The 283,441-nt window shown below is 38.7% G+C and overlaps 26 protein-coding genes and 1 long non-coding RNA gene across 50 annotated transcripts; 13 read left to right on the forward strand and 14 right to left on the reverse strand.

Annotated features, from left to right (window-relative positions):
• The first annotated feature begins 13,154 nt into the window (after positions 1-13,154).
• LOC143179431 (very long chain fatty acid elongase AAEL008004) lies at positions 13,155-40,675 on the forward strand. Its single transcript, XM_076378660.1, has 6 exons — positions 13,155-13,292; positions 23,403-23,475; positions 32,560-32,750; positions 38,676-38,813; positions 39,742-39,984; positions 40,178-40,675. The coding sequence occupies exons 2-6, from the start codon at positions 23,415-23,417 to the stop codon at positions 40,526-40,528; spliced, it is 984 nt and encodes a 327-aa protein (XP_076234775.1). The 5' UTR covers positions 13,155-13,292; positions 23,403-23,414; the 3' UTR covers positions 40,529-40,675.
• A 6,684-nt stretch (positions 40,676-47,359) lies between these two features.
• LOC143179438 (very long chain fatty acid elongase AAEL008004) lies at positions 47,360-88,378 on the forward strand. Of its 3 annotated transcripts, XM_076378689.1 has the most exons (8): positions 58,692-58,825; positions 77,474-77,612; positions 82,979-83,169; positions 84,007-84,087; positions 85,442-85,525; positions 86,720-86,776; positions 86,871-86,976; positions 87,762-88,378. In XM_076378689.1, exons 2-8 carry the CDS (start codon positions 77,555-77,557, stop codon positions 88,232-88,234), a joined length of 1,050 nt encoding a protein of 349 aa, XP_076234804.1. In that variant the 5' UTR covers positions 58,692-58,825; positions 77,474-77,554; the 3' UTR covers positions 88,235-88,378. The 3 variants fall into 3 exon arrangements, with proteins under 3 accessions (XP_076234796.1, XP_076234804.1, XP_076234787.1); XM_076378681.1 differs by lacking the exons at positions 58,692-58,825; positions 84,007-84,087 and adding an exon at positions 47,360-47,446; XM_076378672.1 differs by lacking the exon at positions 84,007-84,087.
• Positions 52,713-54,018, reverse strand: LOC143177638 (uncharacterized). The gene is made up of 2 exons (XR_013001614.1): positions 53,748-54,018; positions 52,713-52,885 (listed from the first exon to the last, which is right to left on the reverse strand). It is a non-coding gene; the product is annotated as an uncharacterized LOC143177638 (long non-coding RNA).
• Positions 88,379-94,753: 6,375 nt separating the features above from the next.
• Positions 94,754-96,911, forward strand: Arl8 (ADP-ribosylation factor-like protein 8). The gene is made up of 3 exons (XM_076376288.1): positions 94,754-95,053; positions 95,793-96,109; positions 96,183-96,911. Exons 1-3 carry the CDS (start codon positions 94,931-94,933, stop codon positions 96,301-96,303), a joined length of 561 nt encoding a protein of 186 aa, XP_076232403.1. The 5' UTR covers positions 94,754-94,930; the 3' UTR covers positions 96,304-96,911.
• A 147-nt stretch (positions 96,912-97,058) lies between these two features.
• Positions 97,059-99,459, forward strand: Pisd (phosphatidylserine decarboxylase). 5 transcript variants are annotated; one of them, XM_076376251.1, is made up of 6 exons: positions 97,059-97,192; positions 97,730-97,861; positions 97,926-98,196; positions 98,372-98,605; positions 98,682-98,973; positions 99,050-99,459. In XM_076376251.1, the coding sequence occupies exons 2-6, from the start codon at positions 97,821-97,823 to the stop codon at positions 99,457-99,459; spliced, it is 1,248 nt and encodes a 415-aa protein (XP_076232366.1). In that variant the 5' UTR covers positions 97,059-97,192; positions 97,730-97,820. The 5 variants fall into 5 exon arrangements, with proteins under 5 accessions (XP_076232366.1, XP_076232373.1, XP_076232381.1 ...); XM_076376258.1 differs by having other exon boundaries at positions 97,952-98,196; XM_076376266.1 differs by having other exon boundaries at positions 97,952-98,171.
• A 2,262-nt stretch (positions 99,460-101,721) lies between these two features.
• Positions 101,722-122,572, forward strand: LOC143177954 (CB1 cannabinoid receptor-interacting protein 1). 2 transcript variants are annotated; one of them, XM_076376301.1, is made up of 2 exons: positions 101,722-102,036; positions 122,248-122,572. In XM_076376301.1, exons 1-2 carry the CDS (start codon positions 101,861-101,863, stop codon positions 122,570-122,572), a joined length of 501 nt encoding a protein of 166 aa, XP_076232416.1. In that variant the 5' UTR covers positions 101,722-101,860. The 2 variants fall into 2 exon arrangements, with proteins under 2 accessions (XP_076232416.1, XP_076232425.1); XM_076376310.1 differs by having other exon boundaries at positions 101,861-102,040; positions 122,248-122,569.
• Positions 122,573-125,406: 2,834 nt separating this feature from the next.
• LOC143181196 (RNA polymerase II-associated protein 1) lies at positions 125,407-130,376 on the reverse strand. The gene is made up of 8 exons (XM_076381498.1): positions 129,388-130,376; positions 128,632-129,304; positions 128,053-128,557; positions 127,797-127,966; positions 127,566-127,725; positions 127,202-127,481; positions 127,007-127,113; positions 125,407-126,918 (listed from the first exon to the last, which is right to left on the reverse strand). Exons 1-8 carry the CDS (start codon positions 129,865-129,867, stop codon positions 125,583-125,585), a joined length of 3,711 nt encoding a protein of 1,236 aa, XP_076237613.1. The 5' UTR covers positions 129,868-130,376; the 3' UTR covers positions 125,407-125,582.
• Positions 130,377-130,512: 136 nt separating this feature from the next.
• Positions 130,513-134,324, reverse strand: Top3beta (DNA topoisomerase 3-beta). Its single transcript, XM_076381513.1, has 14 exons — positions 134,234-134,324; positions 134,024-134,166; positions 133,672-133,866; positions 133,424-133,591; positions 133,209-133,337; positions 132,981-133,099; positions 132,701-132,901; positions 132,413-132,617; positions 132,157-132,339; positions 131,868-132,077; positions 131,587-131,804; positions 131,294-131,518; positions 130,969-131,230; positions 130,513-130,898 (listed from the first exon to the last, which is right to left on the reverse strand). The coding sequence occupies exons 1-14, from the start codon at positions 134,322-134,324 to the stop codon at positions 130,692-130,694; spliced, it is 2,556 nt and encodes an 851-aa protein (XP_076237628.1). The 3' UTR covers positions 130,513-130,691.
• A 98-nt stretch (positions 134,325-134,422) lies between these two features.
• On the forward strand, positions 134,423-137,265 carry Vps2 (vacuolar protein sorting 2). 3 transcript variants are annotated; one of them, XM_076381532.1, is made up of 6 exons: positions 134,423-134,471; positions 134,552-134,655; positions 135,471-135,671; positions 135,742-135,917; positions 136,002-136,136; positions 136,213-136,506. In XM_076381532.1, exons 3-6 carry the CDS (start codon positions 135,504-135,506, stop codon positions 136,415-136,417), a joined length of 684 nt encoding a protein of 227 aa, XP_076237647.1. In that variant the 5' UTR covers positions 134,423-134,471; positions 134,552-134,655; positions 135,471-135,503; the 3' UTR covers positions 136,418-136,506. The 3 variants fall into 3 exon arrangements, with proteins under 3 accessions (XP_076237647.1, XP_076237655.1, XP_076237638.1); XM_076381540.1 differs by lacking the exons at positions 134,423-134,471; positions 134,552-134,655 and adding exons at positions 135,066-135,388; positions 136,562-137,265 and having other exon boundaries at positions 136,213-136,454; XM_076381523.1 differs by lacking the exons at positions 134,423-134,471; positions 134,552-134,655 and adding an exon at positions 135,066-135,388.
• A 6,366-nt stretch (positions 137,266-143,631) lies between these two features.
• On the reverse strand, positions 143,632-170,944 carry Fid (class I SAM-dependent methyltransferase fire dancer). 2 transcript variants are annotated; one of them, XM_076381477.1, is made up of 8 exons: positions 170,663-170,944; positions 151,189-151,405; positions 149,468-149,571; positions 148,608-148,799; positions 147,994-148,118; positions 147,593-147,719; positions 146,544-146,990; positions 143,632-146,422 (listed from the first exon to the last, which is right to left on the reverse strand). In XM_076381477.1, the coding sequence occupies exons 2-8, from the start codon at positions 151,355-151,357 to the stop codon at positions 143,744-143,746; spliced, it is 3,843 nt and encodes a 1,280-aa protein (XP_076237592.1). In that variant the 5' UTR covers positions 151,358-151,405; positions 170,663-170,944; the 3' UTR covers positions 143,632-143,743. The 2 variants fall into 2 exon arrangements, with proteins under 2 accessions (XP_076237592.1, XP_076237599.1); XM_076381484.1 differs by lacking the exon at positions 170,663-170,944 and adding an exon at positions 155,159-155,214.
• Positions 170,945-173,247: 2,303 nt separating this feature from the next.
• LOC143177873 (alpha-N-acetylgalactosaminidase) lies at positions 173,248-176,947 on the forward strand. Of its 5 annotated transcripts, none has more exons than XM_076376143.1 (8): positions 173,248-173,538; positions 173,656-174,215; positions 175,219-175,393; positions 175,468-175,642; positions 175,713-175,807; positions 175,953-176,312; positions 176,395-176,559; positions 176,635-176,947. In XM_076376143.1, the coding sequence occupies exons 2-8, from the start codon at positions 174,055-174,057 to the stop codon at positions 176,821-176,823; spliced, it is 1,320 nt and encodes a 439-aa protein (XP_076232258.1). In that variant the 5' UTR covers positions 173,248-173,538; positions 173,656-174,054; the 3' UTR covers positions 176,824-176,947. The 5 variants fall into 5 exon arrangements, with proteins under 5 accessions (XP_076232258.1, XP_076232265.1, XP_076232274.1 ...); XM_076376150.1 differs by having other exon boundaries at positions 174,054-174,215; XM_076376159.1 differs by having other exon boundaries at positions 173,248-173,449; positions 173,946-174,215.
• Positions 176,024-182,290, reverse strand: Pfas (phosphoribosylformylglycinamidine synthase). The gene is made up of 18 exons (XM_076376185.1): positions 182,022-182,290; positions 181,808-181,949; positions 181,594-181,744; positions 181,125-181,515; positions 180,949-181,061; positions 180,608-180,868; positions 180,463-180,536; positions 180,228-180,384; positions 179,800-180,146; positions 179,489-179,725; positions 179,288-179,413; positions 178,985-179,212; positions 178,718-178,916; positions 178,375-178,640; positions 178,094-178,310; positions 177,833-178,012; positions 177,319-177,762; positions 176,024-177,243 (listed from the first exon to the last, which is right to left on the reverse strand). The coding sequence occupies exons 1-18, from the start codon at positions 182,288-182,290 to the stop codon at positions 177,068-177,070; spliced, it is 3,978 nt and encodes a 1,325-aa protein (XP_076232300.1). The 3' UTR covers positions 176,024-177,067.
• A 1,599-nt stretch (positions 182,291-183,889) lies between these two features.
• Positions 183,890-188,365, reverse strand: LOC143179625 (mediator of RNA polymerase II transcription subunit 25). 2 transcript variants are annotated; one of them, XM_076378949.1, is made up of 15 exons: positions 187,807-188,365; positions 187,595-187,727; positions 187,464-187,509; positions 187,270-187,394; positions 186,977-187,196; positions 186,303-186,909; positions 185,873-186,228; positions 185,612-185,793; positions 185,376-185,538; positions 185,123-185,302; positions 184,860-185,054; positions 184,584-184,769; positions 184,442-184,492; positions 184,244-184,354; positions 183,890-184,175 (listed from the first exon to the last, which is right to left on the reverse strand). In XM_076378949.1, the coding sequence occupies exons 2-15, from the start codon at positions 187,714-187,716 to the stop codon at positions 184,032-184,034; spliced, it is 2,688 nt and encodes an 895-aa protein (XP_076235064.1). In that variant the 5' UTR covers positions 187,717-187,727; positions 187,807-188,365; the 3' UTR covers positions 183,890-184,031. The 2 variants fall into 2 exon arrangements, with proteins under 2 accessions (XP_076235064.1, XP_076235058.1); XM_076378943.1 differs by having other exon boundaries at positions 184,442-184,501.
• Positions 188,366-189,249: 884 nt separating this feature from the next.
• Positions 189,250-191,190, forward strand: Bora (aurora kinase A activator-like protein bora). Its single transcript, XM_076384232.1, has 6 exons — positions 189,250-189,519; positions 189,588-189,876; positions 189,938-190,023; positions 190,106-190,303; positions 190,386-190,593; positions 190,661-191,190. Exons 1-6 carry the CDS (start codon positions 189,250-189,252, stop codon positions 191,188-191,190), a joined length of 1,581 nt encoding a protein of 526 aa, XP_076240347.1.
• Positions 191,191-191,663: 473 nt separating this feature from the next.
• LOC143178267 (uncharacterized) lies at positions 191,664-193,386 on the forward strand. The gene is made up of 2 exons (XM_076376807.1): positions 191,664-191,762; positions 191,890-193,386. The coding sequence occupies exon 2, from the start codon at positions 191,917-191,919 to the stop codon at positions 192,937-192,939; it is 1,023 nt and encodes a 340-aa protein (XP_076232922.1). The 5' UTR covers positions 191,664-191,762; positions 191,890-191,916; the 3' UTR covers positions 192,940-193,386.
• A 284-nt stretch (positions 193,387-193,670) lies between these two features.
• On the forward strand, positions 193,671-199,317 carry Mcr (macroglobulin complement-related). The gene is made up of 6 exons (XM_076378959.1): positions 193,671-193,751; positions 193,919-194,079; positions 194,381-198,410; positions 198,480-198,673; positions 198,747-199,027; positions 199,103-199,317. Exons 2-6 carry the CDS (start codon positions 193,922-193,924, stop codon positions 199,303-199,305), a joined length of 4,866 nt encoding a protein of 1,621 aa, XP_076235074.1. The 5' UTR covers positions 193,671-193,751; positions 193,919-193,921; the 3' UTR covers positions 199,306-199,317.
• Positions 199,318-201,637: 2,320 nt separating this feature from the next.
• On the forward strand, positions 201,638-205,371 carry Gcl (germ cell-less). The gene is made up of 8 exons (XM_076383453.1): positions 201,638-201,953; positions 202,148-202,271; positions 202,349-202,445; positions 202,529-202,898; positions 202,966-203,235; positions 203,514-203,732; positions 203,800-203,890; positions 203,964-205,371. Exons 1-8 carry the CDS (start codon positions 201,808-201,810, stop codon positions 204,093-204,095), a joined length of 1,449 nt encoding a protein of 482 aa, XP_076239568.1. The 5' UTR covers positions 201,638-201,807; the 3' UTR covers positions 204,096-205,371.
• Positions 205,372-208,619: 3,248 nt separating this feature from the next.
• On the reverse strand, positions 208,620-215,232 carry LOC143182507 (UPAR/Ly6 domain-containing protein crok). Its single transcript, XM_076383567.1, has 3 exons — positions 215,017-215,232; positions 210,124-210,285; positions 208,620-209,243 (listed from the first exon to the last, which is right to left on the reverse strand). The coding sequence occupies exons 1-3, from the start codon at positions 215,084-215,086 to the stop codon at positions 208,972-208,974; spliced, it is 504 nt and encodes a 167-aa protein (XP_076239682.1). The 5' UTR covers positions 215,087-215,232; the 3' UTR covers positions 208,620-208,971.
• A 1,194-nt stretch (positions 215,233-216,426) lies between these two features.
• LOC143180984 (uncharacterized) lies at positions 216,427-221,740 on the reverse strand. The gene is made up of 7 exons (XM_076381095.1): positions 220,646-221,740; positions 220,117-220,577; positions 219,769-220,047; positions 219,502-219,697; positions 218,576-219,427; positions 218,351-218,514; positions 216,427-218,267 (listed from the first exon to the last, which is right to left on the reverse strand). The coding sequence occupies exons 1-7, from the start codon at positions 220,970-220,972 to the stop codon at positions 218,090-218,092; spliced, it is 2,457 nt and encodes an 818-aa protein (XP_076237210.1). The 5' UTR covers positions 220,973-221,740; the 3' UTR covers positions 216,427-218,089.
• A 416-nt stretch (positions 221,741-222,156) lies between these two features.
• Positions 222,157-235,213, reverse strand: LOC143180949 (protein DOP1 homolog). Of its 6 annotated transcripts, none has more exons than XM_076381045.1 (22): positions 235,067-235,213; positions 234,816-235,005; positions 234,574-234,749; positions 234,231-234,503; positions 232,592-234,152; positions 232,258-232,520; positions 230,630-232,190; positions 230,251-230,558; positions 229,980-230,181; positions 229,503-229,904; positions 229,293-229,429; positions 229,062-229,218; positions 228,610-228,981; positions 228,420-228,534; positions 228,092-228,263; positions 227,808-228,019; positions 227,581-227,733; positions 227,307-227,502; positions 226,830-226,841; positions 226,361-226,528; positions 226,174-226,285; positions 222,157-224,479 (listed from the first exon to the last, which is right to left on the reverse strand). In XM_076381045.1, exons 1-22 carry the CDS (start codon positions 235,201-235,203, stop codon positions 224,276-224,278), a joined length of 7,083 nt encoding a protein of 2,360 aa, XP_076237160.1. In that variant the 5' UTR covers positions 235,204-235,213; the 3' UTR covers positions 222,157-224,275. The 6 variants fall into 6 exon arrangements, with proteins under 6 accessions (XP_076237160.1, XP_076237138.1, XP_076237167.1 ...); XM_076381023.1 differs by having other exon boundaries at positions 228,092-228,278; XM_076381052.1 differs by having other exon boundaries at positions 226,361-226,474; positions 228,396-228,534.
• Positions 224,697-226,144, forward strand: LOC143180989 (uncharacterized). The gene is made up of 2 exons (XM_076381108.1): positions 224,697-225,100; positions 225,487-226,144. Exons 1-2 carry the CDS (start codon positions 225,034-225,036, stop codon positions 226,023-226,025), a joined length of 606 nt encoding a protein of 201 aa, XP_076237223.1. The 5' UTR covers positions 224,697-225,033; the 3' UTR covers positions 226,026-226,144.
• A 1-nt stretch (position 235,214) lies between the features above and the next one.
• LOC143182917 (protein DOP1A-like) lies at positions 235,215-236,615 on the reverse strand. The gene is made up of 5 exons (XM_076384243.1): positions 236,602-236,615; positions 235,961-236,198; positions 235,349-235,578; positions 235,301-235,305; positions 235,215-235,232 (listed from the first exon to the last, which is right to left on the reverse strand). Exons 2-5 carry the CDS (start codon positions 236,014-236,016, stop codon positions 235,215-235,217), a joined length of 309 nt encoding a protein of 102 aa, XP_076240358.1. The 5' UTR covers positions 236,017-236,198; positions 236,602-236,615.
• Positions 236,616-238,540: 1,925 nt separating this feature from the next.
• On the reverse strand, positions 238,541-240,553 carry LOC143179484 (uncharacterized). The gene is made up of 4 exons (XM_076378748.1): positions 240,070-240,553; positions 239,796-239,948; positions 239,609-239,722; positions 238,541-239,535 (listed from the first exon to the last, which is right to left on the reverse strand). Exons 1-4 carry the CDS (start codon positions 240,232-240,234, stop codon positions 239,344-239,346), a joined length of 624 nt encoding a protein of 207 aa, XP_076234863.1. The 5' UTR covers positions 240,235-240,553; the 3' UTR covers positions 238,541-239,343.
• An 8-nt stretch (positions 240,554-240,561) lies between these two features.
• Positions 240,562-241,898, reverse strand: LOC143179492 (waprin-Thr1). The gene is made up of 4 exons (XM_076378760.1): positions 241,601-241,898; positions 241,398-241,463; positions 240,811-240,984; positions 240,562-240,746 (listed from the first exon to the last, which is right to left on the reverse strand). The coding sequence occupies exons 1-4, from the start codon at positions 241,614-241,616 to the stop codon at positions 240,655-240,657; spliced, it is 348 nt and encodes a 115-aa protein (XP_076234875.1). The 5' UTR covers positions 241,617-241,898; the 3' UTR covers positions 240,562-240,654.
• An 888-nt stretch (positions 241,899-242,786) lies between these two features.
• Positions 242,787-245,163, reverse strand: LOC143180998 (antileukoproteinase). Of its 3 annotated transcripts, none has more exons than XM_076381118.1 (5): positions 245,051-245,163; positions 244,288-244,641; positions 243,897-244,001; positions 243,645-243,820; positions 242,787-243,567 (listed from the first exon to the last, which is right to left on the reverse strand). In XM_076381118.1, the coding sequence occupies exons 3-5, from the start codon at positions 243,959-243,961 to the stop codon at positions 243,302-243,304; spliced, it is 507 nt and encodes a 168-aa protein (XP_076237233.1). In that variant the 5' UTR covers positions 243,962-244,001; positions 244,288-244,641; positions 245,051-245,163; the 3' UTR covers positions 242,787-243,301. The 3 variants fall into 3 exon arrangements, with proteins under 3 accessions (XP_076237233.1, XP_076237242.1, XP_076237248.1); XM_076381127.1 differs by having other exon boundaries at positions 244,288-244,673; positions 245,051-245,152; XM_076381133.1 differs by lacking the exon at positions 244,288-244,641 and having other exon boundaries at positions 245,051-245,159.
• LOC143182925 (uncharacterized) lies at positions 244,457-245,218 on the forward strand. The gene is made up of 3 exons (XM_076384255.1): positions 244,457-244,480; positions 244,524-244,688; positions 245,012-245,218. The coding sequence occupies exons 1-3, from the start codon at positions 244,457-244,459 to the stop codon at positions 245,216-245,218; spliced, it is 396 nt and encodes a 131-aa protein (XP_076240370.1).
• A 337-nt stretch (positions 245,219-245,555) lies between these two features.
• On the reverse strand, positions 245,556-281,298 carry Stumps (DBB domain-containing protein stumps). Of its 2 annotated transcripts, none has more exons than XM_076381074.1 (18): positions 280,432-281,298; positions 276,291-276,343; positions 273,604-274,069; positions 273,091-273,282; positions 272,725-272,999; positions 252,331-252,490; positions 251,701-252,088; positions 251,074-251,370; positions 250,849-250,984; positions 250,469-250,659; positions 249,987-250,059; positions 249,596-249,904; positions 249,005-249,427; positions 248,796-248,915; positions 248,610-248,704; positions 248,304-248,523; positions 247,584-248,156; positions 245,556-246,830 (listed from the first exon to the last, which is right to left on the reverse strand). In XM_076381074.1, exons 2-18 carry the CDS (start codon positions 276,298-276,300, stop codon positions 246,814-246,816), a joined length of 3,945 nt encoding a protein of 1,314 aa, XP_076237189.1. In that variant the 5' UTR covers positions 276,301-276,343; positions 280,432-281,298; the 3' UTR covers positions 245,556-246,813. The 2 variants fall into 2 exon arrangements, with proteins under 2 accessions (XP_076237189.1, XP_076237197.1); XM_076381082.1 differs by having other exon boundaries at positions 245,556-246,827; positions 280,432-281,297.
• Between the last annotated feature and the right edge of the window lie 2,143 nt (positions 281,299-283,441).

Genomic DNA, 283,441 nt, shown 5'->3' on the forward strand with positions numbered 1-283,441 from the left:
ACTTTTGGTTAGTAAAGTTCTGTCTTTACTCTTTGTTGTTCGTGTGAACGAAGACGTCGCATCCGCCGAGGGATTCACCGCTTCTAGTATATAAGTCGCGATCGCTTAGAATATTTTTAAGACCCTACTTTTAAGATACTATTGTAAAATATTTGTAACACTGCCAAGTTGTCATTTCTTAGCTCTCTTTGCTCGGCTACTTCCTCCTCACCTTCTGTGAGGAGGTCATCTGCTTCTCTTAGTAGAAGCAAATGTCCAACTGTGGAATCGGCGGTCGATGGAGCTTGCTCTTCTTCCCTTGGGGGTTTGTACTAGCGAGAGACGATGTGGACACTCGATGGTGTGTGGTATGACACACTTGAAGGTGGAAACCCCACAGTTCAATCAGGCAACTGATTGCGCTGTGAGGTGCCAGTCGCCTTCTCCTAGTACCCGCCTTCAAGGTGGAAGGACTCGCACCACCGATTGTCTATTTCATGGTTGCCTTACGCGGTAGACTCTAAATATTCTCAATCTCCACTCAATGATTACTTGGCACTTCTCTACTTTGAGGTCCAAGGTAAAGGCGTGGATGGAACTTGTCTTCCATCCATGTCTTTGCCTGTCTAGCTTAAATTCACTGTACAATTGTCGAGTTGTCATTTCTTAACTTCCTTTTTTGATACTTGTTCCTCATCTTTGGTGAGGAAGTCACCGCTGCTTCTCTTGGTAGAAGCATGTGACCAACCGTGGAATCGTCGGTCGGTGGAGTGTGTTCTCCTCTTGGGGGTCTGTACTAGGAGTGACGCCACGGACACAGTAGGGTGTGTGGAAAGACACACTCAACTGTGGAAACTACACGTTTCCGCCTTTTGCACATTCTCTTTACCAGCCTGTCGGAATTAGGTCTACTTCGGTAGCTCCTATGTGGCAGCAGGGAGCAATGGACAATTGACTGAATCATGTAGTGCCGTGCGCCACTCCGACCTACCGGCCTTCAAGGCGGTAGAGCTCACACCATCGCTCGTCTATTTCACGGTTGCATTAGCTGTAGAGTCTAATTTAACTAAACCATTCCTAATGATAACTCGACAATTTCCTACTCTAAGGTCCAAGCTAAAGGCATGCATGGAACTTGGCTTCCATTCATGTCTTTGGCTTGTTAGTTTAAGATTTTTGTAAAGGGAGATCGATGGATCTTTGATTCCATCTATCTCCCTGTGGGTCTCCCACACAGCAACCTCCTCGTGGTGAGACCTGGGCGGCGTTGTCCGTGCCAATGGCTGTGTATCTTGTATTAGATATAAGAGTAGTTAGGTAGAAGTGTGAATTAATGTTTTCGTTTTCTAGAGCATCAATGATTCTTTTCCTATTCTTGAGGAGGCACCCTCAATCATTTATGTATTTCTCTTGATCTCTGGTTCATCTCTTGGTTTTGCTATCATTGATATGCTTTTGTTATTCCTCCCTTTCTTCTCTGCTGTGTGACTCTTTATTCTCTTGCTGATTTCATCACTGGTTCTAATTATCATTCCTATTTCATTCATATGAAGATCATTCATCGAACGAAGACATCGTATCCCCCGAGGGATTTCAGTTCCATTTCAGATTTTTAACATTTCAGAATTTAGGTGAACATCGAAGAAGAATTTAATCAAATGCCAACGTCGTTCAATTTTGTTTTATGTCTAAATGTGTTCTCTCTTGATTGAGGGTACGGATTGTTCTGTCAATTGTTTCCCCTTTCTGTGATTTACATATGGGTCTCCAGCACAGCAACCTCCTCGTGGTGAGACCCGGGCCGGTTCTGTCCGGGCCAATGGCTGTGCCATCGTTGGGGTATTTTTGGGGAGGCTCCCCCTATCATTCGTATTAACATGAAGATTGAAGAACGAAGACGCCGCATCCGCCGAGGGATTCATCGCTTATAGTTTATAAGTCTTAATCGCTTAGAATATTTTTAAGACCCTATTTCTAAGTTTCTATTGTAAAGTCATTGTAATACTGCCAAGTTGTCATATCTTAGCTCTCTTTGCTCGGTTACTTCCTCCTCACCTTCTGTGAGGAGGTCATCTGCTTCTCTTTGTAGAAGCAAATGTCCAACTGTGGAATCGGCGGTCGATGGAGCTTGTTCTTCTTCCCTTGGGGGTTTGTACTAGCGAGAGACGATGTGGACACTCGATGGTGTGTGGTATGACACACTTGAAGGTGGAAACCCCACAGTTCAATCAGGCAACTGATTGCGCTGTGAGGTGCCAGTCGCCTTCTCCTAGTACCCGCCCTCAAGGTGGAAGGACTCGCACCACCGATTGTCTATTTCATGGTTGCCTTACGCGGTAGACTCTAAATATTCTCAATCTCCACTCAATGATTACTTGGCACTTCTCTACTTTGAGGTCCAAGGTAAAGGCGTGGATGGAACTTGTCTTCCATCCATGTCTTTGCCTGTCTAGCTTAAATTCACTGTACAATTGTCGAGTTGTCATTTCTTAACTTCCTTTTTTGATACTTGTTCCTCATCTTTGGTGAGGAAGTCACCGCTGCTTCTCTTGGTAGAAGCATGTGACCAACCGTGGAATCGTCGGTCGGTGGAGTGTGTTCTCCTCTTGGGGGTCTGTACTAGGAGTGACGCCACGGACACAGTAGGGTGTGTGGAAAGACACACTCAACTGTGGAAACTACACGTTTCCGCCTTTTGCACATTCTCTTTACCAGCCTGTCGGAATTAGGTCTACTTCGGTAGCTCCTATGTGGCAGCAGGGAGCAATGGACAATTGACTGAATCATGTAGTGCCGTGCGCCACTCCGACCTACCGGCCTTCAAGGCGGTAGAGCTCACACCATCGCTCGTCTATTTCATGGTTGCATTAGCTGTAGAGTCTAATTTAACTAAACCATTCCTAATGATAACTCGACAATTTCCTACTCTAAGGTCCAAGCTAAAGGCATGCATGGAACTTGTCTTCCATTCATGTCTTTGGCTTGTTAGTTTAAGATTTTTGTAAAGGGAGATCGATGGAACTTTGATTCCATCTATCTCCCTGTGGGTCTCCAATCGCAGCAACCTCCACGTGGTGAGACCTGGGCAATCGGTTCTGTCCGAGCTAATGGCTGCGAACTGTCAATAGATATAAGATAGGAATTATAAATATAGATACACTTGGGTACAAAATTTGAAGATGTTGAGCCAAAAAATTTTAATTTACACATGAACTTCGTCAACCATTTGACTTCCTGTATTCTGCATATCCTTTATCAATTTGTTATTTACTTATCAGGACACCCTGTATTAACTTTCGCGTCTGTATTATAATTTTAATTCTCACCACTATCAGCGCTGCATTCTTATTCTACGCGCGGTCGCTAACGTTGAGCGTGACACAGAAATGATAATGAGTCTTCGGAACCTCAAAAGCATATTACAAAATAATCATTACTAATCCAGTCAATTTTGGATACTCATCTGGTCCGTGGTAATATATTTGTACTCCGTTCCTACTCCGTTTGTACTCATACTCAAACTCACAATTATAAGAATTCTATTATCATTCACATCGATAAATAACATCTCACATTATCGGTCTCTGTCAGTAGTATAGATTTCGTATTTATCGTTGGAGCACTGTTCGCGGGAAATTTAGAATTAAAAACAGAATCAATTGTAAGTAACCCAGGCTCAACTCAGATCCTTTTCCTCAACCGTTGATCCAATACAAAATAACTGGCCTGAAATATCATCATGTCACAAATTCTCAGCGAAATATTTCCTCTTAGTAGAGGATAGAGTAAATCTAGCCTTTAGTCCCAAGAATGAACGAACACAGCGATACTAATTTCCATGGGTGAAAGTAGCGGCGGTCCGCCGGTGAAAGTCGCAAGCCGCGCTACATAAAGGAGGCTCCGGATAAACTGCATACACTTCGTTAATGCCTGCGCTATACATGCTAATGTATTACGACAGATATATCATGGTTTTACCTGTTGGTGATTACGATAGGTTACGCTTAGCCAACGCGAAACGAGAATCCGCAATCGAGAGTTTGAAAGAACAGTTGAGCATCATTAGCGCGTTCCAATGATTGCCAAAATGACTGATCGATAGTTTTGTATTCTTGTGAACCAAATATGAAGATAGGTACCATGTTTTAAAAGAATTTTTACATGAATTGTTTATTTGATCCTCCTATAAATTTTGTTATTCTGTGATAATTCTTCTGCTAAGCATTCAATTTCCGAAATAAAAATGTGTACTTGTAGTACTCATAGTTAAACAAAACGTTTCCAAATTATGATAGAAAATATATATTATTAAAATTGAGGGCAAGAGAAACTGTCTCGACATTTTTGAGGATGTCAATACTCTTAAGGGAATCTGCTAATTCGAAATATTAAGATCGGACAATTTCTGGTACAATTCCACGGGAGAACAAGTCGGAGTGCAAAACAACCGTAGCGTGGAAAACTTTGACCGACTTAATTAATACATCGAGGAACATGATCTGTTTCGCGTCATATCCTGAATCGAACGTACTATAGAAACGTTTTTAAATTATATATACTTTGATATTCTATTAAAACCTTCTCACGACTAGCTAAGGCTACCTAAACAATGAAGGAACTTTTAAAGAAGGTCAGAAAGTGCAACATGCAGCGTAACCTGTTGCAAAATGCATTTCATCAAACCAGGTTGTTTTTCTACAAAATTGCATACGAGTTAAGTGGTCGATTTATAAATTATTCTCGCTGCACAGAGTTACGTATCAAATATTACAAACTTAAAATCCCTGTGGAATAGAAACGTATGCTTCTCCACAGCATTCCACATTAGCATTATTCTATGCCATGCAACATATGCTAATTAAATTAGAATCGATGTCTCCTAGAACGTGGAAACGGAACTATGCCCATGCGAGCTACATTGAGCAAACATTAGAACGATACTGGCCAGGTAAATTGAAAAAACCAAAGGTTAGCCATCTCTATATGATGAACGTGAAACGAAGATCATGTTTACAGAAACACGACCATCAGGCATGCGATGTCGTTCCAAGAAGTCTGCGGACATTGAAGGCAAATCGGGAGAAAAAGAAAAGTTTAAAGTTTGAAGGAATACCTAATCGATGTTCGAGGTTTGCGAAAAGACTGACAAATATTTCTGTTCGATCAACCTGTTAACGCGTGAACTTGGCAAAATACACGGAACGTGACAGTGAAATTTTTTAAATAATTATTTTCGAGGTTTTTTATCAAAATTAAATGGATGAGGGGTCATCGTCTTCCAAATAAACTCTTTGAGATTGTTCACACTTCAGCTTCCATTTATTTCAGTATCCCTGGTACTAATTTTCTGACATCTGTTTCGATACATGTTAAATTCCTTTGAATTTTAGAAGCTGGCTGAAAATGCATTCCTTTTATGCACTCTTAGTGAAAGTGGAAAAAACTGCAAGAAGACAGTGCTTACTCGCAATCAGCTTGCCTTGTTGAAATCTTGTTAGTTCTTGAATATGAGAAATGATAAAAAGAACGTATCTTTAATTATTCTTTAAATTTGAAACTGAAAGTACTTAATTGTTTGGATTGTGAAATCACTATGTACACTCTTAAAAGGATGATTTTAAAAGCGATATTTTAATAGCTATGTAATTTACAAAATAGATACAAATTGAGAAGGAATTATTCACGAAATTTTATGAAGTTGTCTAATTTTTATTTTTTATTTGGATCGCGGGTGGCTATTGTTCGATATCCCGAAGAAATGTTCACAGAGCAATTTCTATGGCGTATCAGGCATCGGTAAACGGTACGTTTCGTCGCGTTACGAAAGAAGATACCTTCGTAATAGGTTGCATGTGGGTCACACGTACCTATGGACGATGGAGGACGATCGAGACAGAAAAGTCGAGGGAGAAAATTAGGTGCACTGTTAGCTTGAAAGCGCGATGCATCTTCGTTCGATCGATGATATATCAATGAACCTTCCTGTTCACTGACCGCACAAAAGCTCTGTGGAAATACCTCTCAATAGAAGAGCAATTTTAAGAATGACTGATGAAGAAGCTCGAAGAACTCCGAAATTCTCGAAACCATTGTTACAGTTTCTAAACAAAAAAAATTGTATAGAAATATTTTGCAACGTGTAAAAATTGTGGATTCTATCCAAAGGAATACCAGCGACCTTGAAGTGTCCTTGGCACCTCCGCTCGCCAACTTTCTCTGAGAAATTCTATCGATGCCCTTGACCTTCTTCAAACTCGATATATTTAATGTCCTTCGTTCATTGCACTAAAGCACGTTTATTCGCGAATAAAAATGAAAGGATTCACTTTATGCAGGGGATACAACTTTATAGGGTGTTCTCATCCCCATCAATTTCTTTTTATTTAGTGTGCTAATAAAAATCACCGCTAAAAATACCCAACCAAAACAAAATTTAACTTTAGCGTTGCTCGTAAGGTGTAGTTCCGAGAAAATCGCATGGAAAACAAAAATCCCATGTTTTTTTCTCATTAGAAGCACGAAGGTGCTAATTTGTGCTTTATTACTTTTTCCCGACGCATACAAATGTTTTACTTCGCAGTGCACAACGTCAACATCACCGTCAACATTTCGCAGTTGTATGTTTATCGAAGAGCACTAAACGACTTCCTAGAAAATCAACTATAGAAACGTTTGCTTTCTTCTCAAGTCCCTACGTTGTAGATAACGAAATATCGTTGATTCGAGAAGAAACACTTCAACATTTTTCTTGTGTCGCATAGTTCGAGTTATCAAAAATGTATGGAAGAATTTTATTATAGAAATGACGAGCCTAATGGACGAAAATAATTCACGCGAAACAATGAACCTTTGTTGTGAAAGTATCGCTACCAACTTCGGTTATCCGCTCGCTCATACAATTCGGAGACGATGACGTCTCGTTCCTGTTGCATAATATCTTGGCACTGTTCGAGCCAGAAGGAAACCCTCGGTCGACGACAACGGACAACACGAGTCACAATACTCTCGATATAGGAGACTCTGAACAGCTAAACGGCTATAAAATTTCATTGAAACGGATCGTGAGCACTTGGCAACTCTCTCGTACTCCGATTCAAGATTTAAGGAAAGTTAATTGCATCGTACTCGCGCAAGGTTCTCCTGGCTGAAGCCTCAGGTGACGCTCCTGAAAAACAAGTACCTGTCCATGACGATAATGCTGTGACTCATGGTAAATGATATTCAGTGTCTACAAACTGAGGAAGTAATTAAGTGAAATGCTTCGTTAAAAAAATTAGATATCCTTAAGATTGAGAGATAATTGAGAGTATAGATAAATGTTCTTACTTTTGAAAAGCTGCCTCTAAAGAGGACTAATGGAGCTATACTCTCATTTTTCACTACGAAAAACACATGTTCAATTAATTTCTTTTTAATGAAATAAATTTTATTTAGTACTTTATGTTTTCGTTATGAGCATGCACAAGGTAAGTCTCCTGGGTTTATTAATTCAGGAGATATGAATTTTTGAAGGAAAGGTAGCAGTTCGCTTCAAGCAGCTATAAAATCCACAATATAATATATTTTGGAAAACCCTTTCAGATATATTTAAACATCGCTGAAGACTCTAACATATCCAAATTTGAACAAGATCTGAGATGTTACTCCAAATAGTGTCCTATTTCGCATGGAACAACTCATTAATTAAAAAGAAACTTCTAGAGGACTTGTCCCCGATCGAAATCAAGCAGAATGAAAATAAAGAAAGGCGATGCTGCGATATCCTAACGTAAAATGATACATTACGTGGCGCTACCTTTTGAAAGACGAAATGATTTGCAAGGATCTTGTGACCGTGCAAACCAGGCAAGAATCACTTTCGCCGATCGGCGGGACCGAAGTGCTGGTGACTTGCGCAACCTTTCGCAAGGCTGTTACACGACATTACACTTTCGTTCGTTTCCTTGCTAGTCAGAATTATGTACTTCGATTCCGGTCCACTTGCTCGATCCTTCGATTGACGCGCGATTTCATTCGATGCACCCTCGAGGGGTTCGACCATTTCGCGGCGTTCTTTAAACTCTGCACGCTGGGCGCGCCAAGGAGTTCAAAGGTCACCGTTTGTGCGGCATCGAGATGACTTCCGTCACAAATAAGATTGTAAGAGGATTGCTTCAGACGCAAGAAATATGGCGGTCCTTGGTAGCCTCGCCTCAGGTTCTTGCGTTTAACAACTTCCAAAGGTTTAGTTGAGGTTGTACTGTTTGGAAAATGATTCGTCGTTACAGCAATACAGGATATTGCTAAGTTATGTGCAGCAAGAAAGTCTCCATTCACTTATCGTGAATTGTGATAGCTGGACAGCGGATCTTAAGACATTTATGGGAAATTTAAATGCGTAGTGAAGTATGGAACACAGGAAATATGCGGAAACAAGTTTATATCATGAAATAGGTTAATGGATGTTATACATTTTTCTTTCTTAGATCTTTCCGTAAACACAGTCACTGCAAATTACCATTTTATATGTTTATTTAATTACTAATATGCGCTGCATTAATATTTCATTACTCAATAAGGATCGGTTTTTCAACAAATTTGTAGTTCTTCTAGACAAAACAGGAAAATAAAAACGACACTAATAAATCAATTCCCATTTCTTTAGATCTGTTCATATTTTTATCGACTTGCATTAAAGTCCATAGTCCATAGTCCACTGATCACACTATTCGTCGCGTATTGTCGATAAAGAATCTCACAGGATTTCGATGGAGCCTATACAGCATATCGAATGATGTTTAGCGAGACAATTGGCTCGTCTCCTCGTTAAAATCGCCGCTGGCAAGGGGACACCCAGCGTAAATTGGTCGAGGAAAAATAAGGTAATCGGAGCCTGCGAGGAGGCTCAGAAACCGCAGGAAAAGTCTTAAATTCAGCGACGAAGGAATTCTTCCTCCATCGCCAGAAAATGATGACGCGATGGTGATGCAAACACGAAACATGGTAAATCTCCCGGAAAGATAACGAGACGCCGAAGAGCGAGGGGTTGGAAACCAAAGGAAAACGTTGATGCGAATTACTTCGCGTCGTGTTCCAGTAAACAATTCGCAGGGATGGAAGAGTAGGGCCCAGGATTGAAGTGAAGAGGAAATGGAGTGAGAACGATAAGGAAGAGATGGAAGTTCTCGTGATACGAAAAAGGAACTTTAATTAGTGAACTTTGAAGAAATTGTGATGCAACGGCTCGCAACGAAGGGCTGCCTCGCCATTTTAGATGGACTTAAAGTAGGTTAATCTGTACAAATATAGCCTGCAACCGGCAATTGGCCACTTTCCCGGCCTTGCAATGAATTACTTCAATATCGAAGGACTGCCCGATCGTAATACGATGCAATAAATATTGATCTACAAAGCGTCTAGAGACAAGGAAGCATTATAAATGTAACTACCGGATGAAACGAGCTTTCGTGAAATTTTTACAATATGCAACTCACTGTTCCGACGTAACCTAAAAATGGAACATTCTTTCGAACATTGCCCACAGCTGAAATTTGTTTGTATTGAACTAGATCTTAGCTGAACGCAACAGTTAAAAGCTTAAAACGTTCAAATTCTGAGCATGATTAATTTGGACTACAAGAAAGCCTTGTGCAACACACGGAATTAATTTGCTGTATAGAAATCGAGAAATTATTAATCAAACTTGACGCATTTTAATATCGTGACATATGGTAGAATCGGAAAAAAATTGCTTTTCATATACTTTTTGTCTCTGAAACAGGAAAAATATCGTCACAAACATTACCAAAATTAGAATGAAGTTATATTGAAATGTTATGAAGCGAATATATTAATTCCAATAAATCTGTCAGTATAAACTTTTTCGTAATTGCTAATGAAAAAATAAGATTTGTGTAAAAATCTGTCTGTCGATTGTAGCTAAACATTAATAAATTAATTTTATATCCTATTTTCGTATTGCAGCCATTTTCAATAAATCTGACTAATGTTAAAAACTAGTGCCTATTATAATGTATATTTTATTATATTAATTTTATATTCATTATTTAGTAAAAAAACTCTCATTCAATCAACATAGTTAGCTAAGAACCACCTCAACAACGCATACGTATATCTGAGCAAACTGCGAAACGCGTTTTCGATTGCGTTCTACGAGCAGCATAATTATTATAACCAAAAAAGTAGACAAATGTCTGCATATTTAATGCACGTTAATTATGAGGGAATCGAAATTTCGTAAATGCGTGTTTATGCATGTTTTTGCTGCCTGTCTAAATGTATATTCCCGAAAAAGTAGAAGACGATGAATAGACTGGACAGCTACAAGAAACACAAGTGTTCCTAACTGTACGTATCATAAAAGTGCATTCCTTCGCGCAGGAGAATGGTCAAAATTTTTTATAAAATATATAACCTGTGAAAACCAGTTTCTGGAATTTCAGTCGTCCAGAGATAATCGCAAATGCCTATTATTGTCTTATTTTACGACAACAGGTATCAAAATAATTTACCAAAATATCCAATTGGTAGTAAAACTGTTAAATTTAGTTAACTAACAAACAGGTTGAGCGACTTAAGAATAATCGAAAATTAAATTTGGCGCCAGACGCTATTTCAGTCCCCCCCTCTGTCCTGTTACTTATAAGAATAGATACACTTGTTAAGAGCTTACTGCTCTTTAAACCCGTAAAATAAAAGGGGATTCGCTCAAGCTGAAAATGGGACTAAATTCTACTCCTTTTACCGTACCAAAAAGTGCCGTCGAACGACGCAATTGCATTATGTACTTACGCTAAACGCGGCCGTCGTCTAATCCTTCCCCGAGAACAAGAAGAGGTTGTTGCGAAACTGGAATCGTAGCTGGTCATTATTTTCTTGCGTTGGCGGAAAGGACGAACGTCTGAAAACATTGTGAGAGAAACGCGTATATCAGTGATGCAATCGTCGAAATTTTTGCTTCGCGTTTTGCACCGAATGCACTCGACTCTATTCCTACGCTTACATTTCTGCTCACGATTTCAATGAAATCGAAAGGGTTTGACAATATGGCGTCAAAGGACATTCGATTGAGGTAATAAAAATGTTTATATAGGTTGAAAATTTTACATGGGTTTGAACATGTACCTGAAAACTGTTATCGCAGCAGATTTCTTGTAAAGCACTGATTTATGGTGTGTATGTATAGAGAGAGCTCTTTTACAATAATTTTGAAAATTGTAGATAAAAGGAACACGAGATTTCATGGATAACTGTCAATCATGAACTGAGCTGCTTTCCCGCTAAAATAGATCCTTTTGACATGTTGCGCCCTCTCATTGGTGCTTCATTGAATTTTCTATTGATTTCGATCACGTGATCAATTTGAATGTAGGATCGCAGTAAATGGAAAAAAATATATTTCTTCGTATAAAAAAATGTAATTAAAAATGGGCATTATTTTAGAAAATATAAGATTGTATACTTAATTATTAGTGCAAAATTTAGTTGTGCTCTAAACTTTATTTTCCGCGTAACACAATTTTCGCAGTACTTTCTCATTGGCTGCATAAGTCATTGAAGATATACATAAAAGACACAATACAAACTGGAAAGGAAAGAGTAAAAAAAGAGAATTTTAATAAAAACGTATTTTATTTCAAATAATATGTAGTTACAATGTACTTACAAAGTAAAATTGTGATCATAACTAGTATATTTATATTTTTCAAAAATTGACATTCTAAATCCCAAGTTTTGAACTTGAATATCGTATTACCTATACATTTACCTCTCCTCATATTCTCCCTTTTCAAGAAAGAGGTTGTTTTCATTCAATGTCTATCTGATACAAAATACTCTTCATCAAGAAGTTCAAATTCAATCTCATAAACTCTAGAAACAAGAAACTCGAACTGAAAAATCGAGTTAAGACCAGCATCTCTATTTCAAACTAAACCCACAAACTCCTAACCCCCTCTCCAAAAACTTAAACAACTCCCCCGAACGAACCCACAATTCCTCGCGCCTCGATCACCCAAAAATCCCCTAAATACTTAAATACCCAAAGAAAATCCCCCAAAAGCCACGAATCCCCATCGAAACACATCGACGTTTCAGTACCCAGCGATCCCTCAACCCCGCTCCGCCGTCTCCCCATAATCTGAGAACCACTGTCGACGTTTATGGCAACGTCCGCGAGATGGCAAGTCGGCGTGAGTGGTTTTCGTCGTCGGCACGGCGGCCCACGGCGTTCCCATCGTCTTCGTCGCGTCGTTTCCGTCGTCGTCGTAGTCCCCGTCTTCACCGCGGCCCTTCACACCCCCGTTTCGCCAGGACTTCCGTTTCTTCCGCCCCTGTCGCAAGTGTGCACCGCGTACGGGAGAAAACGCGGAATCAATCGCATGGAGATCCGGCGGGGACGAGGTGGGAGATCCGTACGCGAGGACGGTCGAGCGTGAGCGAGCGTGACAGGTTACAGGGAAGGCGAGTATTTTCGTGTCCGAAAGGTGGGAGAGGACCAGAACGAAGAATCGAGGAAGGGAACGAAGCCAGGAGCGAGCGAGAAGGCGAGGCTTTCGAAGACGACAACGGGCGTGGATGAACGAGGAGAGAAGCAGCGGTAGAATGAAGCGTGGACACGAGGAGTAGGGCGACGAGCAGCGACGAGGTGGACGGGTGGTCAGGTAGCCGTAAACCGTAAATCGACCACACGTCACACGGTGTGTAGAAAAAGAAAGCAGTCAGTCAGTCGGCGAAGTCAGTCGGGCTCGGCCGCGTGCACAGGGAACGCAATCAGGGATACTCGACGTCTATTTTTCCCTCGCTCCTTTATCTTTTCCTCCTGCCACCAGTCCCACAGTCAACCTCTCCCCTCCTCCCCCTCGCGCTCCCCGTCGCCGTTGTTTCTCCCCGTTTCTTTTTTTCCATCTCGTCTCCCCCGACCGCGCGATACGCGGCTGCGACAGAGAGGAGGAAGAAGACGCACGCCGCCGATGAAGGAAACTCGCTCGCGGCAGTCGTTATTCTCGCTCGCGTTCGCTCGCGTGTAACAGCGGCGAGCAGAGGTGCCACACCGAGACCTAACACGCCTTGTATCCACGCGACACGCCGCTGTTGGACGCCGATCGTCCGCGGCCGAGAGGTTTTCGCTCGGCACGAACGCGTGTTCCCTTTTTGTATGTACCATCGATCAGGTGACGAGAAGAGAGAGGACATCGGTGCGCGGCGGATCGTCGTGAGTCGGTGAGGAAGAGCCGGTAACATCGGCGACGTGAGACGTTCGTTCGACACAGAAGAGAGGAGAGACGAGGCCCAGCGGCGACGACGAAAAGCAGGTGGGTGTAGTCCTTTGACATCGCGGGGGCCACGCTGTGATCAATGTCCCCCCTGCTGCCTCTGTGTGCGTGTACCGTTCGTTCGAGGCGTGCCGCCGGCGCGCCTTTTGAGGTTAGGACGGTCCGTGATCGATTTCGAGCTTCGGGGAAACGAAGCGAGACGCGCTGGACGACGCGGGATTCTGCCCTGTCGGAGAATTCGATTCTTCTTGCCTCTTATTCCGTCGGGGTTATTGATCAGCAGGGGGACAGAGTCGGGGGGCCGCTGGATCTTTTGCCTTTTCGTTCGATTTCCCGGGTAAACGCGGGGACGGAGATTATGGTAAGGGGCTCGACATAACCTAGAAGTGCGGAGGGAGAGGATGGGGTTTGAGCTGGGTTTGACACTGATTCACTGTCTGTGGGAAGTGGTGAGGGTTTTGGAATAGAGATTTTGTAACGTTTGCCAGTGGACTGAAGCTATTTACGCGAATTCCTGCTTTCAGTAATACGATTAGAAATGTGATATCTGGTTGGAGATTTATGTAATCCTCCAAGTATAAATTGTAGTTAATTTTCGATGTTTTGTATGTTTCTACATACTGGGTAGATTCTGCAGTGTTTTGAATGGTGAAATTCTTCGCGAATGCATAGGGGTCCACAGGCTGTTACTTGTTCGAGTATAATATTTCAGCTAGAATTCGCTATAATTTAGTTTTTTGAAGGAATAGTATTGTTATCCGCGACATTGATAAGAAGAAAGTGTACTACTATGGAATTGCGGTGATGTTTCGATATAAAGTTGTCAGTGAGTCATAAATCTATATCGAGGATACGTTGCAGCTCGATGATAACGTTTTGCTTGATGAATAGTAATCCTCAGGTCGATAGAATTAGGTTAAACTGTTCTCGGCTATTCCCGACAGTAAACCCACCATTTTTTTGGGACATTGAATTCTGTGAATATTACTCAAATCGTACACTATGAAACTCGCGAGATTTATTTTTATAAACTGCTTTTATTCCATAGCTAGAATTCAATTAACTTACACGTAATCAATAGCCCCTCAAAAGTAATAGAAATACCATTAAAATAGTCAGATATCGACGTAATCGAATACTCAGAACGAATCGCCAATAAAAATTAAACACTATATAATATTATAAATAAACAGGAATTGAGGAATGCACTGCAAACAGAATTGAATATCTCGAAGGAATTTTTTGAAAACTAATTAAATCGATTCCTCGTCTGACAAGCTATTGAAACAACTCGCGGTTATCTTACAAAACAATTGAAGTGCCAATTTAATTGTTTTTTATTGCATATAATTGCTGTAATCGAATACCTAGTATTCTTAGTGACATATATTGTATGTATAAAATATTGCATCCTTCTTCAATTCTACGTTTTATTTAAAACAAAATTCCGCAAATGCATGGGAAAAAGTATGTCACAGATAGTGTCAAAACAAACGTCGGATTCGTGAATTATACAGCAACGTTCTCAAGTTACAGTTTAATTTCTAGAACGCTTAACTAGTTACGTATAACTCTGTTACATGTAGTTAACCTTCGCAAATATAATTGATAAACCTGTCATAATTATTTTCTCATTAGAGCTTTATTATTTTTTATCTTAATTTCGAAGAGTATTTTCCCAGAACGTCTTCCAGTAGATTAGAACCTAGTACCAACAACGAATGAAATTTATCCGAGAAACGTAATCTTTGGCACGTGTCTACTCTGAACACGTAATGTTGATTCCACGTTTCTAGCTCCAATCGATAGCAACTGAAAGAGAAACAAAATGTTCGTTACATAAATCGGAGAGAAAACGTTTCTTTCCGAATATTTCGATTATGCGATTCCCTCGGCCGCTGTACCTCGCTTCTATTGCTCGAAGAAAATCGAATTAGATTAAGCATGATCATCCAGGCATCGAGCTCGTAAATAATAAACGACATTGAAGTTGGATGCTCGACAACAATTGCTCGGTCACGATAGAGCCATTTACGTGCAAACCCAGCCACATGTGAAGTCTCCGTAAAGAAGTTCGCTTCGATCGTTCGTTTGCATGAATATTTCATTAGGAATAGGTAAATTCTGAAACTGGCCATTAGAAATTTTAGATGAGAAAGTCGGCTCTGTTATGATCTTTCCCTCCAACGTGTCGTAACATCCCGAACCGTGTCCCAATTTGAATCCAAGACGCAGTCAATGTAGAATCGAAATCATCGTTCAGCCGTTCTCCAAATATTCAACATGTTTACAAGTGTCGTTGAAATACCCGAATTTCGACGCCAGAACGCAGAATTTCGTGTTCGATCTCACTTAATCCTTCTTCCAGTTCCAAACTCTGCTTAACTTACCTTTTCGTCTAGAGTTCTATTAATGGCTTAACTCGATATGCCAATATCTACAGTATTACATTCATATATAGATTACTCTTATTCTTCAGAGTACTGTATTAATTTAACTTTTATTTTCACTTTATTATCTTTGAACACAACAAATTCGTCCTGACACATTTCTTCGTACCACAAAAAATAACGAAGATAATAGACTGTGGAAGATAAAAGAAACACCCTGTATATCCCTGAAAGCAGTCAGTCGAACCATCGAACAGCCATCGAACGTAACTGCATTGCAAAATCTCTTTCGTCGTGGCGTTCCTTTTCGACCAGAAACGACAGACTCGAGATCGACTGATTCACGTTACAGTTGCCACTCGAATCGAATTCAGTTCCGCTCGTCGTTCGAGATGCCGTTACATCCTGTTACGAGGAATTAATAATTCCTTCGGACGCGGTCGACAAACGTGTCAGGTTTGAAAACGATAATGCGGGGGCATAATGTTCATTTCCGGCACAATTGGCTCTCGTCGCGCCAATGGAAAGCGCGCGCGTTCCATGCTTTCACTCTCTCATCTCAAAAGCGCGATGCGTTCGACTATTTGACTTAACAGGTTGACGGAGGAGAGAAAGAGGAGCTCGATGATCGAGAGCGAGCGTCGATTCTTTCGATCGAGATGGAAGACAGGGTCTCGGTCGGTCACGAGTGATTTCGTGGCGTTGGCTGCGCCGGAAGACGTTGCTGTGCAAAATCGTGCCGATTGCTTCCAATTTCGTTCCTCGAATGACGTACGTCGTTTACAAGCGCGAACACGGCCGTGGTGTTTGCGAATGCAAATTCTGATAGTGGCTTCATTGTTGATCGCGATCGAACGACCGACGCGCAAAACATGGGAATGTTGCACTTGAGGAAATACATGAGAACGTTCGAACTGGTACTGTCTGCGTCACTTCCAGGCTCGAGAATTCTGCTTAGTCGCGAAATCGACTCCTCAAATTGGCTGAGGTCTGTTTTGTTTGACACTTTGGATCTACGTTCTGAGAATTGTTTTATTATACAGTAGGTGCTTACTAATATTTTGTAGCCTAAGGTGTGTAGTAGTTCTTCGTTCTAAACTCGTTCTTTTCTTCGTTTCTTGAGATTAGTCCATTTTTCTATATTCTTGAACTTGAGAAAATTCAACTCAGTTGAAGAATATGTTCTTCTCAGAAATAGAATGCCTATAGATATAGTTTTTTTAATAATAAAAATGATAGAGAGTAGAAGGTATCAAAATGTATAAAACAACAAAATTTAGTCCTATAGTATATTCTTTCGAATTTTTATTATAGACCATAGGAATTGTTAGATAGTATAGGGTAATACAGAAAAATGCAGTTTTCTGAAAAAATAGTACTCGTTCGTTAAAAGTGGACGAGCTCTTCTATCGCTTCGTGATCCAAGTATGTACTTCTGCGCGCTAATGACTTTATTCTGGACACTCGCGTCCTAACACATTGAACTCCCTTTATTGTCAAGTCCTCGAAATAAGCAAAATATCCTAGAGAGTGTCCTACATTCAATACTAAATGCTTAGCCATAAACTGCATTCATTTTCGAGTATTTGGTCTCCACACAGTAATTGGTATTCCTACCCTAGACTGCGAGTATTTCGAGGTGCATTCGAAGATACACGGTCGAAATGTCGCGGTAATTAACTTCCCCTCAGACTGCCTTCTTCAGCTTCCGTCGCGGGGGTAAAAAGGATATTACCAGCGGTCGATGGCGGAGCTTGCTTAGCACACTCGAACGACAACAACGAATTTGAGGGAATTAATGGGAAGTAATAGCATTTGTAGATTGAATTCCATCGATCGCCATAAATATATCGTAATTTCCTCGTCATCGTCGAACTGTGGCACGAGGCATCTGATCCGAGAGACCCAGAGGCCGCCAGAGCCAACAGAAATCCTCGACCGAAAGTAAATATCCTTTCAGCAACGCAATAGGCAGCCTTACTTTCTCCAGACTCGGAAGACACTACGTAATAGCTGTGTGTTTTGGTCGAATCGAATAGTTCCACGCTATCGGTTTCATTTTTTGCCCCCCTCGATGCCATTTTTCATTTCCCCATCTCGGCTGGCATCGAGTCCACGTAATACGAGTTTTATTCCAGCTATTGTCCACGGAGTCTATTAAAAACAGACTTTTGACCTCTGCTTTCACTCAAATTAAAAGCACTTGAACTTACAAAATCTAGTCAATTCGATGGAAATTGAATTCTCAATATATCTGTAATTTCATAGAAACAAGTATCTCACAAAAAACGTCGAAACAAACGTTTCGTTCCTGTCCCCTTCAGAATTACAATCATTCATACCTAATTGCTATTAGCGTAATAACGACCCGTTTCCAGAGAACCTTTAATCGCTGCAGCGTCTCATTAAGCGGCGATCCTGTCGATTAGCACCGATCGCGGGAAAAGCCTCGATAACCGCGATACCTATTATCATCCTCCACTTCTCTCCACTCCTCGTGTGCAGCCCGTGCGTGTGGCGATTCGCAGAAGCGGCACGCGAGTCGGTCATACGCGTGGCCGACGCACGCCCTCAAATTACGTCGAGGTTGCTCGGTCCCTGTGCGAGGGTGGTCGCTGGAACGAGGGAAAAAACGGGGAATCGATACCGAAATGACTGTACCTGGTCACGACACGTGCGATCGTGAATTATACACGCAATGTGAGAAACTCGCCGCGTGCTGGCGGGCCACGCGATACAAATTCACACACGCGACACCTACCCCCGAGGGGAGCGTTCAACTTCGACACGATGGTTACGCCCGTTCTGCCATTTTCACTGGGAAAAAGTTCGGGCTCCGTTAGGCCGTCGAGCATGCATTCTTTCTCGGTTCCCTGAGTTCGGTCGGAACGATCGGTATGTACCTGTGTATGAAAAGATTCTTATGTAAAGCGATTTTTGTGTTTCGGTGCTCGCGAAGCGACGAGAAAGGTGGCTTTCCTAGCGAAAAGAATGCACCTGCCTCGAGTTGTGCGATTCCTTTCGCTATTGACTCTATTGTTTTTCCTTGGGCTTGTTTTTGCTTTAATCCGTGCCTGTGATTGGGAAACCCTGCGTTTTAGTAATACGATTACAGATATCGAAGTGGAATTAGTTACATTGTGGAATTTAGCGGAGAAGGTTCGAGGAACTGATTCGTTTATTTATTTCGTAATAATTGTGTGCCTTCGAATTATTGAGTACATTGCGGACTTAAATTGTGGGGATTGTAGTTACTAGGAAGTAGTTAGCTGGCTATTAAACAAACTTTTTTTTTTCCTCCTTAAATTGTGTTGACCGAAGTAATACTTTTGATGAATTAAATGCGTGCTGGAGTTGTGAAAGACCATGGAAATTATTCTAGCACTTATCGTATCAGCATACATACTTTTTTGCTACTTTATTTTTCACTGTTTAACTCCATAATTATACCAGGAAGCATCCAAATATGAGTCTAACGCTCAATGTAATAGTAATAGTCGTAGAAAAAAAATTGCAGCAAAGAGTGAAAAGGTAGCAGTCTTTTAGCGAGACGAACAGTAAGTGAGTTTCTATTCATAGAGTCGCTCTTATTCGGGAGAGGATCTCCATAGCGAAGATGAAAGCCGTCTGTTTTCATCTGCTGAATTTTTTATCTCTTCGGCAAGATACGAAGGCGGATTAAGACGCAGGAATGATAGAAAATAGTGGAAGCAACTAAGCAGAATGGTAGGAAAAACCGTGACTAGTAACCTTGAGCAGCCAGTTGGCTTTGTATCAAGTATAAACAAGCCATGGATCATTTCGCTTTTAATTGCCCTAAACGTGAAATTCCTGAACAGCTGATCTATTTTTGGCAAAGTTGGAAGAATTGAAAGACCCTATTTCTGTTTGAAAATCCCAGGGGAAGAACTTGGTAGGTCCATTTTCGTCGATTTTCCGTTTTTTGTGTCATCTGGTAGCTAAAAATGTGTGCATTCATATATAACATACAGTGGAGTATCAAAATTTCTTCAGAAATTTTCTCTTAAAAATTGAAGTCTTTATTCGTCACAAAAATAATTAAAATATAAACTCCTGAATTTCGCGCTTGTATTGCTAAAAATAAAATAGAGGAAGATAAAAGAGTAGTTCTAAGAAACGGAGAAGGTAATGGCGAGCTTATAGCGAGTAAATATTATATGTCTCTTCCGAGGTTACAGTGCACCGAGGTTCAAGTAACATGTAAAAAGGGGGAAGCGAGCAAATTTGCAAAGTGGAAGGTGTGACAGGAGAGTCCGTAGTCGACGTTTATGTTAGCTATCTGGTGTAATCGATCTGAACACCACGTAACCACGTGTTTAGTAACTTTCTCGCCGCCGTTTCGCTCTCCTTTCCTCCCTGCTCCTCGTTTCTTTCTCCCGTGGCTGCTCCTTCTCGCTTTTTCTTCTCCACTTGTCAGCTCTGCGATTCTTTTTCACTCGTAGCGCACGGAATCCACGCTATCTCTTCGTGACATCCCGTAATCGATGGAGGAAGAGCACCGAAAGTGAAATTTCCCCGATTTAATAAGCAAACTGCTTCGTCCGGAATCCGGCTCTTTTCTAGAATCAGCTAAACATATATGTAGCTGGATTTACATTAAATTTCGTATTTTTGGCTGGTATTTCCTCATTAGCGCTTGGTTACAGTTGTCGTGAGAAGGCAGGAATTTCAATACAGAAATTATAAGAAGTTTACTGACTTACAAATTTCAAGATTTTAGTATTTGAACGCTTGAAACTTTGAATATCTTTGTATTGGCATATTTGAACATGTGAATATTAAAAGTCTGAATTCTTGAATATCGAAATATTTTAAATTTTAAATATGTGTTTCAAATATTTAAACGTTTAAATATTGGAATCTTTGAAATTTTGAATATGTAATTATTAAAAGACTCGAATCTTCGAATATTTGAATATTTGAATATCTGAAAATTTGAATATTTAAATATCTGAAAGTTTGAATATTTGAACACTTGAAAATTTGAATGTTTGAATATCTAAAAATTTGAACATTTGAATATTTGAAAATCAGAAATTACTGCCTTGAAGGAAATAGAAAAAGAAGCGATGATGACGTAACAAGTAACTATAACTCAGCGTGAAAATTGAAACCATGATCCAGCACTTCTATATTTTTTAAATCGAGAAAAGGCGCGAAAATTCGGTTTCATAACTTGTGCCACTTCGATGTTGACCAACTTTCAGTCAATTTTCGATGTGGAAGGAATTATAATGTTTCTCCGTGTCTCTTAAATAATTTCATGACGTAATAGCATAAGGAACACGCGATGATTCAGACTCGAGAAATGTCCCGAAGTGATTAAGGAAACAATGCGATAAGAGGGATGAAAAATATAATTGCCTTGTTGACAGAATATATGCGCAGGCGTCTGGAGGCAACAGTCAGTGACGCAATGCCTACGTGAATTTGTTCGATTCTTAATTATGCACATTACATCAATGCACTCAATGGATTTGTTGTGATGAGCAAAAAAACTCTGCATCCATGAATCTCATTACCATAAACCTGCAAGCCTCCATATTCCGTGATCATTTCTCCTTCGAAATTTGTGAGTCAACGGAACAAAATCCCAATGAAACTTAAGTAACTGCTTTGTAATGGATAATTTTGACCTCATGTTAAATACACGCGTTTCAGGAAGAGACTCGAATCGATTGTTCCGTGAACTTCCCAGTTCGATCCAAAATATTACCTCGCTTGAATATATTGTACATTGTACACTGTAACGTTCTTATCACGCACACTTGCAACAGTAATCGATCAGTTACGCCCCATCGTATCACGATTTTTCCTGCCATTCGTGCAATCAACTATATGCATTCTCACAAATAGAGACCACAGGGGAAAAACTTGATAAGTCTCATTTTCTAAATTGTCAGGGACAACAATTTTCAGAATTGATCAGGACGCTTCAAAATAATAAAAACGAAACGTGCAATTAGTACAGCCAACGTTCTTCAATAGAAGTTCTATATAGAAACTTTGAATTTCTTGAATTTTATAACTTTGAGTTTCTCGCTAATTTATCATATTCTTTTCCTATTTCACATGGATTTATCAAGTTATGTCTCTGTACACCCATTATGAAAACTCTTATATCCTGGAATTTGTCAAGATTTTCGTCTTTTCAACTCTGACATACAAAAGCACTCTCTTCTTTTACCAGATAACATAGAAAAATAATGGATAAATATGGACTTATTAAGTTCTCCTCCTGCGGTCTCCAAATAAATTGGAATGAAAAAATCGTAAACAGCCAATTTCACAAGCCACGCGAGAAGCCTCGAATTTCAACGCAAGAAGTACTTTCCCCCCCCTTTGTAATTCCTCTTCTGCTTCCAGTCGCACATTTCGAGAAGCGTGTCAAAATGCATATTGTATTTTTCCTAAACGAATTCAGTGACCCAATTCGAGGGTCGATCGCGTATGCATGAGCACAAAGGCGCGTTAATGCCGCGATTTAATAATTCGCCTTGCGTAATTAGCCGATTCGCAAAGTCATCGTGTTCGGTGTCTGCCCCCGTCGCTGCAGTTACATTTCGCGTGGCGCATTAATGAAAGTTTGTTACAAAAGGAAGTTAAATAACACGACCGGTCGTTAAACCAGCATTCTTCGCTGTTTAATGTTTTAATTTCATGCCCTCGATCGGGAGCGATCTCTTGAGTAACAGCCACGCGATCGATCTGTGGCCTCTTTTCCCCAGACTGGGAAACTCCGCTGCGCGGGCGAAAATTCGGCGCTGGCTTCCTGGGAGGGACGCCCGGAAGCACCTTGGAAAATCCTAATGGACGGGTTTAAACGCCGCGACGATCGATGCGCTTTGCACTTTCCCAAGAGCCGCGCTGGCCTGCGTGAAACCAGCGGATCTCACGCACGTTCATTTGTCACGTATATCGCGCAGTAATTTTACCTCTGATGACGTTCCCTGCGCCCTCGGGGACAGACTGTCGAGCTCGCGGGATTTTTATGCAACGACGATTTGTGGGACAATTATGACATCGGGTTTGCCCTGATGCAGGCTGCAGTCTGTTGAAGCAGGGCAGGTAAACGCGTTGCGATTAACTTTGAGATTGTACTGCTTGAGGATACGGTGGAGAATATTCTGAAATTGGGGTCCTTTGAAAATGGGAATATAAGTTGTGATAGTGATGATACTTAACTATAGAAAAGTAGTAACTACAGAAAAATGTGAAATATGTTGTCTGCGTCTTTGAATGGTTTTGAATGTTTTGTATCTTGCTTTGGGGTAGAATAGTGAAATGTTTTTTGTAGGTACTGCTTTTCTTCATATTTGCACAGAATAGTAATGATACGATTTTATTGCGTGAGAAAAAAGACTGTAACTGTGTCGTCGTGACCTGAATAGTTTTTGGTTACTTTTTAGGAGAGCTGAAAAACAAATGTGGTTACCCATTTCTTAAGCTAGTATTTGAAGCAATTTGTAGTATTAAATTTCCTGCAACTGTAATGTAACTTAACTACATTCCTGTTACCATAATAAAATAAAGAGAAAATAGATGATGTAAAAAAGTTAATTATGAGGAAAATGGACTGGGACCAGTCTGGCTCTCAGGTACAGAAATATAGACACTAAACTACTTGAAATGTACTGACACTAAACTACTTGGTAACAGGTCTAGGAAGACTAATAAAAATAACTAGTTTGATGTCTTGATATTTTATGAATAATTGTATATTTCTTAAATGTTTTAGAAAGAAGCCAAGATGACAAGTATAGTAGCGGATTTTGTACATGGGTACAGGGATCTCATGGATAACAAATCCGGTAAGTCCAATTTCCTCTATTCTGTTTAAATCATTACAGAAACTTATCAATTAGACTTACACATATGAAAGAATCGAGAAATAAGGAAGCACTATAGAGTCTGAAATAAGAGCTACACTACTTAAACCCTCTACCCTAGGCAAACATGACTGACAACTTCGTCTGTCTAACGTCCAACCAAAGTAAAGTTCAAAACTTTAAATAAAATATTAAACTGCACGACTATGAGTGACTTAAACTTTTCGAGGCGAATTAAAACATACCCCACCGTGCATAAAAAGCTAAGCAAAAGATGGAAGAGTTTTTAACCCACTTACCCCCACAGAGTTAACTTAAACACGTAGGATAATCATGCAGGCGATCAGTGCACCCAGTGCCTCAAATACTCTTAAACGTCAAAGAACAGGGTCAACGACGAGGCATAAAATTCCCGCACAGAAGGCGGGAATATTCGAATTGTGGCGGATTCCGAGAATTATATAAAACGGTCCACAAACGTCGATCACGTTTCAAAGAGCGCTAGAGCACGCGGCCGAGAGTAAGGGCGACAGATCCTCCGTGAAAGCTTTCGTAACTTCAGTCGAACGGGGACAAGAGCCCATAGGCGCGATTCGACGTGAAAATACGTCGAAGGCAGGACGTTGTATTTGTCGTGCATATTTTCAAAATGACCTCTCGCTCCTCGCCGGCCCACGTCCCGTCCCAGTGTCAATAGTGTCGTAACACGCTTCCATCTTGTTCCCAATTTCCCTACGATATTCGCTCGGAGCTTACGTACAGGTGAACGTCACCGTGGAATTTCGAGTGGCGAACGAAAGAGGACCGACGCGACGCCACGAAAGTGAACCACGTCAGCGTTTCCACGAGTCGATCGGATCCAGTCACGAAATACCATTCTTAGAATATGTTAACGCAACAGTGCTCTCCCGAGCTCGTTCAGGAATTCCTCGCCTCGATTGTTGCATCAACAATGCTTTCGTCTGCTCTTGATCCACTGCCAGACGGGTGCAGTTGCAATGTTTGGGTGATACGCTGCCACCAGCCGCGAAATTATCGATTTTTCCGTCTCGCGGGAGTCCTGGCCAGTGCACTGTGCCTCTGAAAGGGGTATTCCTTGGACAAAATTGGTTAACCTCTTGAGGGAGGAACTTTCTTCGGGTCAAATAAAGTAATCGTGGTTTATTTTGGGAAAGAATCCATTTTACCCATTGAGGACCGAAGCTACGTGAATGCAACATTATTGGAAAATATAATTCCGTGTATTTTATCTGCACTGATTAAAAATATTTTGGGCAAAGATTGGATAACATCGACTAACGATAACTCCGCGAAAAATCATCGTACGATCGTGATCTTTTTTTTATTTATAGCTTGAAGTCTTGATTATAAGATACTGAGCCTCAATTTTAAGCTTAGTGCAGGTTTACCATTGCAGCGCCTTAAATCTGAAGACGTGTTTATCCTATTGAAAATTCTAAAGTTTGACGAGATGCATGGACTTCCTAGAATTTTTTTCAGGAATTCTGTTTGAAGGAGCATAAAGTTCGATCCTTCGCCTTTAATTTAAAAAAAGAATCAAGTCGCTACGATTTTTTTTCGCAAAGTTACAGTACTTCAAAGTAACCCTTGCATTTTTGCCAAGTATTGGCACTACTCCATGTGCTATCAAAATGCAAGGGTTACTTTGAAGTACTGTAACTTCGCGAAAAAAAATCGCAGCGACATGATCTTTTTTGTAAATTGAAGAGGAAGGTTCAAACTATATGCTCCTGCAAATGGCATCTCCAAAAAAAATTTTGCCAAGTCTGTGTATTCCGCCAAAGTTAATAATTTTCAGTACGGCAAATTGCGAAGTTTGACAAAATGCAGGGACTTGCTAAAATTTTTTTTCGTGATACTATTTACAGGAGCATATAGGTTGAACCTTCCTCTTCAATTTAAAAAAAAGATCATGTCGCTACGATTTTTTTTCGCAAAGTTACAGCACTTCAAAGTAACCCTTGCATTTTGATAGCAGATACTTGGCAAAAATGCAAGGGTTACTTTGAAGTGCTGTAACTTTGCGAAAAAAAATCGCAGCGACTTGATTCTTTTTTTAAATTAAAGGCGAAGGATCGAGCTTTATGCTCCTGGAAACAGCACCCCTGAAAAAAATTCTGGGAAGTCTGTGCATTTTGTCAAACTTTTCATCATTATTAGAAGTTTCGTTATCGTCAATTGTTTCTTCTGTAATAGATGTATGGATATCGATAATTGTTTAGAAGATGAGTCATGTAGACCTAGAACAAAGGCTCGTTATTTTTATAGCTGACGGAGTTTTTGGCATGTAATATTAATGTGTACTATTATAATTACTTTCAGTAATGTTTCTAAGAAACATCAAAGATAAAATTTCTGGTATTATACTACAAAAATAAGTATCTGGGGCAGTCGTAAATGTCGTGAGCGTTTCCATTAGAAGAACATTCAATAACTTTTGCAGTGTACAATTAAAGTCAAAAGTTTGGTAATTAATTACACGAATCGTGCATTCTTAAAAATTGGTCGTCTTAACTTACTATATTTTAGGTATGTAAAATGCAAATATTTCTAAAAGTTGCTAGATTTATATACTTTCCTTTAACTATTATGTATCTAGCCTCTCATGATAACAGAAGAAGACATTTTTGTTAATATTTTTTTGATCCACCTCAAAATTCATTTTTTTAAAATCCACCTGAGACTTAAGATCTCATAAATTCCATTGTTCGTCCATGCCTTACGAAAACATTAGAACATACTCGTTCAGCTACATCAAGATATAACATATAGATCTAGTTTGACGTTTCATAATAAGTGTAATTAAAGCAACTGCTTTCACCTTCAGCTTAATCAGATTTTCTTAAGAACCACTTTGCACGACAGCTTCGAGACGAATAAACACGATTCCGAAAGCCTTGACTGTGAGCCGTCTATCTCCATAGAATTATCTGATAAGAATCCTCAAGGGTTGTCGTTCTAAGAAAAATGCCTCTGTATAAAAATGTCATAGTTGAAAATTTGGATTTCGGCCAAGAACAACCCCATTCCAGGCCACTGTGCAAAGGAGAGCTCTTCCTTATCGTTCTCTCCTGCCTCGTTCAGAGCTAGTAATACGTTCCATCGATCAGGACGTCCCTTACAAACGGAATCGCAAAAAGGATGTGAGGACTGTAGCACCGTAATTGGCCCGATTTTGCGAATCAGTTTTAGGGCGCGCAGAATCGATCATCGAACAATTCCTCCCAGTGTTCTTGCGCCATCGTGGATTGACTCGAGGTCGAGGCAGCCTCGAGTACTGATGGGAGTTCGAATCTCAACTTCGAATCGATTTAAAGTTTGTCAAGACTGTGAAGACTTCAATCGCTTCGAACATGATTCGAAGTTTTAAATTCTTGAAACTCTTGATAAACTTGAATGACAACTCGAATTCTTCAAATAGAATTTAATACTTTATGTTAATAGTACTGCCTAGACTTATACAAAAATACATTTTGGCAATGCTTTTAAAATAGTCAATTATTACCCAGCCTCCAAGACATATTGAATATCTTAAATAACTCTTAAAACTATGAAGACATTCAAGACACAGAAACTTACAAGACTTACAGAACTCAAGACCTATCAAAAATTCAAGATTCAAGACTTATCAAGACTTTCAGAAGTCCTAAGTGAGCTTCGAAACATGTTTCGAAGTGATTCGAATTTTTCCTCATATACAGGGTGTTTATCTAGAAACCCTCTATTGAGTGTTGATAGCACGATGCTAAAGGTAATTACAACAAATGCTGCCAACACTCATATACAGGGTGTTTATCTAGAAACCCTATATTGAGTGTTGACAGCACAATGCTAAAGGTAATTACAACAAATGCTGCCAACACTCAGACGCTTCCCAGATAAACTGATCACCCTGTATACAGATTCAAAGCGAATCGAAGTGTTTCTGTTGCCATCACTAGTCTCGAGGCCTGTAAACGGTTGAGGGGCTCGAATTAACCGGCCCTTTTTTCATGTTCTCGTGCTACACGCCGCGTGGATTATCGATTTAATACAGGCAAGTCAGCAGGCCGTGTTTTCCGCTAATCGTGTCCCGTGTAGACCTACAGGCGCCACTGCCTGATTACACCGAGCCTACTGCATCGCTGGAATCCCTTCTTGCATTCGCCTCAGACGGTTATTCGGTTAACGTGTAAATGGGCAGTTTCTGAACTGAACATACATTCGACGAAATGAAAGTTGCTCGCCGCAGTATCATATTTTCGTGTCGATTTTAACTCTTGACTGGTCACGGTTTACAGCATTTCTGGTAAATCAATCTTTAATGCTCGAGGCAAAAATAGAGTCATAATATTCATGCAGAAATCCAGTTTCACGTGTACAATATTAAGTGTCGCTGAAAAGAACGAGGTAAAATTCTTTCCAATATTCGTTACCTATCGCAAGCTCTTCACATCTGATTTTCCAATTACCCTGTTACGTGAGTGTTTACCTGGCTATATACAAATTGTGCCATCATATTTATTCCCGATACTCGTTAATCATTCCTCGATTCCTCCTAATGGAATCGCAATGATTCTGCTAAATCGCCATACGAACCCAAGGTTAACGCAAAGTAGACACAGAACCATTCCCGCACGGGCCACGCAGATAAAGGAAACTCTTAAGGTCCATAAAGCGTGATCAAAGGCAAAAAGAAGGTACACCGACCTTGTTTAGAACACTATCCCGATGAGGGCACACGTAGCCGTCAGCTATTTTCGCTTAGGCATCAATAAAAATGGTCGTCCTTGATCGGTCAACCGGTCGAGATCTAAGTATGTCCAGGTTCAAATTCCAAGTTCCACGAGTTTTTGCTCGTCCCCGATCCCCCACGGGCAAGGACACCACGAACGTCGATTCTTCAAATTCGCTGTCCCATGGACGCTGATAAATTCCTCCCAGAGACGCGCAGTTGGGACGAGGCCTGTTTAATGGGAAAAGGAGGTAAAAATAAAAGATATATAAAAAAAAAAGATGGCAGGGAAGAGGCGACGCTGGAGAGGCGCAGTGTATCGTGTGCGTTGGCGCGGACCAACGTGGCAACGCGCGGCGTCGTTCGTTCGCGTTTGCGAGTACAAAGGTAATTTAGCGGAAGGCCCGACGAGAGAGCGCCTCCTGAATGAACTGCCGTGTCTTCCCAGTCGAGGGTCGAAGAAAAAAATGTCCGAGAAATTTATCCAAGCCGACGGGCAAGCGGGGCTACGCTCACGACCCTGCGAATTTTCCACCGACGAGAGTCTCGTTCTCTCGTGCCGCTGCTCTCCTATGGCTTCCCTCTCACCGATCGTAATCGAATACCTCGTTCGCCACTTACTGTCGCGATTTGCTAACCACGCGGGCGACGAAGCCAACCTCGCTTTTCGATTTTTCCTTAATGCACTTGGAAATGAAGATTCGAACGGCTGAAAGCCTCTCACGCGGCTTGGTTTTGTTGCTTTCTGGTGGATGATCTTGGGTGTTCGTGGATGACGTAGAGAGACGCCACTATCAGAAGGTTTTAGACTGAAGATATTTTTAGATTGTTTTATGATTAGTTCCACGAAAATAATATTACCTGTTTTGATCTATTGTAAAGATAAATGACGTTTCGGTTACAATTTTGGGAGTTATTGTTTTGTATTTTTTCCTTAATCTTAATTTTATGGTTTGGTCTTAAACTTTTTGATGGTGGTATATATTTGCTGGGTGGTATAGAGATAGTATTTTTATTTAGAGGGAGAAGCGATATTTTTATGGGTATTTTTATTATAGTTACTTAGGAACGGCTATTTTTGAGTTGTTATTATTGCAGCGGGGAACATTGATCTCTAAGTATCCTAGCTATATTTAATTAAAATAGTTTCCACACATTTCTGTACACTTTTTATACAAATTTTTATACTTTTTATACAAATTTAAGAAGTTCTATTATTCAAGAAATATGAGTTGTTATAATTCAAACATTTTCAAATGCTGCTTTTATTTTTTTACAATATATTCACTGAAATTTTGCTTTAGAGATTGAAAAACATCCTAAAGCTTACGGTGATTAGATTGTAAATATTTATACAAATTCGTAGTTTTGTAAACACAACTAGAGAAATAAAACGTAGATAAAAATTTATTTCACCATTTAGATACATATATTATTTATATATTTGTACTTTAGATATTTTTGAATATTTTAAGGATATTCTATATCCTTTCTGCACATTTAACTGTCCCATAAATGCATTTGATAATACGTCACTATAGGTCTATACCTACTTTTTCCTTTCGCGATAATAGCCCTCGAGTTCTCTCGGAGGCCATTATGTGTATTCTCAAGCATTTTCATGTCGTAGAATTTTTTGCGCGCGCCTTTTAAAAACCTACAGTCGTACGATGAAAAGTTGCAACAGTACGCGTAGCGATGGTTAGTTTTAATGAGGCCCAAAATTTCAACTATAGAACTGCCTCCTCGGTGGATTCAAACTTTATGTTTATATAACTGCATATGCACGTTCGTGGAACGTATCACTGCTATCTACTCCACCTGCAGTTAAACAAGGGTCAACCGTTAACTTCTTATATTTGGTATAAAAAATATTTATGAATAGATTGAAGAGAATAATCAGTTAAAAATTAATGAATTTATATAGAGAGATAATTCAAATTTTCAAACTTTCAAATTTTTAAACTTTTAAACTTTCGAATTTTCAAACTTTCAAATTTTTAAAATTGTAAATTGTCAAACTTTCAAATTTTCCAGCATTGAAAATCAATACCTAGATTTCAATCCCTGAAAGAAAATCGTCTGCCTCTCCACAAATGATTTCACTCTCAGTAATTTCTCTATCCCCATCTCATTACATTACAATGTCCAATACCAATGCCGTACTAGCATAGGATGAAAAAATGATCCAGCTCATTTCGTCGTTAGGCGATGGACTCGTCGCTGGCCATCGTTCGTTACGTGGATGCATTCGGAAATGACGTTACGAAATTGACATTGCATCGCGGCACCAACCGCCTCATTTAAAAAATTCAACTACTCGGCGAAGTCTTAACCGGAAAAGAACTTCGACACCGACGCAGGCACGCGATGCAGGTTCAATAGCGATTACGTAACAGCCATGGAAGACTTCTAAATAGCGCGCGGCCCCTTGATTGCTCCACTTTTCGATGCGCGTATTATAATAACTCTTGCGAAATCTCCAGTCACCTTTCGCGACCGTAGAATGTCACCTTGCTCTCTATTCCATTGTTACGTAAATTTCGCGTACAGTGATCACTTTGCAAATCGGGGAGCGCATTCTTGGCTAAATTGCTGGTTGTCAGTGGTCAACTGCCCGTAAAAGTAGCGGATGATACAGTAATTTGATGTTCTGATATCACAGTAATTAAATAGTTGACTTGTTATAGCGTGGATCGTAGGTGAATGCATTGTGATTGCATTTGGTGCGTCCTGAAACGTTGAAACTAATAGAAATTAAATTTTGAAGTGGCTTAGGATTGAAGAATTGAACTCTTCAGAGTAAAATAACTAAAATGATTTCTTAAAATAAGAAACTGGTTTAAGATATCTGTAAAAGTGATCCATGAAACCCTCGACAGCTCAAAGACTATTATATTGCCATCGTGCAATCAAATAAATTCTGTGGGTAACACAAAAAGCTACGTAACTTAGAAAACGATTCTATATCTTCTGGACAAAAAGACTTAGCTTCGCAAAAAGTAGACACAAGAAATTCTTGCATAGCAATTATTATATATTGAAGAAATAAGATGAAAATAGCAACTGACAAGCCAATCTTTACACACGTATAAACTTGTGATTAATAGCTTCTTGGTAGACTTTTAGTAGTGCCAGTAGCCACAGTATTTATAGTCTAAAAAGGAAATAATATCCAGCTATTTAAGAGGATCTTCTACTTAAGAGAACGAAAAACAGAGACCTTCTTGAGAATTCTTTCCGAAGATATCATGAGATTTTTTAATACCACGATTTCGCTCACTCCTTTATTCACATTTAAGTATGACAAGGGGTTAAATCTCGCCTCCCCAGTAATGGCTAAAGGCTATCCCAGTCCACCATGGACAAAATAATTCGTCTTCCAGAAGCACTACTTACAACAAATCGTTGAACTTCCCCTAAGCTACCTATCCATAGCAACTCAATTAACTGTTTAAAAAAGCCACGCATTAGATGGACCTCTCCTTTAAAGGACAACTGCACCGTAACGGGGTCAACGAACCGGTAAGACCGTCGCTTCGCTGTCGCCTGATGGCAGGAAAATCATTGTAAAAAGGTTTACTGTACCGTAATAACGATATACAAAGTTAGGGAAGAAACGTTGGAAAAGCTGCCGCGGAAAGAACAATTGTTTGCTCTCTGTTCGCCAGACTGTAGAGCAGCTGTCTGAAAATCCGATAATTAAACACGGTTTTAGGGTGATTTAACGCGAGCAGAAGGAGCGAGGTTTAATTAGCGGTAACCGCGGCTGAAGTGGACATGGACTCGTATGAATGAGAGTGAAATTCACGGTGGATCCCGACGCGGGATTGCTCGCAGCGGAATCTTTCATTTGCTCGGCCGTTGGGTTGCTGCCCCTCGTGCCTACGCCCTAGACTTTGATACGCCCTCCTAAATAGAGAGGCGTTGATCCTCTAATTTCGAGTGCACGGAAAGACTCGCCGCTAACGATCCCCATTCAACGCGACGTTAATCAACCAGGTCCTGAAATCCATATTAAGCTTGATCACGATTAGATTGATGGGTTAATTCGTACGACAACTCGCGAGCCTGCGTCGGTTTCTGGGGAATCTGGAAGGAAAGGGGTGGATAATTAGAGCCTCTCGAGACGAGACTCTTTTGAGGCGAGCGAGTGGCACGCAGTAGTGTATTCACGTAGACTCTTTTTTTTGAAGAGACACTCCTTTCGCTGAATGGACGTGCACAAAATCTGAGGAACTCGACGAGAGAGGCTGTCTTCTCTGCGGAGATGAGCGCCGATTTTAGCGCGTCAGTTCGATTACCTCTAATGGCGTCTCTTCTGATTCCAGATCCCAGGGTGAAGAATTGGATGATGATGAGCAGCCCCTTCCCGACGATGATGATATGCCTGTTTTACGCGTATTTCAGCAAAGCTCTGGGACCTAGGCTAATGGAAAATAAGAAACCATTCAACCTTCGGGGGACTCTCATCGCGTACAACCTGATACAGACGCTGTTCTCGTCGTGGATCTTCTATGAGGTTCGTTCACAGATATTTTTAACTCTTAATTGCTCGTATAAGGTTGACTAGTTTTGGAATTCACGCTTTCTTACCTGTAGTCAGAGTTTCTGTGAACCTATGTCTGTTTATGAATTTTAAATTTTCCAATCTCGAAGTATTTGAATTCTTAAACTTCTCTATTTTCAAATTTTTGAATTTTCAAAGTGCTGAATTCTCTAATTTTTAAATCTTCAAATTTCTGAATTTTCAAAGTATTGAATTTTCAGTTAGCTAGAAGAGAATACAAAAATATATTTCAATAGTTAAACAGTAATATAATTAAACTACACGGATAATTAAATAGTAATAAAATTAAAGCGCACAGTAAATTCTAGTAAAGACTAGAGTTCCAATCAAACTCGCGACTCAGTGGTTCCTGTCCATCCTCTTTAATCTCGTTTCGACTGGAAGGAATGCCAGCAACCCATTTCCTGCTCCATGGAAATAAATCCTCGTGCGTCCACGTGACGTTTCAGTCGTTCCGATGTGTCTGACGAAGGTACCGAGAATATGTGCGCGTTTTCAATCAAATACCGATCGTATTTAGTTTGCGTTTAGTATGTCGTGCGGGCGCCCAGGTACAGTTATCTCGTAAAAATCGTACTCACGTAGAACTTCGTCGCGTTACTTTCTACACATCTTTCGTCGATCCAATTATCATTTGTTCTACCTTGATAATCGTTGAGCAGAACGGTCTCGCGAGAATCGAGCATATGGCCTCTATAAAATAATATTCTACCCAGCGTTTGAGGGCTACAGAGACGCGCAAAGTCTGCAACGTTCATTTCAGAGAATTTTAGAGAATTTTAGAGAATTTTAGAGAATTCTAGGGAATTTGATGAAAAGCCATATGTTGAAATTCATCTTGAGCTATTACCGGAAGAAGCCCTCGATGGCACGCTCGACGAGTGCATATTGGACTCGATCGAAGACCATGAAGTGACGTCAAGAGCCATCTTCAAATATCGGGGTTACGTCGTCGGATTTTATTAAGTGGCGGCGGAAGCATCGCCGATCTAGACGAGAAAAATTGTGTCCAGTATGGCCTTACAAAAATCCTAGCTACGTGTCGAAGCTCGAGAAACCATTTTTATTCCTTGACAGTCGATATGTTGGTTCTCCTTGATACAGGAAAATTAAAAGGTCACAGACACGACCTTCAATTCTCCTCCTTTTGCTCGTCTCTAATTTTGGAGTAGGAAATACCGTACGCGTTAACTGGCTTGCTCGACAGGATTTAATCAGTGACATTGAATCATAATTAGGAAATGATTTTACGGATACGGATAGTCCACCAGATGAGGTCTAAAAATAATTCTTATTTGAATATTCAAATCGTCAATACAGTAAATGAGAGATGATTAGAGGAAAACCTGTCGAACGAAACCGTGAAACACGAGGAGGCACATGTTCGTTTGACCAGTTGATCGATCTTATCGAATCGAACCGGACATTCCTGTGAACGATCGCTGGCAAGGTCTTTGTATAGCGGAGGAATCGTAAATTGTTCCCTTCGCCATTGTACAGTAATGAGTCTTCGGACATATTCATGAACGGTGGCGAACGATAGTTTCAGCCGACATATATTCGACATTCCGCCTCCCGTCGACAACGTAAACGAGTCTAATAGAATTCAAATGAAATTTGCAAACGCAGCACGATATTCTTCGACGCCAAGTTGGCCACTGCGATCGATACCAGCGCATCTCGCTCAGCAGCCGCTTCCTGTTTCCCTAAAAATTAATCTTACGCGGCGTTTTCCTCGCGAGCGCCAGACAAGTACAGTGAGCTAATTACGAGACAGATTTAATCTCCATTGGCGATTATTAATTATAAAAGTTACGTGTTGGCATCATTTGCAACAATTAAAATTGCATAAAATGTTATTACGCCTCGATATTACGCAAAAATTATAATAAAGAATGAGTGTAATTGGTCAAAGAAGTCAGCGCATTGATTTGCATAGTGCTAGAAAAACTGTCATAGCAGAAACGCATAATTTGTAGTAATTGCACAATTAGGAAACGTTTGGATGATAGTGCTAACGCAGGTTATGTAGTAAATTATTTCACTTTAGCAGCTTAACGAATTACGGTTAATTTTATTTCAATAATCACGTCTTAATGATACGTCTGCATTCTGCATACCTTTTTATGAGGCGCAGCTGCTTTTCTAAATTGATACAGAGATATTTCAAGATAAATTGATATCCTAGGCTTCCATATTAATACTTGTATATACATAAATACGAGTTTCCTTTCGCAATTTCTTTCGACGCTACCGAAACCGCAGAAAAAGTTGCACACAATTAAATGCAAATTATATATTTCCTAAATGACTTTCGCGTGACCGCGATCAAACGAATGCAAAATTCTGACGCAGGTGGATGAAAAAATTCTGACAGTAATGGGACACATTGTCTGGCAACTTTTTCAAAAAAGAAAAAAAAATAGTTTTATAAATCCCATCCAAGCGAATTTCAATAGACTGACTTAAGCATTTGGGTTCCGCAAAAAAATAAAATCGATGCTTCGAGATACTCCAATTTTTCGGAGCTACTTGACATCTCGTTCGAACGCTCAAGCAGTAGGCTGAGTGCTATAGAAAAAGGATTAAGTCGAGGAGAGTTTCGAGGGATTCGAATGTCTTGAGCACGGACGACTCCATAGTAGTTCGGAGGGCTCTCGTGGTTACAGAGGGACATCGAAAGAATTTCCTCATCGACGGTAGCTGCAATTTGTACGCCACGAAGCTCCAGGCCGACCGTTCGATTTTAGCATGGGGGACCTCGCGAAGTACCGTAATGAGCGGGGACGTAATTTTTTTGACTCCGTGACTCGGTTCCATGCTGCCCATGCCTCGCCTTATTCAGCATACATCGGCCATAAGCATTTGGACACTGGTTAGAAACTAATTCGAATATTCATGTCTTGGATAGCAAAAATCGTACTAGATAAATTATTAGAATAACTGAACACACAGAAATTGTTTGTAACAGTGTATATTCCTTTCTAAAAGAATATAATCTAGCGATGTGAAAGATCTCTGTATTATATAATGTAGAAACATTGAATTTGTTACTCTTCATGTCTCATGAGAAGTCTCTTGAAAAGCATTGCCTGTAATGCGTTCCAGGAGACTTCTCATGGTTCACGGATAGTACTGTACGTAGGTCCACATTTTGAACTCCACTCCTAAATTCCCCCAAACTAACTGTATTACAGTACCACGAACGTAGGAATGCAGCGTCTTCTAAAAGTGGTCCAAGAAACTGTCTCCTGAAGCGGGCCATCGCGACGTGTCCATACAAGGGGGAAAAAAGTAGACCAGCGTGGCGCGCGCAAAATTTGAACGACCACGGGCGGGATCAGTCGGTCGAAAATCGCTGGTGGCACGCGTGTAAAATTGATCTCTGAAGCCAGATCGCGCAGGCCGTGTTGCGGCCTTGACACACAACTCCCTCGAGCATATACGCGCGACGTGTTCTCGTTAGCAGGACAACCCACGCGACTATGCCCAAGCCTTCCTAGCCGTTTAACACGGTCAAGTTTAATGGAATGTCGTGTCCCGTCTGCCGATGATACTAGTCGATTCGTTTACCGAGAATTCGGCATCGCGTGAGCTCGTCGTCACGCGATTCCTCGAAATTCGGCCGAGGTTTAGGAAGACTGTATCTAGGGTAAGAGTACCAACTAGGTAGTCTGAGGAAACCGAATACTGTGTCCCCATTTTGTTTTCAAGTCTAACAAAATATAGCACTATTAAATTGAAACCTTTTTTCCCCCCATTAACTCGAACCTTTAAGTTAAACCTTATAGTTGATTACTAGAAAAATAAACTATGTTTTGGAAGTATTTTTAGTAATCGAATTGTGTGTTGTCAGTCGTGTCTTCCTTGAGATAGAAACGAGCTAGCCACAGGCGAGTCGACCTCAGGAGTAGCTACTGAGAGCTCATTCTTAGCGAACTGCGAGCCTATAGCGAGGAAAATGTGCGATAATTAGATTCATTAGTTGGTTTGTTACTTTGTAATAATTTTGTGATGAGAATCTTTGTTGTTTATTACCGTCTTTTTATTCATGTCCATTTTTATTTATGTTCATTTTTATGAATCGTTGCAAAGTTATATTAAATGTGCTAGTTAATTGACGTTTATTAATACAATATATGTCGCGTTAACTTTTTCTATATCGAAGAATGCATGCATGATTGATTCAGCGTCTCAATTTATATAATCATTTGCAAATATGTAAGTCACAATTACGGGAAAAAAGTTCTGTCTTTAACAGTTGATCTTTAACACCTTTTTTTAAAGGCTGGAAGGCTGTTGCGCATACATATTTGAAGGTGTTTTTGTCGTAGGAATGGTGCGTCAATGAAATTGAATTCGATAATACGCAGTAAAAACAAGAAAACAAATCGGAAAAATTTCCATACCAAACACCGACAGCAACCAGTTTCATTCTGTTCTGTTGTTTTTTTGTTGTACTTTATTGTCAGAAAAATCGTACATAATTTACAGAACACGTCATCTGTGGATACTCCTTGCTCGTGCTCGGTTTGAATACAATCGGTGCCACTTAGCCAATTATCGCGGCACCGCGACAGCTCTGCGAATTTTCGCTTCCGTGCCATGCACAGCGTGGTTTCCGGTAATCAAGAATCTCACGCGGTTAATTAATCGACACGAGAGTCGGGATCGTATTGCGATCAGCGTGAGACACGCGTGAAATTTAGGTAACGATAAGCACTATTTGAGGTCAGTAATTCAGTATTAACTCGCGCTAGTCTGTGTCTGACTAGCGACATATTCTACTGATTTCGTTGTGTCTGACTGGCGACATATTCTACTGATTTCGGTGTGTCTTACTGACGACATATTCTACTGATTTCCTTGTGTTTGACTGACGACATATTCTACTGATTTCCTTGTGTCTGACTGACGACATATTCTACTGATTTCGTTGTGTCTGACTGGCGACATATTCTACTGATTTCGTTGTGTCTGACTGGCGACATATTCTACTGATTTCGATGTATCTGACTAACGACGTATTCTACTGACTACGTTGTGTCTGACTTTGGACTTATTCCACTGACTACGTTATGTCTGTTTTGGAGCTTAAAGTAGAATAAATTGTAGGGGAAGTAAACATCTACCATAATGGTCGGACAAAAAGAAGCGTAAAAAATTATCATTACCATAATTCTCTGCAGAAGAAATACGGAATACCTATGATTATCATTTTATAGAAGGTGAACAGCCATCCCAGAATAAGTATGCTATTAATATCTACGAAACAAAATACTTTCAAACCCTTCTTTGACCCTCGCGGTAGCTTATACGTGGGGAAAGAAAGACACTGTACCCAAAGATTAACCCTATTATTGGCGACCAGAGACGATCCAATCGGATCGCGGAGCTTCTCTAACGGCGTTTTGATCGTCAGGGATTCCCGACCGCGAATCGATCTGTCGTTTTAGGGTCGCGGCGGAACGGTGGCCTGATTCCCGCGGAAACTCGCAAAAACTCGAAACGGCGAAACAAACAGGCCCATTGTCCGTAATTCCCGAAGGAGCGCGTCAGCTTTCAGAATTTTAAATACCGACCGACGGACGTCTTTGCGACAGAAACACAGCCGAGCACTCCCTTTTGTTCCCTTCCTCCCTCCCCTCGTCGAACCCCAGCCCCTCCTTCTCTCTCTCTCTCTCTCTCTCTCTCTCTCTCTCTCTCTCTCTCTCCGCGCTTTCCCCAGGTTCTTGATCGGAACAAAGCGAGCGAGACGGTGTTTCGCTCGGTGAAAAGCGAGCGATCGTGCCTCTATACGCTGATTGTCGTTGCCGTCCACCCGCTGAATACAACCCTTTTATATTGTCCTCACTTGCCGACGTTTTCTTGTTCCAGTACTTGATGAGCGGCTGGGCGAAAGGATACAGTTTCCGGTGCCAACCGGTCGACTACTCGAACAACCCTATGGCGCTCAGAATGGCGAACACGTGCTGGTGGTACTACATCAGCAAGTTCACGGAATTCTTTGACACTGTGAGTGGTGCTCTTGCTTTTCTTGCAAATAATTTTGCTAATTCGATTAATGTCTCTGGCTTGGGAGAGCTGTGACTGGGTTCGAGGAAGTACTTGATTTTTATCTGGCGTGCAGGGTCACGGGGTGTCCTACTGGGTTTCAGGGAAACTTTGGTAGTGTCGTCTATGGATGAAAGTGAGATTGCGTTGTGTAATGAAGAGTTGAATTAGTAGGCGTCGCGATAAGAATGTGACTCAGGAACTTGGTCAAGGAGTAATGAAGTCGTATATTAAAATTTTTTTAATGGGAGACATGCACAGAAGTATTTGGACACTTTCATGTTATATTGGATATTTGTGAAATGAATACACTTTGTTATTTTGATGTTAACTGCTATTAAATGTTACTTTCGTTGGGATTTGTAAACTTTGTATAGTCTTCTGAGATGAGATTTGTAGTTAAAATTGTGTTGTAGAATTTTACTTGGTCTATTTTATATGTAGCAATAATGTGGAAGTGACCAAATACTTATGGTAGTGTACGTGAATCACTGTATTTGCAACTAACCTAAGATTGAAAAATGACTTGAAATTAGTCTAACGTACAGTCGATAGTGAATCTGTTATTTTTCTTGGAAATCCCTGGCAAGGAGACCCATTTGCATCCATTTACGAAGTAAAACACACATTGGAGCGCATATTTACGACCACGAGAATCGATTTTATTACTTAAAATAACGCATTTCGCTTCCATTACGAGATTTCAAGCACTATCGCTGTTAAATCGAATTCTCGGTATTTGTCTGTACGGTGATTTATATTAATGGTAAAAATAGAATTGGTTTTCATGTCTACCGCGCTATCAGGGCAGCAACAAACATTTACCGACGTTCCTATGGTACGCAGGCTTTCAAGTGCACAAAAGGCAATTATACTCGCTCTGTTCCAGCTATTTTTCATTCTGAGGAAGAAGAATCAGCACGTGTCGACGCTTCACGTGATCCATCACGGCATAATGCCCTTCTCGGTTTGGATGGGGATGAAGTTCGCTCCAGGTGGCCACAGCACCTTCTTTGCCCTTTTAAACACCTTTGTTCACATCATAATGTACTTCTACTACATGGTAGCTGCGATGGGCCCACAATACCAAAAATACATCTGGTGGAAGAAGTATCTGACTACCCTGCAAATGGTGAGTCCTGAAAGCTTTAGAGAACCTGTTCTTCAGTACAGAGGATCAAGTCAACTGTTTCTGAATACCACTCAAAAATATTAAAAGAAGTCAGAAGTCTACCAATTAGTCAGAAACTTTTGCAACGTGTTTAACTGCACCCTAACCCATAAGCTCCTCACTGATTGACTGACCATTAATATTTCCATTACAGGTGCAATTCGTGTTGATCATGACTCACCAGTTCCAACTCCTCTTCACTGAATGCAACTACCCCCGCGGCTTCATGATCTGGATCGGTCTGCACGGTGTGCTGTTCCTCGGTCTCTTCTCAGACTTTTACAAAGCGAAGTACGTGGACAGGGGGGGAAAGAAGTTGTCGAGGCAGAGCCTGCAGAACGGTTCGAGCGGCGCGTGCATGCCCGTCCTGGAGGACTCGGCGCCGCGGCAAAACGGCGTCTCGTCGTACGCGACCATCTACAACAAAGAGTACAACAGCTGTTACAGCAACGGAACCAACAACGGCTACGTCGCCAACAACAACACGGAGAAGAAGTTGGCTTAGGGGACAATTTTCGGTTTCGGGGGAAGCAGCTCGGGACACCGAATAATCACACGACACGTTCACATCGCGCGGGTTCGATCGCGCCGACGCCCGACGAGGGGCTCGCGCGCCGCCCTGGCCCGCTTCGATCGGCGTCGCGCGCGTACCGGAAGCCCCGATACGGCTCGAACCCGCGCGAAGATCGATCACGCCAGTTGATCGAACCACGAGATCTGTGTTCAAGCGCGGGCGCAGAGCCCTCCGCCAGAGGACCAGTCGCGCGCGCCCTCGATCTCTCGCTGAATAACGCTCTAAACCTATTTCATAAGAACTGTCGTCCGCGAGCTGTCGCGCGATTACCCGCGTTCATCCTCTCCGGGATCATCGAACGGGTATCCATAGGGGAAAAAGAAAACGGGGAAGGGAGGTAAAAGGGTAGGGGGTAATCCACATGAAAACTATTACCGATGAAGCATTAATTACCCGAGGAAAAACAGAATACGAGGAAGGGTAGGCTCTTCTGCACTTGTGTATTGTCGCGTACCGTATTAATATAAAGTAATCATCGTTTATAAACCGCGTCCGCAACGGGATTGCGGGCGCCTGCTCGCGGGCTGCCGCCGACCGTTCCTCGTCGACGACCCCGCGAACGAAAGCGGAAACAAAGAACAACGGAGGAATGCGAGCGGAGATCAGAGCAACCAGCGGACAAGATTCAAACGCACAGGATCCAGTAGTGTAATCGATAAAGTTTAAGCCGATGTTCGTCGGTGCCCGGGAGGAATCTATCCTTTCCATTTGTCCGCGCTGGCGCGCGCGCGCTCACGCAGCTTTGCTGACCGTGTTCGTGTGTGTTTGCGTGCGCGTTGCGTATGTGCGTGAGCGAGTGTGATGATCGTTTGTTAAGTGATGAAGTTGTACGTGATAACGGAGCATTTTTCTCGCCGGTTGGGACGCATTGGACACGATCCCCTTTTTTAACCGCCAATTCCCTTGTCGTTGTCCGACCTCTGTCTCTCTATTGCCCCGATTGTGTTCAAAGCTTTGGTGTTCGTCGTAGGAAGTAAGCGTCTATCGATTCGCGCGAAGGAGACGACCGTACACGGCTCCTTCCTCTCGAAGCTTGGTTCTCTGCCACCGATTACAGACACAGCAATTTGTAATACTGTACGATAGGGTGTGAAGAGTAATGTTGTCTCTAGAGGAACTTGGATCGAAGATGTTACGAAAGGCTACAATTCCAAGAGCTTTGAGGAAAGATCGTAGGGAACTTGGATCTGAACTGGAACGAATATGGTGGAGTACTGTGTTTCCAATGTATCTAGCAGCTCGTACTCTAAAGGATATCGCTTTATAGACGTCGAGTACCTCACTGAAGTTCTGTTCTGATGTGAGCTTTCTACTGATTTGCTGATTGTACGATACTGAAGTCGAGAATTTTAAATCCAGGCTTGAAAATGGCTCTGTCTTATTATCAGTGTGAAGGCGGTGCCATTTGATCAGAATTTTCAATGGTTGTACAGGAAATTTCCTCTATAGATTTAACATTATCTTTAAGAGTATTACAGGTTGATATTCTTAAGACTAAACGATCTGTGAAACTTCTTTTTTCGAAGATCGTCTTTCCTCGAGGAAGATTATGCGATCAGTTTTCTTTGTAGATGAAGATAGGTACGTTCTACCAAAGTCGTAGTAAAAGTTTCATATCTCGTTTAGTTTTATAAGTATAGATTGTAAAGCTCTTACTTTTACACTCTGTAGATATCGCAACGCTGAACTAGCTTTTTTACGGTTCGAGTGATGCCACGCAACGCTTTGTCTCATTTTTTTTTCGGTCGAACCTTTGTAATTGAAACTAAACTCTCCCGAGGCGTTTAGAATCAAGCTTCCGAAGAGTTCTCGAAATTCTCTTTGACAAAATTATTTGTTCGAACCGGTAACAGTTGAAATTGGTAAAGACAAGAAGAAAAAGGAAAGTTGAACGCCAATCGTTCGAATAGACATATGTATGTTTATAAAATTGCATAGAGGGAAAGAGAAGAAAAAAAACGTTCACCCTAGGAATCGTATATGAATCCTCTTGTTAAGGTTACGAAACTTTTGTACTCTTCCTATTAACGGAGAAAAAATATATATACATATGAAGGTTTTTATTTATGACCGCACCGAAATAAAACAAAATCTGAGGAAAGAACAAAAAAGAGAGAGAGAACAATTCGATCCTGTGAAATTGAAACGTTGTATATTTTTACAAGATAGGTCGATCGCGAAAATAAACGAAAGGAGTAAACGTTGATGTTGAAACGAGACATGGTGTGTCAAAGACGTGCTTTCTTGGTGAAAGTATTCGTAATATAAAAAAAAAAATTTATTATGCCAAGTTTTAAAAGTAACATATTAGAGAAATATTTGAAAACGATTTATAATAAAAGATTAAAAATACGAGAAAATAACGTCGACAAGACTGTTAAATATAGACGTAAAAACCGTATGGTTGCAAACGTTATTGTTTCAGTTTTGAGCTACTGACTTTTTATTTATACATAGGCTTTAATCTTTACGCTCTTTTCTTCGCCTGATCGACAAGGAACCTTCCCTCTGTCGTTTGTTCCAAGGTGTGTACAGGAATTGATATTCAAGTAACAATTTAGCGACTAATTTTTATAATATTCATAGTAACGAATGTACGCTCAAAACGTTGATCGCTTATCTCTTTCGTTGGCATGCCGCGCGCGTGTTTTTCCCGCATTACAAATTAAGTTGATCGTGTTTTTACCGCGATATCGTTATAAATCGCATATCCTTCCGTCGCTTTTTATTACGTGTTAACTCGCAAAACATACTAATTCCGTTCAGCACCTATTGCTACTCCAATTATTACGCAACACGCAGACGTCGTGCAATGAATTTTTTTCCTCGACTATCTAGTAGTTTATCATTAGGAGGGAAAGCAATTTTGCACCTGTTAAAATCCCGCAAATAATAGTTACATTGCGCTCTAGGGAGACAAGAAACGATTCAGTCGATCCAACTCGTGTCTGTCAGTGAAGACAATAAACCACGACGACGTCGAGACACGGTTAAAACGTTCTAGCGGAAGTTCGTAATATTTCATCAGCGCGTTTGTACAAAGCTGTCTTTTCTTATCAGGGTTAATAACATTCTCGCCGCGATCGAACGGCCGATCAACAGCATTCCCCGTGTTCCTTTCGATTCAACGCGGTAACAGAGGCTGCTTCTCGATGTACAAGTTTCGTATTTTTCTAAAACCGTATTCGCGCGTGCTACACTGTTTTGCCGAGTCATACACCTTTTCTAACGAAACTTCGACGACTGTAGTAGGGATCTAGCGATACAATTTTCTGACTAAATTTCTCTTGAGAGTGTTTCTGACCAGCGGTTTGCATCGTTCGAGGCCTCCTGTGACCCACATTCTCTTGGAAAGTAATTCCAAAATTATTAAAATTAGGCTGGAGTCTGAAACTAGCTGAGACTGATAAAACTGCTCAGTACTATCTACACCATGTTACACCGTGCAACATCTTGACAGGATTACACTATGTAATATGGTGTATACAGCTTCAGCAATATTAATAGTTTTAGTTGTAGTTCAAACTGCAGCCTTAGTTCATCTTATCAACACTCTTGAATTATCTCGTAAACTCTAAAATAAAAGAGATTCGTCAAGATTTCAGTCTCTGTGATATCGACGAATCCTTTTGCAGAGGCATTTCCGGTTCTCTAGCTCGCTGGCGGAAGCTTCGGATAATACGAACCGCAGAGTCTGTATCTAATCGGCTGCATTCTACTGGTCTTGCAAAGTTTCAAAGCGGTCATATTGGCCCTTCGATACGAGGTTGATTTTACTGACACATCAACACTTTGCTACATCATCCCTCGCTTCGTGTCGCCCACGAAACGGTCGAAGTCGCCCCCTCCTCGGCACACGCGCGGGGCCGCACACAGAAACGAAACACCGTGTTCACACGATATGTACCAACACCATACAGATTCGTTTGATATCTCTCGAGGTACACCTATCTCTGGACGAAAAGGGAAACAGGCTTACACGCGTACGAACGCTGAAGTCGATGAATCGATCGTCTTTCACTTTCAAAAACTGTTCAGCCACGGTGAACGAGCACTGGGCCGAAGAAACAAAGAAGAGCACACATCGTCATGTACCTACGTAATGTTACGAACTCTGTAATGATTATCGATTCTCATTATATTTTTGTACATAATTGGGGAGAATTACACGAGAATAAAGTGAATTGAAAAGGAGCGAGATGCCTTCAGCCATGAACACAGGGAAATCGGTGTCCTTTTTTATTTCGATTGTCGACTGACCCCCTCGTGAATGCTCGATCAGGCACGATAAAACGATCTATACATATGTATGTTTCAAACCGAGAACGAGTTTATCGTCACGAAATTAATCATTGAGGAATATTCAGAATTTCATTGGCATTGCAAATACGATCACAAAAATACACACGTAATACTTCGCATTAGCATGGTTTCTGTTTACAACGACGTCTCTTAGCCTGCATATGCCAACGACCCAGGGTTCTCGCTGACAATCGGCCCTACATTTTATCGCGGACCCACTTATTGTGTTAAGGTGAATGACACGCACGACATTACACAAACGCCTCTTCAAGATGAATTACATTATCGGTGCATTACGTGTGTAATGCAATCTGAACGTCGCGATTTGTCACGGAATTTCTCATGAATCGAACCGCTATGCGTACGCCTGAGATTACAATGATGAATCGTTGAAGTATCGCTAGATTACAATGACGTTCACTTATCGTTAAGGAACTTTCGATATCCTCTTTAATCGTGAAATTCAAACATGTGAAATGAAATTAAAGCGTATGCAACAGTACAACACGGTAGGTTAAGCTAGTTGCATAATTCTTTTTACGTTTCATAATGAGATTATAATAGCATGGATGAATACACGCGCGTAGAGTTATCTTGTTATTAACATGTTACATTAGGTTAGGCTTGTCAGATAATTTGATACATGTATGGTATCAGATCGTATTGAATAACGATTTAATGAAGCAGGAGGAAATGTTGGCGAGTCCTTTAAATGTTTTGTTGAAACGAAAAAATTTGCTTTACAGAGTTCAAAATTACAATATACTAATGATCGACGAATAAGAATCTAATTGGAGCTCCTTTTAATGGAATGATCGATTTCATATGTTTCAATGGTAAAAAAGGTTGTTAAAATTTTATCACGAGCTCATGTCGCGTGGAATTTTTAATACAGTTCGTGACCCAATCTCTTTTTATCGTTTATAGATTGTTTATTCCATTCATAATTGATTATCAATCATCTGTCGACACTTGCTATTCTTAGTGGAAAAAGCGGCTGTGACATGATGATAATATTCGTATAAATTCAGATTTTACGTCAAACTCTACGACAGTAAACAAGACTGAAATTCTATGACGCACGTGAGTATTAACATTCTAGCAAACTTAGTAATAATTTGATCGACAAGATGGGTGGGTTAATTATTCCATTTTTAAGATACAATCTATAGTCAGTTGCAATAGTACTCAATTATCTACTACAATAAAAGGAACTTTATTTATTATTCACGTATGTTACAATATTTATTTGAAAACTACGTTCCATAATCTCGCTAAAATATTAAACATTCCTTGAAAATAGATCTCACGTTACTTCCATCTCTATAATCAGACATTTGTACGTAACATTTACTGAATAATTAACATGTCCACATACTCTCGTGACCAACTGTTTCTAAGTGACTAAAACAAACGCCTAAATTGTCACGTGTCAGCTATAAATTCAGTCCTTCCTGCATTTCATGTTCAACCTTCGCGAACTTCGTATTCCAACTATTTCCTTCGACATATATTCATCAAATTCAGTGAAGAATAATAAAAGAAAACACCGTGTCCCTCGCGAGGCATCATTTAATTTCCAATCCCACACATTATCAGCTACATAACCTCTTTCTTTATCGCGTGTAAATACCCTCCACCGCCCTACCACAGCAACAAGGTACCCAAGTCGTCCAGCATTAAGAAATACACAGGTGATCACAGCACCGATAAACATACATAAATGCGTCATCTCCGATACTAATACTTCGTATCATGGATCGTAGTCAGCAGGTGCGTATCAAGAAAGCGAAACCCACGCTGAAAAACCACGTGCATCGAATTGGCGTGTATCCTATCGCCCTAACCCATCGTCCATCAAACGACACGCGTGCACGACCCTTTATCTCTGCCAATAAAAACCAGCGGCAGAACCATCGCGATAATCGTACCCGCGGAAAATTCAGGGAGCGTGCAACGATACAAAGTTGCAAACTCGCCTTTGATCCCATTCGACGCACGGGAGTATCGTATATCGCGAACGTCACCAGCGCCACCATCGATCATCCGAACGAAAGATCCGACTCCGTATTCCCGCTCAGTTAATACGCTCCATTCGTCGTGTTTCGCAGGCCGAAAATTCGGTGCAGCTTCTGGACCACGAGTGCCGCGTCTGACGTCGGTTCCCAGCGCGACGACGAGGCGGACACGGGGAACGTGGTTCCTGACAGCGTTCGGCCACGAGGCGAGGTTCCATTCGGGGGCGATTTCGCGCGACGACGAGATGCTCTCGTGGACACGTGAACGCGCGGCATGAGAGCGGCTCGGGGTTACAGCGAGAAGGAGGAAGAGTCATTGAGCGAGATCGAGCGTCTCTGGCGAGCCCCGCCCTGTATATATTTTTAACCGAGATCTGGAAGCCCGACCGCGACCTGACACCGTCTGTCGCGCGAGAGACCCTGAAGGGACGAAGGAGGAAGGACGAGGAGGAAGGACGAGGAGGAGACACAGGACACGTCAGGGCGCAACAAGTGAAGAGGGCACCGGTCCCGCTGCCACGAGCACACGGTGAGTAGCATTCCCTTCGATCAGCTGATCGCGCGATTACGAGCACCGGCACTTTCGACACCCATCGACGACGGGGCGCATAGGTGTGCTCGCGTCATTCGGCCAGGCGGCGCTTCGAGCGGGATCCTCGTCCCTGGCCACCCGGTAGATCGACTCGTTGAAACGGTCGAGACCGTTTAGGCGCGTAACACGCTGCGCCTGCGCGCTGCTCAGGCTTCTCTTAGGGATTTTTTTTTGAATGCATATTTGCGGGGTGATTGATTGGACCTGGGTTCATTAATCGGGAGCTTTGTTTGGGGGTTATTGTGAAGTTGGGAGAATTATATTTGGGTGTGTGAAGCGTGATTTATGGAGAATTGTGAATTACATAAACCTAGATTTCAGTTCCAATGAAGCTTCGAGAGGAGTAGTGGTTTGAAGTATAGAGTATAGAGGGAGCAGTTCTTTTGGCGGGAAAATAGTTTAAAGAGATGAATTTAGTTCTTTCTTTGAATTTTTGTATTTCTTCTTTTTTATTACTGTTTAGTTATTAGTTAAATTATTTGCTTCTTTAATCTCCAAGAGTATGGTTGAGGATCTCCTATTTCTTTTTAAGGTCTTAAAAGGATCCCTACTTTACACTATTAACTTTTATGTGTCAGCAAAATCATTTGCCGTATCTTTAGATGTTTGTCGAAGATCCATATTAAGCATTTTTTTAACTCCTTACAAATACAATGACATTGTAAACTAATGGGTTTTCTCGTTTGTGAATAAGTAATAATACTATAATAATTTAGAACTTGATTTTCCAATTTGATCTTTCGACATATTGTGTAATTTTATATATACATACAATGGGCGTATTCTGTACTCATTTCCACATTTAAGCTTTTATAAATGTATAATCCACAATCTATTAAAAACATCCTTTTGCAAATGTAGAGTCATCGTTCATTAGACTTCCGTTTGAACTCCCAAGACCCATATAATTACGTCATCAAGGTTCATCGATTTTAAGAAAAGGAAGTACAGGAACGTGGTCATAATCATTTGCAAATCTGAATAACATATTTTACATGTAACTGTGTCGAGTTGAACAGTTACTCGAACACGACGTGACAATTCATTATTTTGGCATTAAAATATCATCGTCGGAAAATGCCTAAGTACTTAGACCTTCAAGTGCTGGAATACGTCGAGCACAAGACAGTAATAGTAGTAATTAGGAAAATCGATAGAGGAAAAGACGTTTCGTCATTTCAGACTGCAAGTGTCATGATCCAAGAATCTTATCAAAATTGTGAAATGTTTCTACCATTCTGGAAATCACAATCTCCAGAACAAAGTTTATAATCCAGCTACAGTGTTTTCTCGTTACAAAGTTGTCGCTGTTTCCTTTATTTTTTTCTCTTATTCTTTTGAATTGCTCGTTCTTTATACGCACTCACGAGAGACTCTCAAGTGAACCACGCGGGAGCACCTCTGCCCGCAGCATGCTCTAAGTGTTCCGATCTCGTAGCCGCGGGATGTTTCCCCACAGCAAGGCCTTCGAACCATTTCGCACAGCTCGAACTCGAAAAATACACTGGATTTTTCCATTTCGATCCTCCCAGTCTCCCCTTCGTCGCATCTCCTTCGCCAACCGCAGAAGACGAAGCTGATTGAAGAAGGTCCTTCTCTTCACCGAATTGCGAAATTGATCAATTAGAAAGGCGGAATCAAACGACTCTATACATTTCGATAGTATTGAGTCATCTCTCGCCAATGTTCCGGTTCTCTGTGTTCCGTGTTACGTAAACCAGTCTGGAAAACGTGCATTCTGCCCAAAAAGCTTTCGGTCTGATGTTCGACTGTGAAATACGAGCGTGTCGTAACGGATGACACTGATTATCAGCGACGCCTCGACATTTGGAATCCCATCGACTATTAGCGAGAAGGTATTCAAATCAGGGATGCAAAAAATATTGGAACTTTTTAATAGACTCCACTTGTAACAGTAGCTATGGAAGTTTTTTCAGAAAAGACGTTAATTTAAAATCGAATCCTACACTTTATGTCGAATTTCTAATTTATTTCGTTAACAAAGTGTTGTAGATTATCTGTGACTGAAAGAACATCTTTAACCACTTAAAACCCACGCGTGTGATATCACGAGCACTTTTTATAATCTTTCGCTGCCCATCACGCGCCAATGCGTGATAAAGACTTTCTGCAAGCTGCCGGCCACGCGTTATCGCGTGAAGCTTCTGTGTTTAGTTAGTGCTGAGCTGTGGGGCTGGCAGTTTGGAGGAATCTCTCGTCTCTGATCGGCAGCGAGCGTAAAGTGTTACGAAAAAAAGTGAGCGTTAAGAGGTTAAAACAATCTCTGGAATGATTCGTGTGACCGTAGTTGCTTGGCACGCGACCGAATCGCGGTCTCGTCGAGAGATCGGTTGCGAATCATTGAGACTGAAACGTTCATTTGCGGTTGCAAGGATGAAGCGTAAGGCGGTGGCTACGTATTTGCACAGGCGAACAATAATTTCGACTGCGTGTAATTCCCATCGACGCCGAAACTTTCTCTCGTGGCACGACTTTGGCTTCGGTAGCCCACTCCATCAGAAATTCCTCTCCCCCTCTGTCTCTGCGGGCAGCTTCGACGTAATCGAAACGACGGGACCGTCCAACCGATCAAACTGTTATTTTTTCGAGTTACGACAATGAAGACGCTGCGATGGAACAGCGTAGCGCGAAACTATTACCTGTTGTTATACTTGGCTCGACGAAAGAGTGGAACGACTTCCCACTGCTTCTTTCGTCAAGGAGAACCTTTTTCCTTGGACGACGCCCTCGTTGCTCGGAACCGATACGACCGAGACATTATTTATTATCGAATAAAATCGGGTCAGGTAGTTCAAAATTAAATGAGATGTTCGAGAGTAGAATGTTATATGTGTAGTGTCCTTGGCTGGACATTTGCTGAACAAAATATTTGAGATTTTTTATGAACTCTAAATTGCAATTTTTGTTTAGAGTGATTTTCAGTTATGGCTCAGGACTTACTGGCAAATTTTTAATGAGGAACAAGTGTCCAAAATTTACTTATATTCTGGGTGGCCTAGATTTGTGTAATACATTTGTTTCGTGTAGCTTCAAGGTACAGTGAAATTGCAACAGAGGATGCATATATGGCTTAGTTTTTTGAAAGAAATCGAATTCCTTTAAGAAGCCTTAGTTGGTGTCCATCGAGAGTAGTTGAACTGCAACATATCTCAAAAAACAGATTCACTCTCACTCTTAGGGAGCCTAAATGGTTGGAATATTTCAAATTAGTCCTAATTGCAGGAAAATGCAGTATTTAATTCTTTTACTAATTATTGGAAAATTTGAAAATATTTGAAAACTTGAATTTGAGAATATTTTAAAACTTTAAGTGGAAAATGTATGAAAATTTAAATTTGAAGATTTGAAAATTTGAAAATTTAAATTTGAAGATTTAAATTTGAATATTTGAAAATTTGAACATTTGAAAATTTGAATATTTGAAAATTTGAACATTTGAACATTTGAAAATTTGAAAATTTAAAGATTCAAAAATATTTGAAAATTTAAAAATTTAAGAGATTTAAAAATATTTGAAATTTTGAATTTAAATTTCGAATACTTGAAAGAATTTCTTTACATTGTTTGCCCCTTCTTGGGCTTCCCAAGATGCACTTTCTCATCGCCGCAAAAGCGGTGCAATTCATGATCGAGCCTGCTCCAAACTGAACCAAATATAGTCTCCATTCCCTCACATTTAAAACCGCAGACACAACACACCCTATCTCGTCAGATATTAGATAAACCACGGTGGACCAAAACGTACCACAGCCTGTTATCTTCCCCAGAATTCTGGGCACCGTGCACGATGGCTTTCGAGTTGCGAAAAATAATGTAGGTCAGGAGGTCCCGAGGCCCGACACCATCAGCTGGCCGAGAGAAAAAAGGGAAGGCAATGTCAAGCATACCGAATCGCGTTAATCGCGATTCACGAATGGTACGAGCGCGCTCCATTAAAGCGTTCGGGAAAGAACACCGTGGACACGTTTCTCTGTCGCGTTGTGCAACAGACGCGCGACGCTCACGATTTTCTGACGGTGGTTCGCCCGTGTCGTGGCCCGAACTCGGTGGGATAGTGGGCCAAGGACAGGCTCTTCGTGTACCACGACCGTTATCGGTCGCACTCGCGGACTGCTTCCGTTTTCTGTTGCTCCTTCGACGATGGGGCTCGTCATAACTGGTTTCACGTTTCTGCCAGAAACGACAGCCGATCGATGAGATAAAGATAAGCAATCGTGAGCCATCCTCGCACCTATGGGACAGGTCGCGACGCTCACATGCTGGGGTCGTTGCTCCTCGATTATTCATAAACGAATCCTTCGTTTCCTGCAGCTCGAGAAGGGAGCACTGGCTGGCGCATTAATTCTGTGTCTGCAAGACAGAACGATCTAAGTCAGATAGATCACATAGTCGTATAAAATCTATGTAAAGCACAGTCATTGGTTCAGACATAGTAATAGGGTCTTTTACCCTATTTTTGTCTTCAAGTTTTCAACTTCAATACTGTCTTATGGACTTGTGTATTCTTGATTTCTTATTTCTAGGTGAAATCAGTTTTGTATATCTTTCTTTTTTTCTAATGGTATAAATTATATATTCCAGGTGTCAATTAAGGCTTTAACTCGACTTTTTTGAAAATGTGACGTAGGTCTTTTTGCCTTACAATCGCAGAATTGTGGTATCCAGTGTGCGCCGCCGCGCCAACTCGTGTTGCGATCAGCTGAGCATGAATGACTCAATGTTGCGGCTTACGTAACAGCGACAAATTGGGTCGTGTGCCATGTGGAAAACGCGAGAACTCTTCTTGAATTCTTCTGCCTCGATTCGGGGAATTATTTCGCGCGCGACAATCACTCTAGCGTTATTCCTCGCACCACATCATGGGTACCTATATTATTCCCTCGTTGTGAGCCTGTTGATATCGCGCATGTATTTTAGAAGCGAAGATAGTGTATTTTTTAGGAGGAATGAAAAGTTATTCATGACTGCAGAAAAAAATTAATTACTAAACAAACAATATAGGTAGAATAATGCAGAATAATTTGTCTTAAGAAGCTGCTTTTTACTTGAAATGATGGATTCTGCCTACATCACTTGAAATAATTTATGGTTACGTAATTGAGGAATTTTTTGTAGGCTCTTGAATTTTGAAGTTCAGTTAGTCATATATGTATTTACGATAAAAAGTTTTTCTATGAAAATGATCGTTAATTAAAAATTTCAGTTTTTGAGTTATGTCACTTGTGGGATACTTACATGTTTTATACCTTGAAATTATTGTAATTATATTAACGTTATATTCATATACCTCAGTTTTTATCTTTGATAAAAGAAACTTGAACCACTTCTTGGAATCTTGCACAGGAGTACACGTTCCTAGGATCAATTAACATTAACAGATTAATTACTCGATGTTGTTTCATCGGAAGTGAGAGTCAGAACAAATGAGACACTAACAAGTGGATGATCAGACTTATGGGTTACCGATATTTTTCATATTTCGCACGCAGCTTCTTTCAGCAAAAATCTTGGACACGTGGTGTGCCAAAAGATTTACAACCTCGCCGTTTCTGAAAAATACTGGTTTAAAAAAAGTGCTATATCTTGAAAAAAAGTGTTGAACATGTCATCGATAGTAAAAAAAAAAGAAAAAAAAATTAATATAGTCAGAATGGGTCTTCAACACCCGACTGTAACTTACGATAGTTTAGAACAGAGTATTTTTTAAAAAACAGTATCATTATGATACTTTTGCCAAAACACGTGTCCAATATTTTCACCAAAAGAAGCTGTGTACAGAATTAAAAAAAAAAAGATCAGTGACCCACAAGTCTGGTCCTCTCCTCGTAAGTCGAAGAACTATTGCAATAAAAATAATCGAGTACATTCCATAAATCCTCGAAGCTATACTAAGAAAGCATATCATAAATTACACAGGCAATCTCTGTAAAACTAATTAGCAAATTATCTTCTGTAACCCTCTGGCAATTTTCTATGGACGACCTACGTTTCTCGGTTTTAAATCATCCTCACTGTAGGATACCCATCGGTCAGAAAGGTCAGGGCAGTTCGAAGACCGTAGTGCTGTGTCTAACCACGGCTCGAAAATCGTCAAACGGTTAACAGACGTCATGGAAAGGAAGAATGTTAATGAAACTGTCAATTGTGGCGTGGCGCACGAGGAATACAGAGTCCACGGGTTTACGATTCCCCGTGGCCTTAAACTTATCATGCTTACCTGGCTGTTTCGCCTCTGTTTTATGCAAATGCGTTCATAGGATCCGTCTCCACGCTCTTTCGCAATCGTCGTATCAAAATATTCTCCTGGCGAGTGTACAAACGTAGACACCTGCGGGTCAATCGTTCCATGCTCTAAACGAGCCTGGTTCACCATCGACAATTTTCGTTCAACGAACGCTCAGCCGCCATGGCGGTGGTCCTTCCCTCGAGCTGGCCAGAATCGACGACAGAGAAAGCAGCGACAAGGTAAATCGAATTTCCGTGGGATTTCCAAGAACAATGACAGTGGCTCGTCCATCTTTCCCTGCGTAGGTAAGGCCTACTTGTCCCAAAAGTGACGTAAGCGGGATCAAATTGCGTCATCGGGCAGAAGTAATTTGCTCGTTGCGAAACAACGTACTCGCTGGATTTGGCGATCGAACGAGCATCGGTCAGAGCGATTCCCATCGATATCGAGTCAGGAGTGGCTGATAACTACGACCCATGAATCATGCCCGGAGCTACCTGTCGTTTCGAGAGAAAAAGAAGAATTGATAAATGGCGAAGTCCGAACGAGGAAGTGTATTTTTAAATGAGAGGAGGAAGGAAGCCTCTCGCGAGGAGGAAAATGGGAAAAAAGCGATTTGCTTGACAATGAGATCTTTCCACAGTTCTTTGCCCCGGGCGTTTCTCCGCGGGTCAGAATCATTTCGAGACGAGGCGAGGAGCTGGTTCGAAATGCATCGTGATTAAACCCTTGACGTCAAGTGACGTCCCTGGCGCGTCATCCGAGGTCCCAGACGCGCATCAACTATCTATTCATTTTATAAAAATACAATGACTCACAGATTCGATCGGACGTAGTTGGAATACTAATTACCTGCGAAAATTAATATAGTGTGGTTTCTTTTTAATAATAGGAAGGAAATTACCTTGCTTTCTGATACAAAACGATCGAGTTTTTACGAAAGTAGTATCCATTGAAAAAGGAATGAATAATTGCATCACAATCTAGCAAGAAAGAAAATTATGTTTAATATAAACTAATAGCATAATTTTTTAATGGTGAAAATGATGGACTTTTTTACGATCCCTAATGTCTGCTCTATTTGAATATGTAAATTTACTGATTCTTCGTGAATGAATTCCTGAATCGTCGCATTTTAAATTCAAATAATAAGTATAAATAGTTTTACGTTCTGACTAGAGATGTCGAACGAAATATAACGAACACGTGGCAATTTACAAACACAAGTAGCTAAGGTGTTCGACTCAATATTTATAATTGCAATATCGCAAACTAGCTAATAACATAATGAATTGGATATCTAATCACGCAGAGATGGAAAGCATACACCTTGGCAAGGTTAAACATTCTGCGTAGAGGATCGTGACAAAGTTGAATAGAGCCAGGATCGAAGGTTCGATGAATAAATCATGAAAAATCCACAATGACTAGATAGTATTTTAAAAAAACCATGACTTTATCTAAGTAAGTAAAATCAGAATTCGTCGATTCGTTAGGATTCGACTAATTTGGTTAAATGGCTAAAAAGCAAATGAATTATTCGACTCCTCAAACTTGCTCGAGGCTCCTCCAGTACTAATCTTTTTCCTCTCAGTCCATGCTGACCTGTTGTTCACCGACGTCAATTACGATTGATGCGCACAATACGAATAAAAAATTCATTTGATTTCTAGGCGGAGCGGCTTGGAACTTCGAAGTTTCCAGAAAGGCGGAATTTCGTGTTTGCGCACACGTTCCTCGTGCATCCACATACTCTCACGTTCAGCTTCTTCCCAAATATCATCGTCATGACATAAATTATTTATATTTCGTTCATATATCGCGGGATACATCGAAACGGGGGATCAAACTGCAGCTCGATGCGTCTTTTCTGAGTCTATCTGACGCAAAAATATCGTAGAGTGCTGCCACGAATGCGTCGACACTCTGAAATATAGCTATTAATTTGAAGAAAGAACGAAATTACTGGGCATTATCAGAAATGACATGTTTCGACTTGTTCCACGAGGAGGGCGAATTTATTCGAATAAATAAATCCTGAATGTCAGCTGATTTGCATAGTTTTAATGACTTTAGTAACAGTACGATTTGTAAATGAATTTTTTGCAAATCGATATTATTAATTACTGTATATAGGTATTAGTTTAATGTTTCGTTGCGCAAGAAATAAGTATCCGTGACACCTCGTCTCGTCTCAATGTTGATTTTTCAATGCAATCTCTCCTATCGTTGTCCAACGACGTCGAAACATTTTGCATAGATCTTCCTCCACAGATCGTCACCGCGAGATGATTCACGGCGGGAGCTGGCAAGATTACAACGATAAACAAATGGTAGGGTGGCTGCTGCGTCAAGAAAAATATGCCTCGAAAAAGATCAAATAATCGTCGATTTATGCATCAGCGAGTTTGTTGAAGAGTTGCGACGATGGCATTTCGAATAGATTTTGCAGAATAGATGAACAGTCGAACCTCCTCTTTCCTCCGTGACTTTTTTTTCTTCTACGACACTTCCTTCAGCGTATACCTTCGAGAAATGTATTTTAAATAATGACTAAAGAAATTCCACGAATTTCGTTAAAGAAATTCAATATAACGTCGAAGATCATTATGTAAAAAATAATAAACTACATAATTAGGAAGAAGATATCTACAGACGAGAACCACGTGAACCTACTCGATAGCGTAGTCCTGAAGGTGACTTAAGAAATTGTTGCTTCGAGTGGAAGCCTTAATCAGGCAAATAAAACCGCGGATGGAGTGCAAAACGCAGGTAAAGGAACAAGTATGAGGAGGAAAGAGACACGTAAAATCCTACATTGCAACAGTAGATCGCGTCTGGGGCGTTTTGTTGTAAAAATAGGGTCACCTGGTTCAGGAAAACGACGTCAGGTAGATAAAGGGGAATTACGTGACGTATACAACTAATTTATTATAATTCCTTTACTATAATTCCTACAGCCAAATCTCATTCTAGATACAGATTACTTATCTAGAATCACAACAGATTGCTTATCTAGACCCCAGAGGCAGAGCGTATTAAATCCACTTTCTTTGAAAACCATATTTTTGCATACCTCCTGCATCAAATTTTTTAGCCATCTAGTTTTTAACATAGCAATGTGAAATATTAAAGTTACAGCTTGAACTGTGTGTATTTTGTGGCTCCAACGCATTTTAAGACTCTGAAGGTACTTTTTGTAGTATTAAGTCCCATAATGCTAGTTTATAAAATAGTATTTAATAGGATTTAATACTAGTTTATAAAAAAGTTTAGAGGTAAACAATTTTAGGTCCTCTTCCAGAGTACTGTGTTATTACGTCCAATTTCAAGATATGAGGTCATGCAAGAAAATAGCAAAATTGGAGCCAGGAAGTATTAAGTCCAACTTACCTTTTATTTCTAAAACTTTAACTTGAGATACAGAAAAAAATAATTGATTTTTTATCTCCATTCTAAAAGTTACATAAATGTATATACCTATAGCTCTAGCGTGTTACAGTGGTTTAAATATTAAATGCCACTGTTGCGACATTCGATCGCAAGTGATTAATTTGTTCTCCTCTAAAGCTTGACTAGTGTGATTAAATACACTGCTCCAGGGTCCAACTATTAAATTCATGTATTCAAGCCCTGAACATACTATAATTTTTTTATTAAATCCAAGGTAATTGAATCAGACCTAAATGTAGACACTGGAAAATAAAATAACAAACGGAACCTTGTAATTTTCATGTGAAACGCTGTAGAGTATAAAACACAATAAGAATATTAGAAAAAAAAAATATAAGTTGTACAATTTCGTCACTCCCTAACGAGAAATTCATGAACTATTAATTGAAACCGCAAAATAATATTAGTGTTCTAGGCCTCTCGTAAGATCCTGAATTTTATGAGTCATTTAATAATTTCTCTAGACAAATGTTCAGAAACATTATCAATAAAACAGTTTATGGTAAATGCCCCAGTAGCCGACCGTGTCCCGATACCTGGACACTAACACCAATTTCATTTCATTTTAAACTCTAATATAAAACCAGTCCTACCAATAAAAAAGCAAAGACTATAATCATAAAGTAATATGTCCAGTTACTATGATGCAATTCATTTATTGAGATATATACATTTTTCTGTTGTCCACTCACTGGAACATTACAGTTCAAGCGTTCAGATATTGAGACATTTCCCTGAAGCAGCATGGCGAAATGGTGGCCAGCTGGTCAACACGAATCAGAAAAATCAGAAAAATAAAAAGATCAAGAAAATCCGAAAAATCAGAATAATCAGGAAAGGAAACAGATAAATCAGAAAAGTCTGGTCTGTTTACCAAGCACCTCGTACCTTTGGAGTAAACCAGAAGATCAAGGCAGTCCCGAGACCCGTTTCACACCGAGGACCTTTCCTAACCACAAACAGCGAGATTCACAAGTGGAATATGATCCATATAATAACGCGATAAAAACGAACAAGGAAGGGGGTGATCGAGAAAGGTGGCAAGGGGCGAGCGACGAATGTTGACCGCGAAGGCGAGCAGCCGCCGATTCCACCGAAGGATCGCGGAAGGTAGAAGGGATGCGGTACCAATATGGCGGCTCGGTTAAAAGCAATCCGCCGGCGTAGCCGCTGTCAGTCCGCGACTCGGCACGACGGTAGCGCGTTTATTCGTAATCTGTGTATAGACGGTGTCGCGACAGAGCGAGCTCGATATCTCCTTCGATTCTCACCCCTTTTTTTTTCCCTTTTTTTTTATTTCGTTCGCTTCCGTCTTCGGGGAGACCTCGACGAAGGTAACAGCGCCGTGACAGAGCTGTTATTTGTGAGAAACGTCGCGAGTCCCTGTGACAGATCTGTAAATCCTCTTCCTCGGTCAGTACCGGAAGTTCCAAGGGTAAGCTTCCTCGAGTTAAGAAGCTCTCGTTGGAAGTCTAGCCTTCGGTCGACCGAGGTGTTTTCGACCGTCAGTGCCAGCGCGGAAGAAGAGAGAAACGACGACAGTGTGTGTGGGATTGTTGAGAGGAGGTGCACGATCACGGGTGATTGCTGTGCATCACTCGCTCGATTCGCCGCTGGTAAGTGACGAAAGTATAGCTATGTATATGCTGAGGCAACACTGGGGAACAGTTTGTTGCTTCTTCAAGCTTGTTTCGAGATGTTAAGGAACGTCAACTTAGAGAAATATTTTGTCCATGTTGAGGACACATTGAGGAACAGTTTGCTGCTTGTTGCAGTGTGCTAAAATGTTTCCAAGGAATATTTTGTGCACGTTGAAGCAACACTAAGGGACATTTTGTTGCTTCTTGTTGCTGCGTGTCTCAAGATATTTCCAAGGAAACATTTTGTTCGCCTTGAAGCAACATACACTTCTAGACAAAAATGCAGCACACGTGTGCTAGAATTTAATTCTCAAAGATAAATTCAAAATTGTCCAAATTAGTATATAAACGTCACCTTTTAATAATGTGATCCTAGGAATAAATATTGTCGCTCAAAATAGTGTCACTGGAAACAGGACCAAGCGATAGCATTTGTTAGATAGCAATCATTCTCAACCATCATCATCGATCGACGTCCACCAACCAAACTTCAAACGTAAATACAATAGTCTCAATATACTAATTATGTCTGAAAAGTAATAATATTACTTGCAAATTATCTCCTACGAGTTACTCCTTAGATACAATTCAACTGTACTGAACCTGTAGTTCCAACACTTGAAATTTGGTCAGTGGCTGACGATTGATGATGGTCAAGTGTGACTGCTCCCTCTTCAACGCAAACACAAAAGTAACTAGAGAAATATTCGGCAACCAGCGTCGACATTTCGAGGTCCATGGAACAGCAACAAAAAGTTGCGACCACATTGTTTCTACCATCTGACGCAACGAGCATCGTACGGAAACGATGCTCGTACGCTGGCTTTGCATTAGAGGGCCTGAATGAAGCGATGCCCATTGAATCGCGCGCGTCACGGGCGGGCACAGGTTGCTGAAACGAAGGAGCCGAGTGGGCTCCTTTCCGACTGCGCTCGATCGGAACGGTAACTTATTGCCACGACTAGAAATTGTTAATTATTTGAGATAATTAATGGATACCTCGTTATGCATGAGGTGGCAACGCCTGGCGTTCAATTTGGGTTTCTTTTCGGTTTCGACTGGTTATGCAACAGTTTGCAAGCGAATTTTCTGTATTCTAGATGGGGAGAATCATAATCCTGCCGTAAATTTAGCATTCGGGTGAAAGTTACGTTCACGCGAGAAATGCTTTGCGCTGGGAGCCAGATTTAGGGTGGACGATGTGTCATCGAGATAGAAGACGCTCTAAGTGGTCTGTTTCGTGGATCCTCGATAGAGACTCGTTGCATATTGAGACTGGAGCAAGGGATGTGGTTTTGAGAACAATTCGTGCTTTGGTTAGGATTTATCGATAATTCCATTATCAGTCCACAGTACAATTATAACGAATATAGCTGAACTTAGAAGAATCTTCTGTAAAATTCCTTGTTAATTTTTTTCAAGTCAGAATTCTGACAAAAGTTAGATACTCATCTAGGGTTGACCTAAACCCACATATCTGTCCTTTAAAATACCTACGTAACTAGGTTGTTTAACTTGGTCTCCACTGTTTTATCAATAATAAACTATAAGTAATTTCTCCAAAAATATTGCAATCAGTGGAATAACTTGTGAGGACATTAATATTTATCTATAAGAAATTGGTATAGATAAGCATGAACATATACAAATTTGGGTTGCCTCAGATTACTAAAAAAAAGTAATATATGAAAACCATTGAAATTCTCTCAAAGTTCCCTCATTTAATTCTCAATCGTCTTATATACACATTTCACAAAATCACAAGTTAGTTATATGAAGCTATTTCTCGATTTCTGGCATTCACTTCGATTCAGTAAATTCGATGTAAAAAAAACTTATCAGCGAATAGATGGGACCAAATTGTGCCCAACTGGTTAATGGGAATTAAAGACATTAACGAAATCCCCTGAAAGGTTTTCGATTTTATCTTTCCTTCTGCGCTTTGTTCTGTTGATGCCTCACTGGGCCAACGTGAGCAATCGATTTAAGTTCGATTCACGTTCTACTCGCTGAGAAGGCATTCAAAGGGTACATTTCTAAATAGATACCAGTCTTCTTTTTGTCGAGTCCAAGGTGTTCTGACACAACTAGAAAGTCGGATTTTTGGGTCTCTGTTTCCAAATATTTGGTTCGCTTGGAATCGAAACTTTTATTTCGGTATACATGTATCTCTGCGTAAAAAAGTTTATAAAAGTCAATGATATACTGATTCTTTAGTTGTGCCGATAATTGTGAAACAGGCTTAAGAAAAAAATCTAAAGAAGTTGAATTTATCACTTATTTTGAAATGCAAATCGATGTAACACCAAATAAGAGATAAATTCAGCTTTTTTAGATTTTTAGTTTGGGTAACATTTGGCAGCTTTTCAAACGATGGGACCAAACGTGTCCCTTGGTCCTGAAAAAAGTTAAAGGAGAAAAATTTATGACTCGTAGATTCAGTAAAAGAATGTATACATACTCGGCATTCGATTCTATATTAACTGCGTCTGGTTTGATTGATTAAATATGCGAGGCAACAAGTTCCCTCGACTTCTTAACATGTTCGGCGATAATTACGTTTGAGTCAGCTGTTCCCCGAAACAATTGGCTAAGGAAGTTTGTTTGTCTCTCATTGCTCGATAAAAGTGACAAGAGAATCATTAAACAAAAGAAAAACAGATAGCACATTGATTATTTGACTCTAATACATCTTTTTCTCCTGTGTCTCGTGGCTGTTATTTATTGTCAGAAAAAGTGTATTAACTAATAAGTTTACGTTAAATTTAAATTTGTAATTTCAAACATATTGCATATTCAATATTAAATAAATCTGCTTTTTATCGATACGTTTTTTTCAAGTATTTACGTTTACACATTTATTATTCAAGTTACATAACTATGCTGCTACATGTTATTGTAATTGCTTTAAAAGTTTGATGTAATATTCATTGCATATTTTCAACCTATCTCATTAAGTTTCAGATTCAGTGTGTTTAATACGTGTCAATAGCACACGTTAAACATGCAATATTTACTCGATATGAAGTAATGGCTGGGTAGATAAAAGTAATATACAATAAATATAATAATCAAAAAAAGAAATCATCGTGTTACAGTAGACCTGACCTTATAATTAGATTAACAGAGTCTCAATCATTTACAGTCTTTTTTTATTCAGTATTATCACATATTATTCGAAATAAACGCGATAAAAATACAATCAAATATTGATTAGAACTTAAACTATGGTTTAATACTAGTTTTCTCAAAAATATAAAATTATGTCTGTTATTATTTTTTATTATTATCTTTCATTATTCTTTTTTACTAATTATTTGTATTTATTTATTAACCCTTTGCATTCGGTTGTCCCTTCTAAAGGGACAAAATGAATAAAAAAGCAGTACCTTCGAGTGCAAAGGGTTAATAAAGTAAAAAAAAACAAATAAAATTGTTTTTATTAGTAATAAAATAATCAAATGAATCCAAGTTTACTGTCTCATGTACTGATAATATATTTTCGTCTTTCAACAAAAAAAGAGTAACTCCAACAGATAAGATCAACCCTTGAAGCAACTTATAACGAGAAAACAGTACTTCGATATCTTTTTCAGGGGCACGAATCTTTTCGAACAACAAAGACACTTTTTGTATTCCTCTAATTGGACGCACGATCCGAAAAGCATATTAATCGACCAGCGATCGTTACTCCGTCGATCGAGAGCCGGAAGGAGCCTACCCTGGGTCCGTCTGATTACCGATTCGATCCTCGAAACGCGGTGTCCTTCGTGGCGGCTGACACGACCGAGATCGCCGCGACTTCCGCCAAAAAGTAAAAAGACGAACGGCAGAGATTCCGCGAAAATCCGGAAATGTCATTGCTGGGTCGATCAATATGCACGAAGTGCTCCAGAATTCTCCGAATCACCGCAGAGGAAGCTCATCTTTTCCTCCGCGGGCTACCTCCCGCAACATTTATTTTTATCCCATGTTCGGTGAAAAATGATACGCAGAAATGTCTTCGCGAGAGCCTAGTCAAGGGTACGGTTCAAAGTCTCTGTAGAAACTCGATGTAAACTCGCCAGATCATTCATGATTTTCATTCTCGTCTTTTTTTTGGAATTAGCGTCACCTTTCGGAAGACACATCTTTTTGGGAGACAAATGTGAATTTATTGGAACATGGATTCTTCTTAAAATGTGACTCTACTGTCTGTTCTGACTCGTGTCTCTGTGGTTGTAAGGCGAAATGAACTAAGTCACATGCGTTTGTTTTCGAAATATCAAAGTCTGAAGTTCTCAACTACATTCTTTTTATTCTTTTTATGCCCTTTCTTCTTCGTGTAAATATCAATTCTAGATTCTAGATTTCAATTAAGGCATTAACTTAAATTTGTTGAAAATGTGACTTAGATCGTTTTCTCTTACAGCCACAGATATAATCACTTGTTATATATTAACAGATTATTAATCTCTTGAATCCTCTCAGAAGAACGAACATTTTTACTCAAATTTCTTTTAAATAAAAAAATAACTTTCCAAAGAAGAGAAATAGATAAATAGAGGTATCATTGTAGGCGTTGGTTTCAATCTTTTAACGCGATAGCCGAAAATTGTAGAACCTATTCTTATCAGTTACGAAATTAGCTTTGTCATTTTTGCTATCTGCGCGAAATGATTATCTGATTGTAAGTAATAGAACGAATAGAGTTGTATAGAGTATAAAATTCTGGATAGTGTCTCGTTTTTATATTCTGTGATAGCACAGAGGTGTAAAATTGTAATTAACGACAGTTCTTCTCGAGTAACATATTAATCGGATACTGTACGTCAGATTGAATTGAAAAAATCGCAATTCAGACGACTTAGTTACCACAACTCTTAATCTCATACGCATATTCATGGTGCATCGTTAATAATGCATGCTTTCTCGAGCACGTGGCGATGTGCGTGGAATCGATCCTAGAGTCGAATAATCGAACAAGACGAATTGAACGCGCGACCTCAGCGCGTAACACGAGGACCTTGAATACACGAGCATGTTTAACGATAGGGACACGGAAGTTTTTATTTTAAATTTTATTGGTTCCTGGTGAGCATACAATTAGCATAGAAACCTGATAAATGTTTCATCGATGTGGACTGTGGGAACGTAAACTCTGCGACAACACATTAGATGTCAATTAGCTATTACACAACGATGGTCTCGAATGGAGATTAGTTTTGGAAATTTGTCGAAAATCTGAGGAAGGATCGTGTACACAGATAAGGTTAAGGGGTAATAAACTTTATTCGAGTGCCTCTAAAACTCTAAACCCATCTTGTTTGTGTAAGCGTTATCATATCAATATAATATCTTCGGGTCTTAGGGAGGCATGTGTTCTCTGAATCCATTGTTGTCACTGTACTCCTCAAATTTTGAATCGTATCGAAGCCTTCGTTGGCCAGATATTACTTCAAGGTCCCATTCGCGGATTAGGGACTGAGCTTTCGACATCCAAGGATCCTTAAGAAATTTCAGCAAGAAAATTTCATTTTTAGCAACCTTGGGACCTCTCGCCTATAAGTCATCATTAATGTCACTGTAAACGACAGTGGTCGATCTTTCGTTAGAATTCTGAAATGTAGCATTCTGTCAGAAAATATATTGCTAATAAATAGGAGAGATTATGGTCCATTTCTCAATAACAAATACGTAATTACCGAAATTCGAGAGTGGATAAATTTCTCTAGAATATTCCATAGAGACACGATTGTGCGCATTCGTTGGCGATCACGCAGCAACTTATCTGCTTAACTATTACGTGAAAGGACGTTGCGACACTCGGCGAATTTTCTGAAAAAAAAAAAATAAAAAATCGAAACGAGCTTTGCTTTCTCTTCATAGTTTTTTCAGGTCCTCGTCCCAGATTGTTGCTATTCCTTGCTCTTGCAAAAACAAGAGAACACTGCTTCGAGTATTAGTCTCAGGTGTCTATGTCGATCCCAGTGCAATCGATTTTCCAGCGAAACATTGAATAGTTAATCTACTGAGTGGTATACGAAATTTATGTAATAAAGATACGATATAAAAAAGTTATGCAATTATAGAATGCATCTATGTGGTAACACTTACGAAATAATATGAACCTGGAGGTGTAGCATCTATTCTCCAAACTGTTTACCTTTCTAAAGCCTTTCTAAATGCTCAGAAAAGAAATTGAAATTATTCTTGTTACACCACCCTATAGGGTGTTATAAAATAGTACATACTTGGCTCCTCGAACAAAGAAAATAATTGTTTCAATCTAATTCACCATATTCAGAATTGATTTTATATTTTATACTCGATAGCCAAAGCACACTGATGCAAGTTTCACTGATACCAGTGCAGAAATTAGTGTTCCCAAAAAATAGCTTATCTTTTGCTAAAATGTCTTCAAGCAAACCACAATCTTTCACCAGTCGAAATTCGGTGACAGTTTTCTACCCGATGATTTAACAGCCTCACAGAAGTTAATTTAAAATTACCATTCGTGACGATGCCGACACCAAAGAAAGGACTTCAATATAATCCTTATGTAAGAAGATTCTCTCGTCCCTCCTTTCATCGACCAAGACTCCACAGCGCGGTACCATTAACGCGTTATAGCAACTTGCTGCAACTATGCACTTTCCCTGCACTCGCCACTGCCCCAGGACACTCGACAATCGGCAGACTTTGATTGTCACGGGTGAAAAAAATTCGATCAGTGTTTCGCTCGAGCGTCTTCCTTCATCGAGTTTTGGGAGAGGAAAGGAAGATGACTCGAAGTGGAAGTGGAAAGGGGATTCTTTATTTTCGTGTGAATCCTTGGATCTTGCAGTAGGTAGCTATACTTCGTTATGAATTTGCTATTAAGATCTATGTATGTTGAAATTATCTGAGGTAGACTTCTAAGTTAGACTTCTAAGCTAGTAAGTAACTAAGGTAGACTTCTGATACCTGACCTAATTTTCTAAATTCTAAATCTTTCATTAGACTGTCATTTACAGCTGAAGGAAAATTGTCAAATAATTACAGTTCTATTCGCAGTCCTATCGTACTCTTATCGTTAGTGCACCAAATAATCGAAAGCCTAAATAATACAGGCTGTAAAAAGTCAAATCTAGATTAACCATCAAGGCTCTACTATATTACCTGAGAATTTAATATCCTCAATTAAATTGGCAGTATTTTCACCCTTTTAGTGACAATTGTAACAGATATACCATATTCATGTCTCATGAGAAGTCTCCTGGGAAGCACTAGGGGCAATGCATTTCAGAGGACTTCTCTTGGAAAGGTAATTCCAGTCAGAATTATCGAGCCAATATTTACCTAATTTTCACGTACCTATCAAGAAAAAATTCTACAGATACTCACAAAAAATGTGATCACCAATACATCTGTAAACCTTGTCTCATCCATACCCCATGAACCCTGTGTCACTCATACTCTATGAACCCTACCTCATCCTCTTCATCGTGTCCTCCACCAAAGCTTCCTCCTATCTTACCACCACTATTATTCACAAATATATAAAATCACATTTCCTGCAATAGCTCAGTTCAGTTGCAGACAGAAAAGTTAGACTAGTCATAAATAACCAAATCTCTGGACAACGCTAGCACTAAAAACTTTCCGAATAAACCTCATTTTATTTTGTTATTACGTGTTATTCATTCCAAAAAAACGCTCGTTTGCAGCTGGCTTTAGGCGATGGATCTTTTGCGAATTTAGAAAGCGCGTGAGACTCGTAGCACAGTCTGCTCGGGAAACGCGATCCGCGGCGCGATAAAGTATCAAAAGTGTGATGAGAACTCGTGGCTCTTCATTTGGGACGAGGTTTTACAACAGCGCATTTTTGTTCGACTTTGTATTATACTTCGCCTGCGATCCACTTCTCATAGTACACACAACATATTATTATTGTTATCATAATTTTTGCACGAAGGCACGAACGAGCGACTCATCAAAACAATTATCGATTACCTTGATACCTACGTTTCTCGGTTGCATAACGTGTCACGTTCGTTTTCGATAATCGAAACAATCTGGCAGCAGAAGTTTGATCAAGATATAACAGTGTTTCGATGCTTGTAAATTATGCATTGCAAAATGTGTGTCAGGTAACAATCGCGGCACTGAATCTGTGCACGATCGAGATACCGCGATTTCGGACGCCCTTGGTGTAGTTTGCTTTCCCACGAAGGCCTCGATAAGGTTGAAATTTTCATAAACCAGGCGAATCGTATCGGTGGGTAATTGAGTGGCAAGGACAGAGGCAATGTAAATTGTACAAATGTTTGCTTGATCAAATATGTGGATGCTCTAGCAGCGAACGATTCGCGGAAACTTTAGAATTGGCGATTGCTAAGTTGTACTGGGAAAAACAATTGGCAAGTTTGTGAGAATGAAAATGGAAACCGTGAGTACAGTCGAAACTGACATGCAATCTCGAGGTCAGGATGTGTCCCTACTATGTGTCTTTGGCCTTATCTTCCAGCTGCCTCGTTACACGTGCTAATGCGCGTATGGTTGATGTCGTAAACGCCCGTGAATAGCGATAGGAACGAACGCATCGTGAAACAGTGCGACCTGTGTTTAACTCTTATGTAAGAATTTCTTAAAAATAAGTGTCGTATTTTTATGTTGATTGTATAGACAGAGGAAATTGTTTAACTTGTTAGAAATAATATGTGTAAGTGTCTGGTTATAATTGGATTTACAAGGAACTAAGGATTTGATTCAATATACTAAGTTCAAATACAGGAATTGAAAGAAATAGACAGGCTTTGAAAATTTGTAAATTTGACGATTTGTAAGTATTAGAACTTTGAAATGTCTAAGATTAGAGTATTTGAATATTTGAAAATTTGAAGTTACTAAGGTTAAAATATTTGAATATTTGAAAATTTGAAATTTCTCAGATTAAAATATTTGAATATTTGAAAATTTGAAAATTTGAATATTTGAATATTTGAAAATTTTAAACTTCTCAGGTTAAAATAGTTGAATATTTGAAAATTTGAAATTTCTCAGATTAAAATATTTGAATATTTGAAAATTTTAAACTTCTCAGATTAAAATATTTGAAAATTTGAAAATTGAAAAATCTGAAAATTTGAAATTATGCATATCTATTACCATGAAGAGCCTTTCACTCAATTTATCGAGAATTCTGTTAAAGTTACACTGCACTTTTCATGGGATTACGTCTCTGTGTGTAGGTTACCACTTCTGTTAGACAAATATCACGATTTATCGCGCGATATCGGACAGCTGTTTTGTATTTGATCGGTCAAGTCGCAGCGCGGTACAGGGGCAGCGCGAGGCTTGCCAACGATCGCACTTTTTCTTTCTGCGTACGACAAAATTACGTATTTAATTAACGTTCTGAATACAGAAACTCTGCTGACCTCGACATGGTCTAGTCTGACGATTTCACGTGTCGTAGCTCGTTACACATCGCGATAGTCGTTTCCAGAGTCACGTCGATGAAAACGAGCAGACCGATCGCATATTCAAAACTGTATCGATCGAATTAAAACCTCATTTTCAACTTCAGACATTAACTAAAAGCAGTCTTAACTTCAGGAGCGTCTATCTAGGCTCAAAGAACAGCTTCTCAGCCAAGCTTTATCTTGCCAAATTTGCATCTCATCTCGTTCTGATTTCTCTCATTAATTCTTCGTTCTTGCCTTCTACCTGTATCTTTTTCCATATGGGTCGCCTTTCATACTCTCTTTTTATCTCACTCTTGCTTCTTTTCTCTTCATTGCCCTCCTGTCAATAAGATAGATGACTCACTACTGAATCAATAATCGATCACTTCAATAAATAAAACAGTCTTACTTAAACTTTATGTAATAACTTTAGATATCTCGTTGTATCACACAATTTTGTTCGCTCACAAGAAAAATAAATATTTCTTAAAATCATGCTTCATTGAAGTGATCGACTGGGTATTCATCGAGTACAAAGTTAACCACCTCCGAGCGCAGTAACAAAAATAATCACTCAAAGTTTCATTGAATTCGTCAAAGTCTCTGGCATTCGGCAAGGTCCTCGATTCAACCAGCTCCTCTCCTTGACATCGTTTCAAATATTTACCAGCAGGCTTCACAAGCTCCTCGCGTAACTGCAAAAATCCTGAAACCCCTGACACGTTTACTCAGCGCGTATTTGGTGAACGAAACGATCCTCCGCGAGTGGTTTGGATCACCGGAAGAGGAGACCTCTCGAGGTCGTCGTCAGCGGTGGACAAAGGGATCGCTTCACCGTTTGGTGAACAGGCCCCAGTCATGGAGGCTCGCGAAACGCTTGAAAAAACACTGACACAACCGAATGGGTGGTGGTTATGGGATAAACGATAAAGTCAGGCTGTAAAGAACACGCCTCGGCGTCCTCCACTTTTCTTCGCGAGCACGCGGCCGCAATTTCACGCGAGTGTCAACAAGCAGGCATGCCCGTTTGTGTTTCTATCTCTGCTACGTGCGTGAAAGCTCCAGGATCAACCAAAGAAAATTGTATTTCTACTACATATTTATCAATAGAAGATTTAGAGCTTAGAAGTTAAAAGAATTTTAAAGTAGGTAATGTTGAATCGATCTGAATTAATTTCAATATTGCGTCTTAATAAGATAAATATCTCAATAACCAACCCTGTCCCAGTACCTAAACACTAATACTAGCTCCATCTAATTTTAACCTGCAATTTGAATAAAAAATTCATTACTAGAAATAAAAGAAAGTCTCTAATCATTACTCACTTAGAGTCTACTCACGTGTCGCTCACTAGAACATCTAACATCTTAAGGATCTGAATATTAGGACATTTACCTTCCCAATAAATCAGTACCTTGTCACTACAAGTATATTTTCTTATTTAAAGCCAACAATGTCTGTGATTCCTTTCACGTACGCAGCCACACATGATCATACCTCGAGGTGTATACAATCGCGAGTTTCGATTAATCGGCGTCACACTGAAAGAACACACCTCGACGTCCTCCACTTTTCTTCGCGAGTACGCGGCCGCAATTTCTCGCGAGTGTCAACAAGAAGGCATGCGCGTCTCTGTTTCTGTCTCTCCTGCGTGCGTCTGGACACTCCTCTCCCCTCTCTGCATTTCTCCTTTCGCCTTTCAGTGTTTTTCTAGCTTCTCTCAGCCGCGTTTCTTCCACATTACTCAAGGTAGGCGCAACAGGAGCCTCTCTCTCTTGCTCCCGCTATTACTTAAGAGCAGGTTGTTGCGTCGCCAGGTAATAGTTACACTTGCACTTTCATGACGACGTCAGCGAGCCGCGCGCGCGCGCCTTCCTTCAACTTTCCCGCCAGAGCACCGTTTTACGAGACTCGATCTGTGTCGAGACTCGCTGGTTAGGCGATATCTGGTCGAACGTTCGCATTCCGCGAAACTTTGTATCCCTGCTGATCTTGAGCTCGAGAAAAATTTACGATCGCTGTGTTCGATCTTTTACAGGCCAGTGTCCAGAGTGACTTCACGTCAGGTTTCTTCAGAGGTACTCCTGTGTACAATCACAGTCGACGTTTTTTAATTCACGTAGAATTACAGTAATGGGGAGTTCTTGGAAAGACCAGTTTTTTAATTGAGAGTGCAAAGGATTGAAATAATAGAGTTCTTGAAAAGACCATTTTTGTCGATGAAATTGGGAGTGCTAAGGTAGTTCTTGGAAGGACTATTTTTTGTTTGTAAAATTGAGAGTGTTAAGGGTTGACATAACAGAGAGTTCTTAGCAAAACCATTTTTTAAAATTGAGAGTGCAAAGGATTAAGTCTTCCTCTAAACTAGAGCTATCCAAGTGAAAGCTTCTGAACCTTTTGGAGTTCTTCTATTCTCATTTCGTTATCCTCGAAAAAAGATCGTTCTAATTTGGTAGAACTTTTGACCCAAATCTGCCTCGTGAAGGAACTTGTGTGGGGAAGAATTGTGACATCTCTTCAACTTTATACAAAAACATCTTTAAAATTATAAGCGTTCTAAATCAATCTCTCGAGAATGACTCGTGTAATCAATGCAGCCTTCTGGTCTTTATTTCTTCTTTTCTGCTGTGGTTCTTGTTTTCTAAATACTCAAAGCCTTCATACTCCCTATATTCTATTTATCTCTCAATTACTTTTTAATTACTTTTCAACCGTATGCACCTACATCAAAGTGTCCCTTTTCTCCAACACTTTGCCCATCGAAGTTTGAAGTTCGTACCTTCACAGAGGCTCGCGTTTGCCTATGTAAACAGGCATCCCGTGATGTCGGTGCTTTGTGTCACTAAACACTGCCTTCTGTGTAACGTTAATTACACACAGGTTAATCTAGCGCTGCCACGACACGTGCACGCGTCGAATTGCGTCCGCGATCCCACCTACGAACGATGGTTAATTGTAATAATCCTTCACGCGTTTCCTCGGCCGGATGAACCAGAGACTGTATATTTAGACGCGTCGTAGCACGAATAGACTCCGCCGGGTGCACTTCGAGTTAAATAGAGAAGAGGTGTGCCAAGTACCCTACGCGAACTTCAAGTGTCGCTACAGTTCAAAACTTTGACCTTTGGGTTCTCTTTTCTTAGTGGTTAACGCTTCACTCGACGATTTTTTGTGGAGGCTAAAGGAATTTGGTAATTTAGATAACTCTTTTATTGATACAGTAAGAACATAATTACTGATACAGAGATTGAGAGACTGATATATTGTTCGTAGCTGATCTCGTGACAAATTATGTATTTTTTTGTATGTTGGTTTTTGCAAGAACATTGAAGAAATGAGTGGAAAGCATTAGGTCTCTGATGTTCACTGGTAATCCTCTTAGAAAGATAATTATACGCTAACCATGTCACGGTATAACTTGTCTGGTATAAATACCGATTGTGTCACTGAGGCAGGAGCAGTGATCTCATAGCGATCTTGAAACCTTTCGTGGAACTTCAATTCGAGAAATTTTGTCGTTTATGATAACTGAGTTCACGTGCGACTTCGAATAGTCGCGATTTTTGAAAAATTATTGTGGAAGAATATTGTATGAAGAGAAGTCTCCAAGTGTCAAGTATAACACGCTTTTTAATGAGTTTGCTAAGTGTGAAATTCAGCGAGTCAAGCATGATAATATTTAGTTTGGGGGCTGAAATGAAACGTGAACAGTTGAAGTAATTCCGTGGGTCTTATCTTCTTTGGGACTGGGGGACTTGGGGGATTTAAGAGACTTAGAAGAGTTGGAATATTTGGAAGAGTTGTAATATTTGGAAGAGTTGAGAGACTTGGAAGACTTGGGAATTGGGGCATCTGAGGGACTTGAGAGACTCAGAAGACTTGGAAATTTTGGGATTTTGGAGACTTGGAGGACTTTAGAGACTTGGAAACTTGAAAACTTGGGGAGTTGAGGAACCTGAGGATCTGAAAGACTCGATAGACTTGATGGACTTAGAGAACTTGAACGTCTTAATTTAGTCGAAACCTAAATATCTACATACTAAAACAGTCAAAAAATCTCTAAATCCATAATCCACATAGATATTATATGAAGCTCTACATCGACCAAATTTGGACTTCAAAGAATATCATTAAAAACTCCTACAAAAAAGTTATCATTTTAATTTTATTGCCTCGTAGAAGAGCCTTATCTCTAATCCGAATTGCAAATATCTCATTCCTTTACGTATTACCAATGATACAGTGCAGCGATTTTTGTACCAGAGGTTACACCTTTATGATTCCTACAAGCAATTCGCTTACTGGCTAACAGAATAGTTAACGAGGGTACAATGACTCCTGGTATCATCTTGTTCGTGACTGGCAATAATTCGCCTAAATTATTAAGATTCTTGTTACCGCGGAAAGCAAATTCTTGTATCGATTCCGCGCCATGAACTGCAACATTCCATCGCAGGTTACTTCGAGCTCCTACATAAAGCTGATAAATATCTTGAACAGTGATAACAGAGTGAAACAGTTTAAATTGCAGATAAGGTATCGCGACTAATAGTAATAACCCACAGCTCATGCTGCAAATGGTAGCGTTTTTAAAATTTCCATTGCAATTGAACAAAGGTTGCTCAGAAATTCTTACAAACATCCATTTTATAGACTCAGTAGTTACAACAAAGAACTTTCAGCTCTAAACTTAAGTGACAGTATTCAACGAGGATGATCCTAAAATAATATCTAAATAATTTCAAAATATAATAATATTATAGGAGGAATAGAATATTATTCCATATACACCCATCCTTATTTCAACTATTTTTTTTTAAATTATTGTCTCTGCTTTTACCCTCACTTCTGTCATAGTAAAAATCAACTGTCAATAAATTACGCTACTACTATCTTTGTATATATTTATAATGGGGCACTCTGCAACAGAAATGCATTCAAGGCAAATCTGTTTCCTCGCCTATCTCGAGCTCCACCGAATAGAGTAGCACGTGATCCTGCCTTGTCAAACGCAGTCACTTTCATTTCCAGCATGTATCGCTTCGTAAGAATGTGAAATCACATTTTATGTCAGAGTGGCAACACAGTCGTCGACATAAACGGTCTCGGTTGATCCTATCGCCTCGAGCACTCCCTTCGTTAGGTACAGTCGTGCCCGATTATAGTTACGGTTTTCGGATTCGTACGCGAAACTATTTGCGTAGAGGCGTTGGCACCTGTTCCAGGTACTGGAAACTGGAAATTGAGGCAAACGAGTTGTCTGTGGAAATTATAGATGTTGAAATCTTTCACACGGAAAAAAAATGATCATACAGATCTTGCAAAAGACTCCTAAGCGGATTTCAAGTGGGCAGACTTTTGCGGGATATGTTATGGCATTTTGTAAAATTAATAAAGGTAGAATTACAGTAAGATCAGCTTTGTTATATCTAGAACACTGATTCTACTGGTTATTGATTCTACTATTTACCGATTCTACTAAATTCAGGCCTGTTAGACTACTTTGGAAGTTCTACGAGAGACTTCCATAACTTCAGCTGAACATTTGTTCTAGGTAATATTCAGATATTCTTTTGGGGACTGAGGGACTTGGGTATTTAGGCATTGGGGAGACTTATTGAATATGTACTGTTTGAATGTTAGGATATTAGAATAGTAAAATGTTAGAATGTTGGGATATTAGAATGTTCAGATATCAGAATATTAGTACGTTAGAATGTTGGAATATTACGATATGAAGATATTTTAATATTTGAAAATTTAGATATTTAAATATTCGAATATTTCCATATTTGAAAATTTGAATATTTATATATTTAAAAATTTGAATATTTGAAAATTCGAATATTTAAATTCTGTAGAATCTGAATGCTTGGAAGTTTGAAAATTTGAATACTTAGGAATTGAAAAAATTTGAAGTGTCTCTTGCAGGTAGCATGGAATACCAACCATGAGTTACCATACCTTACAAGTTACAGTTCCAAGATATCTCCACCTCACAACCACAAAACTAAAACCGTAACTATCACAACGTATCTCTATACTTCCGCTACTCGCGACAGAGAAAAAATTTCCCCGACTCCAGTAATCGATCATCACCCCGAGAGGCACGCGATGTTGGTCAAGTACCATCCACCGTATGCAAATCACGAGCGATTATCAGCGGTGGTGCATTAATTCCCAGCAGCGGCGAGCCGTCTGTCGCGGCTGTGTTACGGGCGAATCGAAACATTCAGACGACGGTATATATTGAGGTCAGTGGTTTGTTCATCCTATCGTTAATGACGATTCCAGCGTCGAGACACACAGCTTCGACGCGATTCCTTGCGTAACCGCGCGCGCCTGTGCTCGCGCCCGACCAGAGACACCACGAATGCTGGCCCGTTTTCTACGCCCCGGCCCATTATAATGTATACAGTTTTCGCAACGTATACTCTGGCCGTGTTTCGCTTGCTCGACGCGTTTTCAGCTTCTCGTTTTGCAAGCGAGAACGAGCGGCGATCGCGATCCATCGCGAGCAGACGGATTGGCTTGGGGCCCCTTCGCCGTCGATTTCTATGCCTGCTCGGCGAGATATCCTACTTGGCACGAAAATCGGTTACCCTATCGGATCCGCGACCCTACGCGCGCGCCTTGAAAGCGTAAATAGAATGTTTGGGAAAGGAGACGCGTCACCGTGCCCGACACGCGATGGAAGCGCGAAACGAATGGGTTTTTAGAGACACTCGGAGTTTCCAGGGGTTTTGAACTTGGTATCTGGTGTGGAGTTCTTTAGAAAGGGCGCAGATTTTGATATTTCGAGGCGAACATTCAGAAAACAAATTTAGAAAACCTATGTGGTGTTTCGAAGTTAAAAAATGGGAGTGTTGGGAATTGTTATCTAGAGAAATCGAAAATTATTGTATAGTAGCGTGTATTTTGTACAAAATACTTTGTAGCAAACAGGGATATCATGACACAAATTCAGAAGCAAAGCAAAAGCAATGTAAGGTCGCTCTACTTGCTTCTGTGATTTAGTATTTGCATATTCTTCCCATATAAGATCATTGGATATTTACGCTATCTTGGATTTAGTGTTCATTATATAGATTCCAATTTCAATTTTAATTTTCATTTTACGTTCTCTTATTCTCAATTAGAAGCTTTAAGCTCCTAGTTATCATATTTTTTCCTGTTTCACATAGATTTCTCAAATTATGTCTCTGTACACTCATTATGAAAACAATTATATCTTAGAATTTTTCAAGATTTTCATCTTCTCAACTCTGACAAATAAAAGCACTCTCTTCTTGCTACTAGATAACATAAAAAAACAAACAATGGACAAACATGGACTAATCAATTTCAACAAACTTATCACCCTTTCCTCAACATGTCCACTAAGAAAATTCTTGCAGCCAATTTCGTCCCTCCCAAATCCCTAAAAATGGAAGCAAAATGGCACTAGTGGTATTTATTAAAGGTGTAGCCTCTTTGTCCGTGTACAAATCGGTGGCGACCGGATGACTTACGATAAATGACGCCTCCCATTCAAGTCGGTCGTCGATTGGCCTTGGCGAGAATTCTCTCGCCGCCTGAGTTGTATTGAAAGCGAAAACCAACAGCTTACCAAACCTTCCAGCTGACCAACAGTGGGTGGATGTCCACGTATACGTGTGTGCACGTATTGGTGTTTCAGGGACGTAATTAATCACTGACACGTACGGTGCAAAAAGAAATAATCGTTCCGGAAAGATTCTCCTTCCGCGTCCTTCTGAATTAGAGACGAGGAAGTAATTGTGTTTTTTCGACTGCCTGTTTCAGTTTGAATATGTATACAGCGACGATGAAGAAAAGCAATTTACAGTTGAACGTGATAGGTGAGACAAGAATTATTTATAAACTCGATGAAGTTATCGTGATAGATATAAATGCAGTAGTACCTTGTTATGAGTTCGTTATTATATTCGTTACTCCTTGGAACTGTTATATATGCAAATTAATACTAGTGAGTATGTTATATTCAAATGTTTTCTCATCTTATAACGGTTTTAGCGAAATTCCATCGGTGTTTACGTTATTCTGCACAAATTAATTGAGTGATAAGGATCGTATGATCCATAAATAGAATTTGAATTCTGTTTCTGGGAGGATCGAATTAATTTACACGCTAGTGTCTATTTTTGGCGAACTGTACTGTTACGTCTTAGATAGGATCGAAATGAATTATCATATATCTGAGTTGACTCATGGGAACTTAATCTTGATTTCTTGATCAAGAATGTTCCTTGAAATTTGGAGATCAAAACCAGTGAATCCTCGTTTAGAGGAATAACTTCCAATAAAATTCTCTCTCTCCTGAAACATAACAAATAAAGACTTAGGCTACCCTAGCTCTGAGGTACAGATTTGTTAACGCAGTAAACAGTTTACAAGAAACTTCAAGTAATACAATTACCTGACTCACCCTGTATACCTTAATACCAAAGAACAATACAAAGTACACATCGTCATTAGAAACTTAAATACCATTTTACATCTTCCCTCTCCTGGCACTTTTAATCACTTCTCACTCAAACTCCACATCCATCGTTAACCCTCATCGATCATCATCCTAGTTCACGAGCCTACCAAGGTCATTCGTCACACTTGAACCAGCAGCGACGTAAGTGGCCTCGTCAAAAAATCGCCGAAAAAGTCTCTCATTTAATCCCAAAGAAATCAGGCAGCAGATTCCACTCGTTGGCTGCTGCGGGTGAAATTCGACCTCGCGTCATTGAAAATGTCGAAGGCGTGCTTGGACGCAGTGGTTCAAGGCCGACGCCGTTTCATGGTCGATCCTCGGTGAATTGCGCGAAACCGATCACGAGGCGTGTGATCCATAACAAAAATGATGTGTAGCCAGTTTCGTAAGCAGTCACGCGGTGAATTTCGGGTCGAAATCGCTGCCCCTCTTCCCCTCGAGGACCCGCGAAATCGCTTCTAATTCGAACCTGACGCCGAAAATCGCGGTGCAAATCGGCGGCGTTTATGTAACGCAGAGCCTATGCGAACTTTACATGGTCGCGTTAAGTAATATGTACGCTCTTGTTCGTACGTGCAGCGAATCAGGTTTAGTTGGAAGTCGAACGTGTGCCAAATTGCAGCTAATTCGTGTTCAGATTACTTTTGAGCGACTGGTGACTTCAATGATCGTTCACCTTTCTGATGTTTCAGGGTTTAGAGAGTCTGGCGTGGGTGGAAGTCGACGCCCCTAATTGCAAGGAAAGGAGACGCGCTTAGAGAGAACGTAGGAAAATGTCAATTGTCATGCAGTACGTGGACAGGCTCCACGAGATACTCGACAAAAATGCAGGTAAGCAGTGAATCCATGAAGTATTTAGATACATTCATTGACAGGTGTTTGGTATGGAAAAGTACTAAATGTGTACTTAGGATGCAAAAATATGGTACATTATTATTAATTATTGAGAAGATGTCTAAGTAGATTTTGAGCAAAATGTGTCTGACTCGGGACCTATTCTACTGATTCCACTGAGTCTGACCTGGCCAGTGCATCTCGGCAGTAGAATAAGTTCCTAGCAGGACGTAGAATGAGGTCCAAGTCAGACAGAGTAAAATCAGTAGAATAAGTTTTAAATCAGACACATTTCACTCGTATTTTATATGTTTTCTCAACAATTAATAACTCTGAAACGAAGCCTTAAACGCAGTTTTGTTATTCTTGATTTTCGTCCTATTTTGAAATGTAGACTTACCCCTGAAAATTTCTGACACCTGTCATCGAACACTCTGTATCTTAATACTTAATACTTATAATAACTATCTTAATACTTAGTACAGCTTGTGATACAGTTCTTGAAAATTTTATAATTATATATATTGACTGCCTTCTTATTCACAAAGAATGTTGTTGACATTACGAGCTTCCCCGTTTACGTCTGCCTTAGGATCCCTTCTGCTCTTATTTCTGTCATTTGAATCTCTACCTTCACTAATTCAGATTTAAGTAAAGTCGTAAAGGATCCATTTTTTATTCCAAGAATTGGCAAATTGCTTGAACAGTGACAAAAAATTGTTATCGATAACAGGAAAGATATTTCAGACTGAATGTCTTTTTAAACTTATTTACGACTCGACCTAACAGTAAATCTTAATCAAAATTGCACGTGTAGAGTGCGTGAATTTTATAGTCGGACTATAAACATCGTAAAGGGGGAACACGCATTCCTCGAAGAAGCTACACGCGCATTAGAGGAAAAGGAATGTCTGGACCATTCTTTGGTTCATTACTGAACAAGTCTACTCATCGATCGAACTTGGACTTTGGTCTTCAGCAAATTAGCGAGAACATCCATTGCCATGCCAAAAGTTCCACGAACAATTTGCATAGTAAATCAATTTCTCGAAGTGTGCATACGAACTTTGTAACGTAATCATTTTCCAGTAGCGCATCGTGAAGGAGAAATTGCTTAATGTATTGGTTGTAGGAAGTGTTGTTACAGTGATGCAGGCACGCAAATTTATGCAACTACTGGAAAAGAGTGATCTTAGCCTTTGGTCGGTAAATAATTGCACAATGGGGGACGATAGGAAATCGTCATTTCAGGATCATGTCGCTTCAGTGACTTGGGGCTAAAGGTCTATCCTAACTCCTGTGACTAATTCAAATGGCTTTCGTTACTACGCTTCGTCTATGGATTATTACCTCGCCGATTGGCTCCTCGATGTTTGTCGCGGTTTATGTCAGAGTTTATTTATCCTTTGTTGAACATGCATATGCGTGTTTGCAATGAAATTTGCACCGAGTCAGCAAACATTCCTCCAACTGCGTTACACGTGGAGCCTACTGTGTTGGCTTCGAACCGACGTTGGGAAAAGTAACAATAATGATTGGACAACGGTGTTTACAAAACACGAGAGATTGCCATAATCGCATTTCGACAAGAATTTTCCAGGAATGGCGAATTTGACGTAAATTCTTGGTAATGTCGCGGATAGAGTAGCAAAGAATCCAATAAACTAATGAATAAATAATGGTCTTCTATAACGTCAGCATTCCAATTCATGCAAATCACATACAGGAGTGGGAAAAAAGTGGATACTTTGCGATATTAACCTCCTGTGGACAGACACTGTGGCAGAGATCAGGACAGCTGTAATATATTTGAAAACCTGAAGTGCTGCTTAAATGCATCGGTGGTGGAAACAGATTAATCAACCAGAGATGTAAGATTAGTTGTGAAACAGTGCAGGGAAAGAAATTAATGAATTCCTAAAATTTCTCGCTAGCCCAGTTCGCAAAAAGTTGCTAAGCAACATTTCACTAAGACAAAATCGATGATCAATTTAAATTCTGCTGTTTCGAAAATATCCTGGCCCAAGTCACCAGAATTCTCTGATTTCTTTTTATCGCGATTCTTTCGATTCGTCTAACTTTCCTAGAAAACACACGACGTCGTGAAGACGTCTATTTTATGTCCATTTTATGCCTGGACTTCTTATCACATAATTTGGAGGTTTTTAAAACGTCTTACGAATGTTATTTAAGACATCCTGAATACATACTGATTTATAACTTCAGACGCTTCAAAGACGTCTTTTGGATATTTCTAGGACTTCACTGGATATCATTAAGACGTTTTTAGGACGTATCTGTGCTATATAGATTTTTCTCTCTGTTTCTACCCAAAAGATTCGCGATCTGTGGCAGGCTAGGTGTGACAACTCAGATAGATTTTGCGCAGAAATTTCGCCAGGATTGCGCAAGCATGACCTTGCGCAAAACTCTCCCGCGGAGAAATTCATGTGCTCGCGAGCACAGTTGCTTCTGCAAAGCAACAGAGCCACGGGCGTATGCCAAAAGTCTTTCGAGAAATTTCCGTGTTGGCCAGGTGAAATCCCATCGAAGGAATCTGATTCTCTGTGTCATTCTTCAGTGATAAAGATTCGAATAAACTGATCCAGGATTTTCCTCAATTTTTTAAACTTTGCAGATTGGGAGGAACTACGAGCCGTGAAATTTTCTTGGAACTCCTTCAAATTGTGGATGTTTCAATAAACGAAATTGCGTCAGAGAGATCAGAGTTTCCCGAATTATCGCGGAAGAGTTTGCAGTGCTGCTCGAAATTAGCATCAGACGTTTCGTACCAGGATCTCGTGTTGAAATGCAAAATACTGTCACTGCAACAAGACGTTTCGGTATCCTTAATAAATGTGGCTTGAGAACGTTCTCCGCGACCTCGTTGCTCTTAATTTACTGGGACTTGTCATGCTGTTCTTGGATCCGCTGTTGATACGTGCGATACGTGGAAGAATTTCGCAGCTCGTATTCGTATTCTCCTCGTTGCAGTTTTACCAAATACGTTGAAGACACCTAATGAAACCAAAAATCTGAAGAATTATCGAGAAACGTGAAATCAGAAATATAAGTACACGAAATAAAAGAAAATAACTATTCAGAGTTAAATAAGTCAGCTCAGAGTAGATAATACATAGAACTATTGGGACACTATTGAGAGTAATATTCCTCTCATATAGTCACCATAGAATGATAAACAAGCTGTGCAAAACATGCAGTTTTAACAGCTTCCTTAACGTTCACATGTTTGTCGATTTGCTCGAAATTTGCCCTGCATGGTACACTGCTCTACTTATCATTCAGTGTGTATTTCAAGGCAAGGAAAAGTTGAAAGGACGTCAACTTCACTGGAAGCTTGGAAGGATACCTTAAGTCAAGTAAAAAATCACATTCACATTGGTCAGATTGGCCTGAATCACTTACATTCAGGCCACTGAAATTCAAGTAACTTGACTGATCAGCACGTGCCTTGACGAAACAGAAACTTGAAGAAATGTGTCAAGTCAAGTAAAGTAACATATTCACATCGATCAAATGTCCTCAAATCATTTGCATTCGAGCCACTCGAATCAAGTAACTCGACTAGTCTGAGCAAGACTTTATCGTGCAGCCCAAGTTCGGAGACTTCAACGAGCGCACGAGAAGGAACAGGTAGAGAAAACAGAGCTTAAAAAATATGAAAATTTCTTTAATCTTGATAAATCGTGACAGAAGTGAATGCCATGATCATATGGTCGCAGTTATGACTTTTTTATTCCATAACTGTCCTACCTCATACTTTTAAAATATTCCAAGCCCAGCACGGGATCACATGCACTCTCGTTGCAGTTAGACAAGCGTCATTCGTCACGGTGCGCACCAGTGACTCTGTCGAAAGTGAATTATTCATCTCACGTGCGCGTTGCGTCTCTGGAGGAACCTGCCGCAGGGCTCTCGAGGAAGATTTTTAAAGATTCTTCGGTGCATAAACACGCAGCTGCGGAATCGTATTTCTGCTCGCCTCCTCGCCCATTCCAATTTTAGAATTTTCTAAAATCGGAGGATGGACCTCGGACAGGTTCGAGAAACCTTTATCTTCGGATGATTTCGTTTCCTGAATCGAATTTGCATTTCAAGTGCCTACTGTACAGTGAGTCGAAAAAGTATTTGTACACTCTGTTTGCATATAATAATGCCACGTGGAGAAATAGTATATTAAGAGGGACTTATATGCCTAATAGATTCTTACATTTAAATGACGGTAATTTTCGAGCTAAAAAATAAGAGGAACTTCAGTATTTAATAGATTGTTGCATTTAAATGATGATAATTCTTGAGCCAAAAAATAAGAATTTCTGTGTTTAATAGCTTCTTGCATTCAAATGATGATAATTTTTTAGCCAAAAAATAAAAAGAACTTCTGTGTTTAGTAGCTTTTTGCATTTAAATGATGATCATTTTCGAGCCAAAAAATAAGAGGAACTTCTGTGTTCAATAGGTTTTTGCATTTAAATGATGATCATTTTCGAGCAAAAAAATAAGAGGAACTTCTGTGTTTAATAGATTATTGCATTTAAATGACGATCATTTTTTAACCAAAAGGTACTTAAGGGGAGTTCCCCTAATACTGGGAATTAGCTACCTGTATCCTTAAAAAATGAAACCCAACCAAACTGAAAGAAGAAAAGGTATTAAAAGAATTTTTTCATCTAAAAATAAGGATCTAAGAAGACACAAGTCCATAAGACAGTATCAAATCTAAAAACGTTAAACACCAATACCTAGAAATAAAAAAAAACCAAGACTCAGGTCGTTTCGCCTTACAACCACAGATTTATACAGACACTTTCCAAGTATTGCAAATGATTCGAAAATTTCGCAATTCCTACAAAAGATTACAAAAGATATCTCATAGATCGATGAAGAGTTGTACAAATACCTACTTTTTTGACTCACTGTACATACAGTGTACCAAGAAACGAAATCGATGGATGGGATCGACCACGCGCGCGTGTCCAAGGTTGGTCGAACGTAAAACCAGCCAGGAACGAGTTAATAAAACGGATTCTCCGACTGGTTTGAACATAATGACGCGATAGTTGATTGAACTCGCGAAGGACGAGAAGGGTGAGGAAGGATATCGCGCAAAAAAAACCTCAAGGTCGAGGTTGTTACACTTTTTTCCCGTCATTTCGCCCGCAGCGTACAAACCCGACAATCTGTGAAACACATGGATGAACAGGTGGAGGTGGTATTGATGGATACGTTTCGGTAGAATGTTGTCAGACTCTAATTGTCATTTACTCCTGCAGACGTAACTATCGGCTGGAACCAGTCATGATGCAATCCCATACTGACACTGACGTAATTATTAATTTCAGATCAAAGGACAACGAACTGGTTCATGATGAGCTCACCGTTCCCCACGCTGTTCATCTGTCTGAGCTACGTGTACATCGTGAAGGTACTCGGTCCAAAGCTCATGGAGAACAGGAAGCCCTTTCAACTGAAGAACGCCTTGATAGTCTACAATATGTTCCAAATGATGTTCTCAGCGTGGCTCTTCTACGAGGTAACGTCCACCTTTCGTGCTTCGAGTCGCTGCTTCATTCTTTGTCCTTTTATCTCTACTACCCTCTATTTATGTACCTTCGTGTTGAATTGCCTGTGTACCATTTCATCGATACACGAATGTATTCATTGCATGCACGATCCTTGCACGCGTAAAGGAAATGTCTGCGTATCAAGATAATTGATCAAAGTTGCAGCTGGATGTTCGAAAATGTTTTCTGGCTATGTCGAACGTCTGGTGAGAGTCATCGAGTTCGAAACCAAGGAGTTTTGAGTTTTTGTTTTGCATTTGGTGTGTGAATTAATTCGGTGTCTCTTAGATGTAGGTATCTGCTTCTCAGTGTTATTTTAAATTCAAGTATTTTCCCGCTTTTTGATCATTTTGAAAAAATGCCTTTCAAATTTTCATATATTCAAATATTCAAATATTCAAATATTCAAATATTCAAATATTCAAATTTTCAAATATTCAAATTTTCAAATATTCAAATGTTCAAGTATTCAAATATTTAAATTTCTAAATCCTTCTAAAGAAATGCTTTTCAAGCTTTCAAATTTCCACTTATTCAAATTCCCAAATTTCTAAATCTTCAAATCTTCAAGAAGCAACGTTAATTATCCATCTATTAAATATGAAAAATCATACAATCCATAAATAAAAATTTAATTTTCTTTAAAAAAGTACCGAATTAACACACCAGGTGCATACATGAACACCTGATAATATCGCGATACAGCTAAGGAAAGCATACGAGTGTTTCGAACTTGATGGGGTAAGCTTTCGATAAACCGCAGATGAAGGAGCAAGATAAAACTTTATTTTTGAAAACAACGACAGAGTCTGATGGGCGGATGGTGGGGCCAGTATAGTTTCCGTTGCCAGCCAGTGGACTATACCAACAACCCAACCGCATTAAGGGTAAGTCTTTTGTTGTTCGTAGTTCCCACCCACAGATGGATGATGTTCGACCGCCACCAACGAGACGGAACTCAACGAATGCTAAATTGAAATTCATAACGATTACCTTTCGTACACACGTCCTTGCAAAATTATAACTCGATACTATTTCAACCTAGAATGACACCCTGAAGTCGCTGGCGACCCCTCAAAATGTTAACTTGAAGATCTGCTTAGTATACACTTCGAAGTAACTTAAAATACTGTTCCTTTTTTACTGTAAATTGTAATCAGGTTGTTTACCTATCTTTTCTTGAGATGCTCAAAGAATTTTTTGAAAATAATTGGTATCAAGATTTTGTTGGGTCGCCTGCAACCTCACAGCATTTTTACACAGGAAAATAGAAAAGTGTCGTTCTAGGATTAAACTGAAATAATTGTTCAAATTTTTCTCATTGGAACCTCAACTCTGTACCAAGATGCGTGCTGTAGCTGTCCCACGAGTAGTCCCTCGAGACGACACAGGTGCAATAGGAGTCTCTCGCTCGCTCCGCCTGTCATTCAATCCAGTTAGTATGTGTGACCGTTTTGGCCAATAATAGGCTACAGCTAAAGATGCGTGTGAAAGGAGGCGTACACTTTCCACTCTGGCCAATACGACCCGCGTTCCTTCCAAGGGACTTCTCATCGGACAGCTACAGTACATTAAGGTTCTTCGGTGGAGAGTTATTGAGATTCATCGCGCATAAGACTCGTGCGATGACGTGTGTACACATACTGACTATAAGAACCGTTCCACGTTCTCAGAGGTCTTGGATGGTAGAAGTTGAATCACGCTATAATCTATGGATTGTTTCACGCTTTGTAGAAACTCGACGACGGGGAGGAGGAGCCTGAGAAGAAGAAGTAAACTGTCCTAGATTCGCTTAACGCTCCTTCACTTTATCGCTTGTATCTCCTCCACTGCAGCAACTCTGTAACGATCTTAACCAACTCTCTGACACATAAAAATACTATTCTTCAGATTAATTTGTACACTGTAATTAGCAGTCTCTAAGCATTAACTTTGGATCACTAGGAAAGGCTGTTGCGCATAGGTAAGAATTGTGTACCATGATACAAACTATCGACGTGGATGCGTACACATTCGACCTTAATTAACTGTCTGCGCCCATGATTAATTGAATATTGTGGCCATTGTTAGGTTTTCTCTTGGCGTGTACGTCGCCTCGTGGTGCGGCCTAATTCCTTTCTCTCTCTCCCTGACCTCCCCTGCTCTCCTCTCTGCCTTTTTCTCTCTCTGTCTCTCTCTCTCTCTCGTTTATTTATTCTTTTCACTTATCGGAGAATGGCCTCTGGGCGGTTGTGGTTGCAGATAGGAATGTCCGGATGGCTGACTGGCGACTATTCCCTAAGGTGTCAACCCGTAGACTACAGCGATCGACCCCAAGTACTAAGGGTGGGTGAAGTTCCCCATTAACACAGAAAACGCTACACAAAGATCAACACACATTCTGCACGTCGCGATTATCACACGAATTCAAATTGGAAATACGTCAGAGACATCCTCTCGAGGACGATCTGATCGCAAAAGCATCGAATTTGGACTTGAACAATTTTGATTCACGATATTATGTTCTGTTAGTCTTGCACGAAAGAAAATTTTGGTAATTTTAGAGAATCGTCTGAGTCGAATATTCAGATCGAGATTGTTTTGCTGCATCGTTGATGAAAGCTACAGGCTTCTGTGTACATTTTCTTCTGCACTCCTCATTCTTTTTTTCAGTAGTATAATGCCGACCCTCTATTTATAACTGTACCGTCCTCACGTATCCGCTACTAAGTTTCCAAGTAGTGTTTAGACGTACAAGTAGTTGATCAGAGAAGCTAACACATTACAGGAATAGCTGCTTGATGCAATTAACATCACTTTAACAGACCACAAGTAGAATATGAAAACTTATCGAGGAACAGACACCACTTTACACGACGACAATTACATGCGTCACATACAATATACCACTCGATACCCAACTATCCGTGGTGCATAGAATTATAATTGATTTACCGACTGCACGATCTCCATCGACGTGATCTTGTCAATAGCAAATCTTCGGAATCTTCCATAATTGCTTTTCTGTTAATCCTGCACAACTATAGATTGTTCCTACACTGTGAATCTTTATGCAAATTTCTGTTTTTATAGATACAATTAAAAAAAGAGGAACCTCATTAAAGAGTGAAAATAAAAAAATCTCTAAGTGCTATTTAAAAAAAAATATTTTTTTTTTGCTCCTTAAATGGATAATTTATATGAATTGTTTTTTTCGTAACATTAATTTTGGCACTTTCGGAGTTCTTTATTTCCACTCATCAATTAAAGATTTGTCTCACCTTGCAAATACTATAAACTAGATATTACACATATTTAAATTTCAATATTTTGTATATTTTTGCATACCACATGGATTCTGCATATTTTTGCATGTTGAAATCTCTCATAAATGCATAAACATCCACAGTGTAATTATTACTATTCTATATTCACGTGTGAAACAACTATTCTCCAAAGATTTGCTTCGTCGTTTCGTTTGCCGAAACAATGTGAGTAACGTTAAGAACGTAAATCTAATTGATATTTTGCAAAGCGCAGATGGTGCACGCTTGTTGGTGGTATTACTTCTCCAAATTCACGGAGTTCATGGACACGGTAAGTAGACGCTGCCCAGGCGAGCCAATCCATTTCCAACGCTCTTTGGTTTATTTCATTGTCTAAGATGTCCCCTTGTTCACCGCCTTTTTAGATCTTCTTCGTACTGAGGAAGAAGAACGATCACGTGTCGACATTGCACGTTATTCACCACGGTTGCATGCCAATGTCGGTGTGGTTCGGCGTTAAGTTCACACCGGGTACGTAAACAATCGTTCCTCGTATCGACTAAGAAGAATTTAATACCAGACCTACTCTTTGTTGCATCGAGTTAAGGAGTAACGAGTTCGTTCGAAAGAGGCTCAGCATCTTAGCCAATTTGCAGGCGATTGAATCGAGCTGTGCATAATCTTGGATTGTAAAATAGAAAGTAACCGACTGGAGGAAGTTACTGATTGGAGAGTATCTTAGGCGTAGTTAATCTTGTTTCGCTATAATGGGTCGATGCAAATTATGTACATTTTAAATAATGAAGAAACCTTTACTTGGAGATTATGGGAAACTGGGAAAAAGGAGAACCTAAATAGAGATTTTTGTTTTCAATACTTTGCATATTCTCGTACATTGTGTGCATCCTGTATTTTACATATTCAAATTTTCTGTGAATGCATAAAGATCCGCATTCTAGTTAATAATTCATTAGTCCATTTTATAATGAATACCTCTGTGTCATTTTAAATCACGAAAGCATAGCATTCTTTTGGGACTAGTTTTATGTCAAAATAGTCCCTAGGAGCTACTAAATTTAAAGAGTCCAATAATTAATCTCCTTTTTGTCTCCCTCTCAAGTTCAACCTACACAGCCCGCAAAAAACTGTAAATCAAGGATTGGCCGCAAGGTCACTCAGTCTATCGCTGCCTCGAAGCTCTAAAGAACTCGTTGCTCCACCCAACTTGACCCTGAACGAGCCAATCATCTCAATTTAACATTCCTCTGGTACCTAGCCATTAGCCGCTGACCTCCAACCGATATCTTCTTTTCCAGGTGGACACTCGACTTTCTTCGGTCTCCTGAATACGTTCGTCCACATCGTGATGTACACGTACTACCTGCTAGCCGCGATGGGCCCGAGGCTGCAGCCCTACCTCTGGTGGAAGAAGTACCTTACCGTCTTCCAGATGATCCAGTTCGTTGCAGTGATGATCCACGCGTTCCAGCTGCTCTTCATCGACTGCAACTACCCGAAGGCGTTCGTCTGGTGGATCGGCCTGCACGCCACCATGTTCTTCTTCCTGTTCAACGAGTTCTACCAGGAGAAGTACCAGCAGAAGAGAAGGTCCATGGCCCTGAACGGCATGAAGAAGGACCAGTCGAACGGTTACGCGAACGGCAGCGCGTCGAATGGAACGACGAGCTCGTCGTCGGGACGAAGGGACGCGGCAGACTACTACGTGAAGGGCGACAGCTTGGCAGCGTCGGAGTTGAACCTCCGAAAATCGTACACGACGACCAAATGACCTGATCGCGCCGCATCGTAGACCATCATCAGTTCATTTCGCCTATCCTCCATCGATCCTCCGAGTCGCGTCCGGGCTTCGCTCTTTCGGTACCTCTGCCCCGACGATCCTGCGCGATCGAGCGACAGAAACCATCGTTAAAGCTCGCGGAGAGAGAGCAAAGTTACTCGACGATCGCGACCATGTTAGCTTGCGTATCGGTAGAAGGGGAGAAAGAGAGAGGGTAAAGATACGAGGCAGCATACCAAGGTACGGAGCCGGATGTGTCGCGACTCAGTGTCACGGACCCCTGCCATCGCGATCCAGGTACTCGTGATTCTTCGATGTTGATCGTACACCTGCCACGACCGACGAATACCTTGCGTTCGCGTCCGAGATCGTACATCGAGACGGAGGCGACGAGCGCTTCATACGGAAAGCGAGAAACGTTCCGCGACACTGGTGGTCTCTGCGTTTCATCCTGCGTCGACCGAGATGTACAGGACGCTTCGAAAAGGGGTCACCAAGCTTTGGTATCGTGTTCTACTGTCTCTAGAATAGAGAAAAGATGATGCAAACATGGGCCTGAAGACTCTTTCTTTTTGAGATATAAAGGCTCTTTTGGAAATTTTTTAGAATTCCGAAAACTATCAACATCTTTTTTATCAGAATTAAATATTGTGGCCTCTGAAACGTCTGTGACATCATTCCCAGCAATTTCTCTAAGTAAGTTATTTGCAAAGAGCATTTGTATCTCGAGAAGACCTATGTTTAACCCTTTGCACTCGGAGGTTCTGATTTTTCATTCATTTTAACTCAAGGGACAGCTAAGTGCAAGGGGTTAAGTGACTAGTTTTCATACTTAGGAAGAGTAGAATCGTATAACCAAGTCTGACCACCTATTTCTGAAGCACCCTGTAGATAAACATTATGTAAAAAGATACTGGCGAGGTGCGCGCGACTGTTCGACAGCGCGTTGCATTGCATCGCGCAATTGAAATGATAATACATTGGTATTACAGTAATCGGGAATATAATTATCTTTTATGGGCCGCGGTGAAATTGCTTAGACATTTCCGCGACGATGGAATCAGCGCTGGTTAAAAACCACTGTCACTTTGTTAGTAACGGGTGTTCTGATCTCTCTGGCCTGAACATTTATTCAATACATTCGATGCTGTGAAACATCGTGTTGTTTGTAACGTCGTTCGAAAGCAAAAGTTCTTGAAGGGACTGGAAGCATCTTCGAAGCTAAAATCATGTTGGAGGTCATGAAATCGCATTAGAAATTTAAAGAGCAACGCACTGTTTTATTAGTTACGAAACAAGAAAATCTTCTTTGTACCGTTTCTCTTTTTATCGCTTACATTCCCTGCTTTAGAGAAAACTCTTCTGAGAACTTTCTTCTGAGAAGGCGCGTGTTTTTAAGGACACTCTTATAGAAACGAGTTCAACGACTTGCACATAGAGACAACTGCACAGAAAAGACTATTACGTGCACTAGATAGCGCTTTGATACTTACCGATATACTTACTGAATTTCTGTACGCGTCTGCTGAAAGGTGAACAGAAAATCATGAGGTTCCGTGGAAAAAGAATTAAAACGTGACTTTAGAAGTATGGTTCACCTTGTAAAGTAAATGAATACCATTTACGTTGTAACAGTTGACCTTGGGAACCATCGAAACATTCGAGTGCAAGTGTTCTAAGAACTTTTGGCGCCGAAAAATACCCGAAATTATTCGAAACTTGCGCTCTTAAAATTACTCAACGTGTCTCGAATTCCTCTCACGGATTTATGCGAAATCTTTTCCTTCCCTTAACTCATGGCGCTCCATGGGACCGTTCTCATTAGAACACAGACATCGTTGGCGAAGACAATTTTTGGTTTATATAATTTTCAAACGAACAAAACGGGATGGGTGGCCGCAAAATGTTTTTACCAGTAATTGGTTCCGCGCGTGCGCGTGCTTGCCGCCTCTAGATTACATAAAAACAAGGAATTATATAAGAGTTAACGGTGAGTCTTGGATCGAATTACGTAACAATACTGCCAATCGTTATCCGATTATATAATTTCGGGAAGATCTTGCATAGTTTCAAGAAGAGGACCGACCAGTTAAGCGTTAGAAAATTTGTCGGCTGATTACTTATTCGCGGGAACTGATGACCTTAATTTTGGCCGATCCGACAGAGAACAGTTCGCTATTCCTGCGCGCGCACGCTTTCCTGCTACTGGAAGTTTCACAGTTACATAAACACGGACGCTCGCGTGCGCGCACGCGCAGAGACTGCACTTAAAATTCGTCTCGTCTGCGTGCGTTTGACATTTCATCTTTCCTGGATAATTTCATAGCGAATAAACTAGGGAACTGTGAATGATAGAAGATAAAGATAAAAGAAAAGTTATAGAGGTATCTTTTTATAAACGTTTTACCGATCATGTTTTTTCGATCGTTGTAATGTTAAAGAAATTTTGAAAGTGTAGCCGTAGCAATATGTTGGAGAATATATTGACAGATGCGTTTCTAGATCCCTTTGTGATCGTTCGAGTCGGGAGAATGATTTTGCGAATCGTTGGCGGTTGATATTCGATGTTCGAGAGAGTTGCTCGGTCGTACGCACAGTGTATCAAAGTGTACATAAAATACGTTGCCTAAGTTCCGTATGCTCGGCTAAAAAGCCACTCAGTTTTGAACGGAGAGGCAAAGGAAGGAGTGAAAATAGATGCTTTGGAAGACGAATCGAAAATCTGTACATACAAAATATATACAATTTTCTATTAATCAGTAATTAGAATGATCTAACGATTTAATCGATAAAATACAGTCTAGCATAGGTGTATACAGGGTGTTCATGTTTTACTGCTCGCCATTCTCTAGTTTTGCTTGTAAATGACTGGTGTAAAAGATAAACTTCTTACATTTTTATAAGGTGTAAAGTAAATCTGAAAAAGCTTAACAAATTTGAAATAGTAAACTTGAGACATTTTTTGTGTATTATCCCCAATTTTTATACAATTCAAAATTTTAAAATCGATTTACATTGTATACCTCATAAAAAGGGTTGGTAGTTGTTTCTTATTTCCCTTCTGAACCTACACCAATCACATGCAAGAAAACATTGAGTGCCATCGTGAATTCCATCTGCTAGGTGGTCCACCAAACAGAACACCTAACTAATTTATGTTACTATTAAAATCCTGAAAAACTTGTCGTTATCTACAGAAAAAATAAAACGATTTAATTAACGAACAATTATATGAACGCCATTCGTCTCACGAAACGATTTCGCTCGTACTTGTACCTTCGATCAACATCGAAGGTGCCAAAGTGTCCCACTTCTATCTGTTCATCCTGTATACCATACCTTTTGCTGACTGGCTTTTACGCCGACTATATTATACGCACTGCGAAGCCGCGCAAAGCAAAGGAAACGTACGCTTTCAATGACCAAACTGTTCAGACCCTTCTAACGTGCCTTGCGAGTAAACGAATGTGCCTTGATATCTAAGATGTTCTGTCCACTGTTCGCCAAGATCATTTCAATCGCAACAGAACAACGACAAATGATGTACCGTGAACGATCTATCACCTATGACATACATATCAAAATATGCAGCAGTTCCACGAAACAGTTTGTTGTGTCGTTTGCGGTTTAGACGTTCAGAAATTTCAATTCAGAATCCACCATTGCACCTAATCAACCGTACAATAGCCTTGTCACTATTGTACTCGAATTGTGAGACATTAGGAAACTAAATTAAAGAAACAAATGTTCAGTAATTAGTAGACACTAGGGGTATCGATGAACTTCTGTCTTTCTTAACGAATTCCACGTACGTTGGGACAGGATCGTCATAGATCGCGAATAGATGTTAGGGAATCGAGCAGCATGGCGATGCAATCGATGCGCACAAAACGTCCACATGGTGTTTCGTTCGCTTTGCACGTTTCGTACACGTTGTACATAGGTAGATTAGTTTTGTACTGTCGTAAGGAATGAAAAACGATGCAGAATCGCAGTAGCAAAATCATTGTGCCACGCTTCGCGCTGTTGCGCGTAGGAAAAAGGGATGAAAGTTCTAGGGAGAAAGAGGGAATGAAAAGTAAAGCTAGGAACCTAAGTATCGTGCGCATAATGATAACTTATATAATGAATCTACATTTAGATATTATAAATAAAGAGTTGTTAAAAAAAAACTGAGGAGAATACGGGAATCTAGATCAAAACTAATGATTGTTTTTTGTAACCGCGGCTATTGTACATAAAAACAACGAAAAGCCATGTTAATAACCAAATTCTTGAAACTTCAATGTACAAGCCTATCAATAGAAACATACCATTTAATTCTATTTGTGAACAAATTTTACAGGCCTAAAAATTTAATTGATCATTCAAGATCGCTATGAGATAAACCTTCATGTCAGTTGTTAATTATTTTTAATATTCTATCTGTGTCTGGTTTATGTTTCATGAAAGAATAAGTTGAAAGTACAGATTAAGCTCTGTTCTTTCTTTTTTATTTTTTAAAAGAATAACTATATAGTTTAACTTCTCTTGAAGTGCTCTACTTATATTTCATCTACTAAAATTTTATGGACCAAGGGTAAAAGAAAGAAAGATTTGTCGATTTTCAGATAATTTGATAATTTAATCTGTTCTATAATTATTTTTCTTTGTTTAAATGTATTGTTATATGTACTACATTTCTTTAGAGACACAGCATGTGACTATGACAAAAATAAGATACTGATAATTGAGTACTAATTACCTAATTAGATATCTTCGCTTGACAGAAAATTGAGATTGCTTCGGGTTAATATTTCGTTATAATAATTATTTAGAAAATCACAGCCACTAACATCACCCAACTTTTTAAGCACTATTTTTCTTTATTCTACGTTATTTTACGAAAATTCTACATTATTGAATAATAAACAGTTTTGGAGTATCTAACATTTAGTTCGTAAAATTTAACAAAAAATTGCTTTTAATCTCAACTATCTTTCGACGATGAAACATTTTTTAGGTTAAGATGTCTACTTTCAAATGCTAATTTTCACTTCATAAAAAAGTACTTGTTAAAATTGTAGGCCAACAATAAACAGCAAAGAATATTTGATATTTAATTTAATGCATACGAATTTCGAAAACTACAACTACACTGAAGCTGAAGAAAAACACACATCTACTAACCTAACATTTATCAGAGGTTGCATCAATACATTAATGCACGATGAGACAAAAGAATAATATGTTTCGAACAAATGTAACAGCGGAATGTTAATCAAATAATCACCATATCGGAATAAATTAAGCAGAAATTAAATGCAGAATTAAGTACGTTCAGTGGTGGATGGCTCATTTCCAGAGCCCTAACTATTCTCTTATCTCGTGTGTCATAAATAAGTTAGAAGCAATTATACCAAGCAAGCAATGCGGACTTAGTTCCTTCACGATTCCTTTTTCCACGCTTCGATAAGAAATGAGACTTTCATAATTGCTATGTAACTACTTAAAAATCTGCAACTATCTACAACATCAGTGGTGCGCAAATCAATCGAGTGTCCACTTAGATAAATCAATCGAGTTAAAAACGATGGAGAATAAACTAACTTCCTTCAGTTAAATTTAGTATTATACAATTTATACATTTATGACATCTCTAATGAACGATAGAAGAAATAAACCTATTGTGCATCGAATTGACTCTGTCGCTCGAACTCCTATAAATACGAAAACAATAGTTCACAATCAATACCTTGCAATATTTAAATCAGACTGACTCCAAATACTGAAAGAAAAACTACTGAGTGTGTCAATCGTGAATCAGAATCTATACTCAATTACAGTCACTACATCTTTTCGTGTAAAACAATTAACAGCTGCCAAAAGCCCTAGCAAAAGAAATTGCAAGTAAAATAGTTGAATTAAAACTATTAACTCTTCCTATTCATTAGTTTGAAACTAACCTAATAACGAATATTAATTGCCACCTGAAATTCTCGAAAATCGACTACCATGACGAATCGCTACTTATAACGGTCATAGTCATAACTAGCTTCAAAACATTTTCTATACATCTTTACATAAAAACCAAGTGAACATTTCTTGACAAAAGCATAAATACCACAATAAGCAGAGACTACAAAAATTACATACAGTCATACAAATATTTTATTCACATTTCTATAACGTCTCATATAAAATTACGCTCAAATGAAATTTATCGAAGCATCGTCAGTAACAAAAGCATCCAAACGTGACACAATTCGTTACAGGACTGAAACAGAGGTCGCCATTGTCGGCACGACCAGTGAATTATTAATCGGTGTAGGTTTCGAAAGTAACCAAGGCTGAGAACCACTGCTACGTCTTCTGCTGCACGTCAATGCCCGAACTGTCAAGATCGCTTGACCAGCGAACGGCTGGCATCGACGATAAGCTCATTCGGCACGCTAGATATATCCCTTTTCTTTGAGATAAATTTTCGGGCGCGTCGTCTTCTGACGCATAAATTGCAAACAGCGGTGGCGCGCGATTAGTCAGCGCCAGTCACTGACTAGCGCGGTACATACCTTTGGATCTGACGGGACTGACGTCGTATTCGAGTGCAAATGACTACATGTCAAAGCCAGTGAGTGGCGTACTTTTTGAGTAAACGATTTGTATATTTCAACCGGTGGAACTGGATTTCCTCCGACCCAGTGCAAAATGCTGGCGCTCATCAATCGGATTTTGGACTGGTTCAAATCCCTCTTCTGGAAAGAGGAGATGGAACTTACCCTCGTCGGCTTGCAATACAGTGGGAAAACTACCTTCGTAAATGTCATCGCGGTACGAGCGTTACTTTTCTAGTTCAACTAATTCAGGGATCGCGAAACTCTCTATCGACGATTCTGTCGATGCATTTACGATGGACGATGAATAGTTGCAGTTCCTCGCGATTTAAGAAACGTGCATCGTCTTGGTTAGATTCTATATCTCGTTCGTAGTAACTTCGACGTCGTCATCGATGTAAACTGTTTCTTGTATCCGCCCTTATGCGACAAAGAGATTTAAATTCTTGCAGTAAGCTTTGGTGAATTGAGAAATTATTCATTTTTGGGGACTGTTGTGAACATTCTAAGGGTTGGCATATACGAGGAATAAAGATCGTCATGTATATCAGTTTTTATTTTGATTTCGATATTGGTTTTCGTACCGGTTTTAAATTCATTTTGTTTTGGATAGCTAAAAATAACTTTTGGAACTTGGTGCATACAGAGTGAAAGAATTTTAAAAATATTTTTTTAGTATTATAGTATTATAATAGAACATAGGTCATTTTTATGTGCTGAATTATACAGGGTGTTTTAAAACATGTGGGAAATCTTTTGAGAATATGTTCTAAGTACACTTTTAACTTTTTTCATTGGCTTTGTGTCTAGAATCTATCTTCTAAAAATGTTATATATCTTTGGAAACACCCTGTGTATTGGCTAACATCATTGTTTCAGTGTGAACAATCAAGAATATTGTTAACGATATGTCTTAACAAGTGTGCATTTTGAAATGATATGTATTCTGTTTTCAGTCAGGACAGTTTAGCGAAGACATGATTCCCACTGTTGGCTTTAACATGCGCAAGATAACAAAGGGCAATGTTACTATAAAGGTGTGGGATATTGGGGGTCAACCGAGGTTTAGATCTATGTGGGAAAGATACTGCAGAGGAGTGAATGCAATAGTATACATGGTCGATGCGGCTGACCCCGAAAAAATAGAAGCAAGTCGGAATGAGTTACACAATTTGTTAGATAAACCTCAACTGGCTGGTATACCAGTGTTAGTTTTGGGAAATAAAAGGGATTTATCTCATGCCTTGGATGAAAATGGACTGATAGAAAGAATGTATGTATAAATTTGTTGAAAAAAATAACGAATAACTGATATGTATAATAAATTTATATATATTTTTTTGTAGGAACTTAGCAGCTATTCAAGATCGTGAAATTTGTTGCTACAGTATTTCATGCAAAGAAAAAGACAATATTGATATAACGTTGCAGTGGCTTATAGCACATTCTAGAAGTGGTGTTCGCTAATATGTGTAAAAAAAAGTTTTATGTTCTCAAATATTCTCATCAGGAAGCCCAAGATATCGATAGCAGAACTGGGATCAATCGAGTGGGGGAGTGTTCACCAATGATTTTACTCTGAATTGATTACTCTAGAAAATTTTTTTAAATCCAAGCTTTAGCTGTTCTTTGTTCAAACTCGTGTAAAAATCGTAGAAAATTTAATAGAAAAAAGAAAAAAATATCAAGGAAGTTATGCTTAAGCCAAATATGCTCGTGTGAATGATAAAGGAAACACGTTCAGTCTGCAAGCACTTTAGGGATAAGTAACGATTTTTTATATTACGTTTTTAGGTGATCAGTTTAAATAACAGTACAGTTGATCTAACTTAAAAAAGTCGTCACATGAAAAAACAGCATTTAACGTAGTGGCAGTGGTAATTAGTACGAAATACAGGCGCAAAATAATATCAATTATCATATAGTACACATTTTTGGAACTATTTAATTAAGATTAATAACATTACAGCATAGAGAATACGTACATTTGATTGCTATATGTACACGAATATAATGCTAAGTAAACTTGTATAATTAATGGAGAATTATTAATAATACTATTATCAATTTATTATGATCCTTGAAATATGACAGTTGTGTTATGTATATACACATATATATAGTTATATATATATGAAAACAGAATAAAATGATGTGATCCATTTTTTAAATGGAAGCTCGCCTCTAAAACTTTTTACTATCATTGAAAGACAAAGAATAATAAAATATTGTATGTTCCTCAAAACGACAATATTTAAGGTGGAATTTTGAACCGTTTCAAATTTGTATGCATATTTTTTTATTCATCGGTAATCCGGCACTGCTATACAGTCGATCGCAGACTTGCTCGAAACAGGTAAGAAGTACATGTATTTCTTCATCTTTGTAGTGAAATGATTATTTACATTTCCGTGTTTTAACATGCTATATTTACCACTTATGAGGAGTATTTTCATTGTAATTCTGTCATTCCTATCGTATGCAAATACATATATGTACAGATATATATGTTATCGAAAGAGTCAGATTCGGTATTATCTTTATATGTTACATGTTACATACTTGGTCGAGATACTAGATGGCGCTTATCAAGTAAATAACGTTCAGTTGTACCAGACTTTTATACGAAGTCGGTTTATAAGCTTTTGTTCTATTTTCTTTGTTTCCAATTTTCGAAGTTTATTAAATAGTAGCACGTTCAAGTGTTACTTGTAAAAATAATGTCTATTTGTGTATTTAATGTAAGTATGCATAAGGAAGATGTAGTATGAGTGAATAATGTGTACTTACTTGTAATTAATGAAATTAAGTTACGGTAATCCTGCTTAAAACGGTTTGCATATCGTATGTACATGCTCTCGAATTTTATGTTTATACACGTATTTGTTTATAGGAAGTAGTGTTCAATTCGAATTAACCTAAAGGAACAAGGAGACTATAACTAAAAACTCGATATATACTTTTTAATAAACTTTATATTCGAGATGACTGTCTATAAAATTTTTAGCTTCATACAGCATGTGAGGTTTGTGATTTGATTGTCTTTATGATAAAACTATACAATATCTAAAATCATTAACGCATTTTAGAAGAAACTCTTACAAATGTTGTACAGATATGTATGCAAGAAGAATTTCGAAAAGTGCAACAAGACAGAGATTTTCAAGGAAATATGGCTCGAATGCAGATACTACACAGCATAAATCTAGCTCGTGGTACGCATTTGTGAGACAATGGGAATGGAGCGTTCCTATTGGAGTTGGAGTGTCTTTACTAGCAGTATTACAATGGAGGCATTTAAGAAAATATCCATATACAACGGAGGACAACAATGTGTATGAGCCAATAAATGTTTTTGTGGTATAGTTTTTCTTTCTAATAGAAGATTAATTAATTTCTTTTCTAATGAACCATAAGTTTGAATTGTAGCCTTATACTTAATGATTTCAAGTTCTGTACATATACATTAATAATATAATGTAAGTAATTGAATATTATAATTGACATTAAACACTTATTAAATCTTTTCATACAGGTAAAATGTTATTATTACTTACCATTGCGGATAATAAGTAGAATGTGGGGATGGATAGCTGGTTTAGAACTACCAGTTGTACTGAGGCCAACTTTATATGGTTTTTATGCAAAAACTTTTAATGCCAATTTAGATGAAATTGATCTAGATTTAACAGACTTTCCAAGTCTTGTGGACTTTTTTGTTAGACCACTTAAGCATGATGCAAGGCCCATTGATCAGAGTACTAATATAGTATGTCCATATCATTTGTATATTATGTAACTTTACAATACAAGTAATATAATTATTTATGTGTGAATGGATACAGGTGTCACCTTCTGATGGAAGAGTATTGCATTTTGGACCAGTAACATCATGTTGTGTGGAACAAGTTAAAGGTGCAACTTATAATCTTCGACATTTCTTAGGTGATATACATACACGTCTGTCTGAGCAACCTCAAAAATTTACTAAAGAAGATGATGACGCTTACGTGAAGTCTCTTCTGAAAAATCCATTAAACGAACTGTATCAGTTAATAGTTTACCTAGCACCAGGAGATTATCACAGATTCCACAGTTCAACCGACTGGGAAATAGAATTTCGTCGACATTTTCAGGGTATGTATTTCCTTTATTTCGCGTTTATTCTTGAAATAGACAATTTTTTTTAATAATTCAGTATCGTATTTTTTAGGAAAATTATTGAGCGTTAATCCAAGAATAGCCCAATATTTACCAAATTTATTTTCACTGAATGAACGCGTGGTGTACATTGGAAAATGGGCTGGTGGTTTTATGGCTTATACCGCTGTTGGAGCAACGAATGTAGGTTCCATAAAAGTATACTGTGATACAGAACTACAGACTAATACCATTAAGTGGCCTGAAGCAAAGCATTGGCACGATGCTAATTTAGGCTGTGCGCGTATTGGCAAGGGAGAATTGTTTGGCGAATTTAGAATGGGATCTACTATCGTGTTGCTGTTCGAAGCTCCGAAAGATTTCAAGTTCTGTATAAACGCAGGGCAGAAAATAAAAATGGGTCAAGCTTTAACAGAGTGTACCGTTGGATCTGCAGAAAAACAACGTGCACATTCATTATGACAATTAATAACTCTTGTTTCACTCGACTGGAAGTACGTTTGGCGGATAAATACATAAATCTTGAACAGTAATTCGCTGAATTGATTCAGTAAAAATAATAAAAGATTTATTTTTCATAATAAGTATTCTTATTATAGAAATTGTTTCAAAGTGAATATAATCATAAGGAAACAAATGGTCAAACAATTCTGATTTCTTGAATTTTTTACAGATTTTATAAGTATAAAGAAAGTGAGATTATATATTATTATTATTATTTTTATTTAATATTAAATTAGAATTATTTTTACTAAGAATCTTTATGTAAACACAATTTGAAAAAGTGTTTGTTGCACTTTCGATGTCTTTATGTATTACAATTGATCTTGTATTACTGGTTATATTAAGACTTTTTATTGTTACGTGTAATATGCAACTATGTGTCATCATTTGGTTCATTGATCTAATGTTATGAAATGTATACTTTCAATGTAAGTTTCTTAACTTGCGTGTATATATATTTAGTTCCTTATTATTTCTTAAACATGGTTTTATACATGGATTTTACATTGTGAAAGTAAAAGAAATAAATAAATAAATCCTATTTGTGCAATGAGAATTTCAGCATTTCTACACTTTATGCATGTAACATATGTATTTCCATTTTTTAAAGTTAAGTTGAGGACTATTTTTTTATTTTATTGAACAGGAGCTTTTCTCTCGGCATATTAAGGTCACGATCAGAAATAGACTACCATAACTTCGAGGAATAAATCCCAATTAAGTCCTAAGTACCGATTAAATCCTATTAAGTCAGGAGTTAGTCCAGACTTATTCATTAATTCAGAATGTCCCCCTCTGATTTCAAAGTAAGGAATACCTATAATAATTCTCATTAAATTCTATAAGCTAGAGAAACATCGCTATCAATCGGATAAACACTACATATTAAGAACTAAATTTTTCTTAAATTCTATTACAAACACTATGCTTCGTGAAGCTTTATGTTCCATTTGATTAAGATTATCGTAAGGAACATCAATTTTGTTGGACAATGCAGCGAGATCTAATTCTCTGATCGTTATTCTACTTAATTAGTTAAAAGCACAAATGAAGCTCCTGCGTGAAAAGCGGGTTGATAAGCTATTAAGAAAATAATCTTCAAACTTAATTAGTACCTCCCTTTATACCCCTTCACGCTCACATCGTAACATATTCGAGCACGACTGAATACCGACGTAGATTCATTACTATTCGACTGTTAATTTATTGCAGGGATACTTAAGAACATAATGGAGTATCCTTGGACTGCTGTTCTGGTTGAAAAAGAACTGATCATATTTCCCAGTAAATGGAAGTAGAAATAGAAATGTCCATATGTATATTGTACGTAAACGAAAGTAGGGTAGAACGAAACATCAATATTTTTCTTCTGGGACCCAACTGTCCATACAACAGTTCGTAATCGACCACTGACCCGTGCACACGTTCAATATTGTTTGGCGAAGTTCGAAAAATTTTCAACTTCAGAATCCCGATATTTTGTCCGCGTTACCATACGATTTTGTAACTTTTGTTTAAAAAATTCATTACGCTAGGTACAGTGTAACACTCTGTAGTCCTTACACTGTCCTTTAAACTTTTACCAATATTTTTTATCCCCATCCCAACGATGCCATTTAACACTAGACCTATCAAAACCTGTCAAAACGACGTACGATTATTCCTCATATACAATTCATCCCTTACTGCTTCACTTTTCCTCAGTTAATACCGAATAACATAAAAGAAACGTAATCAGAATAGACGTTATTTCTGTAAATTGTATATCTTTCCAGGCATTTGTAACTGTGGCGCATCGTTTAAAATAGACACAGATTAACCACGATAGCTCTAGCGTTAAACCCACCCCCGCTACCACTCCCAAACCCTCCGTAAACAATGCAACCAAAAATATCTGTCTTCAGGTGCAATCCTCGCGGTATAAATACGAAAAGTGGGATATAACTTCCTCGTTACTCGCTCGTCGCGGATACGTTAAGAGCGAATATAAACAGGCTGAGTAAAAGAATTTCCCCACGCAGAGGGGCTGGTGAGGGGGTCGAGATGCAAAAACAGAGAGAAAAGTCAAAGCCGGCGTCGTCGCGTGCCGGAATCGCGTTACAACCACGACGCCCCGTGGTTCAGTAAGCGTCGCGACGCCCGCGGCGCACGTTGCAGCGTTCGCTACTCCTCGAGTGCGCGTGAATTCCGCCAAGTCTATCGAGGCCCCTCTTTTTTTTTTATCCCCAGTGAACGACCAGACTCGTCAAACAACATCAAACACCTTGAAAGACCTTCAGCGTTAGGACTCCTCCTGTTCTCCGCCCACGCTCTCGTTCCTTTTTTCGTCTCGTCCCTCACTGTTCGATTATGGGGCTAAATGGGTGCTGATGGACATTTTCGAGTGACCTTGTCCCTGAGGAGGGAACCAGCTGCTGGTCCAGTCTACTGCAAGATGGAAACCTCGGCGAGATTCCGACAGCTGAAGACCGTGAAGCTCAGCTGCGAGGCTACCTATCGGCTGGACATCAGCTTCAAACCGCCGCAAGTGCTGGAGTGGGTACAGTGTATGCGACGATGCATTAGCATCTTTGTTCTTCGAGCTCGTTGCGTCCTCGTGCCCGATCACTGTTCATTATTTCTACTCGCCCTTGTGCTACTCTTTCTCTTTCTTCCGCTTTTATCTGATCCCCAGCGAGCTACTTTGTCGCACGAACATTCTGCCTAGTTGCACTTTCCATTGTCGGTGTTATGATGAATATGACCCCAGAGTTTCTTGGGGGGCAATCACTGCTTCAGCAGGGCTCGAGCATTTTCTCTGGCTGTTATTATTTATTTTATCTGATCGAGGTGTAGTTTTTGTTGTTGGTTCAAGGGTGCATTCGCGGTGGTTACAGGGGGGACGCGGAGGACTGAAAGAGTTCAGATCTCGTGTTTGATCTTGGTTGTTTGCGTTCTAGTTGCTGCTTTCTTATCAACTGTTCCTTTTTTAGTTGTAATTTAACTTTGCGTTGATCTTGTTTAAAGGAAATTAGGGAAACTGGACCCTTAAATATTTCTGTTGTTTATCGTTGCATTAAAAATGCTCCTGAGGAAAAGTTTTACTATTTGAAGAGGCGAAAACAGTGATGAGGGAACAAATTTTTAAGCTAATATTTTTCTCGATATCCTTATGGAGCATAAAGAAATAAATTCAACAATTCTGATCACTCTATCTCGAGATATTTGCATCTGGGGTTAGTCTCCTAAAGATTTATAACAGACGAGAAACTGTGAAGTGGCTGTCTCATTCACCTGATCTGAATTTTTTTAATACAACGATAAATAATCGAAACATTTAAGGATTCTGTTTCTCGTGACTCACCCTGTATATTTTCCTCTCTCTCTTTTGTACAGGACTATTAAAAGTAAGAAAGTTCTTATGAAATGGTAGCTAAGGACTAAATGTTATGAATCCACTTGTCTGAGGGTGAAGGCTAAACAAACTTGAATCCCTTCCATTTTACTTTGCCTTGCAACTCTGTCTTTGATGGAAAGGATATTTCACCAGCCTTCTTTAATAATGTTTGTGAAGTCTAATGTCACGTTTTGAAAACAAGATTGATGAAAGCCTTACCCTGGCTTGGCACTAGGCTCGCTGCAATCTCTATTTCTCTCCCCTGCATTAATAATACATGCATTCTCTGTCATTCTTTCTCTATCGTTAATCTTACACTTAAGCAGAAGATTATATTAACTAAAGACTTCGATTAAACTTTATCATTTAATATTCAAGCCATTTAGCAAGCTACTAGGGCACCATGAAGAATAGTTTCAAAGTAAAAACTGAAGTGGAAATTAAACGAAATCCTTTTCCACTAAAATAGATATTTATCAATTATTTCGTATAAAAATTTGCTCTCCTTTTCATTCATATTTTTCGCTAAAAAGTTAGATAATTAGCAAACCTTTTCCCAAGATTTCAGAGAGATGTACCACTTAAACTTGTGCACTACTTAATTTTAAGTAGAATAATCCATGCAGCGCCGAGCACAGGAAAGATGAATGAATCTGATAGTAGCTCTTAATGTTTCGTACACAATATGATCGCGTAATGAATCATGTAAAAAAAATACTGCGCTTATTTTAAACGCATACTGGGGGACATGAATCACAGCCTGAAAACGGCGGTATGATATACGTGCCCTGCAGAGGGTCAAATCTGAATGCCGTGTACACATTGTCGTTGTAAATGCTCGCGTTTCGTTGTACAAGCATGGCCACTGACGAATGTGTATTCTGCAACGCGTGTACGAACTTGATGGACTCTGGACGTGGAAGTCGAGAACATATCGAAAAGCGTTACATCCTCGTAATACACGTGGATCCCTAGGGTACACGCTTTTTATTTTATTTACTGTTTTTTACGTTTTTGTAACAGACTCATAACGACAATATTCGATTCACTTTTTAGTCTTTTTAATATTCGCCCTCTCTCCACTGGAATATCGAGTGAAAAGACAAATCGAACTTTTTCATTCAAATAAACCATCGAAGCTGGAGAAAAGATTATTTGTATTCATCTTGAATATTCCTTGCTTTCACGCTAATTAATTTCTATTCGTCCTTTTCGAGGCAGGGAAACTTCTAGATAAATCACCATTATTCGAACATTCTTCGCTCATTCTCAATGCCCTGTGCTCTATTATTAAGCATGATACTATGAAAGAAGTCTATTATATCATATAATAGCATATTAGGACATAATGCTTTCTTAATAGTAAGGATATTAGCGTAGGATTTCCCATAGTGTACAGCTCCTCCAAGTCGAGCCGCAAGGAGACTATCTCCCTTAAAAGACGAAAGGAAAATATCAAAGAGAAAAGTTGCATCTGTCGGAATCCCTCTCTCAAACATTTTCTCTTATGTCTGAAAAAGCTAGGATGGTCTTTATCTTGAAAAATATGAAGTACTCTACAGCTAAAGAATGTACATATATCCAAGGCTGGGTTTACCATTAGGCAAACCTAGACGATCGCCTAGGGGCGCCAAGACGCGGGGCGCCAGCTTGAAGGTGGGTCTACGCTACACGTTATATAACAAAGTTATATTAAATATATTCATTTAAAACAACCTAGTAATACTTATTTCATATTCAACTAAATATTATTTTACTACAGTTAATAAATCGAATAAATTCAACGATTTATCTTCTTTTGTATTTTTGAATAAAGGTAGGCCTAGACTACATGTTATACAACAAAGTTATTCAAAAAAAAGAGATCGTTAAATTTTTTCGAGTTTTCAATTCTAGCAAAATAATGAGATAAATATTATTTGATTATTATAAGCAGATATATTTAGCTTTTTAATTTTATGCATGTATAGGGGCTCCTAAATTTTCTTTGCTCGGTGTCAGACACTTTTGCACCGACATAAGATGTCTGCAACAATCATCTTTCACTTCGTCGATTCTTAATACACCGAAACCAGATCTGAGGCGGAAAGAAAAGTCTGTACACACTGCGAATCCTCGATATCACTTCCTTGAAATATGATTCCTTGAAATACCGCCACAAATCGAGAACATATATAAGACCCTCGAAGATCCAGCGATCCTCTGCTGTCTATACTTTAATATAAGACTAAAGAATATAAAGTACGATCTTTTTCTGACTTTATGATACTTAATGCGCTTTATGGGTGTAAAAAGCGATCGTAAGAGTGCAAAGGGGCGGGGGTGGCTCGGGCTCAACGAGGGACGAATTTCATCCCTGGTAATCCCTCGAGAGGAACTTATTACACTAGGAGAACCGTGGCGAGAAGGAATCCTTTACATGGAATGGGTTTTCGAGTAATTATATTGGAAAAGTTCGAGCGATAATTAGAGTGCAGTTGTTTAGCGAGGAGTCGACGATGAGCTTAGATTGATAAACGATATTCTTGCAGTATTACATCTACAATTGTGGACAAGTGAAGGCGAATACGAAATTATTTAATTCTCAATGGAAATTGTTGTGAATATTAGAGCAACTTATATTAGTTTCTAGGGTTCCCATGGGCTAGTTCCCACATAAACTACATCTACAGTTCAAATAGTGAATAATACAAATGGAGGTGAATAAAAAATGATTTAATTCTTAGTGGAAATTGCTGTAAATATTAGAGCAACTAATTAGTTTGTTAGTTTCGAAGGTCAGTAATTTATTCTATCATCTCAATGCTGCATCATTTACTATTTCAACAGTTCAATTATAATTTGGGATATAATTTGAAGGTGTCTTCTTCAGTGACACTTCTCTCTGTCCCCTTTAGTAAACCCCACGTCCTTTGGGACGCTCCTCGCCCCTCAGCTGGAGAATACGATCTCAGAGGATCGAGGATCACACTCTATACTGTATAGGAATACTAATAGCCTTTTGTTGGCTGTAATACAGGAAATAACCACCCAGCGATGACAAACGCGTGAACGTTGAAGTCTCGTTTCGAAGCGTTTGATAGTGGATTGCCTGGCGGAATGACTTAACCTCTGATCATTTAACGTAATTCCAGAGGATAACAAAATTCATCGCTTCCTTGACCTTAAATAACCGAGTCACTTTTATGACGATAAAATACGTACACTATCGCTCGAAAGTTATTTAAATGCTAAAAAATACAGTGGAGCATAATATAGTTAATTTTTTCTTATCTATATTCAATTAACACACTTTTTTCTTATTATATATTCAGTTTTGTCATTTTTATTTACGCGTGCGTGTATCACTGTTAAATGATATTAAATAAATATGTGATCAAATAGGTATTTTCTTTTTATGGATAAAAAACCGTCATATCTTATCAGCAGATTTCGTTAACAAAGAGTGGAGAATTGACATCGTTATTTAACTTTTTTGAAAACAAAGGATCGTGTTTCTGTTTGAAGCTGCATCTTCCGAAGTGAAGATTTTCGACTCTGGACAAACGACGAACGTCAGCGTTAAAAATAAAGTGTTCAATTTACGAGAATAAAGATTCTTCTTTAATGCTCGTTGGAGAATTCGAGACCCTTGCAGTGGTATTGCCTCGGGTAGAAACGAGGATAAAGAGCGACGTGTTTAAAGAATTTATACTCGGACAGGGCCGAAAACATGTCAAGAAGTAACGAATTAGGCCTTCCAGTTGACAAGCTCGTCGGTGAGAGAACGTTTGCGAAAACACTTGTGCAAAGAACGCTTGGAAGGAGAGACTGTTCAAGAAATAAATGTTTATGGATGATATTGGACACTGGCCTGCGTGCAGCTGACGTATGCGAAGTAGAAAAGCGAAAAGTGAATTCAAATCATTTTCACTGAATGAAAGTGTAAAGCGAATTTTTAGGCAGACTGAATAAAAGTATTCAAATATTCAAATATCCAAATATTCAAATATTCAAATATTCAAATATTCAAATATTCAAATATTCAAATATTCAAATATTCAAACATTCAAACATTCAAATATTCAAACATTCAAACATTCAAACATTCAAATATTCAAAATTTAATTATTTGAATATTCAAATATTCAAAATTTAATTATACAAATATTCAAATACGACAATATGAATATTTAAACAGTATCTACATACTAAAAAGATTGCAGTACATATCTTCACTGTAACCACGTAGTCAGTGAACCACGAACCTATAGCAAGGAATCGCTGCACCTTACAAGACAAACTTTTTCCGATTAAAGTTGACAATGAGAAGTAAGGCTCTAACTTCGTGATACCTTCTAATATGTCAAAACTTAAGCGCCCCTAACTATATCGTATAACAAGAAAGAACCAGAGTTACGAAACGATGCAATGGGAACATGGTAGACGTGTGCCAAGGAAGGTGAGAGAAGACCAGGTGTTTCCACGTACCCACAAGGCAAGCAATACGTGTATCGCCTTGAACTGCAAAACTTGCGAATCGATTACGATTTTCATTCGTTTGATGCTTGTACCATGTCTCTAATGGATGCCAAAACTTTGCATATACATGTTCGTCTACATTTCATCGAGGTGTACCTATTAAAGGCCTGGAAAGTATTGCAGTAAGGGAACACTGGATCCCCCACTTTACTAGACGCGTATAATTAATAACTGTTTTCATGATTATTATGGTAATTTTATCTTGAAAAGGAAACAATGAATTTTCTCTAAAAAAGCATCGACTTAATTGACACAATATATTCATTTGAATAATAATACTCTAGCTAATTGAAATATCCTGCCTCATTTTAGTGATTTTCTGTATTTAAAGTAGTTTATACCATTAAATTTCAAATTCTATAAATTCTATAATTTCAAATTCTATTAAATTCCAAACACGTGTTGCAGCTTCCCAGCTAATAAATAAAAAATCCAATACACAGGACCCTTTCGAAGCACCCTCAATTTCAACACAATCGATCCAGAAAATGCGCCACAGCACGCGTGCATTACCAGGCCCGCGTATTCGCCCTCGCCTGCCTGGCCACAGTATTTAACCCTAAGCCTTCGAAAGTTAATGTAAGTCAGAACCCGCTAGCTTAATATTTAATTTTTTTAATCGCTGTAATTGCCGAGCCGCTGGGAGCGCTTTGAAATCGAGTCAAGTACGCCGAGCCTTCGCACGCACGTTCGAGATCGATTTCCTCGAAAACGAGAACCCTGGCGAACAGGCCATATTTCACTCTCATATTTTCGATTTCCTTTTTTCCTGCGGTCGGGATCGCTCTACTGCGGCAGGAGTGAATTTATATCCTCCCACGCGGTGGTGCGCGGAAATTTCGATGCCGCGAGTGTTCGAAAATGGCTATTTAGCCGCGAAAGAATCACAATTTTTACCACCCCCAATTTTATTTAATCTTTGTCATCTCTGGTATCCTTGAGTTTCTACATTCTCGAGGATCTTCGCTTAAAATTTGATTTACCATTAAAAATTTCCTCAATTTAAATTCCACATTTGCCTTCAATAAGTATTCCACAATTTCTTCAAATTTGTTGAAAGCTTAGAGCAGTAAAAAGAGCACTTCCGAGCACAATGGGCTCAATGCGCTAACAAAAGGTGCGAAAATCAAGCCAGGGAGATTAAGATAATTTCATTTCCCATTTAACCCCCAATAATAAAAAACCTCTTGAGCAAAATTGATTTTAATAGCCTTAATAAACTCGTTCGCAAGAGTTTATGCACCGTTTAGGTGTAACATATTTTTGCCTCTTGTCGTTTTCGAGCGCTGCGCAGCCGATCGAGGGACTCGGCCGCGATAATTACGATCTGGTGACACAGTGTATCGAACTTTCGCCGCAGAGAGGTGTCGTTACGGCATAATAGACACGTCAGTGGAGGAGCGTAATCATACACGGTTGGTTGAAATATCGACTGACATTCCGCCGCGACCGCGGCGTCAGAAAATCAGGTGCCGCCTCGTAACACGAACGCGAGCTAAAATTACTTGTCGGTAATTGCGATATGCGGAGTGTTGTCGGCGTTTGGGAGTAAACACGAGCGAGAGGGGCGGCGAGGACAGGGGCGGGAGGAAACGTTAAATGCGCGATGAAGCGGATTACGAGGCCTCGAAATTTTCCTCTGATAAATGCAACAGCCTGCGGCCGCGAGCGAGGACCTCGCGCTTGTAACCTCGTGATTCGTTACAGATGACGAGACTACGAAGATTAAGGGGCGTCTGAGCGAGAATGAGAAGGAATGGGGGAGTAATTCGGGTGGATAAGGAGATTAGCGAGAGAGTAGCGTATTAATGTCTAATGAGGCTGTAGTATCGCAACTTTAACGCCATTTGTCATTGTAGAGCTCTAAGAGAGATATAAGACCGTGTCAGTGGATTTGTCTTAATCCCTGCAATGTTGAAAATTGTATGCTTTATGGAACAGTCTGTTTATTAAAACATGGGGAGAATTTAATAAAGAAATAATTCGAACTACGAATTACCTATTACTTTTACTTTTGATACTTTTGCATTAATTTTCTATTACTTGTTTTAAGTAGATTTTAATGGCTATAAATATTGAAAGTGAATCACACGTTGCATAAAAATCTGCAGTCTGTTTATAACAATATGAATATGCAGCAAAATGTTCATTTCTGTTACTGTACTGCAAAATAATTGCAAATCAAAAAATATTCTTAAATTTTATGGTCTTGAATTACAGACTTAAAAGTATTTCAGTGAATTTTTGTGTAAACATCATACTAAACTAGACAGACCAGAATTGATAACTATATTACTTGCTATAAAAATTCTTGAATTCAGACAAATATTTTTTAATTATAGGAAGTGGGAACAATGCAGAGGATTCTCTGGCTATTAACACTCTTTTTGTAAGTGGCGATAGATCAATAATCATTCGAAAGGCATACCATTCACCAGCGTGCCGCATTATACTACAATATTTAGTGCTGCAGGATAACATCGAGTGAGGCTTAAACGGGCACGTTCGATCCCGCAAATTATTTTGCCAATTACCTGGCGATCAATGCGAAATTGGTTTCCCTTTCCCGTTCTTTCACGATGCACGCTACTGATTTTAAAAATGTTCCAACTTCTGCTGCACGACTGTGTAATTCTCATTCTCCTGTCCAGTGGAGAGCAATCCCCAATTAAGATCGATATCAACGTTCGTCGGCTTTTATCGAGCACATTTTTCTTCCTGCTCGAGGGCTGAGAAATAAGGATATTCCATGCACGACCAAGGAAATCACGGACTTTTGATTACTGGAATCGTTAAAGGGAAAAGTTTTCTTCGGGTAAATAAATTGTGCAGAGGGAAAGCCATCTGAAGTTTGTCCTTATCTAAGTAGAAATCCCGTGGAATGTTAAGCATCCTCATTCTGATCCTTTTTTCCTCAGTTTTAGAGCCATGGCATTAGGGAATAAAGTTTTGTCTAGTATAATAGACATTGAGGTCTTAAGGTGGGTCCACGCTACATGTCATACAACAGTTATATCATGTTTTCAAAAATAGAGAGGAAGCATATGTATAATATCTCTCTTTTCTATTCTCTAAGGAATTATATAACTTTGTTACATAATATGTAGACCCACCTTTAAAATTGTATTTCTTAATAATACACAGAAGGATTTATGTGACACTTAAAATTGGATATTCCTTAGGATAATAGTCACCTGTTGGACTGTGGCGCATCAGTATCGTTACCTTCAACAAGTGGTGCCAATTCTGGTCTCAATTAAAATGAGAAATAAAATGGATTTATGGAATTATTTCGCCAGAGATGAGAGTAAACAAAATGTGACAGTATTTTGAAGAAATAGTAGAAATAGCAATGAATTTTTAGTGAGGAAACATTCATTCTGTTTATGCAAAGAACTCATAAACTATCTGCTTCGAATAGATTCTAAATACCTGTATAACTTTAGGACGCCTTGAAAGACATTCATAAGACGTCAAAATTACACCTATAAGATGTTCAGACAAGAAATAACCGTCTTCAACACATCGTGTGCTATCTGAAATAATATTTACACATTTTACAATAACTAAAACATTACTTAGAAAAATGATCCTAAACAGAACCATGACACAATTTCCTAAATAATTTTCCAACCGTAAAATGTACGTATACTATTTCGTTTAAAAAATATTGTGGCACACTGGCGTACTAAAAGTCGCCTGGTGTTGCCTCAGTGGAATCGCGCTCTAATCTATCACAGTGTGTAGAGGGCGTTCAGTAGTATAGCCTCATGTCAGGCGCGACAATCTCGCGAGAAGTTGTGGTTCACCGTAATTCCTGTCGTTTCTTTCCCAGAGACCTTTCCCAGAGCTCAGCCCACGCTGCAATCGATTTTCATTCCCGTATCTGCATCTAATAAATCATTTAATAAGCCCAGCTTAATTGAAGTCGGGGCATACGATGCGTGGAAAATGGGAACGATGAAAAATGTTCAGGGAAATCCGTACCATATTGAGAACAGAACTGTTCCCTTCGAATCCTCTTTTCTGGTATTGTCAATATCGCGTGCAAAGAAATCAGCGAATGAAAAATCGCAAACAACGAGGATGCACTTGTTTAGACAATAATAGAAGCCTCTTCTGAGCGACACGTGTGAAAGGAAGGTGCATTGCGCTTTGATGAGACCTGCTGTAAGGCTACAACCAAACTGGGCCGAATTACAACAAAACTGTGCCACGTAGAAGTTCACTCGAACAGTGCATTATGCAATATTTATCGAGTTCAAGCACGGAAAAATATACCAGTTGAATAGTGTAAAGACGTACTCATTCTGCTAAATAGATGGAAAAGGGGGTCACAGGGCGAACGCAGTTGTCTTTCATTAAAGCGACAGTTTTCGAATATTAGAAATACGTCGAACGTGAGCTTATTTTAGGATACTTGTAAATTCTATTACAGATTTCAAGTGGACCCTGTATCTCCTATGCAGTTGCTTTGTACGTGATTCGCCATCCAGAGGTTAACGAACATTGAAAAGTCAAATACTATGAGGTTGGAGCAGATCCAAGAGGGTTCGAGAGGGTTCGAGAAGGTTCGAGTAGAAACGTGCTCCCGAGGAATAATTTAAAAATGGCCTGCTTAAAAAATATATGCGTCTCTTTCTACCACTCAACATCGGAGGATTGATACAGAATACAATATTTACTCGCTGTAAGCTCAGGCAACCAGCAAACTGGCACGCATTCCAAATATTGAAACATACACTGCGACATCGAATTTAGTAAAAACAAGAAAACTTGAGGGACTCACTAAAAAATAATTTTGGGAAAAATAAATTTTAAAAATTTGTGACTAAATTATTATTGTAAATTATTATAAATTTCCTCCCAAAAATCTCTGCGTTTAAAACTGATGCTCTAAATATAGCAACCAACTGATGCAGTAATGCAACTCATACTTTGCGTGCTTCCTCATATAATTAATTAAATACAAATGGATTCTCACTCGCAGAATAAGCGAAATGAAATGAACTCTGCGCAGCGAAAGGAAAATTCTGAGAAAACTGTCCAATCGATGAAACGAAAACGCTGTTTTCCGCACCTCGAATATTTGCAAAATGCTCAATTGCCTCGACACGAAGGCGACGCGTGTGTTTGCCGACGAGTGCGGTCTATTTATCGAGACAGGCGTCAGCAAATTTCGAGTCTTTGTTAGAAAGGCGCATCCCCTCGGCAAGTGTGACTGTCGACCGCCGAGAGCTTCGATTAACGCTGTGTTTCCTTGGTTACAATGAAAGGCCCTCTCATCGCGCCTCGACTCGCAGAAAACTCGTGGCCAGGTTTCTGTCGACTGCTGTTCGTGTATGAACGTGGATGATCAGCAGTAAGATAGTTAGGTAATCGGTCACTTGGTAACAGATGTCGACTCTTTTAATGAAGGACTTTTTTAATAATCAATTTACAGCGTCTAAATCATATTTACTGAGAAAGAAAAATTTAGTAGCTGTGTCTAAGATAGGTGGCTCAATATTTGATCCTGTAAATTGATCCAGTAGTCGATCACTTCGATAAATAATGATTTTAAAGTACTTACTTATTTATTTTGTTGTTTAAAAATATTGTATCATGTAAGGAGATATCTAAACTTATTGTGTGATCAGTTTGAGAAGGTTGAAGTAATACCATCTTATTATTTACTGAAGTGGTCGCTACTGATCGACTACTGGGTCAACTACCTTAGAGAAGTGGAACTGTTGCCTGAACATTTTTCGAAGGTCTCCCTTTGATCTCACGCCTCTCAGTGCAAACTGTCTTTCCCTCTATCCCGCGCGAGGGAATAAGAAGAAATGGACTAAAAATATGAGAGATCGCGAGCGACTTGACAAGAACGCGCCTTTTGTCGTTTCGCAGCCACGTCGAGCTTTTTTAAATTGAATTTCCGTCAGCGTGGCCGATCGTCGAATAAATTGCCTCCGAATCTGCAGATTTCCCCCTTTTAGGATCTTTCTTTCGCGCACAGTGTCTGGGTTTAATTAATTCGGACAGAAATCGTCTGAGAGATTAACGATGTCAGAGAATGTCTCAGATTCTATGCGCGAGGATCCTAAAGGGGACGCTGTTTGACTGAGAGAAAATCGAATGGATTACGGAGAATAACTTTACCATTGTGAATTCAGTCGTGAAGTCAAGCATGACTTCTCTTTCTTGGTTCCACGTCGATTTTTTCTTTGTTGGGGAAGTAAAAGCGTCTCGGTTTGCGCCAAGAGAGGAAAGATAAAGCGAGGGACTTATTCCTCGATGGCCTTCGACGACCGATTGATTTCGTTCAGGCTGCAATATTGGTCGCTATTTCTGTGTTTTATTCGATTAAGCCAGTGTCATCTAAAAATGAAGCGACGAATGAGGGGGTCAGGTTTAGGGAATTTGTTCTCCAGGTACGATGCTCTGAAATAAGCTGTGCAGCGAACATTTTCATTCTTGTCGTCGCGTATAAGGTAGCACGAACAAAGCGTTAGAATAGTTACAAGCTAGTTGTAGTTAAGGAGAACAATTTTACTTTCTGCTTTAAAAGTCTCTGGAGTCTAAAAGGTGTCCTAGAACTGGTGGCACAAGAGGAAGGGGAGTGATTCTATGTGAAATAAGTAGGTCGACAGTATGGAAAAAATATTTGAGAATAACGAAGTTTTTAATTTATGGAACACCTACTGTCTCTAGAAAATTGACTCTAATTTCTAGGCAAACCTAAGTGCTCTGAAGAACAGTTTTGGGGGGAAGGAATGTTTCCACTTTGCAGTAGGTAAAGTCAGTAGTCAGGCTGTTGGATTTCCTTTACCTCCGTCTATCCATTAAGCGACTAAAATTGTACCTGGTATTCGATCAATAGTCAAACTCAATTTTCTCGAAGTCAGAGCACATCAAGAAACTCTATTCCACGATTTTCGGTTTGCCTTTTGTGCCATCGATTCTGAGGCATCCTGTACATAGCACACACGATATTTTTACATTTTTACTTGTAACAAAATTCCAATATTTCTCATCGCTTTGAGAAAATAAAATAGGAAGGTCTGTACTGTTTATTTAATAAATGTATAAGAAGCTGATGACTATGCTTATCTGTGGCAAGGGTAAAGGAAAATCGCGCTTACAAAGAGTGCATGTTATCAAGGGAGACGTTACACAGAACGAATAAGTTTCCTTCATACAGACTGGAAGAATTTCAATGCTCCACGAAACTTATTACCCTACTTTTCCTTGGATCACTCTTTGAACAAAGTAAATTTAGAGTGAGTTACGATACGAAATGTAGGGTAATTTAGATCCTCGCAACTAATCCCCTTGTTAAATAGAATAAATTAAAATGCTCATTAAAATTAAGTACACGTAATAAAAAAGAAAACATATTCGCCAGCGAGTAGCGACAGCAATATTTAATCCTGAATTAAAAAGACACAAAAACCACTTTCTTGCTCATTCCTTTTTCTCTTATTAAATCTTCCCTTTGAATTCTCGCATGAATAAGATAAATAAAATAAATAAAACGCAGCGGCGATTAAGAGCTACTTGCCGTTAAATCTCCAATTGGGTTATGCAAAAAACTCGCAGAAGCGACTCAGCCAGAGATTCCATTAATTGTTTAATTCAAAAGCTCTCGAAGATCCTGAAAAGCGGAAGCACACTGTGAAATATGAACCAGAAGGGTTCCCTGGACGTTTAACGAGGCCGTGTAATAGATTTCTCAATGTTTCGGGTCAGGTCGCAAGCTACGCGCAAGCATTCGATCCGAAAGCTGCTCGACGAATTAATCAAAATTTCATCCAAGCTCCAACAAGAACTCCGAGTCCAACCGATAGCAAAAGAGGCCTCACGAGTGAAGTAACCCCTCTCAAAATAAAGAAATGTTTAATTAAAAGTGTCCTTTAATTTAGCTGACAGCAGCGTCCAAAATCGTCACAGTTTTCTTTTTTTTTTTTTCACAAAAAAATGTGAGATCGTTATCTTCCAGCTGGCGCCAGATTGAAGCTAGGAGCCGAGGCGTGTCAGACACAGTGTGTACAAAGATATAAACTTAACAAGCCGCGAGTTCTACTTTAAATCGAAGCCTGTAGACTTTAGGAAGATCTCGGGCAACGAATAGCGTAACACGAAGTTCTAATACCCGAGGCCGTAAAAGAAGACAGGTTTCAATGGCTGTGCTACGTGAATGCCTTTTTCTAACGTAGCGCCGTTGTGCTCGATGGAGCTGCATATTTTTCGAAAGGGAAGAAGAACGAGGGTAAAGAGGATATGGGAAAGATAAAGGAAATGTGTGACAGCGGGTCGTGTCAAGTTGTATTAATTGAAACAAGGAGGAAGAACTGCTTTAATAATTTTGTAGACACAGAAAAATCAGTAGTATAAGTCCCAAGTCAGACACAGCGGAATCAGTAGAATTGGTTTTTAGTCAGACACAGAAAAATCAGTAGTATAAGTCCCAAGTCAGACACAACAAAATCAGTAGAATTGGTTTTTAGTCAGACACAGAAAAATCAGTAGTATAAGTTGCAAGTCAGACACAGCGAAACCAGTAGAATTGGTTTTTAGTCAGACACAGAAAAATCAGTAGTATAAGTCCCAACTCAGACACAGCGAAATCAGTAGAATTGGTCTTAAGTCAGACACAGAAAAATCAGTAGTATAAGTCCCAAGTCAGACACAACAAAATCAGTAGAATTGGTCTTAAGTCAGACACAGAAAAATCAGTAGTATAAGTCCCAAGTCAGACACAGCCAAATCAGTAGAATTGGTCTTAAGTCAGACACAGAAAAATCAGTAGTATAAATCTCAAATTAGACTCATTTCACTCGAGTTTTAAGCGTTGACAATGGCTAATTTCGAATCTGTATAACATAACTAATATAGACTACTTTGTCAAATTTTCAAAATTTGAAACTCCTTTTTATGTAATAGAAATGAATATAGAATTATATGTGAGAAAAGTGAAGGGTACATTACCCACAAGATGTGGCATCAGAAGGAAAGATAGCAACGGAGTTTTTAGGGCAATGCATTCGAGGGTCGATCAATCGCAATCGCGGTATGGTTTTAGCGGAATCGTAGCTGACAGGTACGTTGGAACAAACACGAGAACAAGTTCACGGGGAATTACGAATAATACTTGAAGGTGCACGCTGCACGATCGATACGCGCTATCACCCCTTCGTGAAAAATGTAACGAATCTTGGGCCATGGGTATCGCAACATCGCTCTCCTCCCTTGTCTTCGATCTCCTCGATTAATCCCTTCCACGCGGTCTCCTTTCAGTCGCGTCGATGAAAGTGGAGCGTGTCGAGTGTTTCTTAATTTATGAAAAGAAACAGTGGAGCACGCCACGTTCATGGAACTTTTCATGGGAGTTTTCGAGGCGGTTTATGGGAGCAGTAAAGTTTACGAAAATCGTTTGATTTTTTAATTTCGACAAGCCCTACGCTCCAGAGGAGACAGTGAAATATTTTATTAATCTATACGCTGGTCTTTAAAACTGTGCTCGTAGTATGTCTAAATGGATATGGTCGACAGAGTGTGAGGGCCTCGTGCCAATCTTTCTGTATCGCGTAAAACGTGGACGAACAGTCATGAAATTTTAACGAGAGCTTCCTGTCGGTTTTGTTTTCAGCCGAGGCGCAAATATGAATCACTCGTATTCAAATAAAATTAACTGAATCGATTCGTTATGCCAAATATTAGTTTTCACTTTTCATGTCGCATCACTTTTCTCTCTCTAAGCTGATGCCATAAATAAACTTGACGTATGAATATTGTTTCTCGTTGAATTATTTCCTGTTATTATTTCAGGGCACGTTTTCACGTATATTTGATCAAATCGGTTGAATAATTTAAATATAATATATAAATTTATTTAATTAAATATAAATATTAAATTAAGTTCGATATAATACATATGTATTTGAATATAACGATGAAATATAGCGAGAGAAAATTCGCCGTTTCGTGGAATCTGTGCAGAGGCCACCCACTGATGATGCATTACAAAGTAAAGAACGAAGATATTTCTGGTTGACTTCCAATGACGAAGCCACTCGACGATCGACGTACCGAATCGAAAACACGTCGAGTGCTCTTTCGATTCTCTAACTAATTCAGAGTTTCATGCGCAAGTAAAATTTTCTGTGGTCGATCGAACCGATATTTTAGTTCATGATCGCCATAACCGCGCGTATCGATTCAATTTTGCCTCGATACGCATCTATTTTTATCTATCGAAGTAACACTTGCTATTGTTAATCATTCTGTACCTCAGAGACAGATTAACCCAAGCCCATTTTTTTCAAAATTCAGTTTTCTACAGGATCTTACTGCTTTGTTTTACTAGAATAACAGAAATTGGACACTTCACAAAAAGGACTTGGATCACGTTGGCTCTCAGGTACAGAATTTCAACAGGACTTTCAGTGAAACAGGAACCACTGAATTATGTTTTCACTTTTCAAGTTCTAATTTTTAATCTTCTGTGCGTTCTTATTTTTGCGAAAATAAAGATAAGTCTTCTTTAGTCTTGCTGGTTGAGAGACACATGTGGAAGCCTATTTATGTATAACACGTGTTTCAGAAGTGCATCATGAGACAGAGACGAAAACATTGTGCAAGATTGTATGCAGTTGATAAAAAATTTCAAAGATTTTTAAATGGTCATTCATCTAAGTGCTGGTGATAAGACGAGGATTGAGAGCAATTGCTCGTACCAATAAACCCGTATTGGACAAGTATAACGTTCGACAATCAGTCCAAGATTGAAACTAGCTCTGAAATATCTTCCTAGTGACCCTTTTCTTGAGATTCAGGAATACTTTCTACATTTTCTCTTTATTGAATAAGAAAGAATGCATTCCCAGAAGGCAATTTAAATTTTTCACGAAATTTAGCACGTTTAGGGTGTGAACACATTACTATCACATCACATATTAAATATAAATTTACAATAAAAATAGTAAAACAATAATAAAGAGAAAATAATAGTAAAATAAAACAAGGTAACAACCTCGTCTCAAACTATGGATTTGCTATAATATGTGACATGATTTCACATAACGTGACAGTAATATGTTCATCCTAAATTTCCCTTACTATTTAACAGAAAAAAACCAGACAATCTCAACTTTCATCTACCACAATTTTTAGTAATACTAAAAATATAGACATAAAAGATATTCACACATGCTTCACTTTGAAATATATTATTAGAATGTACCATCACTGCGAGAGCTAAAATGAAATTCGTTTTTTTATGTACCTAATTAAATACATAATTAACTCTCTATTGCTATTAAGTCGAAAATAAATTGCGAATAATTCAATCGTTTAACGATACCCGCTCCATTTTATGGTGACGCGATTCATTAAAAAAAATGTACTTATATTGCAGGTGACAATATGACATAAACATGGATCTTAAATTTACGATTTGCCGCTTTTATGTTTTCCACGAAGACCACTGCAACGTATAAATGGTTAAAAAGGGGTAGCAGAGCGTTTTCGTTTTCTATCGATCTCCTGAAACGACTACGTTGACCCGTGGAGCTCTATAAGTGGTTACTTTTACGATGCTAGAATGGATAGAAGTTTTATGGGGTTTTAAAAAATGTAGACTTAAAAGCAGTCGTTCTATGACGCCTCAAAAATATGCGCGACAAGATGACGTGGTTTGAACGATGGAAAGCGTTTTATTTAATAATCTGTCGAATTTAAAACTTGCCACCACTTGTACGAAAGTAGGTTCTCTTCAATGTTTGTCTGATGGTCAAAGCAAGAGAATTCTAAGACGAACCAACCTAACGTGGATTAGTTTCTGCTTTGCAAGTAGGTTAATACTAAAGTGCAATCTCTTAATGCATCTACTGCAGGTGAAACAAGTGCAAATCAATTGCATCTTTAAAGCCAGACGACTACTCTTAATTTGGACAAATAATAATAAATATTAGTAACTATAGTTTGACGAAAAGCAATGAGGAAAAATATTTGAAGGAAGATACTAATTTCACTAAATTTATTTAAATAATTATTCTAAGAACCCATTTTGTATATTTCTCTAAACAATAAGGGAATATTTTAATTCTGAAAATTCCTTATAGTAAATTTAGGGAAATTTTAGACTTCCTCGAATAATTATACTAGCTTTCGCGTCACGAGAACCCATTTCTAACACGTGAATGATGCTCGACATTGATACGCGTAGGGTTCATTGGCATGCACTTACTTTACTAGGCAAAACACTAAAAATACACAGGCTTGAACTCAAGCCAAGCTGCAAACAGCAGTTACTATGCAAAACATATTAATGTTTAACGCGGATTCTGTGAAACTATTTATTTATAGGCTGTAGGTGATCAATCAGGAGACATAAAATAACGATACATTCATCTTGGGAACGATTAAAGCTTAAATCACGGACCCTCATTAAACAGCCAGCTCAATAAATAGCTACAGTGTCCAGCCATGGAAAAAACCAGTCTACTAAAAATATTTCACTGTTATTTTGCACTGAACCAAGGCACAAAATGTTCAAAAATATTCAAATATGCAGGCGACCTCCACATTTGCACAGTGCAATACTTAATCACTGTTCGATTTAAATTATACACCCACGATATCCTATATTTTTTAACAGTTTTCTATGTATAGACAAAGTTAAATGAGAATTATTCCTTGGAGCGATGTAAATTTACCCACTCACGTGTGAGTAATAAAAATACATTTCCGTGAAGAAATTTTTTCCCAGATCTCCCTCTGTTATATATTCGTCCTTACATTTGCAATTAAAATGATTTATTCTGTGCCACGGAATTGGATATAATTGGAATCGTTACGAATGGAAAATTGAGGTCAACGAAGTTGAGATTCGGCGATTTGTAACACATAGAATTGCTACGAGTATTTTATAAACGAATTCGCGACCCCTCTACCTCCCTTCCTACTGCAACACGTGCCAGGTGGCGCACAATAGGCGCCGGAAACGAGATTCAGAATCTTGAATACCGCCTGGCCGAGGATGCAAATGAATTTGAAGCACAATTCTGTAACGTCGCCTACCGACACGAGCCGCTATCGATTTGCGATCGAATCAGACTTGCTTCGATGCCTAACCACAATTGAAACTAAAGACCGACCCATTTGATAGACTTGCTGTGATGAACCTCAGATTTGCGACAGAAGAATTCGTCTATCTTTTCCCTTTTTGCAAAATATTGACGATTTTTTACCATCTTCACATCGCGCATATGTATATCACAAAAGTGACAATTCAAACAAGTATGTTTTTCTTGAGAAGCAATTCAAATGCTATGTGCTGCTTGCATTAAATGATTTTCTTGTTATAATTTCGATCTTTAACTAATCAACTTTTTATAATGAATAGAGGTGCATTTGTCAAGCTGATTCCTAGCAGTAATTAACAAATCTCGTCTTTTCGAGTTGTGATGCTTTTGAAATATTCTGGTTATACTTCTTCCCCTTGCTTAAAATGTAGAGTACACTGAATTTTATGCATTTCATTCATGAATAATTATCGAGATTAACGAAGCAATTTTCCATATTCGTTTGAAGCGAAATCGAACCATAACACGCGTCGAGCGTTCGTTGTAACTTCATCTGCAGTTCCATGAATATTTCCAAAGAAATTATCGCCAGAAACTTCGTTAACATGCGCATGGTTAACTTCTAAGAACACAATCTAGAAGTACAATTGAACTTTGCACATTTCGCTATGTGTCAGGATTTTATCGTACGTAAATCTGTGAATTTAGATACAGCTGCGTCTACAGTATATGATATAATATAATTCATATTCTATAATATGATACGATATAATTCATATTGTATAATATAATACGACGTAATTCATATTGTATGGCATGGTACGATATAATTCATAGTGTATAAGATTCTGTGAACCATTAAAAAAATCTGTTTAATGTATGCTGGTCAGTTTGTTCTTCATCTACATGCAAATAATTAACTTTGTGAACACACGTTTGTAAGGTTTCGAAGTGTACTGTAGAAACGTTACTTCGCACTTTGCAGATTTCATTTATGAGATTTCGAAGTGAACTGCAAACGGGATACTTATTTCTGATGCGTGCATAAGCTAATCGCGATGTGCTCGAGCTGCTTATCATTGAGTATCATAAATTATGATGTTAACCATTTTATATGTATCACGTCACGAAGTATGCACAGAAATCTTCAATTATTTTAATTAATTGAATAATTGAATAGTGAATAGTCGCATTGAAAAATTGAATAATTGCATCCAACAATTGAGTAATTCAATCCTTAAAGGATTTCTGACTGAATAATTGAATACTTAAATAATGGAATGCTTAAGTAATGGAATAATGGAATAATTGAATACATGAATAATTGAATAACTGAATAATTCAATTGAATAATTGAATAACTGAATAATTGAATAATTGAATCGAATAATTGAATTGAATAATTGAATTGAATAATTGAATTGAATAATTGAATTGAATAATTGAATTGAATAATTGAATAATCGAATAATTGAACAATTGAATAATCTAACTGTCAAATACTTGAATAATTGAATTGAATAATCGAATAATTGAATAATCTAACTGTCAAATACTTGAATAATTGAATAGTCGAATGATTGAATAATTGAATAACTAAATATTTAAAATGTAGACACCCCTGTATCAATATCAAACCCAACCTCTCCAAACAAGAACCCAAAACTTGTTCCCTCTACCGTACCAACATACTCATTAAACAAAATCAGTTTACTAACCTCAATTCGACGTAAATCAAATTAATAAATCTACTCACATCGACATCCTTTTTTTTTTTTTCAGATCACTGAGCATCGGGGGAAAACAAGTGGAGACCGTCGAGCGCGCCAGGGATGGAACAGCCTGCGCTTACAGCGCGTACCACAGCACCAAGGGCATACCAGCAAGTGCTCGCGGTCATCGCGAAGAATTGCCGATCGCGATGCTCGTCATGGGCTCTGGCTACTTGACCACCTGCCTGCAAATCAAATATTACCGTCAGGACGCCCAGAGCCACTGCGAATGGGGCGCCAGGCTTCATTGCATCGAGCTGGACTGTTCGAGCGTCGAGGGAAGATTGGTCACCGTAGATCGAGAGACGTATAGAAAGCTTGGTATAGAATCCTAGCAGTCGGTGGGTGTTAATGTTATGAAAGCCATCACGTAATGAAAACGGCTGACGTTCTTATATTATTCTGCGGGTACGATACAGCGTCGGTATCTTTAGTCGTTCGTAATTGCCTGGCGAAGGGAAATCGATCGCCATTTTCGATCGAAATCGAACTCGTCCTTGCCGACCAATAAGAAAGGGGAATCTCGTGTGGCGGGCTTTAGGCTGAAATTCGAATTCTGACTGCACCACTTTTTGATAGTACTAACTGACGGGTCGAAGCAATTCGCATAAAAAGGAGGACAGCTGAAGGGGGGTTAATATCAATCGATTTTAATAATAAAAAGCGAGTAATTCCTTCTAACCTCTAAACGACGAAATTCGTAATATCGAACGGTGGACCCGTTTTATCGATATCATCGAAATATGATTTCGCCCTCCTATTTTTCTATATCGTATATATATATACAATTATATATACAAGGTGACACTGAAATAGATATTTTCACTTAGGTAGCGTATTCTGCTCTTCCTAAGAATAAAAATTACTTATAGAAATTACTGAAAATTATTTCCTTCGACGTTCAAAAATTCCTGTATTGCAAATTTTCTCACGTGCGATGATAATTCAGTAGAATACAGTACCAAAGTGGGACCGCTTATTTCGGTGTCACTCTGTTTATTGAAAATATACATAAGGATATATTCTTACATGTATATATGTATAATGTTATTTCTGTAAATTGATATAGGCGATTGTAAGAAATATAGCGTAATTTCTGTCGATTCGAGTGATATTGTACAGCGTCGTTAAGGGCCTCGTTGCCCTTGAAAAATTGTATTCGCAGACCAATCAATAAAGGAAGGATTTATTCGTAGCACATCAGATGGCGAAAATGTATCGATCTTTTCTCATGTTACGAAGGCTAAAAATGCAATTTCGCGCGGTAGTCTGTCATATGAGAGCGAACGAAACTTTTAGACAGGGTCACGTTAAAATTCTTCGATGGGAGTACGATATTTTTACAGATGGACTTAATGCACCAAAAGTCGAGCATTCTATGCTAGATGACCAATATCATGTAATCTCGTTCGCTAATTATGAATAATGTTTAAGTACTAAAGAAATTAAACAATATTTAAGATGTTACGAAGGAACGCGTTACGTTGAATTTAAGCGTTTGCATCCAGACGATATTATAACCTATGAAATATTGCAAATATTCATTAGCCTACTTAGATAACGAATGAATAGATACCAATTGAAATATTCGAGAAACGCTCCATCGTAAATTTAAACGTATCAGAAAATTTGAAGACCAAAAGGAAATGTGCACACGAATAGTTAATGTATTATACTTCGAGATTTTACGCGATGCATGGATTACATCGATCGATACAGAATGGTTTCGAAGATGTGATTCATTTCTTACAATTACTCTTGCAGAAACAGCAGCTTTTACTTTCTTCTCTCGATTATACGCTACGATAAGAAAAAATTGTGCGATTTAATGGGTTCGAACACGAAACTTGCTACATGAAATAGCACGTAATGGTCACTATCGTGCCATATAAAGGCACGTTGAACTATGAATATTGTTGTATGATTATCACTGCAGTTATTATATTCGCACTAATTACGTTCCACAAATTCTACTATTTCTTTATATATACATATATATATAAGAATGTCACTTGTATTAATAAACATTTGCTCCTACAGAATATGAAAATGCGAATAAAACTTATTTCTAAAAATTGATATATGTTTCATATGATAAAATAGGCGTTTTTTAAGGGTCAACTTTTAATTTTAAGTTATGTCTAATCGTACTATGTCCGATTTTCTCAACAATTATTAAATATTCAATACGTATGTATAAATTTCCGTCTCTGATCTTATATTGATCATATAGGGTGTTCTAAAATCATCAAACGAATCAAAGTATGCGAAAAATTGAGAAATACTTTACCATTTTGCAATGCGAGGCTTGATTTTCAAAACGTAACCAACAAATTCTCTAAGTCTAATTACTGGTGCGCGTTATTTAAATATCTATGGCGTCCTCATAGAATTAAGCATACACTAAAATACGGCACAATAATAATTCGTTCAGTTTGTTCAATAAAAACGAATTTCACCTTAATATCACATGACTCGACCTTTTATTCTTTTGCCTTGATCTGCCAGTAACGAGTTGCAAGGAATATTTTTCGAAATAGTTCGACAAAGGTATGTATGAAAAAATATTAAAGTCTATTTCAAAATTCAAAACACATGAAATGTGTAAATGACATAATATTTAGGATAATATTAAGGCAACAAATTGCTATATTTTTTACTGAATCAATAAACATTTTTTCTATTTATTGGATTTCTAAATTTTACGTAATTTTATCTTAAACACGAGGTTCTATATTACAGTAAAAAACTTATATATTTCAAATTGTTATATAACTTTTAGAACATCCTATATAAACGTTTATTTTTATATAATTAATTTATGTAAGTTAAATAGAGTTGGTAATTATCATTTTTACATTTATGATGAAATAAATTTATAAAAGAATCATAGAAATTTTTATTTTATAAATTGTCTGTAAAACAGGTTCTTATAAAAATATAGATATTGATATTTCTGTTATGAATTATCAGGTTGGATATTTACAAAAAATGTGAATGAATTATTTAAGTAATGAAACTAAATTTTAAATATATTAACAATAGTAAATATCATTTTTAAACATACATACACTCATGTGCGAATATATTACTATTTATATATTAACAAGAATTTCAATTATTATACCTTGATAAATAAATCTGAGCAATCAGGAAAAATTACCAAACAGTGCCTCTATGTTTTATTTAATTATAAAGACAGATTGTTCCTATTATTTATTTTTAAAATAGTTTAATAGTATTAACGTCTGTATATTTTACAAGCAACTGAAATAAATTACTTTCTAAACAGTATTCTCGATTTTTAATTCTGTGAATTTCAATATATTAGAAATTTCTGCAAAATTACATTGTAGGTGGCTCATAATACAGTAAAAGAGTAGCTAAAGCTTTATTAGGTATTTTCTCCAATTGTGTTCTCATTCTTACTGCCAGTTTATCTGGCTTCTTTAAATACATTGCAGAATGATGCACTGCAATTGCATAAGGAATAGGACACCAATTTTGGTTGACAACTCCCCTAACAAGAGCTGTAATGTAACTTTCGATTAAAGACGTATCTTCTTCAAGGGGATAGAAATATTCTTTTAATGGTATTACTAATTGTTCCACAGGTAGCCTGATGTATCGAAGTAAACCTGCATGCTCAGACCATAATAGTCTCCTATAATGAACATCATGTCTTTGTGCAATTGGTATCAATAAAGTCATTGAAAACCCATAGTCACTATAAGAAGTTGAACAAAAGTGCTCACACATAGCAGTAAATAAGTCAGTGAATGAAGTAAGGCCTGGTAAATCTACTGTAAAATTAAGACTTTTGTAATGGTCTTTTAATAACGTTGATGTGGCTCTAGTAAGCAGAGCAGACACATCAGGATCTAAGTAAACTGTATCACATAGATATACTAATACCAATCTGCTGAACCTTAAGCTCTGCGATAGCTTCTCAACCAAATCTGGTAGTAACAATTCTAAACTTAAGACAGTTAAAATAACAGATTTATCTTCGTCGTTACATGCGCTACTGTTTCTACATTTCGTATAAACGTGTACCACAGGTAAATAAAGCCAGTCTTTAGGCATTGCCGCCTGATCCCATTCACCATTCGAAGCCACATATCGCTCATACAAGGCAGCCACATCACGAGATAGATTTAATTTAATATTTTCAATGTTCGAGTCCAAATTTAATTTTTCTAATTCACTTGCCACTATTGCTAAATTCAACTTTTCCTCCGACAAAGCGATCCTGATCATGCTTTTCACTTCAAGCTCAGAATCAGCAGGTAAAGATGATACAAGTTTGATAGCAATTTTCCAAACAATATGCGACATTCTGTTATCCAGTTTATCTTTAACAAGGAAGGCTGTCTTTACTAAAGCAACCAAGAAAAATAATTCAGATCTTGTGTACCATGACCTCTCTAAACTCCAGTCGGCTGTTTCTAATTTTTTTAAGTATTTACAAAGCTGAGGATGACTGAACAATGTTTGAATTTCTTCTACGAAAGAATTACTAACGAATGTGTTTAAAACTGTTGTAAGAAAGGGTATGCAAGATTGCTGAGATACTATAGGCTGCAACCGTCCATCTTCAGTTAATACTCCTAAATGAGGTAGGCAAGAAGGCTCACGTTCAGTAGCTGGACTACAGTCGCTCAATAAATTTGATGTAGAGCTGCAAAGATATGAAACATTAACAGTAATTACATCAAAAAACTAGATTAAAAAACAAAAATACAAAAAATAGATTACATGCAACTTACCCGAGTTTAGAGAACACCTGCGATCGAGATATGATCAACGTTTTAATTGCAGAGACGTTATCGCTGACTGCTAGTAACGTTTCGGCGATGATTTTGGTCTTGCCCCACTACAAAATTACAATTTTTAATAAATATTTAACAATCATATATTATTTACAACGAAAATGTATACGTAATAATTAAGTTACAACGTACCGTAACAGTATCCAAAGATAATAATTGTGTACTCCATTTAGACAGCAGAACTGATACATTTGCTCTTAAAGGTGGAAGACAACTGGCAACAGCAATTACAGATGCTGCATACTCGCAAGATAACTCAGATGCACTGTGTATATCGTAATTACTTAACAAAAGTTGCAATTGCGATAGGAGAATTAATTGTGCTCCTGTTAAGCTATCCATTGCTTCTCCATGAAATAGTAAGGTTCTCCATAATCGTAAACTTTCAATGCTAAGATTGAAACTTTTCTGCCTAAATGGGGAACATTAATTATCCTTTAAATTAGTTACCACTATTTTTGATTAGTATTAAGTTAAAGATATGTATGAAAATTACCCTGCATCACAACTAACGTATGATATAATGCGTGGTACAATCTTAAGACTATTTAATTTTTGTGCAATAGCTTTCCCTCCATAGCAAAGTAAAATACGACAGAATCTAACTGCAGCAATTACAGGAACTCCATAAACATTGTCTATAGTATCTTGCATTGCTGTAATAAAGATATATTTCATTAGTAATTTACAACACATATTCAATACATTAATAGTAAAAAATATGAACCTAATCGATTTGCAGATAGTGGCACAAAGTGTTCAATTATTGTCTCCAGTAAATTTGGTGTGCTTGCAATATTTAATGCAGTTATAGTTGAATATCTTATAAGCCTAATTAATATTTCTAATGCACAAGTTACTCCAACAGGCGATGGCCGCAGTTCACTTAAAATATATCTGCAAATAATTTCATTCTGTTTATTAGTTAATTGCCTGAAAAGTACGTATTTATTTGTTTACTAAAATAAAGTTATTAAAAATACCTAATCCTTAACAGTATATCAGTCCTTAACAATGCAGCCACTGCGTCTAATTGTGCCAGTTCATGATCCTTCAGATTACTTGTATCAGTAACATCTGTTTTCGGCGGAGTTATAATAGGTTCTCTGAAATTCTGAAAACCATACAGCCTGTCGAGACAAAGTTCGTCTGCTTCACTGTACAGAAAAGCTCTAAGTGCTTGTAAGGTTGCTGTAATTACAGCAACTGATGTATCATCCAAGGAAAATCTTAATAATAATAAAAGATTTCTTTGGCTTAAGGTAGTCAAAGGTGGTGGTTGTAACACTTTATCGTACCACCCCTTACGACTCTTTTCCATAACATTCGCCAGTGTTGTAAGAGCTGTACAACGTTGTTGCTGTGTGGCTGATCTGCTTAATTGTAACAATTCTTGTAAGGAATATCCAGGGCGTTCAGGTTCTTCTCCATGATGGTGGAGACCTTTTTCAAGTGGTACATTTTCATCTTTATATGGTAATAGTAAACCTGTTCAAAAACAGCACACTTAAACAGTTTTCATAATTAAAATGCTTTAAAATAACTGTAAGTAGAAGGCTTACCATTGAAATCAAAGCGAGCATTATATGGTTCATCTGGAGCAGGTTCATTCTTTGGTTCAACAGGTATATCCTCCATCCACTTCAACTTTGCAAGTTCAAGGGAATTCATGTGCACCCAACCTTTTGCTTTAGCTTCTTTCATTAATTCTTTAGGTGGTTTTGGTACACTTTCTTTAAGTTCATCTACTTGCATTGATGTGCTGTCACTATTTTTAGATAAATCTTTACATTTGTCTGAGTATTCTAGTTCATCCACCTGCATTAATGTAGTATCATCATTCTTTGATGTACCTTCATCATGTGTGTTGGAAGATTCTGTGATTAATTTTTCTACATTCATAGGTGATCTCTGTTGCTTTTTACTAAAAATGCTGGATTCTTGAGTCCCCTGTATTTTCTGTTTTTTATTCCTCCTGTCCTTTAGAAACTGGATTATTTCTGGCTTAAGAGTCATTTCAAGTTTACTTTTCTCTTTTAATATATCTTCTTGGCTCATCTGATTTAATTTTTCCAAATTCTCTTTGTGTATCTCTGATGCCCATAATCCTTCTACTATGATACTACTTTTATCATTTGATGAAACTTCATACTCCTGAGGACTCCCTACTTGATTTTCTACAACCTCTTTCTTAGCAACTTGCTGCCAAAATAAACTTTGATTGCCATCACTTTTCTAAAAGAAATATTTAAAAAGTAATATATTAAAAATGAACCTTTAAACTTAAATCTATGTAAAGACAATAAAATAAGAAGTACCATATGTTTAGAAATAAAAACTTCTGGGAAACCTTTGTTTGCACCATGAAAAGTCTCATTCTCTGGAAATTTTATATTGCTGGAAATATATTTCTTTTCAACAATATTCCCTAATATTATATTAGATGGTGCTATTGGTATATTGTGAACAGAATCCTGCAATCCTGCTTTTAAACTCTTTTCAACCTCCCCTTTAATTGCAGAATTTAGAACATCACCACTAGATTGCGAAGTAGAAACTCTGTCTTGTGTTTTAAGTTTTTTCAACTGAGAGAATCTCGATTTTATTTTAGTAGTATCACTTTGACTTTCTGATGTTCCTGGATAGCTATCAGTGCTCGAAGGTTTTGAAGAACCTCGCAAATTAATTACTTTTGCTGATGGTTGTTGCTTATTCTTCAAAAACTCTTCTTGCATGCGAAATAATTCCTCTTCGCTATCGGTCGGCTTAGGCCGTTTTAGAATGGGTTCACCATTCATGATTAAATCTTTTAAAATTCACTACTTCTCCTTAAAAATCGTAAAATTTATTTGTAATAAATCACTTTGTCTCTTCGTCACTAGATTATTCGTAGGTTATAAAGTTATACACAAATAGTGACATCTTCATTCGTTTCTGTATTTCACTACAGTCAAACACATATTTTAACATTATGATGTCACATTTTTTCCCTGTTTTACATAAGAGTTAAAACGAGGTGTTATGTACATAAAAAATATTTTCACCCTCGATTAACCTAAAACGTTCGTGTCAGTCGTGTGGTTATCAAACAATGAATAAGCATTAACGATATATATGTCTAATAGAGTTGTCACTCGCTGTATTTTTTCATCACACATTAAGGCAGCATTTTCATGTCACACCCGACGTTATCGACGCAGTCTAAAATAAGATAACAGCGCTACAAGTGAGAGGAACTAAAATTAGATATTACTGAAAACATTTCAAATTTGCAGTGATCTGATAGTGTAAAATAGTGTAGGGTATTGTAGAATAATGTAGATTTATAGAGTCGTGTTAAATAGTGTAGTTCTAAAACATTGTTCTGTCCTGCTCGATATATCCTGGCCTCACAAATTTAATAACTTTCTCATTTCAGATACTATAAATAATGTGAAATAACATATGAATAGTGAAATATTTATTACAATTAGAAAAACATAATTAAAGGACTGCAGTTAAGATGCCCAATTTCTTGAGATAAAGGACACATGAATTTGTGTCAAAGATTCCGCAGTTGTGTTCCTTCAAATATGTCAATGTTTGAAAAGGGAATGATTTCTATATTCCATTTACAAAGTTGTTATACAAAATATGCTGCCAGCTGGGCCATTTTGTCCTTTGGTGGGCGAGGCTTGCCTCGACTTCGACCTTTAGCGTGGCCACGGCTACGAGTTGTAACAGGTTTCGAGGCAACGGCGCGATGTTTCTCTACAAGAGGTGCGAAAGCTGGCGTGCAAAATACACAGCCAGTCATTTCTGTTGCTTCATTAGGTAGCTTACTCTTTTCCTAGAATTCGAAAAAAACGTCAGCTTCACAGATGAAAACCACAATATAATAACCAAAACTGATTTTTTACCTGTTTATATTCCACAGTCACTAACTGTGCTCCACAATCGCATACCTCTGTGTCGACCATTACTTTATGAGCATTTTCGAAGAAATGAATAATAACGTCGCAACGATTGCATCCCAATTTCCATTTAGGTGCAGCCGATGGATCAAGGACGAGTATTCCCGAATCACATTCAAGACAACTCGACAAACCAGTAGAGTTCATACCATGGGGACAGGTTGGATGTGTACACGAATTACAACCGCTCATTCCTTTCTTCATGTCCCTATCATTCATATCGTACGCATTAATAAAATAGCAGAGCAAAATAATATGACTGGATAGTTACCTGAATGGTGGATTGTTATAGCAATAAGGACAAAACGTGTAGCTTTTCCCCCGTGCTCCGGTGGACCATGAAAGCAATTCGAAATCATCCAATGGACATTTTAGTTCCTTATAAATACGTATGTTGCCATTTTGCGGGAGGTTATACGTTTCGTTGCAATGGGCACAATGCATTCTTGATGGTTTCGTTTGAATGTATTTCATGTAGCGTCGACACTTTCCGCACCTGAACATAGAGCAACACTCTTAATAAAATGAATAATAAAGCAAAACAGATTATGTTCCGTTTTCTACCTAGAGTGTGCCTTTCCTGACGCAGAAAGAGGAGAAAAGGAAACTTCAAACAATTGGTCCATCGCCTCTATGCTTTGGACGAAGTAATGAAACTTCTGCTTGAAAATTTCTACTGTGTGCTGTAATACAGCGTGATAGTCTGCTCGTCCTAGAGCTATCAGATTCAACTGTTCTTCTACTGCAGATCTCATTGTAGGCAGAACCAACTCAGGATCTATCTAATATTAATGAACAATTAATATCAAACTGGTACTAATCTTCCGTAGAAGATGAGTATGTACCTTTTGGTATCCATGAACCAATACGATTCCTAGCGATGTGGGAACTAGTTTCCGACCAGACGCGACATTAACGTAATTTCTCATACATATGTTATTAATGTGCACTGGAATGGAGGCATCGGTTCCAATACCGTGCTTCTCCATCAATGATATCAATTCAGCTTCTGTCAAGTAGTCTGGAGGTTGCGTGTAGCACTCAAGCAACTTGGTCTATGATAAATATCAGAAATAAATACTCGTGATTTAGTGTTAATTTTCACAACTAAGATTAAATGAATCTGTTGCTAACCTCTTGTATGCTAACTTTTTCGCCAGGCGTAAATCTTGGCAATGTATCGTTGCCTCCAAGTGTCTGCCAGGTTAGAATACTGGTGTATCCTGGGTCCAACAAGCTATGACCATTTGCAGTAAAAATATCCATTCCTATTTCAAACACTACCGTCGTGCTTAGGTACTTACAATCTTGAGCCAGCTGTAATTCATGAAATATTTAATATTTGTGTAACTCAAAAAGAGCTCATAATACAATCATGTAACACACTTACAGTGGCAATAAAATGTCGAGTTATATAGTCATATAGCCTCCACGAATCTCCATCTAGCTCATTTCTTGTAGCATGTTTCATCGGAGTAATAGGAGGATGGTCCCCTGCATTGTGCCCTTTTTTCGGTCTGTTAATGCCAGTCGATAATATTTTACGAACTTGGTCTCCCCAATCAGAACTATTTTGTTGCTGCTTCAATGTTGCACTAAACGTAAACATTTGCGTATCTATGTGAATGAAGGAAATAGTATGAATCTCTTGGAATGAATGAAATTTCATTTGACTTACAGTAAATCAAAATTCTCTGGGTATAAAGTCGTTTCAGTTCGAGGATAGCTTATGTATCCTTGCGTATAGAGACGCTCTGCGATTTGCATAGCATGATGTGGGCCCATTCCTAGGCCTGAACTAGCTACTCTCATTAATTCGACTGTGTTTAAAGCTATGGGTCGTGATTTCGTTTTTTCTACACTGTCCACGCTTACGACCCTTTTATTCAAGACAGTACGTTATCTTGTGTTTCAATACTAGCAGCAAATATAAAATTTTTACATTGTTTAATACTTACGTTGCCTGGTCGTACTCTTTAACGTGACTTAGAAACATATTCGCTACTTCTTTGTCAAAAGATCGTACGCGACTCCAGCTTAAGACAATATCTTGACCATCAGAAGACTTCACTGTAACCTTGAGAGCATTTATCATATTTTTTTATACTGTGTATTTGAATTACTTTATAATAATTATATTGCATCATATACAGAAGTATAGTTATTTAATTGAAGATGAATTATACCTGTAGAACCCAATATGGATCAGGCTTAAATGTTTGGATCTCATCATGCCTTTGTACACAAAATCCTAGAGTTGGTGTTTGGCATGGACCATAAGAAATAAGGGACACATCTAAGTCTCCATATTTCCCCTAATGAAAGAAAAGCATACATATGTGTGAATCTCACCTATAACAAAAGTAATACAATATAAATTATTTTTTTAGAATATCTCTACCTGAAAAAATTTTGTTTGAAACCTTGTGAAAGCACAACCAATCCGTAGATCTAATTCTTGTCGAGCATCTACACTTTTTGCTTCATTCTCATTGGGTTTCACTAAATTTGCCATTGCAGCTTTAATGTCCTTCTCTGTGATAGCAGAAAACCTTGCTCGCCAAATATCCTGCAATAACAAAAAATGTTGGAAATACAAAGTTATGGTTTCAAAATTACTAATTTAAACTAATAATGAGTAACACTCACATTTGGATTCAGTCTTCTATTTGAACCCTGCTGCACTGCATATATAACTTCGAAACAGATATTTTCACCTTCTTTGTCACAATCCAGCCATAATACCAAATAATCACAGTGAGCACTTTCTTTGGCAAGGAAATAAGGTATTTTCAACCTAGGAACTACTTCTTTCTTTTCAGTTGGACAAGAAAATAATTCTGCCTTAAAAATGATCAGAAATATGTAATTAGTATACATGTAAAATTTTTGTCAACTAGGAATACACAGGTACCAGAGATTACAGGATCTAGTTAGGATACCTGCATACCCCTGGTACCAGCATATTGCATAATCATGACTGTCTTTATCCCTTACTTACAGGATCAACTTTATCCCAGCTGTTGTATTTCCCAATGAAATCTGATGTCATAATGTGACCACAAACCGATGTCATTTTAAAGTTTACAGTTTCAGATCTAAATTGACCTACCCACTCGTGTACAGAACAAGATCCATTCATACCTATAATTCATATTTCATTACAAATTTTTGTCTCGATATTTCATGAGCTCCAGGAAACTTAACCTACCTTTTCTAGTAGTACAACGACCATTGCTCAAAATATTAGCGAGGGAAGCCGCTAAAGAGGGCTTTTCAGCCACCATAAATGCAGTCTTCATTTTTGCAAAATTCCTTCACGACGTATTTATATTTACATTAAATTACTAATTTCTATTATAAGACCGTGACAGCATAATACTCCAACAACTTTACTGCCCGATAACACCCAAATAACATCTTGTATATTAGGAAATATCTTCAAACCTGTTAGTATATAATCGAAATTAACTATCACTGCTATTTATTTCTCCTTCTTCACTTAGAAATAATATTTTATTTCGTAAAGATCGATTAAGATGACAGGGATGAAAGGATGAAACCAACCTCCTATTTTTTGACATGCTGCAAAGTGAAGCTGCCAACTACTTATACATAAGTTTACTATTCTAGGTATGTAAAAGTAGATTTACCAATTACCTTTAATTTCTTTGCAAGTAAGAGGACTTGATTTCATTAATCATGGACCTTTCACGTATAAATGTGTATTATAAAAACTATACTTTATACAAAAAATAGGGCTCTTATTAATGTGTTTGAAAAAGGAACAAAATTCCCAAAATTTGTAGGTGACGTTTAGGGGAAAGGGAACCTTCTCCACCACTCCTGTTTAAGGAGGAATAAATTAATTTGGTTGAAAGAAAACGTCAAATTACAGAGAAATTTCTAACAGGCAGAACATTTAAAAAAATAATCTCTAAATTGTTCAGCGTATTGACTGTCAACTTGACATTACATATATCTACATATGTATACAGCATGCACAAGTATTGCAGATTGCAGAGTAGGACATGAGTTGTTTACTCATCTCGTAAGTTCGATAGATCGTATACCTATGCAAGACTGAGAACTGACTAGTGTAATTGGGTGGAATTATTTATATTACGATGCTCTCATTATTTTTATGAAGTTTAAAATGTCAAAATTGATAGCGACATACAAATACAAGTAATAGTGCTTTTACTCGTTTCGGGCTTATGACTCATCGGCTCGTCAACTCTTAATGTTCAGATAGAATCTTTGATATCAAAACTGTAACCTAAAAAAAGACAGTTTTGATTGATAATAATATACTGTCAGAATTTTGTTGAATACAGCTCACAGGCATAGTATTATAATATTTCAGGTACTTTTTTAAGTCGTTTTTTCTTCTCTTTCAGTTTGTATGAATTTAGTTTATGATTAATTACGTATTTACAAAATTTCAGTAAATATTTTGCAGTACTTTATCAAGTGTAAGTATGGAGTGGTTGTTCGGGAAGCGTGTTACTCCTGAGGAGATGCTCAGGAAGAACCAGAGAGCTTTGAATAAAGCAATGCGTGATCTGGATAGAGAAAGAATGAGAATGGAACAGCAGGAAAAGAAAATTATTGCTGATATAAAGAAACTTGCCAAGGATGGGCAAATGGTACTGTTAGTTAAGATCTATGAGCTCTCTCTACTATGGTATTAAATAATTATTGTTAATCATTTAATAGGATGCAGTGAAAATTATGGCTAAAGATCTTGTACGAACTAGACGTTATGTCAAAAAATTCATGTTGATGAAAGCAAACATCCAGGCAGTTTCTCTGAAGATTCAAACATTACGTTCGCAGAACACAATGGCACAGGCAATGAAGGGAGTCACAAGAGCAATGCAAAACATGAACAGGTAAGAATATTCCTTTTTACTTGCAGTTATAATAATGAAATTGTAATGTTTTATGCACACATTAATTTCTCTTTTTTTTTGTAGGCAACTAAATCTTCCTCAAATACAAAAAATATTACAAGAGTTTGAAAAGCAATCAGAAATAATGGATATGAAGGAAGAGATCATGAATGATGCAATAGATGATGCAATGGAAGATGAGGGAGATGAAGAAGAAAGGTAAGTACCAGTTTTTAGAAATAGATCAGTATATAATTACTGGATACTCTAATTTCATTGATCTTATTTCCTTTAGTGATGCTGTTGTGTCGCAAGTTTTGGATGAACTGGGTTTACAATTAACAGACCAATTGTCTGGTTTACCACAAGCATCTGGATCATTGAGTGTAGCAGGTTCAAAGCAACCAGTTGCAGCTGCTGCAGGAAATGATGAAGGCGGTAATCTTGCAGATGCAGATGCTGACTTGCAAGCTAGACTTGAAAATTTACGACGTGAATAAAAATGCAATAAGGTTTCATAGTTTAAAAATGTATAAAGTATGTAAAAAAATATTGATTTTATAAGCATATTGATTTTATACGCTCTGCAGCTTTAGAGATATATTACTTTAGTATAGCATGTTCTCCCTAATTTACTCCTTTAGACAAATAATCTGTAATGCAACAAAAACGTCATTCCTACAATGGACTCAAACAAAATTTCTTCTGGATTGCAACATAGTAATAATAAGGTAAAAAAGGTACTTACACTTTTTACAGAGTTAATCAATACAGAGTTACCTTTTTTATGAAAACGAAACAACTTCACATAACATAAGGAAATCAATGTGTTTAAAATATTCCTGTGTACATATGTTTCTTTGCACAGGAAAATTTGTAAAGAAAACACTGCACTGAAATACCTATTGAATATACTGTAACAAATGCTTACTGTATTTTGATAATTACATGTACATAATTTTACTTGGAAACTTTATAGCTTACGTACATGTACATACGTTTTTATTTTTCTAGCACATATTGTACACTTATTGTAAATCTGTATAAGAAACAACATAATGATTTTTATAAAAAGGGAAAAAAAATTATATAATGTTTTGCGCACGAATAGAAAAGTGAGCGCGATACGCGATAAGTTGTTCCACTGTTTTCACTGAAGTTTAATCTTTCAGTGCTTCGTACGATACTTTGCTTTTTACAGTTGTAAAAATGTTAACGAAAATTGCAAAAAAGCTTGATAACTCAAATACGATGAATATGTTAATGAAATTTATTTATAGACTGCAGTAACTGCAGCAAATAAACTTCTGTACGAACAGAGTTGTGAATTAAAATTCCGTAAAACGAATTTGTGCAATAATTTAATGATCCTATTTAATAAAACATGTGTAATAATACACATGTATGAGAATATATGTGTAACAATTTATATAATGCATACATAGATTATTTGAACGATGAAAAGATTACTGAGAACAGAGGAAAGTATTCTGCATTATATGATTCAATAAATATAGAATAAAATTATAATTAGTAATTGAAATTCCTATTTCTTAATACCCAGGTTATTCGAACTGTACCATCGTATAAACGCAACTACCAAATAAATAGTATAAATAATGTGTTATATTGTACAGTGGAAAATAGGTGTAAAATAATCAATAATTCAGTGAGAAATATGAAATATTATCTCTATTAAACGAAATGTACATATTACATAATAATGCTCAGTAGGTAATCAATCTAATATCCAGATTGTGAAATACAGGTATAAAATAGAAGTCTGGTCTGGTTTTGAATATGACCTAGTAGACATTCAAAATGAATACTAAACAGGATATTAATTAATCGATTAAGTGCACCGAAACGATAATTCGGCATCCTCATGGAAAAAGTTTCAATAAACTATGCAAATGTTGTTGAACCGTAAGAGTACGACAATATTGAAAGAGGAATAGAGAGAAAATAACAAAAGGAAAAAAGAGAAAACTGTTGTTTCATACCGATATTACTAAAGCGGGGAAACGAGGAAGACGCTAAATGCACGCGGATCTACTAACCATTTTTTAAATGGAGTATTCTTTCTAAAATGAATACAATAACCAGGGACGCATTTACTATAAGGCGCATTAAGCACAAACCAGGGTCACATTTTAAACTTACAAACGTAAATTAGATATTACTCTGTTTAAATTTAAATTTAAATTCAAATTCAAATTCAAATTCAAATTCAAATTCAAATTCAAATTCAAATTCAAATTCAAATTTAAATTTAAATTCAAATTCAAATTCAAATTCAAATTTAAATTTGGACTGACTTATTTTTATACTTTTTTTTCAATGCAAATATATATACCAATGTTGTGTTATTCTTATTTTATAAAAGTGAAGTCATTATGGAAATGTCGACTTTTATTTTCAATAAACTTAAGAAAAATGTGTATAAATTTGATTACCTGAAATAGTTATTCTTTCGATATCTCACGATATTGCACCTAGGGCCTCCGAAAGTATAAATGCAGTCCTGGGATTAACAGGTTAGGAATTAAAAAGAAGAATTGTTATCGAAAGTGTGATTAACTATGCTCTTTCGTTCCTTTTCTCTGTCCCCTCGAATCGATAACGAATAGAATTGCGTACAGCAATCGTGACCGCGTGTCATTTCGCACTTCCTCCATTCCCCGAATGGCAAATTCTATAGAAATTACGATGTAAGTTACAAAACTGTGATGGGACCTTCTGTCAATCACATGTATATATATTGTCAATATCTTTTTTCCAAACATCTCAAAGGTACCGTCCAAGCACAACGTACCCCAAGCTAGAATCGTCATACCGAAGAGATATACATATCTTGTAACGCCCCCTCGTCGTATTCTTAGAATTAAACGCATTGAAAATTCGCGCGTATCCGATACCCCGCTAGTCAGACGAAGTATTGTAAAGTACTCTAGATAGTATTCATTATTAATAGTAAATGATAGCAGTAGACACTACGTAAAATAAAGTATTTATAATTTTATAATATTAGAAATGGATCTGCTCTGGTTTACGATCGAACGAACCTTACAAGTTAGAATACTTGTCGATTAAACGGACATCGATCTTCTGGCGGGAAAACTATTTTTAAAAGCGAATGCGCACAGAACCGCGCGAAAGAATCAAATTGAAATATTAATTCTAATTGAACTACTTATCCCTATTTCTGTGTCCTCGAATTAGTATCATTTATGAAAAAAGAATTTTTATTAAAAGTGTAATACTAAAAAATAAAAATATAGCGTGATACTATAAAAATAAAATTCCTCAATTTATATATAAAAGTTCTGTTTTTATAAACGATTTAATTCGAAGGCGCAGAAGTAAGGACAAGTACCCTAGCTGCATCCTCGATTTTGTTCATTTTGCAAATTACCCTGATCTTCGGCAGCCCAACGAAAGCTAACAGTGGATAGAACGAAATAAAAATATTAATTCGTTTCGAGTACGTTTAAAACTATCACCGATCATTCGCAAGTAGTACCATTCCTATGGTAACAGTTTCTCTCTGAATGCAGTTTCGTATCGATCAGGATCGTTTTGGAAATTTTCAGGCGGAACACAACGGGAAACAAATCTCTCGCCGCTTCAGAGTCACGCTCAGTACTGCCCTGACACCCTCAACTTTATTTTGAAATCGAAATTAAATGGCTGAGAAAAATAAAACGACGTCGATATTGTACAAAGATATTTGCTCCTCGTTCCAGCGTTACCGATAAAAAGTTCTCAGAACGAACCTGGCGCACTTGCTATAATGACGCGCGATGTGCTACTGTATAATAGAAAGTCATACGCACCACTGAACCTCATGTTTATTACCGATGATAATTATACGTTTTCTTGTTGAAATGGGAGGGGAATAAATATGCGCGAAGGACAATTTTTCTCTTTCTTAAATATTCGCTATTATAGGTGTGGGATTATTAGACCTTATACACAGTGTATCGTGTATCTGTGCATTTGTGTGTACGTTTTGTACGCATACGTGTCAATCTTATACGTGTATGTACTCATATGCATTTTATGTATGTATTACATGTACATACATGGTGGTAACATATGCAAAGTGTTCGACTATAGGTAGAGAAAAATCTGAGGGGTGTTTCTAGACATCAGAATAAGATAAGTCAAAAATAGCGAAATTTAATTTTGAAATTTAGGTGGATTGATTAAGTAGATAGTCACTACATTCTCATGGCCTGACACATGATGGTACCACTCGATTCGTCGACTTCCAGATGGATTTTAACAATTTCGAAACACTCATAAGTAGCAAACGAAGGTTTCGTAATTTTGTTATTTTTGATTTTTGTTTTATTTTGATGTCTAGAATAACTAGTCAAATTTTCCTCTATTTCTAGTTAAACACCCTGTATATATGTACAGGTAAGCTATGTCAAGAGCACAGCCTTCTCTAGATGCAGCGTTAAGATCTGACAGCTTTCTTCGTATTCTTTTTTGTTCGTTCTTCTTGAGTTGTTGGGTATTATGAACAAGAACTGTTGAGTCGATGTGCAGTAGTGTCCGTTTTATGGTCCCTTAATAATGGTCGCGAATCTGTGACCACTAAGCGGGCACTACTGTCTCTACAAACCGACATGCACATTACGTTTGATAAGAGAGAAGGAAGATTATACTGGTATTAAATACGCTACAGTGATAAATCAAGGAAAAAATACAAGCTGTTGGGTAAATCGTGTAATCTACGAAAGTGACTAAAAAATATAGAATAATATTATTTGTGTCAGAGTACAACTGTGTTTACTACAACGTGGACACTTTCAATAAATACTATCTTTTAAATATTGTATTAAATTCATTTAACTTAAACCTTCTTTTTTTATGAATCTCACCACCTTATCGATTGTTCTACGATTTACCAAACACCCTGTATAAAATGTTGCCAATAAATATTCTGTAATCTGTATTGCAAGTGGGATCGTAAATAAGAATTCGTGCATGTCTGATCCATAGTAATTATCACAATGATTTTCTCGTGTAAGTATCTTTCCATTTACAACCCTTTTTCATCACGAATCGTATGTAAAAAGTTGTAATTAAAATAATTTAATTCGGCCAAGAAGAACAAAAAAGAACGCGTCAGACTGTTCAACAATTCAGCTTGATCGTGGACGTTCGTAGACAGATTGATTAGCAACGAATAGTTAGGCTTTCGATTCAGATTATTGAGCACGCACAACTCAGATTTCATCGATCATGCTATCATTCGTTTATTCCGTGATTCCACTGGTGATACACGATGTGTCTGAGTATACAGTATTTACTCGCTTTAAGCTCGTCGCTATCTACTACACTTCGTAGAATTACTGTTATTCTCCTTCAGTCTTAGCTCCGATAAAACAAATACATTCTATAAGCTCGTGCTTGTAACGAATCACGATACTATAGCGAGTAAAGACTGTAACTGTATTTTTCTCCCTTCGTATGAGCAATAAGAATACCTTTTAGAAGTATTTGATTCGTAAAATGACAATGCAATAGACATAATTAGAACTTTGAAAGATAATGGATTCTGACTTGGTTTTTAAAAGGAAGAATTAATTAGAACAGAAGTTGAAGTATTATTTTCGAACGTTCACGAGAAACTGTGACAAACTTGATATTATGTATGTATACACGTATATATATGTTGGTTTTTGTATTCTCAGTAAGGTATTTACAAAAAAAGTAGCAAAGTACGCTCGTTCGTAACATATGAAGTATAATATCACTGAATCCATTAAAGTTTACTTTGGAGAATTATTAATTGTTCTCGTACGTGCGCGATTGTATTCCACTATAATCTACGTAAACGTTTTCGTAAATTGGTTTGATATTGAGTCAACAACTTTCGCGAACTACTAGTATTTTTTTGCTTCTTTTAACTAGGTTTTTCACAGTCAGTACCGTTTAATGGGTATGGATACAGTTCGGTCGTGAACAGGCCAAAATGTTTTAACCCTTTATTCGACCCTTGGAAAATAGTCCAGGGCGTGACGTCTATTCCTTAAAAAACAAGGAATCCTGCACGACTTCTTTAACGTTCTAAATAAAGGGTCAATCTTGTTTTGCTGTTTGTGGTATACACTCGTTGAATGGTCCGACAGTTATTGCGATATTACACGAATCCCACAGATTTCCTACACAGTTATGATAAACGCGATCACATTTTTCGTTACAACGCCAATGAAGTTACATACGTGAATGTTCTATTTGCTTTGGTCCTTTGCGAATTACGTGTCGTTCAAGTAATTCAAGATAGCTACGCTCGATATCGTTACTTTTGCGATCATCTTAGAGGAACGATCTCCCTTCCGACACCCGTCTAATAATTTCATTTGCAATTATACCAACTGATACGCGTTCTATTTCCTCGAGCTTCTCTGTAGTAATAGCGCAATAACATCTACTGTTTTAGAACAGCAGTCCTCCCATGTCTTAGATCTCTAATCAGCAAACCCTCGACATTTTTTCTTCGTGTACAGACCTCTGACCTCACACGAGGCTTGCGTAATGGATTAACGCTACCGAAGCATTATTATTGGAAGTTATCTATACGGTTGTCGAACGAGAATCATTATTATTTACATACATATCGTAAAAAGAAAATTCCCATGTACGCTGCTACCGTGCGTGTCCTTCAGGATTAAGAGACGATGCACTCCAGTGCACGAGTTTAATCACATGTCAATGGCGTAGCTTAATGAGAACGAGATCGTTTATTGTATATTCTACAATGTCCCGCCGCGACACTATACCCTTCTTTTCCTTTTTTTTCACGGAGAAAGTAAAAGAGTCGTCTCGAGCTCGTGATACACGATTCTCGAAAACTCAACGATTCAAATCGCCCTCAGACGAGGACTAGGAGTTCGTAACTGCCGTAGTAAAGACGAAATATAAGATGAACCTATCGCCTCATGGAAATTTCTGTTACACCAGCTGAAGCACCACTCTTCCGAAGAATCTAAATCATTGAATCTGATTAGAGTCGAGGGAACGAGCCCAAGTTCCCAGTTCTCGAATCTCAATTCTTAGCATCGATAGAGTTGCAACAGCGATGTGTCAAAAAGTTACACTGGGTGATTAGTCTATCCTGTACTTCGTCTATTATTACAGATATTTGGAATAGAACCTGTTGCATTCGCAGGAGAATGACGGGTGTTCGATGATGAAAAAGATTAGGAACCACGGACCTAACGCTTAAACTAAGACTATGTTATCACCGTTCAAGACTAGAATGGATTACCGAATCAAAGAATCAAAGACGAATCGGAGAAACGAACGAGTTAAACGATAAACATTTTGGTCAAGCGCTTAGACGAATGATACAAATCGCTATTCTACTAGTGTCGCTTATCGATTGAATACCTTTGTTTACCGATCTGTGCGCTTACGTCGGAAACGTTTTATTATACATATTTACACTTCCCTCTTGCCTCATCTTCTGGGTACACAGCGATTGATATATTTGCGATTCAACAGAATTCACTGATATACGTATATACCTCATAGATACACGCCTTTACGCTAGAGATGCATGGTAGTTGGTACTCGAAAGAAAGGACTCCTTGGCTGGACCGATTAATTTACGTATAGAGAATTCAATTGTGGATCGTTAGATGAACTCAAGTGCCGTACGCACGGCTAAAATAAGAAACACCAGTCAGACACTGTGGATCTTCACGAAGCGATTAACACCCTCGATTAGTGAGCCGCCGTCTGGTAGCCAAGCCATGGGAAACTGACGCGCTGAAGGTTGAACGCGCGACTCGGCCGTGGGCCTCGAGTCATATAGTCCAGACCTGCACCTTTTCCGCGACGATGCACCAGCTTGCATGATCGTAGTAGGACGAGATAATGTGCAAGTTCTCCACGTATTTGTTGATCAGTTGGTCCAATTCGCCCTCCCTGAACACGTGGTAGTACTGATGATAGGTGATAGCGCCGCCTCCACGGTCAGAAGGCAGGGACTCCTGGGAGGAGGAGGCACTCAGGGAGTTGTTGCTTCCTGTGGTCGTGGTGACCAAACAATCGGTACTCCGTTTGCTGCTGTCTGGGTACCTAGGTGGAGTCTCCTCGGAGGCTGATCGCCTCTGGATCTGGAGTCTGCGCTTCTCGGCGTACGATTTGGGATACTCTGCGTTGTTCGATAAGAGAGAAACCATGCTACTGCAGAGCCTTCCAGTGGATTCCGCGTGGCTACCATCGCTGAAGCTGATCGTGTTGTCGATAGACTCACCGATGTCACTTGATTCCATAGAATTATCTGTCCTTAGGTAGGAAGATTTCCCTGAAGGATGTTTATCTGACAGAGCGTTCTCCTTTTCCATGAATTCTCCGGTATTGGAGACCATCACGAAGTCCATTATGTCCTCTGAGCTGCTTCGATGTATCTGCGTCTTGTCCCCATTGGAATGAGCCAAGTCTGAGACCTCCATCTTCTCTGTGCCCTCGTGGAATCCATTATTCGTGTTGCTGAGCCACGCAATGGTGTTCGACATGTTGTATTTAGCCTTTGAGAATTTGGACGAAGGGACTTCGTAAGTGGGTAGAGCGAAATCAGGTTTCCTGGGGCCCAAGTCTTTTGCCAGGTTGCTTCTATCGGTCTCCAATTCAGTTTTCTGGGTATACTGGTCGTTTTGCATTAGGTTCTCGCTGAGCTTCTCAGTGAAGTCTATCAAATGCCGACGACACTCCTCGTTCCAAGTGTCCTCCACTTCTGGTAGCTGGTAACTGTCGCTCAAGCTGGACTGCTTGGACGCTGCCTTGACTTCGCTGGCGCTCGATGTTTCGCCTCCTCGTTGTTGTGCTGAATGTGATCGAGTGTGCGTTTTTTGAATCGCTGTCTCAACAGCGTCCTCCAAGGAACTGGCTACGTTGGCTGCCGCCTCTAGAAGTCTCGAAGACTGAGACGAAGTACTGTCTGCTGTGGTTTTAGTCTCCTCCTCTTTCGAATCAGCCACGTATCCAGAGGACTCGTCTGCAGTTGCGTCGCTGGGATCAGAAACATTCTCTGCTGAGCTATCCAACACTTCAGACTCAGTGCACTCGGACTTGGTATTATCCTTCTTCGCGTATCTCTCGTCAGAAATGACACTGATCACCGAGCCCACCGATTCTGGTGAAGAAACACCACTAGAGTCGCTGTCCAAGTCGTCGGTTTCAGGATTGAATAATTCCAGCGAAAGTAGCCGCGGTAGAACCTTGGTAACAGCTTCCAGACGACCGCTGGCTGTGGTGGAGGCGCGTCTCACTATTGGGAAGGATGGTTTAGTCCGCGTTGCAAAGCCTGGCTTCTGCTTTAGAAGTTCTTTTATCTGGTTTAACCTAGCTTTACGACTCTCTTCTTCTCTGTTGATCTCGTAGCTCTTCTCTTCAGACACTACGTCAAGAACTTCATCCCTGCTCGGTAAAAGTGGCGCAGTGTCCTCGATAGTCTTTGGCTCTCCAACGTCGACTACTGCAGACCTGGATCGATAGGGGGGTATAGTTTGCAAACTAGGCTTTTTAGTATCCGAGAAACCGTTCCTTTCATTCATCTCTGCTTCAGTGGTCTTTTTATTGGCTTGTGAATCTGGGTTTGACGACTGGTAGTTATTATTCAAACCTTCTGCTCTCTTTGGGCCGATTGCCATTTCTCCAGGCATGGGTTGCTGATTGGTAACGGTTGTAGAGGCGAAGAACGGTCTCATGAACACTGGATTGAGAGTTCGAGGCGATAAACCAGGTGGACTAGGCGGAGGTAGAGACTTGCTTGTGGCTGGGAACTGTTTGAGCAAGGGCGATATGGAAATGAGCTTAAGCCTTGAATTGGTTACATCAGGGGGGTGTTTAACACGCGGCGAAGGAGGTGCTGAGGTGCTGCCCAGTTGGTGGCCAGGTGTAGCTGGTACGTCAGCTACTGGAGTCGCGTCCTGCTTTGGCACGTAAATCACGGATGCGAAACTGTCCTCGGAGTCGACACTGGTATCGCTTTGCAAGCTGCTGTCCTTCGGGGAATCCGAGCCGTCTTCTCTTGACAAACGCCTTTCAACTCCTTCCACTTCTCTTTTCATCACGGGAACCGGCTGAACCTTGTCGTTGGCTTTCGTTTTAGACCCATCGTCGTTCGGTGTGCTGGTAGTAGTCTCGCTGTCGCTCAACTTCCATCCTTGAAGAATTTTCACGAAACCGTTTTTGAGCGAAATACCTGAGACCTCGATGTTCGTCGTCGACTGTTTGATCTTGTTTGTAAGGCCACTTTTTAGTAGTTGGAATCTTCTGGTCGCGTTTGCGGAGTAGAGGGAATCTCTGAGCGCCTCGAATGTATTTCCTTTGCAGAAGATGTCTTCGTTCAGGGAGGCCTGTTTCATGATGTTTCGTCGTAACCTCTCCTTCTCCTCCAACCTCTCCGTGGACATTAGCTCCTCGTTCATAGAGCTTTGCTTCAGGATGCTCCCTCGCTTTGAGTAGTGACTGGGTGTCACCTAGAATAAGAAAAAAATAAGAATATTAACGAGGGTTTGAAAATGCACCTGCATTTTGGAAATACGTTTTAGAACTTCATCAGTATCGCAAGTATTCTTATCAATCGTTGCAATTACACACCTGAAAGTCTGGAACATCCTTAGTGAATTCTTCAATGGCAGTGTTTTCAGGATTTTCCAAACCAGCGTCGTCTACAAAATGAGACTTCTGCTTGATCAATCTCGGCTTAGAGCCACTCATCGACGATGACGTCCTCGATTCACCATCCAAATTTAACTCAGACGTTAGCATCGAGCAGAGACCAGGAATGCTGGATCTAGATCGCACCAGATCCAATCGTTGAATCTCTAAGATGTCACCGAGACTCTTCGACTTTATACTCAACGAGTCTGACTGCTTGTTCAGCGACATGTTGACATCCTCCACGCGTCGTAATTCGATGGGCAGCTCGTCTGCGTCCGGCGGTTCTTCTTGCTCGTAATCCTTTCGATGCTTTCCACTTCCACTCTGCCAGCTTTCGAGGAACCAAGGTCGACTTCCAGACCCACGTCTGCCTCCTGCCAGTTTCTGAGAAAACAGAAATCAATAGCAGGGGATCTTTCGGGCTGGTTCCCTGTTACAATCATGCTCCAAGTACATTTAGCAAGCGGTTACCCTACTTTTTGGTACGAACAATGTTGCGGCTGCCCACCAAATCGATAAGACTTCCCGTGACAATTTAGTTACGTACTGCGGGATGTTATCGTGTCGCGTGACGTATATAGGGTGCCCCAAAAATAAATGGCCAAACCTTGGCTTCTTAACTACTCAGGGAACGTACGGTCTGCCCATTTGACTCTGGACACGCAACTACAAATAGGATTGGTTCTACATGCAACTGGTTAGACTGCTGATATATCTCCAGTTGCATGGCTAGGATCCACGAACTGATTATACAAGAATTTGATTTTTTAAAAACATCACCCCTTTCCTAATAGATACTTCTTTTTACTAAACCACTTAGTCTGTCAACTTCGAAGATAAAAACCTTTCTGGTGGCTAAGCCAGGCGCAGCACCCTAGGTACATGTGTGCGATAAAGTGTAAAAAAGTAATTTAGATGCACGCGAGCGTTACCTACACGTGGCACAACAGAAATTTCGTTCAAGGAAATTTTGTCGAGCCGCCTACCTGCAAAGCACGACGGAAAAAGCTGTAGCAGGTCTCATTCGGGCTGGACAGGCTGCTAGTGGATGGCGATGGACTGAATATAGGGTCGATCCAATAGCCTTTGCTCTTACACTTTCGTTGGCTGTTCCTGAAGCAAGAACGTTATTACCTGATAATTATCGCAGTCACGACGTGAAGCTTTTGAGAACGAACGCCGTGCAAGGACGGAGAGTAACGAAACGCAATTTTCGAGCGGTAATTTGCCTACAGCTTTCAAGGATTTCCGAATATCGTAGTTACATGCTTTCGTACTGTGATCATTCGGCGAACTAATGGCTACTATTTATGGAGCACTTTTGTTTTCGTTGAAAATTTAAATGAATAACTACGACTAATAATACATCTTGAAAGACGATAAGTACTTTTGAGCGTTTAGAGTGGAATGCATGTCGATGGTGTTCGGTGCACCCGGGTATTTGGACCTGTTCGTCGACGAACTGGCGCAATATGCTTTGGGCCATGGTACCAAGACATCCTGCGACTCGAACTGAAACAAAAAAAATGAGGAACAATTTAGTTCGGGAATGGAAGAAAGCGTATCGCAACTTTTCATCCACTTAAGCGCCAGATTGATCCATAAAATTAGGGAAAGTGAATCCTTAATTGTTTCGAATTCTGAGTCTTGATGAATTTATTACTAGAATTATGAATGGATAACGAAGCAATTAAAACGACAAATCTTTTAGAAAATATTTAAATCAAAGAAGCTATATTTATTCTTGAAAATCAGAGCACTTGAATATGATTTGCGTTGACTATATGCAGTGAAATCGTATTGATTGACTGTCACGTTAGCGTGGGTGTATTTCATAGATATGTTTGAACGCCACTTGAATTCAATCCTGTCAGAACTGTCAAAAGACATTTTTAAGCCATCTTGACTAGTGGCATTGGAATATACAATATGATCAGCTACAGAGTGAGCAAAATGTAACGATTTTAGATGTTAAAGTAAGAGAAAATCCCACGAGTTTACCTTCCTATGTCTTTGTTCCATAGCCCATACGGATATAACCAGGCGACCACCGATTCGCAGCACCCGCGCGAGCTCTTTTAGCGCGTGCACCCTCCTTTCTGTTGTGGCAAAGTGGTGCACCACGGCGATTGAGAGAACAGCGTCGAAACTCTCATCTCGAAAGGGTAGGGCCAGATTGTCGCAGATCAGTACCTGTAAAAAATAATTTCTGTCGATAAGCATAATTGTCAAATATTAGACATCTCCTTACATAGATATTTAATTCTAAATTTTATAATATATAATACAGAACTACGGACCACCTCTATATAACACAGTTTTGCTCTAACAAGAGTCAACAATAGGAAAATCTTAAAAATTTAAACGTCACACAGCATTAATGAAGAAAGGAATTAATAAATAAATGAGGAAGGTAATAAACATGTATCTAATTTACATATAATACTGTAGTCTTTAGAAAGAACTACCGTGTTATAAGAGAATTACTCGTAGAAGGGATTAGAGACGCAGATTGATGATGAAAAAATTACTTCCGTTTTAATATTAGGTCTTCAAAAATGCAGATTTCAGGCGCCTGTCGACAGGCAACCCACTGCAATTCAAGCGCCTATGGAAAGGCAACACGCTACACACTGGCAGCCTACAAAGATCTCTATACGGCATTTCACTTGCAATCTGGATCACCCTGTATTTTATTCAATCACGCTAAAAAGGTAAATAGAAAAACACGTCCCACAGGAAACATTCCGGATACGATTAAACGCGGTAGTAGCGATTAGACCGATAAAACAGGATACGGATGTAAAAGTTCGTTTCCCGCAATCATTCCATTTGTATTTTCTTTAAAATGATATACCCACCTCATTTTCCTTCTCACGCGCGATATCCGTGAAACGCTTGCATCGATCCACTCCCACCTTAAAAATGCTGTGATTAACGCTGAGGTACTTCCCGTTGCCACAACCTGAACAAATCGAGAAATAAAAATCCTCGAATTATAAATGAACCTCTTACTGCAGGCCACTGAACTCGAAATAATTCTAAAGAACTTGATAAAAAATTCTAAGGGTAAAATATCTTGACCAACAGGATCCAGATTTAAATAGATCCCATCTTGATTGAATCGTTGGTTCAACTACCTTTCTAGAAACCTGAACAACATTTTTCTCCTCAACAATATTTGTCTCCCTCTCGAAAAGGATTTTAAAAAAATTTGATATTCCGGTTCCAGTTTCACAAAAGGATTTGAAACCGACGACCAATCATCTTGATTAAATAGTCGGTTTAACTACTTTTCTAAAAACTTGATCAATATTTGTCTTCTCAAAAATATTTCTTATCCCCTCGAAAAAGAATGAAAAAAAATTTGGTATCCTCCTTTCAGACTCTCGAAGCGAATTAAACCCGACCAACAATCGTTTTGATTAAATAGTTGGTTCAATCACCTTTCTAAAAACTTGGTCAATATTTTTCTCCTTGAAAATATTTCTTTCCCTTTCAAAAAGAACGAAAAAAAATTTAATATCCCTGTTTCAGAATTTCGAAAGGATTTAAAACCGACCACCAATTAATGATCATGACTAAACAGGTGGTTTAACCACCTTGTTAAAAGCTAGATCAACACTTTTCTGCTCAAGAATACTTCTTCTCCACTCAAAAAAAATTAAAAAAATTTGATATCCCCTTTCAGTGTCTCGAAAGGATTTGGAACCGATCACCCAACTGGCGCCACTAATCAGCGTCTGTATCGCCTTTCGAAACGACGCGCGAAAAGTGGATCTTAGGCGGAGCATGAATCGGTTGCTTCAAAGTTCGTCGGTCGATGAGTTTGTGTAATCGGAGAACGGATCCCACGGTATTTCAACGACGTGGGATCAGGCACACACACCACCGCGCCTAATCTACACGGATTCCCGTCGATACATCCGCGCGGAGGTCAATTGATCATGTGAAAGCGCGGGTGACCGGGGCCTGGTTGAAGAAAAAGCGAGCAAAGGAAGAAGGAATAAAGACACGCGACCATAAACGGGCGCGTGCACGGGTGTGTGCGCATGCAGTAGCGTTCAATGGGGCGCGGCACAAGGCGTTTACTATGAGCCTGAAAAGCGGTGACTTGGGTAAGCACAGTGGCCACGTTTCCATTGTACCATGTTCTCCATAACTGGCTCTCAAAATGGCAATCTAAAATTTCTTTTTAAATTAATGTGGATCTCTATACCATAATTCCTCAACATGTACTGTGCAGGGCTGTTAAGATTGCACGTGAGACATATAGTAGTGATTTCAACGTAGATTCAGTTAGTAGTCACGATCACTTTGGCCAATAATACGCTGAGTCAGTTATGAAAGTAGTGTGAAATTAGGTGGTCCTATCTACTATAGCCATGTAGAGCCAAATTTTTTCCTTCTTTAACCTTCTCTAACCTTGCCAACTCTGCACAGTACTGTATCTGAAAAGGGAATTATATCAGTTTCTTTTTTTTAAGTTTAGGAAGTTTGTAGCTGAAAAGGTTCGAAGATAGGGGTCAGAGAAATAATTGCAAGAGGGTGTTCTAGGGTTCAGGGGAGGAATCGAACCTACCGATGTCGCACACGAGGGCGCCTGGCTCCAGTTCCTCGAGAAACTGATAAATCCGTGGCCAGTGCCTACTCTGGACAGTCTTTTCGGCGCATTGCTCGTAAACCTCGTGGACGTAGGCTTGCTCCAAGGCCACCGACCGAGCTATCTGCTCTCCGTCGCTTTCAGACATCCCTCTCGCTAAGATGGTTTACCCTCATCCACACGCGTGTCCGCGATACTGTAACAGAACGATTATTCTCATGAAAAATTCACCCAAAAATTACAATTACAGAAACATAAACGTTTAACCCAGTTAAACCTGAACTTTTACTTGAAGAATCCTTATGAAAAGTGTTCAGGCTAATCTGGATTAATCATTAATAATCAACTGCCAACTTTTCTCCTCAAATTAAATCTATAGATTTAATATCTCTGTTTGAGGATTTGTGACCACTGTTATTAAGTAGTAAAAAATAAAATACGCGTGATCCCCTGAAATGAGGACCACAACAGCTAATGGATTAATAAAGAACTATAGGATGCATCAGAATGATAGATACAAATGTTTAAACTTGTAAAACGAACATAGATATTTAATAACAACAAACTGAACACTTTTCTCACACCCTATAGAACACACATTTCACGTTACATCTAAGCGTAGATTTGCCGAGTAACAGCAGCACGATTAAATAACCAACGACCGATCAGCGGCGAGCATCACGTAACCGAAGAAGCAATTTGCGATTTCCTGTGACATGACGAATGGAGCCTCGAAAACTACCGTGACCGTTACGAAAGTTCAAAAGCACAGCATACGATTATCTCGAGTGCTACTGATTAAGCGTAGAACGTTGACGTTCAATTTCATTCGGTCATCCGCCGATTGATATTCCGTAATCGGTTGATGACGAAGGATTCCGGTTCCAAAGGTACCGGTTTCGTACTTTCTCGTCACTTTCTTTTATCCAACTAGCTACCATGCTGCCACAGCTACTCGTCCCAGGTACGAAGGGTACCACGGAGTTCCAGTACCGTTTATTAGAACCCTGACGAGTTAATTCATAGATGTTGACGTTTCTTACACTTTCTTTATGTCACTGCTGTGCTTATATCACGTTTTTCGATGATTTACTGAGGATCTAATGGCCAATAATATTTCGAATTGCCAACAGGAAAATCACTTTATGGTGGTTTTGTAAGAAATGGTAATTAGGCGGAATATATATTTAATTAACTCTTGAGAGAACTGTATAACTGCAGAAAGTTTTAAAATGAAAGTGCAGAATTCTCAAAATGCAGAACTGTAGAATTGTAGAATTGTAGAATTGTAGAATTGTAGAATTGTAGAATTGTAGAATTGTAGAATTGTAGAATTGTAGAATTGTAGAATTGTAGAATTGTAGAACTGTAGAATTGTAGAATTGTAGAATGGTAGAACTGTAGAACTGTAGAACTGTAGGATTGTAGAATTGTAGAATTGTAGAACTATAGAATGGTAGAACTATAGAACTATAGAATGGTAGAACTGTAGAACTGTAGAACTGTAGAACTGTAGAACTGTAGAATTGTAGAATTTCAAAAATTGTCAGAACTGAAGACGTGTAGATTTCTAGAACTTTAAAATTAAGAAATTGTAGAATTCTAGAAATGTAGAAAAAAAGAATCGTAGAATTCTTGGAAGAGTAGAATTATGATACTGAAAAAAAACAGAGAACTGCAAGACTGTAAAATTGCAGGATTGTATAATTCCAATATAATAGAATTTTCGAAGTGGAAGTAAAAATTCTACGAAACTATAACTCTAAAATCTCTCAAAAGCAGACTCTATCACGTCTCCACAAAAGAATACCTAATACACCACCATTTCAGAAAGGGTAGGAAGCGTGGAAGCAACTTCATTTTACCGCAACCAAGGAAGCTAAAAATACTGCTGTCCCATGGTACTTCCGCCCGCCACTGGAAATAGCGATCGAACACTTCCGTATTTGCAGGTGCTTCATGTTTCACGGGAGTTCCACGACCAAGGAAACCTGCTATTTTTAGTCAATGGTTCGCCGAAGCTTTTCCACCGTCTAAACAAAGTTACTCAGTGAAAAGCCTCTCCTCTGAACCTTTCCTATCAACTTCATCAAAGACCACGTCACCTCTAAAAATTCAAAAATCAGTAGCTCGACTACTAATCGTCTTAGAAACGAATCTGTTCAATTTGAATATTTGCCACATTGATCAATTCCAGAAGCGTGTTAGCACAGAATCCACAGGTAGCACTGTTGACCTAATTAGCAGCGCGATCGTCCCTGGCTGTCCCACCTCCTAATGAATCACGTATCGACGCCCAGTCCAGAGGCTCCACGCGTCGAGATTATCCGTCGCTTGGACAACTTTCTCGCGACGAGTTCGAAACAATGGCTTTGAAACAGCGTGCATCGTCGAAAAACTGTTACCACGATATTGATTACCCTCAGGTTCACGTTCACCGAACACTATTGTTTTCTCCTGCGACATTGCGTTTAATAGCGTTTTTGCACGGCTACGTTTCGCTTAAAGTAAATGGGTTGGTGAATTGCAAGGTAACCGCAAGGCATTTCGCAGGGTGTTTCACGATACGTAGACGAAACTTCAGAATTGCAATCATTCCTGCTATGAACTGAGCTAGAGTACTCAATTTCATTCAATCGTCTGCAAACGCTTTCTTTTTCCTAGGAACACTTTGGAGCCACGAAATTGGAAGAGAAAACACCTGTATTTGAAGTTTATTGCCCTATAAAGATACAGCAGGATTCTCTCTTCCATGGAAATCTACGACGAGCCGAAAAATCGCAACTTTCTAATAGTCAGTGGCAAGGAAGACACAATTTAGCCACTGTCGCGACGAATTATCTCAGCAGCTAGGAAGATTGAAATAAATAACCGCAACTATGCTGGGGTTCGATTGATTCGTGACTTGTCTATCAACGATTAAAAATACTATTTGTATACTAAAGGGTTTTTTCTCTGTTTACTAATTAAATAAATAAATAAACAACAGATTCCTAGAAAATAAAATCGCCATTTATAATTTTTTCTCGATGAACCTAACAAAAGAGCTGACACTTTTAATTCTCTGGCGTAGCCATCTCACTCGATCGAAATGCCAACAAAAAGCTGATCGACCAAGATGACATCGTCGAGCAACAACTATTTCCATTTGCGCCCTATTCAAAGGGTGTATCGCTCGAGGCTTGAGGCCTCTTGTTGGCCTGTGACGATCGCGAGAGAGGTCCGTCAACGCAAAGGGGTCGAGTGGCCTCTTCGTCGACGAAAGAATACCACAAGACGTCCACTCGTGGATCCACTCCGACTTCGCGCGAGTGGGCGACGAAAAATGAACCAGAGAAGAATAACACCAAGAGGAAGTCGAATTAAACATAGAATCTACAGGTTAATCGATAATATAAGGGGAGCCTTGTAGATTGCTAACACTTTCGATAAGATCCTTATACTCCTTTAACCTTTTGTGCTAGACTGATGTCTCTGAGGGACATAATGAAGGCAAAATTATAAATTTACGAGTACAAAGGGTTAACTACTTGCCTGAGGAGTAATAAGAGCCTCAGAATGAGGGAATAGCGAGTACAAACAGATGAAACTAGTATACTGTGAAGAAGTGAAGAATATTCTGAGGAAATAAGGAATATGATGACACTGAAATACCCCAGCAAAGTGGGACCACCTATTGTACGAAATTATACGGGAAAGTAAAGTTAGATCGATATAGATAATAGCCCAAGTAGTATCGCGTAACCTATACCAGAAAATATTTCTCTATCTGGGAAAAATCCAAGGGCACTAGAGGCCCAAGACAGTCAAGAAGCCATGCTGTCCAGAAAAGGGGTCCTACGACAAAGGTCCCAAGTCAACGAATAGTCTCGAGAAAACTATACTGTAGAACATACAAAAATAAGTATCAACACACTGATTAAATCACTGACCACTTGCACTTACGTACCGAGTATTTATCACCCTCTTGAAACAATCTTTTATCATTATCTTCAGGAATGTCCGAAGACGCTGCAACTGTATTCATAAACCGACGTCGCATTGTGGTATGCAGCCGCAGTAGAAGAGTTCTTGGAGAAGCCGCAGCAGCATCTTTTCTATTTTCTGTTTCTCTTTCTCCCTTCTCGAAGTGGCGTTGTCGCTTCGATAGCGCAGATGAGGCACGGTGTACGCGCGACACCAACGGAGGAATTCACCACTGTCCTCGGTGCGAATGAACGTGATGATGGCCCAGAGGGTGCACAGGTTCCTCGACTTCCGTTTGGTCTGTAGGTAGAGCTGGCAGACGTCCAGGAACGTCATCAGGTCGACGACGCTCCTCTCCATCGATTGCTGACTGAGGCTCCTCGATACCTATGCTGACTAGAGTCTCAAAATGACAACGCTGCTAGCCCTTTCACTACGATTGGGATAGTCGATTACTTGCACATGGTAGTCTCTGAATTATTTACGCGAGTCCAGTTGATGGACGATCTTGCTGATTGCTAGGGATCAAAATTTCCTCGGTAACTCATTCGATGTTCAAAGCAGATTATTTTTGTTTTCATTCATGGCAATCTTCGGAAGCTATCTTGAGATTCTTATCTGAGCGAGCTAAAAAAAGCGAGATGATTGCAATCCTTGAACGTCTAGCAGAGATAGTGGTCAATAAGTGTCTGATTACAGCTGGTAAGAAACTTTCCCAAGTTTTTTCGAGGTCAGAGGTCTTCGAAGATTCCTCCAGATGTATTTCTAAGTTCCAAACTCCTCTAGGTCTCCAGACGCAAGGAATCTCCTTGAGTCATCTATATCATCGAATCCTCGTATCTACAAAAACATCTACCAGCTGAAGAGACTTCGTAGAGACTCTCAAGTCACAAATTCGACTGGTTGTGGCCCATCTGCCAGCGCAGAGAATCGCAGAGGAAGTTCTCGATGATGAACGCAATTCGTGGTTCGAGTAGCTCAGGTGCGTCGGTAATCTCGGTCTGCGAGAACGAGTCGTTCGAGGATCAATCCACGAGACCGTGAAGAGCATCACTGCCCTCCACTCGTGCAGCTGCACCACCGCCCCCGCATGCTGTGCAACCGCCGACGAGAGGCGGTAGCAGTTGGACCAGCGTGTGCCTTCAAAGGGTAGCGGAGGCCTCGTTTCCCTTGCCATCCCTCCCCAGCTGATCCACCCCTCCGTGCCTCTTCCCTCGCATTGTGTACTCTCTGTCCCCCTTTCAACCCCTAACTTGGTGGCTAACTAAACGCTGGACCTTTCTCTCTAGCCTTCTAGAAGCAAACTTTCCTCTTCCACCCTCTGTTGTTTCTCTCTTTCTGGTCTGGCCTTCGCTCTCTATAGAAGCAGTTCCCTCTTTCACTGCTGACATTTCTGTTACTCCTCTTATTGTTGGTCCCATGCTTCTCAGTTACAGATTTTATTATGTTTGTTCCCCGTTTTGCGTTTCAGTCCTCCCTTTATGTCCTGTTTTGGCTCAGTTTATTGGTTTTTTATGTAGATTTATTTTTTAGAATATTTTACACTCTTTCTTTCTTCCCACTCTGTCTTCGAGTCTCCTTGAGAGTGTCTTCGGTGGATTAATATTTGTTTCTCTAAATGCGCCTCATTGTCTTTCCTTTATCCACTCCTAGTTTTCCCCTTTTCCTCTCTGATTTCCACTCTCGTTCGCCTCTCCTCCCTCTCCATGCACCTGTCTCTGTCCCAGATGTTTGTGTCCTTGTTTTCCTATTCCTACCACGTTCCATCGCCAATAACCACCCACACACGGACACGGTGACGCCACCAATACGCGTCTGCGCGCTGAATTTATTCGATATCCTCTTTCGCATAACTGGGTTAATTTCAGCGCGCCAGTTTAACTAATTTAAGGACAGACGATGCACGTCGGAACAGCTACGTCAAGCGATATCAGAACGCTCGGTGCCTTTTGACAGCGGAGCAATTTTCCAGCCGAGCGTCTTATGATCGACCGCGGCTGCGCTGCTTTTGTCGAGTCGATGAAGTTCTAGGAATTATTAGAGTAGGAGCACCATCGCTAATTTCCATTAACTTCTCGTTAAGTTATCGATGAATGCTAGCACAGTGGCGAGCTGAAGCAAATGCTCGAAATTTTGGAGTAGGTTTCGAATACAATGCTTCCTCGAATAGTGGTGCTGGATCTAGGCCACTGGGTTCTTCTAATTGAAGATGGATATCACATCCTAGCAAATTTGGATCCTCTTAAGATGAACTTTCCAATAGTTGAACATTTAACTAGAACATTTGACATTTTAAGTGTTCAGGGACATTTACCCTAGAACCTAGAAAAAAACTTAGATAAGTATAATATATCATAACCTCAATAGTTACTCTATCTTCAACCCCATTCCTCTGCAACAATCGAGGCTTCACTCCATCTATATCTAAGAAATAGGGATAAGCAAAACCCCATAAATATCAACTAGAACGTGAGCTTCGGCATCCTTGTCGCCTTCCACTGATGCTATCTCCTGGGAAAACCTGTTGCAAAGCAGATCTTTATTTATAGAGTCTGCTAACCTAGGAAAGAGGGAGACCAATCCTATCACATTCATCTTCAAGATACTTCTACCTCCAATACTAATATTAACGATCCATTAACAATTGTACTAGGAATAATAAATAATACATCACGAAGTAGTCTACTGTACTTTCTACTAAACCATTCTATACACAAATCTCCAGATTCGAATCTAGGATATTGAACGAAGAATAATATAAAAGCTAGCTTGCTTGATGATACTGACATCTGTCAATGCCGCTACCTTGAAGAACAATCCCCAGCCGCGATTGTTTCCTCGGTAATCAGAATTATTCCCGGCGGCAGTAGACAGAGATGCCTAACAAGAATCCGCGACGGTTCGAAGTGACAGTGAAAGTGTCGAGGAGAAAGGAGAAGACAGGAGCGAGATAGCATGCAAACGCTTAAGGCACGCGCTGCGTTAAGCTGTGATCTCGAGTCTGAAAGCCTGGCGTGCCTCGAACGCTTCGTATTTGATATTCATTACAGTGTAATAATGATACTGACAGAGATTTCATTAAAATGCCAGCGATCGAGAAGGAATCTCTCGAAAAAAATGTTAAGATTAAGTTATTGAAGACTCTTGTAGAATTTACAAGAGTGATCTAGCAGGCCTGAGTTTAATAGAAACAGTAAGAGTCGACTTTGTAGATTTAACAAAGCCGCTCTTACTGTAGTCAAGCTACCTTTGTTAATTTTATAAAGGTCTATAAGGTAGTTGACTCAGTACTCGATCAGTGTATAGTAATCGATCACTTCAATAAGTAATGATAGTGTTATTTGAATTTTTTCCAATGGATCAGACAGTAAATTTAGATGTCTCATTATATCATACAATAAATTGATAAATAAGTACTTTAAAATCGTTATTTATTAAAGTGATCGACCTTTGAATCCTCATGTTATACCATGAGTCAACTTCGACTCGATACTCCAGAGATAGCTACTAAGTTCTTCTTTTCTTTTAATTTAAATGTACTTTTTTATTAAAAGAATCGACATCTCTCACTAAGTGCTTGACTACTGGGCAGTACTGAGTTAGCTACCTTAACAAATCCTACAAAAGTCTACCTTGCTCAAAACTTATTGTTAGGAGACTTTTGCAAGGTCTGTATGACTATTTTTTCCTGCAAATTAGTCACATAGAGGATGAAAATTATTACAATTCTGAAACAAATAAATAAGATTCAATTTTTGATGGATTGGTGTCTGTGAAAAGGAGCAACCCTATTTCTCTATTGATGAAGAGAAGTCCCGAGGAGACTGAAAAGCGTGAAAATGTTGGAAAACACTTTCTCAGAACGATGAAATTCGAACGACAGAGAACAGAGGGAGAATTTCGTGTCACCCACTTACGCGTTGCGTTATATCGAATTCCTTTTTCCCCTTTTTCTATGGACGTCCTTCGCAGATCGAGCCCCAGTTTCGCCGCGCAATAGACGCTTCTCCGCGACGACTTGAAACTTTAACCCAATTAGAATTTATGCAACACTGCCAACGCTTCAACTCCTACCCCTTTTTCTTATGTTCTTCCACGCGGATATTCTAGCAATTTGTTGCGCTGCTTATCTCCCTTCCAGCGACACTCCATCGATCCATCTCCCTTCTTTCTCGTCTAGGATTTTTTATACAGGTTGTTTCAGAAATACACGTGAATACTTCAGAGGCTGAAGCTACACACTAGAATAAACAAAAAATATCGTATGTACATACATGTCCTATGTACCTTACTCCTCGAGTTATGGATGATTAAAGAAAATGATTGAAGTGTGTACTACATGACTCACACTGCACACGTTATAATTAGCATCGACTTTCTCACTGACTCAAAAATATCAGGTGTTCCTTGAGTCTCAAATCCATTTTGTATCCTTTGTTGCAATTCGTGTACATTATTCACTTGCACTAAATACTCAATAATTCTAAATGGCCCCAAAGGTAAAAATTTAATGGATGATGGACACTTTTGAGCATTTTTTTAAATCATCCATAACTCGAAAAGTAAGGTATGTAGGACCTATGTTCATATAACATTTTCTACTCGTTTTAGTGTATAGATTCAGCTCCTGAAGTATTGGCATATATTTCTGAAGCACCCTGTACAGAACCCATGACATTTCGCGGCATTTTATCGTAGAAATGCCCTTAGACGACAGACTTTGAATCGTGTCGTCAAATTTATTTTGAAATGCATGCTCAAGTTATTAATACGTATATATTATGAAATCACCTCCCTGGGGGGACACTGTCCTAAATACTTAATTAATCTTCAGACACTCATTTAAGCCTGTTGCAAGACAAACTTGTTTGCTCATTAAGAATCACATTTTGATAGGTGATCGATCGCGGGGAGACGAAACGATTAAGCGATAGTAGAATATTCCTGTCTGTCTGCACGCTCTTCGAGTAAATTATGCGCATTCATAGCGAATCAGAGTGCACAGGTGTCGAGTGGCGCGTTTTGTTAAATTTATTTCTCTGCCTCCGTTACAACGTCGTTATCCTTTCAATATTTCCTGGCTAGACGAATTTTATTACAAGGCCATTTTAACAAACGATTTTTCGAGCAACTCGCGGTTCCAACGCAATGCACACGCGGAAAACTCGGTCATATTTCCGCGACTTTCCATCGGTGCACTCGCGGAACGACGTGTTCGAAATTGTTTTAAATTTCGAATAAGAAATGGTTCCTTGCGGTCAATTAGGCGAAGCGTTTCCAAAAGCTCGTGTAAAAATAGCATGTCCATGTAATTTTCAATTTGGAAATCGATTCCTTAAAGATAGGAGAAATTCCTCCAGAACTGAATTTTTCAAGTTTCTGCAAATTTACTATTTAGTATTGTAGAGAGCAGGTATAGTTGCATCTGGAAAAAATGGGGATCTATATGGTTACAGTAGACAAAATCGTCTGATTTCACGCACAGTTTCAGATGTAGCGTATTGTTGACCAAACTAATCGTAACTACTAACTGAATCGACGTATCCCCTATTATCAGTTCTGCACAGTACCCACAATATACCTACAAATTTAAATAAGTATTTCTTTCGAGTCTAAATATTTTTTTTACATCTGAGATGCTTTAAAGTAGAAAACCAAATTCCTTGTATTTTCTATTTTCTATTTCTCATTTCAAAAGTTACCCCGCCTACAGACCTTAAAAACTATTATTAATTTACAAGTCATCTTTATGCACAAAAAATTACCTCAATTTAAAAAGTTAGCGATACAGCATCCTAAACAGGAGAATTACACTTTTTATGAGTCTGAAGCTTCTCGTGACCTAGTACAAGGTCAAGGATACCATAAGAAGTCTCGACGACGAAAAAAATCGAATTTCGCGGATGAATGCGGCGAAGGTGATCAAGATCAGGACACAGGCGACCCACACCGAGGGAAATTGCGCAATGAGAGAACATTTGGGAGAGGGCCTGTCCTCGGCGATCAAAGCGTGCAACGCAACAGTTGCACGGTCATCGCGCCACTTTCACCCACAATCTTACGATTTCTTTAGTTTCACGGGACGCTGCTAATTATCTGTACGCAACGCGCAGCGAAAATGCAACTATTCTGAATGTTTCGTGGAATCAGACTGGCTCGAGCTGCCCAATGATTCGCGTTTCAATCGGAGTAGCTACTGATAAAATCTAGACTCCTGAAGCTGCTTTTAAATCAGTCTTTCTTTAGGATTATTAGAAGATAAATATCTCCTCTGAATTATTAAAATACCTATTCACGTTCCATGAGAAGTCCCCTGGAATGCATTGCTCCTAACGCGTTTCAGGAGACTTCTCTTGGGACAGAAATAATAAAATTGTTAAAAAATATGGTGAATAAAATCGAGTAATTTCATTTTAATGAGACCCTCGTTTACTAATGTGTCACGGTATGTCAGTGAATTTTTTAAGAGAACCGACTTCCATATAAGCATTAATATATTGACATGGGTCCTATGACTCACATGTGTGTCAGGGCCCAGGGCAATTTAAACGATGACGTCTGCCGATATTCGCATCACATATTCGTTGGGTTTCTATCGAAGAAATCCTGAAGCTCCTCCGTCGCGATATTCAAACTTTAAACTCCTTCCACAACGTTCATATTTCTCCGCTATTATCATCCACGATTCAGAGACGGACTCAATCAGACTTCTGACGAGGGAAGAACTATTATCGTGTGTCTTTATCACAGCCTTGCGCTCCCGAAGGAATGTAGGTCGATTCTGTTGGCTCTGGAAACGATCCCTCTTCACCTAATGACAGTGTCTGAAGATTACAAGGAAGATTCTCCATTAAAGACTCCAGGCTGCTTTGGTGGTCAGATCACAATAGACCCAAGCAATTTTGATCGTCCTATGATCGCCTCTGTATCCCTCGCTAATTACCATCCCGTTTTTCTATTCGGGTTTCTAGAACAGCAATCTGATCTGCGTTCGGTGAGACGATGCACCGGTGCGCGCAGCTGCGATTCACGTTCGCTGCATTTCGGTGCAATTATTCCGTCTCACGATACACTCGGCGGGCGTCGTTACGAGCGAAAGTCCATTCCAGAAGGTTGTGATTCTTTCGTTTTTCAGAGAGATCCTCTCCCTATTTGACGTTGCATCTTCGCTGACATTACTGGTCCTTGAATTCTTCGAGATCATAATTTCATGCTACTCGAAAAGAAATACAGTAGAGCGTCGATTATCCGAACTGGATTTTCCTCGATCTTTGATATTTAGAATTTTAGATATTTTAGAGTACTAAAGATGGAACTATACAGGGACCTCGAGTAAATCTCAAATTATCACTTAGTAATAGTTTATTAAAAATGAAAAAAAATTTGAAGTTAGTGTTAATTCCGATGATCAGAATCTATCAGGTCTGATAAGAGTCGACTTCGTTGAGTTAGCAAAGCTGCTCTTACTGTAATCAAGCTATCTCTGTTAATTTTACAGAGATCTATAACAAATCTTACAAAAGTCTACCTTGTTTCAATCTACTTAGGAGACTTGCAAGATCTGTATGATCATTCTTTCCGTGTAGAACTCGTTGCTTGAAGTGATTTCAGGCGAAGGTGAATAGAGCAATGAAGAGAACAGGGTTCAGAGTGAGTCTATATTTGAACCTTTGGAGTTATAGTTTGATAACCAATGAGTGTTATCAGTCCTGCTATATCTGGATCACTGGAGACCCAGAACTTAAGTGACTTGGCCACTGAGTTAAATTAGTCCTTTGCTTTGTGGCAGTTTGCGGTCTCTTGGCTCCCTGACGATGATGAAAGTGAACTCTGATTTGTTCTTTGATGTATGGATGATGGATACTTGGGGGTATTGAAGCTGAAGAGTTTGAAGGAGTTTGAGGTGATATGGATGGTTCGAAAGAACAGGTGTCTCATTAGTGGAAGAGGCTCGAATCCCAAGCAGAGATTCATCTGATAATCGTCTCATTTTTTTAGCAGTAGCGTCTTTAACATGGAGATGATTATTCGTAGTTACAGAAATTGAAGCTCGAAAATTTTATAAATACTGATATTTAAATACTTCAACGTTACAAAATCAGAAATCGTAACTAGAGCAACTAGAAAGCTAGTCGAGTTTTCATTTAAAATACCTCCTCTTTTTTTGTTTCAGCTCCGAATATGAACACGATTCAAGTTTCTTCTTGACATCCTGTTTCTTCTACCATATCAAAATAGCAAATTAAGATAACCTAAATAACTTGATCGAAGGAGCACAATTGAATTCGAATGCCTGATCGACGAGCTCCCTAATTTCCTATGGTAATATTTGGCACTCGAAGAGGCCCACGATAAAAGGAACTACATTATCATTCTCAGAGCGTGTTTAAAGAAACTTAGGCTCTCTTGATAGAAATTTTATGCCTGTCGCGAGGCTCCTATCTCCATTTACATAAAAAACAAGCCGGCACTCTTTGAACCCTAAGTACAGATACACTAAATCTCTCGAAAAACAGATTTCATAAGAGTCCTCAAAATTTCAAAGCAACGATCGACCACGTCTCTCAGATCGTCTCCCAAGAAATAAAAAAAGAGAAACCTTCTTTTTACCTTATTTCTTTCATCATGTACCAGTGTTCCACTATTGTTCCATCCGAATTTAGAAGCGAAGACCTTGTGAAGTTCGCGAATCAGTGTACCAGCTTTACAGTCGAGAAACATTCGTCCCAAATATGATTGGAACTTCCAGCAACTCTAAAAGCAGATCTCATCTTCTCCCTTCCCTTTTTTATCGTCGTTTCACACGACTCGCTGTTTTTCAATCTGAAACGCGCTGGGAATGGTTCGTCATCGTGAGCTGGTGCCGCGTAACAAAAATTCAAGGCAAATACATTTTCTATTAATACACCACGGTGAAATGCGAAAAACACTGGGACGAAGGACAACACGATGACGTTTCTCAGAAAGGTGGCTCGATTGACTTCGAGAATCGAAAAGGTAGTCCCCCTTCGTCCTCTTTTTTGGCCCAGACGCTTTCGACATTCCCCAAACGTCTCGTAAGTCATCGTGGAAGTAGAGAAAAAAGCACAGCGGTCATTTCCATAATTTGCTACTTCTGTAAGTAGGTATAGTAGAGGTCGTCCGAAGGTCGCACTATTATGGCCCATTCGTGACGTAAAAAGTGCTCGGTCTTTGAAAAAAGTCAAATTAATTTAAATCTGTACGATAAAAGCTAAATTCAAGCGGAAATGTTGGCAAGATTTCCTCCTCTTCAAATTCTCGTATTTCTAACGCTTTTTTTCATCGCTGCTATTCAGACTGCGAGTAATTCAACTTATCTAATCTGATCTAATGATGCAAAAACTGATAATTAAATCCAATCGACATTTTTTAATACAGGTTCTGTTATTTGAGTTTATATCTGGTTCGATATTTTAGAAAAGAATATACATTTACTCGATTACGTCTAGCAACAGTTACAGTGACTCATTTACATGTCCGCTCAACATGGCCTTTCATTTCCCAAGGCAACTATATGATAGCCAGCTAGAGTAGTTCTTCATTCATTAAGCGTTAATTTTTCATTCATAAAACTGATAAACGAAGCTACTAACCTCTCGAGTAAAAATAACGTATCTTGTCGAATCAATTCTAGAAAAACCAACTTCACTATTTTTTTCCCATGAAAAAACACAATATGCATACATATTCTGACGAATATTTCATTAAAAAGAAAATTAATCGATGGAACAAGAATCAAAAACACCACAGTATTTTTTTCGATTTTTACAATTAGAAAAAGACAAGTGACAAGAGTCACTTCTGTTATGATTTCTTCAATTCCTCTAGCACGTAATTTAAACACGAATTGCCTTGTTAACGAGCGAAGGATCAGAACTCAACCCCTTCTAATTGCCTCAGCTCGTCGATGATCACTTTCTCCGCGCCGAGCAAAGCGAGCTGAACGCCAGCTTCTGATAAAGAAGACACGAGTTTCGTTTCGTCGATGTACCATGGCGAGTTAACATCCCGTCAAATGAACAGCGTTTTGTTTGAGTAACGCGACGAATGAGAATCATTCGAGATCTAACGTAGGAGAGTCATCGAGGAGCTGATGTAAATCTCAATCGTTCTGGTGATGAGACGCTAACGAGAGTAAAATCACTTGGTGGCGCAGAATGGGGAAAGAAAAGATTGCAGGAAGCTGCTTCCTGATGTGGGAAAGTTTCAGATCAGCTGTTGAGTGTTTACTTGAAGAATGCTTGTAACACTCGAGACAAGTTGTGATCTCATTATGAAGAAAAGTTTAAAAACTGTATGACAGAAGATTATCTATACATAATATAATACATATGTATTTCACATTATACACATATGTGTTACTTCACACAATATACACACATGTATTTCAAAAGTGACACAATTAAAAAAAATAGGTACATATTTTTCAAGAAAAATTAAAAGCTATACATGAGCTTAAAAAAAAATATTGATTAGATACATAATATTGTCATAAAAAATACTTTCTCTTGAGTAATAAAACTTATTCGAAAATTGCATTACTTTTGAAATATCTACATGTACTTTATTTCAATACTATTTCTTAAAAATTCAATTCCTGACCTGTTCGGTACATTAAAGCATAATAAAATTGTTGACACTAAATTGGAGTTGAATAGAAATTTCCTGTTGTCCTAGGATATTAGACACTGTACCTCAGCAAGCCTAGTAATTGTCTCGCGTCCTCCCTTCCACGAAATTACTCGTTAATCCTCGAGTATCGTTCGTATCGAAACCACGGAAACGGAATAATATAATAGAAAGTATCGAAAGACGGAAGCGGTGGACACTGTGCAACTGGATACACCGTGAAACTCGGTGCACCATGCTCGCAATCTCGTTTCCATTGCCAGCACGACGAACGTGAATTTGAACGAAACAAAAATCCACTGTATCCTTTCTAATCGAAGCCATAGGCTACAATAGGAGCGCGTTCCAACCAGCTGCAAGCCTTTCTATATGTGGAACTATGATCCACTGTTACTGTAATTGAATTGTAAAACAATCATTAACAGTAAAAAGAAACTAGTAACATATTAATAATTGGAAATAACCAGTCTGTAGGCCCCAGCAAGTTCAGCAAAGTATTAACAATGATATATAACATTATAAATGTTCTTCAAAAGTGACATAACTTAAAAAACGTGATTCTCTAAAAACAGCTATAAATCAGATGGGTAAATGCACTTCTATTCATTATAAAGAGTATAAATATTCTCCAAAATCCTGACCCAAGACACCAGCCATCGATCGGTCATTAACCAAGTAATTATTCTCTTGTGGGTTCGACGACGCAGAATGCAGTGACCACTGAACGATTAAATTTTGAATTTCTTGTCGATAGCAGTCCGCGCAAACCTCGTCGTGTTGGTATATCGACGAGGAAAGGGGTGGTTACGGGGCGATTTATTCCGCGCAGAATATTCTAAAAATAGGAAGGGAGGAAGAGAGAACGTTGTGTGAAACGTGCTAGCTAAGCGGCGGGAAGGAGGAGGGTTGGTGGTAATCCGATGACGAGAAACAGGGATGAAGAACGGTTAGGGGATGAGGACGAAAGGGGAGAAGAGATGGCGGACTGCGAATGGTATGGACGATTGAAATATGTAGTCAGCTGTGAGGGTGGGGACGTTTAAAAAGGCGTCAGCAGTGACGCGACGACGAAGGTGGGAATATCATCGCGATACGATATGGTGTACACCGTGGCGATAGTGAGCAGCAATGGGTTCAAACATCCTTTAACACCTTTAATTTCCCATAGGAAGAAAGTGGCTTTAATTGTATCCTCCTTCTACAGCTGAATCGACTCAGTTCAAATCGAGAATCTGAATATTTAATCTTACTTCGAAGATCTACTGACAATTCTATGCATTAACTATAGAAATGAATTCAGTGCCTTTTATTTAAAAAAGACACTGAATTAATGTCCACACCTTAATGCATCCCCTTGCTACCACTTATGAATTTTTAATAGGAATATCGTACCAGTAGAAGGGTAAACGTTTTCGCTGACCCAAAGGAGACTCAAAAGGTTTAAGTGTTCGAATGCAATAAAATTGGAATTGCTTCCAAATTGGCGATACTGTGGGGAGCAGCGATATCGCGAGAGTATCGGCCCCATCGCTGAGAATGGCGTCAGTGGTACCGGAGGCAATGGGTCGTTGGAGATGGTAGTTCTCGCGACCATGCGCCAACGACGATGGTCCTGAAAGTGGTGGAGAACGCGGACGTGGTAGTAACGCCAGAGCGATAGCTGGGGAACGCTGATTCTCAACCTGCAGATCGAGTTCCATACCAAATATCCTCGAAATTTCGAATTAATCATATTCCATGAATAATTCATACAGAGTCTGCCGTAGAAATTGTATTCGATCTACATTAATAAATCTATCATATCCACCAAATTCCATGTGTGATTAATGCGTACCACTCTACATGAATTTAATTAAACCAGAATACTCAGTATTATATATTATATATTAAACGATGTCAAATGTAAGCCAGTATGAATTATTTTAAAAATACTTATTCTAGCAAAAGAAAAATAAAATAGGTAATAAGAATCCTAGAAATAAATTCTTTAAAGTAGAAAAGATACTTTAAGGTTTGCTCGATATATTCGAATCACGAAAACTGAAAGGTGAGAAGATTATAGATCATCCAAGGATTCCTTGTTAACAGAGTCCATACTGGTCGAAGGTATTCGCGGAATCAAACGAGCAGATGGAGCCCAAGATTATAGATTACATTTGCAGATTCTATTTGCATACTAGGTTAAGAAGGCCCTCCGTGCTCGATATCGTGTCACGACGAAAAGGAATGATCCTCTGGTATCTCTCTTCCTCTTTTCTTTTGCATACACCCGCCTTTCAGCGCGACAATGTACGTAACAGGTAGCTTTCAATAGTGCCAGCTTTCGAGTAGCACTCGATCGAGTCTTTAAACTGGCAAATAAGAGGGCTTTACAATGCTGCTGGAATAATCCCGTGTACCTCTCTTGCAAATCAGATTAAATGGGACATTTAAATTTGAGGATTAACATTGAAACTGTTTGGCTATTCATGAGACGCTCTTGCAAACGTAAAGGATAGAGAATGATAAAGAGAAGCGCCTGCATCGTGAAACGTAAGATTCGTAAAATATCGCAGTATATATTCTTCTTGCATCGCTTTGCGTTTTACTCCGTTGTCTAAAATAATTAAGAGTTTCCTGTTCTTAGATAATCGACTTTAAAATCTCTTGGAAGCGCGCTCTGCCAATTTACCTCGATGACCTTCCATGTAAGCCACGCGATCACTTTAACGATGCAATTAATCCCTAAAAACGTGTCAAATGACCTCCATAAATGCAATATCACATCTGGCGCAACAAAACGCCCTGCCAATTAAAACGAACAACCACTAGAAATTCCTTAGCAATTTTACGCGCAGGGATCCTAATTCGAAGCTATCTTAATTAAAAAGAAATATGACAAAAAACTGTGGAAAATCCACTTCCTATCATAGATACCTAATATATCAACTTCTAAGTACATATCTGTCACAATTCATAGCCATTAAAATGAAATAATTGTATTAAAAGCATCGATTGGTGTTTAATCTTTTATATTTACAATATATATCACACATGTATTACAAAAATGACACAACTCATTTACCAAATTAATTTATAGCTGTAATTTAAAAACCACGTTTTTTGAGTGGCGTCACTTTTGAAGTACACGTGCGATATAAATATTTCTGTGCTGCGGAATTAATCGATCTGACAAATGAGTGGCTCATACATCGATATATCAAGAGGGAAATTTTGAAATTTGAGTAAGGACAGGTTTCCAGTCCTTTCCATGACGTCATCGCGCGGGGGTGGCACAGAGGGAAGGGAAGGGGGATTTGAGAATCACTGCGACGGAGATAGCCCATGCCCCTAATGGGTGAAACAGTGGTAGTAGGAGGGTTGCTTTCACGGTGGTGGTACGAGGAGGCAACGTGCCAGCCGTGAGGGGAGGCAGCCATGAATGAAAGTAGCGCGTATCGATTTACCCGCGCCGCCCTAGATAAAATATGGTAAATAGTGAGCCAAAACGGGCTACGAATGAGGAACGTCATCGCGCATAATAGCGTTTTTTTTTGGACAATCGAGGACAACTTTCGTCACATCCTGTACCACCCTTCACATTCACGAAATCACGATTAAAAAGTAATCTCGCAATTAAATCTCATTTCCTTGAAATAAAAAAGAGAAATCCATACTGTTCGACGTTTTAAAATGATCCTCAATCTTCAGTGACCATAATCAAATAAAATTATATTAAGTTACCCTTAGAAATGAAGTACCCATTAAAAAAATACTCAATCTGTTAAGAAATTATTCATGTAATTGAGTTGTTATATTATCTAACTGATATTGGTTTCTATTTCGTAAATGAACGTACTCCGATTGGATCACATCCGGTTCACAATAATAGCGCGAACAACTCACGTAGTACACAGAAAATTACATACGTGTCCACGTAAAGAGCATACGTCATAAATGTATATATCGTCGAAGGCGTCGTAATAAAAAGTAATTCAAGGTAGCAGCGGTTCGAAGCGAAATCGCTCAATTACACACGCATTCGACGTGTAATTACTTATTGTACAAAGTATCGCTATATTTCTGGCATACTAACTTTGTAGAAATAACACAACTTTTCTAAGACAGAGTCTTGAAATTCTATAAACTATTTCTATCATTTAAACCAGAAAGTGTGCTCCAGCCCCGCGGCGAAAGTTTGCACAAACTCATCGAAAAATTGAAACCGAAAAATGTGGGACTCGGACGTAACACAGATCAATGGGAACGATCGCAGCGCTGTATGCGTGTCACTATCTAAAATTATTGTCTCGACCTGCCGCCATTACCCATTCATGCGATTTGTCCTAGCTCCTTGCACGTCAATGGCACCCAAATCTGCCATTCAAATAAACAGCCAACCACCTTCTAAACCACCTGCACTGAACATCCTCCAAACTCACCGTAAACCACGCACAGAAATACAGAACAGAGTCACTGATCTTGCTTAACATTCCGAGGTGCTTATGCACCAACAGATTGCAGATGCACCCTACCACGATCCTCCGATCCACCATTCGAAACTCCCTGGAGCCCCAGAATAAAGTCGAGGCTAAGAAAAATTCACCAGACCTCAGAAACCCAACGTTCTCAAACATTAACCCTGTCTAATCGCGAGAAGACAACGTAACCCAGCAAGAATAAAAAAAAAAAAGTCGAAATCAGCATAAAACACTCATATACATCGCGAACGTGAAACTCCTCCGACGTAACGCATAGGCTAAGAAACGAAAGTTGTCGAAGCACGACGATACTGCATGCAATATTTAAGCTTACGGTCTCGCTGTGAATGGATAAGAAACCATGACGTTCGACGTACCTGGGTCATGACAGGGGCGGTATCTTCATGTTTCCACGAGGGCTCAGCAGCGGACGTCGATGCAGCGGCATATCCCCGTGGAGAACGACGTCGACACTGCGATGGTTCGCCGCCACTTCCGCGCCATAACACTGTCGTGGATCGCGAGGGTTTCGTTCACATGACAGGCGTCGCGGCGAGAAGTGGGCTCGTTGGGGAAGGACAGTTCGGGTGATCGTCACGCGCGTTGGCGGATGATACGTTCGAGCAACCGGGTGGTCCACGCGCTCCCTTCGCCAGGTGAAACCGACTGTCCCTCCGACAGCCCCGCGTCCGACGGTGGCTGCGGGATTGTTGGGGGTTCGAGAGCGACCGAACGAGGGAGAGGTTAACGGGGGAGAGGCGCGACGCGAGCGAGATAGCGAACGACTGATTCGGTGGTGGGACGTGGCGAGGCGCCACCCTCGATCATCCCCCTGGCGCAAGAGGGACTGGAGGGAGGGTTTGAACTTGGTCACACTGGAGCGAGTCCCGGATAGCACACGACTTCGAGACGTCTATTTTATGTCTGACTGTGTTACGACATAATTTCGACTTACGCTTATGAAGCGTCTTAAAGACATTATATGGCATCTTGAAGACGTCTGGTTTTAGTCTGAACGACTTGTAGACGTAATTTGGATGTCTTGTGAATATCTTAAGTCGTTCTAATGATATAAGAATTCTAACTTGGGTCGTTTTAAAGACGTCTTTTGGACATTTTTAGGACTTTACTGGATGTCTTGAAAATGTTCTCAAGACGTCTCTGTGCTATATGGAGTAAGATTAACACTAGAGCTACTAGTTATTAGCAAATATTGTTTTGTTTTTTATAAAACAATATAGATTTGTTCTGTTTTTTATGAAACAATATTGTATTATTGAAAAATATTCAAAATTTATGCTCTTAAAGATTGCTTAATCGTTCATCAAGCGTATCGATACGAAAATAACTTTATTTGTAATGTGAGGGAAATGAACGAAGTTCCAATATTTCCTTCGTCGTCTATATGTATATTAAACAAAACTTTTTATACGAAAATAAACAGCACAAGAGTTTGTTATCTGAGAGGCATTGTACGATATCGATTGAGATCGTTTATCAAATATTTGCTGCTGCATACAAAGTTCGGTTCATATATATATGCATATAGTACTCTAGAATATTATTTTTGTCATGTTAAGTTCACTCATCGCAATGATCCCGAAAGATTTAATAGATTGTCTAATCAAAAACCTGTTACACCAGAATTGATAAACAGGTTATGTTATATAGGAATTTTTATCGATCAGTTTTGTTCGATTATGACTGTTTATAATTAAATTAACTCTTTGATCGAATAATGACAAGTGTAGAAGCATTGATTAGAAAGCAAAAATTTAACCGATAAGTGATCTTATCTAATGTGTGTGTATGTACAGGTTAAAAAAATAGGTGTTGGCGAAAGAATATAAATAAAGGGTGCATTCGAGAATGACACAGTCTCGATTTTGCACAATATAGTGGTTGTATTGCTACTCAATATTCGTTAATAATTGTTCACAAATTGACAAACATATAAAGTAATATAATTTCAATCGTCTATAAGGGTACGTAAATCTTTGACTATTCAAAAAAAAACTGTAATATATAAAAAGTAACCTTGTCGTCGCAGTTTACCTTTTATCGCAATTTTAATTTCATTTCTTTTGAATACTTTTGTTTGGTACTTTGATAAATATTTCAAATGATTAAAAATATTTAATGAACGTAAGGCTACAATTAAATGGTCATTGAAAAAGTTCGTAATTAGTAACCATAAAATATCGTCAGTCGATAAAGGAATATAAAATCCTTCACGCGATCGATTTTTCTTTTCGATTAGGTAATCGAAATGAAAGTATAGAAAGTAATGGCATCGCAAAACCGGTGGTGATCGAGAATCGAGTACGTTGTGTCAAATAATTACCACTTTTCTTGTATTCTTTCAATTTCCTTAAAATAAACATTTAATGTGATCGAACTAATGATAAAAGATGCATACGTCGTAACTGAAATGATACTCAATTTATGATCAATCGTTAAAATTAAAATAACGCATCGTAATCACATATGTGTTTAATTCTATTTTTCGCGATTCATTTCCTATATAAATTTTATTTGAATAGCAATTCTCATTACAAGATCCTGTATTCTTTAGTCACCTAATTGATGTTTGGTGTATGGCACAGGATATAGGATGTTTCAAAAGTACAGAGTGAGAAATAAAACCGTACATTCAAATATTAGTTATTCTGTATAAGTTTTAGTTGCACATTCTTATCTTCCACGCCAGTTTGGAAATTTACACTTGTTCGTTTAAATGCAAACGTGACAAATATTTGCATACGAATGCACAAAGTAACGCTATTTCTCTAAAGTATACAGTTCTAAAGAACTGTATGTCACGTTAACTATCAATTTGTAGACTAACACTACCTAAACCGTTTCTGCATCTTCTAATATGTTCCATTACCCGAATAATTTAATATGTGCATACAATTTTGGAACGCCCTGTATTTCTCCTTAATCGTCGAAATGTCAAGTTTATCGCTGCATGTGCATACGTGCCACATGTGTATACAAACACTTCCAGTTGTCAGAAGAAGCATAATTACATCGGCTAATCATTAGATACTTCGAATAAGTTGATATAGTGACTGAGTGACTGTTCGTTCGTTTAACGACCCCTGTTTTTTCTTTTCTTTTCTTCACTACAAATATTACCGAAAATTCAACATGGCTTATGGGTAAAATATTATACATATGTGATATAAACAGAGTGCACGAATAGGAAAACTACGAAAGAATGTTTATTAACTTTAAGAAGCTCTATCAAGTACGTAGATTAAATAGTAACAGCTAATACGATACCACATAACGATTACGTTTGTGCGAGGTAGCCGAAGACAAAGGCGATATTCACGGATAAAATCCTCACGATTGTCTTTCGTAGGCGTAATTGTACCGTAATAGTTACAACAAAGCGATCAACGCGTCAGTATGCGAGCAGTCGCTCGTTCTGTGTGTGGACGAAAGGAAATCATTGCCCACACCACTGAGCGACAGTGATTGTGTGTAAAAATGAAATGGGGCATTGGGTGAAAGTACTCTTGGGCTTGGAGGTCTTATATCAGATCAGTCTGCTAAGAGCCGTGCAGGATGTGGATGGCAATTTTGCTCTGCTCCTGATGGCCAGATCTCCAACCGACTCCAACAGTGTTATGTTTTTTTGTTAAAAATTAGTTTTCCATGAAATTATGATACCGGGGTCGTAGTTGCCAGCAGTACAATTGGTTCAGCGTTTGTGTTTAGTGAAAGGAATTAGTATAAAAGAAACGTGCGTTTTTGCAGAATGTTGCAGACAGTATGGATATGGTGTTTGCTTGTGTCAGTGGCAGATTTGACATTGGCCCTTGATAATGGGTTAGCGAAAACACCACCCATGGGATGGCTTGCGTGGGAACGATTTAGGTGCAACACAGACTGTAAAAATGACCCCGACAATTGTATCAGGTGAGATTCCTTGATTTTGAAACTCTCCCTTGCTTTCTTTTCTCTGATTTTCTGTGATTCTGGAAATAGAATAACTTTTTGTTTGCCTTTTTGTGTGTGTTGAATATTATAGTATTATTGTGTTATAACTTTAATTAGTGTTTGCTTGTGTAGCATGATTCTGTACGATAAAGTGAAACTTCATTAGCATCTCTGTTATTTATCTCTGAATCTAAAGAGTAATTGTACTGACTCCAGTTACTGATGTGTATCAAAAAATGCAAGCTACAATTTCATTACAAAAATGACCTATATAAGTAATGGATACATTCGAAATGTTAACTTTTTGCAAAACTTTATGTTATGAAATATGAAATATCAATAGAGAAGAATGTAAATATGTTATAAAATCATATAAAATGTTTATGTTTATAAAACTCTAAGTAAGTGATAGTAGATATTTTTATTGCTTTAGTGTTCTATAGTATACTATTAAAAATGATAACTTATTAATCTAATTTGGATAAAAAGCAATTAAAAGAAAATTTAAAGAATGTAAAAGCTTTCATCAATGGGTGTTGATAAATTAAATATTTTTGCTGCATTCTTGAATTCTTATTATGAAAATGAATATAATATGCAAAATGTAATTATTTCTAACAAGAGTCTTAATTTTATGAAAGTATTCATATATTATGAATGCATAAATGTTAGGTCAGTAGAATAAAAATTTATTACTCGTGTTTCATAGAAGAGAATTAGCTAACACAAGATATGAATCAAACATGTAACACCTTAAGAATGATACTTAATAACTTTATATAGAACTGTGTCATACTTCTTATGTAAATTTGTCTGTCAATTCAAGGCTACATTGCTAACAAAAAATAGATACATAATGGATAAAAAATTTGAAAAATGGCTAAGTTCCCTTGATACTGTGTAAAATTAATTTTTTACTCATTTAAAAAGGGCACTTATGACCTAATGGGTTTGCATGAATATTGTTTTTCACACTTTATAGTGATCGTCTATTTCGCACAATGGCAGACATTATTGTGGCAGATGGCTATGCAGCAGTTGGATATGAGTACGTTAATGTTGATGATTGTTGGTTGGAAAAAGACAGAGATGTTAATGGCCAACTTGTACCAGACAGACAAAGATTCCCATATGGCATGAAAAGTCTAGCAAATTATGTAGGTTTCAATCAATTATTAAATGTCTTGCAATAAACTTTATAGCTTCATATTTGGCTGTTCTCTTTATATAGATTCATTCAAAAGGTCTTAAGTTTGGTATCTATGAAGATTTTGGTAATTACACATGTGCTGGTTACCCTGGAATATTAGGGTCCTTAGAAACTGATGCACTCACCTTTGCATCTTGGGATGTTGATTATGTGAAATTAGATGGATGCTATTCACATCCTTCTGAAATGGATAGAGGTACTATTATATTGTTTAAAGCAGACATCACCTGAAAAGTTCTGTACTCATAAATCTTAAAATTCTTTAGGATACCCAGAGTTTGGTTTTTATTTAAATCAAACTGGTCGACCTATGATATATTCTTGCAGCTGGCCAGTTTATCAAATTTATGCTGGAATGCAGGTTCGTATTTTCTATAACAATATCACCTCTATAATATGATATTCTGCACTCATAAATATTTATGTCTGCAATTTTAAAGGTCAATGTTTAACAAAGAAACAAACCATTAAAAGCTCTAGATTTAACATTATATGATCATTTTCAGCCAAACTATACTGCCATAACAGGACACTGTAATCTTTGGAGGAACTTTGATGATATACAAGATTCATGGAATAGTTTAGAAACCATCATAGATTATTATGGAAACAATCAAGATTCAATTGTGCCAAATGCTGGTCCAGGGCATTGGAATGATCCCGATATGTTAATAATCGGCAATTTCGGATTAAGTTATGAACAAAGTAAAACGCAAATGGCGTTGTGGGCTATATTAGCTGCCCCTCTATTAATGTCGGTTGACTTAAGGACAATTAAACCCGAATATAAAGCTATTTTACAAAATAGAAAAATTATTGCCGTAGATCAAGATCCATTAGGTATACAAGGTCGACGAATTTACAAAGTTGGTATATTTCACGTGTATTAATGTTCAAAGTTCTTAAGTTCCAAAGTGTAAAAGTAAGAATTGCTTTTCATTCTTTCAGCACAAAGGTATTGAAATCTGGGCGAGGCCAATTACTCCTGTCTATCAGAATTATTTCTCTTACGCCATAGCGTTTGTGAACAGGAGAACGGACGGAACACCTTCTGATGTGTCTGTTACACTGAAAGAACTTGGATTACAATATCCTGGAGGATACAATGTAGAGGTAACTCTTTATAGATTCATCTTTCACTCATTTAAAAAAATGAAAGAAACTCTAAAAACATCGCATGTTTTATAGGATCTATACGAAGATGTAAACTACGGTATCTTGACGCCCCAAACGAAGATAAAAGTAAAAGTGAATCCATCAGGAGTTGTGATATTGCGCTGCGACTTACAGTTAGAGGATATTTTTGATTCGAATCAATTTCCGCAGTACACGCCATCGAATCAACTTTTCAAAGTCAGACAGAGTCCATTTCAGTAACATAAATCGAACTTGAATAAATTTTGTAATTATAATTTACCATTTTTTATAACTCTTGACAACACGATGTTACCATACTCTGTTAAGAAGGTAGGAAATAAACAATTTGATAATTTACGAGATATCAAGTTTTTTCAAGCAGTGAACGATATCCCGTAAAAGCATAGTCTGTTAAAAAATTAAGGTTTTTATTATTTATAGTGATTGTAGTTGCTCTAGGAAATGCACCGATATGGGTTTTAAATCAACTTTTAGACGCGCACCACGCGTACGCGTTATCAAAAATACGTTGCCACGGGGATTTAACGTAATTCCAGTTAGTAGGTTTCCAAGGCCATTGCCACATTTGCGTGCATCGCTCAGGATGTGGCATCATCGCCAAGTGTCGACCATCCGCAGAGCAAATGCCAGCAATACCCTCTATAGATGAATAGTAAATATTGCATTATGCATATTGATTATATTACGATAAAGAAACATGTATTGAAATCTCACCTGTGCTTCCATTAGGGTTAAGAGGATACCGTTCAGTTGGATTGCCATAATCGTCCGTGTATTTAATAGCCAAGCAGTTATTTTCTTTCAGTTTCTCTAACACCTTGTTGTTCCGGAATGTAAATTTTCCTTCGCCATGAGCGATCCACACACCTAAAGTACTATTTTCCATTCCACTTAACATGATAGATGGCGACTTATCAATTTTAACAGTGCTCCATCGACATTCGAATCTCTCCGATACGTTGTGGTCCAAGAAAATATCTGGGTTTTCTATGTCACTTGTTCCATTTCCTATCCATCCTAAGAAGGACATTAATTGACATCCATTGCAAACTCCTAAACTGAAAGTATCTTCGCGAGAAGTGAATGCTTTCAGTTGCTTCTGTAGAGACGGATGGAATAGAAGACTTGCAGCCCATCCTTTTGCAGAACCCAGTACATCTTAAACATAGATTGATTTAGGTTAATTCTAAGTAATTATCTTACTATATTTTATAGTATAGTGATGTACCTGCATAACTAAAACCACCAGGAAATATAACACCTCTGAATCTATCAAACGTAACTTTGTTGTTCAATAGATCTTGCATCGTCACATCCCAAACTTGAAAGCCAGCTTGTATTAACGATGCTACCATTTCCCTGTCACCGTTTATGCCTTCTTCTCTTATCACAGCAACCATGATATTCGCTATGCAAAAATAATATGAAGTATAGAAATATGTTGTTGTACATTTTTAAAAGTTTGATACTGAATTAAAAGTTTACATACAAGATAAATTCTTCTGAATCTCAACAGGCTTAACATCAGGATCAAACGTCAATTTATAGGTCGGTATAGTTCTATCTTTCAGTCCAGTAAATTCTTCTAACGCACATTCAACGTTTGTTTGTCGACGTTCTAATTGATAACTTGTTTCTTCCCATAAAGACATTAAGGATAAAACTGTTGAAGTTATAGCTGTCTCTTCCCTCACTTTGATATTTATCTAAAAAGTTTAAATGTTTAAAAATAATATAAATTCGTGGTTATATGATACAGAGGATGCATACACTTGACGATAATCCAAGGCCTCCAGATCGTCCAATTGAATAAACGGGAGTGTTGAATTGCTTAAATACATTCAGTGCATAATTATGATTTTCTTCGTCAACTTCTAATACCCATCCCACTTCTTCAGCGAATAAGATCTCAGTAGGTGATCCCACTTTGTGAGAAATATTAACGTCTATTCCAGAAATACCAGCAAAGCACATTTCAAGAAGACATGTAATAAGTCCTCCGTCACTAACATCATGTCCTGCTAATACTTTTCCCTCTATTCCACGAATAATAACATTAAAAATAAATTATCAAAATTTAATAAAATAAATTCTGCAAATAGTTGTCTGTTACCTCCAATCAATTTTTGGGTGGCATTGAAAGCATTCTTTAATGCATCTGCGCTTTGTATGTCCGGAACATCATTGCCCAGTGATTTGTAAACTTGAGCTAAAGCTGTACCGCCAATTCGATTCTGTCCATTTGATAAGTCAACAAATAATATACAACTACATCTCCCAGCTGCAGGTGCCTTCAAATCAGGTGTAACTACCTAATATAAATTAGAGACAGTATGATTAAAATATAAAGTATGGTTTCTAAGCGATACCTTTGACTTACTCTTCGAATATCAGGACAAGGAGCGTAACAGGATACAACAAGTGTCCCTGGAGCTTTCACGACATCTTTACCAACTCGAGCAGCCATGCTAAGAGAATCTTTTCCTCCATCAATCGCAACTCCAAGTTCGTACATAAAGAAACACATAGCGGAACATGCATCGTATAATGCAGCACCTTCTCCTGGCAACTTGGCAGCCCACATCCAATTCCCGCTGCATTTGACATCCTAGAAAAATTAAATTATAAGTCACACTGAAAATATACAATACGTTTTGTATAGAATAGCAGGCAGTATTTGTACCCGTAGATCGGAAATATGCGCGAAGACTAAGTTACTTAGCGCTTCTGCCACAGTCATACGAGCTCCAGCTGCTGGATTTACCAAGCCCTTTATTGGTTGTTCTCCAATAGAAGTGGCTATACCGACCTGCGTAAAAAGATATGAATGAATACAGAAAACTCTTTTTAGGATGAGGTTCTTCTTATTTTTGTATTTCTTTACCGTAGAGAAATGAGAAATTGCAGTTACAGCAACGTTAGCAAGAGGTGTGTGTAAAGGGCCAACGCACTGTTGTTGTGCAATTAATCCAGTGACACAACGATCAACTTTATTAGTTAAATAACGCTTACTTGCTACGGCAGGCAAACGTAAAACTCTTTCTAAAGCAGACTGTACAGTGAAGTTATCTGGCAATTTAATAGAAGACAATTGTGTCACTTGTCTTTGAAGATTGAAAGTCTGCAAGGATATTAAATTGTATTAATTTGTATTTTATTACTAATCTTATTTGTTACGTAATAGACAGGATTCACCTTTTGTGGCATTTTTCCAAGTACCAATTCTAAATCTAAATCTACTGGATGCCGCATTTTACTTTTATAATTTTCATCTAAATACTCTGATACATCACAAGCATCCTCTTCAGAGAGAATGATTTTCCCATTTCCAGTAACAGATCCTACAAAATTAATGGGGCACTTTTCTCGTTTCGCTATTTCCCTTAAAAGATCAGTATCTTCCGGAGCGCATAGAATTGCATCATTTTCTTGATACTCAGCGCCCCATAATTCTAGCGTGCTAATACTTGGATCGCCTAATTCAAATGCCTTTGTAAAGATAACAGCACCAGCAGGTTCTACTAACTCTTTTAGAACGTTACCTAATATTAGTTTCAAAAATTAATTAATGATTAACATTACCAAGATTATACTGTAAATAATTCCATGGAACTTTTTCTTACCATTGCCGCCAGCTCCCTGATCATGGATACTTAATATCGGATTGTTTTGTCCCATTTCAGTGCATGCACGAACTACTCTATTCAATTTTTGCTCCATTTCTGGGTCTCCTCTTTGTACTGCCCCAAAGTCTAATTCTGATTTGTTGTCACCTTGTACCTAAAAGTATTAGTTTTACTCAATCATTCATGAAAGTTATACTAAATTATTTTATATTAGTAATTCATGTCAAATTACTTCAATGGAACTTGCAGCACCACCCCCAACACCAATTCTATAAACAGGACCACCAATTTTGATCACTTCCATACCTAAAATAACAGTCACCATTAATTTCTTTGCAGTTTGTGGAATAATGATACAAGCATTTATTTACTCTGACCTTTGCGTGGTGGAACTTTCTGTGACATATCTGCATCCATTGTACCTAATCCTCCACTAAACATTATAGGTTTAATCCATTCACGTCTTGCACCTGCATTATCAATCATGCCAAAAGAACGAGCAAAACCAGATATAACTGGTTCCCCAAATTTATTGCCATAATCAGATGCACCATTACTGGCTTCAATTATGATTTCCAATGGAGTGGCCATATTACTAGGGTATGGTACATCTTTTTCTTCCCATGGCAAATCGTATCCTAAGGAAAGATTGAATACTTAATCTAAAAGAAGTAGAATTTCTTGATCTTTTTACTTGTTTTAAGAAAATATAACGAACCTGGAATATGTAAATTACCAACAGAATAACCAGCAGTCCCAGCAATGTAGTACCCTCCTCTACCAATACCTTGAATGTCTCTTAATCTTCCCCCAGTTCCAGTTGTAGCTCCACTGTAAAGTATTATATGTATAATACATACTGCAATATGTTAAACAAATTTTAACATTATTTACCTGAAGGGAGCAACACCTGTTGGAAAGTTGTGAGTTTCTGCAGTAAATATAAGATCTTGATCTACGTTCTTTAACTGGAATGGACTACATTTGTGTGTTTCATTTGGTCGAAGTGTTTCTACTTGATATCCTTTAATTGCACTACTATTATCGCTGAACTTAATTGTATTATTAGGATTAGAATAATTTTGTGTTTCTATAATCATATCAAGTAACGATTTTTTCATCTCTTCACCATCAACGATAATGCGACCTTTGAAAAACCAATGACGACTATGTTCACTGTTAGATTGTGCTAAATCAAAGCATTCAACACTGGTTGGATTACGTTTTAATTTGTTGAGAAATAAGTCTGTATAATAGTCTAAGTCCCAGTCATCAAATGCTAGACCTATACAAATCGAAAAAAGTATATATCTAGATTAATCTTAAGCAAAATAATATTTCATTAACTGCTTTCATTTAATACCTAATTTTACATTGACCTCTTCCAGTGCTTTTCGCCTATCTTTCAAAACATCAACTTCAAACCATTTTTCAGGTCTATAGCCATGATCAAATGTCTCTATTGATTTCATATACCTACATTCTGTCATTTTATCATGTAACACTTCTAGTATCTATAAATGAATTAAATATTTTTATGAATTATTTCATAAATGTTATAAACTTTGTATACATACAGCATCTTCAGTCCTCTTATCAATCTCTTCATTAAGTTTAATGCAATATCTAGTAGCTGCTTCAATTCTTGTTATCTTGTGCAGGTATACAGATTTACAAATTGACACAGCATTACTGGAAAATGCTGTAGAAAAGTTCAACCTGTAATAAAAAAACAAAATTAAATTCTTTTTATATTACACAGGTAATCCTTTACTATCAGCTGTATCTTACCTTGGACCAATTTCAATAATCAAATTTTCCTTTGAGTGTTCATCAAAGACACTACAATTTTTTAAACTATCTTGCTCAAATGGTGGAATTAGAATCCATTTTAACAGTTTTAATTCTTCTTCATTTAGAGGTTCCTTACTTTCAATGTAATAGCACAACTCAGTTTCTAAGCCTGTTACTGAGCTTGATATTTGAACAATATTGTTCAATTTGTTTTTAAGTTGACCTGATTTCAAACCAGGTACTTTATAGAATTTTATAATACCCATGATCTAAAGATTAAACACCTAGAACAATAAATTTTTAAAGAGTAGTAAAACAGAATACACTATGGAAGCACTGAAAGAAGAATATGCAGTCAGGCCATAATATTAAGCTGTTAATGATTGATTACATTCACTCAGACCCCCTTGATAGACTACCAAGGATGTCATTCTCTTATCTTAATATATCAACATGGTAATTGCAAAATAGAATGCTTGTATTGTAACTACAACATCAAACAGAGTTTCCACTGAGGTTGAAAGGTCATCTTACTCAATAATATTCTTATCTCACATGAGAATATTTGTACATGTTGTTGCACCTTATTACTATATATTTTTAAAAAAGTTTTAGTCAAGCTCTGTGAGGACTACGCATACCTTGGCAAATATTTACTATTACTAAACCAAAGTTTTTATTTATTCTAAATAACTTCAACAAATATAAACATTGGACTTCTATTTATTTGAATGAAAATTGTTGCTTCATCATAATATTTACGTCATGATTTACAATCAATTTATTATTATGCTGATAGTATGACTACATTGAAAAACATATTTGTCAATTAAGAAAAAAATTTGTGAATAATAATAGCAGTTTATATATTTTAAATCAAATTTACTCCAATTACTTTTTATATTCATTTGAAATGTGTAATAGACATATTAGGAAATTCAATCCAATTTCAATTCATATTGTATTTACAAAATGTTACTTGATATTCATTATTTGCTATTTGCTATATTTATCTTTCAATTCAATTCTATTATAAAATTTTGCCGCCATAACATACACATGCAAACGTGTACATGACTTTCTCAAGTATAATACGTACACAGCTTTACATACAAATAAAATTATTACACAAAATTTTCAAGATTGAATAAAATGATTATCCTATAGGCATTATTAAAACGATTCGTTTCTGTTAAGTATAAAAAAATGTCAACGATTTAATATTATTAAACATCTGATATTTGAATAAAGAATTTCATATTCTATATTTTTATTCTAAATGAATTTAAATGTAATATGTAATATATTCTGCTTACGATCAACTTACGATATCATGTAGAATCTAGACTATCGGAGATATATATAGATCACTCGTGCAACAGGTTTCTTAATATAATTAAGTTGATGGAATATATAACCTTGCTGTCCCTTACCACGTGGTTCTGTTTGACACTGAAACAATTACGTTTACACAGTTAAGTCTTATTGGACGACAATTCATTGATCAATTTAATAAAACCAATACAGTTTGAACAATATTGCTGTAATAATACTAATATCAAAGAAATAAAATCTTTTATTTCATGAATGTTATATGAATCTTAAAGTGAAGAGAAGATTAAAATGTACATTCATCTTGAATGTACATTCTTTTTAATTATGACTAATAAAAATCCATTTTCCCTTAATAAGATGAGTTTAGTAAAGTCCTCGCGTTTTTTATAGTTACCTTAAGTATTAGATATCTGAGTACTGAAGATTAAGAATTCCATAGAGCAGAATTCTTAACCCAGCTAATATGTTTCATATGGAAGGAGCAGGCATGAGGGCAGAGTTGATGGGTCGAAAATCGAAAATTCTGCGCGGCTAGAACATGAACAGAGTTCAATTTATTTCGTACGAATTAATATTAAAAATGTGTATACATATTGACACATAAACAATTCGACTTAAGTTACATAATCTTCGTAGTACGTTTCCTGTTATACAAATATTTCCTACTTAAAATTATCCAAGGAAATCATAATTAGAGACATCTTCGAACTGTTGATTCTGTGGATTGCCAGGAGCCATTGGTCTTGCCGTCATTTGGCCTCTAACTACCATTTGTGGCTGTAATCCAAGTACTTGTTGCCTATACGTAGGTTGTGGCTACAAATAAATAATTTGTAAGTATATTACATATTACAGAAGTAGTGCGACTACTAGCAGTCACATACTTGCTGTAATAAATGTCTGAGACCCATATTTGAAACAGATCGCATCAATCTTGGAGCGTTTGCTTGATTCGTCATACCCGCGGGTTGGAGAGCTCTTTGCGCTTGTTGAGCCTGTAACAATATTTTCTTTCATCACACTTCTTTCGAGCATAGCTACAAAAAGCAATATGATAATCTTTAACAAGCACTTTATTTTACCTCCATTTGTTGCTTGTATTGCATTTCCTGTTGCTGCGCTACTTCCAAGTTCTGTTGAATCTATAAAATGTTTTAGAAATGTAAACTCATATTTGAGTTTTGTTTGTTAATTTTACTTATTGTTTGTTACTTATTTACTCACGTTTACTTCCAGTTGCGACTTATACTGGGCCTCTTGTTGCTGTGCCGCTTCTAATGTCTGCCGTAGTTGTTGAATCTTTAATAAGTTCTGATGCCTAGCCATTTCTATATCATCGAATGGTGGTCTTTGTTGTCCGATAATTGTACCAGAATTTTGAGCAACTTGGGGACCAGCAATTCCTCCACTCTATCAGTACATTAATTAAAATGAAGTTTTTATTCTATCATCTACTGATTTTAGTGAACTTTAATAGCATACCTTCTTATAAAGCTTTACCTGCATATTTATCTGATTCTGAGGTCCAGCGGATGAAGTTATTGTTTGTTGCGGTGCATTTGTGGAGACAACGTTTTGCGTTATTTGCCCGCCTCCCATTGCTATAGTATTCGTTTGAGACATAAGGATACCTCCTTGCGAGGCACCTGTTGTGGGCATAGGTCCAGTTATTGTATTTCCTTGCGCAACTCCAGGCTAAAAAATACAGTGAATACATTAATTCAAGTATTAATAACGTGAGTAAAATCTATGCGCATCTGTACTTGTCTTGGATGCGATGATTTTTGCTGCTGAATCACTTTTCGAAGACGTTCTACAAACCCAGTCTGATCGTTCGGGATGAATCCTAAATATGTTCTCTTTTCAACCGTATATAGAAGAATAAGTATTTTTATCTCACAGGTCGACGATTGTGATCCATAGTTAAAATGAACACAACCTGCCTGAAATATTATTTCTTTGTCAATTAGTTACCAAAAACGCTTTTTCTTAATTATTAGAATACTATATACTAACAAATCCAGAACTCATAACTTTCGTTAAAGAATCTAGCGCGTCGGAAGGTGTTGGATGAAATAGAACAGATTTGGAGTTTTTTAGATAAAGTCCACCGATACTCCCGATTAGCTGTTTAGGCATTAATTGCATAAGTAACTTCTGTGGCCAAGTATCGGCTTTCCTAAAATGTAATTTCATTAAATATTACAATAACTAAACATTCCAACTATTTTCTCTTCTCAAAGATAACTTACAGTTCTGGCTCTCCATCCTTAGAGTTCGCAGAAACGTGGCAAGGGAGATGCCTAGTCTGTTTCGGTGCATCTGCAGGAATTTTAGCTTTCTCGACCCACTCGACCACACCTTGCCATATTGTATGTCTCTCACGTGGTGCAGCAATTTGTGGACCAGCCACAGGGCCAGTAGTTACGTTACCCTTTAATATTTACATACACATTTAAATTCCTGCATGAAGTTCATTAAAAAAGCTTGAATATACTCCTGAAGAATGTTACCTGTGCTTGAGAATGCGTCACTTGTTGCTGTTGAGATGACACAGACCCCTGTGTTTGGGAAGCAGTGACTGTTTGCTGCACCTGCGTAGGCACTGACTGGCTAACACAGGGTACTGTGAGTTGTGGTCCATTCTGTCCATGAGTCTGTTGCGCCGACATTGGCATTGAAGCTTGTTGTTGAATATTTTGCTGCTGTTGTTGCTGCAGCTGCATCGTGAATCTCACTTGTTGCTGTTGCTGTTGAGTCAATTGTTGCTGCTGCTGCTGTTGTTGTTGCTGCTGCTGCTGTTGTTGCTGTTGCTGCTGTTGTTGCTGCTGCTGTTGTGTGTTGACAGCCATGACGTTGTTATTACTCACTGAAAGTATATTTTACATTAGGAACCACAAAAATAAAATGATCACTGATTGCAATATGGTAACGTTTTAGTACCATCCATCCTTTGTCCGAATGGAGTAACATTAAGTCCTAATGATGGTGATGGTTGATTTAATTGCGCTATCAAAGCACTGTTCTGTGTATTCGTTTGAGTATTCCCTGGTGTTACAAACGGTGGTGATGCTCTCCATCTACCATGACTTGGTCTTGGTCCTACACCAGTTGGATGATAGTTTGGTGGAGCAGATATTTGGGGATTGTATTGAGGTCGTCCTGCGTTCATAGCAGCTGCTATCGGCACCACTGGCTGATGAACTGCTGTAATATTCTGAGGTGTTTGGTTTCTAAACGGTGAATTTTGTTGTGGAGTTGGTTGAGCAATATTCTGTTGAACTTGATTCGTATTTGGACTGTCATTGTTCTGCAATGGGCTTAGTGGAATTTGTGCAGTGCCAGTTCCAGGAGCAGTATGAACAGCTCCACCAATTGGAGGGCTAACTGGTCTTTCTTTCAGGTTGTAGTTACGTAATAGTACTAAATGTCGTGGATCTTTAGCATAATTTTTGGTCTGAGATGATTGCAAATCGCCTCCTGCTTTCTCAAATAATTTAAATAAAGCAGGTATCTTTCGTGGTGATAGTACTGACAAGTTAATATTTCTCTGGAAAAAATACTTTTTATGCAGATTTAATTTACAATTAATATTTGTACAGTTTATTTTAATATACCTCTTGGTACAGTGTTGCTAATTTTTCTACAGTATGTCCAGCAAATTTATGTGACTCTTGTATGACTGTCTGATATGGAGGAGAATTACAAATCAAGATACAATGTTTCTGTGATGCTGTGTTTGGTTCACGTCTTAACTGTAAGTCTTCAAAATATTGCAACCCTGTAGCAAGACCTTCTCCAATGTTAGCACAACATTCTCCTTTTCCACCGACCATTCTGTTTATAAAAACAAATGATTTTACAAATATTTTCAAGAATTGCAAAAGTGCATTTCAATATCTTTACTTACTCTAATTTATCTAGAACAAGTAGTAACTTCTGAGGGTTTGCATAGGGCCCAAATGTTTCTGTACAAGGTGAGGGTAAACAATCAGCAGCATGGTACACTACTATTCCATATAATGTTGCACTATTCTGTTGAATAAAATGTATGTATCAGTAATAGAAAGTGCAAAATATATATTATATCATTCATTATCTTACCTCAGAAACATACTCTCTGTCCTCAATAGGACCTTGATTGAAATATCTGGAAAATGTAATTATTTCAGGTGAGTAAGTTAACAACAAGCTATAGAACTATATATAAAAAAAAATTATTATATGTAACTTACTCAAGTGTCGGAAGAAGGTAATTTGTTCTGAGGTCATTGAGGTAGGCTCCATTAACTGCAGTTCCCTCAATGACAAATATTACATCGGCTTGAATGCCATGTTCTGTAGGACCTCCTATCATTGCAATATTTTCTAATAGTGTATAAAGATGCATTGAATTAGAAACTGTAGAAGTATAAGTAATCATTAATAAAAGCCTTTCAGTACTTACCTATCCTAAACCTTTAATGACGTAAAAATGTATGACACAGTAAGCAAAACTTTACATATATCCTTGGCATTACGTTTTTCATAAATATTTTCTGCTCATATATAAAAGTAAAAACTAACTCGCAAACTAACTAACTCGAATGTAAAAAGTAAAAACTAACATCATTTCATTCTCTGTTGTATATCTCTTTCTTAATTAATTTTGATATTTTTACATTGGTTAAATATGTCACTTAATCTTATAATTGACTAACAATTTAGCAATGACCTCACAGACGTGGAGTAAACCACTAACACAGACAAATTTAATTTGTCCAACCAACTCATTAGCTGGTGCAGTAAATTTGGCTCCCCTACCTTCTACTCTATCCTATACTCTTTGGCAATGACTTCGTAGGTTATTAACATTTAACATTTCCAATAATTCTTGCAAATACTTTCTCCATCATTTACTATTAACACACGATATAAAAAATAATACTTTACAAACGTCAGCACGCTATTATTAGCAGGCACTGAATCATCTGTAGGAAAAAGTTTAAGCATAAAAGTGTAACATGTTTTCCTCAACTGTCACCAATGTAGAAATAGATATCAATAGATATGCACAGGTACGACACTCAATGTATTATTTTATTTGTGGCGAATTTCATGATATTTCATTTATTGCTAACTTCAAATTTATATAACCATTGCTTTTAATTCTAGCGCTAAATTTTGAACATGTGTTCAATTAATTTCAATCTTCTCCTTTATCAGTACATGTATATTATATATTATCGAATAAAATAAGAAAATTATTTAAATGAAATGATATTTCATAAATGAAACAATTAGAAGTAAAGTCATTTGCTTATTCAAATAAATTAACGTATAGTTACTCTAAAATACTGGAGACACCCAGTATATAGAGATCAATGACTAATTGCCTTACTACATTAACAAATAGTCTATGACTGTGATACGGAGGAACACGGTCACGTGACTACTGTCCGTTGTTTTAAAATAATTCAAATTTGTAAACAAACTCATGAATTTTTGTAATATAATTATTGTAACGTGAAAACCAGATATGTAAAATAAGACCGATAATAGGAGAAAGTAAACCCTTAAAATATCGATACTATTTGCAGGGGTTATCAGTCAGAAATCAGGAGAAGAAGACAGAAAAAAACGTTAGAAGGTCGACGATAGTGGCAGTAAGTAAGTACATATTTTAGAACATTTTCCACCTTGTTTTATAAACAAAGTAAAATAATTTTTAATCCTGCTTGAGAGACAAAGAGTCAGATTAACGAGTTAGTGTTTCTGGTGCAATTTTTTTTACAAAATATTTAGATTATAATTAAGTTATTCTTTATGAAAACGAGAGAAAATCGTACCTTTTTAAGGAATTAAAAATTCTATTTGAATGCTATATAATAGTTGTTGCAGCTGTATTAAAATGGATCAATTGAAGTGGACAACACCAATAAAAAATAGAACTAAATGCGAATTAATGAAAAGTCCTATAATATACAGAACTCCTGTGAAACAGAATGAAACAGTCTCCAGACATACAACATTTCAAAATAACATGAGCTGTTTTAGTGTTCTTCCAAATCATATTACACCACCATCTGGTTTAACGAAGTTTATAGCAAGAAATCCATTTGAAAGTGATTTAACTAATAGACTACATTTATCTGTGATAAGTCCAACAGTATTTAGTAAGGTAATTTTTTAAACTATTACTAATATATGATTAAAATCATTTTCTAAATATTTATGAAATATGTACAGACTTCAAGTCCGTCCCAATGTTCTCCTGATTTTACATGGAGTATAGATGATTTAGCATTACTACAGCCCGCAAAAATAGAAGAATTTCCTACGCAGCAGTTACACTGCATGGATCCAGAGACTGAGATAAAAGCTCAAGCAGCTATTGATAAATTTTTCAAAGAGAATCAGATTATTCCTAGTCCATGGGAATTAAAAAGAAAAGAAAATAGAATTATAATTGAAACAAACACTGCCACTGGGAATTCTAGCAACTTGAATTTAGAGACTTCAAAATCAAAGAAAGATGGTATTTATTTTAATTATTAAGAAGTATGCTTTTTCTATAATTAACTTCTCATTTTCTTCAGGCTGGAGTCAAACAGTATTATCATTCCCACCTGAATTGCCACAGCACGTTGCTGAAATTTTAAAACCTTATCTAACGTTTACTCAAGTAAATGAAATGCTCCATTTAAAAATTAGTTAAATATTCCAGTATAATAGTAATGCTAAACTTTTTATTGTTTTATTTCTAGGAACAAAACGTTGAAAGTGATGACGCGAACTCAAGCAATAATTCCTTGAGAAGAAAACTATTCTTTAATCATGAAGATTGTGTAGAAAATGAAGAAGAAACTTCTATTTGTTTGTCGCCTGTAAAAATGGAGGGGTCTCTGATATTACCTTCTAGTCCCCCACAAAGTGGAATGTTAGTTCATGGAGCTCCATTGAAGGTAAACAAGCCTTTTTATCTATAATGCTTTTCGTTTAATGCATGCAGAGATATAAAAAATGTAATAAACTTTCTTTTTATAGCATATGCCCAATGCAGGTGATACTCATAATACATCACATGTTGCACCTGGAAATTTATCACCACCTAATATATCTCCCATACACAGTACTGTAAATAACATGTCTTGTGAAAGTATGAAATCTCGATCTCGTTCGGTTGCTCGGTTAAACTTTACAGCAGAAATGAGCATTGACGAGTCTAATGGACAACATAAAAACGGGACAGAAGGTGATTACTATACAATATGAATAAATTTATGAAGTATTTGAGTAGTAGTAACATACTATATTTACAGATGAATCTTTTAACAAAGACAACGAGCAGATCGCAGAAAATAAAATAGAACATTCCATGGATGTACATAATAATTCCACATGTATTCAAATTGATAATTTAACAGAGGCAAAAATTGTATCAGCAAGTTCGTCCAATTTCGAGTACAATCTTGAAACTGAAACTTCAGAGTTTAACTCTAAGCAACAGAACGATGTTCATACATTTAAACATCTAACAGAGTCTTGCAAAATCTACACAAATGAGAATTGCAGATTGCAACAAACGAATGGAATATTAGGTGTATCTGATCAGCAAAGTGTTTCCAATTTTGCTCAAGATACTGGTTATCAGACTTACAGTATGAGTAGTACAACAAACGTTACTGATAGTTATAACAGTACCCCAGTGAAACAAAAAGCTTGCTGGAGTGATCGTATATTATTAACTGATGACGAATTTCGTCTCTGCGATTGGAAAGAAAATATAAAAAATATATTCAGTTCTACCCCTTCGAGATCAAATAGAGAACGAGATAACCATATACATTAGAGAATCTCTGTTTGAAAGATATATGGTTCAAAAATATGTCTTTCACCTCTGGACATGAAATTAGAACAAATAACCATGAACAACATGTAATCTTTTTTAATAGTATAGTTATGGTTTAAAGATATTTTTATTCGCATTTTCCATATTTACAGATATATCCTGTCATGCTGACATGTTTTGTTTTCTAGTTAAAATTTATAGCATGTAGATATTAATATATCAGCTCTTCACTGCCATGCGTTATATGCAATATATCTTCAATAGTGACATAAGTGTATTTCTATTAATGTTTTTAAACGAAGATAAGTATGCTTAAGGTACGCGAGAAACTAAACAAGGTTAAAAAACGTGCGTCATTGAATTACATTTTGATCTATTTAGGAGTACAAATACGCTCATTATATTAACAAAGCAAAGTCTAAATTGGAATATCCAAAATGTAATTTGAAATTCTAATTTAACAAAGCTGCATCTATAGAAATTGTATATCATGAAATTAGATACATTTTTCTAAGTCAGGAAATGTTATATTTGTTAATTAAATCTGTAACATTTCGAATTTCGACAATTCAGTAGGTATCTTCACTAAACGAATTCAATTGTTCTCGTGAATTGAATCAACCATTTAGGCTAACAGTTATTTTTAAATTTATAAGTACTCTTTTTATCAACTAATATTAATATTTTTATTCTATCAAGAATTTAACGAAGTCACTCTTCATCGACATGAATAAGAAACACGAAACATGCGCCTCTTTAAAGGACGAGAAACTGTACATTATGGATATCTTCGTGGACTCGGTCAGCCTGCAGGCTGAGAGGTTGGATAAAGTTGACCCGACTTTGCTCGGCGTTGATTTGAAATTCATAGACATGCCATTGTTTCGAATCTTTCAAGCTGACTTTGAATTGACCAAGCCCGACAGAAGCAAAGAAGTATCACGAGAAGGTAGTTTCCGCACAGTCTACTTCAATGCAGGAAAAATATACGTGTTCACCAGAAATCCTGGTGAACTGATAGAGAAGATACGAGCGAAACCACTGCTGTTGGACGTTTATATAATTAAAGAGATTGTTATATGCCCCGAAGAAGTAGTGAAAACTCCTTTAGGAAATTCGAAGATTCCTATGCCAGGTTGCCTTTGCGACCACGTAATGATGTCCAGCAACGATATTTACCATTTACCAAAATCGTATCAGATCAAGAACACGTTCGGCCTCGTAGATGAAGAACACAAGCCATCTGGCTACATAACTCTGTTCTTCAGGCTGACGTGTTTCGGTACGTACACGACCAACACTTTCTCGATCGTGCAACAGAAATTGATGTTCAAGAACAGTGGTTCGTTCAATGAATTCTTGTGCACGAAAGTGCCCTACGAAGATGAAGAAGATAGAAGAGCAGCAGAAGCGAGTTCAAGATTTTGCATGCCAGACAAGGATTTTGGGGAGAGCGAGTTAGATACACCGCCGAGGCCAGTTAATATAGCTGGCCTCGTGTTCGTCTGTAAAGAGTTGGCTCAAAGAGACGGATATGTTCCTGAGGTAATCCCTACGAACTTTCCACCGAAAATACCCCAAACTGTTACCGAAGAGAGGAAATTTGATGTCGATAAAGCGCGAAGAAAAGGCTTCGAAGAGATAACTTCTTCTGCCCCTGATACAATTATTACTACAGGGGCTATTTCGGAACGAACAGGGTGTATTAATATCGCGTGTCCTGGTAACATTTGTACAGGGAAAAAGTAGCAGGTGTTTGAGATCTTACAACCAGGACATAGAGTACAAATTTTACTCACTGTGAGCTTGTCATCTCCAGTACTTTTTGAAATTACTTGCGTTTTCAAAGGAGAAAGAAAATCATTTATGTATAAATTAATCGTGAAATTGTGTCATTATCTATAAACATGGTATTCGTAAAGAGTCTCGAGATTACAACGAGTAGAGAGCGTAATAGCTTCCTATCTTCAATTTAGCTATCTCTACTATGTCATTTTGCTCATTTATTCTGCATATTATAAAAAATTAAGAGTTAAAAAATAACTGTTTCTAAAACAGTGGACCTTTTCTTAAACAGAATATTTTTTATGTAACAGTTCTTATACACAATCGTATTATATAATACACATGGTCAACCAAGCGATAATTGTAATAAATAAGAACAAAAAAGCATTGACGAATAATGGAAATGTAGCCACTAAACATTTACCCCAATAAAATAAAAAATTTCATTGAAACGATCGTTTGAAAGTTCGCTTCGCTGCATTCATTAGTAAACCGCTTCTAAAGATGTCGCGTGCATAGGTATTCCCTCCTTTCCTCTTGAACCGCGGATAAGTCACTTTCTGTGTCGAACCGAATACATACAGTGGAGTGTGTATACGAGTGACCACTCCTTCCAATCATGAAATTTTTTCTAAGGTGCATTCAACGAGCCTAACGTCTCTATTTTTTTGTTTATCGAGCGGTTTTTAAGTTTCCCGATGCGTAGGTGTGTATCAGCGGCGGTTGATTGTGATATGCGGATTTGATTGTGCGGAAAAAAAAGTAATTCTGCGGAGGTAAGCGAGAACGAGATGCCAATCCGCTAACGTGTGTATTTTGGGCGTTGACCGTTCATTTCGGTGGTAATTAACGCCGAAATGCTCTCGATCTAAGTCTCGTTTTTACGGAGAAATGAACGCCTCGGGCTATTGTAAATTGTCGCGATCTCCTGTTCGTGTTGCAGAAAATGTGGATCTGGATCTTGGTATTAACCTTCGCTTGCGGGAACGCTCAGTTCTCGCAAGATCCTATGGAATCGACGCGCGCTCCTTGGAACCGATTTGACGACAGAGAACAGACTGGTTATGGATTACGGAATGCTGACAGTATTATAATAAAAGAGGCGTAAGTTTCTGGGAGAATTATAAAATTCAAAAGTTTAACTCTTAACTAATGACAGCCAATTTTTGGAGACTAATAGACACAGTCTGTTAGGTTTCAATTAATCCTTAACTACTATAGCCTGAGACTGTTTCTAATTTTTGTTTATCTCTATTTCTCTTCCTGCATGATTTGTGATCTCACGTCATGTTCCTTTCAATTGGATTTGATTTCTAGGAGTTACGTGTTTGAGTCTATAGTAGTTGAGGTTTAAAACGCATTGTTAATAAAGTTTAAGTTTGACCTTATTTTTGAACTTTTGCAGTACCTACTTTATTGTGACATCACGAATGGTCAGACCAGGTCAAATTTATCGATTAGCAGTAAATGTTTTGTATAGTCCATTGCCAATGATGGTACGCGCATCCATTCAAAGGAATGGTGTGGAGATTGCTGCGGATTACCAAGAAGTAAAAGAAGGAATACCAGAAACTTTGATGATGAGAATGCCACCTACGTCTGTTGTAGGAGAATATAAGTTAAGGGTGGAAGGAACATATAATAGTTTAGCAGGTGGTCAAGCATTCTTGAATGAGACCAAGCTTACGTTTTCTCAGAGATCAATGACTATCTTTATACAGCTGGACAAACCTGTATATATGCAAGGAGAAACTATACGGTTTAGAACAATACCCATAGACACTGAACTTAAGGCATTTAATAATCCCATTGATGTATACATGTTAGATCCACATAGGAGAATAATGAGAAGATGGTTGAGTAGACAGAGTAATTTGGGAACAGTATCTTTATCATATCAGCTCTCTGATCAGCCAGTCTTTGGACACTGGATTATTCAAGTGATAGCACAAAGTCAGGTTGAAGAGAAGACTTTCCTGGTGGAAGAATATTATCAAACACGTTTTGAAGTTAATGTCACAATGCCAGCATTTTTCTTTGATAATGATCAATACATACAGGGTACTGTACAAGCGAATTATACTAGTGGTGCTCCAGTAAGAGGGAACTTAACTCTAAAAGCAAGCTTCAGATCACTGGACAGAGCATATGCAAACTCTATTACTGAAACTACAGAGAGATACTTTTACTTTGACGAGTATTATCCTGCATGGCTAAAAGTATCAAGTTATGAAGACAAAGTTCCTGTTTTAAGATTTTTCAATGGAACATATCACTTTCGATACCCGATGTCGGAACTATTATCCTCTGTACCTTCCTCAACTGGAGTGGAGGTAACTGTGGTTGCAACTGTTGGAGAGAGATTTTTGGAGGAAATAATTACGGGATATTCTACAGCTCGAATTTATAACTCTACTTCAAAAATAAGATTCTTAGGTGGTTCACCACAAGTTTTCAAACCAGCAATGCCATTTTCTATATATTTAGTGGCATCGTTCCATGACAATTCTGCATTAAGACCAGCACAACTATCGGGTGCAATAATGGAACTTCGTGCAGATATTGAAATGAGAACAGGTGGTCGCAGAACCATAGAAACTCAGTACTTAAAACCATTGGCAGATCATGAGGGTATGTGGTCCATGAAAATCGATTTAAGAAAGCAGCTTGGTCTTGAACACAATTCAGATCATGCTACACAAATTCTGAATGACATTAGTTCTATGAAAATTTTCGCTTATCTCACGGATGGAGAAGGATTTAGAACGCAAGCTGAACTATTATTATTAGTCCATGAATCTCCAAATCAGCAACAGATAAAGATTATAACTTCCACAAATAAACCTAAGGTCGGCGAGTACATGATATTCCATGTTCAAACAAATTTCTATATCGATACCTTTAATTACATTATTATGGCAAAAGGTATCATACTTTTAACTGGACAAGATAAAATGCAACACAACATCAAAACCTTCTCCGTTCCACTTAGCGCAGAAATGGCCCCGGTTTCCACCATTGTGGTGTATCATATCGCGCAATATGGTAATGTCGTGGCAGACTCGCTAACTTTTTCAGTGAATGGAATCTCGCGGAACAACTTCACTGTATTCATCAATAACAAGAAAGCTAGGACAGGTGAGAACGTCGAAATAGCTGTTTATGGAGAACCAGGCTCATACGTCGGTATCTCAGGTATAGATCGATCTTTCTTTGCCATGCAAGCTGGAAATGAATTAACATATTCTAACGTTATAACAAAAATGGCATACTTCGACGAAGAGACAAATGGAACTCATTCTCACATTTGGCTGTACCACAGCGGTGATCCAGACGAAGTCGTGTACTTTCCTTCTTCGACATTCGGTATAGACGCTAACAGGACTTTCGAATACATTGGATTAGTAGTTTTCACGGATGCCTTTGTCTATAGAAGACCTGACAATTGTAATCGGACTCAAGGATATGGAGAATGCCTCTCTGGAAGATGTTACAAGCTCGATAAAAAGTGTGATGGGGTATTCGATTGCGATGATGGAACAGATGAAGCAGCCTGCGACCATAGAAACGCTACTGATATATCACTGTTCAGGAAATGGCGATTCAACAGACTGCAAAGACAGTATGAGAACGTCTGGCTTTGGAAAGACATCAACATTGGCCCCCATGGCAGACATATTTTCAATATAGATGTGCCACGAAGACCTGTTCATTGGATGGTCACAGCCTTCAGTATGTCCCCAAGCATGGGTTATGGTATGTTACCGAAAGCCCTTGAGTACATGGGAGTCTTACCATTCTACATCAACGTAGAAATGCCTACCCATAGTAGACAGGGAGAACAAATCGGTATTCGAGTGTCTGTGTTCAATTATCTGCGTCACAACATAGAAGCTGTAGTTGTATTATCTGGCTCTAAGGATTACAAGTTTGTTCATGTCGAAGATAATGGTATTGTACAGTCGTATAAACCTCGTACATCCTTCGGTGAACATCAGTTCTTCATCTGGATCCCCGCACAGGATGCCTCTATTGTATATCTACCAATTGTCCCAGTTCGACTTGGGGATATTAAAATACACATTTATGCCACGACTGTGATTGGAAAAGATTCGGTTACACGAACCTTACACGTAGAAGCTGATGGTCTTCCTCAATATCGACATCAATCTATTCTATTGGATCTCAGCAACCGTGCGTACGTATTCCAATATATGCATGTTAACATCACGGAAACTCCTATTATACCTTACGACGAAAATCGCTACTATGTATTTGGGTCGAACAAGGCGGTTATAAGTTTAGTAGGAGACGTAGTTGGGCCAATTTTCCCTACAATGCCTGTCAATGCCACCAGTCTCATAAATCTTCCTATGGACTGCGCCGAGCAAAATATGTTCAGCTTTGCAGCGAACCTGTATACGACCTTATACATGCGTTTGCTCAATCAGCGCAACAGAACGCAAGAGAAAGAAAGTTTTTATCACATGAACATTGGTTACCAGCGGCAGCTTTCGTTCATGAATCCTGATGGATCTTTCAGCTTGTTCCGCAGTGACTGGAATCAGTCTGCGCCAAGTGTTTGGCTGACAGCGTATTGTGCACGTGTCTTGCAAGAAGCACGGTTCTACGAATGGGAGAATTATTTGTACATAGATCCAGAAGTGATAGCTCAGGCAGTCTCTTGGATATTAAGACATCAAACACCTGACGGATCGTTTTATGAAGTTACGTGGCTCCCAGATCGAAAGATGAACAGCTCTCTGAACTACGAACATGATTTGATAATACACAGGAATATCAGTCTTACAGCTCATGTTCTTATAACTTTGCAAAGCGTGAAAGATTTGCCAGAAGGATTGGGAACTCAAGTCGCTGTTAGCGCCGCGAATGCAGTGAAATGGTTGGAAAGAAATTTGAAGCTTTTGGAAGACCGTGGACAACCTTATCAAATTGCAATAGTTTCATATGCTCTGTTACTAGCGAAAGCTTCTACTGCAGGCCAGGCTTTCAATATTCTAGCTAAGCACGCGCGAAGGGAAGGAGGATTGACTTATTGGGGGAGAGAAGAAGTACCTCAACCTCCCTACAAACTGGAAAATCAGAAACCATTTTTACTTCCACGTTTGCCATATAAGTACGACTCTGAGAATGTTGAGACCACTGCTTATGCGCTTCTGGTACACGTTGCACGGCAAGAAATAATGATAGAGCCTATAGTCAAGTGGCTAAACGCGCAAAGATTAACAGATGGTGGGTGGGCTTCGACACAAGACACAGCATGGGCAATGAAAGCTTTAATGGAGTATACAGTTAGATCAAGAATTAGGGATGTTAGCTCGTTGACTGTTACTGTAGAAGCTACAGCTCTTCCAGGACAGACGAAAACGTTATTTGTTAACGACAAAAATCTCGCGAGGCTTCAAACAATCGAGGTAAGTTTTCAAGTAAAATTGAAATTTTAATAATACCAAGCTAACTCTATTGTTTTATTCCCACGATAGATACCAGAAGCTTGGGGAACAGTGAAAGTACAAGCTAAAGGTGCTGGTTATGCAATTCTGCAAATGTCTGTACAGTATAATGTAGATATTGCCAAATTTCAAACTCAACCGCCAGTCAAGTCTTTCGATTTGACAACTAGAGCAAACTTCCATGGCAGAAATCAGTCTCACATTTCATACCTTAGTTGCCAAAGGTAAGGCATTTGCTTGGAAGTGTTCACCTCTTTTTCTTAATTGCTACTTAACGTGTATCTTTTTCTTTTCTAGGTGGACGAACACGAATGAATCATCACGCTCTGGAATGGCTGTGCTAGATGTAGCAATACCAACGGGTTACATAATCCAACAGCAAACCTTGGACAGATATATCCTCTCGAGACAAGTACGAAACCTTCAGAGAGCACGTTTCCAAGAAAGGAAGGTTCTTTTTTATTTCGACTATTTGGATCAAGAGGAAACATGCGTGAATTTTACCATCGAAAGATGGTTTCCGGTAGCGAATATGTCGCGATACCTTCCCATCAGAGTTTACGATTATTATTCACCAGGTATGAAAATATGATTTATAACTAAAATATTAATTTAATATTGAATATATAATTCATTCATTTGTCATTTTTCAGAACGTTTCAACGAAACGATATTTGATGCTCTGCCCACGTACACTCTAAATATTTGCGAAGTCTGCGGCAGTTCCCAATGCCCGTATTGTCCGATTTATAATACTGCCGCACTACTGACCACGCCGACAGGTTTTCTGTTAACGATATCTCTCTTGGTCGTTGTAACAAGATATTTTCGAACACAGGAATTCAGCGTAGGATAATTGGAAGGTAATTTGACCAGTGTAGGAGGTTTAAAATAGAAGGAGAGAGTTAACGCTTTTGAATCACACATGTTTTACTAGATATCTGCCATGTTCTCTCGATTTTAACATTACAGTGCCGTCCATAATTTTATTAAAGAATTCTCTATTTATCAGTCGAAAAGGAATAGTATATAAAACGCGTTGAATAGTTTGGTGCGAAGCTGGAATCTCAATCTGCATGAAATGCATTCCGTTGGATAATATTTCCAATGTTCCAGATATTTTTACTTTGTTACCTTTTATCGCAACGTATCGGCCTAGTTACTTTCTAGGAAAGGAACATAATGTGTACTGTCCACTTGTTGTAACGTATATCGAAAATTTTATATGTAGCACAAAATGTAAAATATTTTTATACATTTTTGTATCAAAAGTATTCGATATTTTATATAATTTAAAGCGTATCTTGCATTTACATTCACGTTGTTGATCAATGCATATTGATTTATATTGATATTTTTGACATTTCGTGACTATATAATCGACAAACTCGAAGCAGTTTTACGTAGTTAGATCAATGTGTTCTAGGAGGCAAAGAATCTCAAGTACAAATGAAACTTAGACGAGATCAATATTCTCGCGATAAGGATTATTACACCAAAAAAAAAAAAAAAAAGATTATTATAGTTCTGCTTAGTAACAACAAATGTTCGCAAGTATTTAACACTTTCTTGACAAATCACATTGGTTTCTTATATATATTTTCAAACATATAAATCGTTTATGAACATTTCTATCGCAACTTTTCTCTTTAATTACAAAATCAAAATTGATTGATAGAACAATAATCTTACAGTCTAATATTTCACAGAAAACAATATTACACTCTATTACTTATTTATGATTTGTAAAATCGCGTTGCTCATTGATTGTGCCTTCATAATACTCCTTGAACACTGTTCATTCACTGATTAAATGATACATTCCGCTTAAGAAAAGTTGCTATTGATCGGCAATTTGTAAATAGTAGATTAGGAGAGAATTTGTAACACTTACGTCGTTTTAGCACATATTCAACTGCCTTTCCGAGTGAAGGAGATCGTGAGGCGTTTGTTCAACCGTCTTTGCCTCGACAAAGAGAATTTTGATTCTTCTGTATAGTTATTTGTCTGTTCAAATATCAAAGATCTATTTTTAGTAAAGTAGCACTTATTATATTATTAATCGTAAGTAAGTTTCATAGAATGTTATGTGAACTGACACTGTTGAAAATGTGCGACAGTTTTACAAGATTATCGTTAATTAATGATGATTCGCACATCGATAGGTAGCAGTATAGTAATATTTAAATATCAAACATAAGATCACTTATCAAATAATTTCCTTTACATAAGCTTAGCTTCGTCGTGAATTTTCGAACAGTGTCATAGTACATATAACGTTAATATACCGTCCAGAAAGAAGTCTGCTTTATGAAAAGTAAATAGTAATTTGTATTATTAATAACTCGTTTATTGTACGAGCGTACAGCATTGAGCTTATTATCAAGCAATCCATAGTATGTTATGGATTCTTTAATTCTAATTGGAAAGTTATTTTTAAACTGCTGATCTCGCTCGTGCGATCCGTCCGAAAATATATTTAATGAGAGAGCAGCATTTAACGTGTGTTGAACATATTTTTAAGTTTTATAATCTTTATACAATAAAAATTAAAAATAAATAATAAGAACAAGTTCTTTACTTGCCTTTCACAGTTCTTATGTCATTTATAACAATTATTGAATTAGTTCTTTTCTAATAGAATCACTATTTTTTAATTAAAGCAGTACGTATGAAAATTTAAAAATGTTTTATGTTCCCGCCGTTTTTAATATGCGCATGCGCACTAAATATTGCGTATTTTTGCAAAACAATATTGATTTTGAATAAACTATAAAGAATTTTAAAAAATTAAGAAGGGTGTAATTAAAATTTGCAAGGGTGCAATTTTTTAATGTTAAAAGATATCTAAGAAACGCAATATTTTAAAAGACGGATATTTTTCCATGTAGCTCAGTAACCTCATTTTTAGTTTTTGTTGGAGAAACTGTGGGGGTGTAATTGAAAAAAAAACATTTTCGAAGGGTGCTATCTAAGAGACATACATTGCTATTTTTTGTATTTAAAAAATCATAATCGTGTAAGTTGGAGTGGGGGTGATAAGCCCTTAATGGTGTACTGTCCACAAATGTCCACAAATAGTGTGTCTCATATCCCCTGTCTGTCCCCTATGATCACATCTTTTATTACGTCACATGTTTACATGTTTTATATATTCCTCTATGTATAGTGCATACGGCAGTGCAGTTTCTACATGGTTTTTATGATAGACACATATATACAGACTTTCCTCTGTGTATATCGAACAGTGTGGCGAGGGCCACAGTTCTCTGTAATTTTGAGAGACAATGTCGAGGATTTTTGTGGATTCGTCGGTGTTCGAACGTGAAATTTCGCCCAGCTATTAAAACGCGACAAAATGGGAAGCTACGCGAGCAGAATTGCATCGATGTCAAACAATGCGGTGCATTCCGTGTACCGTGGTCGTAAGCGAAAGTGCATCGAGGAAGATGATTTTGACTCTGAATCGGAGTACATCGATCGCACGCTTCAGACGCCGAAAAAGTACGAGCGTAAATTAGTACTCGAATTGATCATTGATAATTATGATGAGTAAATCGTGCCCACGAGGCTAACCAATGTTTACATCATCGAAATAAATAGCTGTTGCAACAGCTGATAGACAATGTGCATTCTCAGTAGAAAAATTTATGTTGCATACTGTCTGGTTGATGCTGTATCTTTAATTCTTGTTTTAGGAGAAAATTGCTCACTACTGCACAATACATATACAAAACCTTGTTCCAAGAAGAAAAAGGCAGTGACATAACGGTGCTCATGTTAGGGAAAGCATGGAGATTACATAAAGTTTATATCAGTCAGGTGAAGCTCTTGACATTCTATGCACTTAGTTGTCTCTTTTTGTATTGAACTTGTATGCTGATTTTCCTGTTTTTCAGAGCCCGTATTTTGCAAGTATGTTTTCTGGATCTTGGAGGGAAGCAAATGAGACTGTTATCAGTGTAGAAATTGCTGATCCTAACATCACATTAGACTGTAAATACTATTTAGTAAAAAAAGTTTGTTGATATGATTATTAATCAAAGTGAATTTCCTGTTTTAATTTGTTGTATTTTCAGCACTTTTGACAGTGTTTGGTTCCTTTTACCAGGATGAAGTTAGTTTGGAACCAAAGGATGTTATATCAATTTTAGCTACCTCTACTTTATTCCAATTGCAAGGGCTAATTGATCAGTGCACAGACATTATGGTAGAGACTACTAATATAAAAACAGTTGTTCCTTACTACAATGCTGCTGTATCTTACGGAGTACCGGTAGTGAAAGCTGCAGCTAAAAGATGGTTAGAAGTTAATCTTCTAGGACATGGCTGGTTACACCCAACATTTTTAAAAGAAATTACACCTGATTTAATGGCTGAATTAATTGCTAGTCCTGATTTAATTGCTATGCAAACAGAATTCTGCATATACATGATGTTGCGGGTATGGTGAGTAAAAAAATATAATAGTATATTGTGTCTAAATATTCCCCCCTTAAAACAAATTCTATTCCAGGTTGTTTGTGCATGTGCACAATAAAGAAGAAACCCTTCAAATTGATGAATATTTTAGAAATCACAAATGGACAGAACCCTTCCTTACAACAGAAGAGGGTAAAGAATTTGCAGCACCTTTCAGAGCATTAAGAATGAAATACCTTTTACTACATGATCAAGATGTGAAAATTTTGTACAGTGATAATTTGATACCTCATGAATGGTTGCATGATGCATATAAGGAACAGTGGCTGCATTTATTAAGAATAGATGCAAACAAAGATCGGGGGTAAGTTGAGGAAATGTTATATCTTCTAAATGTATCCTTGGTCTATGTTTAGGTTGATGAAAATAGTAAAGAGTCTCGTCTGTGTCTTCTTTTTTCCCCCCTTCCTTTTTACGTCCAGCTTTCCGACCAGAATTTTTAAACTGAGAAATCTACTCCCGTGTTTATCGATCCATTTTAGGTACATATATTTTCCTTCTTTGTAATAGTGTGGTAATTTAAAAAGGAAATTGTCACACATATAATTCTAATGCACGATACTTTTTCTTTCAACATTACAGACCAAAACAAATGAGTGAGGAAGAGTTTGCCCGCGAGTGTTTCCGTTGTGGTAGGTGTATCGAGAAAGCTGGTGAGCATATTTGGAGATGGACAGCATTTCACTTTGGATTAGATTTAGTGGTGTGCTTGGATAGTACCACTTTAAGAATCAAGAGAAATCATAGACTAGATACAGACCACATTAAAGCCAATCACAGCAAACATAACATAATCCTGAAGTACGTATATGCTTTCTTGAACACTCGAAAATATGGTTAAAAATTTGACGAATATGTATTTTTGCAGAGTGAGTCTAATTTCACTGGACGAACAACGCCAAGTAAAACACATTCAGAGTTCTGGTATGCTTAGGTTATCACTTCACAAGAATGAAGAAGTAAGTAATTTAAACGAATCTTTCACAGTTCCAAGATATAATGCAATTGAAAATATCTATTTTTTTATTCCAGAAACAAGTGATGTCTTTGGACAAAGAACTTACTTATCCTTTGTATATATCAGTTAACATGCAAGTAGTAACACCATTTGTGTCCACAGAAGAGGAAAAGTCAGCTGATATAGTCATATTTTCAGATACTTAGCACTCTTTCCATTCAAAGATGTTAAGCCCTAACGATCATACGCTTATTTTACATGGCAATTCGACTATTCCATTTCATAACACTTGATTGTGAGTAAACCCTGCAACTAATGCATCTTGATTGAAGAAAATATTTAGGTAACAAAATACTCTCGATGTAAATTTTGTTACATGTTCACGTAATGTTTATATTTGTGAGGATACCAATTTCTGATTAAAATTTTTACAAACTTAATATTTTCTAGTCGACTAAACAGAGTTGTAACATTAGTGGCAGATTTTGCTTTTCTTTACTAGAATTTCCTAAATAATTTAGTTTCTTAATCTTACATTATCCATAGAATACTATACAATTTTTCTAAAAGAAAAAAGAGCTAATAACTTGTGGTAAGAAAATAATAATTTCATACTGAATATTAAAAGAAAAGTCCACAAGGGAAAATAAAGTTAGTTATGAATTTCTTCTAAACAGAAAGCAGATTTTGAGAAAAGAAAAAATAAGTGTCATGAGTCACTTACAGTATTAATCTGCTTTCACTGTCATTATGCATTTATATATTTAAATAACGCGATATACTAATCCTCCAACCGATAACTTTACACTGTGGTAACTAAAGAAAGAAATGTGATTTGTATAAGTAGATAGTCACGCTAATCAAATATTTCTGCGTCTTCCGACCAGCCAGGAAGACGTCGAATTTCGTGCCTTGTGACTATCAATTCAGACAAAAATCGACTGTATAATTGAGTGCGAATATTTTTTTTAATCATCAAATTGTAATACTTTTTGTATGGAATTTCCATTTTCAGAACTATTTTTTACACGATAAACACACGTTCCTTCGATTTCGCAATTAATCTATTCTCTGTGGTGCTATTGTCCTTTGAACGAGAAATTTTATGTTTCACTTATTATGTAGAGATTGTTACATAAAAACTTATTTAGTTTAGCAAGTAAGACTTTTTACAATAAACGTACTATCCTCAGATTAACATTTTGATAAAAAAAAATATAACGTGTTCTACGTAGTACTTAGCGCATCATTATTTTTTTCCATTACCTTTGCCTAGTTATACAACAAGACAGAGCTAATATGTATAACTATCTAAGAACTAGACTTACTATACTATTTTGATGCGATATAGTAAAGGCAAGAGTTTCAAGATCACCGAGTGACTATTTGAACGAAATTGTATATAATTTATTGTTTCGATAAAACAAAAGGAAATTAACAAACCAGGAAGTATTTTAATAAAACGACGGAAATGTGTACCGCGCGATAAAATATTATCTCTGTTACTTCACTGAAATTATCACTAAGTCATATGAATCATTGAAACATTGGTATACAATATATTCCATGAGAAAATACTGAAATGAAAATAATGTATTCAAGCAATCATTCCTGACAACGATTCATCAACGTCTTTTCCTTTCGTTTCGTCTTTTTGCTAACCATTCAACACTTTATTGGCAGAATAATCTCTGTACATAGGTGATCGATGCGTACAATGCAATATTAATTATGATACGACAATAAACGTTACAATAAAATCGAATAAATCTGACGTAAACATTCTCTTGATACCTTTCAGAGGGTACTTGGCGTATTCTGCTAATTGAACGCATAAGTACGACGGAAAAAAATAAGAAAACAGAAAAAGAGGGATGCGTTAAACCTGATGGTACGATACGAATGCAATTTAAGTCCCGTTTGTCATTTTTTCTTTCTCTTTCTCTCCCTCTCTCTCACTCGATATGCTTGAATAAGAGGCAGTGTCGCCAATAATTTCGTTTTATTGTAGTTGTGTCAGGTGATGCGTGGGTGGACGATATGTATGCCTAGTGAGTTACGCTGATTTGTGGCGGAACCCTGTCTCTGACCCGGAGTAACAGTTTCGTTAAGTTCCGCTCTACGGAGACGCTAAAAGGAAATAGAACGCCGAGAAGTGTCGTTATCGTTTATTTTTATTTCTCCAACGTCACGCCATACAATTTGTCCAGGAGTATAACGACAAAAGTTTCAATTTCAAACAACGCACGTAAATTACTGTAATACAGATAAGAGAAGTTACCTGTTCGAAGATTCTTTTTCTGATGCCAACGACACTATGCAGAATCCCTGCCTTCTATGGTTCACCCTCGCGCACGCATCACAGATATGTGGTGAAACATTTCCAACATCTATCTTGATGTTACAGTGAGTATAATACATTAGTAGCTCTCTGATCAGAAGTTGTGCCTCTACTGCCTCTGCATCTACGCAAGACGTATCTCTAGCTTCTCGATTCGACTTAAACCTTAGAGACAAACAACTATGTTAATGACAGTTTCAGTGTCACGTTTACCTCGATCTTTAAGCAAAAATAAGAAATTTTACCCTAAGAGATCCTATGCATGTTTGGGAGGTATTAATCTATACATCCTTACCATCTATCATTAGACTACTTGAGCGGAACGTAACGAAATGTATATCTTCAATTTAACAATATTTTGTTTCTCTTTTATTAGGCCCTCCTCCTTGCATATTGTCCCCTTTTTCTTCTTCCTACTTTGCAAGTTACTCCAGGCTTTTGATTCGAATGTAGACGTGCATTTTTCTCGTCATGATGCGTGGGTGAAAGAAGCGAAATACAAGATGATAGGATTACGTTTCCCGTAATTTTTCGTGGATTCTCTCTTCGAAGCAAGCTGCGACGCGTGCAACCTTCGACTGGACGTGTATCAAAAGAATGCGAGTCAATGATTCCTTTAAAAGGATCTCAAGCTCCGTGCTCGTTCGTTACGCAGATCCGCAGCCTAAAGGTGAACCGAAATTTCAAGCCGTAATCAAAAACGCCCATTTCTTTTGTTATTGTGTCAATGACCTCCTCGTCTCTTTCGATCACATGTCCCAATAATCGTGGAGATGTCAAGACTTTGCCGTCGCTCCGTCGTCCATGCTATCTGCTATCGTCCGTTGTTCTTCCACCATTTCAATCAATCATAATACGAAGAATAAGAACGATAGTAATAATAATAACACTAATAATAATAATAACGGTAACAATGATTACTTTAGTAACATTAGTAAGTAGTAGCGGTAATAGTCGTAGTACTGACAGTAACAGTGGATAGTTATTAATAGTAACCGTAATAATTAGTGTGTAACGATGATGGCGACACGACACGGTGACAACAGCGGCAGCGGCGATTAATTTTTTAGGTACTGCGGTGAGACATGTGTTCGTTTGTCTTGTTTTGTTTTTATTTTTTTTTTTTCATTTGTCAGTAAGCGTTCTACGTTACCCTCTACGGTTTGTTTTTTCACCATCGACGATTCTACATCTTCTTTACGGTTTCGTTACGACTTTTTTTTCGTACTTTTTCTTCTTTTATGGTTCGGCTACGGTCGAAGAAGTAGCAACACTTCGCTTCTCTTTAAATCGAACTATCTGTTAGTAGTAATTTTTAGCGTTCTTTCGCTCTCTCTCGTTTTTTCTCTCGAATTTCAACGAGCATACACCCGTACACGCACACGCATACGCAGCCTCATTTGCACGCGGTCACACGCATACTCACACACATGCACACGTCTGTTTCTCTTTAGCCTCCGCTATCTTCTATCGTTTACGTACAGCGTTTTATTGCAAAAATCAGCGGAACACGGGTCGCAATCGTAATGGCGGCATCGACATTTTTTCTTAAATTTCTCTCGTCTCTTTCTCGTCAACGAAATGCAAAATATATTACGCATCGACGATATGTGTTGCCATCATCCATCTCTAAATGCACTTCTTATCCCAGATAGCACACGATATCTTGAAGACGTCTATTTTATGTCCATTTTATGCCTCAGCGTCTTACGACACAATTTGGACGTCTCAAAGACGTCTTTCGAACATTTTCAGGATTTTACTGAATGTGTTTAAGAGTTTTTCGAGACGTCTCTGTGCTATACAGAATGGAGAATTGCATCGGCGATACCGCTCACTCACGAGTGCGATCCGACGTTACTTCTCTAAAAATAAGCTGTAATATCCTTCTTGCGTGCAATTCCATTTCTGCTTCCTTCCAATAAAATATATATATTCTGTATGTATATATATATAATATATATATCTGTTCTCTTCTGTCTCAGCAGTAGCGTACAAACGTGCGAACGTATCGCGATGCCGCTACTTTATATATATTTAATTTATTTTGTTTATATATTATATGTATTCTTGAGGTTTAGTCTGTCGTAGATATCTCTGATTAATTTACTTTCTACGCTTATGCGAGAGACGCTGGGTGGTTTCACGCGGAGGCCGTGTTCGTGTGTGTGTGTGTCTGAATTATTTTCTCCTGTTAATATCTCTCTTTTGAAGTTTCCTCAAGGATGTGTACTACTGAAGTACGCTCTCGCGTATCTGGCAGTTTGTATCACCGTTACAACTACTATTCATTTTCATTTTTCCCTCGTTACTTGACTATCCTTCTTCGCGAATCGTTCGAATCCCGGATTTTTTTAAATATATTGTGCTCCCTTTCTTCGTTCCTCTCTCGAGCGTTTCGTTTCAAAAAAATAAGAGCGACGATAGCAGCCGTAATCGTTTGCCAACTCGTTGACGATCCCGATTGCCCAGTCCCGCAGCGACGATAAAGAACGAACGAATATTGTTTAGCTTTTGTCTCCTCGAGGTGAATTCATGCACAGGGAAAATTCGGGTACGTTCGACGCGAGTTCGACGTCAGAGGCAGAGTCCTAGGTTAATACTGAAACGATTGTAAGTGTCCACGCTGCGAACGCGATTGGAAATCAGACGAGAACGAGTTGGGCCGGGATCGAACGGTTTCTTCTATTGAATCGTTGATTCGGTGGAGGCTTAGTCGAGTGTTTCATCCGCTGGCTCTTTTAGGCTATGGAGAAGTACGGCGAGGTTGAGACGGGTATTGCGAACGAGTACGAAAGGAGCAGACTCGGCACTGCCAGGACGACCGCGAGGATGGACGTCAGTGGCAGTAGGAAGGACGGCGTACGGCTTTCGGCCGAGTTGCAGAGATCACCGGTACATGAACAGTAGATCGCCTGAACGTCGTGGGTACCTGATCTCGATAAACACTCGCTGTTGTCCCTCTCGTCCGTGAGGTAACCGCAGCCTCTGACGACTCTGATCTTGCCGTACACTGAAAATTAATAATCGATTATGCATCGTTGCAACCGTGCAAGGTATTAATTCTGTACCTCAGCGCTAGATTAACCCAAGTCCATTTTTGTCATTTTTCAGAAAAGTCGAAAAACAAATGGGATTACCCATTTTTTAACATAGTTTTTGAAGAAGTTTATACTATTAAATTGTTTTTACTTATAGATCTAGATCTATTATCTCTATAAATTCCTATTATTCTGATAAGGTAAAAAGAAAGCACTAAGATCCTCTGAAAGACTTAATTTTGAAAAAAATGAACTTGGGTTAGTCTGGCTTTGAGGTACAGAATTAAAATAGGAATATGTCGACAACAGGTGGGAAAGAAGTTAAGTCTTTGAAGCACGACGTTCTAGAAGATAAAAGGCTCATGTTGCGCAGAAATTTTATTCTTATAAAATTTAAGAAAGTAGGTTTATTTTAATTATTAAAAAGCTGTCGTGTTTTAAGTAATTTGTCCTTATGTTTGAAACATAAACTACCAATGCACTTTTTCAGAGCAATGAAACGATTAAAATTGATGCCAAACTTGACCTCCAATGTTAAGAGACAGTCAATGGAAATTGCAAGGTATAAGCTCTGTTTCTAGAAAATCACGTGTGACCTGGTAGTCTAAAGGGGATGCTACACGTATGTGCTCTTTTCTATGTCAATACCAGTGGTTAGAGGTTTTAGGGTACGAGGACGCCGCAATGCAGGCGACTGTTTACCTCCATCCGATAACGAGTATCAATATAGAGCAATCGGAATTCGGCGCGATCTTTCGAATATTCGTTACGTAATCAGCGTGCATTGCGATTCAACAGTTTCTGTTTTTCAATACTATTCATACGAGCAGGAGACACTTTCTCAAGGGGTACCTTTTTGGGTGATTTTTCGACAAATAGTTGGCTCCAGGTGACTCAGGTGCTCCAGCCGCGGTTGAAAACTGCAGTTCACGGTTCCAAGAGTGTACGGATCGAACGGATCGCCGCACCTTGGATCGTATTCGCTGTTGCATTGGTAGCATATTATCGCTTCACCTGGAAACAAGTTCAATTCTGTCAGCACATTATTCAACCGAGTAAACGCAGCTTAAAGGAAGGCGCCAGGAAAGCAAGTGGAATTTTATTTATGACGCGCTATCACGAAATAGGCTATTCTATCGATTGAAAGGTAGGTCAGGACTTAGAACCACTAAATCCTACGAGTCGCGGTTTCTTGTTTCTCCTTTGCGTGCTGCAGCTTACTCAAAACTGGGCCACTAATGTCCACCCTGTGCCGAGTACATGCATTAAACACGTGTACAATTTCCTGCAGTTGATTCCAGAGTGCCTAAGCGTGCAGGACTATCGACAATCTGGTGGAAATCGGTTGCAGTTGAAGTTACGAAAAAGATAACTCTTCGAGGGACTCATGATGAGTTACAAAAAGTCCCTTTCGTCAAACAGAGCATAGAGATTTGATTTTCCTGAAAGGTCGATTCTCCTCGTGCCATTTGAAGTTCGGGGGGTTCGTTTCACGCTCGCTCTACCGAAGTGCAGGTGATTGGCTACGTCCCTGCCGCGTTGTGACGTCACAACGCACCCCCATTCACCCTCCCAACGAGTCTGGTTCGAGCGCCAGCTGATATCGAGCAGGAAGACCCCGACCAATGCGCGCGATGACCTACTGATACGGTCTGAGGGGAATAGGGCCGTGCATAGTCAGACACGCGATAGTCTGAAATATTCTTGTAAAAACTCGCCTAGATCTAGATTCACTTGCACGTAAATTACTTCAATGTAAACCGATGCAGTTGACCAAGTTAAAAGACAAACTTCGAGTGCACAAATGCTGTAAAATGAAGTTCATTTTATTCATTTTTCCTGGAGTATTGAGAAATTAAATGCAGCAGAGTTTGTTGAAAAAAGAAACCTACTGCGGCGTCCTGTTTCAACCGCTGCACAGTTCAGCATATTGTATCGACGCAGCTAGCGTTCTCTCGCTGGCTTCTCTTCGATTCGCTGAATTCACCCCTGAGCGCGCGCGAAAATATAGACAGCTCGGCCACCCTGACCTTGGGCAAATTCTGCAGGGCCGCCCGCGGAGCTTCCGCACCGCCACCCATTCACACAACTTCTGCCTCGTCATTTCGAATCTTCGAGAAAAATTTAACTGCGAAACACTGTTCACCCTTATGTGATAAACGATACACAGACACTGATAAAAGAGTACAATATTCTCTCGTTTCTGTATTCACTGTACCTTTAAATTATTCAGAGAGAATGAGTTTTGCTTGTGCATATCACTCACATCTTTAGGAAGACTGTAATCAGCTGCTAGTAAAATCGATCTCAGAACTACACATGTCCTTGACTATAAATTCTTGATTATAGCGAGGAACCACTGTGCACTATCGAAGAATAGAGTAACAAAAAATATTCGATCTAATCTTGACTGATTGCTAATCACCCTAGGAACTATGTCTCTGACTGTAAACTCGTCAGGGAGTCTATAGCTAGGAGGCACTTTACACTACTGAAGAATAAAGGGTACAAGACTGTTCGATTTAATCTTGAATGATTGCTGATCACCGAGGTATGGTATTACTATAATGGGCGCGATTATGTTTCGAGGGAAGACGATCCCCCGATTAAGGCGGATAAGTCGAGCAGCCTCGTCGACAAAGCCGCCGTGACGGGATGTCTTTGATCTTTGTACTGGCTTGCAGACGGGAAAACATTGATCAAGAGCACACGCGGAAGACACTTTGATGACATTTGAAACCGCGCGAGACGTTCGATCAGCGGGGTAAATAGGGCAGGTCGGGCTGGGGGTGGAGACGGTAGGGGCGAGTCGCGTGAGGAACCAACAAGCGCTGCGTGACATTGCGGATCCTTATGTAATCGACGGGAGCTGAAGGGATCGGCCCTCGTTCCTCCTCATTGACACGAATACGATAAGGGAGAATACCCGCGGGGACCGCCCCTTTTACTCTTATCTTTCATTCGTTCGACGTTCCGAATCACTTCCTGATTGCTTGTGTTTCGTGGTCGAGGCTTCGTTCTGTTGCTGGAAATAATTATAAGACCATATCTGGGTGATCTTGCCCCTCGAAAAGTATCTGGAGACGATAATTATGCAGCTGCGACCCTTCTTGATGAATAATTGAAGGCACTGCTGCAGCTTTCAGAGATGATTTAGCCTTTCGAGAATTGGCACTGTTCTCTTTTTTAATATAGGTACTAGGCTATAATTTTTTTTTAATAGTGGAAAAAGATAAGTTTCCTAACTGTAATTTATATCATTTTCATTTGTATTTGTGAATAGGGTCTCTGCAAGTGAAACTGCACTGTCCTTGAAAGGTCAAGAGTCTTCTAAAGTAATTTTTTATCAGAGTGTTGCATTGAGGCAACTTTGAATTTCATCATCAAGTTGCAGTTGACTTGTAGCTGATCGTTAAAGCTGATAAAGGAAGAAAGGCGCTGGAATTGCAGACGCGACAACGCAGATTTTATGAGAAACTCGTCGATAAGGCAAGGTTAACGCGAGGAACATCCCCTTGGTCACGGTACCACGCGGTGCAGGGAGAATAGAATTTGGAGGAGAGAGTACGAGAGAATGCAGCGGGTGGGAGGGGAGAAAGTGGGTCGCTCGATAACCCTCGCGGGGGCCAGGTTCTATGAACCAAAATTCTAACATTTTAACAAATTCAACGACAATAAAATAATATTCGAAAATAAATCATCTGTGTTTTTGTTATTTAAACAGTTTCCTTTCTTCCTTGCCCTCCCTCTTGCGAACGCCTCCCTCTCTAACACCACCCCGACTAGCAAGTTGGTCTACTCGCGGAATTGTGTTTCTCTAAGGTCATCCTCTAACGATTGAAGCGACTGCACGCATCGCTTACGTCATTTCCGAACTTTCGCGTTTTCGACGCGAGATCCGACCTATTTTCCCTGTTTCCGTATTCTTTCTTCCTTTCTCAGTGTTATTGGCTTACTAACGCGTTTTCTAAACTGAAAGGTTTCTTTTCCTCCCACTTCCCTCGAGTCAACATTGTTACGTAATTTTTCGAACCGTCTACTGCACCAATCTACTGAAAAGAAAATTAGTTTTTTAGAGCATGGGGTGAGTCAATTATACAATAACTCAAATACCTTTTCTCAGTTTTCCTCGAATAAAATTGAAGTGTCGGCGATATGAGCCACTTTTTACCAAAAATCGAGATACCTACATAGAAACTAACCTCAAGACGATCGCAAACCACCTAAGAAAAATTGTTAAGACACAAAGAAAGTTAGTGATACTTTGCTCAAATTAAAATATTTATTGGTTAGTTATTTTGAGTCAACAACGTTCTAAGACGCAATCCAATATGACGGATAAGAATCTGACCGCACATGAAAACTGTATAAAAATGCATCATAGATACTTAATAAATTTTTACCTGATTTCAGAATTTATCAAAAACCTTTTATTCCATTTTCTCAATATAAGCTCAACGTGGCTCATGTCCCAGACACGAATGTTTCAATTCCTACGTCGTAAGGTGCCGATCAATTTGTTCATAAAACTCAAAGTGCCTCTTTTGATCGTTAAGACCACGATTTTAGCGCCCTCTATAGCCGATTCGCGACTCCAGCGTTTTCTTTCGATGGGCGAAATGGGACCACGGCCTCCAGCTTCCGTCGACCTGTTTCCTATTCGAACGATTTACTTTTATAATGAGATTCAATTTAGAAATTGAGTACACTGAGTTCCGGGCAAGCGCCGGGGAAGTACCACAAGTGCGACCATTGTACGATTTCCCTGACGAGAGCATTTGGAACGCTGTAATCCTCTCATGGGACATCGCGCCGACTTGCTTTCGAACCTCTAATTGCTCCCATTCGCGATAATTCCCAACTCGAGACAGGAGACTGACAATATTCAAATAAAAAAGATACCTTGGTCAGGAACAATGAAGTTTCAAAGATTCAAGAAAGAAGGCGGGAAGGAAGGAAGGAAAAACGAAGTTACAGCTGGGACCAGCGCCTGCAAGCGAACAAAGCTCTATTGCACCCTTTATGTAATCCCAAATCAATATCTCGTCCCGTTTCAGTGCCTTTTTTCCTCCCTATAAATGACTTCCGTTTGGTTAGACACAATGCTCGTTTCTCTTAACAACTCACGTTTCAATGATTCATTTTGAACGATTACACGCGTTACGAAATCCATACACAAGTGATTTCTATATAGAAGTATGAATATAGTGGTTTTACAGTCGGTACCGCATTGCGCCGCGGTGGTGCGCGGCTCTTTCGAAAAGTCAATCGTTCGATCCTTTTTGGAGAACGTTATTCCATTCTGATCAGAAGAATACCAAAAAATCTGATTTTCAACTCAGTCCACCTCAAGAGGAACTTAAGAACAAACCACGCTCGCAAAACGTAATCAAAATTACTACATTCTCGAATCATCAGTTAATCTCATTACGTCATGCTACTCGACGACCAATAGCAAAAAGCCTACTCTACACCCATTACAGCTCCCCATCTATAAAATCGCGATGGGAGCTAAGGAACAATGATTCCCATACAAATCGATCGATAATTCAGACCACCGATCGGTAACTAGGTCACCGAAGTAGGACACGATTTTCCCCCCTGCAACTTTCCATTTTATATCACCCACACTGATCATAGATCCCACCGAATACAAAATTCCGCATATCCCAATACCAGAATCGCGATCTACCATAACATACGCTCGAAAATGAAGCCAGCTAGAATCTGAAGTCTCCCACTCACCGTGATGGATGGACGCCAGCAGGACCACGAGGACGAGGGTGACGATCGGCGCGAGACGATTTGCGATCATGATCACGATCACCGGACCATGTGTTTCAGCCAATCACACGTTGCAGTCAGTCACTTCGGACGTGTCGCCTCCACCCTCCCTGCATGGAAGGTGCACGGAATCGGCGGGCCCGATCGGTTCGTCGCGGGCCCACGTCGACGATCGAACGACGGTGGTCGCTGAAAGAAGGTTTTCGCTCGGAGGGTTTGCGGTGGCAGTGCTCTAGACGGGCAGCGTGTGCTCTCTCAGCGGTGTCCCACGTCCGAAATGACTGAACACGAACGTCCTTGCGTGCCCCCTTCTGCCTTCCTCGCGTGGTGCACCGTACGTGATCGCGGACGCGGCGCGTCTGACGACGATCGGACGAGTTTCTGTCGGCTATGCGGCAGATCTGCCCCCTCTGGTTTTTCCATGCGCTTTAACGTCCACCGCGAGCCACCGTGCCCCACCAACCCCGGAGTCAATTTTCCCTTATCAACAGGGACGCATTCGCCGTGGAGCGAATTAGGCGCAACCTGGGGACTCGTTCTCTGTGGGACCACGTTTCAGGGTTTTTGGATGAATGATTTTTTCGGGGGATCTTTTATGCTTGCTTTTTTTTTGGTGAGTAGGCTTTTAAGGTTGTTCTGGGGAAATGTGGTGTCCCAGTTACGGGAGGGTTACTTTGATCGTTATGAAGGGGGATGTAGAAAATAAGTCAGTGGGGGGAGGTTTATTGAAATTTTCGTCGTCTTAGTTTCTTGATACGATGGATGTGGGTTTTCTGAGTAGATTATTTATGGATATTAGTTTCTTTTAATTTAAATTTGAGTTGACTTTTTTTATGTACCCTTTTTTAATGTGTGTGTATCGATGCTGGGTTGCCTTTGTTTTGTTAAGATTGAGTTTTGTTATGGAAGTGTCGATTTGGAGGGAATGTATGCGAATTTTATTAGATGGAATAGACCTAGGTTTCTGGAATCTTTTAATGATATTGTGCTTAGGGTCTCTAGAAGTATAAATGCGGCCCTGCTTATCAAGGTATCCTAATTTTTCTTATTATTGTTCTTTTTAGTTCGATTGCCTCAGGTATTTTCCTTTCTTTAGTTTATTGCTTTTCTTTTCAAGGAGAAAGTCAACAGAACGTGATGCCCTAAATTCTTTTGATTGCAAGAATTTTTTAATAGTCTAGAAATATGTATTAATTTGCTAATTGTCTCGTTCGATTTGTGGATATTTTGTTTAATTATGAGAGAAGGATTATCCCATGTTATTTTTGAAGCTCGATGATGTTGTAGTACGGTATTGGTGTTGTTTTCGTTGAAAACAATGTCGAAAATTATGTAACAGTTTCGAGGATTGTCGATAGCAGTGATTGGTCACTTTCTGCGCAGTTTTGAGCAGTGTTCTGATTGCGATGTGTGATCATGGACTAGATGCGTGATTGCGTTTTTGAAATGTTAGGAGAATAGAATTAATATGCATTCTGTTTCTGTGTGTGGAGCCGAGTTAGTAGTAACACTTATTTATAGTCAGGGTATCTGCAGTAGTGAATACTGATTATAGTCAGACGTGGGAAACTTGCAGACGAATTTCTTGTTTGCTATTGATGAATGTTATATATAGAATCAATACGACTTTTATTAAAGGATTTATATTTCCATAATAATCTATTTTATTAATTGTATGACGGAATAAGTGGAAATTATTGCTATTAATCGCAACTAATTACGCATTTTGCACATGCTACATGCATGTTTAATGAACGTACCTGAAAGGACATCTAGCGTTGACATTGAACACTATTTTAGAATATCATCGATCATGCTCGTTTCAAAAGTTTAGAATATAGCGTAAATGCTAGAAAAATATAATTCTGTACTTCCTATATTTATATTCATTTTTTCTTATTTATTTAAGTAACTTAATTTATTGAAGAATTATTATATTTATGTGGTATCGACAAAACAGGTCATTCAGATTTCGCAATGGGACGTGCTCAATTGAAAATAAAAATTTATTTTGTTAAGCGTACAAAGCTCTCTTTCGACAATGATTTTTATTGTAAATACACTATGTATAAAATAAAACGATGATAACAATGTACAGTGAGATTACAGATTGAATTGTTCGTTATTAAATTGTAGGTTTCAGTACTTGTCAATGGGTTATTACGAAGTGAAAGAATGGAAAAGGCATTCTTTCAATGTGAATTTTACTAGATGAGAGGAATGTCTGTCATTGCTACCAAATAATATTTCTATCTGGCTTGATAAAACTATTATTATCAAAATTTCCCATGCCTAATGTAATGATCTCTTTATTTAAATCAATATGACTAAAAGTTTGTTGTGGTGCTAGGACACAATAATTAAACAGGCACGTTCAGTATAAGTACTAATTCTATACCAGTCTCCTATAATAAATGATACTTAAACTTCGTTTAAAAAGTATATATCATTCAACATAATGTATATTTATTTACGAATATATCATATATATTTCTTTCGTTTTTTACGAAATAGAACTACAAAACTTCAGTTAAGGCCAATTATTTGATCAGGAACTAGTATGTTGGATTATAAAATAATACAGCTTCAACATGAAACCAAGAAATGTCGCTTTCAGGATGATTCTCATAAATTGATCAACATGATTACCTCGAAAGCTCAGGGAAATATTAAAACAGTATTGTAAGAACCAATCACTTGATTCAGCGCGAAGAAATGTGAATTGGGAAATCAGTCAAGAACGCTTCACGATTATGTAGATTATCTTTAAATAAAACCTAGATTCGTGAATTGGATATATTTCGTATCCAAAATCTCCTCAAACTCTGATGCTAACCACATTGGTCAGTTCACAAGAATCAAATCATACACTGTGTGTATAAACGAAGATTGCTCTTTTATCGGAGCAAATATGGTACAAGAACCGTTCGACGTGTCAGAGTTATGCTAAAGAGCAGCTCAACGACTTCTGTACATTTGTCAAATTATGACAATGAATTGAACCGTTCCCTAGCATAGTAGTAATTCATATATTTCAATTCTCGTGCTCGTCGGGGTGATCTGCTTTAATATGATGCGTGAATGTGTACTGAGTCGTGAATCGTCTTTTACAGTAAGGGCATTGATAGGGCATCAAAGGATGTGCAGACCTCAAATGTGCAACAGCTAATTCACGTAAAACAAATGGAGACTGGCATACTCCACATCGATACCTGAAACATAATAATATTCACATATTATTGCATTATTGATACTTCTTTCCACACAGCCAAGTCCTCAGAATAAATCATCTTACCCTCCAGTTGTCCTGATAAGAGTTCGTTTAACAGGAGGTGGCACACTTTCTTCGTTTATCTCCACCTTCGGCTCGATGGGTATTGTATACTCTGCTGATGTTTCAGGACTTAATTTTGGCATAGGTTCATCCTCCGATTCTGTTTGCGTTTCTTGTTTCTGAACCTAAATAATTAAAAAAGAAACTGAGCCAAATCGAATAATTGATTATTTGTGAAAAACTTACCGCTGTCTGTGAGCTTTCTGTGTGCACTCTCATATGTGAATTCTTCGATTGGAAACTACTGAAAGATGCATTGCATTTGGTGCACTTGTACCTCTTGCTGTTGCTTAACGACGAAGATTTAGTTGTAGATTTCGAGGGCACTCCTTTTTTACCAAACAAAGCTTCCGTTGTACATTGATGCGTTAATAGTGATACCTCTTTGAAAAATATTTTGTTACACTTCGAACAGTGATATGTTTTGTCAACAATGTGCGACTTCTGATGCACCTTGTACGCGCTCTTGTCGACGAATGATTTATTGCATACAGTGCATACATACATTGGCACAGGTTCGTTACGTTTGTGAGACATCTCGTGTCTGAACAGTTGCCATTTCTCTTTAAAGGATTTTTTACATATGTGACAGGTGAAGTTCTTGCAAGTATAATTATCTGAATGTGTTTGTAAATGCGTTAACATAGTCGTGTGATCGCTAAACCATTGCAAACATATTCCACATCTAGCCACGTTCTTAAATGCATTTGTATTTAGAGGAGCACTCCTCTTCGACGGTGGTTCATCGTGATTTGGTACATCTTTCCTTTCCATCATATTGGAATACGTTCTGCTTCTTGCTGTACGGGTTCTAGTAGCTTCCCTCGCTTCTCTGGCTTCTCTCTCGGCATTTAGAGCTTCTTCTTGCTCGACACTAGCCGTGACAGGCGACACAGTGGTCTGTTGACTATGCTCGCTCATTCTGTGTGCCGCTAAACGTATAAAAAGTCCAAAAGATCGACCGCATATATCACATTTGTGTCTCTTAGGTTCATGAGTTCGCATATGATTCGACAGCGCGCTTTGCTGTGTACAGACCTACAAACATAAAAATATAATGAAGTATGTAATCCCAAATATGTTTAGTAATTCTTTACGAAGTATATACGCACCTTTCCACAAGTGGGACACGTGAGCGACTTAGTAGCTTCTACAAAGTGCTCCTTCTTCGCTTCCTTTGGAGGTTCTGCAGTTTTGAGTACTGCAACTGGTTGTGGATCTATTGGTTGTGGTGCTTCTATTACTGTACAATCGCTCGTCTCGTGTAATTGAATATGATTCTGATAGGCTTCTACACTTAGGAAAAACCTGGAAGAGGTATTAGGTGTGATAAAATCTGAGAAAGTGAAGCAATAATTATGTGTAAAGTGTATCACAACCTATTGCATATCGAGCACCATGTATTGGTCCCGGTTTCTATTGCCTCGCCTAAATGGTCGCGTAGTCTGTGCTGCTTTAACATTTCCCAGCTCATAAACTGTCTCTCACATTGATCACAATCTTTCATACTTTTGTCAAAATCTAGATTTACTTTTAAGTGGTTAGTTGCTTCATGTTTAGCTAAATCCTCAACTAATTCGAAACATTGAGAACATTTTCTACATGTGTATCTCCTTGGACAATGTAACTGCATATGTTTCATTAAGCTCTCCTTTGTTCTGCAACAAACAATGACTAATTACAGACTTGCTACAGAAGGATACTTCGTGTAATTAGCAATGACTTACTTATAGTAATTATTGCAAGGAGGACACCACCACTTAGAAGACAATTTTGCCTGTGGATTCAAATCTTTCCTATCATTCATTGTCAAACTACCCATCAGAACTTGCTCTAAAATACTTGTTCGCTTTTCTTCCTTCTGTATCTGAATCTCTTCTCCTGAGTTGTTACTCTCCTCTCTCAAGGAACTCTTATTATCTTCAGCTATCTCATCCGTCTTATACATTTCATTATCTATATTATTTATATTTAATGGTTCATATAAACTAACATCAGTTCCCAGTATCGGTTCAGTATTCATTTCCTTGATCTCCACTTCACAAGGTAATTCAGGTAAAGACTCTATACAAGTGTTCTGATGCTCTTGACTAATATCTATTGGAGTAGAGGGACATTCGACTGGCAGTGAGGCTGGCAGAGGTACCAAAGGCGGTGGTGCTCTAGCCTTCTCTCTCCACAATTGCGCCTGAAAGCGATACAGTTATTAATAACATAAATCTAAGCTAGAATCGAAATCCCTACAGAACCAAATACCTGACACGGATCGGGAGAGTTCTTCATCGCATCCAAATAAATCTGCACAGATTCCACATCCTTATACGCCAGCAGCTTCAGATGCATGCTCTTGTAAACGCTCAGACAATACTCCCTGAACTCATAGACATCATCCAGCCTGGCAGCGCAGAACTGGCATATTTGCTTTGGCAGTGGGTCAGTTTTGTACACTAAAACGGGCAAGCAGGCACGCAGTTTCTGCGCGACTTTACGCTGCACCCCTTCGTTCCCAAATATCGACAGCATCTCGTTCCTCTGCTCTGAGCACAATCTGCATGCGTTCTCCCACTTGTTAGGCACAGCCATGGTAAACCCTTTTCGACGTTTCTATCCTTTCGGTAAGGAAAACGATCATATGGCTGGCCCGATACGTGTTTATTTTCTTCGGCGGTCACGTTCACTCCGATCGCAAAAACACGATCAGCCACGAACGAGGTTAGCTTCCAACTCACACCGAACGTCGTGATCGCTCTCGGTGCTGCGATCAGGCGACGCTGGCATCTTCCTCGGGGCCACGTTTACGAGCCTTCGAAGGAACCTCAACGGGAGATCCTTGATCCACGACGAGGGCCGAATCTTTCTTTTATCATCCTCCACTTTCACCTTGTTCGGTTCGGAACTCTAGCCTTTCGAGTGTAACGATTCAGCAGAGAACCGGTTCCCGCACGTAACCGCTTACGTGCATCGGATATTGCTTAACACTCTGGTCTATCGCTTATGCACATTCCCAACTGTCTCTGCTTCTATCCTGTGCATCCTTTTTTTCTCCTCCTTTCCTCGCGACCATTTGCGCGCGGTCACTATGTTTTGATAAGTGTTACGGTACTCGAGGAGCTACTCGATGCTCTTCGCATTATCGCGTGATTCAGTGCGGGCCTTGAGTGAATTGTCTTTTATCTGTATACACCTAGGACAGTATGACACATTACCGAAGGCGTGGAGGCGTTAAGAAACGTGATTAAGGGATTGCTGGATTGTTGATCCCACGAGGATACTGTTCGATATTAATGGCGTGGTCAGGGATCATTGATCGACAGGAGAATCGGCTGTCGGGGCGATGGGGAACGCGGTGGATTTAAATTTATTGGTGGGTGCTTCGTTTCTCGTCGTTTTGGTACAGAATTTTAAGTAATTGGTTAAAGTTGGAGGATTTTGAGTGTGATTGAATGGTAGAAGATAGTAGAATATGAACAGGTAAAGTGGTTTTATTCTGATCAGAGGACTTACCTTTTAGGAATATTTTACATACTTTGGGCTTGGTGACTGCTTTACTGCAATTACAGTGTAATTGGTTTAATAATTATATTGGACTTCTATATAGTTTTGATTAGTGTACTTCAAAATAATTAAAATATCAATGACATGCTTTAGGATCTTTGTTTGCTAAAATATGGAATTACTATATTTTTGAATCACAATTTCTAGTTCTAGAGAAAGTAGAATTTTAACTTCTAACATACTAGTTAGTATCTGAGACATTTACTGTGGTACTCTGTTAAACATTAATTTATTGTATAAATTTATATGATTTCAACATAAATATATATATGTATATACGTGTTTATCACTTATTTGCTCTTGCCAATACATGTTTTTACAATTCATACACTTCACAAGTGTTAAATTATTTGCATGGAAGGTACGCAGAATTTCTTGTTGTGGAAAAAGGAGAGAGTAGAAGAGCAAAGAACTTAACAGATATCTTATTTTCAATACAAAAATGTTATGCTAGAAAATAAGTTAAATTATTTATCTTAAAATTATATACAGGATGCAGTAAAAGCTTAACAGTTTTATCAAGCAACTTCAATTGTTTTCAGTTAGGTATAAGGAAGATAAGCTAATTATACAATTTTTTTTTTTTTCAAAAAATGGAACATGATGTTAAAAGGAATGCACTGAATGTTCGCAAAGCATGCGTTGCTTTCGATGTTTCATATTTTAAAACAGTATCAGGAACTATGAATGATAAAAAAATTAAAATAGAAATACTTTTCCTTAAAGAGATATTCTTAGTGAAATATTAAATTGAAAAGTTGTTCTTTTAGTTACACCTTGTATATATAACAAATGCATATAATTTCTAATCATTATATATTTGTATTGTGTATACTAAATAACTGATTGCTATCCACGTTTGCCTCTTAAAAGGAAGTAACAAATGCTGCAGTATTTGCATAACAAGCATTAATTGTAAAATCTGCTAATACTTGCTTGCATAGGTACATTTTTTTTTCTTATCTTTGTATAATTACTGAATGGGTGTATAGTAATACGTTTTTTATATGAATTTGTTTAATTTTGTTTCACATCTAACAAATGCAAAACAGCATAAAGAAGGCGGTGATAATATATCAGCAATTACATAGCAAATATATATATATATACACAATAAAATCAAAATGGCAACTCTAGCAGATAATTATCTCATAAGTAAATTTATGTTTTATAAATCGTTTTATAAACTTGCATGCTTTTGAAATCTGTGTCATTCACATATAAAAAAATAATTTCACAGCAAGTTTTGTTATTGATCTTTTCTTAATTACATACAACTTAAGGAGTCATATGTGTGAAGATTATTGTATAATTTATTATCAATTGAAGTTCTTTTTAATATTAATAAATCTAGATTTTAAGTTTATTAAATGTATACAGTAAATAATACTAAATAGCTAAGAAATGCAATATATTATAAAATATTCCTAAATTCATTGAAAAATGTACAGCAACAAAAAATTTCAAGGAAGAATAATATAATGTTCACACATATGATTATATATAAACACATTCCCTGTTTTCATTTGTTCATATACAACGTTAAATTTCTGGATACAATTATTATTTCCAAATATAGTTAATATCTCCGAATCTTTGCACTTTAAAAATCACTTTTGTTTATGTTCAGACATCTGTTTAACATTTAAAATACAAAATATAATTAAAAGCAAAAACTTCGTGAATATAGATGTATTACAGTACAATTCTTCGAATATTTCTATAATCATTGACATGATCAATTTTCTTAAACATATTACATCGAATTTTTTTACGAATTGACATATATATTTAACAGAAACAAGATAATTTCACTTTGTTATATCATTGCACTGACCCTCTAAACGTTCCACAGTATCACGGTAAGAGGGATTTTTATACGATAAACTTGAAACAGATAACTTTCGAAAACGGTTGAAAAAATAACAATTTCAATAAAACATTATGTTACACTGTACATATTCTCTACAGATATAATTTATAGCTAGGCTCTAGCCTGGCATATTCGTATAACTTTAATAACTATTCACAACCGAATGAGGAGACAAGTTAGAAGCTTAGCTAATAAAAATCAAATATTGGTTCAAGTGTTATTTATATGTTACAAGTTCTATGTTACTTAATTTGCAATGTACAAGTTCGTGATAAAACCATATAGAAACCGCATAAGGAGCTGGTCATTCCCTTTAATAGAGTTACACAATTTTTTCAGTTTATCGCATGAGTGCATTTAAAAAGATATCAAAGAATAAATGATATTCTCAAATGATCCATCCATTTTTATCTTTTATGAGAGTCATTTGTTCATACTGTTGAGAAAATGTATTCCTACTACCTTGCAGCTGGCAGCTTCTCAAGAAAATCTTGTTCAATCACTGTCTCCAACTGTGTGATATTTAATGGTGCTTGAGTATCGCTCGACCTGCGACTAAGCGCCGTGAAAAAATAATGTAGATCTTGCAATGAACGAATATTGTTGGAAGTTAAAAGTAGTTCACCGGGTGTCACTTTGATAGAACTTGTTTCTTGTTTGTACTGTAACAGAGCATGTAGAAAAACTTTAATCAATCTTTAAATAACATAAAGTGATATAACAAATTTTATATCAATACAACATATATCAAATTTCCGAAATAATAAAGGAATATATAACATATACTATAATGTTAAATATAATTTAAGCTTTGAACTATTAGTACTAAGGGTTATTGGCGTAGTTTCAAAAATAAACTGCACATATATGTTTCGTATGGAGCTAAAATAAGTATTTCATCAGTGAAAGCAGTTAAAAGCAGTGCACATATAAACTCTGGGCAGCTAATTGTGTGGAGAATAAAGAAACAATAGAAAAAGAAAATATAAAACTATTACTGTTTTGTTTGTTTAAAGTTACAAAAATAAAATCTACTACAAATAGAAAACAAGTGTATAATGTAATCCTCGTTTTAATGTAATTAAAAAAAAACTTTAATTGTTACTAATTGGAGCAGATGTACAAGTGAAGTTACACAGTGTTAATTGAGTACATTTGTATGCAATAATAGTGAAAGATCGTACACAGTTCACTGTCAGTCAGTTTGAGTGTGGCCATGGCAGTGAGTGGACTAAAAACAGTTGTACATTTCATCTTTTATTTTACAGTAGCGACAAATGCTCGTAAGTGTTAGATTTAATCACGTAAATCGTATCTAAATATTCAAGATTAATGTGTGCTTAGTATTTTTCAATAAAAAACAATAATCTGCCAGAAGTAATTCCTAAATTTAGTACACTATATTATTATCATCACATTTAGAAATATTTTTCATTATAATTTTAAGTTAATTCCTTCATTAATTATTTGTTTGAGATGCAAACACAGTAGAAGCAAGAATGCAATTAATAATTATAACTTCACTGCTTCCAATAGACTTAATTTGGACTAATTGTTAGTAATCAGTAGAAATTAAACTCAGAGGTCGGTTATACGTGTAATATTCTACTCTACAAAGTAAACGTTTAATTAGATTCTGGCATTTAATGTGATGGATCACATTTTTTAGAATACACAGATGATTCCGATTACAACGATTTGGAGTTTTATGAAGAAGTGCCAATTAATTATGTCTCGAGTTACGATAATGATCATTTGAACATCGTTCAAGACGATTTTTATATCACGAGCGATTTCGAGGATACAGTTGCGCGAGGGCGCAGATGTGACGTTTGTCCTGATATGCGCGATCTGAACCTTCCTTTCAAAATCATTGACGATTCCAGTGCGAAAGTATCTCCTCGGGATACACGATTAGATTGGTATAAACCAGAGAAAGTATATCGATACACGAAGCATCGAATTCCTGGATATGATTACGTGGAACTAGATCACGTTATTACAAAGAATATTAAACAATGCGACGAGAAATCAGTCTGGACCCACTGTGTGTGCCAGTTCACTTGTTCTGAGCCAGACACAGTGGATTGTTACACACCATGTAAAAGTGGATGCGAATGCAAAGAAGAATACGTATTTGATGAAAAGAAACAGCAATGCCTGTTACCAGAACACTGTTCTTCAAAGGAAGAGGATTTTGTTTACTGAAAAATCGTTGAAGTTCAGCTGATCGAAGTTAAAAGTACTTTCAGCCATGCCTTCATTATCGTTGATGCTTTGTACAATACTGAATTTATATTAATTTTAATAAAGTAACTAAAAGCTTCATAAAATCGAGTGTTTTTCTTATACATACCTTGGTGTCCATTAATTTTGCTATCCTTGTAATATGAGGTACAAAATCTGAAGACAAATTATTGTTGTCTATACATCCTGCTGCTGAATCCCCTACAAATGCCCATCGATACCTGTAAACATGAACAAATTCTTGTTCAATTTACTGTACAAGGATTGTTATCGAATGAAATATTTCCTTTACTTACATCTGGAACTGAGGAAGCCTGTGTGCTGGCAAAAGTAATGCTAGATCTAACAATTTAGCAGCAGCGAGTTGCAGATGCAACCAATGAGGATGGCCGTGTGCCTGAAGTCCATTACTGGCATTCACAGCCCAAGACGAGTCCAAAGCAGAAAGTAGTTTTATATGAGAACTGTGTAAAATTAGGGAATATACTGTGTTTTAGATAGGTATTTTAGTCAAGGAATTCTATAATTTACTTTTAGAAATGTAATTACAGCGTATTGCGATTGAAGCGAAAAAACGAAACAAACATAAACCCATGAATTATTCATGTCATAACTAGTATTTTTTAATGCTAAGGTGTCTTTCCCATTTGTAATAAGCTATTCAAAAACTTGTACTTTACACGATTTAGAAAATGGTTTCCACTTTTAAATACAATGTTCAGAGTTCATTTCATAAACGTTAATATGCAAAAAGCATTCAATTACCTTCCATGACGACTGACGTCCCAACACCAATCAATTTACGGAGGCATCATAAATTCCACCAAATCACGGATACCGAAACAGAGTCAAAAACAATATGACATTAGGCAGTGTTAATGTTAGTAAGGAGTATACAAACAATTTTATTAGAATATAGCAGATTATATGCTAAGGAAAGAGTTAAGAGATTTGTTAAATAGTAAATCAAAGCTACACAATAAACGCTGATATCCAATCCATTTGAAAATTTCAAATTGAACGTCAATTAAATCCATGTGCAGGTTTTTCATTTAAAAATCTGCATCATCTAGTCAAAGATGGTCATTCATGATTTATCAACTTATGAAGTAAAAAATTTGTATTATATATTATTTCCTTTCGACAGCTTTTCAATTAAAACATTTTCATGCATCAAAAGCACCCAAATTCCAAAAGCAAAATGATAGATAGTTTAAAATATTTTTAAACGCGTTACCATACCTGAATTCTTCACTATCTGCATTCAGTTCTTGTTCAATGTACAGGAAAACTTGAACAAGTTCGCTAACTATTACCGGCCATAAAGAAGTAGCATGTTGCGGCGACATCCTTAAAAGTAGAACTCGAAAACAGAGAAAGACTTGTGCCTGAATAGACGGAATCACTTGTGGCAACCGCAAACTGTCCGCTAGTCGTTCTAGCAATAAAAGGAATTACTTTATTTGCTCTAACGCTAAAATGTCAAAATACGTATTACAATTTTTACTGAGCTCACCTTGAATTTCAGGCATATATTTGTGATACTGATCCATTTCGCTACATAGTATTACATACGCTAATCTCTTCAAAAGCTGAGCCTTCTGCTCATATTCCTGTTCCTTTGAAGAAAAAATACTGATACTACTACTTTGAGCCATGGATACGCGATCTGGAATAAAATAAAATAGTAAAGAAAATTCATTCGTAACACAAGCTAGTTTTAGAAGGTTATGAGACAATTACTCATTAAATCTCGGAAGGTTGTATTGTCATGTGTCATTAAGTTGTCTATAATAGTCCTCCAATAAGGTAAACACGGAGGAGTCATCTGGAAGAAGGCAGAATCTAGTAAAAGGTCCAGTACATCTTTGCGCCATGCTTTTCTGGTGTATTGGTAACCCGACAAGGAACTTAGTAACTGAGAACACGCCGTGAACGAGGCAATATTCTTTATCCTGAAAATTTAGCAATTAATAAAGTGAATTTCAATATAGAAATTGGTTAAGTCGAACAGGCAAAGATCTTACGAGTGATTCTTAAGGTATGGTGTAACGTTATACATGAGGTTGGTTAAAAGTGTTACTACTCGCTCCTTCTCTTGAGAACCGTAACTAACATCTAACAAAGGTGCTAATATTTCCGCCAGTACTGCTTGAGCTTGAACACTGTATGCTGCGTTTGGTGGCGTACCAGGTGTCACTGCAACAGAAAATTCTACAGTTAATTTTAACGTCGAGTTGTCAGTGCTATGCTAAGGCAGTTTAGCTCTAATCAAAATACTAAAAAATAACCAAAAAGGAAATGGTCCAAAAGAAAAAGCGTATTACACACCAGCACCGTTTTTGCCTTCTGTACCTTCCGAAGATCCTTCGGCAACTTCAAAGGCGTCCTCTCTCACTGCTAGGTTCCTTCTTAGCCACGTTGTTTGTTCCAAGCATGCTCCTGCTATTTGTGAGCACGACTCGACCAGCTGAAGTGGTTTTAGATCAAACATGATTACACGTAATTCAACAATCACTGATATATTAAAAAATGAACAGAATACCTTCGCCGATACATCTTGCAGATCTCTTATATCCTTCTTCTCTTGCATAGGGGGGCATTTTTGGACGTACTCGTTTAAGATAGCTAACAAGAGGAATTGTGCAGGCGCGGTTAACGATAATCCATCCTTGAGCAAACCAAGTAAAGACGTCCAGGATTCGATGAGAGACTGAGAGGTGTTACTTTGCATATACACGTATAGTAATTCTAACACAGAGACTTCCAACGAGAAATCTTGCTTGACTCCCTGAATAGGCGGCGGGTTCTTTACAACTTGGTGCACAGTTTGAACCAATGTATCGATGGGCATTACACGAATTGCACTCACTAAGTGAACCATAACTTGCTGATTAGGACAAGCTTCTGGAAGTACCTAATTATAAAACATACGAATATTTTAGTTGAAAAAAATTGTATCTTTAAGATTTATTAGAGATGCAAATTAATACTCACTTTCTTAGAATTACCAGAAGGCTGTCGCCTCTCGTGCCATGCAACAGCAATGGCAGCCAAAAAGTTTACGCCATGGTGGAAAGATATGGGAGATAACAGTTCTAGAAGTTGATGTTTTACTATTCTTGGACTACCCACCACGCAACTAGCCTGTTCACTGAATTGAGAAAATATATTACCATAAAAGTTTAATTTTATTTAGTTAAGAGGGAAATAAGAAATGAAACAAACTTGTCTTTTGTTGCTAATACCGCTTGCCAGAGCGTGGAAAGTGACGCGATTATTCTTGGTAAATGACTCAACGCGGTTCTCCTAGCATGTTGCTGCAACTCGGTTGCACCAGTTTTGTCTTTCGACGTACTAAGCTCCTATAGAAGTACAAAACAATTATTACGTGCTGAATTCTACTTAGGACGTACTGTGTGTGGATCTGTAGCTTACTGGAGAAAGAGGACTCGGCATAAAGACGTGGATAAGGTTGTTAAATATCTGTCCTGGATTTGCCCCAGGAATTCCAGCCTGAATAGTACCGCTCAAAGGCTGATTGAACGAAAAGCCAATTTGTTGCGACGTATCCAATAAGCAGTAATGAAGTAAAAATGTTAAAGCCTCTAAGTGGGTGACTGTGTAATCAGCAGGAAGACAACACTCTACTGTGCTTATATCCTCTAGCTTTGTTGCCGTAGCTGTTTCCTCGTTGATGTAATACGATGCTAAGTGCTCGATGTTACAGCACAATTGATGAATGACTGATGTTACTATTCCAGTTAACGAAGACCCCATGAAGGGCAGGCTCGATGTAACGAGGGTTGTCCAGTGTTGGTGGAGATGCCTCATATGATCCTTCAGAATAGAAGTGAAATAGAAATAAATATGTCAGTAACTAATAACACATAATAATTGAAATCTGATAGTTACCAATTGTAGAGCATTGAGTATGCTCGCAAGGAACATTGGTTGCTGTGGAATCGGTGCACCAGGTACATATTTCAAGCTATTTCCCATGATATTCGGAGTACTTCGCGTAGGAGTGCTTGGCGTAGAAGTAGTTGGTGGACATATTTCTTCACCTTTTTGATTACCACACTGATGTTCTAACATAATTAGAGCTAATAATAACCTTTAAAAATAAAGAAATATATTAGTACAATGTTGTTATTAGAAATGCTACTCATATTTTGTTATTCACCTCAGTAATTGTATTTGAAAAGCTTCTGTATGATCGCTAGCTCTGTATTTGCATTTATTAACATCATCTACAACAGGATCATTAAAAAGGATGATCTCTTCGGTAAATGTAAATACTTCCTCGTTTTCCTTATGCGCGTTCTTCATATTCAGCACACTAGACACAAGACAATGTAACGCAACTTTCTGCACTTTGCATTTTGCCAGTAGATCAACTATATAACAGCTGAAACCCTTTCCTGAATCACGGACGATAGCAATCAATTCAGAAAATATGAGTGTTAACAATTCTGCGCTTGTGAGTTGCACCTGTTGAAAAGAACGAGAAATTTTTATAAAGTACACATAAAAATATAGAAAAAAATTTGGAGTGCAGTTACCTGTCGGTTCCCCGAAATTTCGTCATGTGTTAGTCTCATTTGCCCCAAATTAGGGTAATAGCTTCTCGCAAAATAAAGGCAAACACTAATTAAAACCTCTAAGTACATACTACTTCTATAAGCGGCTATAAATTCTGTATTTGCAATGTCCCCATGGAAATTCCTTCCAAATACACTTTTCCGGTGCCTGGCTAACAAGTTCAACAGCGCAGAATTTTTTGTCGTGTTAGTCACACCCGTAGTGGCAGCATAACACAAGAACATTCTAGTATTTGTGAGAAGTTCATTCCGCAAAGTTCGTAAAGCGTACAGAGTTCTGGTCGAGTCGTAGACTCCACAATAAAGTAACATATGTGAATGGAGGTTATGGACCCCAACTCCATAGTTACGACCTGCTTTGGCATTCTGAGACGAAGCGTCGTCAGTGTTTGTAGGTGGTTCAGCGTCACATAACTGCATCACTCGATCAAGCACTTCGTTTAAAATTTCTTCGACAACACTATTGCCACTAGAATTACTGAAGTATTCCTCCGCAGTGGTGCTGGCTTCTAAATCACCTTCTTCGTCATCCATAGTCCAACTGGGCACCTCCACGCTCGCCTCGAAACTTCCAACATCATGGACATCATAATTCGTCGTGAACTCATTTGTGCTATGATATTTACCTTTAATGATAGTCCCTGCTACTTCTCGGGAACCGCCTGGCATCATAACTGGTTCTTTCTTTGGTTTATTTTGTTTATTAGTGATCTCGGGACTACTGGAGTCGAAACTATTAGTAATAGAGTCTAACGAGGAGTCAACTTCACCGTTTAGCTTCTTGAATCCATTTTTGTCTTTCGTCTTCAAGCTAGAATTCGCAGACTCGAAAAGACTTTCGTCTAAACTAGCGCTCGAACCTTTGTCGAAATCTATCTTCTTAAATCTCGTTGCGTTCTTCAAAAGTTCCGTTGTTAGGTTCGCTTTCTTCGTACTGGGTACTAGTTCGTCTTCGGTTAATGAGTCGTTGGAGTTCTCGGCACAGTTTAATGATAAAGGATTGACGAACACTGAGATCTTCCTATTACCAGATATGCTAGGCGGCACTTCAAGTTCTTTCATAAACTGATTTCTTTCGGTTACGTACTGGTTACAGTTATCACCAGCTGCTAATGTTGTCACGGCGAATATTCGTTTCACTTTAACAGGATTTATGGCCTTTTTCTTTTTCTTCCCCTTCCGCCACTTCTTGTCCTCGTCGACACTGTCGCTGACATGGTATATCACGTTCCCATCCACGGAACTGATCGCATAGATTTTAGCAGCGCCTTCGGTGTCGTCCTGCACTTCTGACTTTTCTTCTATGGGGTCGTTCTTCGTCAGAACGGTGTTGCTGTGTTGTATACTGACATGCAGCACGCTCATGCGACAGGTAGATGGATCCAGAAGTATTATCAGCAATGGATCTACTATCCGTGAAATATCACCTCGCATTAAAGAGTGAAGGAGCCATGATTGAGCATGAAGTTTTAAGGGCGAATTATCTGCAAGCTGTAGGTTGTCTAGGATTTTTAATAAAGACCTATAACATTGTTTCTATTAGTACTGTCTCTATTTTCTATGTATAAAATATTTAAATATTCACTTACTGATCAAACGATTTCATACAGCCTCGTAGTCTAGGATTTGTCTCAATTTCTCGACCCAAATGCCACAAAGTGGCGAACCTGTTAAATGCTTCTATTCTTTTCTCCGAGTTCTCTGATGTGAGCGCTGCTCCTATTACATCCTCGACTGCGTCGCAAGTGCTGTACAAAGCGTGATGCAATTCGTGCAACAGTTCAACGCATCGCATTCTGTACTTATGAGCAGGCAATTCACCAAGGTGGTGCCACAAGGAATGTGCCAGTACCTTTAAGAAATCAATTTTAGGGTCTTACTATTTAAAAGCGCATTCACAAACTGACAAATTATTATAAGTACCTGGAACACGTTAGTATATTGCATTAAATAGGTAATATGCCATTGTTTCAACAAAGGTACCATGATTACAGCTGTTACTCCCTCTCCACTTTTCGGATGCGTGTCGATATCATTCTGAGCTTTCAGTAAAGCAATTAAATCTAGTAACGTGGCAATACTGGTTAACTGTAGACCAGGTTGTTTGCCCAACCAGCAGCTACAAACTACCAAGACTTTCAACCAATCTGGAAGAATGATATTTCCTTTCGGTTCTTCTTCCACCAGTAACCCATCGCCAGGATGAAAATACTTGGGAAATGTAGACAGTTCAACAAACAAACTAGATGCAACTTGTACAGCATCCTCCCACTCTGCTTGCGAGACAGAATCAACGTACAAGTGGAGAATATCTAACCGTTTAGTCTCTTCTGTCACAGACACGTCCTGACTGAAGAATCCAGAGTCTTCCATGTTTAATCTGGAGTTCAACAGAAGCTCTAAATAGCGCATTCTTTCGTCGAAGCTCTCCCGTGGACTCGATATTAGTAAATTTTCGTACATGTCTTGCACAGTTCGCTCCTTACTCAGCACTCTATTGCTTATTAATTTAACATAAAAGGTTTCATACTGTCTTAGGCATTTTTCTAACATCGAGTGTTGCGCCTGGAACGCTGGGGATGGACCTCTGCCTAACGATCCAGTCGAACCCATTGGACTATTTTTATTCGACTGTTTCAATGTGGTCAACTGATCCTTAGATGAAGAACTAATACTAGTCGCTTCTACACATCCGGTCTTTATGTCGTCCATACTTTTATTTCGAGACAAACTCTTCGATTCTTGGCTCACGATCACCGAAATATTACTACCACTGTGATCTTGTACCGAATCGTTTAATTTCGAGGTACTCTTGCTAGATTTTTTCTTCGATTTTTTGTCTGATCTCTTCGTAGCACCTCCCGAGTTCGCTCTTCTCCTGGGACTAGGACTCTTCTCAGAGAACGAGTTATTGGATGCGTCTGGTTTATTCAATTTGCTGTCAGACTGACTCTTTTCCAAAGGAATCGCAGTCAAGGAGTTATCGCTGACTGCTGTTGCGCTGGTTGCGTTCATAGCTATGTCTAACTTTGTTTCCAATTCGGTTTTCTCTGCGTGGGGCGAGACCACCGTTGGCTGCACTTTGGATAAAATCTTGGCGCATAATCGAAGGCTTCGCGAGATCTCCATAGGAGATAAAAGATCGATGTGACACAAAAGCTTACTGACGATTTCGTAAAATAAACCGGGCAGGTGCTCTGAGGGAGTATCTATAAATGCATCTAACGATACCGTTTCGAGGAGGAATTCCGTCAAAATACATATTTCCATGAAATTAGGCATCCCACTGCCCACAGGCCTTACAGCAACCTCTTCTATCTCGCGTTTAGCCTTTGCTCTGGCCTGACAAGCGTTTTCAAATAAATGCCCACAATGTATCCAAACGTAAGATGGTTCCAGGGTTGAAAACAATAGATTCGCCGATTTGACTACTTCGTTCGTTTTTGGTACTCTATTTGATTGTCCACAAGCATTATAAAATGTCCTGTTAGAAAAATGTCAATGAATTTATGGTGACAAGGATGATAATTTCTTTTTAATTCTGAAGTGAATTTCATTTTACCTAAAAACTTCAAACAAGATATCGTCCAGAATCACTGGGCCAATATCTGCCTTTTCCAGTAACGAAACTAATATTCTGTATGGCTTTAAATCCTGTGGACTCTCATCGCATACAGTTTTTAATAATGATTTTATTGCCTCAATTAACATATCTTTTGAGTAGGTATCAAAATAGGTGGGTGTATTATCTGTAGTTTCTGAGACTGTAGTATTTGCTTTTCTCTTCAAAATAGATGTGCTTACTTCAGTACCCAAAAGCCAAGCAAACAATCGTCTGTAACACAAACGAAATGTGTAAAATTATCAGAAGCATAAAAAGTAGATTTATAGTCTATTTAACTTACCTATTTAAGCTCATGTCTCTTCTTAGTATTGTGACAAGAGCAGCTGTGACTAGCGATACCATGTTTTCACGTGTTAATTGACTATTATGTACAGGAAAACCGACTAATAATAGGTCTAGAGCACTCCTTTGTACTAATACAGAACTGTCTTGTACTCCAGCGCAAAGGGCAGTGACCTAATCGAAAATTTCACTAATTAGTCATGACCTATTTCCCTCTGTTTCGTATGCAATATCGCTTACCATAATAGTGGTGTCAGTGCCCATGATGTATTTCTGTTCTTCCATAGGTAGTTTCTTATTGAAATGCACTAACACAAATGATATAGCAGGTAACCGAATTCCCGAATTTGAAGCTAAACAGTCCCATAAACATGCATAAAAATGCTCTGGACCCACTCCTTCGCATACTTTCTCAAGCAAGGAATTAGTCCTGAAGAAAGAGTTCTTGTTAATTTTTTGTTGATCAATCAACGTCTGTTGTTAATAAGTACCTATCAAAGTGGTCGGAACCATCTTCTAAACCAAGAAGAACACCACTTAAAAATCCACTCAAGCCAGGCCGTAATCTCTCCCCAAGAGGCACAAAATGTGTTTCATAAACTGTCAACAAAGATGGTCTCACATTCATGGCAGCATGACCTAATAATGGGAATAAACCTGCAAAAATAATTTAGGGACATATATAATACATATAAAAAGTTCTATTTCATAATATTTTTACTTACCAGCACTGTATATAAACAGTTCATGACTCAGTCTATTAGTGCCCATGCATTTAAAAATAATGTCATATGTCTCTAGAGCTTTCAAATGAACACCAGATGGCAAAGCTGGATGCATGCATTGCGCCAATCTTTTGGATATTTTAATTCTCCTAGGAATAACTGGAAACTTCATATGACTTAGTAATACTTTGTTTAATTTTCCCAGTGCAGAAATCAAGTCTGCCCATTCGCTGGTGTACTCAAAGCTCTTCAGAGCTTTGTCGACAGCAGACACATAGCTGCAATATATAAACCTTTTAATCATACAGAAACAATAAAAACCATAATCTCATTGCAAGTAACTTTACAGTAGCTTTCAAGTAAAGAATCTACAAAAAAAAAGGGAAATGTCAGTTTTGAGGAATCTTGAGCTTAACATTTTTTGCATGCTTCTGTGTGTATTTTTGTATCACTAGCCACATGGCATTGTGTATTAAAATTTCTTATTCTGAAGTTATGATACTATACCCGAATAATACATGTTTGTTTTTTCAGAAATACTAAAACCTGACATTTCCCCTTCTTCCTATCGATTACAGAATCAAACGCTGGGATGACTCTCCATGGAAAATATGGCATAACATAAGGTAAACAAACAAAGAATCAAAGCAATCCACTTACACTCTATATTTAGAGTCCTTCATGAGTTCGTACTCTTCCAAGGCGATAGACCCCATTGTCACAGTTCAGTGTTGCAATTTACGACAAAAATAGACTCTCTGTTACACGTACACTTTTTTCTCTATTACATTATACCAGAAATGATCAATATCACAAATGATTCATATGTAGCGAATCTCGTCGAGGAAATCCCTTATCACTCGGCGCATCGTGCTCAGATAAGAATAACTCGCTCTACCTGTAAAGAGAGCAAAGAAACATAATAACCTCGCACCATAAGAAACCTTCATCGCGTTACCGTGCACAAAGCTTCACTCGTATTTCGCAGTTAAAAATAATCGCGCCTCCGTTTATCGACTCGCTCCTCGCGATTTGCCGCGTTTCGAGGAAGCCTATCCAACACAAGCAACACTCCGTGCCATATGATCGACAAGACTCACATTTTTAAAACAGGAACGAGAAACCGTGGTCAAAAAAAAAAATGGAGATATCGATTCCCCAGCCTCCCCGAAAGCAAACGATAAAAAAAGGAAACGTCCAAGATATCAAAAGCGGGGTGAGAGAGGAAATTTAAACATCGCAACTTCTTTTTCCCCTCTTCATGTTTATACGATCACTGTTATACCCGCGTATACACGTACAAAAAGAATCGGCCGTGTTGTCCTACATATCATCAGCTGTTGTCGCTGGGGGAAGACCTCACGAAAGGGGAAGAACGTTTTCGTCGCGGTAGGTTAACCGACACTGCGAACGCGAGCGTAAAAGAAACGAAAATAATCCGTCGAGGATGGTCAAAGAGTGGGATCCCACCGTCGGCGCAGATTGGCCCGAAGGACAGCTCACCTCCCGACGTGTTGACATTTCGAATTTGCATACGCTGTGTCAAGGGTGAAGGTGAGCCCAAGCGTCGGTTCGCCGCGGGTTTTTCGATCGTGAACGCCGTCATGGAGGCTGGATTCGAGCCGCTAGAACGGCGTCCGCGGACCCCGAGAAATTCCTCGAATTTTTCACGGTGCCAGGCTCGCCGTCAGATCCTCACCATCTCGTCCCTCGCACGTATACACACCTCGACGGGCCTCTGAAGTTGGCCGTGGTCTCGAAACGGAAGCGGGGATTGAGTAGCACGTCGCCAACGGTGCACACGCGTAGCTGGAGGTCGCGGAAGCGGTTTGAATGCGGTTGGAAACCGACGAGACGCCTGTACGTGTCGTATCCTTGACAGGCTTCGAAGTGCTCTTATCGCTATGGTAGAACATAATTTCGAGAACTCCTCTGCTCGGTTGTGCTACTTGGGTTACAAGCTAGCGAACTTTTTCGTGAGTTTTGGCACTTTTTATGGGCAATGCATGATGGTAGGATTACACTTCCGGTGGTAGGGTACAAGAATGTCGCTTTTGAAGTTAGGGGAAGATCGATTGTGATTAAATAAGATCATTTTTTTCCCCTATTTGCTTTGAGCTATGTTTCTTTGATAAAATGTTTTACGAATTTAGTTTTTATAGAATTCAGAGGTTTTAGTGGAATATGTAAACGATCTTTTGATTTCGAAAGCGACAGGATTTTTCTTTGTTTCAGGGTTATTTAATGGTTACGCTTTTGGGCGCGAAAATGCAGTAGGAATGTTTGAATATTTGAATGCATGAATTGGCTTGTTTGAAAATGATTTAATTTAGAAATTGAAACACCTGAAAACGTAATTATTGTTAGACAGTTGTATTCAATTATCTTATCCATTTGTCGAACTTTGTTGAGTGACGAATAATGGCCAAATGAGTAAGGCTTATTTGCAGAGTTATCTTAGAACTTCGTTATGAATCATATTCTATGAATATGAATATAGAACGTTTTGTTATCTTTCACAATTTTCGGGTCACTTTTAAATTCTGAAGTCGTTATTTATCTTCTTTTTCGCGACAAAATTATTCCTTTGTAATTCAAATTCGTTGAAAGAGTTCATTGAAGAACCGAATGAGGACATATTGTGTATAAAGCGACAATCAACGATAATTGGAACCGTTTACGAGTCGTTATAAAACGTGTGTAAACGATAGTCCACGTGTACCAACCTAATGTATTCAATTTTCAATTGCTATTCTAGTTTGCTCCGCGCAGTTTTTTTTTTCATGAATATTTGAATTTAATTTCTTACTTGCACAATTATCTGACATTTATGCTCCTTCGAGAATATATCAGTCCAGTTAATAACGTTTTCAACGTTTTTAATTAATCTTCTGTTACACTCATCGACTCATTACGCCGATAAAGAGATATATGTATACACGCACACTTTGTAAATAGTGAACGTTTGACGAGCGTAAAAGCAGAATCGTGTCGAAGGAAAGTTATATTACACTATCCTGTACAATTTAAGCTTGGGCTTATCTTTTTCAGTCGAACCTTATCTGGCTGTAAACAGGGAAAGGTTTATTTAGTCATATTCATTTTATCGACAGACAAAGTGTGGGGGAGTTGCGGGTGACGAAGAAGAAACGTTTTAATTTATCGTTCCTTTTTTTTCTCGTAAGAATTATTTTTCTTTAGTTTTCTCAGTGAAGGTTTCTACAAATCAGTTACCAGCTGTATAGTAACGTAATATATTTTATATCGCTACAAATTCAACACAGTTCACATTTCATAAGCACGAAAATAAGTAGTTGGGAAATTTAATACCTTTAATGATCAGGTTGCTGTTTTCATTGAAAAGTCAGCCTTCAATGAACTTAGCGAGTACGAAAACGGAAATGTTAAGTACTCAATGAAGGCATATAAATATTAGGATTCATTTAATTAATACAACCCTCATGGATATTGAAAACAGTCTGATCTCAGAATATAGAGGATCTAAACACCACTCTTAAATTATTTACATGGAATGTTTTCAAATGGTAAAAATATTTTAACAATAAAACAAAGAATATAAACAATAAAAAGGGGCATTACTATCATCTTATAAAGATGTTCCTTCGCAATTGCCGTACATGCTGTGTAAATAAATCAGTCCTTCTGTTTGTATTGTAATGTAATACAATGTTATGAAATGTTAAAAGTTCATCTTTCACGGCATTAAATATCAGCCCGTGCTCTTTAGTCGAATCGATAAGTTACATGCATTATAATATGCAATTCGTGAATAATTAACAACACACTGGAACATAATTTTCAGTTTTTTTTTCTATGGGACATTTCTGTAATATGTTCTGTCATGCACGTGGCAATTTAGTGAATTCTATAGTTAGCATGTGATAATATTGGCAACACAAATTGCACACCTCTTTTGATTCTTCAGGTTTACCTGATCTTTCATCGTACAAAAATTCTTGTGCACACGCGATTACACGAAGAATTACGATTTTTGGTAAAAAATCTTTGTATACATTTCCTTATCAAGAATGTAATTTAGCTCCCAATGGTTGTGGTCTTGAATTACGCTCGATTCTCTTCTGTTGCTGCTCAAATAATCTTTGCTCCCTCTCTCTTCTTTTCTGTTCCCTCAATGCTTTCGTAGGATCTCCGAACTCTTTCAATGTTTCTTCCTCCCAGCCAACAGCATTGTCTTCCCATTCTCCAAGCTCATTCTGTGGAAATACACATCTGTAAGTCTGAAGCGGAAATACAAATCTATAAATCTCAATATCCAATATGACTTACAGATGGCATAAGATCATTAGTTACTGCAAACTTCGAGGAGTTCCATGACGCATTCTCCGATGATCTGTCTTCAATTAGGACCTTTGTCTGCATGGTGATCTTCGGTGCCATATCCTAAAATAAACAGAGATTGAATATCCACGTTTCTTAAATCTCTAGTTTTACAATTCTGCGAAGATATAAATACCTCAAAGAAGTTTGGCTGTGGTTCGTCTGTCAGCTCAGATGGTTTAGATGCTTGCTGTCTGTACTGTTCGATCTTAGCTTGTATCACATTGACCGGTTTATCTGGTACAACCACCACAGGATTTTCCTCCCATTGTTCCCATTGCTCTGATTCCTTGAGCAAGCATCTTCAGTGATTACTAATATCGAAGTTATTGGTACAATAGGGCTGACTTGATCTTAACACCGTTGTTAAATACCAAATTCGAAAGACAGGCATAATACATGAAACTTACTGCTGTATTGTTTAACGTGTTTGGTACCACTCCAATCGCTGACAGAGGGATAGAATCGCAGGACGATCTACGTCGACGACGAAGACAGCACATAGCTCGTCTGAATATCCCCAAGAGGAGTACAATCAGAGCTTTTAACCGGTTCACCAAGAACTCTGCTGCCATCGTAAATTATTGGCATGAACCTAACCTCTTTCTAGGCGACTAACAAATCTCTCATATATCTCTTAGTACGAGGACTCGAGGCTGCTCGAATGTCATTTTGTCGACAGATGCCTAGGACAAAACGATATAACTCTAATCCTACTACAATCGCTTTGTAAATATTATAATTATATAAACCTCTCCCCAGTGAACACTGTTCGCTTAACAATACTGAACAATACAGAGGTTACCGCGAAGTATCGATCATAAAGTTGCACCGTCGATTGTCGACCTCAACAGGTTGTAATCGAAATTTGATTCAAATATAAATGGAGTATTTTTTAAGAAGAAGCGAAAGAGAATTTTATTTCTAGATTTGTTTCTCTATTTTTTTCTACGGTATATAATATTACATTTTAAATTTGATTTATGCATAGTCCATCATGTGCGAACACATTTTTCGCGCTTCGTATTACGATCAAATTTACACTTTTCGTATGCTCCGCATTTTACGCCAGCACAGTAAACTTCATCTGAAATTTAGAAAGATTTTGCTAGATTTTTTATTCAAATTTCCTTTTGTATTCATTCTGTTACCTCTTTGCGATCCTTTATATCCATTTCCAGTGCTGATAGGACTTGCGTCTACACACGAGTTGGTTCCACATTTGTTAGGGCAGCATTTTTCATTCATAGAGCATTGATAGTCGGTAACGCAGCGAGGAGTGCATCTCGCTACGCTATTCCTCAATGGACAGTGGCCACTCTTGGCTAAATTAATGGGATATAGTATTTACCAAGTGTTTACAGTCGAACATTTTTTTATTCTCTACTGTTAAGGGATATGGATACCGCGTAACACGCTCCTGAATCCTGAAAAAATATATGAGCACGTGGCGCCCTCTTACGTCAGTGGATCTTCAAATTCTTTAAAGAGAGGGGGAATCTCATCTTCATATTTAAAAAAATGTGCGCCTATCCTCTCTCTTCAGAGGATCCAAAGATCCAGTGCAATTCGAATTTTCCAAACCACTATGTCTCTATTTAAAAAGCGTGCTTTGGTTCACAGGTACCTCCGCTAGATGGCTAGGCTTTTGGCGGTTCGAAAATTGAATTAAAGTGAAGTAAAGAATATTATTATATTTTCTATATCTCTGTAGGGAATTTTAGATTAATATACTTACAAGATAATTGAGCAACTGTCGTTGCAGCCAGCAGACAAGTTAACAGAATCAAAACTGTTGCTTTTGCTGCGGCACAAAAAAATGATCAATTAATTTAATGCATTTCAAAATAATTTCAGGCGTTCACTGAACTCCAAGTGACTTAAAAAATGGAAGATAGTTAAGGAAGGAAGATATTACAGAATTTATTGAAGAACACGTACCAGTCATCTTCAACATTTTCGACCTCTCTTACACAACGAACTTGCTCGTCCTCCAGTGACTCAGGTTTGTTCAGTCGACAGATAAGCCGCGTCTAAGCGGTCCACGACACCGACTCCGCTTCTTAAGCCTTTCTCTCTTTTTCTCTGTCTCGTTTCCACCTGTATATCGCATATGGCGAAAGGAAATTGTCACGCTCAATAGGGAAACGAACGACGAGCTGATTCAACAGTTTCCTGTGTAACATCTCGCTGCATTGCATTTTAGCTAGCGCTGTTATTAAATTTTTTTTACGCTTTGCTTTGGAAATACCCTGCAGAGTATTTCAAACAGACATTTATGAAGACATAAATGTGTGTGATTCATGGTCTTTTCAGGTTCAATTGCTGTGATGTGACGTAAATTCTCTTCACGGATATTATACATATGTAATTAACAATTGTTTATGAACGCGTTTTTGTAGGATAGGATTTTAATAAAAAACTGATGAATTTTTAAATTTCTAAATCTTTGAATTTCGAAATTTTCATATTTTTAAATCTTTAAATTTTTGAATTTTCAAATTTTTGAATTTTCAAACTTTTGAATTTTCAAATTTTTGAATTTTTAAATATTTGAATTTCCAAATTTTTAAATTCTCAAAAGGTCCAAATACACCAGAGTTCGCGAACATACATCACAGTATGGAAATTAAATTTCCTAGAATTCGTTTGTTTGCGTATCTGTTCGCATCCTGTTCTTGGTGTTGGCAGAAAAATCGAGTAGGAGTGATAAGAAGTTTGTGAACGTTGTTTGTATAGACCCAGCTTAAGGTATTCGCATGTAATTTTTTTTTCGCCGCGATGAACACATCCAGATTCTCCAGCACACGTTTAAATTAATCTCATCATTGTGTCACGATCTGACAAGCTAAAGTGCTACTAATAATTCGCGTCTTTAACGTCATGTCTCAATGTAGACATCAGAGACGCAATTTTCGTTGCGTCAAATTTGCATTCGTCGCGATGATTCTGTTTAGTACTTCTTCGAATCTTCTTCGAAATTCGTTTCTCTGTTTGCTTTATCAATGACCTTTACCACTTCAAGGTTCTATGTAAATCTGGGTCAGTGGGTTAATGTTGTCAAGGAAATTGCTTTCATAGAGAAGTCTTTCCAGAATCCTGAACGAAGTTACATTTTCAAACGTCCTTCAATATTTCGTAAAACATTTATTCAGTACTTTAACTATTGAAATTTATTTTTATATCTATGACCTAGGTTCTACTTTACTATATGCACTAAAAATTATAAAAATATATTTTCTGTGATAATCTTTTCCAGGAATTCTTAAGTCTCTAAAAATTGATAAAATATGTGATATGGCACTTGTATGATAGATGCAGTATCCTCTCCTTATAAACTCGCGATTCGCTACTAAGCACAAGTTTATAGCAAGCAAAATACTCTATGTATACTCATATCAGAATGGCAGTCATCGAAGACTAATTAATCCTTATCCTAATCTCTTGAACACTTGCCAGGTTCTCTCCCTACTTAACTGTTTTTATTAGACTGTGAATTTTTATGCAGTTTCTTATTTTTACACACAGAGTATAGTATCTTTCAGATACTATAATTTTCTGTGTTTGAATTTTTGAAATTTATATGCATTCTGTAACATTTAGCATATTACAGATGTCCATAAATGCATAAAAATTCGCAGTCTAGTTATTATAAAAATAGTAAGGATAAGAACTGGGGTCTCTCGGATAATTATAAGGAATTCTGGGCACGTTATAAGGGTCCTCTGGCAAGGGGACCACAGGGACATCCACAGATTCAACCACTTCCACATCAGGTTTCTGGCAAGCTAGCGCACCACATCGATTTCTACAGCACTTTAGGGTTCCCCTGCAATCGCTGTCGACGCTGCAAGTCGGCGAGCACACCCATCTGCCTTTTGGCTCCGCTGGACAGGAGCCTGGTTTCTCTAAATATAGAAAATTTAATGATACACTTATCACTGTACACCTAATATTAAATAGATATCTCGGGGGATTCTTTTACCTGTAGAAACTGGTTGCCTCATGGTAACAGGTTTCGAGCACACAAAGCCACCACAGCTGGTCGGACAGCACTTGCCAATTCCCAAGCAGTGTGAATCAGAGAAGCAAGATCTGCTGCAGATTTGGACTGGCAGAGCTGGCGGACAGGAACCTGGTTTCTCGGCGAATGGCTCGTACCTGAAACGATTATACTAGTTAGAAAAAGAAAATATAGAAATTGAGTATCAAGTATTATCTTCACTGGAAAGTGTACCTGGATTGACTGAAACTAGTGGCAAAAATCAAAGTCAGCACGAAGGCCACCGGAAGCACCTCCATTTTGGTCCCCTTCAGCAGTTTGGAGAAGAAGAAGACACTTCTGAAGACAGAACCACTGATTAAAATTACATTACTGTGCCACTAACGCACTTAACATTATTTCAAATTTTTCTAAGCACTATGACACTGTGATACATATTATTACAATTTATTATTTCTTCTCTCTTGTATCTTCTGTACAATAATAACAATAATAATAAAAATGATACATCTATTTTCGATTCCTACGCTCACTCATTATTCTTCACATTAAGATTTCCAATTTCCAGAAAAAAATCTCTGAACACTATTATAAATATTATGGTATACTGCTACCATTGTCTTACTTGAAAAAAAGTCGACGACGCGGAGGAGTCGATCGCTTTCCCAGCTTTGTCAAAGGGAGAGGCTTGTCCTCCTATATAGGGATCGATCCCCACTTAGCAATGAGAGTGTGTAGGGTACACACGCGATCGACACCGCGGTTGGATCATTAGATCGCTAACCCTGGCTCGGATGTTGGAACCGCAGGGGCAATTAGTCCGCCGAGGCCAATTAACGCGAAATCTAAATCGAGCGGAAGGAAGATAGCGGTTTCTTCGGGCCTGCCTCCCTGAAGGGCAGAAGGGACGAGGGCAGTAACAGTCTAGACGACTTCCGGGTCGTGACCCCTTTTTTTCGCGATTCTATTTGCTCTTTTTCTGCGAATCGGAGAACGAGCTACTGTAATCAACTACCCCTTTTTTTGGTAATTATTGTTCAGAATCTTTGCTGTGGAGAGTGTTACAAATTTTTTTAGAGTCATGCATTGAAGAACTCGTAATAAAAGTAAGCTTTTTCAATTTTTTTTCTTTTCTAGAAGAGTAAAAAAAATATTTCTTATTCAAGAAATAGTATAATATATTTTATTATATTATATTCAACTTTTAAAATAAGCCGTTTTTGTTAAGAGCTCTTCAGTTATGCTAAAGAAACTTTGTTTCTTGAGAGTTTAAGGTCATCTTGAGGTCTCTCCATTGCTATCCAATAGTATTTTATTCCAGGCAATGTAAGATTGAGTAATTTCTATAGCCTCGAGATGAACTTGAGCCTCGACAGAAAGTGGAATACCTTTTCGTTGGAAACAGTCGTCCTTCGTTGAATCAAAGCTTTCGTTTAGTCACAAATCGAAAGTCCTCTTTGGAACGTCTGGTTTTCCCTGCTGACGCTACGATGGGTCGTTTAATACTGACGACGAACAACCGATCGCATGTTTTATGCAAAAATACACTTGAATAAATGTAAACGAAAGTGACATCACTTCTTCAACGCTGTATTGTTTCTTCCATATTAAAACCTCAGTGATATATAATTATTTATCACTGGACATTTTTTCAGGGAAAAAATTCTTCATCCAAAAGGGGTGGCATGAATCACAGGGGATGAGGATAATTCTATACTTTAGGTCGTTTGTTTTTTTAGAGTGACGATGATTCCCCTCGACGCTTTCTTGAAATTTGCATAATAGAGTCGTTGACGCGTTGCATAACTGTTTTTGTGGCGCAGAATTTCCGAGGACGACTGGTATCCGGGACCATAATAATATTCTTCACGATGCATTTGCACCGTGACGAAAATATAATTCCTAGAAGGCATTTGAATTACACGAAATTGAAATAACAGTGGATTATCAATCTTCGCGAACTGATTTGGATGAAATATCTTTCATTTTGTTTCTTTATTGACATAGACATAAATATATATAAAAAGAGGACCCAGAGGATCCTGGTAGAAAAAGATTATGCAAAAAGGAGGAGAGGATGACGCGTTATAATTATAGTTAAAGACTACAAATGCATCGTTGGTACTTGAAACACGTTCGACAGCTTAGACGTAAACAATTCGACAGCTGTACAGAGTATTGTTTGTGTTAGCGACTTGTGTAACTCGTGGGGACGAATTACGCGACGGCATTTTTCTTTACAGTCTTTGGACGTTGTAGATTGCAATGGTTTTTTAAACGGTATTAATTAATAATGTATGTTAATGTCTAGTACTAACTTAATTGTAGGACACCATGATAAGGACTATGGTTAAAATAATTATATCGTGATTAGAATGAAGAGATGTATGTACAGGTTTCTTCCTTGGCGTCCTGCCAAACAATGAAACTTTGATTTGGCGCTCGCTAGCATTGCATTCGTTGTTGGATCGAGATCCGAGTTAATTAATTAATATACAATCTATAAAGTGACGTAATTGGGAGCCTCGAGTATCGTGTAATTCCTGCTTTACTCAAGTTTATGGTTAAAGTTGAGGAGTTGTCTTGGGAACGATAGTCGAGGGAATCCCTAAAATTAAATTGAATTCAAGAGAGTTTCAAAATCTCCTGGGCTATGCTGTCTCAATAGTTCAAGAGATTTGTTAAACAGTTTTTTGTTATCAGTAAAGTGTCTAAAATATCTAAACATCGACTAAAAATTGCTATACTTATTCTTACAACCCATTCGAGGCACTGTTAGAAAAATAACAATTAAAATTATCCTGGAACGCTATCTAAGAATCAAGAAGGATCTGTCTCAGATTAAGTCACGCCTCCTCGATTGTTCAAATAAAAAAGCAAAGAATTATCTAATTTACATATGAGGCACGAACACGGAGACACGAATAAAATACAATAAATGTTTCGTAGCCTTAAAAATGGACCATTTACAATTAAATACGCTATTAATACTAACTTTGGATTACGGAGAACAGCAACGTGGTTCAATTACATTAAACTACGCTCGAATACTTGAATAACTAAGGCGATTATCGAAGGCACCTTTTGGGTACACGACCCTATATGCAGAAGAAAAGAAGAAATGGGAAAATTGTCCTTGGCAATGACTCTTCTATTTCTTCGCGGCTGCTGAAATAAGAGAATACAAGCACGTGGCATTAATTTTGCAAGTAAAAAGTCGTGCCATTCAGAATGACTAGTGTTACAGCGAAAGGATTACTTTTGCACGCTACTTAAGGCGTGCTGGGCAGGTAGTGTCGATGAAAGTCCGATTAAGTAACCAGTCTCTGTGAATTCTTCGCGCAAAAGGTAACAAGAGTGACTGGCTCGAGTGGAACGTCAATTCGCGACGCGGATTTCGATGAAATTTTTGAGTCACCATTGCCATTTAAGAAGCCATTTCTTTCTACAATGTTCCAAGTATCTAACTGATCACGAATCATCGTCTTTGACACATATATATTTATTTATTTATTTATTATATACGGGGAAAACCCTTTGGTTATAGTTAAGAAGTTGAGACACGAGGATAGATGTAACATAAGTATAAATAATAAGAAGAGAAGGAAGGATGTTTCGTGACTGGCTAGACAAATTATTTCAGAATTTTACTTAAAGTTGATTTTAAGGATGATAAAAAAATTCACTGAAGAGATGGACTTGTCTAGACCAGAGTTTCTCAGCCTTTTTTTGCCTGTGGCTCTCTTCTGAATCTCAATCACCTCTGTGACTCCTCCTTCTCCTTTTTTTCCTATCATTTTTTTTCTTATTCTCCTTTTTTCCTATTCCCATTTTTCTGTTCTTCACAAGGCCCTGAAAACTCTGATCTATACAGAATTAACAAGATTGGTCATTTTATAAAAAAAAATCATGAACCCCTACCTCGTGGCGGTACAGGAGGAGCAGGCGCTTTCTTAGCGCCGAGCTTGAAATCCTGCGAGATGTCAACGTTCATATAATCCGGCATTCTACCGCCATCAGGGACATCCACGTCCCCTGGACCATTCGCCAAGTTCGTCTCCACGTATTCTTCGCTGCTTTTACTCGCCAGGTCGTTTACACTCTGACCCTGGCTATCGACCTTGTCCTCCTCCGCTTGACCAGCGGTTTCGCTATTGCTTGAACTCTTGGAAGCCTCTGAGACATGACCCGACTCAGACGCATGCCTCTGCTCATTATGGTGTCCTTGGAGAGGTTCCTGGAACGGAGTGACGCACGGCGGTGTCACGTTCACGTAATTCGTGGGAATGCACATGCCAGGAGGAGGCACTGGCGCTGAAGTTAACGTGGATGGGTTGATATTCGCGTAACTGTTCCCAGGCATCCTGGGAGAGTCCATGTCTGAAGCCTCTGTGGTCGCTGGGGCAGAATTCTGTATCATATCCAGGTACCTGGGGTGGTCGCAAGGCGAGCTGGGCGTTTTTGGCTCTTTCAGGGAACCGTCGGATTTGAAAGCTGTCGAAGGAATATGTTGTATAGAAGACATGTTAATCATAAAAAAAATGGAATATTTTTTTGAAGACTTTTTTGATATTTTAGAGAGTGGCGAAAGAGTTAATATCAATGGAATATTCAATATATATTATTGAAGTAATTACGTACAGTGTATAGGTAATCCTGAAGGGGGAAAGGCGATATAATACTCGTTGTCTTCAGCCCTCGAGGGTGGTTGCGATGGTCTCAGTTCCAGGTCGTTTCCTGTGGAGGAACGAGGCGAGGAGGAGTACCTAGGGGCGGGTGAGTATCTGCCAGTGAATGGCTTTGGAGCGGGTGGAATCTCGTAGGACATCACACCCTGCTTGTCCTCCCTTGCGTTTTGAAGCTGAAACGATTCAAGAATTCCTGTGAATTTATTTTCCAAATTTTTAGTTTCTTCATTTGGAGAAAATGAATTAAATAGAAGCGTACCCTTCGGTCCTCAGTGTCAGAGTGGGTTCCACTGTCGCCTAGACTGGTCCCGCTGCAGCCACTGGCAGTGCTCATTCTGCCAGAAGAGGATGAACCTAGAAGAACAGAAAAAAAATAATTTGAGCACTGTAGGACCCAAATCTTCCTATTTTTTATACTTTTGAAGTATTTTCGAAATGTACATACTTGAAACGCTACGAAGACTCAGGCTACTGACTGGTCTGCGATCTGTCAATCCACCGTTGACATTCTCCGCTTTGCTGGCGGCAGAAGAATCATCGCTGCCATTGGCAGAGTCTTTTGAGTCTACAGAAGCAAAAAATTCGAATAAACAAGAAATTCTAAAAAGGCAGAATCAGTATCAGCACCCAGAAGCTATTCTCCTCCTCACTGACCTTTCTTCCCTTTAGAGAAGAACTTCCTGATCCTATCAAAAGGCGTAGGCGTCTTCATTTCCTCCTTCATCCTCTTCTGTATCCTCTCATACTCCTCCCTCATCGCAGTCAACTGCCTCTGTTTATCCTTAAAGCTCTGCTGAACATCATTCCGGTTCCTCCAGTTCTCCACTAGCCTCTCGACCTCAGTTATCGTAAACACATTATTCTTAAAATCATTTATGATCTCTAGAAGCTCATCCTGTGGTCCAGAAGGTTCTCTCGATTTCGTACTGGAATTGGAAGCTGTCCTCCCATAAGAACACGAAGACTGACTGTTCTCTTCTCGAGCAGGAATGGGGTGAGAATCAGAGCGATTTTGCGTGGGTGTTGCGGTTCGGGACGGTTGCTGGTTAGCCACGTTCGAAGCAGATGACTTTGGTCCTTGGAAGTTAAAAAAAGTTTCAATAACAAATTTCCAAGCTTCATAAAACTCCCGATACTGAAAAATTTCACAGAGTTTCAACTGAACAAAGAATCTCTGAGACATGAGAAAAATCTCAGTCAGAAATTCCCTAGCTTCAAACCCTGACACTGAAGAATTTCACTTACCAGCCGGGTGCATTTTCATGTAACCTTGAAGAGGACGTTCAAGGCCATTGTTGTGTGTCGTTGTAGGTGTAGGAGTTGTCGGGCTAACGATGACTGGCGTGGGTGCCGGCACGATGGAGTAATTTGCTTCAATGGGGTTACTAGTAGTCGGGCTCGGGGTCATCGGTGATTGGCCAGGCAAGATTAGAGACGTTATCGGTCTTGCGGCTGGCGGCACCGAATAAGCTTCGCTCAAAGGTCGTGGACGACAATAATCCTCCTTGTCGTTGCTAGTGTCGTTGGTCGTGTTGGTCGATGATTGGTCCGCACCTAGGCATCATTCTTATTTTACTTCTCCACCTCACTAAGGACTCAATACCTCGATACTGTAAATCTGAAAGAATTCACATACCTGCTGGTTGGTCTGTCGTCGTCTCGCTTATCACCTTCAGGTAGCTGTACATGTTGGTGAACTCGTTCATTTGCTGTGGCGAGGATTCAAGGCGAAGCCCGAAACATGCAACACAAAAACGAAGTACCGGTTAGCGCATTGAAAGCTTTCAAAGAGAAAGTAAAGTGTGAAACCTTCAGACTTATCATTTAATAGGAGAAACGAGAGCGATGAGGGTCAAGTGCGAAATCAACACTTCAATTGATTTCGAGGAAATCAGCTCTGAGAAAGTGAACATTATTTAGAATCGAAATTCATTTGAGTCTCGGCACTCTCGCTCCCAGAAGCTCAAGCGTAATCGCCTTTCTGATGAAGCCTGTGCACGCGTTATTGAAGCCACTCGGTCCAAGGGACACTTTGCAATTAGGAAAAGAGAAATATCGCGGAAGTACCGGTGTCATTGGACTAATTGTGACGTTGCTTTAAAGGCGATGTTTTTGTACCATGTAGCCACGAAGCTGATGGGCCAGTCTCACGTGTCCTGCCTGCTCTGCGAGGTCCGCAGGCGTCAGTTCTGACACGTTCCTAAGGTCACAGGCTATGTCGCCGCCTGGACACTCGAGCAACTGCCAGGCTAGCCTCTCTAGGCCGAAACGAGCAGCGAAGTGCAGCAGCGTTGGGTTTTCTTCGGGGCCTGGATAAAAGACAACTATGATTATACTATAATTCAGGTAACTAAAGTTTCTATTGCTGTTCCTTGTCATATTACAGTAGAAGTCCTCACCGACTATTCTTCCTGGTCACGCAGCAAATTTAGCAAAGTGTTTATCAAATTTCTGATCTATAGAAGCTTCAAATTGTTAATTGAGGATTATCTACTCACTCGAGTGGACCTTCTGAGTGGAAACCACTCCACTAGGAGTAGACAGAAGATTAAAGTGAGGTGGGACGTTTCGTTGGAACGCGTGGACCATCCAGTTGTCCAGCTGCTCGCGATCTCCAGAATTGAATCCAAAGGTCTACAAATCATATTAATTGAGAATCCATCTGGCTAAGGTGTTCTATCTTTTGCAGTGTCTAAAAGTCTGTCTCTGTAATTCTACTTTACCTGACACATGAATTCCAAGGGATTATCGTGAGCCCTGAGGATCTGATCGAGTTCCCTAAGTCTGCTCTCGCACTTGACCTGTCTCACTCCGAGAGGGCAACCATTCTTGGATATCCTGACACCGACTAGCATCGATACCTCCAAGCACCTCTCTGGAATGGAGAACTGCAGGGCATAGGGATTTCGTCTCTTCACGTGAGCGATATCGATCGCCTCCCCGCAGCGATCGACGATCACTGAAACGTTGTCCTCGGGGCGTAGAGGGTCGTTCAGTAAGGCTATTATTCGGTTGTGACCCTGAAATAAATTAGAATAATTGTAGGTCTTGGAATACCAAGGTGGAGGCACTTGGGAATCCTATTTCTTTCCTATTCTTCTCATATTTTTTTCTGAATTCCCTTTTCTGTAAATGTCTCTAGTAGGTCCAAAAGCTAAGTACCTTTAACAAAATAATTTCCTTAATTCAGAAATTAATTTTCCATAGTTATATTAAAAATTAATTTTCCCCAACTCCATAAAAAATCTATTTTCCTCGATTTAATAAAAAGTTAATTTACCCTGACTCCATAAAAAATTAAGTGTCTCCAGTTTCATTTAAAATTAATTTTCCTTGGTCCATTCACGTACCAATTTGACCTTCTTCGGGTGCACCGAGAACGCAGTCTTGTCGCTCCTCAGCGCAGGAGGAGGTGTGGTGCCCAGAATCCCCACAGCGGCGCCCAGCAGCTCGCCCACGAACGTCTCATCCTGGTCCTTCACGAAGAACTTCCTCCACTGACTGTAAGAGACCAGGATGGACCTGTGGGTGTCGCTGATGTGGCTGTCGTGGACGCCCAACATCATGGCCAAGACCTTATCGGTGATCAGCTGTCTGGAGAGGTTGCTGGCGTGTTCAGGACGACTCTGAACGCGTTCTAAGAGGACAGGACACACGACCACGATCTGCAGGCGGGCTGACCTGATCCTGTCCTCTGTGCCTGGGGGAATCGTTTCTTCCACGGTGACGTGACGAACTCTGGAAATGGAAATTGACAGTGGCGACTGATGGTTGATGCTCAGGATTAGATTAGAGGAACTAGGTAGATTGAACTATCTTCGAGCTACAGTATTACTGATTTCTTGGGGCTTTGACTTAAGTAAAGGGGACAAGTGTTTAATGCTAGAAAAATGGTCATTGGGGTGGAATTAAAATTCACAGAGGCTTTTTACTTAATACATTTAGCACTAAGATTTAATAGAATAATGAAACGTAATTACTTGAATGGCGGCCGGCCCTGCTGCCTGCTAATCTGCTCGAAACACGCCGTGAGATAGTTGACCCACAGACTCGAAATTTCGCTGTCTTTACTGGAGACGAAGAGCACGTCATCTTCAGGGTGAGAGTCGATTTTGGAGATTCCTGTCGCTGATCGAGATCCTGAAAACAGAGAATAAATCCCTAAATGTGATATACATATCTACTCAACTTCTAATACTTTTTATTATTATTATGAGTCTCTTGTTCTCCAAGAATTCTATATGGGATTAATACAGAAAATGATGGTAAGTGGATCGAGGTCCTTCTTCGTCTCTCTTCAATAAAGAGACTGTTTTAATTAAAGGTACCTTCAATTTCCGCGTAGCCAGGAAGAGACACACCTTGCTTTGGTTTCCCCTATGGGGGAAGGAGCTCAATTTCATTTAATGCGACACGAGACACGCGAGAATACAGTTACCCGACGAGTCTAATAAAATAATGGCCTGCTAATGCGTTTGTTCCTCGTTATTCGAGAAAACGGCACCGCGGAGGTACTCTGAATGACATGGAATAACGTGCAACAACGTTGGCACGCGGAAACTCGTGCAGCACTAGAAAAAATTAACACAAACTGTCTACTAAAAGTATAGACAGTCACTCCTACATTGAGGAAGTCGATAGAACCTCTGCAAAATTATTAAAAATATCAAATTAAAAATAGTGAAGAACATACCCTATACATTATTATTATTATCATCATCATGAACAAAATCTACAATATTTTTTACGTATATCAGGAACCCAGAAAGAATCTAAAAAATATATATGAGAAATCGTCGTTTAAATTGTCCTGACTTCTGACCCATACATGGACCATAGGACAGTGAACATGCTATTATTATCATTATTAATTATAAATGGTGTAAAATCCCAATTATACATAGAATACATAGTATCTACTTAAAACTATTAATCTGAATTAAATAGTTTCCAAGTGTTGAGAATCCTCTGCATTCTACATGCTTTTAATAAGTAAATTTGATTTAATTTAAAAACATTTTCTCTTAGCTTACTGCTATTACCTCTGAAATTAGCACCAAGCTTTAGAATCATGGGGCAGAAAAAAGGATTTCGATCTGATAACCTTGAAACCCAGCAGCAGAGATTGAAATGCAACTGACATGCTGGTTCGACTCGTCGATGCACCACGGCTGGCAAGTTTATCGAGCGTACAATGGTATAATTAATGGGGTCGTTCGTTTTCCACAACTGCGGTCTTTCTCGTACAACGGAGCTTTTGTGCAAGCGATATCGATATCTAACCGTCGACTGGAAACAGTCGGGGTTCACGATCCCTGTCGGTCAGAAATAGAAAGAATCGTATCCTTTCTTCCTTTGATTATTGTATGATGAACCTTGAGAAGTTGCACAAAAATGGGGAAAGAGAAAGCGAGTTAAATTTGCAGAGGAATGAGTAGCTTGAAGAAGAGAATAAAATATCGAAAATTTGAGTTCTGTTGCTCACTATATGTTGAAGTCTTAACCAAATTAAGTAAGAGAAAAAAAGAACAAAAAAGATAGAAAATGTCTCTGCCAAAAAATAGATAAAATGACAAAAATATAAGAAAGATAAAAAGTGTATGTAACAAAAGAAAGTAAATAAAATGACAAAAGCAGTACCCAAGGGGCCTAAATCTTGCTATTAAATTTACATTTAATAGCACAGTTTGAAGAAGAAAAATTCATAAGTGTTTCCTCCTTCAGATTGTTATCTTATTTGAGGACTTATTCAGTATTGGAGTACATGGGCTATTTCTTCTTTCAGTTTAATAAAAGAAGAAGCAGAACCCTATTTCTCGATTCTTTTTGAGATCATGGGGGAATTAATGGAGACTAATTGCAGAGATATTAGCGATACGCGTGGATTAAACTGCGCTGGTATTACGGGAGAGCCAAGAGGTCCACGATCTCTGCAGGGCACGAGGGTCCGAAAATAACTAGGAACGGGGTAAACTTTCGTTTTCTCCCTCTGGATTCTCGTACACGAGCACCGTTTTCCGTGAAAACCGTGGACAAATAAACAGGACGATAAGAATAGAAGGGAAGGCCTATGGTCAGCGAAGGGCTTGTTTCCGTGTTATGTAGTAACACGTGGTTTCTGTTCCGTGAACGTCAGAGGAGAATCAACTTAAACTTTCTGATTGCAAACAGAAGCCAAAGCTCAATTCTTGGAGAAAAAGAAGGGCTAATGATTAAGAATAATTTCTTCAGGTGAAAGAGAAAAGATGTTTCAAGAAGGAAAAAGTCTTCTTCTTCCTTTTCTGTTTGCCTTCCAACGCGGGGGCCATTTTGTTGGTTCCTGCGTTTGGTACGTGACGCGCGTGGCTTCCGTTTTCGGCACATCCGGCCTTATACCGAATTAATGGTCGCGAACGATTGAAGTCGCGAGCCGTTATGTGCTCTCTTCTTAACTTGACTTTAGTCTGGTCAACAGGAAACGAAGTAACAATATTTTTAAAATATGATAGGGAGAGGAGGAGTTTAAGAAATTTCAGAAAACTCTGGACACTATATATCTATTCTCTGCTTGGACAAAATAGGGTAAGGCTACCAATTACTGTGTATTAATTTTGTGAATTATTGCACCCTCCTCTTTGCCTTTTTTATTTTCACATATAATAAAATATAGCGCTATTGATATGAAAATATTTGTCCTTTTTCCCTTTTTTGCTTATAGCCTAGGGGTTGTAGAATAATCGATCAGCAGACAGTAATGGGCACTCTTACCCTGCAAGCTTCTAATATCCATTTATGAATTACTTTAATTTATCTTGGTACTATTTCCTATTTCTCACCCTCCCTCTATTTTACAAAACACTTCACAGATATTCGAATAATAAAACCTGAAAATAATATGACATACTGTAATTACTTTCAAGCTCACACATAATTGCCTTTTTATCCCCTTCCTCATAAGCACCACCTCTGTCTCAAGAATTCTTCCTCGATAAATTATTCCCCTAAATAATTCCCCTGAAATTATTCTTCCCCAAAAAACCTCAATAAAAGGACCACATAAATCAAAGCCCTCCCCCAACGAGTAGCTTTACAAAATGCCCTGCAAATAACCGAGCTCGCGGCACTAAATGCAGAGGCAGCAAAAGAAGTGGCAAGCTGGTAAAAAAATCGTGCATAAATTAGAGACAAAACGAGACACTCACGGGTGACGTTGGACAAATCCAAAAAGTTCGGTCGGTTTCGTCGCCGCGACCGAGGGGTTTCGCACGTGTTCGCCATATTTTTTCGCGGTACAAACTTTTCGACCATTTCACCCATCGTTCTCTCCACGATTTTCTCGCACCTCGCGTTCCTGGGATATTTTATGAACACTCCGCGTCCTCTTTGATTGTGATACGAAAGAGGGTCCCGAATAACACAGTGGCCATCGTCCGATGGGGAATAAACGACACCTTTGGTTTATCGTCGACGACTGAAGGAGTGGAAGGGGCCTTGCTGAATAGAGAGAACGTCCACCGTCGAATTCGAACTGACCCCCACCTATGCTGGGCCCCGTTCGCGTCACTGTTTTCACGTGCAGACTCAGAAATTAGACGATGCCCATAATTAAGTGCCACGGGACTCGAATTTTAATGGAACGACTCTGTTTGCTTTGGAGCAAGGCGATAAGTATGATATTGTGATGGAGGAGCTGTGGACTCCAATAGCTGAATATACTATTCTATGTCCTTTTATTAGATTACAAATTAAATAAAATTAGCGTTTGTGTTCAAGTATTGGAACATTTAATATTAAAAAATATACAAAAAAGAATAATTTGTAAAATGCAGCAAATTTCTATTTTAGTTCCATTTCTTTAACTCTCTTCTGTGTTCATGAAAATATGAAATTGCATAAAAGTCCACAGTTGAAAGTCCAAGTTGCAAAAGACTTTTAAGAGCAGAAAAAGTTATTGTGAATACAATAAATGAATTTGGTCTCCAGACTTGTAACATAAATTGAACTCAATAATAGACTTCTATCAAGATTTATTAATTTGATATAAATGGGAGGCAATTCTGAAAACCTTTCAATTAGAACAGCACCTGGTAACTTTAATTACGTTTAAAATAAATTCAATTGAAAGTATCAATAGAAGCAGGTAATTGAGAAGTGCCAATAAGTGCAGGGGATTGGAGGGCACGTTAAAGGCCAATAGAATTACTGTAAATTAAAAGCACTCGGTGGAAATAATCGGGGAAAGAAAAGGCGAGAAGTGTAAGTACAATGGTGGCGAGCAGGGCCCATTTGTATTCGCCGCGATGCAGCGTCCCCCGCATGCGATTAGCATATTGCATATCCTGCGCATCGGGTGCATCAGGACGCCTTCGAATGCACGAAAATGTCCCCCTGCTGCGTGGAATTCTTGAAGGACGTTATATAAATAATTTTCTCCAGTTCTATCATTTCATCCCCCATCGCCCATATTTTTATTCAAATTACACCGAATAAAAGCAACAGTGGCAAACGTTTTCGATTCTGAACATGACTGAAAAGGAAATGTCTCTATTTCTATGAGAGGACAGGAGAGGTACGTGCATCTCTTATCTAGAATAGGTTTCGAATCGATTCCTCGAGGTCTATTTATACATTTTTCATTACAGTCATCGACGAAACGACGTCACGGAACGATTAAAAATTTTAATCGACCCATTGTTACACGTCGATTTTAATGCACCCTTAAAACGATATATGGAACACTGGAGCACATTTGTAAACAATGCTCGATGATCTTGGTCGCTTGGGTACATTAAACCAATGTACAATGTACATTAATCGAGGCGTGATAATTATGTTAAATGTAATTACTCTTACCACTGGGAAAAAAACATTAGTAATTACCTACTATTCTATTTTATAATCGACTCTAGTAATCATCCTGCAGTCATAAGCTAAGCACAAAGAAATACCAAATATTACCAAAATACTCGATGCTCCGTTTGGCATAGTGATTCTCTTCCTTAATCTTCATCTTTCCAATGATTCTTTCCCAAGATTACAGATTCTCCCAGCTCTCGATCCTCAACACCAACATATCACTCCAACCATAGTACACAACTGAGTAAAAGTTTCTTTCAAATTCTCACGAACCACTATACAAGATCGCCTACAGTGTCTCTCAAAAAAAGAACAGCAGATCTGTACGTAAAATAAAGAAAGAGCAACAAAAGTTGAATGACTGAAGATCTCGAAGGTGAACACACAAAAATCCAAGAAACAACGTCCGGCTGGAGCGCGGCGCGCCTCGTCACTGATCGTCACGAGGGGTAGTTTCGGAGATGCGTTCGTGCGTGGCGCGCATGCGTGCCTGCTTGCGCGGGGATCTGCGCAGACGCGGCATTCAAATATTTCGGGGATCCACGTGGTCGCCAGAGGGGCCAGCGCTCGCCGTGAGAATCACAGCGATCACAGCACGCGACACGAAATTCTAACGACCCCCACTGTCCCACCCCCATCGATTTCACGGGAAATCGTTCTTTGTCGAATCAGCGGAAGTAATTTGCACATTTATACATGAAAAATGACTTATTCCGCGTAAGAGAGAATAAAAGAGCCAAGCGTCGAGTTTTTTTGCTCCTTTTTTTTTCTACAGCTATCTTCCTCTTATTATCGTCGAGTTTTTTCTTTCTGCTCGAGATTTCGAAGGTCGTTGGAGCTCAACGATAATTCCCCTGTGATGTTGATCGGGACAAGGGTCCAATTAGTCGAATGGTTAAAGATAATGAGCATTGGCTCGATATGGGTATTTTGTAAACTTTCTGTTTGCGTTCCATGAACACGCGTCTCGATGGCATCGCCGTCTCTCGATTCGACGGGGTGGCTTAATTAAGCATTAATTAAGTTAATTAAGGACTTAATTGGGGTATGGTCGCTGGGGAGCGACTTTTCCTTAGAAGAACGAAGTCTTCTGGGCGCAGATGCATCGACGTTTGGCGTTGGCTATCGTGAAGAGATAGAAGGAATGACTCGTGTCCTAAATAAACAGCAATTTTTCGACGCAGAAGCAGCCTGCGTTGTAATCACTGCGCAAACATCCTTTTTATAGAATTTTTTAGGGCTCTGCTGAGTTTGACGGTAAAAATAAAAATACCTATCTGTATTCCTTAGCATATTTAAATAATTTTAATACTCTAGTGTCTTTGTTATGAGTACGCATAGGCTGATTCTTATGGCTTTATTAGTTCAAGAGATATACATTTAAAAAGAGTAAGTTAGTGCTCCACTTCAAGCAGCTGTAAAATCTATAATTTTTAAAACATTGAAAAATTCTTTGAGGCATACTTAATCATCGCTAAAGACTACAAATTTCCGATTTCCCATGGAATGACCCATCAAAATCCACTGCCCAGTCGTATTATCGATTCTCAAGCCACTTTCAAGATAAACGCTCGAATTAATTCCTGAGTGGGACTCTTAAGGACTCAAAATTCATGAGGCAAAACGTCGAAAAATGGTCTTTAGAATCGAGACTCCTCGAAGACGCTCTGTGCTAGCTCCTCGAGATCACAAACTCGGATCACAAAGGGACCCCTGACACGAAACGTGGCGCACTTTACGTGGAAGCTCGATCGCGAAGTGGCTGCAGAGAGATTTTCTCGACGAAAAACCTTGAACAGGGGCCCCATTCACGGAGAAATCGAAATTCCAGCGAATCGGTTTTAGGCGGCTCCCTTTCAACCGACACGCTTCTATTTCTGCCGCCTGGAGTTTAGTAACAGTTTCAGAACATTGACGCAGATCTACGCTCTGACGCGAGCCAATTACGCGAGTCCCCTTGGCAATAGAGATTTTTGTATGCGAGTTGCGTCGACGATTGACGTACTAACGATTATCGAGTTCTGTCGTTTGCAATAATTAAATTATAAATTCATTGCAGCTGTTTAACTTTGAATCTATTTTTTTTTGTGGACAGTTGAAGCATAGTCTATTTTATCCTAGAACAATACTCATAACGTGAAAGAAATTGTAAATTACTTTGGGGATAAAAATTGGAGAAGTATTAAGGCATGTCAGGGTGAAAAAATCACTGTTTTGGGAAGAATTGTTAAGGTTATTTTTTTCTAGGGTAAAAAGTTCAGAAACATACAGAAAAATCTGTAAAACGAATGTAAATGAAGAACCCTGTCTTCGAAGGCAGAGATCCTAGCGACATTTTAAGGGGCGCCAAATGCATTATATTACTTCCGCTCGAAAGCGTTTCCTTCCATAGAAAACAAGCAGAGATCGCTCGAAGCGCGCGCAGAGAATACCAAAGAACGGAAAAATAATTGCATTCATTATTTACGCGCAGGGGTTAACAAAGGGGCGCTTAACTCAAAAGGGAATTGTTTTCAGCGTTGGCTCTGCTCGTTAATTGAACAAGAGGAGGAATCGCTAATTAAAAATACCAAATAGAGAAGAATTTAATTTTTCGAGATCTCGTTCGAAGTTGGACAACTGTTGGACGTCGAGGAGTCACTTGTTCCTCTTTCATGTGGGAAGCGAAACGGACAAGACCCTTGCTGTTACCTTGAACTCAGATAAGCGCCCTTTGACCGAGCCTAAAGACCACTCGACGTCGCTTGCGAGAGCAACCAATGTTGGACGACTATTTTATTTGACAGTCGGAACGTATAACGCGATAGTAATCCGTTTACGACCTGCGCTCGACCCTCGCGTACTCTCTAATACAGAAATTGGGCCTCTCCAATCAGAGAGTCGAAGGAGAGCCGCGGAGCTGAGGGACTGACGAGGGAATAATTATCTTGAGGTTCAGGAGGAGTGTTTTGCGTCTTGCTTCTCGTTCTACTGTGCATTTACGAGTTGCGTGCAAGATGTACGTATGTATATCGAGGGTCGTGACCTCAGAAATGAAGAGTATATGAATTTTCATATGGAAATGCAGCTATGTATGAGTTTTACAGAAATTGAAAGGGGTAATAAGATACTGAACATTTCTTAAACCTGATAATTTGATAATTTAAATGCTTGAAATGTTGCATGTCCATTTTTAGTCAAGTTTGAGATTGTATATTACAAATAAATTTTACATTATAAAATCTCAAACTTGACCAAAAATGGACACACAACGTTTCTGCATTAAGCCATCAAAAAATGTATGACCGCTGGAAAATTTCGAAACTGTAACACTTATTTAAGAAATTTGAAATTCGACCCAGTCAATATATTCATACACTTTACTAGCGGTGAAAGAAAGATTAGCCACTCTCCAAAAATATCAACTCAAATTATACAGTCCCTCCCCTTTTCCAAAGAAACGACCCCAAAGCCATGCAAGACACAGATTCAATGTAACTCACGAAAGTGAGTCAACGATTTCAAGAAATCGCAGCTTACACGTGCCTCGCGTAAGAAAAACGCCACCGAATACCAAAAAGTTTAAGCAAAGGCGTCGAGGGGCGAAGCAAATTTTCTGGCGACGATATAATTTACATTCGCGCGCATCGGCGCCTGTAAAGCATCGCGAGGAGACGTGACGCGTAAGTACGCGTGTCGCTGCAGCGTCTGCTCGGTTGCAGTGCAACTGCACGCTGCAAGTGCAGGCCTCTCGGCCAGACCTTCCGCGAATCCGCGATTTATATCTCTTGACGTTGCTAAATATGACTAATTGCGGAGGCTTCCCTTGCAGACGTCGCTCGCCATTCACTGTGCGCGTGGCCTCTGTAGGCTTAATTGCTCCTGACACTCTCGTTTGATCGTGACCAGGTAACGAGACGCGACCTTCCTCTGCGTGGCTATTTCTCCTTTGACCCTGGGAAATACTATGCACATCATAGTTGCGTAGTTCCCAGTGGAAATTATTTTCTGATGCAAGTACTAATTGCATTTTTTTAGATGATATATGTGTACTGAAATTGTGGAGATTAGATTGAAATTTGAGATGAATTACTAATTAATTAATAGTCATGTGGATATCAAATATAAATATTTAATAAGAAAGAATTGTTTTATAGGAATAAAGCAATATCACAGTTAAATTCTTTTTGGGTTACTGTAGATATAAAGAAGTTGAGATACACAGGGTGATTAGTTTAACTGGAAATCTTCTAATGACACAATAAAGAAAAGTCTCCAATATTTCCTCCATGATGATACGTGTCCCAGAGTAATTACGCTTCATCCACATATTTCAAAATGTACATCACAATTCCTTGAAGCCTATTTAAAGATCCCTCCTTCCTCGAACCATTCCCTCTTATGATTACCAGGAATCTGGAAGACACGAACCTCGAGTCCTCTGTAAATCCTCCCTTAAGGTGTCTCCCACACGACAAACACCCCGTAGATTAGTCTCGATTCGCATCGAGAGTTAGCGCGTTATCGGATCGCCAAGAGACAAGCACAAAATTATCGTGAAACGAGCGTCTCCCTCTTTCCTCTTCCCCCGATTCATTAATTCTTCGTCGCCTAACGCTTCGTTAATCGTTGATTCTGCGTAACGTAGAATAGCGATTGTCGCAAAAAATTTATCTGCCATTATATTTCTCTGGCGGCTCATTGCTGCTGATCGATTTCCGAGAAATCGGGAAACTCGTTGCCTCTTATCGTCTTTCGTCCCGCGAGACAGACTCGCGTAAACACTGGCTGTCGCTCACCCTCGTTAAGAGCCGCCGACGGCACGTAATCGCGGTAATCGAGAGAGCGTCCAACGATCCCGTGCCCATTTCATTTTCCTGCAATTTGCGATCATGAGGAAATCACTGGCTCGACACCCGACGTGATTCGAGATGTCGAGAGAGAAAGCAGGGGGCAGGGGAGAGGGATGCTGGAGTTATTTATAAACATTTGAAAATTTGAGAAGCTGGAGGTTTGAATATTTGAAAATTTGAGAAGCTGGAGGTTTGAATATTTGAAAATTTGAGAAGCTGGAGGTTTGAATATTTGAAAATTTGAGAAACTGGAGGTTTGAATATTTGAAAATTGGGGATTTGAGTATTTGAAAATTTGAATATTTGAAATTTTGAATATTTGAAATTTTGAATATTTGAATATTTGAAAATTTGAATATTTGAAATTTTGAATATTTGAATATTTGAATATTTGAAAATTTGAATATTTGAAAATTCGAATATTTGATAATTCGAATACTTGAAAATTTGAATATTGGTGATTTGAATACTTGAAAATTTGAATATTGGGGATTTGAAAATTTGAATATTTAAAAGTTTGAAATATTTGAATCTTTGAAAATTCGAATATTTGAATATTTGTATTTTAAATCTTTGAAAATTTAATGAGAGTATAAATTGAATATACATCAACTATAAATGAAGTTACGTACTCTGATTTAGGTGTCTCTAAAATGAGATTACTTAACGAATGGGGGCGACGTCCAGGCTGGTCATATAAATCTCAGAAAGTATGATCGATGGGACACGAGACATCGGGGTCGATGTAAATTAGGATTATCTCGTCAACGGTTGAATTGAACGAAAAACTACGGAGGTCCTTATTTGTTACAACTATCTCGTACAGAACGTGGGGACGAGCGCGACAGTCAGATAATCTATCTATGGTCACCCATAAATTTCCACCGGCGATAGCGAAGGGGCTCCCAATCCTTCACGAGGGCTTCGCTACCTCCGCGATATCTCGTCGTTCGTTCATGAAGCAGCGGAAAACGCGTTTCTCATTCGTCACACGAAAACCTGTACGTCATATTTTACAGTAAAATATACTCAGTTGTAAAACTGTTGCTTTCATAAATTTTAGATATGTTCGAGTATATCTCATCGACCTGAAAACATTGGCAATAAATTGGTAACACTTTAGAATTGATGGGTTAAAAGTTTGGAAAATATTGCAGCAGTTTTCTGCTTGATCAATAGTCTCAGTGGTTCTATCTATGTTCTGTACTGTCTTCCTCCTTCACATAGTGTCTATAGAATTTCTTAATGGAGATGATATTCCAGATGGAAAGTTGAGATGGAAAAATTCGATGAAAAGACTCGACGCGGGAGAAATTTGTAAGTTGTCGAACGAAAGTGGCTCTTTTAATGGACAGTTCCTCGACTGCAACGGTATCGAGTTACGCGGCCATAATCGCTCCTGGAATAGGCAGCCAGGGAACCATGGTTGCACAAACGTTTTACTTCCTACGGCGCTGTTGCTCTTCGAGGTCTACCATTTTCTTTATTCACAATTTTCGTTTAAGTAATACACTAAAATTGCTTTCCAATTTATGTCTATTTACTTACACTATTTTCTAGGTATTTTGCATTCAACGTTGTTCGAAATACATCACGTTGACCTAGATAGAATGACAAAGACAATTAATGTGCCTCGATCGACTCAATCAACAGTAATCAATCAGTAATTATCCCCATCAGACTAGACATCTGTGTTCCTGTTTCGATCCTCTGTAATCCTATGCCTTAGAGCAGCCTCGACTAAAAGCCAATACAATTTAGCATTGATCAGATTCTATTCTAAATAGCCATACAAAGTCTCTGAAGATTATACTACTAATTATAGTACCATGGATTTTACTGTACTCGTAATTTTATGAATTCGAATTGATAATATTCGAAAATTTCTAAATGCAATTTTCCTTTAAAAGCTAAACTAATTTTAGTTCTACGTTAGAGTAAGCAACATCGATCGAGGGGAGACTTTTCGTCGTTAGATCGCTGGAGTGACCTTTGATATGCAAACAAGCTCCCCTGTGAGGAAGCTGGGAGACATGGACGTAATTTACGAGGCTTTGCTGGACCACGAAGGTGTGCCTGGTTACCACATGAATTTAGAGACTAACGTCTTAACGAGCTTAAAACTTCTCGAGTCATGATGTTTGTGGGCGGTCCCCTCTTTACAGAAACAAAGGAAAGACGAAGATTATTCGATTAGCCTGCCCGTCGAGCAGCTCTCGTTAAAGATGCAAATCTAGTGGATCCACCTTCTTCTGTCACCTCTGACTTCCTGCAAGTCCATTTATGGCGTTTTTTGATTACTTGAGTTGGGGAATATTTGGTTACTATTGAGTTGAGGAATATTTTGTTACTATTTAGTTGAGGAATGTTTTATTCCTATTGAGTTTAGGGATATTTGATTACTATTGAGTTGAGGAATATTTGGTAACTCTTAAATTAGGAATATTAAAATAAAAAAATGGGATTTTTGGGGGAATTCTATAGAACGAACTGAACGATAAACAGTGACAGATGATGTAAGAAGTTTCCTCAAAATAAATAGCCTTCTATCACTATGAACTCGTATCTTCTTCCACGAGTGAAAGAGCAAATAAGATGGTACGGATTTACCATATCGTATGGTCGAACTTCTGTGTCGATAACAGGGCCTGGGCGAATGAAATACCGAGACAGTTATTGGATCTATCGAGAGACTTATTGAGTCGTCAAATATTGACCTTAATCTGGAACCTTTTGCACTGTGTATGTCAGTACTCCTTAAAACAGAATTGTAGCTACTAAATTGATTAAAAATCCTATAAACGAAGACCTCTTCAATATTCTATAAACCCTACTAAACTCAAAAGAGAACTAAATCAACTTCAAACAGCTATAATAAATTATTGAAGAATTTCTTTTAATTAATTTTATTAAATTATTTCGAAATTGTACGTAAAAAGTTTTCCTACACACACATATTTCTTATCACATCAGTCAACAGAACGCACCGTCAACTGCAGGACAGAACGACCTCGAGTTCCGGAGCGACACGACTGCAGCAATTTTCTAATCGAATTCACGTTTCACGCAGGGACTGGTGAAATAAATGGGACGTCGAATGGTCCAAACTACAAAGCAGTTAAAACGCGAGGTCCTCTGACAGCTGCAGCTGTGCAGCATTACAGAATATCGAGAATATAATTTTTTGGACATCAAAGGTGCGTCGGGGACGCGAGCCTCGAAGCGGGTGGCGCGCGAAATTCATGAGCCATTCTGGGACACTTTTTCACGGATGACGTAAAAATAGAGGAGGGGGCGGGGGTGTCGACGCAGCCATAGAAAATGCATAGGAACACGAAAATAAGCGGACGGTCGACGGATAAAAATAATAAAGGGGCGGCTGTAAAAACAGAAATAGGCACGACTTTAACCATGCTTTAACGCTTCGAGAGCTGCTCTTGGGCTGCTCTGCTCGCTTGTTTCGCGTGATATTTATTAACCATTTCTCTATGGCAACCTGATGCATAAAAATAGCCCCTCAGGTGCAGAAATCATATAGATAAAAGATAAAAGATCGTATGTACTGGGATTCGATATAAACACCACGATGTCTGGTGGCAGGAAAGAAAAATATTAACCCTGCACTGAGAACACTTTCTCCTTTAACAATATTCTCACGTTACTCAAGACAATTACGTGTATCTCCCGGCCAACGCAGTGTTATTTGCAGACTGCGAATGTTTATGCAAATTCCTGTCATCAGAAACACGATTAAAGAAGTGGAATTTAATTAAGAATTACCTTCAAACATTATGAAGTGTATTTAACTTTCGATATTTTGCATATTTTTGCATACTATATACATATTGCACTATTTTGCATGCTGAAATTTTCCGTAAATGCATAGAGATCCGCAGTCTAGTTACTCGTCGCCATATTTAGCGCATAGTGGTTAAGTCCTGTCTCTATATCGAATCTCAATACCAATTATTATCTTTCGAAATACTTTTGTTTCTCGAATTTCACCAAAAGTGAGCAACACCAAAAATGGTTGAAAGCTGTACTGTTACATCGATGGGCGATTCATTGTAGATCCCTCGAAGGGAAACAGAGCACGCTGCGACGATAACAGAGAGAAAAGGGTTGCGTCGACTGCAATTATTGTATGCAAATGATTTACGCGCGGGTACGTGACACTCGTGCACGTTATCGACAAAGGAACAACAGTGGTCTTCCGGTTCGCCGAATAAATCGCAGTTGCCGGACATCGCGTATTGACCAATCAGGGTTCGTTTAGGTACTTGATGACCGTTCCAACTCCGATCTCGAATCCCTTTCCAGGGCGTGAATCAAAATCGTGCCTCGAAATTATTTTCGATACAATTGCTCGCTCCCCCTGCTCCCTCAATTTTCATGCAATTAACCCTCGTTTGGGAGGGCCGTGTCCTTCGTAAGAGGATAACGAGGATTTCGTAATTTAATACTGGCAGTTGGCCGCTGAGAATAATTGCGCCTGGGGACGTGGAAGCTAGATCAAGATTCGAGGAACTCTGTCTTTTTAATTAAATGCATTTCAAATTCAAAAATATTCATTTTTATAATGTCGCTACGTTTTGAAGACTTGAGTATTATAGTAACATATTGACTGTTATGTTACTCGTATGTGAGTGATAGTTTTTTTATCATTGTGAGTAGCAGTCATATACTCAATTATGAATGGTATTATTAAAAAATAATAGCGATAGCTATTATACTAGAACAAGAAGAAGACTGGAATAAATACGAAAATCAATTAAAATGGAGACTCTTCTGTGTACAAGACAATTCTATAAAATAAAATTCTATAAAATAAAATAAATAATAAAGTAAAATAAATGATATGATAGAAAATATTCTTACCCTTATTACACAGAATATTCTTAACCCTGAATGACAAAAAATATGAATAATCAAGGTTCTACTGTACAAAAGTGTTTAGAAGTATTCATCCTAACCCAGATCTGGGAAGGATCACTCGATAAGAGAGTTCAAGCTACCCGGATGTTTTCTCGGCTCGCGGATGTCTCGATAAATCCCGTGGAATAAGAAAACAAATCGGATTAGAATAATCAGGAGAGCCTAGACCACGTTCGACGCGGGGGATCGCAGTAATTTTCGATTTAGATTCCAGAGATCTGCTGGCTCATCAACGAGTACAATTAGTACGATTAACGGAGTCGAAGGACGAGCGAGGTATAATTAAGAATGATTGGCCGCGAAAGGAAGAGTTCTTTTCTTCCATCTCTCTTGCTCCAGTTTCCCGATGGTAAAAGCGGAAGACGACATCCGTCTTGCCAGCGAGAGGATCTTTAATTCCGAGGCTGCAGGCGGTGGGTGCCGTTAATGAGCGGTGTAAACGATTAAGCGGCAATCAATTTAAATTAATTGAGCAGGGAGACGGTTCACTTGCGAGATTCTTTAACTCTCAATGCGATATTTCCGTTCTTGAAGAGAACGAGCAGTGGAGGGTCTCGAGCTCCGCTTTGAATATTCAGAAATTAAGGGATTCGTCATCGAGGTTGATGATTGATTTAATGAAGGGCTTGAGAAATTAAGATTGTAACGTGTACTGTACCTGTTTCATGAGAAGTCCCCTGGAAAGCATGTTCTCTAATGCTTCTCAGAGGACTTCTGGAAAGAAAGCATTAGGGAAGATGCTCTCCAGGGAAATTCTCATGAAACAGGTACAGTCCACGTTACAATCTTAATTAAAATAAAAGCATCTTGCTTAATGCTTTTTAGAGGACTTCTGGAAAGAAAGCAGTAGGGAAGATGCTCTCCAAGGGACTTCTCATGGGATACGATTAGTACATAGTATATATAATGTGAAGCAACAAGGATAATTCCCAATTTTCCCAAGTGTTATTTCATCATTCTCGATTTTTGTGAGCCTCACCAACGAAACCTGTATTAACAGTGTTTTCTCATTTGCAATTGTGTATTTCTGATTTTTGTTAGTATGTATGCTATTTCCTCAGCTTGTGCTCGGTTCGTCTGTTGCGTAAATGGACCTTTATCGAGTCAGAGCGTGAGACGAAATGAGGACACTTGCTGAGGAAAGTGGGCAGAGGAGCAAAGAGTGAAAAGTGAACTGCCCAATCGAAAGGGAAGGAAATCGAGGCGTAGCGTTCCGGATACGAGGTTCCAGCAAGGGTGGGACCGGAAGTCGTGCTCGGTCGACACCAGGAAGTATAACCGGTAAATATATACGCGCATGGAAAGCGGACTGTGCCAGCAGAATGTTTAATTTCCCGGTTACTGACCGCCATCTTACGAGCAGATCTACGCGACCTGATCTATTGTCTGTTTAACATGCCATCGAAGGAGCATCCTCGCGCGAAACGGAATTATTAATTGTTAGAATGTAACCTTGCAAGGGGGAACGCCGACTTATTGTTCTCAGCCAGCTATGCGAGCGATAGGGAAAAGGATAATTTGCTAGGGACTGGTAGTTTGCTAACTGAGGGAGATCTGTATGTTTAAAATAGTGGTATTGGGTAAAAATTATGTTAAGGTGTTAAGAAGGTGTTACAGAGGCGTTAAAGGGGGCATGTCGGTGTTTAAATAGTCCTGAGAGTGTTGAACACCTCTGTAACACCCTTTAACACCTTCTTAACACTTTTTTAGTACTTCTGATAATTCTTAAGAGACGTTAAGAGGCGTTAAAGAGGTGTTAAATAGGTGTTAAAAGGGTGTTAAAGAGGTGTTAAGTGGTGTCAAAGGAGTCATAACACTATCTAAACAGTTTAACTCTCTGTAATACCCTTTAATACCTTTTTAACACCTCCTTAACACCTGTTTAACACCTGTTTAACACCTTTTTAACACTTCCAATAATTCTCAAGAGACATTAAGGGCTGTCAAAGAGGTGTTAAGAGGTGTTAAGAGGTGTTAAACAGGTGTTAACAACAACTAAATTACGTCAAAACAAGAGAAAGCGAGAAATTCACCAAAACTGTTCATCACAGAAAAGATTCCTGTTCCCATTTTATTTCCATCGCCCCAAGAAAAAAACATATGAGCTGTTAACACGAGTTCTCGAAACAAATCCCCACAGATAACGCGAAGTCAGGATCCTGTAGGTATCAGAGACGCTTGTCAACACAGTTTGTTTTAACGAGCGTGTCTCGTCCGGATGCGACATGGTGCGGCATCCGCAGAGCCGGATGCACCGGTTCTTTCGTCGGACTTGTACACAGTTTATCCTACCGCTACGTGCCCCCATAGGCAGCGAGAAAAATATAGTTAAAGTGGAGTGCGCAGCCTTTCGACGGCTCGTATGGATCGGAGGACGTGACAGTGTCAACAAATGAACGAAAACTTCCGGCACGATCGCAGGACGACAATCTTGGCCGCTGTCAATGTAAACGGAAGCGTCACGTTGTTAATTCCCCAACACCCCTTTAACAGTAGAAGAATCTGTAAAACCTGTCAGTATTAGCAAACTCTCTGTATTTTTCTAGTTCCAATTGACTCTCATATATGTACTACTGTTAAATAAATCGACTGTTTCAGTAAAAAGAGGGTGAAATATTTTTTCTCAATTCCACGGGCCAATCGCGTTTTATCAGAATATTTATACCCTCTCCTCTTTTAAATATCTCACGTTTCACGTTTCGAATATTCCACAATTTTTTGGTCATATCGAAAAAAAAGGATCGCAGAATTTGTTTATCCTCTCCAGGCCTGGAAGCTGAATTTTCCTCCCGACTTCTTCGACATTCGTCAGCGTGAACGTCTGGCTGAAACAGCTGCGATTCACGAAGCTCGCTTGCGCGGATATCCACGCTTCATTTCTGGTATTAATTGAAAACAGGAGGAGAGATGAGAGATCGTGGAAGCTTCTAAAATCCCTATGCGATGCGTACTATTTATATTGCAGGGGAGGTCTTTAATGTCCAACTTTTTATCAATTTTTTGTTAACTCCAGAATAATTTTTGCTCCTCTTCGACCACTTCATAAATCTCTCTCTGTATATTCTGGGCATTTATATAAACCTAATTTTTTGCTCTCTCCCAGGTCTCTACCATTTTATAGAATCTTCCTCTGTATATTTTGGACATTTGTACCAATTTTTTGTTAAGCCTGAATTTTTGCTCTCTCCCACGTTTCAACTATTTTATACAATCTCCCTCTGTATATTTTGGACATTTATATCAATGTTTCGTTAAACCACAGTTTTTACACCCTCTCGAGTGTTAACCATTTCATAAATCTTCCTCTGTATATATTGAACCTCCTGCAAGGTTTCCACACGATTGGATTGAATGTTTCCTTAATAGGGCTCCAACTAACAACGAAGCAGAGGCCCGGAAGACAGCGTCGCTAATTGAGTCAACAACAATGGGACACGTGAGACACGTGGACGACATAAGTTCCAGGAGTCGCGGTTGGATCACGTGGAATCGATGTATTTCGGTACCTGCGGCATCGACGCGTCACGTAGGGCCGTAAATTTTACGATCCATGATGTATCGGAAGCCTCGAATCGACTGTAGGTCGGAAAGCCAGCGGTCCTTCGACGGAATACTAAAGTTCCAGTGCTTCCGGGGGACGTTTCTGTGGCTCGTCCACGTCGACGAATTATCTGCGAGCCCATCAAAGATCACCGGATATCCTTCGAAGCCGCGATTTCGAATTCGAATTCAAATTTCGGGGGAAGTTGCGCGGAGCTTGTTATGTTTCGCTAACCGTGAGGAGCAGCGGGCTACTTCTTGGAATTTTAGATGTTGATTCATTGAATTTAACCCTTTCGTGGCTGATAAAACATGTACATACACTACTTAAGAAAATTACAGTAAACATAAATTTTGGGCAAAAATTGATTGATTTTAACTGACGATAACTTCGCTAAAAATCATTGTAGGATCCTGATTTTTTTTCTAAAGTAAAGTCTGAAGTCTTCACTCTAAGATACTGTAGCTCGATTTTAAGTTTATTGTACTTCTGTCATTGTAATTTCTTAAATTTGAGGGTATGTTTGTTATGTTGAAAATTGCTAAGTTTGATGGCATGCACAGGCTTGCTAAAATTTTTTTCGGAAATGTCGTTCGCGGGAGCATAAAGTATGAATCTTCCACTGTAATTTAAAAAAAGAATCAAGTCGATGCGATTTTTTTTCGCAAAGTTACAGGGTTTTAAAGTGAACCTTGCATTTTTGCAGTGCATCGGTTAATGCTGATATATGACAAAAGTGCAAGGGTCACTTGAAGGAGCTGTAACTTTGCGAAAAAAAATCGTATCGACTTGATTCTTTTTTTAAATTAAAGGGGAAGATTCAGCTTTCGTGCTGCTGTGAACGGCATTCCTGGAAAAAATTTTAGTGAGACTGTGCATCCCGTCAAAGTTTGCAATTTTTAATATGAAAAACATGTCTTCAAGTTTCAGTAAGTTGCTTTGATAGAATTGCAATAAATTTAAAAATTTGAACACAGTATCTGAAAGTAGAGATTTCAAGCTCTAATTTAAAAGAAAAATCAGGATCCTAGGTTAATTTTTCGCGGAGCTATCGTCAATCAAAGTTGACCAATTTTTGCCCTAAATTTTTTTATTCCACAATTTCTTTGAGCAGTATACATCCCACTTATTTTTTCTATTATTACACTCAGAATGATTAGCTACTACAAGCCTAATTAACAAGGAAAGAAAAATACGAATAAAAGATGCTCAAAAAAATCTCTAGATCACATAAGAGTTAAAGAAACACGACTATGTTTGTGTGAACATTTTACATTCGAAGACTAGGAAATGAGTCACGGTGCTCCAATCACTAATTTGTTACATCTAAATTTATGTTACTTAGCAAACTTCCCACTTTCGTGGGTGGTTACCAGGAAACCAGTAGCCTGAGTAGACACGTGACGCTGGGAACCGAATCGATGAGGTTGAAGAGGAGCCTGTGAAACGACGAGACAGTCGTGGCGATCGAAAGCCAGCCGATGCTTCGAATTCGTAACGAGGCTTTTGTTGCACGCGCGATTCGAGCAGGCATGCGGGTGTACTGAGCGAAATTCGGCCCGTGGGAACGCGACCTTCCTCGGTTCGAGTGGCGAGGGCAACTACTGCCGCGATTGATCGACAAGGAAGAAAGAATGGGCGCGAATTCGAAGGAAAATTGGATCCAAATAGAGGGAGAGCTTCTCGAGAGTCAAATGCTACGTTTAGAAGCTTTCATCGTGCCGATGCTGGGCCCTGTTAATAGGATAATTAAGTTCTATTGCGTGGGTCACAAAGATACTCCTTTGCTTGAATTAAAATTAAGGTTAAAAGAGAAGCCAGAAGATTTGAATCCGAAGAGAATTGTAGAATAGTTGCTTCGTTATTCGCTTAGGCTCTCGACACTGTTTCGAATGGAATTTACTTGTAACCACGTCATAAATCATCTCTCATTACTTAATAGCATATTGCTTCCAATAGTAGACCTTATTCTACTATTGGATTAGCCTCGTTTGTTTATTGAATGAGTACAATGGTGGTCAAAGGAAAGTTCAAAGGCGACCTTGGTGATCTGGACTCTGGAGATCAGAGTTATCATCACTGATCCTCGACTTCAAACTCACAACCCGCCACAAGAATATGTATCAAGCTCTTATCAAGACAGACTACTTATTTCCTCTTCTCAAAAGGCTCCTTTTCTTCTCATTCAACAACCACTGTAAAAAAGCCATACTCATTTAACATTCACTCACCCCTACTGGAGGAACTGCGATGTCTCCTGCGTCTAGGCTTATTGCACCTCCCTGTCTTGTCCTCAGCATGCACTCCATCAACAGTGTCCACAGGAGCAGGTGGAGCCATCGTGTCAGGCTCCACGAGAATCGTGGAACTAGGTACCTGCTTTCTGCCAGAATGATCTCTGCTCGAGGAACTTCGATCCTTGCCCAGGAAAGTACCAATAGAGTGTCTTCTCCGCCCTGATGATGCTGATCCTGGTGTTGGCAACGTGGACGAGAGATTGTAGTACCTGCAACACAGTAGTCGCATCAATATTCACAATTTTCTTGTAATCTTAATTCTAATGAACGTTTTATCAAGTAGAATTCTAGGGTATTTACCTGGCATCGTCGACACCAACGAAGACCTCACTCGAGTCTGGATCGTCATCGTCGTCGTCATCGTCGTCACGATTGTGACCATCCCTAGCCAATCCACAGTAAACCATATCGTTAGATAGGAGTTCACTGGCTGACTTCAGGACAGTTCTACGTCCGGGTCGTCTTCTGTCGTTCTCTGAGTGCGAGTGTGATCTGGAAAAAATAGTAGACTCTATTACATTAGAATTCTAAATTGTCCCTAATGCATTCCACGAGATTTCCCATGAGACACTGTCCCTAATGCATTCCAGGAGACTTCTCCTGGGACACGAGTAATGCACTGTCCCTAATGCATTCCAGGAGACTTCTCACGAGACACTGTCCCTAATGCATTCCAGGAGACTTCTCCTGGGACACGAGTAATGCACCGTCCCTAATGCATTCCAGGAGACTTCTCACGTAACACGAATATCACACTAAAGAGTATTGTACCTCGTCAATGAATAATAAATAAATAATAAAACCAACACAAACCTGTGAGGCAAATATGGCGAGGGTGGCGCCACATCTGAAGGTCTTGGATCGCCCTTGAGGAACTGCTGAGTCCTCTCATGGTCCGCATTAGCGCTCACCGATCTGAACAAGTTCCTGAAGCTCCTCCTCTGGCTGACGGTGGTCCCTCCATGGGGCCCATTCCCACAGTGAGGAGTCCCATTCCTAGTTAACATAGGGATCCTTTCTTCCGTGGGCGTCGAGGGCGCAGACGCACCGGAAGCGCTGCTCCTGTTGCTCTCCTGGGCCATCAGGGTGCTGGTGGTCGAGGTGGAGGCGACGCTGGCGGAGGAAGCGGCGCCCATCTTACAGGGCCGCCTGCGGAAGAGGGCCGTGAGGCCCGTGGGCCCTCTGGACGGTGGCGAGAACGCGACAGTCGCTGTGGACGTCGTGCTCGCTGTCGACGACGACGCTGCGCCGCTCGACAACGAAAAATAGGAGGGGTTGTCTGTGAACATACGGGCCCAAGGTCATAGAGTCTTTCTTGGAACTCCGGGACTGATCCTCCGAAGACGCTTTTTAGATACTCTGCTGGCTCATCACGCTGTGTTTATTTTACACTAGTTCTTCAAGCTATCTCTATTCTTTTATTTTCTAAGTCTCTGAGAAACTAGGAAACTAATGAACGAGGTGTCTGAAGCTAGAGTTAGATCACAATCACAGGACACATTTTTTGCCACTGTTGAAGGAGGTTTAACACCAAACTAGAAGACACTTTGGTATACCGTGAATTGCACTTTGGACTCAGGAAACTCACTATGTATAAGGTCTCTTGGCGCGACGTTTAATGATAAGTATTGATACTCGTGGAGGATTGTCACGAGGGACACTGTAACTTAAAGTCTCTCAATGAGAGTTCTAATAACAAATATTTATAGTTGATGATTGTCACGAGGGACACTGGGACCTAAAGTCTCTCGATTAGATTTCCAGTAACAAATATTAATACTCGTGGATTGTCACAGGGGACACTGGGACCTAAAGTCTCTCGATTAGATTTCCAGTAACAAATATTAATACTCGTGGATGGTCACAAGGGACACTGTGACCAGAATTCCCGCGACTAGACGAATACAAGGTCCACCTGAGACTGTTCAGCGGGAGATCCACGGTGCCCATAGGACGCCATGAACGAATCGAATGGTACACTGAAGTGGGGGATGGACCGGACGTTGTATTGTCCCCCACCCCATAAACCAGAAGCGAGGAACGAGCGGCAGACGCGGAGGCACCGGAAGTCCGCCACTGTCGTTCACGATCCACGCGTTATTACTCTCCGAAGATGAATTGACCTCTAAAGGAGGGAAAAAGGAAAGGTTGAGCTTCCTGTGAACGAGTTTTACAGCGACAAACTTCTGACCTCTGTGAAAATATTTTTGGTCCCCCTGGGAGTATGGGAGTCACCCTTCGGCTTGCTTCTGTGATTGGCAGCTGTCTCAACAGTGAGGCTTTTAGGAGCTTCCTGGATTGAGGAAAGGGATTATGAATTTATGGAGCTTTGAACGGAGTCAGTGAAAGGATTTTTTAATTTTATGGATGGGGAATATTTAATGGAAATTTTCTTGGTTTTAAGAAAGGGAAATTGGAATTTAATTTGAGTTAAGAGCGAATTTGCAAGAGTTTTAGCGTGGACAATGGAGTCAGAAGACTTCAAACTGTTTTGGATATTGCCTTGAGCAGTCTGCATGCTTCGATGTAATTACTGAACTCTCTCGTTTTGTTCGTTTTTATGCGTCCTGGTTCTTTCATGTTATTCAGCTGTTAAAGTTGAATTAGGTGGAGGGATAATAATCGAGAGACTATAAGACCCTCTAATTATGTGGTATCTCTTTTAATTTAAAATTAGACGAATTAAGGAAATATTTAAAATTGAACTGAGGAAGCTCTTCGTGATTGTGATCTATACAGTTCTAGAATGAGGTATTTTAAAGTAAAATGAAGAGACACTCAATTAAACGATGCTCGTCTGATTAAGATTTAACAGCAGTTGAATCTGAGATCTGAAGATCAAGATCAGACGCAGAAGTTCGCTGAAAATCAGTGAAATTTGCGTGCTCGATGGGTATTACGTGACAGGAGTGCGAGAATCGAAACGAGAACGGTTCCCAGACACGTTTCTCGCTTACAAATTCGAGTCCCTCGATAGCTGATCGAAATCTTGACAGATTCATCCTGCTCTGTCGAGGGTAAATTTCTGAACGTGTTCGAAAATTTAAGAAGCTTCCCTAACACTTCGCCACTCGTTTAAAAAATTGAATTTTCACTTTGAAAAAGTTTCTCATAAAAAAAGAAGAGAAGAAAATTAAGTTAAATCACTCCAAAGCTCTCAAATTGAAAAAAGAAACAAAAGATGCTATCCAGAAGAAAAACAACCAAACTGAAGCAATGCACGCCAAGAGGAAGAGCGAAGATTGAATGTTCAATTCCTGACACTTATCGGAAGTATATATTTAGCTTTGTGCACGAAGTCGATTTCGCGAGGACGACAATCGAATTCGCACGCTAGTGACTGCTACGAAAGGAAAAACGAGAAAAGAGGCATCAGGGATACGCGGTAGCCAAGTACGAGTGATACGTGGCCGCGTGATTGTGCGTGAAATGCGTGACCTGCGTCCAAAAGCGTCCTCGGGTTCACCAGGGGACCAAGGAACGGTGAAGAAACGACTTACCGACTGCCATGGTGACCTGTTGCACGAGAAACCGCTGCTGCTTTACTGCAACCCTGTAACAATGTAGATTACATTAGACACAGAATTTCTATAAATCAAATAAATCGTTTTTCCATAATTTTCTGTATTCATTTTGAAATTTATTCAGAAAATATTTAAATGCCTCTTAAAAAAGGATTTATTTTCGTTGAAAACCCTTTTCCTAAAAAATGGTGAGATTATCAGTATAGATTTTTTTTTATTTGTCACGAATTTTTTAGCTTATTTTTTTTTAATAAATTTCTGCGCAAACGCTGTGATAACTTTGCACCTTCATCAACGCGCGCATTTTGATTCAGTGCTCCGCCACCCTGATGCGCTTTCACCAGCGTTAGTTTCATTCATCGCTGAAAATACGCTCGAATATTATATTTAGCATGCGATGCAGGGAGACGCGTGTCGCGCGACAAGCACGACAGGTTTATGGTGGTGGGAAGGGGTGGAAAAGGGGGATGGAGATCGAGCCACGGACCGTCTCATTCACGTTTTATCTCAGCGATACTGGCACTCGATCTTGCTGTCTCCTTCTGTACTTGGGCTTCTCACGATTCTCATTCTCTTCTTCATTTCCCAATTTTCTTTTTCGTGAGATCCTCGGATCTCGAGAAACTCGAAATTTAATCTAGTAATACGTTGGAGTGCAAGGTCATCAAGCTCATTTTTTGCGACCTCGTGATCTCTTCTTAAATTTACTCCTATTTGGAGCAGATGAGGACACGAAGCTCTCCTTAAAATCTTTAAAAAAAAGATTGTACATTTTTATGGAACTCATTCTTAGAATTACATTCTGAAATATGTTAATTAGGTGCCATTATTGCAACCTAAGGACCAACTTCCACAATCTCATCACAATCATAGCTTCAACTCTTCATTGCTTCCTCCGTGTTCCTTGATGTTACATTAATGTGTTACTTTGGCGTAATTATTTTCAGACACGCCACGGTTGCTGCACACGTGATAGTATTATATGCACGCGCATCTGCAGCTTCTTGCACCTCCTGCAGGAAATGCAATTTCATGTATCCAGAAGTATCCTCTTCTATCAGTACATAGCCAGTCTTACTCTTCATTTCCCTTCGCTTAAACAGAATATTAGTAATTAATCTCAATAAAAACTAGGACCATATCCCAATTCTTTTTCATCTTCATTTTTCCTCGACGCAAGTGTTTCATATCCCCTCCAAATTAGAATTCCAAATTCTTTTCTTAACCCATGGTCCACTCCAATAACGTTCCCTCATGTATGCGTGTACTCGCAGATTTGAAGCGAGGAATCCAATTAACATATTTCCCTGTAATCAGCGCAATCGGTCGCTTCAATTTCCTCGGAAATTCAACTAATTGCAACCAGGATTCCAATCGCGGCTCGATCGTATCCTTCGCGACGTCCTCGTCCCAGGACGACACTCCCAGGGGCTTCGACTTCGTCGAATTTCGTTCCCTCGAGGTTCCCTCGAATTCCTCGACCCTGGCGTTCGCGAGTCTCTCGTTGTTGCAGCAACCAGCAGCGTCGCTACTATTTTCGTGCTTCCGACGATGACAGAGAGCGTGGAGTGCGTGCCAGGAGCGAACGGAAGAGAGGGAGAAGAAGTGACTCGGGTTATCGTTCCCATGAAAGCTCGAGCACTCTCTGATTTACTCCCCTGTCCAAATGGATCAGCTGATGGGGACGAATCACTGGCGGTGCGATGCGCTGCCATGCTTCTTGGGCTCATCACCGTGTTGCGTCTGTGCTACACTCTTTGGCTATCTTTCTCCCCCTTCCTGTTGCTTCCTTCCACCCCTCCTGGGGCATCTTGGGGAAAGTGGCGCCGCAGACATGTGCACAGGTTTTGTATAGGAATTTTAGTCTTCCTATTTACATACATTGTATTACAGTCTTTATCGTTAGAGGGTCAGAAATAGATCTGCGTTAAAGTAGTTTATATGTATATTGTACTATGTATAATTGAAAATTAGAGGCTTATAGTCCGCAATAGATCCAGAGCTTTTTTTATATTTTAAATAAAAAAAAACATAGTTATATAACAATCGACAATATTGAAATTCAGAGAACAGTAAAACTTCGAGAATTCTTTAAAATTGAAAACTTTAAAGGCTGTAATATCTGAGGATTTATAACTCAGCTATTTGAATATTCGAAATATTCGAGCTTGAAAATTTTCTAAAAATTGGAAATCTTGAGAAGCTTGAGTATAAGTTCTCCAATAAACACTGACCAAATTCCTCAATCTCTCCCACAACTACTGCCCATATCTGACCACCCTCTTCACGAGAAAAAGAATATCAAATCAGCTTCTAAATAATCTCTGGCAACGAAACACGCTGCTCGAAGAGGAACGAAAGAAGTAACCTTAAATCGTTCGTTTACTCGCGCGGCGAAAGTGGCACGCACGCGGACAGCGCGAAAAAGCCTCGCGCGAGACGGTTCGCCGATTTGCAAATCGGCTTAATTTACGTATCCCATGCTAATTAACGATCCACGCTCGTCTCGGTCACATTTCAGCGAACGACCCGTGAAACGCATACGCGCTTGTGCGCCAGCTCGCGCGGGGGCACGTGCACCAGCGGAAATGCGCTCGTTCTTTCTGCGCGCACTAGAGCAGGTGCATACAGGTGCAGGAGGCGGTGCAGGGCGGTCGAGCGCAGTTCAGCTTGACCCAGCAGCGATCGACGAACTTCTTTTTCACCTTGGAGCGAAAATAGCGCGTGCAAGCGGCGCGCGTTTCGAGCTGAGGTTCTTCGAGCGCTTCGACACTTGGATGCTTGATAAATGCTCGAGTGTTGGTTGTTCTTAGAGTATTGATCTTTGGGAAAAGAATTACTGTGTACCTGATGCATATTCATTTAACCTTATTCTATTGAATTTAAGATTGAACGAAATTAGAAGCGCTGAGGCGGGAAATTTGAATTTGAATAGCCTAGGACAAGAGTATAATGTTCCTGCATTTGGTTCATGAATTGCTTCGAAGAACAATGTGTTATACAATAACTCCTGTCGAAAATTAATCGGTTCGCGATACATCGATACCTTTCGTTCGACTTGTACGCGACGAGCATTTTTAAACGCATTGTTTGACGCTTACGCAATGCAGCGTGCTTATGGCACCGTCGTTTCGAACCGAATAAGTGCGCATACACGTTCAATCTTATTTGAACTTTGAACGTGGACTATCGAAGTTTATCGATCGTATTTATTGTAACCCTGACGTGACCGAAAATTCTATTCCAAGTTTCACTTTTGGATATGGTCAGTGTCAGTACTTTCTCCTATTGTGACATTCAAAATTTTTTATCGAAAGAACGAATACAAACGAACGCTATTGTATTTTTAAAAAATTTTAAGATCTCTACTTTTTAAGAGGTCTGTCATCGTTAAAAAAGGATGTTAAGAATACGAAGAACTCGACTGAAAAAATTGGTAAGAAATTGAAGAAAGCAAAAGTGAACAGACGTATGCAAATAGAACGTACACCGAGGTCGTAGTTTGAAAACTGAGGGAACGATTTCGCGTGCAACGTTCTCGCGTCTGGTTAGGTTCGGCTGTCAGGTTCGATCTATTAATATACACGGTGGGCTGCCCGCCTAATTCCTAATGGAATATTCGTACAGATTTCTCGTCGCTTAAAAGTATCCCCTACTGAACTGTATATAACAAAACTTCTCTTCGATATCTTCAGAACCTCAAAACAAACTTAAAAAAAATAATTTCAATAAAACAGATGACTAAATTAAAATAAAATTTCCATGTGTCTGATGAATACTTCATTTCTGTTGAATAAGCCAAAGTTGGACTGATCGAATGTGAGTGAAGTGTTTCGGTTTTGAGGAAAGCGACAGAGTCAGCACGATCAGCTGATCGTCCACGTGCTACACATTCCTCCGAGATTATTCTTCGCGAACTAAATCATAGTCTAATTTGAGGGCCATCGTTCAACATTCTGTTCATTGATCGAAAATAAACTCTTCGGTAATATTGGCTTTGAGGAATTCTGATGCGTACCTAATAATTGGAAGTTTCGAAAATACTTCTGGATTGGAATGCACAGGTTGCAGTAGCATAAGGTAGAGGCTGGCAGAAATGTGAAGACTAAAAAATTACCTTCAGCTTTTTAGGAGTAATCGAGTGAAGGCTGACATGGTCATTTTGCAGGGTCCCAGAATTTCTTCTCTTCTTCCTGAATCCTCTACTTCAAGTGTTGCAATCTGATTTATTTTAAAGCACACTTTGAAAAGTCGCGACAATTAATGCTCGAGAGGTTCCTCGATTGGATTAAAATGTTTTCAAGGCAAGTGCACTCGGAGCCACGGAAGCTTTTATTTCTTCGAGCGTACGAAAGAAACTCATGAAAGGTTGCATTATGCGCTCGTGGCAAAACCCTTCACACGGTTCGATAACTTCCTTTTTTTTTATTTTTAATCCCTCCTCTCTCGCTCTCGTGGTACATCAAAGTGCAGGGTATGCGCTGAAGCAACATTAAAACGATGTTTCTGTCAGCTTCTTACTCGTTTTTTGTTCCACTCCGGTGTGCTCCTCCAAGACCTGCTTCAGGACGCTAGCTCAAATAGCTTCTGTGGATATTTTGCGCGTTCTGTTCCGTGGAAACGTCTCGTGTGACCTCTCGAAAGACTTGCATCGTCATTTCTTCTTCTCTTGTCATTTCTTCCGCGTTCGGGTATTGGAGTAACTGGCAGATTCGCATTTGAATAAAATTACCATGTTAAGAAGACTTTAAGGTTGTTTCTTGAAATTATTGGCGTTTTTCGTGGCGTGAAACATTTCAGGGTTCAAAGAATATTCTGTCTTCTTTTTCTTCACTGTGGATGGAAGCGAGCCAAAACGTGCATTGTCAAGGATTTCCTTCAAGTCTCTTTTATATAGAAATTGACCCCTTGACCTCTATAGGAAGTTTAGTTTTACAGGGAGTTTATGGAAGATATTTCTTCACTGAATAGTTAAGAAAGAAATTTGGTATCTGTTCTCTTCCTTTGAAGTATGGAAGACATTTTTTGCTAAATGCTAGTTAACATAATTGGAAAGCAAGCTTCTGGTACCTTCTACTATTTCCTAGAAATCTCAATTCGATTTACTATTGAAGACAAGTCTTCTTGAATGTTTCTTCCCTCCAAATGCAAAGAAGAGTCTCTTTTTTCCTCTCCCTTTCTCTTCTTCCTTTTCTCTTCAAATTTCTTCAAGAACCCTTCTAGAATCTCTATAAAACCACTATCCACACAAGAATCTCTTAATTTTCTTCAGCATCTCCATCTCCACCTTTCAAACAAAAATCCTGAAATCTCTTCTTTCAGAATTCAGTGCTCAGAACTCGAACTTCAACGAAACTCTTAAAATAAAGAAATTCTTCGCTTCTGTTTCCTTTTTTACTTCGCCAAGGCTTCCATTCTCAACACACAATTTGATACCAAACTTGTAACTGAACGAGTCCTTTCAAGGGGCTGGCGTTTTCTTCAGGGTGGCGTTTTCCTCACGCGCGGAGGAACCGTAACGCACAAGGCACTGCACAACACTTCACGGAATACTGACAAGTCAGAGCAGAAGAGGAGGCCGTGACGACGGCCATGTGACCGTCACTCGTTGCTCTCCTTCTCTTCTCTTCACTGCCACCACCCACGCATCTGGCGGTGCCCGAAGAAACGCCCATGTGCGTCGGTCGCGTTATTTCGAGATAAACAGGACCCCGAGACGCGTGGCGGAGAGGCTTGGAAAAGCCCGAAAGGGAAACCGAGGGTTTCCTCTTGGTCTGGGCTCCCTCTGAAGGCGCGAAGAATCGGCGCTCGTTTCGAGGTTTCTAAATATACAGGGTGAAATGGCAACAGCGGTGCGAAACTCGAATGGGACGATTTCTCGCGCGAGAATCAATTTTAAATTTCTGGAGAGACTTTTTTTTAGAAAAGGTCTCAGTTTTTGAGGATATTGGTTTGGGAAAATTAGGAGTTAGTTGTACTCGAGATTAAAATAGTATCTGTGGACAATGAGTGACCCTTTGGTTGGATAAGGATTGATCGTTAATTTCCCTTTTTTCTTGTAGATTAATATCTATTAATTCTTTGTCAGAGCAAATTTCACTTCAAAAAAAAAAAAAAAAGAGAAAGAAAATAGTTATCGAACAAAGAAATGCTCCCTCCATATCTTTGTTTTCTCTAATGCTCCAGCACAATGCAGAGACAAAGGAACAATCTTCTTCTCAAATCGCCAGCGATTAACACCGTAATGACTTTTTTCTGCAATTTTATTTCTCTGTTTTTGCTCGAGGGAAGGTGATTTCACGGTAGCTGCAACAAGGTTGAAATCACGATGGTCGGGGCTGATAAAAGGACCATCGGCCTCAAGCTTGTTGCACTAGCTATTAAAAATCCCCATTTTTCGATGGATCAGCGATAGTTGCAGCGATACGCGGGGAGATCGAGGCACGTCGAAAGGGTCGCGGCGTTCTAGAAAGGAAACGGGCCCTTCTCTCCGCTCCAAGAGGAAACACACGCTTCGCTCTGTTCCCCGCACGCACATGCGTGACAGACACGCAAGCGTGCACGCGCGGCACTAACCTTACCCCAACAGAAACTGTTTGCAGCCGTGCACGCGCTCCTTCTTTCTTCAAGGACTGCTCCAAATTTTTTGCCCTCCCCCTTCTCGTGATACTTCCTCGTTAATGATACCGTTAATGAGCTGGCAATATTCATTTTCGAGAGAAGGAAATAGGTCGATACTGCTGGTAGCCTGTAAGAGCCTGTAAGTAGCATTTTTTCAGCTCTGCCAGTGACGATATAATTCTGAATATTTAATCGATATTCAAAATTTACTGCCACTGTGCGCAGGAGCGCCACGCAGGTTTAATCGCCAGCCCAGTTGCAGAGCTGCAACCCTCTCTGCGATTCGACCTGGGAGGAAGAACCTTCGAGACAGGGGAATGGGCTGAGGTGATTCGATTTATGGGGCTGATAACGAATTAGGCTTTTAAAAATTCGCGATGCACTGTGGGTCTCCAGGTAGCTTGTCCAATTATTGCAGCTGCAACGGGATGTTCATTGCTGTAGATAGGCGCAAGTTCTCCGGTAGGTGCATCTAAATGCGAGGGTTTCGCGAACTGGTTCGGTTA

Source organism: Calliopsis andreniformis, chromosome 1 (assembly GCF_051401765.1).
Source record: "Calliopsis andreniformis isolate RMS-2024a chromosome 1, iyCalAndr_principal, whole genome shotgun sequence".
In the NCBI taxonomy this organism is placed as follows: Eukaryota; Metazoa; Arthropoda; class Insecta; order Hymenoptera; family Andrenidae; genus Calliopsis; species Calliopsis andreniformis.

Excerpts from the sequence above, each read along its gene's own strand:
- LOC143179431 (XM_076378660.1), top strand. The coding sequence starts at position 23,415 with ATGACAAGTATAGTAGCGGATTTTGTACATGGGTACAGGGATCTCATG. Across the intron at positions 32,751-38,675 it reads CGTCGTGGATCTTCTATGAG|TACTTGATGAGCGGCTGGGC; the intron begins GTTCGTTCACAG and ends TTCTTGTTCCAG. Across the intron at positions 39,985-40,177 it reads ATCTGACTACCCTGCAAATG|GTGCAATTCGTGTTGATCAT; the intron begins GTGAGTCCTGAA and ends TTTCCATTACAG.
- LOC143180989 (XM_076381108.1), top strand. The coding sequence starts at position 225,034 with ATGGCAGTGAGTGGACTAAAAACAGTTGTACATTTCATCTTTTATTTT. Across the intron at positions 225,101-225,486 it reads TACAGTAGCGACAAATGCTC|AATACACAGATGATTCCGAT; the intron begins GTAAGTGTTAGA and ends CACATTTTTTAG.
- Pisd (XM_076376251.1), top strand. The coding sequence starts at position 97,821 with ATGACTGTCTATAAAATTTTTAGCTTCATACAGCATGTGAG. Across the intron at positions 98,606-98,681 it reads TTGATCAGAGTACTAATATA|GTGTCACCTTCTGATGGAAG; the intron begins GTATGTCCATAT and ends GAATGGATACAG. Across the intron at positions 98,974-99,049 it reads ATTTCGTCGACATTTTCAGG|GAAAATTATTGAGCGTTAAT; the intron begins GTATGTATTTCC and ends CGTATTTTTTAG.
- Stumps (XM_076381074.1), bottom strand. Across the intron at positions 250,985-251,073 it reads CCTTGGAATTCATGTGTCAG|ACCTTTGGATTCAATTCTGG; the intron begins GTAAAGTAGAAT and ends TATGATTTGTAG. Across the intron at positions 248,524-248,609 it reads CTGACACTGAGGACCGAAGG|CTTCAAAACGCAAGGGAGGA; the intron begins GTACGCTTCTAT and ends GAATCGTTTCAG.
- LOC143182925 (XM_076384255.1), top strand. The coding sequence starts at position 244,457 with ATGTTGGAACCGCAGGGGCAATTA. Across the intron at positions 244,481-244,523 it reads TGGAACCGCAGGGGCAATTA|GAAGATAGCGGTTTCTTCGG; the intron begins GTCCGCCGAGGC and ends ATCGAGCGGAAG. Across the intron at positions 244,689-245,011 it reads ATCAACTACCCCTTTTTTTG|CCTCGAGATGAACTTGAGCC; the intron begins GTAATTATTGTT and ends TAATTTCTATAG.
- LOC143179492 (XM_076378760.1), bottom strand. Across the intron at positions 240,985-241,397 it reads GACAGTTGCTCAATTATCTT|CCAAGAGTGGCCACTGTCCA; the intron begins GTAAGTATATTA and ends CCATTAATTTAG. Across the intron at positions 240,747-240,810 it reads ATATAAAGGATCGCAAAGAG|ATGAAGTTTACTGTGCTGGC; the intron begins GTAACAGAATGA and ends TCTAAATTTCAG.
- Gcl (XM_076383453.1), top strand. The coding sequence starts at position 201,808 with ATGGGAAGCTACGCGAGCAGAATTGCATCGATGTCAAACAATGCGGTG. Across the intron at positions 203,236-203,513 it reads GATGCAAACAAAGATCGGGG|ACCAAAACAAATGAGTGAGG; the intron begins GTAAGTTGAGGA and ends TCAACATTACAG. Across the intron at positions 203,891-203,963 it reads CACTTCACAAGAATGAAGAA|AAACAAGTGATGTCTTTGGA; the intron begins GTAAGTAATTTA and ends TTTTTATTCCAG.
- LOC143179625 (XM_076378943.1), bottom strand. The coding sequence starts at position 187,716 with ATGATAGGAGGTCCTACAGAACATGGCATTCAAGCCGATGTAATATTT. Across the intron at positions 186,910-186,976 it reads TAGCAACACTGTACCAAGAG|AGAAATATTAACTTGTCAGT; the intron begins GTATATTAAAAT and ends TATTTTTTCCAG. Across the intron at positions 186,229-186,302 it reads ATTCGGACAAAGGATGGATG|TGAGTAATAACAACGTCATG; the intron begins GTACTAAAACGT and ends ATATACTTTCAG.
- LOC143179484 (XM_076378748.1), bottom strand. The coding sequence starts at position 240,234 with ATGGCAGCAGAGTTCTTGGTGAACCGGTTAAAAGCTCTGATTGTACTC. Across the intron at positions 239,949-240,069 it reads ACACGTTAAACAATACAGCA|GAATCAGAGCAATGGGAACA; the intron begins GTAAGTTTCATG and ends TGCTTGCTCAAG. Across the intron at positions 239,723-239,795 it reads CACAGCCAAACTTCTTTGAG|GATATGGCACCGAAGATCAC; the intron begins GTATTTATATCT and ends TGTTTATTTTAG.
- LOC143182507 (XM_076383567.1), bottom strand. The coding sequence starts at position 215,086 with ATGATCGCAAATCGTCTCGCGCCGATCGTCACCCTCGTCCTCGTGGTC. Across the intron at positions 210,286-215,016 it reads GCTGGCGTCCATCCATCACG|GTGAAGCGATAATATGCTAC; the intron begins GTGAGTGGGAGA and ends ACTTGTTTCCAG. Across the intron at positions 209,244-210,123 it reads TCGAAAAATCACCCAAAAAG|TGTACGGCAAGATCAGAGTC; the intron begins GTACCCCTTGAG and ends ATTAATTTTCAG.
- Bora (XM_076384232.1), top strand. The coding sequence starts at position 189,250 with ATGGATCAATTGAAGTGGACAACACCAATAAAAAATAGAACTAAATGC. Across the intron at positions 190,304-190,385 it reads TTCATGGAGCTCCATTGAAG|CATATGCCCAATGCAGGTGA; the intron begins GTAAACAAGCCT and ends TTCTTTTTATAG. Across the intron at positions 190,594-190,660 it reads ACATAAAAACGGGACAGAAG|ATGAATCTTTTAACAAAGAC; the intron begins GTGATTACTATA and ends CTATATTTACAG.
- LOC143178267 (XM_076376807.1), top strand. The coding sequence starts at position 191,917 with ATGAATAAGAAACACGAAACATGCGCCTCTTTAAAGGACGAGAAACTG.
- LOC143180984 (XM_076381095.1), bottom strand. The coding sequence starts at position 220,972 with ATGGCTGTGCCTAACAAGTGGGAGAACGCATGCAGATTGTGCTCAGAG. Across the intron at positions 218,515-218,575 it reads CAGAAAGCTCACAGACAGCG|GTTCAGAAACAAGAAACGCA; the intron begins GTAAGTTTTTCA and ends TTAATTATTTAG. Across the intron at positions 218,268-218,350 it reads CTTATCAGGACAACTGGAGG|GTATCGATGTGGAGTATGCC; the intron begins GTAAGATGATTT and ends ATTATGTTTCAG.
- LOC143180949 (XM_076381014.1), bottom strand. The coding sequence starts at position 235,203 with ATGAATGTGAGACCATCTTTGTTGACAGTTTATGAAACACATTTTGTG. Across the intron at positions 234,750-234,815 it reads GCACTGACACCACTATTATG|GTCACTGCCCTTTGCGCTGG; the intron begins GTAAGCGATATT and ends ATTTTCGATTAG. Across the intron at positions 227,503-227,580 it reads ATATATGCCTGAAATTCAAG|AACGACTAGCGGACAGTTTG; the intron begins GTGAGCTCAGTA and ends TTTTATTGCTAG.
- LOC143180998 (XM_076381118.1), bottom strand. The coding sequence starts at position 243,961 with ATGGAGGTGCTTCCGGTGGCCTTCGTGCTGACTTTGATTTTTGCCACT. Across the intron at positions 243,821-243,896 it reads ACTAGTTTCAGTCAATCCAG|GTACGAGCCATTCGCCGAGA; the intron begins GTACACTTTCCA and ends TAATCGTTTCAG. Across the intron at positions 243,568-243,644 it reads GAGGCAACCAGTTTCTACAG|AGAAACCAGGCTCCTGTCCA; the intron begins GTAAAAGAATCC and ends TTCTATATTTAG.
- Vps2 (XM_076381532.1), top strand. The coding sequence starts at position 135,504 with ATGGAGTGGTTGTTCGGGAAGCGTGTTACTCCTGAGGAGATGCTCAGG. Across the intron at positions 135,672-135,741 it reads TTGCCAAGGATGGGCAAATG|GATGCAGTGAAAATTATGGC; the intron begins GTACTGTTAGTT and ends ATCATTTAATAG. Across the intron at positions 136,137-136,212 it reads GAGGGAGATGAAGAAGAAAG|TGATGCTGTTGTGTCGCAAG; the intron begins GTAAGTACCAGT and ends TATTTCCTTTAG.
- Pfas (XM_076376185.1), bottom strand. The coding sequence starts at position 182,290 with ATGGGTATTATAAAATTCTATAAAGTACCTGGTTTGAAATCAGGTCAA. Across the intron at positions 179,213-179,287 it reads CGCATATTTCCGATCTACGG|GATGTCAAATGCAGCGGGAA; the intron begins GTACAAATACTG and ends TAATTTTTCTAG. Across the intron at positions 178,641-178,717 it reads CACCCAAAAATTGATTGGAG|AGGGAAAAGTATTAGCAGGA; the intron begins GTAACAGACAAC and ends TTCGTGGAATAG.
- Mcr (XM_076378959.1), top strand. The coding sequence starts at position 193,922 with ATGTGGATCTGGATCTTGGTATTAACCTTCGCTTGCGGGAACGCTCAG. Across the intron at positions 194,080-194,380 it reads AGTATTATAATAAAAGAGGC|TACCTACTTTATTGTGACAT; the intron begins GTAAGTTTCTGG and ends GAACTTTTGCAG. Across the intron at positions 198,411-198,479 it reads CGAGGCTTCAAACAATCGAG|ATACCAGAAGCTTGGGGAAC; the intron begins GTAAGTTTTCAA and ends TTCCCACGATAG.
- LOC143177954 (XM_076376301.1), top strand. The coding sequence starts at position 101,861 with ATGGGTGCTGATGGACATTTTCGAGTGACCTTGTCCCTGAGGAGGGAA. Across the intron at positions 102,037-122,247 it reads AAACCGCCGCAAGTGCTGGA|ATCACTGAGCATCGGGGGAA; the intron begins GTGGGTACAGTG and ends TTTTTTTTTCAG.
- Fid (XM_076381477.1), bottom strand. The coding sequence starts at position 151,357 with ATGTCTGAAAGCGACGGAGAGCAGATAGCTCGGTCGGTGGCCTTGGAG. Across the intron at positions 149,572-151,188 it reads CGCCCTCGTGTGCGACATCG|GTTGTGGCAACGGGAAGTAC; the intron begins GTAGGTTCGATT and ends CGATTTGTTCAG. Across the intron at positions 148,800-149,467 it reads CGCGTGAGAAGGAAAATGAG|GTACTGATCTGCGACAATCT; the intron begins GTGGGTATATCA and ends TATTTTTTACAG.
- LOC143179438 (XM_076378689.1), top strand. The coding sequence starts at position 77,555 with ATGTCAATTGTCATGCAGTACGTGGACAGGCTCCACGAGATACTCGAC. Across the intron at positions 83,170-84,006 it reads CAGCGTGGCTCTTCTACGAG|AGTCTGATGGGCGGATGGTG; the intron begins GTAACGTCCACC and ends AAACAACGACAG. Across the intron at positions 86,777-86,870 it reads TCACGGAGTTCATGGACACG|ATCTTCTTCGTACTGAGGAA; the intron begins GTAAGTAGACGC and ends CCGCCTTTTTAG.
- Arl8 (XM_076376288.1), top strand. The coding sequence starts at position 94,931 with ATGCTGGCGCTCATCAATCGGATTTTGGACTGGTTCAAATCCCTCTTC. Across the intron at positions 95,054-95,792 it reads CCTTCGTAAATGTCATCGCG|TCAGGACAGTTTAGCGAAGA; the intron begins GTACGAGCGTTA and ends TTCTGTTTTCAG. Across the intron at positions 96,110-96,182 it reads AATGGACTGATAGAAAGAAT|GAACTTAGCAGCTATTCAAG; the intron begins GTATGTATAAAT and ends ATTTTTTTGTAG.
- LOC143181196 (XM_076381498.1), bottom strand. The coding sequence starts at position 129,867 with ATGAATGGTGAACCCATTCTAAAACGGCCTAAGCCGACCGATAGCGAA. Across the intron at positions 129,305-129,387 it reads TTTTTATTTCTAAACATATG|AAAAGTGATGGCAATCAAAG; the intron begins GTACTTCTTATT and ends TATTTCTTTTAG. Across the intron at positions 128,558-128,631 it reads TGCTCGCTTTGATTTCAATG|GTTTACTATTACCATATAAA; the intron begins GTAAGCCTTCTA and ends GTTTTTGAACAG.
- LOC143182917 (XM_076384243.1), bottom strand. The coding sequence starts at position 236,016 with ATGGGGTCTATCGCCTTGGAAGAGTACGAACTCATGAAGGACTCTAAA. Across the intron at positions 235,579-235,960 it reads AAGGACTCTAAATATAGAGT|CTATGTGTCTGCTGTCGACA; the intron begins GTAAGTGGATTG and ends TATATATTGCAG.
- LOC143177873 (XM_076376135.1), top strand. Across the intron at positions 174,216-175,218 it reads GACCCCGACAATTGTATCAG|TGATCGTCTATTTCGCACAA; the intron begins GTGAGATTCCTT and ends CACACTTTATAG. Across the intron at positions 175,808-175,952 it reads AAATTTATGCTGGAATGCAG|CCAAACTATACTGCCATAAC; the intron begins GTTCGTATTTTC and ends GATCATTTTCAG.
- Top3beta (XM_076381513.1), bottom strand. The coding sequence starts at position 134,324 with ATGAAGACTGCATTTATGGTGGCTGAAAAGCCCTCTTTAGCGGCTTCC. Across the intron at positions 131,805-131,867 it reads TGGTTCATGGATACCAAAAG|ATAGATCCTGAGTTGGTTCT; the intron begins GTACATACTCAT and ends CATTAATATTAG. Across the intron at positions 131,519-131,586 it reads TCAGGAAAGGCACACTCTAG|GTGCGGAAAGTGTCGACGCT; the intron begins GTAGAAAACGGA and ends CTCTATGTTCAG.